At 42.3% G+C, this 222,638-nt stretch overlaps 9 protein-coding genes, 1 long non-coding RNA gene and 1 other non-coding gene across 25 annotated transcripts; 5 read left to right on the top strand and 6 right to left on the bottom strand.

The window, feature by feature from the left end:
- Window positions 1–972: 972 nt before the first annotated feature.
- On the bottom strand, window positions 973–4,095 carry LOC148641491 (uncharacterized). The gene is made up of 2 exons (XR_015929709.1): window positions 4,009–4,095; window positions 973–1,253 (listed from the first exon to the last, which is right to left on the bottom strand). It is a non-coding gene; the product is annotated as an uncharacterized LOC148641491 (long non-coding RNA).
- Window positions 3,201–19,223, top strand: chfr (checkpoint with forkhead and ring finger domains, E3 ubiquitin protein ligase). Of its 3 annotated transcripts, none has more exons than XM_088617717.1 (17): window positions 3,201–3,982; window positions 6,062–6,161; window positions 8,086–8,195; window positions 8,675–8,746; window positions 9,050–9,250; window positions 9,487–9,687; window positions 9,780–9,954; window positions 10,349–10,503; window positions 10,726–10,888; window positions 11,686–11,828; window positions 12,088–12,204; window positions 12,317–12,400; window positions 12,626–12,696; window positions 12,869–12,956; window positions 14,090–14,197; window positions 14,953–15,025; window positions 15,424–19,223. In XM_088617717.1, the coding sequence occupies exons 1-17, from the start codon at window positions 3,871–3,873 to the stop codon at window positions 15,464–15,466; spliced, it is 2,016 nt and encodes a 671-aa protein (XP_088473843.1). In that variant the 5' UTR covers window positions 3,201–3,870; the 3' UTR covers window positions 15,467–19,223. The 3 variants fall into 3 exon arrangements, with proteins under 3 accessions (XP_088473843.1, XP_088473844.1, XP_088473845.1); XM_088617718.1 differs by having other exon boundaries at window positions 3,202–3,982; window positions 9,532–9,687; XM_088617719.1 differs by lacking the exon at window positions 3,201–3,982 and adding an exon at window positions 4,101–4,307.
- Window positions 19,224–19,491: 268 nt separating this feature from the next.
- On the bottom strand, window positions 19,492–46,175 carry LOC148641489 (uncharacterized). Of its 3 annotated transcripts, none has more exons than XM_088617714.1 (7): window positions 45,922–46,175; window positions 31,286–32,253; window positions 27,748–27,799; window positions 26,607–26,730; window positions 25,106–25,257; window positions 22,312–22,584; window positions 19,492–21,379 (listed from the first exon to the last, which is right to left on the bottom strand). In XM_088617714.1, the coding sequence occupies exons 1-7, from the start codon at window positions 46,009–46,011 to the stop codon at window positions 20,627–20,629; spliced, it is 2,412 nt and encodes an 803-aa protein (XP_088473840.1). In that variant the 5' UTR covers window positions 46,012–46,175; the 3' UTR covers window positions 19,492–20,626. The 3 variants fall into 3 exon arrangements, with proteins under 3 accessions (XP_088473840.1, XP_088473842.1, XP_088473841.1); XM_088617716.1 differs by having other exon boundaries at window positions 22,312–22,578; XM_088617715.1 differs by having other exon boundaries at window positions 22,312–22,581; window positions 45,922–46,174.
- A 5,588-nt stretch (window positions 46,176–51,763) lies between these two features.
- On the top strand, window positions 51,764–74,238 carry golga3 (golgin A3). Of its 5 annotated transcripts, none has more exons than XM_088617924.1 (24): window positions 51,764–51,916; window positions 53,882–54,226; window positions 56,395–56,544; window positions 57,923–58,035; window positions 58,760–59,463; window positions 59,856–59,967; window positions 60,051–60,357; window positions 60,651–60,853; window positions 61,100–61,237; window positions 61,577–61,738; window positions 62,623–62,991; window positions 63,318–63,395; window positions 63,658–63,921; window positions 64,027–64,121; window positions 64,514–64,730; window positions 65,219–65,362; window positions 65,716–65,913; window positions 66,576–66,692; window positions 67,173–67,312; window positions 67,633–67,765; window positions 67,966–68,088; window positions 68,578–68,742; window positions 68,954–69,117; window positions 70,452–74,238. In XM_088617924.1, the coding sequence occupies exons 2-24, from the start codon at window positions 54,091–54,093 to the stop codon at window positions 70,672–70,674; spliced, it is 4,455 nt and encodes a 1,484-aa protein (XP_088474050.1). In that variant the 5' UTR covers window positions 51,764–51,916; window positions 53,882–54,090; the 3' UTR covers window positions 70,675–74,238. The 5 variants fall into 5 exon arrangements, with proteins under 5 accessions (XP_088474050.1, XP_088474047.1, XP_088474051.1 ...); XM_088617921.1 differs by having other exon boundaries at window positions 56,395–56,667; XM_088617922.1 differs by lacking the exon at window positions 51,764–51,916 and adding an exon at window positions 51,923–52,071 and having other exon boundaries at window positions 56,395–56,667.
- Window positions 74,239–75,465: 1,227 nt separating this feature from the next.
- On the top strand, window positions 75,466–94,241 carry ankle2 (ankyrin repeat and LEM domain containing 2). Of its 4 annotated transcripts, none has more exons than XM_088617759.1 (13): window positions 75,466–75,735; window positions 80,182–80,661; window positions 81,151–81,345; window positions 81,654–81,847; window positions 82,556–82,744; window positions 83,585–83,707; window positions 83,922–83,985; window positions 84,537–84,718; window positions 85,444–85,550; window positions 86,350–86,540; window positions 87,822–88,692; window positions 89,019–89,150; window positions 89,843–94,241. In XM_088617759.1, the coding sequence occupies exons 2-13, from the start codon at window positions 80,193–80,195 to the stop codon at window positions 90,093–90,095; spliced, it is 2,970 nt and encodes a 989-aa protein (XP_088473885.1). In that variant the 5' UTR covers window positions 75,466–75,735; window positions 80,182–80,192; the 3' UTR covers window positions 90,096–94,241. The 4 variants fall into 4 exon arrangements, with proteins under 4 accessions (XP_088473885.1, XP_088473888.1, XP_088473887.1 ...); XM_088617762.1 differs by lacking the exon at window positions 75,466–75,735 and adding an exon at window positions 75,797–75,948; XM_088617761.1 differs by lacking the exon at window positions 75,466–75,735 and adding an exon at window positions 76,626–76,894.
- A 194-nt stretch (window positions 94,242–94,435) lies between these two features.
- On the bottom strand, window positions 94,436–100,602 carry pgam5 (PGAM family member 5, serine/threonine protein phosphatase, mitochondrial). Of its 2 annotated transcripts, none has more exons than XM_088617763.1 (6): window positions 100,083–100,602; window positions 98,507–98,688; window positions 97,538–97,663; window positions 96,835–96,923; window positions 95,894–96,027; window positions 94,436–95,172 (listed from the first exon to the last, which is right to left on the bottom strand). In XM_088617763.1, exons 1-6 carry the CDS (start codon window positions 100,313–100,315, stop codon window positions 95,022–95,024), a joined length of 915 nt encoding a protein of 304 aa, XP_088473889.1. In that variant the 5' UTR covers window positions 100,316–100,602; the 3' UTR covers window positions 94,436–95,021. The 2 variants fall into 2 exon arrangements, with proteins under 2 accessions (XP_088473889.1, XP_088473890.1); XM_088617764.1 differs by having other exon boundaries at window positions 95,894–96,024.
- Window positions 100,603–102,062: 1,460 nt separating this feature from the next.
- On the top strand, window positions 102,063–179,538 carry zdhhc8b (zDHHC palmitoyltransferase 8b). The gene is made up of 11 exons (XM_088618106.1): window positions 102,063–102,627; window positions 163,513–163,634; window positions 165,351–165,508; window positions 167,318–167,490; window positions 168,588–168,690; window positions 169,493–169,584; window positions 170,553–170,685; window positions 171,373–171,490; window positions 173,738–173,847; window positions 175,378–176,444; window positions 177,738–179,538. The coding sequence occupies exons 1-11, from the start codon at window positions 102,524–102,526 to the stop codon at window positions 177,919–177,921; spliced, it is 2,364 nt and encodes a 787-aa protein (XP_088474232.1). The 5' UTR covers window positions 102,063–102,523; the 3' UTR covers window positions 177,922–179,538.
- Window positions 179,539–186,032: 6,494 nt separating this feature from the next.
- ranbp1 (RAN binding protein 1) lies at window positions 186,033–192,497 on the bottom strand. Of its 2 annotated transcripts, none has more exons than XM_088618113.1 (6): window positions 192,332–192,497; window positions 190,447–190,583; window positions 189,878–190,035; window positions 189,390–189,518; window positions 188,835–188,903; window positions 186,033–187,765 (listed from the first exon to the last, which is right to left on the bottom strand). In XM_088618113.1, exons 1-6 carry the CDS (start codon window positions 192,344–192,346, stop codon window positions 187,608–187,610), a joined length of 666 nt encoding a protein of 221 aa, XP_088474239.1. In that variant the 5' UTR covers window positions 192,347–192,497; the 3' UTR covers window positions 186,033–187,607. The 2 variants fall into 2 exon arrangements, with proteins under 2 accessions (XP_088474239.1, XP_088474240.1); XM_088618114.1 differs by having other exon boundaries at window positions 186,033–187,762.
- On the bottom strand, window positions 188,659–188,786 carry LOC148641484 (small nucleolar RNA SNORA77). Its single transcript, XR_015929911.1, has one exon. It is a non-coding gene; the product is annotated as a small nucleolar RNA SNORA77 (small nucleolar RNA).
- A 337-nt stretch (window positions 192,498–192,834) lies between the features above and the next one.
- trmt2a (tRNA methyltransferase 2A) lies at window positions 192,835–203,531 on the top strand. 2 transcript variants are annotated; one of them, XM_088618107.1, is made up of 12 exons: window positions 192,835–193,075; window positions 193,967–194,621; window positions 195,270–195,378; window positions 197,362–197,543; window positions 197,803–197,917; window positions 199,207–199,322; window positions 199,417–199,528; window positions 200,300–200,422; window positions 200,749–200,824; window positions 201,539–201,655; window positions 202,010–202,106; window positions 202,699–203,531. In XM_088618107.1, exons 2-12 carry the CDS (start codon window positions 193,978–193,980, stop codon window positions 202,883–202,885), a joined length of 1,878 nt encoding a protein of 625 aa, XP_088474233.1. In that variant the 5' UTR covers window positions 192,835–193,075; window positions 193,967–193,977; the 3' UTR covers window positions 202,886–203,531. The 2 variants fall into 2 exon arrangements, with proteins under 2 accessions (XP_088474233.1, XP_088474234.1); XM_088618108.1 differs by lacking the exon at window positions 192,835–193,075 and adding an exon at window positions 193,118–193,260.
- dgcr8 (DGCR8 microprocessor complex subunit) lies at window positions 203,011–217,445 on the bottom strand. Its single transcript, XM_088618105.1, has 14 exons — window positions 217,289–217,445; window positions 214,667–215,729; window positions 214,046–214,211; window positions 213,528–213,670; window positions 212,802–213,132; window positions 211,742–211,939; window positions 211,524–211,625; window positions 210,899–210,997; window positions 210,511–210,593; window positions 210,041–210,141; window positions 209,401–209,507; window positions 208,680–208,807; window positions 207,537–207,650; window positions 203,011–206,817 (listed from the first exon to the last, which is right to left on the bottom strand). The coding sequence occupies exons 2-14, from the start codon at window positions 215,390–215,392 to the stop codon at window positions 206,734–206,736; spliced, it is 2,382 nt and encodes a 793-aa protein (XP_088474231.1). The 5' UTR covers window positions 215,393–215,729; window positions 217,289–217,445; the 3' UTR covers window positions 203,011–206,733.
- Window positions 217,446–222,638: the final 5,193 nt, after the last annotated feature.

Genomic DNA, 222,638 nt, shown 5'->3' with positions numbered 1-222,638 from the left:
AGTTGTGAGCCTGGTCAGTACCTGGATGGGAGACCTCCTGGGAAAAACTAAGGTACCTGTTGGAAGAGGTGTTAGTGGGACCAGCAGGGGGCACTCACCCTACAGTCTATGTGGGTCCTAATGCCCCAGTATAGTGACAGGGACACTGTTCTGTAAAAAGGTGCCATCTTTCGGATGAGATGTAAAACCGAGGTCCTGACTCTCTGTGGTCATTTAAAAATCCCAGGGCGCTTCTCAAAAACACTAGGGGTGTAACCCCAGCGTCCTGGCCAAATTTCCCATTGGCCCTTCCCAATCACGGCCTCCTAATAATCCCCATCTCTGCTCTCCTCCCCACTGAGAGCTGGTGTGTGGTGAGAGTACTAGCACACTCTGGCTGCCATCACACCATCCAGGTGGGTGCTGCAGATTGTTGGAGGTAGAGGGGATCCCCATTATCTGTAAAGTGCGTTGAGTGGAGTGTCCGGAAAAGTACCATATAAGTGTAAGCAATTATTATTAGTAGTAGTTTTGCATTGGTTCAGAGCTCCTTCTCCCACCTGGCCTGTGTCCTTCAGTCATTTGAAGTGATGACATCAAGCCCTCCCAGTGGATGGGCTGGCAAGTGCAAGCAGACAGGCGAGAGAGATTAAACAGCCTGTCACTCTCTTTTCTGGCCCAGACACAGCCAGCAGCAGTGACCTCCACCCCCCTCCGGGACCCTCCATCCAGTCTGAAAGCCGGTGGGATGAGCTGACTCCAAGCTGGCTGACGAGAATTGCTCCTGTCAGCACAGAAAGAGGTTCCCTTGGCAGGCGAGGGCTTTGCTTGTGTGTCTCCACTACCCGGGCTGTGGGTGCAGTGTGAGTGACCACTCTGCTTCTCTCTCTCTCTGGTGGAATGCACTACAGGCTTATCAAGACCCTCTTTCAAAACACTGATCCTGGCATTAGCCATTTGTGGAAGGGTTTGGAAAAAATCTGCAAACAAACGTTTGTAAAACAGCAATTTATTTGTAGATCAGCAAGGGTTGTTGGTAGAGTCTATTAAAGCTCTCTAAGATATGATGAGGAAACCCATTTACAACGAGGGTATTTATCTAAATGCTTTACAGCGGATCTACACAGGAATCCAGCGGTGCATTAACTGCATATTACTATGGACAGTATTGTCCCGAGAGAGCTCAATCTTCAAAAATCTCAGTTCAGGCGAGTGAGCAGATCCACTGTGTTTCCCAGCTGGTCAGCGTTGGAATCCTGCGCAAGTCTCGCCTCCTGATGTACCAAGAGAGAAAAAAATGCAACGCTTGATCATCAGTTAATTGCATTTGTATAGCACCTTTCATCCCCCATCGCCCCATGGGCAGAGCGGTGGCTCTGTGGCTAAGGATCTGCACCTGTGACTGGAAGGTTGCCGGTTCAAAACCCATGGCCGGCAGAGGAATCGTACTCCGTTGGGCCCCTGAGCAAGGCCCTTAACCATAACTGCTCCAGGGGCGCTGTACAATGGCAGACCCTGCGCTCTGACCCCAAGCTTCTCTCCCTGTCTGTGTGTCTGTGTCTCCATGGAGAAAAGCTGGGGTATGCGAAAAGACGAATTCCTAATGCAAGAAACTGTATAGGGCTAATAAAGAAGCATTATTATTATTAAGATAAAGACGTCATTATATGCCAGCTTTCCCAGTAGCAATTCAGGGGGAGGTGTGTTTACTTCACCAATTAACCCGTGGGAGAATTGAAGACATGCCAGTTTGGGGAAGCCATAAAGTGAGAGTGAGCTGGTACAGCAGGACTTACACCTCTACACTCACACACAGCACCCTGGCATCTTTATTGGCCAAATAATCAGGCAGGGCCTTGGGTTACACAGCTCTGCTGGAGCAGAACGTCCTCTTGGAACCTTCCTAGAGCGGCCATTTGGAAATTCTAGGCCAGAGGCAAGGTCGCTACCTACTTCTCCACCAACACCAGCTAATAGCAGCAACCTAGTTTTCCTTAGATATCCCCCATCCCTGCTTGTGGACCAGACTCAGCTACTGAGATCCACTGACATCAGACTACAAGGCAATAATCACTGCTCGGGCTGCGTGCATGGTGCCACGAGGCCTTGAGGTCTCTGTTTGATTGATTATTTTGAATATGCTCCGGTTTCCTCTCATGGACCAAAGACATACTGGAATTGTTAATTGGCTTCTGGGAAAATTGGCATAATGTGTCCGTGTGTGCCCTGTGATGGACTATAGGTCACCTATAGGTGAACTGGATAAAGTGGTTATAAAAAAGGGTGGACAATGCAGATACACCATGAGAATTCAAATCCCCCACCCCATACACTCAAGAGCACCAAAGCACAGGAATTAAAGATTCTTTGACTGGTGAGAGCTTTCTTCCGTCAAGACATAAAACAATTGAATTGCTTGTGCTTCACTTGACATGAGGCTTCATCGCTGTTATTGATCAGATTGAAGATTGGATTGTGAAGGCTGGGTCTGGAATGAGTTTCATTTCCTCACGATTTGCCATTTAACATCATTTTTTTAGATAATTACTTTTTGGGCTTGTGCTTTTTTTTCAAACTTTTCTGCTTGTTGCGTTTGTTTTATACAGTACGGTTGTATTACATGCTGTTGTGTTGGACATGTATGCCCACAGGGAGCGTGGCATTTGCTGACCTGACATTTACAGTTTCGGGTGCCCCTGGGGCAAGGACAGCATTACTGTCTGTTAACGGGAACATATGGACTCAAATTCAAATCCCATCCTCGACCACGACAAAGACAGAACACTATTACTATCATTACTAATAATAAATAGTTAAACAACGTCTGATACTTTTCAGACTTAGTTATACTGGTCTTCACATTATTGTAGTAATTCCGCATTATTTTTCACATTATTTCAGTAATTCCGTTTAACAAAAAACATGTTTATCTGGTGTTTTATTTACAGGCAATTAGAAGACGCCGCAGTGTGTACGAGCTATCTAATTCGCTGCAGTCTTCTAATAATTGCACAGGATCTACAACGCAAGCGTTTTATACTTCTAATTTGTCTGGATTCTCTTTTTTTTAAACATGTAACATCCGGGATACTCCATTAATTATCTCTTCCCAGCCCAGTCCCTACCCAGTGAAATTCCCCCGTCACGTGGTGCATGCCCTTACAAGACATGTCTTATCCCTTTCCGGCTTCATTCCCCCACTCCACAAACCCCGCCCCTCCCCGATCAGCTGATGTCTGTAAATACCTTCGGTTGCCAGGAAGTACGCGAATATTTCCTGAAGCAGTGAAAAAAAAAAACGGGAAAAAAAGAAAGGGGCTTTTAAATTTTTTTTGTAAAGAATGTATGCGTGAGAGAGCGATGATGCCGAGACGCGTCGTGTTTTGCTTTCGGTCTCGTTTCGGTTGTCTGGTGGAAAGGCCGTTGGGCATCCAAGTTCAAAAGATTTAAGGTCTATTTTTGGGACTTCTCGCAGACGGCGACAAAGTAATTGGAAAACGGCCTGGAAAAAAAAGGGGGGAAAACCGCAAGGGTATTGTTTCTGTTTGCTATGATCGGACGAGAAAGGCATGCGTGTGCTGGTTTTAGCCGTGTTGGCGTGCGTGTTTGAGGGGGAAAGTGCGGCGTGTTAATTCATCGGGAGTTGAGACGGCAGGAGCGACGCGACCTCAGCCTCGTCAGATGATGGGTGTAAAGTTTAGTTTCTAACGTTTAGCCTCGCCCAGGGCATAGTTTTCGGCTGATGGTAAATCTGTAAGAGGGCTTTGTGCCGGGGATCGGGCTGTGTCGGCTGCGGAGGTCTCGGCGGATTTCAGGGCTGCCCGGAGAGGACTGAAGGTGAAAGAATTGGCGTCTCGTCTAGCTGGTGTCTGCTCCCCCGTCAGACGTGCAATGCAGAATCGTGGAAGAGGTCAGCCGTGGGGAAAGTTAGTTAAAGTCGACGCGGATTCCGAATCGGAAATACTGCTCGTCAACAAAGAATGCACGGTGGGGAGGAAAAAGGGTGAGTTCCCCGTTTTATTTTCTAACCCCTCAACGATTGCCAGCAGCTGGGCCTTGGTTCTCGGTTTGAGCTGCAAGGTGTCGTCTTATTCCACCCCCCTCCGACCTCGTGTTGTCGAAGACGGGTGCAGCTCTTTTATCTCGAGTGGCGTGAGCCCAAATTTTCCAAACGACTTTCATGTTCCTGCAAAAGAACTATTATTTTTTTGTTAGAAGAAAGGAATCGGTTACATTCGCCTTATCGAAAGGATTGATTCTGGTCGGCTTGCTGCTCGTCGCTGTCTCGCATTCCGTGCCGTTTTCGATATAATGTACAGGAATGCAAGGTTATAAACTTTTTTTTTTGTCCGTTTACTTTTAAAATTTGACGGGAGGGTTCTGACATTAAATGACGCACTTGAGTTATATTAATTCAGACACATTCTTAAGTTATTCGTTTTTGTAAGTTAATGGGAACTTAATAAAAACGGTATGCTTTTGGTTATGCGTTTAGTTTCTTTTCCTTATCCCATACAATTTAGAAGCGTCGTTTTTTTTTTTGTTACAGTGCAGGTAAACTTTTTTTTTTTACCTGGGTCAGCGAGGGCAGAGCACTTACTCTTAAACTTTGTGTCTGGGTGAAATTCATATAGGGAGCCCTGGGCAGTGAATAGATAATTTAAAAAATGTTTTCGAGACATACGTGGATATACCAGACGATTGTCTGATATTTGAGTGAAATGAATACAGCAGTTTTTTTTAATCAGATAACATAATTACAAAAGAGAATTTCAGCATGAACAGTTTCTGTTCTTTGGCCCCCAGTACAGCCCACGCATTACAATGCCGTCTTCAGCTCCGTACACTTTAGACACCCTCTATTATTAACAAAGAGGTCCATACAGGACATGTGCACAGAATATTAAGTAGTTTTTTTTGTTTATTGTTTTGTTCAAGGACGGAGAGAAAGCAACAAAGGTTCTGTCTCCGAGTTTCTGTCTCAATCCGCCCTATTATCTAGGATTTTCACGAGTCTGGATTTCAATTCGGAGCTCCTTAAGGGTTAATTAAGATGCAGTACTCCGTGAATCGTAAAAGGAAAATTGGTACAGATTTTATAGTTTCTCCTATTAACCCGAAGAGACAAGGTCTAATTGTGAAATTAAACAGTAGTGACACTGTGGCGGTCGCTATCCCCGTTTCCTGTTAGTCTGCACGTCATTATGTAGTCCTGTGAATTTGTAATTATGAGCTCTGTCCAAACTTGGAAAACGTGAGGTTTGTGCTGTTTTCTTAAGGCCATGTTGCTCATGAGTTTTGGGGGAAAGAAAATCTGTTTGCATCAAACAGACAAGTGCACATTTTAACTAAGTATAAAGATTTAGAACTTTATGCTGCAGTTACTCTAGCTAGTTCTTACTCTTTCATTTATCCTAATGTGTATCTGTGATGTTACTTTTTATTATTTTAATTGCACTTAACTGTTTTTTTCTTTTTGTTCGACTTCTCCTTGTTCAATGTAGATGTGTTTATGAAGAAATAAATCCAATTAAATATTTTATTCTTCATATTTCCTAATGATACATGGTGCATGCTTTAGATGTACAAAAAATAGCACACTGCTTAATAAAGTGCTATAAAATAAAAAAAATATCTAAAGGTTGTGTAGTGGTTGCCCTTGCTGAAGGATAATTTAGTATTTAAAATGAAATGAGGCAGCACTGCATGTCTAACATAGTTATTTTAAATTACAGCTAATACCCGCTAATCTAATTTTAATTGAACAGTGTGTTAATTTAGATGCAGCTGTTTAATGTCTGGTGTTTATCAGTGCCTTTTTGTAGTTTTGTCTCACGAAGTGTATTGATTTGGGGAATGTGTTGCTGGTCTCATGAGGCTTGGGAGTTCTTCTGCTTTATTTTTTTACAGCCTAGGAATAAATTGATTTTAAGATTCTTAAGCAGGTGAACAGAAAACAACTTCATCTTTGTCCCCAGCTGGAGTATGAATAAATCAGTCTGTCCCTGTAGAGGTTTTAATGAATTGCCTTAATTCTTTTTTCCACAGTGGTAATTCATCAGCAGTTCTCTTTGTTTTACAGGCTGCGATCTCTCTTTTCCTGCAAACAAACTGGTCTCAGGTGAACACTGCAAAATTGTTCAGGATGAAAGCTCAGGGGAGGTGTGGCTGGAGGACATGAGGTATGTTAGATTCTTTCCTTTGTTTATCCAAAGCACACCTTGGAAAAATCTTATTTTCCATGTCCTCCTGCCCTTTAGTCGAACTGCATTGCGATGCTCCATACAGCAGAGAAGCAGGGCTCATCTTCTAAGGACATGCCAGAAAATGTTATCCTTTTTATTAATCTTCAGGGTTCTGATCTTTTCACCACAGGGTCTGTTACTTTCGGAGTTACTGATAAATGTGCAGTAGGTGAAAAGCAAAAGATTTAAAAGGGCATGTTTTCAGATAGGCGATCAATACAAATGGTTCTTGAAAAGAAAATTAGTAAACCTTGTTTACAAACAAGTTGTCTTGAGCGAAGATGTTATCCACTTAAGCCGACGCTGTGTTGCGCCTTTTGGAGATCTGTGTTTTCAGAGAGGGGTCTTATCAAGTGTCTCTGAGAGAAAATTAAAGTGAGGTGATTATTCTCTCCCATTGTGATAAGCGTCCCCTGAAAGCTCAAGAGAACCAATTAACTCTGGGTGACTTTAACAGAGCATGCAAACAGCCTGTACACTCCCACACTGCAGACTACTTTGGTGAAAACCCTGTCTGCACCTACACTGATTCTGAAGTTGCTCTCGTACTTCATCTGCTGTCCTGACAGAGATGTCCTGCTTCAAGTCCGGTTGAAGCTTTTCAGATTTAATAATTCCTGCTAAGAGACCAGATCCTGTGCTTTTGCTTTTGTCTTAGACATTTTCAATTGCTTTGGCACCATGGATATATGCCCCTGTACCAAGAAAACCAGTTAGAAGTGAATTTCTTTCTAGCATCCTGTTTCTTTAGTTCAGGTAAACACCTTAAAAATAAGGTTTTGATTGTGCTCATTAATTGTTTTTGCCAGCAGTAAAAAATGATGGCGGATATCGTGGAGCCATGCCAACAAAATTAATTGTAATCGTCAACTAACTAGCTTTTGGATAATAAAGCTGCTGGCACCACCGGGTAATCAAAGAGGCCAGTGTTCTACAAACTGCTGAATAGTCAAGATACAGGCCTTTAGGCTGTCTGTTCTCTTCCTAAAAATGCCTCAAAGAGAGCATGATGATAATTCATTGTCTGCTCTTGCATTAACTGCTTCTAAATAGAGACAAAGGGGAAATCTGCACAACGCAGGTGATATTTCCTTTGTGCAATGTGTATAATTTTAATATTCATAGCTAATTAACCTCAAGGAATACAATTCACATTGCATTTTCAACATCTGTGCAAAAACGTGACACTTAAGCACTAGTTAATGCTAGTGGATTGTTGTGAACTCGCACTAATTTAACACATCTGGAGAAGTGTAGGCCCTGCTTAATAGTCCCTAGGTAAACTGCAGATATTGTTTTAATGACACAGTAATCAGGAATAACAGCAAAAAAAAAGTCTAATGCAGTATAATGCTGTTTTCCTGTATTTTTAAAGCCTTCTTTGTAGCTCCTTTGGGAATGCGAAGCAGTGAGCCTCGAAGGTAGTTTTTGGGCTAGATTTCTTCCATATTTCACTCCATTATGCATAACATTTGTTATCCAGACAATTGTAATTTACTTTTTAAAATAAATCACATGATCTCTTTTTTTTAAATTCAAAAGTGTCCAAATATTTGCTTCAGTTTTGATTTACACCCTGCATGGGGTTTCGTTTTGATGGAGCACAGAGTAGCAAATTACAATGAATTGAGTCAGTGGGGAAGTACACGCTAAATTAGGAATACCAATGCGTAGGGTTTATTACTCTGTTTTCAGATTTCCTAGACTAAAAAATGGGAAGAAATTCAAATGACACAATTGAATTAAACGGTCTGGCTAGCAAAGGTTTTTCTTTTTAGTACCCTTCGTTTGTTGTAAGCCAAGAGTGTCAGCTGGAAGTTTATTTAGGTTGTGATGTCTTGGTTTGTTTAATTTCCAATAGCACCAATGGAACGGTGATAAATATGTCCAAAGTGGTGAAAAGACAGATGTGCCCTCTACAGAATGGAGATGTGATCTATTTTGTGTACAGGAAAACTGAGCCAGAGCATAGTAAGTACATTATCTGCGGTTCCATTCAAATGAGATTTATTTATTTGTCCTTATTTCAGAACTTGACTGTACACTCTTTATAAAAAAAATGCGTTCAAAGCTGCAGTAATAATTCTGCTACAAGATAGTTCACTTGAAAATAACTCTGACATGTTTAGTGACACTTTTGCAGTATAAGGTTGTGTGTAATTTGACTTTTTATATATTGAAACTTCATTCATATCATTTGTGATTCATATTTTGTTTGGGATCAAGGATATTGTACAGTTTTTTTTTGTACCGGAGCCTCTTAGATTTTAAGACCACAAGCAGTGGATTCACCATGTAACCTTTTTAATCCGAATGAAATAAATATTACCAAAGAAAATCTTAGTGTGAACTAGGTATACTCTCATCATGGTCAACATACACAAATATTATTAATTTATCATTTTACTACAGAAGAAATAAAACTGTGCCTTTGCAACTCTTTTTTTCAGACGTTGCCTATGTTTATCAGTCTTTGCCTGTTGACCGGCCATGTCTGGAAGGTGTCACTGCTGACATCACTGGTGAGTACAATACATTACTTGATGTAAAGACAGTGTTCTGAAACTGCTCCTTTGCTTGTCCTCACTATTACATAATGATGTTGCAGTTGTCTGTGTCGTGTTCACGAAGAAGCTAACATGAGGTTGGCGTATTACACAGGCTAATAATATTAGAGATGGTGTATTATTTTCACTTTGCCACTGAGAAGTAAAAAAAACAAAAACAAAGTTAAGGTAATTAGGAATGAAGGCCGCTTATTGCCTTATTTGTTTGTTGAGAACAAAATTTAATGTACAATGACATGTCTTTGATTTGACTCACAGATGTACTGTATTGCGGAAGCTTAAAAAGCTCAGGTGTGGGTGCCAGTACAGACGATTTGTCTGTCTCTCCCACCCATACGCCACCTCAAGTCATGCAGGATCCCCCTCAGGACGAACCTCAACCTTCCACCTCTACATCTAACCTCTATGTCTCAGGTGCTTGTGCCACAGACTTGGCCACCCTACAGCCTTCATGTTCAGGTAAAACTGATATCTGCACCCTTTGACGGCATTGGGAACTATGAACTATGAAGATCTAGAGCTATTGTTACTGAGCTTGTGCTCTCTCAAATGTAAAAAAAAATACTTAAAAGGCACTGTACTTGCATAGACTTATGTACATACAATGACTTCTAAAATAAAGTCTGTAAATGCCTTGTTCCGTGACTGCAGCAAGGAGATTCTGATCCAGCAGTAGATTCACTGCTTTTTTTTAGGTTCAGGACATGTTCCTCCTGCTGACTCGTGTTCTTCTCCCCAAGAACCTCAGGGCGATCCAGTGGAAGACCCCAGGGCAGCAGAGGGTTTAAGGTCCGAGGCTTATCCTAATACTGAAGCAGACAGCACAGGGCCTGCCGTCAGCTCCGATCTGAAGGAGGATGAAGAGACTGGACCAGAGAGAAAAAGGAGAAAAACAGGCAGGTTCACGTTCTTTCCAATCTGTGTTACTTCATCAATATATTCAGGCATTAAAATGAATGATCACCTTTCTAAATCTTTTTTTTTATAGACAATGATGACCACTTTAGCTTACCTGGTCCTGGATTCAGCAAAGCTGAAAGCTCTCCAAAGGTGACTGTGAATCCTTTAATGGAGAAGGGCAAGACCGGGGAGCCAAAAACTGACAAGATGGAGGAGTCTCTCACTTGTATCATATGCCAGGATTTGCTGCATGACTGCGTGAGGTAAGACCACAGCACTGAGCCACGACATGGTGCATTAAACACTACACCAGTGGAATACTGTCGATACTACGGTTCAAAAGGATGTAACGGTGGCGTTTTATAAGGGTAGCGCATATCTTTTATAGATGGGAGTTATTCTAGGTATTAAAGCTAAAACAATAGTGCAGTACCTTTTCATCTTTCTTTTCAGAGATTCTTAATGTCTGTGGAGCATATAAAGTATCGGAGAACAGGTTTCATTTATTATGGAGGTGGTTAACATTCTGTAGACGAGGTAGTGTGGTATGGATAATGGATAATACATGAAACCTGACGTTAGCCAGTGTGACTCAGTCTTGTTGATCTGTTCTTTCTAACTTTCAGGAGTCTCTAAAGCTTTGTTTTTGTTCTCCAGCCTACAGCCATGCATGCATACTTTCTGTGCTGCCTGCTACTCTGGCTGGATGGAGCGCTCGTCTCTGTGCCCAACCTGCCGCTGTCCCGTGGAGCGCATCCGAAAAAACCACATCCTGAACAACCTGGTGGAGGCTTACCTGCTGCAGCACCCAGGTACACCCCACAGGACAGTCTGCGCACCGGGCTGGGGTTGGGTTACAGCGAGGGCACGAACGCCCTTTGTAGCTCAGTCCAGTGCAGTTCCTACATCCGTCTTGTCTGATTCCTTTGCTTCTTTATTTGAAGTCGGAGCGGGTCTTTTTTTTTTTCTAGAGAGATCTGTAATGGTGGAAACTTGTCTGGTCCCTGTTGACAGACCTTTCTGTTCCCTCGCAGAGAAGTGTCGAAGTGAGGAAGACTTGAAGAGCATGGACAAGCGGAATAAAATCACTCAGGATATGCTGCAGCCCAAAATCGAGCGCTCATTTTCAGATGAAGAGGGCAGTTCGGATTATCTCTTTGAGCTCTCTGATGTCGACAGTGAGTCTTCCGATATTAGGTGAGCATGTCTGCAGGTTTCTGTTTCTTTTCTGGGGCCCATTATAGGAATTTAGACGAGGGCTTGCTTCACCTCTCCCTTTTCTATTGTGCTGTTTTTGGATTATAATTAATAATTGCTTACACTTATATAGCGCTTTTCTGGACACTCCACTCAAAGTGCTTTACAGGTAATGGGGATCCCCTCCACCACCACCACCAATGTGCAGCCCCACCTGGATGATGGGACGGCAGCCATAGTGCGCCAGAACACTCCCCACACACCAGCTCTCAGTGGGGAGGAGAGCAGAGTAATGTAGCCAATTCATAGATGGGGATTATTAGGAGGCCACGATTGGTAAAGCCCATTGGGAATTTCGGCCAGGATTACACCCCTGCTCTTTTTGAGAAACGCCCTGGGATTTTTAATGACCACAGAGAGTCAGGACCTCGGTTTTACGTCTCATCCAAAGGACAGCGCCTGTTTACAGTATAGTTTCCCCATCACTATACTGGGGCATTAGGGCCCACATGGACCGCAGGGTGAGCGCCCCCTGCTGGCCCCACTCACACCTCTTCCAACAGCAGGAGGTTCACACATCAGCCTCACACCTGCTTAGCTTCAGTGGGTTGCCAGTTGTGAGTTGCAGAGTGATATGGTGATATGTTATCTCAGTCTTTGGCTGTTTAAATGTTACTAACCAGCTGAGCAGGTTTTGCCAAGATGACCGTATTTTTCTTGAAAGCAACTTAAGAGAATGCTGCAATCATCTTGATGGTACCAGCTCCTAATTTAATTTCTCCAATGCTTCCCTTCAGTCAGCCCTTCATTGTGTGCAGGCAGTGCCCAGGCTACAGGAAAGACCCACTCCTGGTCCCTGTGGTCTCTGGCCAGGCCCATGAAGAAGGGGGTGCCAAGGCATCAGGGGAAGTTCCCTCCACATCCACTAATATTCCTACAGGTATAGACCACATTTGTGTTCAGTTCTAAAAATTCCTTATTTTCTCTTTAACATCACTGCACCTCCATTCCTAGTGGATAATCAATCTGATTCTCCATGATGTATTATTTGGACATTGACATGCATGGTGAATAGGCATATGTTTTTGAATATCAGAATGAATATAGGCCAGATTGTCAGTGCTTAGTCTCTGAACTCTGATATGATTGGGTGCATCTTGCAGAAATATCTAAGAATATGAATATTGTCTCCATTTCAGCGATCCAGGAGTACGTCTGTTCCCCGCAAGGGAGCCATGTGATCTGCACCTGCTGCCTGCAGCCCATGCCAGACCGTAGAGCTGAATACAATAACCAGCAGCTCTCTCTGCAACAGTGTGAGTACTGGGCGCTTATGCAGCCCCAAACAAGAGATTTGCTCACTGTTTTTCCCATAATGCATATAATGTTCATGCGAATGTCCAGGTGATCACTCCCTCTGTTCTTCAGGTACGGTGTGCCAGCGGCCGTTCTGCCACATGTACTGGGGGTGCAGTCGAGTGGGCTGCCTGGGCTGCCTGGCACGCTTTAGTGGTAAACACCTCTGCTAATTCTACAGTTTCAGTCAAGGATCTTCATTTTTTTCATATTTATTTTGTTACATGCATTTGAACAAATATGCTCCCTATATTATACAGGCTTCTTTTGTGTTTCTTTCTAGCATTTTGTCTTGTGGTGCTGTTTAGGTAATTGTCATTTGCAGATTTTAGGTATAAAATTGAAACATGAAGTTAACTTACTATGCTTCTCTTTTCCTAGACCTCAACCTAACTGACAAATGTTTAGATGGAGTTCTGAACAGCAATAACTATGAGTCGGATATCCTCAAGGTAACCTTCTGTTTCAACTTTCTTTTTTTATGTTGCCTGGAGGAGACTGTAATGTTTGTATTTTATGTGTGACAAATGTTGTTGTACAATGCATGTGAGAGATTTCAGTTTTGACTTTAACCGACAAAGACATTTCTTCACAAATCTAAAGTGCAGTTTTATTTTGATGTAGAATTACCTGGCTTCCAGAGGAATCTCATGGAAAGAGATGCTCCAAGAAAGTCTTCTAGCTCTGCAGCAAGGGACGTTTTATTTATCAGGTGAGTTAAAATGTCAGATGCCAACTGCTTGGAAAGAAGAATTGTCATATTATCTTAGCTGTACAAACCTCATGGTGTAAATTTGTTTTGTATCCAATCTGTATGCATTAAGTGGCTGCATTCTGAAGCGTTTGTGGTAATTTTTATAAGATTAGTTACATTTCTATTTTAATTTTTAAATTATTTTTGTTGTAACAATTCAAATGAAAATGCTTATGCATGCAACAGCTATATTACTTTCATTGTAATAAAGGGATTTGTGAAGCCATTCATACATTGGCATAATTATATACAGTTATATATATATTTGATATTTGTATGTAGTGGATTGTTTTATCTAGAAGAGGGTCCACTTCATTCACCTCTGAAATGTACCTATAGCTCCACTAGACCTATACAGCAGGTCAGCTGGAGAAGTCAGAAATTGCTTCACCTGTGGAATTAATAAGTAACTTAGAGACACCAGATTGCACAGAAACTCCATTGCTCTCTGGTTTAACACTCCTACTCTTTCCAACTGTGCCATGAATTTTTTTGGCCAAGTAGTGACGAGTTACGTTTAATATCTCATCCAAAGGACAGTCCTTCCTGCAGCATTGTGTACTCGATCATCCTAGGGATGAAATAGTTCTTACAGTGGCATGCTGTTTTTCCTTGGATGTCTCCCATTCCAGTACTGAGTAGGCCCAGCCTTATGTAGCCTCCAAACTCTGACAAGAACAAGGTACAAGATGGTAGTACTGTAGCCTAATTATTACATATTTATTATGAGACATCGCAGATTGTTGTGGGATTGAATACATCAGTGTTCCACTGGAGGGCACTGGTGGCCTTGTTAAGTGCCTTTTCCTGGCAAATCCCATGTCGCAATAGACCGTTGGTTCTAGACCACACTTTTGGACTTGGATGCTGTTTGAACCTTAGTAACGTTGTACCATGTGACTTGTTGCATGTCTTGTTCTCTATTACTGGGTCAATTCTGTGGTTTGGTACTGGCTACCATTTTTTTTGTTGACCCTCATTTTTGTATATATCCACTTTTGCCTCGTTGCATATTAATGGTTTGTATCGGAAATCATTACTGATCGTGAACACATGGAAGATGGAGAACTCCCATTATCTTCTTTTTGCAGACTACCGAATCACAGCTAATGCTGTGCTGTGCTACTGCTGTGGGCTGCGTGCCTTTAAAGAGCTAACATATCAGTACCGACAGAACATCCCTGCTGCAGAGCTGCCAGGTAGGCAAAATGAAGTTTGTTAAACACTTGGCATTTTTTAATGGTTGGAAAGCTGGCAGTTGTCCCCTAGCGACCTTCCATGTAAACTCATCAACAGTCTAGGAAGAACCTGGTTTCAGTCTCTGTATCAGGGGTGGACAAACCTTGTCCTGGAGAGCTACAATTCAGCAGGTGTTATGGGTCACACTTGTAACATGTTGTAACCTGTTTCAGTGAGTATTGTGGTCATTTAACAAAGGAGCAGAGAAGTGGAAGGCTGTATGTTTTTTTTTGTTAATCCCGAAGGGTCTCTTTAATTGCTTTGTTTTAAGAGGTGTCGTGGGTGAGTGGTGAACTCTTGCAAGTTTTTAGACCCTATCTGTAAAATCTGTGCATTTAAGATAAGATCACTTTATTGGCCATATGCAATTTCTTGCATTAGGAATTTGTCTTTTCGCAGACCCCAGCTTGCTCTCCATGAGACACACAGACAGGGAGAGAAGCTGGGGGTCAGAGCGCAGGGTCAGCCATTTATACAGCGCCCAGTTGGGGTTAAGGACCATGCTCAGGGGCCCAATGGAGTGGGATTCCTCTGCTGGCCGAGGGATACAAACCGGCAACCTTCCAGCCACAGGCACAGATCCTTAGCCACAGAGCCACCGCCCCGCCCTAAGATTTAGGCAGTCTTAGACCAGAGCTGGGCATTGTTGACCTGTGTATGTGCATGAAGAGACAGCGTATGCAGTTCATCTGATTGGGGTGATCTCTCTTTACAGCTGCTGTGACTTCCCGGCCAGACTGCTACTGGGGACGCAACTGTCGCACCCAAGTCAAAGCACACCATGCAATGTAATTTCTTTAAAGATTTTTTTTTAATTAAAATCTATGACATAGTGAACATAGATCTACTTAGACGTTGAATACTCACCACAGTGTCAGTCAGACAAGTATTAACATTGCACTTGGCAGGATCAGCTTTTTGATTTCAGTGCTCTGTTTCTGACATGCGATCAGGGAATATTCATGTGAAACAGCAGAGGGAGCTCCTGCTTGGTCTGAGGTTGATTTTGATTGGAGGACTATAAGATGGTTTTTCACCAGTCCTTTTTTTATGGGGAAAAAATACAAGTGCTGTAACAATCTATTGAATTTTCTGATTCATGGCTTTACCATGGCTTATAGATTATTCGCAGGACATTATGGCTCCAAAATTAATGATAATAATTAATTTCATTTTATCCTTTTAGGAAATTCAACCACATTTGTGAGCAGACCCGTTTTAAGAACTGAAGATCTGTGAAAACATTGCTCTTGACATGTTAATGGGATCGTCTTCGTGGACTGACTCATGATGCTCAAGTCTGAATTTTTTCCAGTTGTACCCTTATATTAAAGTGAACGACCATGCAGTTTACCTTGCTGTGTAGCACAGCATTGTTCTAAAGCAGCTAATGTTTATTTGCTTTTAAGTGGTCCATATCTTGTTCTGACTTGTTCTGTGTAGCAAACAATATCAAGTGACCTAATACTGGACCTACCTGTCTTCATACAGTGAGTGTTAAGGAAAAACATGTGGCAGGGCATAAAAAGACCATTTTCTCAGACTAATGACAAATGTTGAGCCTGATCACCAGTGTGTGTCAGACGTGTGGAAAGAGGGCATTAATATAATGCATTGTAGTATTAGTGCATTTGAACACTTTAAGATAAGTTCCCTACATGAGAGCCGTTCAGATTTGAATTTACCTTTTTACAGTGCTTAGCAAAAGTACTGGCTTGTCACTGGGTTTATAATCTTGACAAAAAAAATCATTTGTATATACAGTACACCAGTGTTAGATGCTAGATTTTGTAAGCCTTTCTTGATCAAGTGAGGTTATAGTTGAGAGGTTTTCTTAGCATACAGTAGTGACAGATTGCTGTGTATTTGTACTCCATAGCTGTGTTTTTTTTTAAAGTTAAGAGCACATTTATCCAATACCTTATTAATCATTAAGTTCTTAATTCGTCTTGTTTTAGGGATTTCTCTTCATGCATATAGTTCTTCTTGTTCTATAACGTAAAGGCTTACATGTATTATCGTCTGAGCTTTCTTATTCATCCTTATTTACAAGAAGTTTTCATTGAATGTGCTAGGCTATTAGTTACTTCAGGCTTGCCTGCTTCAGTGTGCTTTGCTGCTTGTGGGAAAGGACATGGAATCCATATTTATTTGTAAAAGGAGTTACTTTGTGTTTCAAGGGGACGCAGTTTCATCAATGTATGATGTTAGCAAGTAATATAGAGAAGTTATGTGATCGTTTTGTGTTTTTTATGCTGGTCGGCGTAAGGCATGTGAATAGGTAGCTAAAGATTTGTAGGTTCATCAGATGCCTCACAGACTAATGTATGCTTTGCTTAGGATAATCAAATGTGAGTTGACTAAATAGTACAAAGAGATCCATTTGTTAGTTCAGGTGGTAAAAGGCAATTTCCCATCTATAGAGAGCAAAATTGTGATACCTGAGTAGCACAATTAGTAGGTTAATTAGAAACAGTTAGTGGAAAAGAGTGCCATTCTCTTACCTATTTTTATAGATGACCTCATTATATAATACAAGCAGTATTTTCTTCTTATGCCCTTTATTTAGAACTCACTTATTTCTATTTGCGCATCAACTGCCTCATAATTCATTCTTTAATCTTCATAACATGCATTATTACTGTTTTTTCGTTTTACGCACTTAAGCGTCAGGTGATACAATGTGTTTTAATTTCTCTCTTAATTCATACATTTAAGAGACTTTCAGAGCAATGCTCATTTATGTAACTTCTCATAATGTTTGGAAAGATTTTGAAAAGTTTTTCTCCCCTCAGTATTCTATGGCACTTTTTTAGCACTTTTTGCTTAATAGGGATTATTCAAGCAGAGCTCGGCGTTTGTAAACTCAGCTGCTTCGGAAAAATGGTAAAGGTGGGTGGAATGGCCTACTGTCTAGTAATTGTTACTTTATTGGGTGCGGTTTCAAAATCATGGAAGCCGTGGTGGTGATGGTATCTTGGTGCTCTCGGGCTGACAGTCTCATGGTTGGTGATTGCAAGACAGGAAAACAAGGGAGATAAATAAAGGCTGCAGATTGGTGAATACTGTGTTGTGCTGCTAAAGTTGGTAAGCAATGAAAGGTTATGGACAATATTTTGAAGTCACTGCAATCCTTTTTGAAACCGTGTGTAGCCTTCAGACAAACCTTTTTCTATGTAGCTGCAAGATTTTCAGTCTTTTTAGGCGTTAAGTTGCTTTGCTTGTTTCTTCACACTCGGCGTATGTCGGATTCAGTGACGTTTGAAGTTATTCGAATAACAGAACCTGAAACATTGTCTGATGGCAATAAAATCTCAAAATTCACACATTGTTCAGTTGGAAGGGTTCAGTTACCATAGAACTGTATACCTACGTTTTTCACTTGGGGGGGAAAAAATCCGTAATTGCCAGATCCGCTGAAGTTCTGGAGGCCTGAAACACCCGGATGAGATTTGTAACTGTCATGGCCGAGACTGACATCAGGACTTGAAATGGTAAATGCATCTATGGAAAAGGGCAGAATTGCTGAAAATGTGAACGGTAACATATCAATTCCTTACCTGGACACTGCCCCACCACACATGGGTTACAGAGTTGTACAGTTTAAAACTGTCCACTGAGGAAGAAAAAAAATGAAGATTAAACACCATCGTGGTAATGGCTGAAAAAATGGGGAACGAATCACTTTAAAAAGATGGCCTTATAACATTCTGTTATGCTGGTGTTGCATTGTACAGTTTTTTATATTGTAGTAATAGAGACTTCATTAGGAATTAATTTCATGTAGGGACCTTTTTAGTGATGTTAAGTTTTTTGAAGCAGTGTTAAAAAATCGGCACGTGAATAATTCCAGTCTTTCAAATTGGCCTTTTTTTTTTTTCTTTTACAAGCAACATTCTTCAAAGTCTGTTCACAATCTAGTATTCCAAAGCACTGTTCTTTCTCCCATATGTCTACCTGGGGCTCCAGTACAATGGATTAGAGAACAAGTAATTGCCATTTTAGAATGTCCAGTTTATTCCAACCGGGACATGTTGTGAATAATGTGGTTGGACAGGTCATTTGTCCAAAGTTTAAATCGCCAAACTTTATCTAGCCTGGCAATAGATGTACAGATATTGCAGTAGATGAGTGAGATAAAAGGCAAATTTAAGTATAAAAACAACTGTACTGTACATTTTCTTATTATGCAAAAAAAATAGTGTTGTAATATTGTTACAAGCTTGCGTTCATGCCTTATCCCCTTTTTGTAGGATTTCGGGTAAATTGTAAATGAACTGTCCCATCACTGACTCTGCTGTTTATGTAATCATCAACCACCAACTTTTTAAAGGTGGTATATAAGTAAAATTCAGTCTTATAAGGTGCTGTAAGAGTATTTGTGCCATGGGCATGGTAGCAGATGTCAGCACTGCCTGTACTCCAGGTTGTTTTTTGTGTTTAATTCTCCAGTGCTGGTGCCTCTCACTATGGGTTAACAATGTGGCATTCCTTAGCAGATCAAGCCTGCCCTCACGCCTCTCATGCAGGCAGGTCAGTTTTAGCTTACTTAATTTTCATAGTCTTGAATAGAAGGGTGAGGTACGTTAAGCTAAGAAACATTGGAGCTGCTGATCTGGAACAGGAGTTAAGGAGGTTTTGTGGCAGATTGATGTTGCCTCAGAAGGAAACATTGTATTCTAAGGCAAATATTCTCTCATGTGGAAGAGTAAGCATGGATTAAACTACACTTGGCATCACAAAAGACCAGTCAATTCTACCTCATCAAAGCTTACAACAGGTGTAGAAAGTCTTTGCATTTTTGTTCATAATATTTTGATTTACTCAAGGATTAAGCAGGAATATTGATGTAGGATCTAAAATACTTAATGCCTTTAAGAGCTTCTAGAATCTTGCCTGTACCATCACTGCTTAGGTAATGCATTGTTAGACTGACTTTGTAATTAAGGAAACTGTTAACTGCACTAATAAAACACTGCAAAAGAGCTTTTGAAGTTTTCCTTTCTTGAATATTAAATAACATTCTAAAAATATACCCACCTGGTTATTCACAGCTGATAAATGCTTGTCCTGGTTTTGAACAGTTCAAATCCTGCATATTAGAAGTTAACCTCTAAACCTACAGCAAAACCCTAATCCCAAAGCCCTTTCATCTAGAATCTCCACTAAGTGTTATTTTAATGGCTGTCTAATGAAACAATCATGTCAACACAATTTATTTCTATCACAAAGAAAAATCCCAACCAAGAAAATGTTAATTTCTCAAAATTTATTTTGCATGTTAAAGAACTTCTTTCCTCAATTATTTTCAAGTATGGATGGTGGAATCATATCCTTTCTGCAATTGCAACATGGTCCTCATGGTTGCAGTAGTAGCTCTCTTCTAGTGTACATTTATGTATAAATCTAGAAAGCCTTTAACTATTTGCATAGTATCTCGGGACATTTTCGTAAGCATTATTTTACAATACTTTCCCTTTTGTAATCCAGTTGCTCTTCTGCATAAAAGAGCTGCATCTTTGATGTTCTATAAATCAATCTGAACTTTCAAAAAATCTTTTTAAACCTTGCATATCATGCAACTCAGCCTTATGAGAAAGTTGTCCACATAAAATCAACATTTATGCATGCATGACTGCTTTTTGATGGTGTTTACAGCTAAATGTCAACCAATTCTCACTTTCTCCTCACTTTGTGCATTGCAGTGTGCTGTCTATAAAGAAGCCACAAATGCCTGGGAACTTACTTTTCCAAGATCATTGATTCCCAGCCTCTATTCTTTAGTTATTTAGTGATCATACCCAACCATTGGGATAAAACAAAAGTTTGAAAAAGTGTCATGTTTAACTTTTTACAATGTTACAGACTTCAACAACTCAAGGAGTACAAAGCCCTGATTCCGTACAGCCTCACTTACCCTGAGCAAACGCTGCATGTCCCTTTGCATAAGCACTCCTGCACTGAATAGGTCAAGCTTGACACTTCATGTGCCCTTATGTGGCACCTATGTAAAGTGTGCTGTCTGAAAATGTTGCATCTAGACATTTTTCACTCACCTCAGGGTTTTATGCCAGCATAGTTCATTGTTGTTGCATTTCAACAAAAAAAAATGCTAGTATTTGAATCCTAGTATACTTTCTGCTCTATGGCAAACTGTCATTATTGTATTTGTGCTAGCAGGTTTGTCAAGGCTATGACAGGGATGTATTGTTCCTGAATCACTCACACACTTTCAGTAAGACACTGTTGAGTGGAATCATTTCAGATCTGGTTGCATGGCCCATCCTTGAGGTTAAAAAAAGGCACGATCCGTGAGTTAAGAGGAGATCAAGTCCAATAGTCCGCTCCCTGTTTTAACTCCCATCCTCAAAAGCGGAACCCTCCGACTGTCATATCTGCTCACTTGGCATCCCTCTTAGGGTGGCGCTGGCTGGCTGGCTGAAGGAACAGGGTGGCATTTGAATGGCTGTACTGAATGTACAGTGCACGTCTGCTTCACCTGCTTCCATTGCCTGCATCTCGGAGGGAGTGAGAGACCCACAGCTGGCCACAGGCGAGTGGTTCCCCCAGGGGTACCAGTCGGGCACCTTTCTCTGGCAAGAAGAACCACTGACTGGATCCTGATTGCACTGTGTGGGGGGGCTCCTGTGGTCCCGTGCCGTGTTACTGTAAGGATCCTGGTCTTCCTCATTCGGAGGGGAAGACTCAGTAAGGACAAGGGGCTGGCGGTCTTCCTCTTCAGAGATGGCGAACACGGGCACGCTGGTGTGGTCCTCTTCGCTAGGGAAATCCCTGAGCTTAGCCTGGGCGTCTGCTTGAAGTGGAGGCCCCGAGGAGCCACTGGCCATCTCTGTGAGGGAATTCTGGGGTTGCGCGTAGGGGATCAAGGGGCCAGCAGGGCCCCTGGAGCTCTCCGAGGGGCCGGCGAGGAGCCCGAAGCACGGGGACGCAAATCGAGCCCTGCGGAGGGTGCTGGTGGAGCTGAGACGGCGCTGCTTCTGCAGGGGCTGGCTCAGGGGGCAGGAGGCGCTGCTTACCGACGAGTCTGAGAGGTTCCTCCCCGCCCTGTTCTCCAGATGGGCTTCGGACAGCACCTTCCCTTCTCTCCCCCTGTGGCACTCCGTCTCTGAGGTGGCAGCCGCCTGGAAGAAACGCATACAAACCTATTCCTTTCACAGCTAAGTTTGTGGGGGTTTTTTTTGCATCAGCTCTTTTGATTTAGGAATTCAGCCAATTGTGAAGTTCCCGTTGTTGGTGTCTTTGCTCCATGCTTGCTAGACTAGATTGGGTTTCATATCCTACATCACTTGTGGTACGTTCGAGACTCCTTACTGCCGGGGGAAGAACAAGAGTGCAGGAAAAACAGTGTGGAACGAAATCACTTCACATTAAAGCATCACTGGGCTTCTGCTTCCAAGAAATAATTTTAATAGCTTTAAAAAAAGAATATGACTGGGACTAGTAAACAAAATTTGAACAGGAGGTATTTCTTTACCCCAGGGTTGTTGGATTGAGACTAAGCTATCCAGCCGTGTTGAAGCCGATACCCTGTCTTAAATCAAGAAACAGCTGGCTGAGATCCTTGCATCAATTAGCTACTAACTACCACACAGGCTAGATGGGCCAAATAACTTCCTCTAATTTGTAACTGTTATGTTCTCAACGAAATTCATTTTTACCAAAACAACACAAAGGGTGGGGAAGATCTTAAAATGTTTAAAATGGGGGGTAGAATGTGAGGCTGCAAAGGAGAATCTACAACCCTGGTCTTGGAGAACACCAATCCAGTCAGTCTTGTAGGTCACATCTGCATCTGCATTATTGATGAATTAGGCAAGGAATCTTTCAATTCACACACTGTTGCTTGAGAGCTGAAGGATACCGAGAGTGATCACTATCCTTTAGATCCTGCGCAATCAGGGCTCTCCAAGAGCAGGGCTGGATCATCCAGGGCTCATTTTCAGCATCTGAAGTGAACTTTCTCAGCAGACCAACAGATCGGTTTGTGATCAGGTTTAGAAGGCTGGGGTTTAGAAGACTGGGGCGAACGGGGGTTCTTTGCAAGACTGCTTACCGGAGCCCGGCCCGCACTCCCGCCGTCCAGCAGCTTGGTGAAGGGGCTGGTCGAGTTCCAGCTGCACCACTTCCTGTGCAGCTGGGGCAGGGGGGGCAGGAGGTCGTGGAAGGCGCGGACACTCCAGGCGCGAGGCCTGGCGGCGGCGGCGGCGGCGGCGGCGGCGGCGGCGGAGCTGCTCTCCTTCCCCGGCGAGCTGGCGGCCTCCGCGGGCTGGGCCGCGCACACCGGCCCCGGGCTGGTCTCGCTTCTGCGCAGGGCCTTCTCCTGCTGCTGCCCCGGCGGGAGAGGGGGACAGGGCGTTAACGCGGGAGGGGTTCAGACCTGCTTCGTCGCGAGGGCAGGAGGTGCTCTCCTCTGAGCAGCCTGGCGGAGGTTGAGATGAGACTTAATAATAATAATAATAATAATAATTGGTTACACTTATATAGCGCTTTTCTGGACACTCCACTCAAAGCACTTTACAGGTAATGGGGATCCCCTCCACCACCACCAATGTGTAGCATCCACCTGGATGATGCGACGGCAGCCATAGTGCGCCAGAACGCTCCCCACACACCAGCTCTCAGTGGGGAGGAGAGCAGAGTAATGAAGCCAATTCATAGAGGGGGATTATTAGGAGGCCATGATTGGTAAGGGCCAATTGGAAATTTGGCCAGGACACCGGGGTTACACCCCTACTTGAAAGAAATATAGGATCCATCTCTAGGACAGGGGGTGCCCCTTCTAATTGTTCACATTTAGTGGGGGACCCTCTGTGGTACTTTTCCTTTGTCAGGAGGAAGGAAATATTTTTGCTTTCTGGAATTAATTCTGGCTTTCTGGTGGGTGTCGAGTTTGTAAGGGGTTTTGCAAGCTAATGCAATCTTTTGTGTATTCATATATATATATATGGAAGTTTTTTTTTTTAATGGGGATCTGAGCCCCCCTCCTCTTTTTTTTTTACCAGACCCACCTCCGATCACAAGGCTACGGTAACAAATCTCCATTTTTAATCATTAAGACAGTGCAGTCATTGACACATTGTTTCTCTGAATGTAGTCTTTCATTTTAAAAAGGAAACATCAAGGGAAGATTATTGTGAGCTGTGAACCATGGTTTCTTTTTCAAGGAATATTAAAAAATCTGAAATTCTGAAACAATAAAAGCCTTACTTCACTGTCGTTTCCGTGCATGGGCCCTTGTGCTGTCTTTGACTGGGATACTGTGTGATCAAACCATTGAGAATACAGGGGCCTATTTGTAAAATTATGTCTCTTTTGATCCAGCTTGGTTAATCAGCAAGGATGATGGAATGATAGAGAAAAAGTCACATCCTTAATTTGTGCATAAAGAGATTACAAGAAATAATCAAATTGAAAGGCTTTTAAAAGCAGAAAATTCAGAGGCAGTAAAGGGTACATATGCTTTTGTTTGCTTTGAAGATCACAATAAATAGTTTATTGCAACCGTTTGCTTTTTTAATAAATCATTTGAGCCTCTGAGATCCATCACTTGCAACCAGCAGCAAACATAAGTAAGAAATTCTTTCCATAGGAAAGTCAGATGGTCCCTGTGTTTGTTTCTTTCAGTTTCAGAAAAGATGTTTTTAAGTTTCTCCTCTGAGCCAGGCTCTCACAACAGATTATTATTTAGCATATCTTGGGGTTATTTTTTCAGCTGCCATAGACCAGTTAAGAGTTCCTCAGCCCTTATTGATAAAGCACATTGTGACATCTACCACAATCAGAGCTAATTTGTAATTGAAAAAATAAGCAATGAGCATTTGATAAACAAATAACTTCACAGTTATTGGTCTATCAAATCAAACATTATTTTGGTCTCAGGAATAAAACATGAAACTAACTTCTGATGCATTCAGGTATAGTTACTATTATAGTTAGGGGTACTGTTGACTCCTCAAATACTGAAGTATAAAACTGAGGTCTGCATGAATTGAGTACATGCACCAATATAACAAGGTGGTCTGATTTTATTGAAGGGAAGCACTCATAATGTACCACTCTTACTGGGCTATAATTAAACTGGCTCAGGTATGCCAGATCGTGCTCTTGGGAGAGTCTTTTGGACTGGCTTTTATTCACTTGTTGGCAAAAACTGCGACAAACCCATAGCTGTCAAATCATCCCAGTAACACACTGGCACTCATTGAAATGGCCCATTGATTTTAATTACTAGTCAGATGTGAAGTACGTCAGCTGTAGAGTTCAGGCATGTATCCCAGCTCATTAGTCAGCTGTTACTCGGAGGGATTCTCATCAGAAAGAGCCAGATAATCCTTACAAAGAATCGCTAACAGTTCACTTTGTCTAGACAAGCATTAGGAAGGGGTTGTAGAGACGTTTTTCCCCACCACAAAGGCTCATGCACAATGGCAACCCCTCTGCTGGTAAAAACTCAGAGATGTAAAAAAGTCCTTCTATTCCCACAGCAAAAAAAAAAGACTTATAAATAATTAGTTCCTCTTTGTAAAGAAGTTGAGAGACCTTGAAATAATCGACCACCTGAGAGAGTTCAGGCTTGGTCCAATTTGAATAGCACTTAACAGGAGAGGCTCAGGTGCACAGAGGCTGATGTGGAAATAATGCATTCATTACCCAGACTGACTTTCTCCTGTGACTGTACAAGCACAGGGTAGACACGGACTGCATGCCGTTTCAAGTTAGAAAGTTTTATTAAGGGTGTCTGATGTAACACCCCGGCCAAAACGAAAGACAAGAGAGCTGGGAAGAAGGTGGGACATGCCTTCATTAAACCCAAGGCCCGCACAGTGAGTTTCGGTGGTAATCCTCACCATGACAGGAGAGAAATGAAGAGCAGTCGGAGCAGGTCCAGACGCTATGACAAACACTTCGTCAGCCCCCAGTTCCAGTTCAATAAGTCCATTCGAGGATAGCTCCAGCTCGGCATTGTGGGAAGTATCTGCCCCTCCACTGCTTGACAAACCTTAAACACAAGTTCTTCACAAATAAATTTCTTAAGTACCTTCATTATATAAAAAAATCACAATATTTACACATTCCTATAGATATAAAATCCTGGTCCTTAATGTGGTAGTAATAATAATCGCTTATACTTATATAGTGCTTTCTGCACTCAAAGCACTTTACAGGTAATGGGGACTCCCCTCCACCACCACCAGTGTGCAGCCCCACCTGCATGATGTAACAGCACCCCAAGTGCACCAGTGCACTCCCCAGCTCTCAGTGGGGTGGAGAGCAGAGTGATGGAGCCAGTTCACAGATGGGGATTATTAGGAGGCTTGATTGGTAACGGCCAGGGGGAAATTTAGGTAACACTCCTCTTTTTGAAAAATGCTCTGGGAGTTTTAATGACCTCGGAGATTCAGGACCTTGGTTGATATCTCATCTTAAGATGGCGCCTTCTTTTACAGTATAGTGTCCCCGTCACTATGCTGGGGCATTAGGACCCACATGGATCGCAGGGTGAGCGCCCCCTGCTGGCCCCACTAACATCTCTTCCAGCAGCAAACTTAGTTTTTCCCAGGAGGTCTCCCATCCAGGTACTGACCAGCCTCAGACCTGCTTATTGTCAGTGGGCTGCCAGTGGTGAGTTGCAGGGTGATACACCTGCTGACCTCACTTGAGCATGTGACTCCTATTTTGACACATCTGAGACAGAAAAGGGCTACAATTGCAAATGAGATCACCACCACTCATTTTTACAGTAGCATAGAATCTCCTTAGAGTATGAACTGCAATAAAACAGTTAATTGTTCATAACCCAAACAAGTCTAAATAAAGTATTAAATTCCCTGTCAGCATGTTATTGTAACTGGGCCAGATGCCTTGATCTTTAAATTTATCCACTTGTACAAAGCTGTTCCTGGCACCTGTAACAGCTCGCACAAGAGAGACTTTGGACTCCTCTGAAATTGTTCAAAAGCAAACCCATTTTTCCATTGACCACCCCACCTTCTAACACCCCTGTCCTGCACACACATTTTTTCATGCACACAAATAACACTCTCATCCATTCTTAAAAAGAGAAGACCCACTGCCAACAACAGCACCACAAGCACAGGAAAAGGCCAACACTGACATGCATATTCAACTTTCTGTCCATTTCTCTTAGTCAACATACACAGTGGAATTACCCCCTCCTCCCCCAGGAGAAATTGTTGAATACATGTGCTGGCCTTAACCTTCTTTTTCCATCTACTCTGTATGTTTAACGAACAGGAAGTGGTCCACTGTCAGTGTAAGTTGGTGTTACATTTTACATGTTGCGATGTCACCTTTGCAAAGGTGTAGGACTGGGGCCGGGGGGCTGACCTGTGTGTGTGGGACTGGGAGACTGGTTGCTGTTGTCTCCATCAGCGATGACATCCATACAGGGCTGACTGACTAACTGGAGCTCACTCAGATCCCCACCGGAGTGCTGAACCCCCACCTGCAACTACAAACACAGGTTCATTTTATAACCTTATAATCGCATTTTAGAAGACTCCTGATGATTGATGTTTTTTCTTGATATTGCTCTTTCTCCCATTCTTTCTTTATTCCATACTGCATGTGGTAAAATACTGTATAGCAATGCCTATGGAAATCATAAATCGAAAAATGAAATCTCTGCCACAAGTACTTGATGTTAATACATGTTAAATGTCAATGCAGGACTGTATACACCAGGGGTTTTCAGTCTGTACTCTGTGTCTGGGGTTCACTCACCCTCCTGCTGGTTTTACTTTTTAACTGAACCAACTTGGCTTGGTAAGAACCTTTTCAAGTTTTGTTTTTCTTTTCAGGGGTTGGAGATTAAAAGTTACTTAAAAACAGAATTAGTAAAAAGGCAGTTTCCTACATGCTTCGGAACTGTAAACAATCAAAGAGTTCAAATTAAACTTTTATCAGGTCTATTAAGGGTTCAGTTATTAAACTGAGTGCACAGATGGGACACAAACCCAGATGTTTTTGAACCAGGATTGGGAACCCACTGGTGTACACTACAGAACTGCTCAATGGGCTTTATCTCCTAAAGTGTAACGTAATTTGTGACCAAAATGTTTGTAAATAAAGCAGCAGAGGAGCAGTTGAGGAGACACTGGTGTACGACACATCTGTAACAGCAGAAATATGTCCTAGCACTCCATTTCTTCCAATATTATCATACAATTTATGCAATGCAGAAAATGCTAACGAATGTCTCCACATGTGGTTCATGCCGATTAGCAGAAAACAGATGTTTTAGCTGAAGCAGTCAGACCTTCTTCCCTTTTTTTGTGGGTGTTCTACAAAATACGTTTGACGGAGTGTTTCAAGTTGCAAATCTGTGAGATTAATCAGTCAAGCAGATTCCAGGGTATTTTATTTTACAAGGGCTGGAGACATTGGGGTATGTTACTTGATCCCTGGAATTGCAAAATCTACAGAGGAATGTAAAAAAGTTGTTATTTAGACTGAATATTTTCTTTACCTCTGGGCTGTTGGATGAACAGGCGTTGGCTCCTTTCAGACATATTTTTGGTCTGCAAAACAAAAGGCCGAGGCAGCTTGATAATGTGTTTTTGATTTGTAGGCCTTTTCCTTAAGCATTCAACATGCTGAGATAATCCAAACTCCGCAGTTTGTGCAAGCTGTTCTTTGGGTCTAAAAAAGGTGTTTTGTGAAACAGCATTTGATAATGAAATTCACCTCTGTAGGGTTAACACCCATTTTCTATGGTATCAGGAGATTCAGGCATGGTTAGTGTGAAAACAGGATAGAGAATTATTTATTTGGAAACGGTATTTACCATGGAATACTACTCATTACTGCACAAGGAGGAGTAGAATTTGTTTTCAATACTAGAATTTGTTTTCAATACTAGATTCTAGCAAAGTAAATGGTTTCACGACAAGAGTATTGTTGTTGTCAATGGTCCAATTCACTGCCATAGGCTAACTGTAATGAAATAAAGGAGGAAAAAAGACTATACTTTTACCCAAATATAACTCATCATGCGGTGTCTTAAAACTGTTTCGGAAACCTTTTTCACGTGACGATTTTTTAATATGTCAGTTATCTCTGACGTTTAGGAAGATTTAACCATCATACTCCTGTGACAAACTACTTGCACTGAAGTATGTTAAACCGGGCATGCTGACCTGAGGTTACACACATTTTATTTTTAAATGACACTTTTCGCCCTGCTGTGGCAGACCACAGAAATTCAAGATTGATTCTCCCTCTGGTAACCTGTCATCCTACCCTAATTGCAAACTACTTTCACTAGGCATGTCTACCGAGTGGAACATAAAACATAGCTGGATGCTTTCATCTTTTATCCAAATAAAAAATCCTTGAATTTCCTAAGGAAATCGCTACAGAAAGCAGCGCTAAGCCTCGTTAAATGACAGGGCTTTGTTTTGCATTTTTTAGTTGTGTATCCCAGCACACCTCTTCGTTCCCATTTTGCCTTGATGTGGTTGTTTTATGAATAAGAAACAAGGCCACACATACCCAGTTTGTCTTCCTTTCAAATGAGTCCCAGGAATGTTTTTTTTTTTTTCAAAAAAGGCGAGAACCCTTCCCAGTAGTATCCGTGCTCTAAAGTCACCGCCAAAACTAATTAGAATTATTCTTTCCTTTCACACTAAGAAAAATCTTTTTGCTTTCTTTCTGCAAAGGGCACACAAAGCTTGACTGTGGAAAAACAAAGGACATGGACAGAGCCCAGGCGGCCTCACTGCTGCCAAACACGACGAGGCCTTCTGCGACAAAGAGGTGCTCTTGCAACCTGCAGCTTTTTTCATGCTGGTTTTTTTTTAAGCGTGGTGTGCTTTCTACATTTTGTGTGACTGCATGCGATACATTTTATTCCTAATGAGATCAATTCGTAAAATGTTCTTTCAGGCCGTGGGCTCTTCCTTTGTTTGTTGATTCAGTTCATTTTTATGTCGGCAGGGTTCAGACCAGGGGCAGGACTCACACTAGGAACTAGATCAGTACCCCCTCGGAAGAGCACAAAAATCCCCTTCCATCGAAACCCAGTACTTTTCCCAATACTGCACCCCTCAGAAGAACTCAAGAATGGCTGCAAATGAAGAGGGGGGGCATTTGGCCCCTCCTGATTGTTTAGTAGTTCAGTTGCAGAATCTAAAATGTCCACCCAGATTTCGGTTCAACTGCTTGGCTTGGAAGTCTGTTTTCAGGTACCCACGACAGGTTGCGTAGAGATGCGTTTCCTATTTTCCCACCATCATGAATTCCCTTTTTCGTTTGCAGTAGTGACCCCATGTCCTTGTTTCGCTGCCGAGTCTGAACTAGTCCCCTGCGCCTATCCTGGCTACACCCCATAGAATTTAGAATAATTAGATCAAATCTCTGAAGGGATTTTGTTTCTTTAACCTGTTTGTATATAATCCTGAGATCAGGAATTGTTCTAGTTGCTTTTCTTTGAACCGTTTCTAAGGCTGTTATGGTATCCTTTTGGTGGTATGGTAACTGAAACTGAGCACAATATTCTAAATGAGGTTCTTATTTATACACTGTAAAGCCTGAACATAACTTCACTGGATTTAATTTAATCCTCTTGATTCTAGAAACAGCACTACTGTTTCTTTGTCAATCTTTAATTAAGAAAAATGTAAGGCTTTCATTCTTAAACTTGATACAAACGAGACAAACCCACTAAGAGGTAGTGTGTGGTCTTGTCTGTCCTATGCTGGAAACCTAAAGCAAGTCATTTTATTGTTCAATACAAATAGCACGAGTGTTCAAATAATCCCGTTTCTGGGTTAATTTTAACCTAATTTCCGCAGGAGGCTCATATGATGGAATAACTATCTTCAGACAGAGACGTTTCTGGCAGAACTACAGTAGTACTTTGCAAGTTGAAAACCGACAACAGGAAGCACTCCTTCCAAAGAGTTGTGGGAATATAGACCAAGCTACCCAGTCACACTGTCAAAGCTGGTGCCCACACTACTTCCAAGAAGCAGCTGGATGAGAACCTGTGTTTCATTACTTTCTAATAACCAAAAAGGTCAGGTGGGGTGAATGACCTCCTTTCATTTCCTTTCTTATGTTCATATGAAAGAACCGGAACAGGAACCAAGCAGAGAATCCCAGCCTGTGGTTCACAGGCTCGCTCTTGTAGGGAACCTGACATCATCAGCTCACCTGCCGTGTGCATGGTTCTCACAAACAAAGAGCAGGAAGGGAACAGAAAAGAAATGATGTCTTCCTTTGAAATATTATTCTTGTTTCTATTAAACAATTACAACCCCATCCCTGTCTCAGGAGAGTGGATTAAAATTGGGAATCCCTTTTTTTGTTTCCTTTCCATTTTCTTGTGGTCTGCACAGAAGAGAAAAATATCCTTTTCATTTTTTTTTAAATAGAATCGATACCAGGTGTTGCCTGTGCCTCAGTCATGCCTGCTATCATTTGGAAATGGGAGGTCTGTTAAGGTGGGTGATTTGATACCGTGTTTGACACTGTACAGGGCAGGAGCTCCAGCTGAGTCAATAGGAACTTTACAGTGGGCAAAGGAAGACTGGAGGAGTGATCAGCATCACTCATTCATTTACAAGTCCTTTGTTCATTAGAAATCAAAACCCAAGCACATGCGTGCCAGTTTGTTTTATTAAGGGGTAAAAATGCAAAAACAAATCCCCATTCTTTCGTTTAATGGTTGCAACATCCATGATAGTCTGGGATGTACCGAATCTTCAAAAGCATTGCTTAGAAAGAACTGCAAAAATGAAAGAAAAGTTCTGTTCACAAAAATGGAAAAAAAATGATAAAATAACTGTAGTAATAACACACACCTGAAGAAGGCCGCACGGCCAAAACTTTTTCTCAGCATGGAATAAACCTATTACTTGTTCCTTTGCAGCCTACGCATGCTGACGCAGCTCCCCACCTGAACTGTAGTAATACTGTCTGATTGTAAGACTGTGGCTCGGAGGATCTGAGTTAAGACTGGATCACATCGGCGAATGCTGCTGTAAGGGAGACACTGGACTTACCTGAAGATGATGCACAGCGCGCCAGTGAGGATGACGAGGAAGAAGGCGGCCCCACTCGTGGCAGCGAGAAGCGCGTCCGTCCTGCTGGCCGTCGGCTTCCGGAAGTGGCCGTCGGCTTCGTCCGTCTCGTTGCGGTACTGGAACAGCAGGACGAAGCCGCGGCCCCAGTGCGTCGTGGTGATCAGCTCCATGATCACCTCCACCATCTCCCGCGAGGACCCGAAAGCCAGCCTGCGGCCGGTGGGCTTGTTGGAGCCACAGAAGCGGGAGGAAAAGGTGGTGAGGTCAGAGATGTAGAGCACGTCGTGGGGGCAGGCTTCTGCTGAGGAGGGGCGGGTCTCCGCGCCGGTTTCAGCGGCGCCCGTGCTCGTCTCAGGCACAGATGTGGCGTTCTCCTCATAGGCTGGCCGCCTTGGGAAGAGGCTTTCGTCAGGGTTGGCATCGCCCCTGTAGGTGTCCGGAGATACAGAGTTTTCCGCTCGAGTTCCAGCCTGCCGCGACTGCGGTTTCACCCCCGGATGCAATTCTGTCGACCGTTTGGCCGAGTTGGAAACTTTGGCCATCTCCATTTTGGTGGACTCCTCTTGCACGACAACCTGTCTGACATCTTCGGTTTTGGAGGGCAGCGGGGGAAGTCGTTCGGAGGAACCCCAGGAGGTCTTCGTGGCAGACACCTGTGTCTGTCTGGGCAGTCCGTTCGGGGTCACCACCATTCCTCTGAGGGATGGTGTAGTCTCGTCATTGGCGTTCTCCTCTATCGCTTCAGAAGTTGGCCGAAATTCACCTGTACTTCCAGGGCTCTCAAACACATCAAAGTCAAACACCTCCATTGTCAGTCTGTAACCGACAGGCACAAAGAACTGCCACACGCAGTGTGTCCCTGAGGAGTAGTTGTAAGGAAACCCCGGAGACAGGACTAGGCCTTGCTCGTCAACAACATCCACTACAGCTCCACAATCAAAATACACCTGCAGGCACAAAACAAACGACTGGAAAGATTGCCCAAATCACACAACTATACAAAACCCCTTTGCAGTGCTATTTTAAACAATTCTTTTGTGTTTGGAATCTCTGCCCCATCCACCCTTTATTAGGATGCCTAAGGCAAGGGACTCAGCACCTGTAGAAAATCCACTTGAACAAGGGAAGAATGTGAAAACCCCCCCACACACACAAATGTCCAAGACCAGAGTCAAACCCAGTACCATGGAGCTGTGAGGAAGCAGGAATATCTGTCTTGCCACCCCGTCATCCAAACTCTGTTCCTATTGGGGCCTCAAAGCTATGGCTGGGGAACAGCATGTGAGAGAAACTGACTTTAGCTGTATACATTTTCTTTATCTAATGACTCTGTTTGAGGGAAAAATCATTTCATTATATTTATGGAACTAAAATCCATTCAGTATTCAAGAAGCATAGTGTAGCAGTTAAGATGTTATAGTCTTGTTTGTACAAAGTATATATGCAATTAAATGCAGAACAACATTAGACATAAGTTAATTAATTCTTTATACTTATATAGCGCTTTTCTGGACACTCCACTCAAAGTGTTTTACAGGTAATGGGGATCCCCTCCTACACCAGTGTGCAGCCCCACCTGGATGATGCAACGGCAGCCATAGTGCGCCAGAACGCTCACCACACGCCAGCTATTGGTGGGGAGGAGAACAGAGTGATGAAGCCAATTTATAGATGGGGATTAATGACTAGTAAGGATCCGCAGGTCGTTTTTGTTTTTGACCCACACCCTCCCGAACCGATCTAAAATCTTTTTTTCATGTGAGTCTGCCCGACCCGCGGGTCAACCTGAACCTGCCCGCGGGTGTGAGTCAACCCACACATCATGACACATCACACCCCTACTCTTTTCGAGAAACGCCCTGGGATTTTTAATGACCACAGAGAGTCAGGACCTCGTTTTCACGTCTCATCCGAAGGACGGCGCCATCTAACATTTCTGTTTTCCCCCTTTTTTTATTTGCAGGCAGGACCATAAACTGAAAGCCATTCTCTGGCTTTAATCTTCAGAACATATTGACAGGGCTTCCAAAAACAAAATAAAGTTGGCCAAGAGGGTTTCTTGGAGTATGATATTACAGGTCTTTCAAGTAATATGACAAAAACAGAGGTTGAATTGTAATCAGTTCCTGTTGTCACATATACATGCTGAAATACAGCCCCCAAGGGATTTAGAAAAAATGTTCTGCCATGAAGAACCGCCCTGGGCAGATGGCAGACATTTCATGGGTCACTGAATTTCTGACCCTTCATTTTACAAGCATAGACCAAAAAATGTAATTTAGACATTTTTTATTGTATTTGAATCTTTAATGGTTCTTTAAACAGAGACAGATTTTTTTAAAGCACTACCTTTCTTTTTTTATTTTAACCTTAAATCAAAGTCGTTAGGACACCCCCGAACAGAAATCAGGATTGCTGGGTGTAGAGTCATCAGTTACAAATGCATCTTCATCGGACAACAGTACAAAAACAAGTCTTAATATAAGCTCAATGATGGTGGCCAGGATGGTAAGTTTTCCCTTAAGGGGTTTGCAACACAGAAAGCTTTTAATTAGAAATTGTTTGACTATTTAATTGAATAAAAGTACAGCACATTTTTTCTGTTACAGTGGCACTGGAATCTGCAGGAACATAACCAGGAAACCATACCAGCAACTATTTATCACATGTCCACTTCCTAAAGAGCAAGGAAATCATGAGGTATAGAGCACTACGTTTCAAAGAGAATTTGAAATATTCTGTTTTTTGGTATATGCTTAAGGATGACAACGCTAACAAGTTTGTTCTTATCACTGTAGGTCCCAACAGCTACTGATTCTGAAATCAAGTTTGCACTGACACACTGATGCGAGACTGTAAAAAAATAAAGAAGTTCTAAAAAGACTCAACACCACATATGATGTACCTTTCATGGCAAAAACTGTATCTACAAAGCGAAATCCTGCCAAGCCCGATTCCTGAAAGTCCTGTGTGGAATTCTCTGCAGGGTTCAGAAAACCAAGCTCTTCTGTCACTGATACGCCAATTGGTGTTTTGAAAAAACAGACAGATAGACAGCTAGACAGACAGATAGACAGACAGATACAGCCTGTGATGTGACAGAACAAATGTAGCTGTGCTGCTTCCACTTGGGTTTACATGTTTTTTAGAAGAGGAGATATCATTCAAAATGTTTGCTATGGCTGCAAAATACCAAGACCTGATTAGAGAAACACATTCCCTCTCTTTCAATAGCAAGCAGACCCAAGATTTATTTACAATTTCTTGACTTGATCACTTAATGAGGATAATTTCCACTTGCATTAGATGCAGCAGTAAGGCTTTGGATTAAGATTCATAAATATGAATTCAAGACATATCCTATCAAATATCAATTCATCACAAAAGGTTCTATAATGTTGATAAAGTATCTATACATACAGACTAATGATCACACCAACACAAATTATGATTCAAACCCTAAAAATGCCTTCATAACTCTCTACAGAACCTCAGTTTGTAGCAATTTATTGATTAATAGAAAATCTATTTATCTTTCATATATGTTACTTAATCTAAAATTTGACCAAAGCAACTGCATTAGTTTTAACTCTGATAAGTTATCTAACTTTATTGAACTTGCTTAATAACAACCCAACCAGTCCAGTTTTTAACATAGTAAAACAAAGACAACAGACAAAATACCTAGACTACATACCAGATGAATAGAACTATTTAGGTACAAGAAAGAGGTTCTGGTGAATTTGTTTATGTAATTATTCTGACATCTTCTTCTTCAATCAATCCTAAAAAAGAGTCCAAAGTTCTTTCATGTGATTAAACAAGAAGACAAAAATGCTCATCTGAAATACAGCTAATATTTATCAAGGCAGATATTTAAAAAAACTTGTACTGTCCTGAAAACAAACTGCTTTTCTGTAGGAAAATATGTGCTGGGCTGAACTCTTCACCCTCTATTTCTGTCGGGATATCAAAGATGCACACTGCTTGCTTGCACAACCCAGGGGAGGTATTTCTTCAGCCATGCTGCCTTTTAATTCTTTCCAGGTGTGAGGAGCCGGGGAGACTTCTGTGAGTAAATTGATTTCAGATGTCCTCTGCACTGCTTTTTAAACTCAGCCATTCTAGAGAGTCCTGCATTTATTAGGACCCTTTCCTGTATACCGTATCTACAAACAGCTGCAAGTCATGAGAAAAAGTTCAGGGTTGTTAAAACTCAACAGGTACAGAGCCTGACTGTCTCTAAATACAGTAGATAGCCTTCAGAACAGTGATAACAGAACACTGAAGAAATGCTGAAGGACCCAGAGACACCTGTATATAGGATGTTGGCGCTGAAGAAGGGCCTGATGCAGACAGTATGTAGAATGTCTGTCATGCTGTTTGAAAAGTAGTCAATTTCCACATTTTCTGGAGCAACCTTAGTTGAATACCTTACTTAAGGGTACAACAACAGCCTGTCACATCCCACATGACAGTCCTGATTATTGTGCTCTACCACTAGTTCACTGAAATTCATTCATGTGAAAGGCTCACTATCAGTATGAAGATCTAAAGCTCCAAACCTATGCTGCTACACCCATTCTTCAAATGTTCACATTACACAGACACAGCTGGAGGCTGGTGAATGTTTGCTTTGCTGCATTTGCATTGCTACATATCAGACCCCCACTTCAAAGCTGCTCTCTGTGAACAGGGATGTTATGAGGGGCAGAGATGTACCAGCACTCTCACATCTCTCTGATAGAAGAACCAACCCCCACACTCACACCTCTCCAGTTCCCTTGACCTGAATGGGTCTCTGTTAACAAAGTTATTTCATCAGCTGCATCAGGAGAGGGAAGAGAGTTCTTTTCCCGAGAAATTTAACAGCTCTGAGCTGAAAAGAAGTATTCTTGCCAACAGATGTCCAAAGTCCTTAAGGGTTTTCATATGCTCTACAGTGCCTATAAGCCTGTAGCGAAACAAGTTTAAACAATAGTTTAAACTATTATCCCCAGTCACATCTAGCTGACCTTCTTGGTGATCCATGAAGGAAATTATTATTATTATGTTTCAAAGAAATATTGTGTTCATCTTGAAAGATGAACTTTTAGATAAGGTTATATAATCTAAAAGAGACATTGCTCGATTTGGAAAGGGTGGATAAGGAGGGTGAGCACCTTGTTTGAATGGATTTAAAAGATGTGTACTAATTCATACAGAGACCGTGAGGCTGACTTACACTACAGTCCCTGCAATCTCATACTGTACTACACACTTCTGCAATTGGACAGTCTCATCCATGGAGTGGCTAAAGCAACCACAACCTATAACAATAATAATAATTAATAACAATTCCTTGCACTTATATAGTGCCTTTCTGGACATTCCACTCAAAGTGCTTTACAGGTAATGGGGACTCCTCTCCACCAGTGTGCAGCCCCACCAGTACACCACAGCAGCCATATCACCCTGCAACTCACAACTGGCAACCCACTGAAGCTAAGCAGGTGTGAGCCTGGTCAGTACCTGGATGGGAGACCTCCTGGGAAAAACTAAGGTTGCTGCTGGAAGAGGTGTTAGTGAGCCCAGCAGGGGGCGCTCACCCTGTGGTCTGTGTGGATCCTAATGCCCCAGTATAGTGAAGGGGACACTATACTGTAAACAGGCGACGTCCTTCGGATGAGACGTAAAACCGAGGTCCTGACTCTCTGTGGTCATTAAAAATCCCAGGGCGTTTCTCGAAAAGAGCAGGGGTGTAACCGAGGCGTCCTGGCCAAATTTCCCATTGGCCCTTACCAATCATGGCCTCCTAATAATCCCCCTCTATGAATTGGCTTCATCACTCTGCTCTCCTCCCCACTGATAGCTGATGTGTGGTGAGCGTTCTGGCGCACTATGGCTACCGTCGCATCATCCAGGTGGATGCTGCACATTGGTGGTGGTGGAGGGGAGTCCCCGCTTTGAGTGGAGTGTCCAGAAAAGCAATATATAAGTGTAAGCAATTAATTAATTAATTAACCACAGACCAGCTATCAGTGGGCAAGAGAACAGAATGATGAAGCCAATTCAGAGATGGGGGTTATTAGGAGGCCATGATTGGTAAAGCCCACTGGGAAATTTGGCCAGGACACTGGGGTAACACTCCTGCTCTTTTTGAGAGGCACCCTGGGATTTTTAATGACCACAGAGAGTAAGGACTTTGATTTTACATCTCATCCAAAGGATGGCACCTGTTTACAGTCCCATCACTATACTGGGACATTAGAACTCACACAGACCATAGGGAGAGTGCCCCCTTCTGGCCCCACTAACACCTCTTCCAGCAGCAACCTTAGTTTTTCACCGGACATTTCCCATCTGGGTACTGACCTGGCTCACGTTTGCTTAGCGTCAGTGGGCTGCCAGTTGTGAGTCGCAGGGTGATATGGCTGTTGGCGTTTCAGAATAAGAAGATCTTGTTGTTGTGCAGGAGGAATACCACATGAAAAGAAAGAAGTGAGTGGACTGCTATTCCCTACAAGATGTTATTAATCGCCACTAATTGAATTACATCCAGTGAATTTCTTGGTGTTGCCTTGTGAAAGCACAGCTCAAACATTCCTGATCCAAGTTGTCCTTCAGACTTTGGTCCCTCCCAAACCTGGAACGATCACAACCACCAGCAAGTGTATAATCTCAGAGCAGCTCTTGTTATTTACTACAAGGGGGGAGATTCACTGATCTGAGACTCATTCAGTAAGCTTGGGAATGTGATAGTAAGAATAGTAGGAATCCCATAGACTCTACAGCACTTTCATTCACGAAAACAGGAGGCTTCTAATACTGGCCTTTCCAGAGGTCGGATACCGTTCTAGGCAAAAACAATGCATAATCTGATTTTGTTTCTAAAATGTTACACAGCACATTACAGAAGGGCGTGAATAACTTCACCAAGGGAACTTAAGCTTAGTACACTGACAGACTGGCAAGTTCTCAGAGCAAGTATTGGAGAGAATGTACTCCTGGAACACTGCTTGAAATTTCACTCTTCGTTATGAAGTTGTAGTTCACACATTTTTTTGACATGCAAGTCAAAGATTATGTACATGGCCAATGCAAAGACATTCTGATATTTCATACATTTTATGGTTAATATCTGTGCCACAGAAACACAGTACCACAATTATAATTGTACCACCAGAGTAGGGCATCTGTTCATCTGTGTTCTGCATGGTAGAATAAACATGAATAGGTTTCAGAATGCCACCATGTAATTGGAAGACAACATTCTTATAATGCCAAGCATCCCAGATCCTCTGCAAACATGGACCTAAACTAATAAGGCATTAATTAAAAATTAAGGTTTTTCTCATGATAAAAATACTCTGCAGTGCCATTTCCTTACAGTTTTACCATACAAAACAAGACTGATATCCTTGAGTGAAACAGGATCTACTGGCTCTTTTGCCAATACAGTGGGTACGGGAGATCTTTCAGAATTACTCATTGGCAATTCCTTACATAAGCAGTAGATCATGTAAATAGGCTGTTTGAACTTTCGGATTTAGACAAAGACACAGCATTGAACCTTTGTTAAGACAGTTAATGACTCGCTGATGCTTACTGCCTGTAGGTCTCTAATATTCCACAGGTGTCCTTGATGTAGTGTTTATCACGTGTTGCTTCTCACACAAATGGTCCCCAGTTTGAAACTTTGCGGAAACACACTTTCCTGTTCAGCCAACTGGCTTGACTTGGTTGTTAAACACTTCTGGACTCTGGAACAGTTTACCCATTTGTGTTGTTAAAGTTACTACTCTGGTTCCATTCAAGAAACAAGATTAGTTTATTATTTAGCCACTAGCTACCAAAACTGGTGGAATGGTCTCCTCTTTTTTGCATACTTTCTGAAGTTGTTATATTGTCCTCCTTCTGGACTTAAGAGCAGCTTTTGATACTGACAATAAAGACATTCCACTGGATTGTCCAGGGATTGTTGGTACTGTTTTTTGTTGATTTGACTCCTGTTTGTGTCCGATTTACTTAAGATGTCCATAGGATTCTCTGCAAGGTCTTCTACTATTCAACATTCATGCAGATCTGCACTTAACACATATCAAGATTAAGATTAGGATGCAATTTTCTTTATTGTTGAAAAGAAAAATAATTCATCTCTTGGTGCTATTTGTGATCCTGTGTTGATAAGAAAGATCACCAGTTTATCATTTTGCCATCTATATAATAGTGCCCAATCCCCAATCAATGTCCTTGCTATCATGCCAAAGAAATGATACATAAACAGAATATACCGCTGTCATAACTTACTTACTGAGGTATTTAGATATTAAATAGGGTTCAGTATGCTGGGATTTCTGCAGTTTGCACACTAAAACTCCTCATCCTTAGTGCGTCAGTCCTGTGCTTCATTAATTGTATTGGCTACCTGAGAGATACAGAGTAAATCTTAAAGTCCTTAAAGAACTAAATGGCCTAGCTCCCAGTTAGCTTTAGGACTCACGGTCTAACTATAGGCTTCAAACAGACCTTTCTGTTGTCCAGCACCGTTGCCTACATCCTTCAGAGACAGATTTATTTTCTACTATTGTTAAGTATGATTTTATTTACCCTTGGGTTTTTTTTTGGTCAATGAAGTATAGACATCTTTTTCAGATTTCATGTGTTGTGTGTTCTGAAATTAATACAGAAGTGCGTATAGAAAAAGCCTACAGAGTTCACCTCTAGGCCTATCCATTTATCTCAGCCTTGTGGCAGCATGGCAGAGGTACTTTCAAGTTTGGGATGCGCAGTCTGAAACCCATTATTTAAGGTAAGAGATAAGAAGAAGAAGAACCAGAAGAAAAATTGATGGCATTTGCATTTGTATTGTGCTTTTCAACAGTGGTTGTAATAACTGCCGTCTAAGACTGACGTCAATGAGTGAGCATGAGTAGGATTCAGCCCAGCTCTACAGTGGATTTAACTTTAAGACAGGGGATTTACTGGCAGCTGTTAGTTCCAGAAAGTATGATTTGGGTACAGGTTCTGAGGTCAGACAAGTCTGTTCATAATGCAATAGACTTGTTCGGTCTTAAAACTTTAACTGGATATGTCACTAAACTGTATTGGATTGCTAATAAAGGCTAATCGCTTCATAGCAACCACAGGAATTTTCTTTCTCTTAATTAAGCTTGTACTTTGACATGGCTATTTTTCAAATTTGGCATTATTTTATGGTATGAAAGATGTGAAGCAATTCTGGGGATTATTATTACATGATACTTTCCCTGATAGATTTTTTTTCAGCATGTGAGTGAGTAGCGCAGAATGGAAAACTAAATGGGAGGCATCTTCAGTGCGAAAACAACCTCCCCCTCTAAACAAAGCACATCCACCGACAATATTAACTCCGTCTAGGCATTATTATTGAAGGAAAAAATAAGAATGACAATCTTTGTCTGAACAGGGATTATTGGAAACTGAAATCCATGAAACGAGATAGTCTTCCCCACAAAGTACTGCATGTACTGTTCTCCTCTTACTGCTCCCATCACATGACATGTTTCTGAGCCGCACGTTGTAGGATGCCACTGCCCGGGCTGACAAGACAGCTCAAGCGATCCTGCAGCCCAGCGCTCTGCCTCTCACATGCACGAACGCCCCTGGCTTTGTCAGAAAAAGCCTCTGTGGGCCCCAGAGAAGGGGGGTGGCGGCGGCTCGTCCTCGCGAGTGTTGGTTACCAGTTGCGGGAGGAACCAGCACGAGCTCGGTTCCGCGCGGACCCGCCCGGGCCACAGCCAGCGCCGGGAAGGACCGTCGAGTTATTCAGCCCCACCTACCCAAACTCCAACTCGCCCCTTCCTGTGCACACTTCGCTTGAGTCCACAGATCCCCCGGTGAATCCACACACGACTGCTTCTGAGAGCTTCGCCTAGCTCGTATCCAGCCAGGGAACTGGTTTGCTTTCAGATCCCGAGGGCTCTAGAACCTTTCTTCCACAGCTGCCCAGGGCCCTGATACATGAACCCCCTACTTACTGCATACCTTCCTCATGATGTCAGCCTCCCCATGTGTCTCCCTCTATGCCATGACCATGGGTGTACTGGGGGTGGGTTTCCAAACCATGGGCGCTGTGCCATCTTTCATTAGAGGGACCTTTTTCATCGTCCAGGACATCTGCTTCCCAAAACATACGGCAACCATTCACACGAGGGCTCCCACCTGCCCCCTCCATCTCACAGCTAAATAACGGAGTTCAGGACTCTTTTAATTTGTCCCGACGCTAATACATTTCTTGCTTATTCAAAAACATCCATCTCGGTAATTGTGTAATGAGAGACATTTTAAAATTTGCCTAAATAATAACTTCCTATTTTGACAGAGATGGAAGTACTGTATTATGGCAACATACGAACAATACTTTGCGACTGACTTGGTTTGTGATGGTAGCAAAACAGCTACTATTAATTAATTCATTATTAATGGTATTAAATAATTATTTTCCTGCAAACTGCATTTTGCACTCAGTGCATTCTGTAGCACATCAACGTAAACAAAAAATGTTTTTCTTATCTAGATGAATTAAGGAAACGCATTTTATTTTCTACTTCTTTATGCTGCATGTGATGTCAGTATGATTATTTTCTAGTATGCCTGTCAGTGGTGCTGCTAGGCTATCTGATAACTCAAATGTGTGTATGTGTGTGTGTGTGTTGTGTTGCACTAGTTTGTTAAGGTGCCTGTGGGCTCAAGAACTCTCTAGGTTTAAACCGGCTTCATGACTTTTAATACTCTGTAATCTGGATAAGTTTTGAAAAGTCGGCTTTGAATTTTCTCCGGGTTTTCTAATTAGCATACTTCAACAGCCACTGAAATATTTTGAATGCAACCAACAGAATGAATTTAAAGGAATGATATTATTGGTTTTTGGGGGGCTACGACAGACTAAATGTGGCCGTCACATGAACACTCACATTCCTCCAATGCCACAGCTATTTTCTTTGTTTATGGTGGCTGTGGGGGGTTACAAATTAGTAATGCATTCTAATTAGCTTTGCTTTCACTGTTTATGCCTTGTTTCTTTTAAGATAATTGAGCACAGTAATGGAATACAGGAGTGGGCAGGCATTTTAATCCAGGTGTTAGTTCTCAGCACAATAATCTTTTCCAGATCTGGAATGTCGTCTAAATACATCCAACACAATCGACCCTTCTGAATCACAATGACATTAAAACCCTTAGTGGCAGTACTCAGCATCTTCACTACAAAGAGCAGAAGCTTTCAACTCAGTTAGGCTTTACTGTGAAAATGGCATCTACTCACTGGACTCTGCCCTATACTACATTTCCTTTTGAAAGATGATAACTTTTGAATTTAAAAGCGAAAACCAGATGGATGTTTCATTCACACTCAGCTTAGTCCTTCCCAAAACGTACCTACATACAAAACAAATACATAATTTAGCCTGTCTCCTCAAGCAGATCATTGCAAAGATAGCTGGTAAAGTAAAGTTAAAATTGTGTCTTTTGCAGCTCAATAAACAAGAGGGTTTGCTGGACATTTATCAAACCACCGAAGCCCCCTTTTTTCTACAGCAATGGGATGCCCTAATTACTAACATTGCGCGAAAAGAGAGAATATTCAGGACACTTCACAATGGAGACTGTTAGTACATCACGCAAAGAAGCAGGGGGCAATTAACACTCATTCTCACACTGTTTAAAAATGGCCAACACATAACAGTCTGTATACTGTACAGTATGTATGTATATATATTATATAGTATGTGTACATTTCAAAAGTATTTATTTAATGCTGTTTTTGTTCTGTAGCAGGAGAAGTCACTTGGTTCTATAGGGATAGAGAAGCTGCAAATCACCCATTATCTCATTACCAGAGCAGAAACCTTCTCTTCGCATTGAAACTGAACATACATAACCTGGGGTCAAAACCTCAGTTTTAATGCCACTGGCTGGACTGAGATCTGTTAACGCCCACCCCCCATTGTTAATTAACGATACGCTTACCATACCATAGGCGTATGGAAATGAAGCATTGTTCTTCCCATGGATCCTGTGCTATCAATCTTAAAGTCAAGTTTCGGACGTAATAATAAACACATTTAGCTCCTTTCCGAAGTGACAAAGCAAAGGCAAAACTCAAACCCAAGAGCTCCTGAAGACTGAATATTCCCAAATTGTAGCTGACCATTCCATTGGCAATAACGTCTTGCCCTTTTTTCTCACGTTTCCCAGCTGAAGGCTGAGTTAACTTTTTGGACCAGAAGTGTAAAGTGTGCCCAGATGGTAAAGCATGCCAAGTGCCTTCATTCTTCATGCAAAGAGGTCTTTAAAGGTAGGGAGGGGGGACATCAAAAGGCAGGAGGGTCCATGATCCTGTCTATTTACATTGAAGCAATGAACTGTGGGTGACTCTCCTGGCTAAATGGACAGCAAAATTAAGTATATGACCTGTCAGGAGACAGACTGCTCAATCTCGCTCGTGACCTCTCTCTGCAAAGCAGCAACCTGCTATGTCTTAGTCAGCATGCAGAAGGAAACCTGGAATCAGTGCCAGGGCATTTGAGACAATGAGTTGCTGCATTAAATACAAAGACAGTTGAGCTCTTTCATGGAAAGAAAGCACGACAATTTAAACATATTCACCAAGGTAATGTGTGATCAATATGTAAACTACATCCCCTTCAAGTCAAGCAACTGAGCCCTTTAACCAAGGCAGTTCAGGGAAAACTATGTTTCTAGGAGACGTGAGAATGTCTGCCAAAGAGGATTATAAACCAATATTACAAAAGGTTATTTTAACGTGTTAAAAGTGTGTTTTCCTGTAATACGTCAATGATAGTTTTACTACTGCCACTTAATTGGCTTAATTGGTGGAGCCTAGTTTGTCTCCTGATGTCTTAACTGTCAAAACTGATGGACACACCTCTAATTTGCTAAGAATGAAAGTCACCTGAAGTGCCCTTAATCGTTTGTATTGTGCCATCAACATTTTGGGTGTATTGTATTATATACCAAAGATTTCTGTCTATGGTTATATTTATATATACCTGATCTGAAAATTTGAATCCATGACTGTCACATTGGCTAAGGTACCCCCTGTACATAAAGTATGTCACCAAAGTCACACTACCGACTTATTATAAGAATATATGCTTCTTTACACAAAGGAGTGTGGGGGTCTGGAACAGGTTATTCAGTCCTATTCTTTCCTGAGAGATCCTTAGAGCAATTAGCTTCTAAGAATCCAAACAGGCTAATACAGGTTAAATGGCCTTCTTGTAAGCTTGTAACCTTCCTCATGTTCTTATGAGAGGAGTCTGAATTCGTACTGGTTGGGAAGAGTGGTGAGCTGGAGCTGCTCAATGTGTTTCTAATTTGAATGGCCCACATACCAGACCGAAATCACAGGAGAGCTGGAAAACAAGGATACACTGCGATACAGCCCAGCTGTTCACAAAACACCCAAGGAAAGGATTTCGGATTTAAATAATAATAATATAGCTTCACAGAGGCCAGAAACGTGTATGAGTCATCTCGGTGTAATATTCAGTATATGCATTGCTGTAATAACAAGCAAACAAAAATAACTGTGCATTATACTAATCATCCCAAATTTCCTCCGTACAGTATGTGATGCACTGTGCGCTTCTTCGGCTACGATCACTCCAATTGGAGATAACGGTGGGCACACTGCGCAGCACGAACAGCTGGCCCTCAACTGTTATTGAACATCTGCTGAGTCTTTTCCCGGGGGACTAGTGGAGTAAACAGAAAAGTGAGGCGGAGAAAGAATCCCCAGCCAAACATTACGAGTCTACCAAAAAAGCAACGCGATCACAGACGGTACGACTCTTCTCAGATGCAACGCAGCCTCTGAAGCCTTTTGGAACTAATTGTCCTGGCTTTACTGTCAACTTACCAGATCCCCACTGAGTTTTAATAAGACTTAGTGCTCCACAGTGTCTAGGTGTGAATATCTCATTAGAGCTTTCGTTTGAAGTCCTGTAGCGCAGCCTTGTCATTGAGCACACTAACTGCTATTTACAGTAAACAGTTTTTGCTCGTTATCTTAACCCCCCAAGCCTTTTCAAAAAGGAGGGGGGGAAAAAGCTTTTAAAGAAAGAAAAGCGGTTGCACATGACCACTTTTCTGGGATAGCGAATATCAAAACATTTACTTATCAGCTGGAGAAGTCTGCCTCGCGGGACTGGGCTCCGATAACGCACAGAATTTCTACAGCAAACGCGACTTAAATTTCAGAAAATGCAAAAAACATTTGGCACAGTCTCTGGACTCACAACGCATTCCCCCGTGCTACGCAATAGCGACAAGTCGTGTAGGACGTCGGACAAAAAAAAAAGAATTCGAGTTTCAAAAATCAAAATGAGAATTGCATTGCCTATGAACATCACGTGTGAAAAAAAGTTATTTTTTCCAACCTGGCAGACACGAACATGTCTATACATTAGAACAATCAGAACACTCTTGAGAATGTTGTCATTGACTGTTCAAGTTCGGACGCCAGTTTTCTGGATTAGCTCCGGTTGAAAGACTTTCTGTAGACATTGCTCCCCATTAACAACAGCAAAATTGAAATGATTAAAAGTTAACATCAGGCTTTCATTACTTACTTTATGTCCTCCAGCTCCCGAAACCCATAGAAGAGAAGCTGTCATTATGACCGGTGCCCACTTATGGGTGTTTCGCTTATTTTTCTCCATGTTGTCTCCCTGCCCGGTATTACGCGAAGGTCCGACTATCCTGCTCTCACACTCTCCCCTGCTTGCTCGAGCTCTCCATTCACCTGGATCGTCCGGGGGCGCGCCCACAGAGTTCGGGGACCCGCACGCACCACAGGGGAGGAGGAGGCGCGTTCTCGGGCTTAGGAAGCCCAATTAAAAGTACTGGGGAAAAAAAAAAACAGGACGCGGAGTTAGGAGTGCTGTAGCGCAATGCGGAGCTAACTGTGAGGCAGGACGTTTTTGAAAACTAAAGCTCTGTAACTGAAATATATTCCTGACCCAGGGGTTAGTTCTGAAATTGCTTTCCTAGTATCTATGCATCTTTTCCCGAGCGGTGAGCACTAAATAAAATAACTTTTTTTTGACGTTATTCACGCTTTAAATACTCTTTCATTCGTTTAACTCTTTGTAGTTGTGCAGTTTGTGTGGTGTTTGGTTAAGTCATTATATCGCAGATAAAGCCCCCCCAAGAATGATGAATGCAAATCAAACGAAACATACAGAGCTTTCTTTTAAATACAAATTGAGTATCCCCCGCTGTGTCGCGGGAGACCAGGGTTCGATTCCCCGACGGAGAGGCAAGACAGTCTTTAAACACTCCCCTCCCTCCGGGGAGTCCAACGAGATAAAAGAATTGTTTTTAATTGCATTGTCGTAAAAAGATTGGATTGTCGTTTTATCTATCCGCGTCTTCAGAGATCTTTTGGACGAAGTAATGGTGATCAGACTGTAGTGGGTCTACCGTTCAAAACCATCGATTTTGTAGTGCAGAAACTTGACAATGTCACAGAAATGTACGCTGGTGGGTGCGAATTCCTTATATACGACACGCAAACTTAATCACTGTGCACATTCACTTAAGTTACGTTAAAATCGCATTTCAGTTTCGCCAAGAGAGGACGTAATTGCCCGTCCTAACACAAACAAAACAACAACTTGACGTACATGGTGGTCTTAAATTTGCCGAATGACATGCTTTTGGGGGCAGAGAGTTACTGTTTAAATGACTTGTTACAAAAATACTGCGTCTGCAGGATGTGTTCGATGTCCAAGTTTCAACCCCAGTAGATGGCGAGGACTAGAGTAAATACCAGGTTTACAAACTGCCCGACGTATGTGGGAGGACCGGGCAGAACATCGCACCGAAAGCGGCGCCTCTAAAAAACAGCGGGGATCTCCTCTAATGTGGATGCGTGTGGCCCGAGCAGAGGGCGGTGGGTAGTGACCTCAGTAAATTACAGAGGGATGATTTGTCTCTTATTCCACTATTTAAGAGAACCTCCTTAAAAGAAGGAGGGAACAACTATGCTGTGGAAAAGCATGTTTTACGAATGACGGGGGAAACCGTCAAGCGCCTATTTGTACGCAGTCATGTACCAAGCCATTAATGGCAGGGCACCAAGATGGCCAGGAAAACATATTTGAGAGTTAAAGACGTTCGAGTAGGGAGCTGTGTCAGCCTGCCTAGGCTGCAAAGGAACAAGTAAAGGTTTATTCCAGACTGAAAAGAAAAAGAGACACGTTTTGGCTTCAGCATGGAATAAACCTTTACTTGTTCTTTGGTCTATTTGTGAGTTAGCTCACACTTTTATTGGTCAGTACTACACAGTGATGTCAGACACATTGTCAGACATGCCCAGAGTGCCAGAAGACTAGAGCTGTCCCTAGATCTGACAGAGCGCCTTCCAACCTCAAGCGAACTCAATAGCTATGGGCATTGATGGACCTCTGGAGAAAAGTAGTTCCGGGTACCAGTTTCTATTAGTAATCTGTGCCTACACACCGTTTCCTAGAGGCATTTAATACACATCTGCTTTAGCCACCCCCTAGTAACCTAGATGTGACATCTAATGTACATACCAACAGCAATGCCAGACCAGGCTGTCCACTGGCTGAAACAGCATCTACAACATGCACGATATAGCTGTTAAAACTTGGTGTATACAAAAAATATTTCTACATGATACTAGTGTGTGGCACAGATAAGAACGACAGACCGTTAACTGACATACTTTTCAATTTCCCCAGCAGTTTCAGATGGGTCCAGGACAGGCGACGGCACATATATTTATGTAATCCTTGTTGTAGGAAAAGAGTCCTATTGTAGTGCAAAGCCTCAAAGTGTCTTGCTTTTTGTCATTCTTTGCATTAATGGTTGACAACTATAGCTGAATTGGTCTAGACGGTTCTGTTCAGAAAAACTCTCTGTGCTCATCTTGATGTTAATCCCGTTCCAGGGAGAAGGGATTTAAGGGCAGACATTAGGACCCCCCTAGTTGAGAAGCCATTGGGATCAAGTGTCAAAAAGTAATTACTTAACCTTTCACCTTGATTGGGATTCTGTTCGGCTCCCAGTAGATGAGTCGGCTTTGATCCTGTTGGAGATTTTGCTGCAGTGACAGTGACTCAGATGCAGTGTCAAACACAGTGGGAAAGTGCAACAGACAGCACAGCTATAAGAACACACAGCATGGCTATAGGAAGGGCTGTGCGTGACAAGATCATAGGAGCAGCCACACACAAGAAGAGGCCTTTCGACCCATCCCATTTGGCAGTCGATAATTGATTCAAGATCTCCTCCTGCTTTTTCTTCAAGGAAACCATTGTTATCAACTTCAACAACATGGCTAAGTAGCACACTCCCACAACCCGTTGCGTAAAGAAATGCCTTCTGTTCTCTGTGTCAAATACACTTTTGTGTGGTTTCCATGTACATCCACTGGTTTGTATTTCACTGTTCATTTGGTAAAACAATCCACTGGGTTCACTTTGACAGTGCCTTTGGGAATTGTGGATGCTTGTAGTTAGCTCTCCTCGAAAGGCTTCTGTGTTCAAGACTAAAAAGCTTCACTTGTTTTAGCTTTATTGTTATCGTTAATAGTTTAGAGCTAATACAATCATGTAAAGAGAACTGATAACGTTAAATTATTATATGACCAAAAATCGATTGCTGGTCAGTATTATCAAAGGAAATCGCTTAAAAATGTCAATTATACTCGCTTTTGATGAAGTGCTGTAAACATCGCCATCTACTGGAAATAAGTGGAATTTCTCCCTTTCCCGAGCGGCGAAGTGCTTCACTCCCTTCATTAGTCGGAAGAATATTGCGAAACTGGGAACTGGGATTTAGTGATTTCTTAAATAATTAATTCATCTTAGTTTATCAGTCATTGGAGCTGAGGATTAAAGGATCGCCTTCAATCACCCTGGGCACAACTCACGGAACACGTCTTGAAAAAATGAGAGACCAAATTAAAATTAATTGGAACATAACTCCCAAGTATTTTAAGCAGATTTGCTCTTTAAGAGATTATTTTTTTTCTAGAACTATTAAATAATGTAGCCAGGTTGCCATACCACACCAAGGTTTAAACATTTTTTAGACCTTACACCCCGGACTGGACACCTGTTAGAAGAAACCGTCTTTTATTATCGAAAGTCTATCTGAACTCACTCTGTATTTAAGTTATTTCGGTATACTGTGCGCAGAAAATACATTTAAATTTAAGCGGAAGCAAAAGTAATGTGCCAAGTGTTGTACAAGACTAAAATAGTAAAAAAATAATCTGTAGCAGGTCGTTAATAGGATTAAAATAAAATGAATTAGCAATGTTATTTACTGGTAGCTCAACTTTGCAGTACGGGACAAAATGTCCAGTAAACCACTAATCACATTGTTTGCTGACCTTAAACAGCTTATTGCGAATTTAGCAGGCAACGACATCAAGTCTGAATGAAATTGTGAACATTCCTAACGGTTAACCATATGCAATAAGGTAATTAAAGTACTATAACTCATTTAAAAAAATGAAAGTATCTTGATTGGGATTAAAATAATTTTATAGCAAGTTTTAGAATTGAACATGTATATCAGTGGCTGTACATGTCGACGAATGCTAAGAGAAGTGTTAGAGCCGGTGTAAAATCACAAGGGTCACACTTAATCATGTTGAAGCGGTGACGCCTGTCTCAATTGTACAGTGTCCTGGAACTGAAGCTGTTATTTAGACAGTCTGAAATCCCACTGACACAAGAAACCACACCGTTTGAGAATGACAGGGAACCGGTTGATGGAGTACTGTGGTCCTGGGTTCAATTCTTAAACCTGGGGTGCTCTCTGTGTGGAGTTTATAAGTCCTCTCCTTGTGTGTGTGGGTTTCCTCTCACCATTCAAGATCATACTAGTAGATTATTTAGCTTCTTGAAAAATCACCCTTAGGTGCCTGCCGTGTGATTGACCTGTATCCAAATCAGGATGGACCCTGCCCTGTGCCTGTTGCTTGCTGGGATAGGCTCTGACTCTTCCCAAATTGGAAGAATCGGTAAGAAAATGAAGGGATGAAAAACATTTAAGTGGCAGGAAGTTATGTCAATGGAAGTCAGGCACGCCACTATTTAAGGTCTTGCTTTTCCTTGCTCCCTTCAGCTTTTCAAACAGATTCCAAAAGTAGTGGTCACTGACCTTTTCAGGCCCATGGTACAGCTTTTAATGCATTTTTATTTAGTTTTGAAAACATAAAAGGTTGGGGTGTTTTGAGTTGATCTCTTGATTTGTGCACCCATACAGCATTGGCAATAGAAACTGTGGGGGAGACTTCAGCAGACACTTGTCTGTAAGCAATTATTTAGAAGTTCAGCAGCTATATCACCCTGCAACTCACAACTGCCAATGTACTGAAGCTCAGCAGGTGTGAGCCTGGCCAGTGCCTAGGTGAGAGACCTCCTGGGAAAGCTAAGGCTGCTGCTGGAAGAGGTGTTAGTGGGGCCAGCAGGGGGTGCTCACCTTGTGGTCAGTGTGGGTCCTAATGCCCCAGTATTCTCCGTACTGTAGGCACCATCCTTTGGATAAGATGTAAAACCGAGTTCCTGACTCTCTGTGGTCCTTAAAAGTCCCAGGGCATTTCTCAAAAAGAGTATGGGTTAGTCAGAGTGTCCTGGCCTTTACCAATCATGGCCTCCTAATAAACCCCATCTCTGAACCGGCTTCATCACTCTGTTCTGCTCCTCACTGACAGCGGGTGTGCGGGGAGCTAGTTAAATTAAAGTGTTGGCAATAATTGAGATAATGGAGTTTTCATGTTAAAAACAAGCTAAATCAAAGGAAAGACATTGAAAAGACGTCTAGCAGAAAGCACAATTCTGCTACTGTTTTAAAATTGATTGTAATAACTGCTTTTTCTTGTAATAATTGTTCGCGGTGTGTAGCAACATACGTCATATAGCACCATCCACTTGAGCAGGTACAATAGAAAACAGTATTGAATGTAGATTTGATCACCCTAAAACACATTTGGAGGATCTATGCTTATTGGTATACTTTCTTCAATCAATGCTTTCCGTGTTTTTTAGTCTGCAAACCCCTGTACGAGAATACTTTGAACCTTTGCAAGCCCCCAAAACACAATATATTAAGACACATAAAGTTCATGTCATGAATCCGCATTAAAAATGTTACACCTGACAATATCCGTAAATAATGCAATATGGCTTCTTCGCCTTTCAACAATCATAGATGCTGCCAAAAATATTTTTTAATGTGGTTGTGTCACCTAGTTAAGGTTAGGTTACAGCTCGGCACGCCCACACTTTTACGGAAGGTCCGCCTCCCTTTAGAAGTCGGGTTTTTTGGGATTTAGGAATGATGTAATCTTTACATTTATCAATTGTCCTTAAACGCAACAAATGTGTTAAGTAATAAATTATAATGATGACAAATGCATGAATTGTAGTGACGTTTAGATCCAATATTTTATTGCAGTGTGAAATAACGAAATACTTAGTTAAAGTCACCCCCTTTTTTGGTTGCTTGTTGCCAGTCGGAAAGAAATACAGATGGACTCGAAGAGCCACGTATAGGGAGTCAGAAGGAGAGTTCCTTTGAAAGGTTGGTTCATAACATAAATTTATAACCTGTGCAGTTTGCCTATTGTGAAACAGTTTAGTGAAAAGTTTGGACGATTGGAGTGTTTAGAGAAAATCTTCAGTAATGTAATCAAATTGTGGTCCTGAGCATGATGTACAGTAAATCCTACATATACAGTAAGATAATGAAATATCTCTTGTTACTACAGTGCGAGATCGCTATTTTGTTTATGTTGCGAACTGCTGGAAGACATTATAGTAAGATCATTTATTTCTTTCCGATTATTGGTTTTTTTTCTCTTGGTGGTTTCACTGGGTGTCGTACTTGCTTTAATTTGCGTTTATGTTAGCACACAAATTGATTAGGACACACCTCGCTTATGATCTGGGAAGGGACATCGGATAAAGCTTAGGTCGACGATGTCTGTATATATTAATTTCGCTCTTTATATAGGTGCAATTGTATCTCAATAGATCTGTTATCTTGTAAATTGGTAGAATACTAGCTGAGAAGCACAGTGATCATACATGCTGTAGCTAGTATGCAGTTGTAAACTCTTAAGTGAATACCGTGGGAGACAGTGAAAATATCCTTGGATGTTTCATTTTTATGCTTCTCACGTTTAAATCCGTCTGTGCGCGAGTTTAAGGTCTGAAACAGTATATGTCCTTCTTTCTAGGCGACGTTTTTATTTTAGAATAATAAAAAAACCTGTTGTAATGCTACAATGATAGTTGGTAAAAGCGATGGTGTCGTTACCCCTTGGGAGGTTTTGGCAGGATGAAGGAGAACTTTAAAAGACGCTTTGAAAGTCCAGGTAACGAGAGGTATCGCATCCCTTTTCCTGCACGAAACCTCACCGTCGCCAGCTGGAAAAGAAAGAATTGACCAATATTCAAAGGGCTTTGTCTAATGCTGTACACGCAGTATTACAGTATGGTGGTTTTCGATAAACGTGCCCAATACTGTATTGTTATATTTGGTGTTTTTATTTTTTTACCACTGTTCTGGTAAAATATACTTAATAACAGAAGATCCCGGGTAGGCCACCAAAAAGGGTCGGTCCTATTTTATTCCTAATAACGCGGCTCGGTTCGTCTAGTTTGAGACATGTTAGGTGTTCACAACGTTGATCAGCCGTACTGAGTTTGGAGTGGAGCTGTTTTTCTTGGTTCACTTCCTTGTTTGTAGGAGACTTCGTTTGCTTTTGTTCACATTGCAGAATTGAAGTGAAGTCGGTTCCTTTGTTGTTCATTACATTAGACACCTTTTAAATTATTTATCACCAGTCTTTTCTCTTTTAAATAAACTGTTCTTGTATTGCTCTTCTAGGAAAAACAGAAATTGACAGTGTTTTATCAAGCTCTGTCTGAATTTTGCTCTCTGACTATATTATTAAAAATACATCCTCTCTTGTCCATTTAGATCTCTCGGAGGTTGTTGTGTAGTGCATTTTCTGCAGTGCTGGGGATTTTAATCATATAATGAGAACCCCTGAATAATTTTCTGTTTTCACACATGCCTTGTCCCTGGTTCCGTTCACATTCAAGTTTATAAAGTGACCTGGAGCTGGTCCAGTTTGCCAAGCAGACTGAGACTGTGTCTTCAGTTCTGCAGTTTCAATTTGGGTCTGTTTGTCTGGTAGTCGAACTTTGTCATTCACACTGGTTTGCAAATGAATGCAAATTGTGCTGAGTGTGACAAAAGCTCCAGTGTGACCGGTCCTTAACATGCAGCAAACAAACACCTTTGAACCAGAAACAATCATTGCTAATTGTCCCTTTTAAGTTAATTGTTTACTACGTATTGCCCACGAGTCTGGAATTTATCAGCATCACCTCTTTGATTATGTAAATCTGTAATTGATTACATGATGCTGTTTAGCTGAGCATGAGAGCACTGATGTGACAGATGTTTTGAATTGGGTACACACTACATTGAGCGTACGTTGTGGAGATAAAAGGCTTTTCTTTTTTTGTGTTCCAGGGAGTATGGTAACCGGGTAATGGCTGGAGGGGCAATTCATTAAAAGTCAAGTCTTCCTGCAGAGGATAGTCCTCAAACTGAGTGTTATGAAGTGATATGAAGGTGTTATACCCTTGCAAGTCTTCAAATTCCAATGGACTTTCCAAAGTGATCTGAAACTTACAAAAAAAACAACAAACTAAAGCAGAGATCAAGCAATTCCCATCATCATGGAAATAGAATCTCACCAGCAAGAATCCCTTCCAGATACCAAAGCAGGTGGCACTTATCCTGTGGGGAATTCTACAGAGCTCCTGCAGCAAGGAACCTTGGAAAAGCCACCCGGCACAAGGGATGGAGTTAATGGTAAGCGAGGCGGTAGATCGGAAGATAATTTAATAATAATAATGTTAATGTAATAGTAATGTTTCTTTATTAGCCCTATACAATTTCTTGCATTAGGAATTCATCTTTTCGCATACCCCAGCTTTTTCTCCATGGAGACACAGACAGGGAGAGAAGCTTGGGGTCAGAGCGCAGGGTCTGCCATTGTACGGCACCCCTGGAGCAGTTGGGGTTAAGGGCCTTGCTCAGGGGCCCAACGGAGTAGGATTCCTCTGCCAGCCGCGGGATTTGAACCGGCAACCTTCCAGTCACAGGCGCAGATCCTTAGCCACAGAGCCACCGCTCCGCCAATTTGAGGTGTCCTGAATAAGGTGTCTAGGCTGTGCTGTTAATGTGGGCAAAATTCCCATTTCTTAGTAATGTAAAAGACTGTCAACTTAATCTCAGTGGAAAATGAGGCCCATACAGTGTCTACCTTGGGGAAAATGGCAGATCCGTTTATTAATTTTTTTATTTGAATTCTGTAGTTAATTGTTTAATCCTTTATTTAAGCAGATTTTGAGAACCTGCCGTATATCCCTTCATACAGCAAGATGTTTACTCAGGGTACAGCAGCATAGTGCAGGGGATTTGAACACGCAACCCTCTGGTCCAGCGTTCTGAGACTTGTCTCTTCTCCATGCTGCTGCCACGGCTGAGAGACGTCTGTGATTTGAGGATTCACGATCCAGTCTTTAACAAAATGGAATGCACAATCATGTTTGTTCAGCAAACGAATAGCAGGGCATTCCCAGATTTCCAAATACAAATTTAAAACAGCCACAGAGCCACAGGGCTGCAGCATGTAGGAAAGCATTGTTTGTTTTACCTAACAAGTGTGTAGGCCAAAGCAAACAGTGCTTTTCTTTCACCACAAGATAAGATTCATGTTGCTGGCATATCCTTTAAACCGGGAGCCTGTTGTGAGTGATTCAATTGTTTTTCTTTGCAAACAAAGGAGGCCCTGAACCTCTTCTCCAAGCACTCCAGCATTTTTTTTGTGCTTTGCTTGGAACAAAAGAGCGTTGCGATGACAACACAAGACACTGCAGACAAAATCACAATCTTACAGTGCTGCATCAAAGCCCTGGAATAAGCCTGTTCCTTCGCAAGAGTGTTTCACTCATTGCTTGCTCCGGTGTCAAAGATTTTTAAAACATCAGGAATTCTGTTGTGCCTTCAGGTAGTTGTTTACTGTTCAGGCATCAAGCCTAGAGCAGTGTCATAAATTCCCACTGTTTCTGTAGATAGTGCAGGTATTTTCGGGCCCAGGGATTAAAATGTGGGTTTTGTAGCAATGCAAACTTTTATCTTATTTTAACACTTGATTTGGAAGTTAAGGTCACATCCAAAATATTGGTGTGTTTGTTTGTGTGGATTGATCATTTTAGATAGTGTTACTAACCCTTGTTCTACATCATTTGTGCTTAAAAACCAGCTTGTGTGGCTGGTTAAAATCCCTCTAACTGGTGTGATCTGAAAAAAAATAGCAAGACTTGACTCCAAACCTTTTCTTTTAGGATAGCTTCTCCCTGTCTAATAAACCCGCCTGAAACTGGAAAGTCTGAGTTAGCAGACTGACGCATGAACGAGCCTGCTTTTTCTGAGGCCTGTCTGTATGTGATATTCCTTCGCTGGTGCCCAGTGGCCGTGTCACACAGCCAGCTGCCTTGGCGTGCTCCATGACAGGATCCCTTTCTCTAATGATGTGTCATCGCCGAGCTGGCGGGCCGCCGTGTGTCTGGCAGCGGATGAGCCGAGCCTCGTTTTTCTTCCATTCTGTCACCCGTGCTTTCAATTGTAAAAGAAAAATCAAAGAAGATGTGTGCTTCAAGAAGGCTTAAGTCGTTCTTTATTGCCGTATAAAAGGAGTGTTTGCTGGAGGTGGAAACTGACATGCCGACTAAAAAAAAACAAGTGAAGTGAGTTGTTATCGGCGTGTCAGATTTGGTTTTCCACACTTAAGTGAGCAGCAAATGGCTCAGGTTCTCCTGCTGTTAGACCTGTTACACAGGAAAGCTGTCAGTCAGGAGCAGTGTGTGAGTGGAGGCACTGGCTGTGTGTGTTTTACCCTACCTGCTTTGCAGGGTAAGGCGGGCTCTCCACCTGTTGCTGATGTCTTTCTCTTCTTTTCATGGCTGAATGTGCAGGTCCTGTTGTGAAGCCTGGCGCGGTGCCGAACGGAGACAATGTGTCAGTGGGTTTGGGCGCTGCAGGGGAGAACTGCTCCAATGGCCCCTTGCCCCCTCACCAGGACACTAGTCCCTCGGCCAGCCCACAGAGGGAAGAGCCCTCCTCAGGTGTGGCTGCTTTCCATCACAACCTAGCGAAGTCTCAGGGAGCTAATTCTGAGGGCACTGTTCATAAGAGCGAAGCTTTGCAGTCACTCAAACTAAGTCTACCTATGCAAGAAACTGAATTATGTAAGCAACTCGGCAAGGGAGTGTCACCTTTTTTTTTCCATTTGAATTCCCTTGGCTCTTTCACTTCAAAGGCTGATCGAAACCTTTTTAACCCCCCCGCTTGTACTCACAGTTTCCCTAGTGCAAAACTAGTTAAATGGAGCCCTGCTTTTGGTTCTCTAAAATGCAGTTTGTGGCGTAATTGTGTTCCTGCATCTTCGGTGTGATTCCCTGTTCCTTTCTGCAAATTACCCTGCAGCATAATCGGAAGATCCAGCCAATGTGCTAATTTCCTTTCTTTCTTGAATGGTTTTCATGAATTACCAGATGGAGACAAACCATTCTTTATTTGGCATTTCATATTAAAATATTGGCAATTTATATTATTTTATTATGTACAAAAACACATAATAAAATAATATATCAAATATACATATCATATAATACATACAAAATACGTTTTTTTACATACAAATTTATTATGTATAATATGTATACAATAAAATATCCACTCTACAGACTTTCAGCTTTTTATTAGCTTTTGTTAAGCAGTGTAGTTGGATTCTTCAGGAAGATCTGTTTCTGAATTAGCAGAAGCTGTTTAGCTGACATTTTTATTTTGGCTTACATTATTTCGACCACACTGAAACAGCTTCATGTAAAGAGCATTTCTGTTTTAAATTTCCTTCTCTGGGTACTGTGAAATGTCTCAATTGCATGTTTTGCAATCTAAACACAGTGCTAATGACTTTTGTGCAACCTGTCTGCGTTCCATGCATGAAAACTTTAATTCCTACATGAAGGGTTAGACGCGTCTTGTTGCAATACTTTTATTTCCTTACCAGTTCCTGAATGCATGGCAGCACTCTCTCCCTGGAGAGGTGTTTATCTCAGGGCTGGTGCTTTGGTATTTTCACACAAGCTGTGGTTTGTTAAACTATCGTACTGTTTCATGATCTCGATTTAAAAATGGTTGGAAAACCCTGAAGCTGGAGGTCGAGGGAAGTACACATCACAGTCTTTATCAGCTAAAATGTAATGATGAAAAACATGATCTACAGTATCAAGATTTGTGTATGGAATAGTCTATCCAGCCTGTTTCACATGGGGGTATTTTAAGTTGAGATTAATTAAATAACTCATGTGGCTCAAACGGCCTTCAATCGTTCTCAGAATTGCCTGCGAGTTAGGTAAACCACAGTTTCTGTGAATATAACCGAAGTCCCCTTCTTCCAGAGTGTTTCTACGCTTTTGTTAGCCTGTTCTCTGCCTTCAGGCTCTGTGGAGCCATCCTTGGAGCTGGAGAATGAGGAGCAGATTCGACTCGCAGCCCGCCGGCGCCTGGAGGAGCAGCTGAAACAATACAGGGTCCAGAGGAAGCAGGAGAGGGTGAGCGTCTCCAGGACATGTCAGATTGCTACAGACAATGCTGCAAGGGTGCCCAACGCTTATCACCCAGTTAAGGATTGCATTTGTTGTGTTCCCATTTAACTGAAAGCCACTAACAAACACCCTGCTTTTGTGTTAATAACATGCAAGGGTTCTGTCCATCAAAGAGCCATCATGTTAGAACAGTTTTGAATGACAGATACATTTTAGAGACCAGCAGCCATATCACCCTGCAACTCACAGCTGGCAGCCCACTGGAGCTCAGCAGGTGTGAGCCTGGTCAGTACCTGGATGGGAGACCTCCTGGGAAAGCAAAGGTTGCTGTTGGAAGAGGTGTTAGTGGGACCAGAAGGGGGTGCTCCCCCTGTGAGCCATCCTTCAGATGAGACGTAAAACCGAGGTCCTGACTCTGTGTGTTCATTAACCAGGGTGTCTCCCAAAAAGAGTAGGGGTGTTATCCCGGCGTCCTGGCCAAATTTCCCATTGGCCCTTACCAATCATGGCCTCCTAATAATCCCCATCTATTAATTGGCTTCATTACTCTGTTCTCCTCCCCACTGAGAGCTGGTGTGTGGGGAGAGTACTGGCACACTCTGGCTGCGGTGGGGCTGCACACTGGTGGCGGTAGTGGGATTCCCCATTGCCTGTAAAGCGCTTTGAGTGGAGTGTCCAGAAAAGTGCTATGTAAGTGTAAGCAATTATTATTAATTATTATTCCTTTCAGTCTCATCACTCGACCCCTAAAAGCCGCCCTTTCAGCACACTAGACCCAGAGCTGATGCTGCACCCTGACATGCTGCCCAGAGCCAGCACCGTCTCGATGACCAAGGAGTACTCCTTCCTGCGCACCAGCGTTCCCCGGGGGCCCAAGCTGGGCAGCCTGGGGATCCCCCCGCCGGCAAAGGAGAAGAAACCCGCTAGATCCTCCCGCTCCAGCAAGATCCACTCCTTGGCAGATTACCGAACGCCGGAGGCCGGCGGCGCTGCTGGGGGGAGCTCCATGCTGTCCTCCGGGGAGGCCTCCGCTGGGTCCCTGAGGTCCAACTGGAGCTCGTCCTCCATCGTGTCCGAGATCAGCCTGGCCTCGGAGACGGAGGAGAAGCTGGAGGCCTCCTCCCAAACCGGGGACGGCGCCTGGGAGGCGGACGGTAGCGAGTCGGGGTTGAAACAGGACGGCAACGACAGCGACAGCAGCTCCTACAGCAGCGCGTCCGCCTCGGGGACCTACGGCCTGCTGTCGGCCGTGGTGAGCGCCCAGAAGGCGCCCTACACCGTGGACGGCAGGGAGGTCCCGCTGGAGGCTGTGGGGCGGTACCCGTCCCTGCAGGAAGTGCTGCAGTCGGCCGCGGACGAGCAGCAGCAGCTGGCGGCGCAGGAGCAGGAGCTGAACGGAGAAGTGCGCAGCCGCCGAGACAGTTTCTCCAGCAGGTATTCTTTGAGAAACTGCTTCGCCAGTGTTCATTTGTGTTGTACGTCGTTTGCAAGTCGGAGCACTTTTGTTCGCTTGAGTACACGTTCACTAATTAAAAGGACGTTCTGCACTAGAGAATTGAATTACAGGCAGTTCGTTTTTCAATGCTGGATTCTCTTTTTCTTTCTGTGGAAAGAAGATTCTTTTCCCCTTTTCTTTCTTTTTCCAAATCCGTATGATGTTGGTAGTGGGATTTGGTCATTCAAACGGGTGCTGGTGCTAGATTTTAGGGTGTCTGGTTGTTTTTTCGTGTGGAGGTTTCAGTGTGTTTGAATGGCTTTGTCAAAGTTTAGAAATGCAGGCCTGATTTGTTCACGTCTTTGCACTTATTTCTGCTCTTGTGTGGAAGCGTCTCTTTGGGAAGCTCGGTCATGGGAAGTCATGATGAAGTGCTTCAGGTCTTGAAGGAGAAGATGAGGCTGGAAGGGCAGTTGGAGTCCCTGTCTTCAGAAGCTAATCAGGTTAGTGCTCATCTGACGTCACTTTACCGTATATTAGGAGTCCCGCTGGGAAACCCAAGTTAACCAACCCGCTTCTCCGGCAGGCGCTGAAAGAAAAGACAGAACTTCAGGCCCAGCTGGCCTCGGTCAGCACCCAGCTGGAGGCTCAGATCGAGCTGACCCAGGCCAGCCAAGAGAAGCAGAGCTCCCTCTGCTCGGAGGTTGGGACTCTGAGGCAGAACTGCTCCGAGCTGGAACGTGCCATGGTGGAGCTGCAAGGCAACCTGGAGAGCAAGAATGCGAGCCTGGTGTCGCTGAGCAATGACTTGCAGGTGGCAGAGGAGCAGTACCAGAGGCTCATGGGAAAAGTGGAGGACGTGCAGCAGACACTGGTCTCCAGGGATAATTCTGGTGAGGATCCCTGAGTATCGGTGCACTTAACTGTTAGGGTCTTCACTATTCAAAGCAGATTGAGATGAATGGCGTGAGCAACTCAGAAAGCCTCATTAAGCCTTTCTTTCCCATGCCATGAGAACATCCTTCCAGCCAGATGCAAAACAGAGATGTAACACTTGAAGTGATGGGAGAGGAAGCGTTGATGTTTTCTTGCCGTAGACAAATACAAGCGTTCAGCATGCCTGGAGATAAAAAGGGCGTTTCCCGTTCTGTTCGGTGGTGGAATGATGGGTGTTTGCTCCCTGCAGTCCAGGAGCTGCGGCAGCAGATGGGCGCCCTGCAGGCCCAACTCCAGCAGGTGCAGCTGGAGCGCAGCGCGCTGCAGACGCGGCTCAAGACCTCCCAGGCGGAGATCGCCTCACTGCAGGGGGTGCGCCAGTGGTACCAACAGCAGCTGGCCATAGCCCAGGAGGCACGGGTTCGACTGCAGAGTGAGATGGCCAACATGCAGGTAGGGACCACGTTTGGCACATATATATGTGCAGGTGCTGCTCCTTGGCGACTCCTTCCTCTAACAATTCTATTCAGCACAGCAGAGGTCATTTAATAAATGTCATTGGCAAGTAGGAGTTTCTTCAGGGTGTGGAAGATAGGGTACCAAGACTAGTGCAATGTGATGTGTATTTAATAGTGTTAGGAAACATATTTTATCCAGACCGTTTGGATACATTCATGCAGTGCTCTTGGTGTTTTGCAGGCCGGACAGATGACTCAGATAGGAGTGCTGGAACACCTGAAGCTGGAGAATGTGACACTGTCCCAGCAGCTCACAGAAACTCAGCACCGGTCCATCAAGGAGAAAGAGCGCATCGCCGTGCAGCTTCAGAACATTGAGGTTGATTTAGATTTCTAACTGCATGTCCTGTTCATTCGGTGTAACTTATTGTGCCCTTAACAAACCCCATATACTTTCTGCTGTTTCGACAGCAGCATCTGAACTAAAATCTGTCAATCAAGAGCAGTTTTTCAGCTGCACGTAGTTTTATCAGATAGATTTAAAATCTCAGTGAACAAATACAGGCTCTTCCTTAAAAAAAAAAAAGGTTAAGGTCTGAAATAAGAAAGTGTTGTGGCAAATGTTTCATCTGTCTAGAGCTGTGTCTGCGAGAGGGACACAGGATGTGGGAGATTCCCCATCTGCCATGTGTGACCTCTCGTGGCGCTGTGTGTTCAGGTGGACATGCTGGACCAGGAGGCAGCCTTTCGCCAGATCCAGGACGCCAAGTCCATGGTGGAAGAGGACCTTCAGCACAAACTGGAGGAGTTTGAAGAGGAACGGGAGCACCTCCAGAAACTGGCCAACTCTGCCAGCACCCTGGAGAGGGACTTGCAGCAGGTATGGGGCAGCTGCCAGTCTTCCTGCTCGGACACAAGCCAGTTCACAAATTGATATGAATCGCAAAATCCTCATGCTCCCTTATAAGGCTCTGCATGGCTTGGCACCTCAGTACCTGTCTGAGCTACTAGCATCCTACTCCCCACCTCTCAGCCTTCGGTCTTCTAACTCTAGTCTCCTATCTGTCCCCCAAGCCCGTCTTGACAGGGTGACACTCTTGCTGCGCCCCAAAGCTCTGGAACTCTCTCCCCAAGGATATCAGCGAGTCACCTTCGCTAAACTCCTTCTAATCCAGACTCAAAACCCTCTTCTTTAACCCCTCTGCTCCTACTGTATTCAGTACCCCATCTACTGCCTCCTCTCATTGTGTACTCTCATCGTGCATATCTTGTGTATTTCTTTTTAAATTGTTGTTGGTGTCCTGTAAAGCGCTTCGAGAAGCCACCCTTAAAGGCACTATATAAAATAAAGTTCATTATTTTATAAAGGGGCCCCTATTCTTTGGATTGGCATGCAGCCCCCATTTCAGAGGATTTCTGAATTGTTTTAGTGGCACACGTGGAACAACATGCCTTGACATACTGAACCTCACTAGTGCTCATCAGTTGGTTGAAGTGCAGTCTATGACCAAAAATGCAGACCAGATGGATTATGGATTTGGACTTCGTGAAATACCAAAATGATATCATCATAATTTTCCATTTTATACAATGGTAGTTTGGAAAAACGCTAAAGTTGAACATTCTGCTTTTTCTTGAGAGCTACAGAGCAGTGCATTCAGCTTGCAATAGGATCTTAAAATCCTTTTTGGTTCCTTGCTTTCAGTGTTTTGCATGTGCCAGTGGAGTAGCGGTGTGTTCTGATTGGGTTGCACGTGTGTGCAGGTGAAGCTGACTCTGTCCCAGAAAGATGCGCAGCTGGAGGCCCTGCAGCAGGAGCACCTCGAGCTGATGAAGCAGCTGACCGCCACCCAGGAGGCCCTGCACACCAAGGGGCAGGCCCTGAACCAGCTGGAGGCCCGCTACCAGGAGCTGGAGGCCCAGCTGAACGAGCTGCAGACTGACTCCACTGCCAAGGAAGATGCCATACGGTACTTGCAGAATGAGAAGATCGTCCTGGAGGTGGCGCTGCAGGCCGCCCGGGCGGACAAGGAGGCCCTGGATGAGGGGGTGCAGAGGCTGGGGGAGGGTACCGAGGCGTCCTCCGAAATCCTGGAGCAGCTCAGGCAGGAGGTCAAAGTCAAAGCCACGCAGGTCAGTCAGAAACCCTCTGCGCTCAGGTTGCAGCCTGGCAGGTCACATGTATGGCACTGTTAGCATCCATGCTTTCTTAGTCTTTATCTGAAGCTGTGTGTATGAATATGGACACGTCAGCCACTGAAAGCCTCATCCCTTTGCTTGCCCCATATCCTTTTGAGTAATAAGTGTAAAATAATAATTCAGTTTCATCATTCCATCCTCCAATGCCAAGCTCTGCAAGTGTTAAGAATTCTTGGTTAGAATTCATTCATTTCCTGCTTGATTGATCAATTTATCTTGTACTTTAAAATGTATTAATACTGTGTTTTGTTCTTTGAAAGATTGAAACCCTACAACAGGAGAGCAGCACATTGAAGAAGCAGTCTCAGAAACTGAAGGAGCAGTTTCTTCAACAGAAGGTAAGTTGTTTCGGTATGTAACGAGAAAATAAAGACCTTTTGTTGTGAATGAAATGGAGCCTAAAACCAGTGACTTCCTAGCTGAACACAGTTACAATTTGATGCAGTGCAACAGCCAACAGTTGAGGCATGAAAATAGGTTTGCAGTTCAAAATAATAAGATATGCTACTGAAATTCAGTAGTTAGCGTGCACTTGGACTTTGACGTGAAGGCAGATTGGGTGCAAGCTGTGTCATCTTGTGTTTCTGCATTGTCCCACAGGTCATGGTAGAAGCTTACCGCCGGGATACCAGCTCCAAGGACCAGCTGATCAGCGAGTTGAAGGCCACGAAAAAGAAGCTGTTGTCGGAGGTGAGGGGGCTGAAGCAGGAGCTCCTGAGCTCCCAGGGGGAGAGGAAGGCGGCAGAGCTGGAGCAGGCCAGGCTGCAGAAGGAGGTGTCTCGGGTCCAGCAGCAGATGAGCAGTCTGGAGGCTCATCTACAGGCGGTGCAGAGCGAGAGAGACCAGCTGGAGACCCAGATTCAGGTAACGAGCTCCGCCCTGGCTGAGAGCTTTGCCTGAAGCCGGCATCGGCGATAACTGACCAGCTGTGCACGCGTGGGGCTGTTTTAACAGATATTTTATTTCCAGTCCCTGCAGTTTGACCACAGTCAGCTGGCCGCTGTGACACAGGAGAATGAAGGACTGCGAAAGCAAGTGGAGCAAATGCAAGACGAAGCCAAAAAGTGAGTCTTCATGCCGATTATTGAGGCAAATATGCTGAGCCAGTCTGTTCCCATTTATCTGATTTATAAGCAGCAGGGATATTAGTTACACAGTTGTCATAAAGACCATTCTGTTTATTGGAATAAGTCGTGTCGTTTTTATATATCCTTGGTTTGGGGGTAAATTATAAATTACAAAGGAAAAACACATGTAAGAATTAAGGGGAGAAATATTACACTTGGCCTTTTTAAAGGCTTTGATATTGACGGTTCATGCAGCACGACTGCACATTTAAAATTCTCTTTTGGCAAATATATTCTGCCTAAGTTTCCCCAACGTGGGCTTCCTCCCTAATGTTTATTTAAAACTGTACCCGGGGAACTAGGGTTATTTCTGAAATCCTTTCCTACAGGGCAATCACAGAGCAGAAGGTCAAAATGAAGAGGCTGGGGACTGACCTGACTAGCGCTCAGAAGGAAATGAAGGCCAAGCATAAGGCATACGAGAACGCTGTGGGCATCCTGAGCCGAAGACTGCAGGAAGCCCTGACAGCCAAAGAGAGCGCAGAGGCAGAGCTGAACAAGCTCAAAGGCCAGATCACTGATGGAGGAAACAACCAGGCCTTGCTGGTAAACCCTTACTGTTTGGGGGTTAGAGTTACCCTACACAATATCCTTTTAGGATTTCCCTACGTTTTATTTAATATGTACCAAAACTGCAAAAGAAACAAGTTTACATGGAAAGGAACAAGTAATAGGTTTATTCCATGCTGAAAGGAAACAACGTTTTGGCTGTGGAGCCTTCTTCAAGTGATTAAGTATATATATATAAATATATGAAAATGATAAAGCAAATCTTCCTTCTAGTCCCGAAGAAAGCTCCACAGCCTAAACGTTGTTTCCTTCCTTCTGTTTTCAGCACGGAATAAACCTTGACTTGTTCTTTTGCAGCCTGCTTGTCCTGACCCAGCTACCCACTTGAACTCGTTTAGGTGGATATGAGTTCACTGTACAAACATCGGGTTTAAAGGAGAAGGAGAATTTTGAGCTGCTGTTCTCCGCCTTAGGCGCTGAGCTGTTTGTGGGGTGATGAGGAGGCCTCTTGCCGTCTGTTTCAGGAGAGGATAGAGGCGCTGCAGACTGAGCTTCAGACCGTGAGCCACAGCAAGGCCATGCTTGAGAAGGAGCTGCAGGAAGTCATCTCCCTTACCAGCCAAGAACTGGAGGAGTATCGGGAGAAAGTGCTGGAGTTGGAGGATGAGGTAGGAAAGGCTATATCAAAACTCCTTAAGGGTGGGGAGCATGTGATGAAGAGCAGTGATAGACATGTAAACTTTCAATAGTATCACACCTATTATATCAAACGAAATATGATTAAGGGCAGAACATTTATTACAGAAAACATTTCCTATGTGCAGATACGTCTAAGAAGTGCATGGTAAGACAAAAATGTGTTGCCATTCCAGTCTGACTTATTGATAAAGTAAATCAGTCTTAAAATACACCAGCACAGTCTATTACGTCTTAAATATGAGCATTCAGCTTTTCCAGGTGTAGATCAGTGTAGATTTTTATGTAAAACATTTGATGTTTTCTTTTTTTTGTAACCTGGTAGCTGCAGGAATCCCGAGGGTTTAGGAAGAGGATCCGACGGCTGGAGGAGGTCAACAAGAAGTTATCGCTGGACCTGGAGCACGAGCGAGGGAAGCTGGCCGGGCTGGGACAATCCCATAATGCACTGCGGGAGCACGCCAACATTCTGGAGACAGCCCTGGCCAAGAGAGAGGCGGATCTGGTTCAGCTTAACCTGCAGGTCAGTCTTCTCACCACAGATCCATAGTTTCTCCTGGAACCAAAATCTCATAATGAGCCACAGCTGTATTCAATCAACATGAACCCACATCCCCTGGTCAACTGAACTGCCTTTTTTGTCTGGGTTAAATGTTGAGGTCTTAATTCACCAAAGAAGTTTCCAAATTAGAAGTTTGTAAGGCCATCTTTACAGCCTGTATTCAAATCCTTTAAAAAGGCTACACAGAACTTTATATAATCTTTTCCGATCTAACTAATTAACAACTAACTCCCTTGTTTCTGGCTAAACAGCTCTTAGTGGGTGATCAATTGATGATGAACTGAAGGTTTGGATTGACACCATAGCAGACAAGTCCCACAGTGAGGCAGTCGTTTTCCTTTTGCTTAAATCCAGGTCCAAGGACCAGCTGGGCCAGCTTCCAGCTAGCACATCTGAATGTGGGCCATCCTCACAGCCACTCCCTAGCACAGAATCCATTCCAATGTTAAATCTCACTCAGCTTTTCAAGAGCTTGAAGGAAAGTTTAAAAACACCAGGCAATAGTAAAAGTGAAACAACTTAGCCTGCTATTCAGGATGTGGTACAGGTGTGCTCCAGGACAATATTGAGCCTTGGGCCGACACCAGTTTGGGAAGTCTCACGCCATGTGCCTTTCTTCTCAGGTTCAAGCCGTGTTAAAGCGGAAAGAGGAGGAAGACCAACAGATGAAGCAGCTGGTGCAGACGCTGCAGTCCGCTTTAGAGAAAGAAAAAAATACGGTCAGGTCTCTCAAGGAGCAGGTAAGGACACGTGTTGGGTGGGTGACATGGTGTCACACGCCCAGTTCTTGCATCCGAGGAGAGAGACATCTTTTAGTAGTAAATCCAATGTCGACTTGAGAACACGGTGCTGCCTTAGCATATGGTCTATATCACAGCGCAAAAGTGCCTTGTTGTGATTAAAATCTTAGTGAACCTTCTAAACCCTGTTTTGTATTTAGAGAAAAATCTCTTTCTCTCTTACCTCATGAAACGACTTTTTGGTAGGAATATCAGCATATGTAGGAGCAATCAGTTCTTTGTTATGGAGCCAGCCTTCTGTAAACAAAGTCTCCATGAGGGTATGATTTATCTGTTGTACAAATGAATGTGTAAATGCCTTAGCTTTTGGAGAAGCAGGGATGAGTGGGCAGTACAGTATAGGAAGTGTTATTTATGGGCTCTGGTTATAATAATGCTAGGCTTCCAGCAGCACTAATGTATGCTGAACGTATCTGACAGGTGGCAGCAGCCAAAGCAGAAGCAGCTCACAACCGCCGGCACTACAGAGCAGCCATGCTGGAGCTCAGCGAGGTCAAAAAGGATCTCCAGGCGAAAGAGCAGTTTCTTACGGCACTGCAGACTGAGGCACAGAAACTCCAGTAAGCTCAATCCACTACTCCAAACTTGAAATCTCTTTTTCTTTCATGTCCCCTTGTTTTCAGTTTAAAAAACAACGGCCTTTGTGGCCATTTAGAAATGCAGGCGAGGAGTCTTATGCAGTATGTATAGAAAATCGAATGCGTCAGTATTTCAAGTCCTGTAACTTTACTTTACCGGTGCGTTTTGTTTTGCACAGCGCAGTTAGTGGGCAGCTCTGGTCAATCATGTTCATCAGGGTAGAAGGAGGGCCTCAGGGTAGAAGGAGGGCTTGTGTTTTTCAGGTTGAGCTTGTGTGAACTGTCTTTCCCCCCCCCAACAGGGCTAGGGATGAGGCACATTCCGAGGAGGTGTCGCAGTTCCAGCAAGAGCTGACAGAGGCTCGCTCTCAGCTCCAGCTTCTACAGAAACAGCTGGAGGAACAGCTTAACAAGCAGCCTCTAACCAACCAGGAGGTATGAGACTGATAACACCTTTATCAGCTGCCCCGTCTACAAAGGAACTGTAGAGCGACTATAGAGAAACAGGAGACAGCTGTGATAAGGCTCCTCTGGTATTCATCCTTAGTGACCGGGGCTGTGCTCTGCAAAAGTGTGAGTCCAGAAGAAGAAGCTGCTTCGTGGATGTGTGATGGGTGGGTTTGTTTTCCCCGCAGGTGGAAGATCTGAAGTGGGAGGTGGAACAGAAGCAAAGGGAGATCGAGGCTCAGAAACAGCAGCTGGAGATGACAGAGCAGTGCAGCCGCAGGGAGATGGAAAGCCTGCAGGCAGCTCTTCAGGTGAGCACAGCCCTAGAACGGCTCACAACCCTGATGTTGTTATGACTGTCTTGGGTGAGATCTGAGATCAGTTTATATTTCCAGGGGCATATCTGTATATTGGTATACAAACTGAAAACCCACCAAATAATATATCCTACCCTGAAAACCAATAAAACAAACTAATCAATGTATGCTTAAGTGGGCTTCATATTATACAGCATTAAATTAGTTTAAAGCTTATAGTGTGTTGTTTAAAGCTTTATATTGTTCATACATGAAGGTTTAACTGATATTCTCTTCTTTACTTTAAATTGATGTTCTTTTGAAAGTTAAATGATTCATAATCTGAGGAATTTTATAGAAAAATATCAGGCAGAAGAATAATTGTCGGAGGATGGGAAAATGTGTAGACTTTTGAAGAGCATAGGGTTACAGCAGAGGGTTTTTTTCTGGGTTTTGTCTGGGACTATGGCGAAATGGGGAAATTAAGCCCGAGTTGAATTTCAGGGCATCAGGGCAGAGTTGGAGGTGGTGCAGGAAGAGCTGACGGGCAGCAGAAAGGACAAGTTCATGCTTCAGTCCAAGGTGGTTGAGCTGAGGCACAGCATGAAGACTCTGCTGCAGCAGAACCAGCAGCTCAAACTGGAGCTGAAACAGAGCCGCCAGAGGAAGGTGAGCGACCAGCAGTCTCTCTGGGAGATGGACACCTGAAATGAACCTGTTGGCTATAGAATAACTTTCAATAATGTTACTTTGAAAAAAGACTTTTAAGCAGGCCTTTTTTTTGCACTACAGATATATAAAATACTCCTTTTCTACTGCATTTATTTGCTTAGTGCAGTTTGCTTAGTCTTTTAAGCATGTGCTCGTGTGTCTTCTCCAGCGTATGGAGCTCAAGGGCGAAACAAATGCGTCAAACCCCCTGACTCCAGTGAAGATCCCAGACTGTCCTGTGCCGGCCTCCCTGCTGGATGAGCTGCTGAAGCCCTCGCCTGCAGTGAGCAAGGAGCCCTTGAACAATCTGCACACCTGCCTGCGACAGCTCAAGTAAGACCATGCACTCCTCTGTCAGGCGGTATCGAGAAATTACCCTGCACACAGGTGCTCTAATCATTTTTGTTCTATCCTTCATATTGAAAGTCTCTATACCGTAATACTTCCCTGCACTTATATAGCGCTGTTCTGGACACTCCACTCAAAGTGCTTTACAGGAAATGGGGACTCCCCTCCACCACCAGTGTGCAGCCCCACCAGGATGATGGGACGGCAGCCATAGTGCACCAGTATGCTCCCCACACACCAGCTCTCAGTGGGGAGGAGAGCAAAGTGATGAAGACGGTTCAGAGATGGGGATTATTAGGAGGCCATAACTGGTAAAGGCCAGGGGGAAATCTGGCCAGGACACTTGTTTGGTTTATGTCTCATCCAAAGAACAGCGCTTTTTTTCAGTGTAGTGTTCTCATCACTATACTGGGGCATTAAGAGCCATACAGACTGCAGGGTGAGCACCCCCTACTGGCCCCACTAACACCTCTCCTAGCAGCAACCTTAGCTTTCCCAGAAGGTTTGGATCCCAGGAACCAAGTGTATATAACAGTACCTGAGAGGTCTCCTACTCAGGTGCTGGCCAAGGACCTGCTGATCTTCAGTGGGTTGCCAGTTGAAAAAGAAAGTATTTCAGATTTAAAGCCAACAGCCTTGTCATGACCTTGAAAAATCACTACATGCTTATAAAAATTGGTGTGGAAGTCATATCACCACAGGTGGCTTTGAGCTGGCCAACACCAAAGCAAAGCAGGCCCAGTTTTCCTCACCAGCTCCTGGAGTGATGCTGCTCTGGCCCAAATCAGGCTCGTGTTGGCCCTGTAGTGTGAACTCCCAGATGAGTTCAAATTGGTGCTGTCGAATCGTGCCGAAAATGCGCGTGGGAGAAATGGTAGGGAGGCAGATGATGTCTGGAGACAAGACAGACTCTGTGTCCTGCCTGTGCTCCTGCTGCAGTGAGGGGGATGGTTCAGAGATGAAATCCTGGCTTCTAAGTCGCCTAAAGCTGCAACAAGATTAATTCATCTGGATATGTAGTCAGCAGGCTTGTGCATATTGAGAGGCTTAAAGTGCTTTTATTTAACTGTTTCTGTGTGCCCCTTGGCTTTCCTGCTGTGTTCCATACCCTCATCTACTGTCTACTCTTAATATTTTTGTGTGATTCTGTAAAGCACTTTAAGAAGCCACTTTTAAAAGCACTGGATAATAATAATTACTACAATAATACCAATAATAAAAACTATAAGCCAATGAATTGAGCATGGGAAGAAATAGGTTTTGTGGTCTGATCATGTACTGTATATATAAATGTTTGTTTTTTTTCCCATTTGCCAAAGGCAGGAGATGGACAGCCTGCAGAAACAGATGGAGGAACACACTGTTACAGTTCACGAGTCCATGACGTCGTGGACGAAATTGGAAGGACAGCTCGTGGGCCTGTCGGAGCCCGACGGCAGCCCCCCGGCCGCCGCTGAGCGAACGGACAGCTCGGCTCCGCCCCAGCCCCCCTCCGAGCTGGGCCACGCGGCAGCCGGGGGCGAGGCCAGGCAGCAGTCGTAACGGCGCGCAGGGAAAGAGGTTCACCCACCCGCCATGTCGTCACCTCTGGCCCTCGCTGGTTTATGTGGGTGTTCGAATGTTGTTGTTGTTTTTTTTTTTTAAATGACCATTTCTGAGAAACGAACGGTTCCCCAGTCATACGCTGCATGTGGAGGGGCAGCATTTTCCGATTTCGTTCAGCAAACCGAAGTGAATAATTAGACAAAATGGCCAAAAAGTGTTCCGATGTTAAATCGACACTAGAACCCCTCAAACCCCTGTCATTTCTTCTTGTTTTGTACTTCTTTGAATTTTTCTGTTCAGGATTTAGTTCAGAATATTTTAGTTGGATGATTCAAGAATTGTAAAGGCTTAAGACGAAACGTACAATTAGGAACACTTTTTGCACAGAGAGGCCCCTTCTTGTGGCTTAGTCATACTGTTCTTCCTATCTGATGTGCCTCATGGATGAGAGGGGTTGTCCACAGTCTGCCCTCATTCAGCTTCACGTCTCGGTTGTTCACGTTGTCAGCTTCTTGAATCCAAGATATCGCTATCCATGTGTTTCCAGTTTCACTCCAGGAAAGGAGTTGAGCTTTGAAACTCCAATATCGGAAGACAAGGCTCTGGTAGTTCAGGGAATTTTCTTTCCTCGTTTCTTTCGCAACTTACGGCCAGCCTTTCAGAGCTCATTTACAGGACTGTATTACTGATTGCTGTAGACAGTTTATTGCATAAATATAAACCCAGACCAAATATAGTTTTACCATCTTAAATTGTCCAGAGCATCAGCTTTTTAGTATGCTGCTATTCGGCTGTACACTGATTTTATATGTGTATATTTTCTTTTATATAGGTTGATGTATTTAAGGTCTATGTTTTGCCCAGAATGGTATTATCAATGACTATGGCAGTGCCATAAAAGCTAGGGAAATCTCCATAAACACATCAAGTTGAGTAATTAGCTTTTCGAATGAATTTATTCTTGTAAAAAAAGTTAGATTTAGCTAGCCATCAGTTTAGATCTTAGGGAATAGCTTGCTGTTTGGCAGCATAAATTGCTACCTAATTTATATGAAAGATATTGGCTGAAGTTGCACATGTTATGCAGTAGATGGCATAACTGACCTAAAGAGAGAGAAATCTTTATGCTAAAAATGTTGATATACTTTAAGTCAGAGGTACTCCTTAATTTATTGCATTTAATTGTTTGTTGTTTTTCCGGGTCTTTATTTAAAAGAATGATTATCAAAGGTTTGTTATTTCTCATGTTGTTCATATGTTGTTTCATACAGCCTTAATTAGTGTTCATTTCTTAGAAAAAGGGTTTCCTGGGTAGTCTTGTTAGTTGAATATCCAATGTTACAGCAAAGTTTAAGAGTATGATGCACAGTACATTCTTTGCTTTACTACTACTTTGTTTTCTGTGTTATTTAAAACTTCCAATGAATTTAATAAGGTATGTTATGTACTTTGAAGGACACGAATGAGATGGGGAGATATCCAGTGACCTGACAGGTTGACGTTCTTATACAGACATTGAAGTGTCCTTGTTGGCCTTGAATATAAACCTGCTGCGCTCATATCAAATCAACATCGAAAACACTTACACTGTGGTTTCAAAAACTGTGGGTGCTGATTTTTTCTAAAACTTTGTTTTTGCCTGAGCAAAATTTATGTCCGGAGACTGTACTGCTTAATGTTAGTCAACATGCCAAATTTACAGTCTGAGTCCTGTGAATGTGGAATAACACCAAGAGCAGGACAGTGCTTAAAGGCATTTTTCTTATTCTTATTTAAAAGAATAGCTGTTAGTCAGGGGCAAAGCGGCAACAAACATTGAAAAGAAGACTGCACCCATACAATGGTTTGAATTCCAAAGGGATTTTTTTTTTTTAATTGAGTGCTAACTTATATTTTGGCACAATATTCCATATCCCTTTACAGGTAATGTTCAAATTCAATACAGGACTGATGCCTGAGGAAGACTGTTTGAAACGCTGTACCGTAAGATAAACTCAGTAAACATAACTTTGAAATTCAAACCACTGCTTTTATAAAAAAAACAACAGGTTGAGATTCTTTTAATGTATCAAGAGTGCAGAAATAGAGAATATACTGTAACTCTTTGAGAGCCACCTCTGTCTTACAACCACTGGATAAAATGAAATCATTTAAATATCAGGATCTTTTTATGAAACATTTGTTCCCTCTGGGACATGTCATCTTATGATAAATATACCCCACAAAGACATGAGATTGTTATAATCCTTCTTCTCGCATAAAGTAATGTACCATAAATACAGGTTTTAAATGAATGAAACTGCTTTATCGGTGAGTTTCACTTTGTAAAGATTGTTCTTAGAATTATTTCTTACAGGTGGTTTTCTGATCAAAAGGTTTTGTCTCTGATCTTTCATTGTAGCTACACTTTTGAGTCTTTCCTTGCCTGTGTCCTTGAGGATCTACATGTACTTTAACATGAAACTGAGTATGTAACCTCTGTACCTCTTATCTCTGTCGAAACCTGTGATGGTTTAATGAATCTTTGAGGTTCAACGAAACACTGTGTCTAAATAATGCCAAAACTGCTTTGGAAAAAAGAACAGTGGTCTTTTTACTGTTTTATACATTCAGCTAAAAGGAGTACAACTGCACATTGTGAAACTGCTTCCTTGAAATTCTTGTGACCCGATAAAGTGTATTTAGCCAATAACACACCTGTAAAAGCTTTTTTAAGACTTTGTTTAAAGACAAAAAAAAAATCAAGAATCCTTGTAAAACCATGACACCTATATAGCAAATAGCAAACAGGCTAATGCAATTTTCTGACATGTTTTTTTTAACAAACTGAAAACTGAAAGGGAGAATTTCTTTCTAGCTTGCTGCTATTTATATTCAGACAAATATCCTATATCTTAAAAGTATGCTTCCTGTTGTTTGTTTACTCAGTGGGGAATTTTGAACCAAGTGTATGTAACTGGGCTCGTGTACTCGGTGTGCTCCAGGGGTGACGTCATGCCCCTTTGAAATGTAGACACTGCCACGGCAGGGGAGCAGTCTTTGGGCACAGTGGGGTTATCCTCTGCCCGGAGAGTGGCACTGTATGTGCCCAGCAGGGGCGTCCAGAGTAGCTTTTGTCACATGTGCACACTAGTCCCTGGTGTTTTTCAGTCCGAAACTGTACAAGTATGAAACCTCCTAATGTTTCTTGGCTTTGCAAGAATCCAAAGGACCAAGAGGAGAAAAGAAAAACTGAAGTCTTCTTTAGCCCAAAGAGACAGCAAATGGGGAACTGACACCTATTGTCTTGATTTCAGAACAGGATGCTGCAAACTGTTAAGGGGTTCTGCTGTTAATACAGTAGTATGGTTATCATGTACATAGTTCATAAAAATATTGTAATCCCAATATTTCTACGAAAAGAGTTCATTGTTGGCTTTTTTTGTTGTTAAGATACCTGCGTTTGCATAAGCTTTCCTGAGCTTGAGGAAGTCAGTGGCAGGTTAACACAAATGGAGAGCATGTTAAAATAACTGCAGATTAATTCTTGGAAGTTCTGTGCAATAAACTATTTTTTGGTAATGTTTTTCATGATTGTCCTTTTTAAACATTGATGTTGACATTGTCTTAATTTCCTTGTCCTAAAAAGATTCAAAATTCATCACCTGTTATGGACATGGGGGGATATGAATAAGGGAAAATATTCATAAGGTATTGTGACAGCACTTCATCTACAATAAGCAAGTCATATGCAACAACCCGGCAGGTGTCTACAATTCCTACAATGACTTCAAATTCATTTTAGAATCAAAGTTTTTCTCTGTGTATATATATATGAAATATCTCTATATAGATATATTTTATATAGATATTTGTCCACATATGCTAAGAAAAAATGTGAATAGGACTGCTCAGTACATAATTTTAATCATGAAAGCTAAACAAGGCTGGACCTATTCTGAACTGGGATGGGAGACCTGCAAGGAAAGCCGAGTTGCTTCTGTATATGGTTGACCAATAGGTGCCACTCTTTCAAACTGCACAGAAATTTGCCTCTAGGATAATATAGGACACTTTTCTGTAGGAAGTGCCGATCTGTGGTGAGATGTTAAAGTGAGCTCTTGACTGCATGGTCATTAAAAAAATCTTGTGCTACTGTTTGAAAGAGTAAGGGGAGTTACCTGCAATTTACTGGCTGAATTCTACTTTGAGTTTAAGATGAGGTCACTTTATTAGCCATATACAATTTCTTGTATTAGGAATTTGTCTTTTCACATACCTCAACTTGCTCTCCATGAGACACACAGACAGGGAGAGAAGCTTCAGGTCAGAGCGCAGGATCAGCCATTTATACAGCACCCCTGGAGCAGTTGAGGTTAAGGGCCTTGCTCAGGGCAATGAACCTGCAATCTTAGACCCACAGGCACAGATCCTTACCCACAGACCCACTGCACAGCCTGGCCTAACAAAACTTTAGACTTAATTCAACTGGAGATGCACCTTTTTAGGTGTGTAGTAGGGATACTGAGCTATAACAGCTGCCACATGTCACACAAGGGGGTGTTTCATTTCAGTGGTTGATGGTTCCCTTTCTATATGAGAAGGATCCTTTGGAATAAAAAGCTCTATAGGAATTAACAATCACCTGATATGTCTCACTGACATTAATACTTAATGATAATGGGGAGGGAAAAAAACAAGCACGAAGGACACAACATTATGGTACTATAAAAACTATTTTATTCAGGCAGTAAGTTAGTTCACAGGCAATGCAGAGATTTTTTTGTTCAGGCGCTGCAAGGTCGCCCTGGGTCCTTTCTCTATGCATTTTGAAAGCGTCGCGGTTGTAGACTTGAGATGAGGGGGGGGGATCGTGTAGCAAGTTGACAATTTAGGTGTTTTATTAATAAATAATTCATAAAATGTGTACAAGTTACATCAGTCTGTGTCATTTGAATACTTAAATGTGAAAATATATTCGCACGTTGAGGAGCTGATCGATCACCGTGCAGTTTTATTGGGAAACGATGTTTTTTAATTTGAGTGGACAGTGTAGATAATATATGTAACACCACAGCGGTAAGTTGGCATCCGTTTTTTCTTTCAATTTCAAGAATATTACACCACTTCATTACTACAGAAAGCATACACCACAGGCAGGCTTTGTATCTGCCGGCTACACGAGTACAGTGTTTTTTCTTAGACCGTTACACAAAAACTGTTACACTGTTACTGTTAGACAACATTTGAGATCTGTCGAAGCAATGCTTGCTGAAGATAACCAGCAGTACAGTAAGTCTGTTCTCCGCTTATTTCCCCGAAACAGATTTAACTAATTTCGTCTGTCGGCCCACGGGCTTGTGACATTCCAGTGTGTATGAAACCAGTGACGAGTCAGTACGTCCTCTGAGGACTGATGAACAGAATATGTAATTTTTTCTTCCTAATTTTCATTTTTCGCCCCGCTCCTCTGCCTTTTCCACCTCCATCTTCAAAATCTTGACCCCCTTTTAGTATCGCACGCCCTTTACTGATTCGTGATCGCGGGCCTTGCGTTTTAAAAGCCGCGATGAGGCTGCTGAAATTAATACCAGGTCGTGGCAGGTGTGCTAATGTCTTGGTTTATTGGGCTTCACTGTAAACCGCGGTGTTGGTGGTACCGGAAATCAAATTCGCTTACGGTGGTCTAGCAGCTGTTAAAACGACTGCATATCCTGAGGAGCTAGTCCAAAATTTAACCTTAACCCCACCCAAGCCTGGATGACTAGTTTTCATGGGACCATTTTTTGGCCTCATGGTAATTGCCGTTACATAAAGGAGAGCTACTTACTGATTTGGTAAAAAAAAGAAACTGCGGGAGAGATGTTTATATAGATTTGTCGGATTTACTCTATTTCAAGCCATCTTTTTGTGTGTGTGTATTTGCGCTAGCTGTTAAAGTTATGCCGCGTCCTAAATCCCTAGTAGCCCGAATCATTTATAGCTCTCCCTGCTGCTTTGTGGAGAAACTAAGAACGCAGCTGCAGAAAAGTGCCCTCCCTTTGCCACTGAGCATGCGCCGAGTGCCATGTAAACAATGAGAGGCGTCCAGACTGCCGTCTCCCGATCGTCTGATCCTGCATTTGATCTCTCAATAAGAGAAAGGATTCCGTTATTGTGTTGTTGAATAATGGATGGTAAGTGTGCAGCGGGGAGGTGGACTGTCAGGCGTCAAGACAACTGTCCGATTCCCGATAAGGTTTGCTTTCTCTCTCCTTGTTAAATACGCTGTATAATCCTAGATCGCGTTTTGCAATAAATGCCGTAGTTGGAACAAGTGTGGCAGCTTCGCGTTCTTGAATGCACTTGAAGGGACAAACTGGACTTTCGTTTGCGACGAACCTGTCTTGTTTCAGGCATCTTTCGGGTGTGTAATGGCTGGACAGTAGTGTTAATCTACACCATGTGTTGAGAACGCTGATCAATGAGCAAATGTCATTCCTGAGCAGTGTCGGGCTTGTGTGTTATCAATGATTTAGGAGAAAGTATGTATATACAAGGGTTCTTCTCATTCACACTTACATAGATATAAAACCTTAAGATCTCCTTAAAAATATTGTCTTTGCAAAAACACTACTGGCAATTGATTTAATTGACCACTGACTGAAATGAACGCCTTGTGATTTTCTGTGGGGATGTAGATGTTTGGCATTCTGTGAACTTGATGAAATGTAGTTCCGCATTGATTTGTTACGGCAGCTTGTGAATGTTTTGTTCAAGGTGCTTTTCTAAAATTTCAGTTTTAAATCTGTCATAGAAAGACGTTATACTGCTGGTCTGTGCCAAGGCACGAGCTTGTTTTAAAATTTATTTTAAACATAAAAACTGGGAGATGGACTGGATTCTAAAACTTTAAAATGCACGGTCCTGAAGTACATATTGTACTCTTTCAAATTGTGGTCCAGAAATCTTGCATTGCTAATGAATTTAATTTTCCCTGAAAACTAAGTTGAATTCCAGGCAAGTTCAAGGCAAAGAGAATGGAAATCAGGAACTCGTCGCTTGGTGACTTTTTGCTATTGTTACAGCTCTGGCAGTGCCTGTCTGAGGTGTCTCAGGATTTAGAGGTAATGGTCCAATACCTGGCTAGTGCTAACATTTGCAGTTTTCTTGAGTGTTTCAAAGCATGGAGGGAACTGAGATGTTTGCTGAGTTTCAGGGGATCCGAAACACACTGATGAAAGGCCTCTAGTTTACCTCTTGGTTACTGTGGCTTCCGACACACAAAGTAGATTAACACTATAGTCAGTTTATGCACACCATCACACAGCTTAAACTTAAAGATGCACATATCAAGACAGGTTTGGTGCAAAAGAAAATTCAGTTTGGCCCTTCAGATGTTTTTGGTAGGTAAACATTTAGAGTCATAAACAGCCCAGGAAAACTGGATAAAAAGACAGGTAGAGAAGGGGACAGCAAGCAGAAGAGGAATACAGAGGAGAGAAAAGGGAGTCACCAGAGGTGATTATTTTTCTGATCAGCATTAAGGGCCAGATTTGAGTGAAGTATTTGAACCTTGTTAAGAGAGCATGCCGTTCTGTTATTTTTAGGAAACTCTCATATCCTGTATAAAGAATCCCTAGGTTAAAAAAAGGTCTCTCCTGGTTTATGGATGCATTTTTAGACTAGGGACAGTATCCCATTAATTCAGTAGTATCCGGATTCATGGTGTTCTATCTGTAGATCTACATTTTGTTTTATTTAGAAGGATCGCGGCCTACGTTTTGTTTTATTTAGAAGAATTATCTCTCTTTTTGACCTGTTTAGGTAATTCTTTATTTTTCCAACCCCCTATTTGTAACAATGTGTACTAAACTCTAAAGCATTTGTCTTCATTTACTATTTTTTCATATGCATTCTTTTTGTCTGTGTGTTGATATGTGAGTTTTTTTTATGGTAGCTTTTTATATTGTTACAGCTTTGGGTGACAGAGAAGTGTCTCTTAGATTTTAGATAAAGTTTGTGACACTGGGAAGAGTAAGTGTTTAGGATGTTTGCTGAGGTCAGGGGGGGTCCCCTGAGCAGAAACAGTGGTAAAGTTAGCTTAGTATAGGAGTACAGAGTTGTGGATTAATGATTGGCAAGGAGCAGGACAGAAACAGACTATATAAGGTGACATGAAGAGCAGAGAGACAGGAGGAGAGGGAGAAGGAAGAAGCGAGGAGAGCAGGGAGAAGAGAGAGGAGTCCGGAGGAGTTGGGACTTGAAGCTTGAGCCCCTACTTCATGATCATCCTAACCAAACCTGACTGGAGCTGATTATTCGAACCCTGTTAGAGAGAGCCTGCTATTCTGTGTTTCAGGGAATTTGGGTTTCCTGGGAAAAAGATACCTCCGTTAGAAACGTCTTTCCTGCTTAGGGTGCATTTTATGGATAGGGATATAGGCTCCCATTTATTTTGTGGCATCCGGGGTGCAGAGGGAGAGATTTCACTGCAGGTTGCTGTGTATTTAGTTAGAGGGCAGCTCATCTCTTGTGTGGCCTCTGTAGGCATTAAGAGTTTAGTGCTTAGTAGCGGTCTGGGGTTTTCTGGGAGACCAGAATGTTAGGCCACTGAAACGCCTTGTTTGTAAATACTGTATGTAATGTAACTTTGTGTGTATATTTTGTGTCTTGTGTAGTTTATTGTAATAAATATTTGTTTTAACCAAGTCTGCCTGGATTATTACTCCTCTCAATAAAGCTGTGCCAGAGAATAAAGAATTCACGTGCCTCCAATTATACTAGCTGCTCTGGAATATGGTTAGAAATCACGTACAAGTTGGGGGTTATGAATAATTATTTCACTGATTGACTAAACCGCTCGGTCAATTCCTGATTTTCACCAGTTTCATAACCCTCCATTTGTAACAATATGAACAGTCAAGGAAGATTCTTTGATTGGTTTGTATTTTGTGCCAAAATTGCACTATTCAATTTCATCCAATTTAAATAGCTTTGTGATGAACAGTTGTAGACTACTTTGGACTATAAAATACAGTACGTCACTGATCAGTATTGCTAATCATAAATGATACAAATTATTGCATATTGTGGACTTTTTGGTGTCCTGTGTGATATTGCAAATCATGTCTCCTCGTTAATTTGCTCATTTTTAACACGGGCATGGCAAAATCGTTTTTTTAATACCAAATCTAATACCCTATACAATTCAGTAATGGAAAATTTGAAGTTGATTAATTAATTTAAATCCTTTAAATATCCAGGGTTACTTGAACCTGGCTGGTCATCTAGTAAGAAAATAAATTAAGTCACTTGCATGTTTTTACTCCAGAATATTACCCTTCACAGAAAAACTACTGATAGTCTTTTATATAAATCGGTGCAGAAACGTCACACCTTTATAACTAGTGGAAAATGCAGCTGCTGCTGACTGGTCTGTATATGTCCTGCAAAATTGAACTTGGATGTTTTTGAGGAGTATTTATTTCTGTCGTCGCCAGTGCCGTGTGACTCGGGTTGATCCTGGCTTGCGTTCTTTTGCAGGTAGTTAAAGCATGGAAGCGATTCTGAGCAGGCTGAAGGAACTGAGCGACGACAAGCTGCGGGAGAGGATCATCGGCACCGGGCTGAAGTGCGGGCCCATCACTGCCACCACCAGGGCCCTGTTCGAGAAGAAGTTAGCCCGTACCCTGCTGGAGAGCCAGGGAGGAGGGGGCGAGAGAAGCGGGGCTTCGGACGCTGCCTGGGGGTCTTCCGGAGGCACAGGGGGGCACTCTGCCCCTGGAGACACGCCCACAGACTCCGCCACGGACAAACGGCGGGCTGCTGGCGAGGAGGGGGACTTCGGCTATGGCGTCGGACTGAACCCCCCAGAGGAAGAAGCTCTGTCCGACAACACGGGGTTTCGGCAGAGTAGCAGTGTGGACGGAGACAGGTTACAGACCCCTTCAAAAGCACCCCAGGCGTCTCCACCTCTCTACTATGGGGTGTGTCCTGTGTGGGAGGATGTCACTGTCAGAAATGGTGCGTTGACCCTCACTACTGTGAGACCTCCAACCTAGGAAATATTTCCTGGTGGTTCCTGTACGTGGATCAGGGTGGCATTGGCAGTCTTCCTTCTTTTTAAGTTTGTATTTCAGTGAGACTGGTGACAGAAACTTTTTGTTCTGCAAGAGGCTCTCTGTTGAAATGGGAGTGTTGTGGTGTTTTGTTAGTTACATTGTATCCCTTTTGTTTATTGCTTATCATACTGAATTCAGCTGCATTTTATTGATCTTAATTTGTGTTTTCAGTGTATTTTCTGAGCTCAAGTGCGTTTTTATTCATAGTTTAGTGCACACGTAAACATTTTGGCAATGGGTTTGACATACACCTTTTGCCCCTGTTGCTCTGAATTCTCCAAATGTACATGTACATGAATTCTTGTGACCTGAGTTATGAGGATGCTGTCTGAACTGACTGGTGCTTGTTTAGCCCTTTTGGGTTTTCCTAATAAAGTGTTTTCTCCCACAGACAGGGTCAATGTCTATGCAGATAAGAAGGAAGCTCTGCAGGCAGTGAAAATGATGAAAGGAGCCCGATTTAAAGCTTTCGCCAACCGAGAAGATGCTGAGAAATTTGCCAAAGGGATCTGCGATTACCTGCCATCACCCAGCAAGTCCTTGCTTTGTGTGTCTCCAGGGAAACCGGGCATGGTGTTCAGTAAAGGTGGGTGGAAGACTCTGAACACTTGTCCTGCTGCAGGATCGATTGTCTAACATTCATGCAGGTGTTATGTCCTATTGATTTTGAAAGTGAAGATGTTCACTTTCCATAGCTGTTGTAGTCTTGTAAGCTGCTCTGCTTCATGTCTTATGTACCAGAGTTTGATTTTTGTTTCCATTGTGGTTTATCAACCCAATTTAAGAATTTGTTCTAAATTGCAAAAGCTTTCAATAATGAGATCGAAAACTATAGCTTGAGGACATGGGGCATGAAAGACAGCAGAATTCCGACTGTTTTTCTTTTCCTGGCAGATGTTGCTTCTTCCCTAGAGGTGGAAACTATAAACAGAGAGCGAGCAAACAGCTATAAGAGCCCACGAACACAGGACCTTACAGCCAAGCTGAGGAAGGCGGTGGAGAAAGGGGATGAGGCCACCTTCACAGAGCTTGTCTGGAGCAATCCGCGCTATTTGATCGGTTCTGGGGACAACCCAACAGTGGTGCAGGTGAGGCGACTGCACAGTGCAGGCTAGCTCAAAGTGATGTGATTGCAACTTACAGTCAGTTGAGGATACTTTTATTGTCTTGTCATAGTCTATATAAAACGCGCTCAACCCATTAAACAATGAATAGGCGCTAAAACTTAATAGTGCAGTGTAGAAGAAGAATCAGCAGTAGAACTCCAAACTTGAATGCCTGCCTTGTAAATGCAGGGGGTCTTGCATTCACTTGACTCACTGTTTTTTCAAGGGGTGCTGGCTTTTTGTTACAGCCAAGTAGTCCACAGGTAACCCATTATATGCAATGCATACCAAATGAACATATGGAGAGTGTTAAGGAAATAGGTTTTTTCCATGCTGAAAAATGAAGGAAGAAAACACAACATTTCGGCCATGGAGCCTTCTTCAAGTGTGAAGATATGGAGAGTGTTGTCACCTACCACTTAAGGCTTCGCTTTATCAAGACACTTTGTGCTGTTTCAAGTCTTCAGTTTGCATTTGTTGCCCGGATGTCAAAAATTCTTTGAAGCCCTGGTGGCAGCTTTTGAGATTCAGTACATTTCACAGTCCCGATCTCCTGTGTAGTGGGGATTTGGGTGCACAAAGTTCTGCTGTACACCACCCGGGCAGCAACGCAACTCTGGACCACAATGTGAATTGCTCCTGTCTGGTCTTTGCCCTGCAAAACTCTGAAGTTCTCCTTCCGCTTTTCAGGAAGGATGCCGTTACAATGTCATGCATGTTGCTGCCAAAGAGAACCAGCCCAGTATTGCTCAGCTTCTCCTGGACACACTGGAGAACCCTGAGTTTATGCGTCTCATGTACCCTGATGACCAAGAAGCCATGCTGCAGAAACGCATTTGCTACATTGTGGATTTGTACCTGAACACCCCTGATAAAGCAGTGAGTAGCTGAGCTGTTGCTTTTGTAGATGCCATTGTAATGAATTACCTAGAAGAGCCTGCTTCCCATTGTTTCCTCATACTTTACACTTCTAAAGAGGAATGTGTTAAAAGTATTTAGGTTGGTTTATAATAATAATAATAATAATAATAATTGCTTACACCTATATAGTGCTTTTCTGGACACTCCACTCAAAGCACTTTACAAGTAATGGGGATCCCCTCCACCACCACCAATGTGCAGCCCCACCTGGATGATGCGACAGCAGCCATAGTGCGCCAGAACGCTCCCCACACATCAGTGGGGAGGAGAGCAGAGTAATGTAGCCAGTTCATAGATGGGGATTATTAGGAGGCCATGATTGGTAAGGGTCAATGGGAAATTTGGCCAGGACACCGGGGTTACACCCCTACTCTTTTCGAGAAAAAGGTCTTATAACCTTATTATAGGTTATAAGAACTGAGTACACTTAGAAACATGTCACTTGGCTTGTTTATTCAGGGTTTGTTTGTCAAGCATGCCCTACTTTCAGCTGAATTAATGACATATGTTTATTTTTTACTTTTATGTTTTTGAATGTGAATGCTTGAGCTGATGCTGGCTGCTTTCTTCCGAGACTCTTGTGTTCTGTTGTGCAGACCAGCTTTTAGGTACTGAACCACATAATGAGGGAAAATCCTTTCAGTGGTCAGTATTTGCTTGAAAGAAGAGATTTTTGACTTAATAAGGAGTGGAAATTGGAGCTAGGACTATGAATGATGTTTTTGTTCCATGTAATCGTAAAAAAAATAAAAAATAAACCAAATATCAACTAATTTACTTCTTTTTCTTTCCTCCTAGGGCTTTGAAACCCCTCTTCATTTTGCTTGCAAGTTTGGATGCCCAGAGGTGGTGAATGTCCTTTGTTCTCATCCTTACACTGATAAAAATTGCAAAAACAAGTTTGACCAGAAGCCTGTTGATGTAAGTGAGGGTTTTCTGTCTGCCAAAGCAGTCATTCAGAGCCTGAGTTGTTTAGGTTTAAGTTACAGTAAAAGATTGGCCGAAGTGATCTTGGCTGCAAGTTTTTTATTGATTAAACCCGTGCTCTAGGATTCCTTAATCTGCTTTAACAGGTCAGTTACAATTAGACCCTTGTTATTCTCGGCTGCAGTCATTTTTTTATTTTTACTCACAGCTGATTTGCGAAAGGAAAAACAAAACCCAAGAAGTGAAACAGAAGATAAAAGACTATTTAGAAGGTAAATTAAGACATTTTCTTTATGAACATTGGACTCTCCATTTTTTATATGACTGTCCTTTTATGTTTGCATGAAACCACTTCATTGTGTATTTTTAAATTAACACTTAAATACAATTTCAGGATGTATTTAATTAATGTATAATAACCATTAAACTTACCTGTGTACCATTTTTCTCGCTAAATCTATTCTTAAAAGTTAAGAATACGGAGACATAACAGTACTCTTAGGGAAGCAATATATTATCAAAACAAAAAATACACATCAGTTATAATAAAAAAATGTCCAAATAATACTATTATGAAAATAAGCTTTCCGTCTTGACCTAAAAATTGGCACTGAATTTCTAAGATGGAGAGTTTCATGATATTGAAAAGGATTTTCTTTGAATGTGGAGTTAAAATCTATTTTAAATGGATATGTGCCTATCTTTTGCGCGGTAGGCGTTAATGAAACGTACTGTAAGTGAACTTGTATTTTGAAAGCTAGGCACTACTTGGAAGAAATGCAGTCCTCCTTACTGGAATCTCTTGTCTGGCTCCCGGTTGTAGATCGCTGTTATATACCCTTGTTGAGGGCCACAGATAACTCTTCTCAGCCCGTGATCGGTGCACCCTGGTCGCCCGAGCCGTCGGATACAGTTCACCATTCGTTTGTCTCAGACCTCACGCGAAGTCCCAGGGATCCGGTGATGGCAGTGAGGGCTTTTGCTGGTCCTCTCAGCCCATCCAAGGTAAGAGCTGCATTGTTTGTTTTTCAATCTGCGATGCTTTTTTTCCCCCCAGTTATACCCCCCACACACACACACATTTTTTGAAATATATCTTTCGCTCAAGTGCTAAATCAGCTTAACACAGGGGATTGGTACAGCAGGTCTGTTCTGTCCGTAATAAACATGAAACTGGCTGCGATATGGTCAGTACCTGGATGGGAGACTCCTGGGAAAAACTAAGGTTGCTGCTGGAAGAGGTGTTAGTGGGGCCAGCAGGGGGCGCTCACCCTGCGGTCTATGTGGGCCCTAATGCCCCAGTATAGCGATAGGGACACTATACTGTAAACAGGCCGTCTTTTGGATGAGACGTAAAACCGAGGTCCCGGCTCTTTGTGGTCATTAAAAATCCCAGGACGTTTCTCGTAAAGAGTAGGAGTGTAACCCTGGTGTCCTGGCCAAATTTCCCATTGGCCCTTCCCAATCATGGCCTCCTAATAATCCCCATCTATGAATTGGCTTCATCACTCTGCTCTCCTCCCCACTGATAGCTGATGTGGGGTGAGCGTTCTGGCGCACTATGGCTGCTGTCGCATCATCCAGGTGGGGCTGCACACTGGTGGTGGTGGAGGGGATCCCCATTACCTGTAAAGCGCTTTGAGTGGAGTGTCCAGAAAAGCGCTATACAGGTGTAATAATTATTATTATTGAGCTGTTTCGGGATTAATCATCGGGTGCCCCTCTTTCAGGCCGAGGAGTTCCGCAAGGTGTGGAAGACCCCCCCTCGTGAAAGGGCAGGGCACTTCCACCACATCCTGAAATCCGATCCGGATCGGGGGGCTGAGAGAGTTGGGAGGTGAGGAGCCTTGCCGAGCCATCTCTTTTAAGATTGCACGTCCCCCAAACTCCAGGAAGGGGGTTCGTTACGTTGAGTGTCGACTTTGACACTTGTGGCAGTTGTCCTTGTGGGAGCAGTTGAAATGCACGAAGGGTTCTTGTCTTCCAGGTAAGACTTAGAGGACAACTGCAATGCTGTTTTTATATTTTGGGGTTGGGAAGAATCAGCATTTAGGAGTGCATTTCCAGCCACGATGAAGCAAAATGAACAGAGTAACATATAAAACCTCCAATTTACACCACAAAATAGACTCAATTTCAGTGTATGCACAGCGTCATCTTCTGCTGTTCAGAACCAGGCAAGCAAACTTGTGGTGAGGTGAACAGGCCCCATTACACTGTAAACAAGCAGACTTATGAATACCTCTCTTTTCATCCAATAGAAATAGTTTTGCAGACAAATACTACTTGCTAACTCTGCATGCAGATCATGTTGAAACAATTCTGAAACACCTGATGCACAACTGGTACTTATTTGCTCTACATCACAGTACATCAGTCATTCCAGTGACTAGTGAGCAGGAAGGGCCGCTTCACGTCACAATTCGCACAAACTTACTCTCGCCTGTGGCTAGACGTTATGCGACAATATGGCAACTATGCTGTACTTTCACGAGGCTCATTTTGTTACGGAGATTTAATAACCGGTCTGAGAAATTGGGGCTGCAAATACCCTCTAGGCTTCAATCATTGGCCCATAGAGATTGAAAGAGGCTGTATCAGTCATTCATTTGTTGCCTGTGATTTTTCACTTGCAGGGATCTGGCTCGTGAAATGGGCCATCCCTGGGCTGAACATTGGGAGTTCCTCGGCTGCTTCGTTGATCTTTCTTCTGCAGAGGGGCTTCGAAAGCTGGAGGAGCATTTAAGCAAGAAAGATTTAAGTGACAGGGTCCAGGAAGCAGCTGGAGAAAATGAAGCCAGCAACAGATTTAAAACGCCATCTCCAGGTAATATGCAAAATATAGTTTTTCTTTATTCGATTTTCCCATCTTTTGTTTTTTTTATAAGCTAAATCTTAAACACATTAGAAGATGCTCTTTCCGTGTTTGTAACATTGACAAAGGTCTCATCCTGTTGTTTCCTGAACCATCTCGGGGAACTGGCTTCAGTATCATGGCTCGTGGTTTTGGCCCCGGTTTGGATGTTGAATGAAAAATGACAGTGCTTTTGTCAGTTATAAATCTGAAATGCAAGAGCATCCTGGTGTGGAGATGCCAGAGTATAAGCTTCATTTTTCTTTTCCTTCTTTTCTCTCCACACTGGCTTTGTTTATGCCAATGGCGCAGAGTAACATCCATAAAATTGTTGTTTGTGATATAATACGGAGCATCAAAAAAAGAACGTAACACTCCATGCACTTGTTTTTTTAGAGAAAACAAAAATACAGATTTTGAATATTGATCAAATGGTTTAGGCTTCATTTTGATTACGTGATCATTCACTAGTGACTGTGATACGCTGGTTGTGATACACTATGTGTGTTGCATGAGCACTAAATCACCTCATTAGTGAGAGGGTAGATTGGGCACAGGTGATGGGGGTTTGACCGGTTCAGTGTTACTGATGCATGTTAGTGGGTACAGGCATGGAGAACTCTACACTTACTGTTGTATACAACCTTCAACGGAGAGGTCCAAGTGTGAATTTTGTTTTTGAAGGTTTAGACTAGTTAGAACCACATCCTCATGCCTTTCAAGTAACAATGGCTTTCTTGCTGGATGAGATTGGGACCCTTATGCCAAGTATATCCTTCTCAGCCAGCTTGAGTCTCATTGAACTTTTCTGGGATGGGCTGGGAGGATGTGTAGCTTCAGTTGAAGTGGGACAAAGCCCCATCCTGCCACCTGGTGCAAAGCTTGTGTCACAGATCCCCAGGTTTTCTTACTTTTAGTGGTAACCACACACACAGTAGACCCTCTGCTGATGGCAAATGCTAACAAGCATAATTAATATATACCTGTGTTATGTCTGATCAGCATCTGGTACAGTACATATTTTCTTCCTGATAACAGTTGCAAGTGATACATTTCTTTTGATGCTCAGGCTCTTTTAGTTCAACCACAGACGGACTGAAGTTTTGGCTTTTTGAGCGTTTCGATTTTCTGATTGTGCTGCTTAGCCGACCTTGTAAAGGCTGTCGCAGAGGAGGGCTCCTTGCGAGGCGTCGACTCGGAAACGCCAGCTGCCGTCTCTGAAATGCTTCCTCTCTGTCTGTGCGTGTTTGACAGGCAAGCCCAAGAAGTTTTGCAACTCCATCTCAGTCGGCGCCTTCCTTGACGAGGACGACGACATAAGCTTAGAGGAGATGAAGAACCGGCAGAACGCGGCCTTGACGAGCATCTCGGCGGTGAGCGCCATGGACAGCCTGAAAGGAGCGGTGGGGGGCCTGGAGTGCCGCATCCTGCCCATGAAGCTCGGCGCCGACCTCATCGAAACCGCGGCCGAGGAGGACCGGCAGCGTCAGGGGAAGGGGCTCGCCGCGGCGGGCAAGAACGGCTTCTGCTCTTCCGTGAGCGGCGACCAAGCCCAGAACGGGGAGAGGCCGCCGCCCGGCACCTCGGGCGGCCTCCTGTCCCCCGTCTCCAACCTGCTGGTGGAGTTTGAGCGGATGAGCCTGCGGGATGGCGCCGAGAACGAGCCGCGGCGGCCGGAGAGGGGCAGGGGGGCCGGGCCGCCGCGGCCCCGGGAGGGCGGGGACTCCGGGGCGCCCCCCGAGCCCGGCCCGGGGCCGAGCCGCCCCCCTTCCTCCGCCAGGGAGGAGCCGGCGTTCGGGAAGGGAGGCGTCGAGACGAGGGACGGCGGCTTCTGGAAGGCCTGGGAGGGCAGCGAGGCGGACGGGGAGGCGGACGACAAGTCCAGCTCGAGCTCCGACGAGTGGGTCACGGCAGACGAGAGCCTGGAGCCCCCGAGCCAACGGACATTGAGCGCAGGAGCCTCCGCACGAGGTCGCTGTGCCCGATCCAAGTCCTGGGACCACGGGGGCAGAGATCTAAACAGCTCGGGCTCGAGCAGCTCCTCTTATAAATCGATAGAGAACTCTCAAGAAGACTTTATATTCAGTATTCCATCCAATGTTAAAAAAGGCCCTTTCGTCGAAGGGTAAGTTAATGCAATATTAGAAAATCAGTGCACCATGTGTGTTTATAATACAGTAATAATTATATAAATAAAATAATAATAATTATATGCGGGTCTTATCTAAAGTTAACACCTCTGTTCCTGTTAAATGTCGTCCTTGCTGGAAAAACAGGATGACTCTTTTTTTTTCCAGGGGAGCAAATCAGGATCGAGAAGTTGGGATAAGAATGAATGAATGTTGCAAAATCGCAAAATAAATATCTGATTTTTAATGTACATTCTTAAAGATAAAAGGTCTAGCCTGCTTTTCAACATCATCTGATCGGAGAGCATTTGGTGTCTTACAGTGAATCCCCAACAAAACTGGACAGAGATGTTCTGCTTGCAATAGGAGACATTGAGATCGACCCGCAGAAGTATCCCAGCATTCACAAGTGGAAGAACACAATCAACACACATTCTTCCTCTGAAATGCAAAGGTTGGTAGAAAGGTCCATCCCTGTAAAAGCATTTTCTTTCACAACGCCTGCACATGTGAATGAATCACATGACTACTGCGGCATGGATTAAGCTTGTTCCTACCTTAAAGTGACCAACACTACCTGACATAGATGCATCCTGCCTTGAACCTAAAAAGAAATGTGCACCTTTATTTTTTTTTCACCTCTTGAGTTGCAGGGGTCAGCCATGGTCCTGAAGGTCACCCTTAAATCATCAGTTTTTACATTTGGACTACTTTTGGTATAACCTCTCAAACGAGCGATTTGTTGCTTTATGTAGCTTAGTAAACATTCGAAAGAGGAATACCAGCACCTCATAGTTCTCAATGACATTCCTGACTTAACTGAATGCATAGTTTGCTACGCTGATCAAAAGCTATCATATGTTCCAAGTCTTTTCAGTTTAATAACTTAAAGGTGACCTTAATGAAGTCACCTGGATTGACGTAAACAACAATTGCAAGACTGTAGCTCTCCAGGACCAGGGTGGGGATCCCTTGATCTAGCTTCAAAACACACGAATGGGTGACTAGCTCAGCTGGGTTATGCAAAATACTTGTAGTGATCTGTGCTGGAAATATTACCAGAGGTTATTTTCAATCACCTATATGTGTATATATACTGTGTGTCTCGTTATACACATGCTGTCTGTCCCGCCCTTTGTGCTGCAGCTGGCCAAGCCCAGTTACATCCAGGGGACGCCCCAGGATTCAGACGTACACCCCAGCTTCCCCCAGCTGCACCCTGCTCTCCACTCCAGGCAGGTTCAGCCCGGCCCGGCCCGGGATCGCCCCCGACATCACCAGCCCTGGACGCTACAGTCCCGCGCACGCCAGCTGCATCCAGCGTCTGCGCCTCTGGCACATCAACGAGCCTCCCGTCTATTCCTCCCCGTCCGTCCAGCGCCCGAGAAACACAGATTAATAAAAAACCGAACAGCCCCACGCTGTTTATCCAGCTACACCACAACTCATCTAGTTTACAAAAAATATGCACAACTGTCTGGAGGATTTGATTTTTTTTTCTACACGTTTGGTTCATGATGCTCAGCACATTGGGTGGTGATGTAAGTTTCAGATGTAAAGCAGGTTTACTTTGCAAAGTATGTATGGGTGTGGGCTTTGATTGAAATAATAATAAAGCCTGTTGTATTATAGTTGGCGATAGAGATTTATGTCAGTTTTAAAGGAAAATAGTAACAGCTGCCATCTCTATATTGTAATTAAAGATCACCTTGCAGAATGTGTGGGAGCAGGTCACGTAAGTAAAAAAAAAGGTTTCGAGAAATCCATTCATTGAATTATTGTCTATCAGACTTTCTATATTATTATTGCCATTTCAGTAGCACAAAACTCTTTTCTGCTTAGAAAATTGCACTGTTCGACTCGGCTCCGGTTTGTTGTCCAACTTGATTGATTTCAGGAATTGCCTTATTTTTCTTGAGTAAGGGACCAGCTTCCTCCCGGAATCTTATCGTGGCCAAGTGGTCTGTGAAATGTAACCAAAGTTCACATGACCCAAGCCTTTTCATTTACCCATGGTGTTTGTCCATTGCTCGTTTTACAAATGTAGGTTTAAAGTTCATCTTGACAAAACCTGTGTAACGCCAGTACAGAATTCTTCCATCTATACTGTTGCTTTCATTCTCTGTACACATTTGGAGATTTTTGTTGTTGTTACTTGGCTGTACTTTGTTTGGTCAAGGGCCTAATGAGAAATAAAATGCAATCGCTTCAATTCACCTGTCAAGGGAGTTAGGAATAGTTTTTGAGCCATAGGAAAAAAAGAGAAGTCTGGGAGTAGCACTGATTTGTTTTACCTGATCATAGAAACCGTCGTGTTCAAAGAGCATGCCGAGATAAAAGCGGAGCATCCTGAGACTGGAAAGGTTCAGTTGGATAGACGGGAAATGTAAACTACACAGTAGTTGAGCAGTGAATCTGAACCAGTGGACACAAGTGGAAATAATGTGGAAAAGCATTTTAAACGTAAGAATAGGAGGCACTCCTTTTTTCCCCAAAGGGTTATAGGAGTGTGCAACAAGCTACCCAGCCATGTTGTTGAAGCCCATGCTCTATCTTCTTTCTAAAAACAGCTGGATGGGATCCTTGGATCAGTTAACTACTAACGACTAAATCAGCTTGTTGGGTTGAATGCCCTCCTGTGGTTTGAAACCATTTAAGCGGGTATGCTTTCTGCAGAGCCTGGTCATCTCAATGAGCAGTCAATCCATCCGAAACAGGAGAAACTGACATATTTTAAGTAGAGACTGATCATGTGGACGTTGCGTTTAAAAATAATGGTTTAGTCCTAGACTGCCTCAATACTGATGACTATGATAATATGGCCTTATTGCAGTTGATCTACTTTCAGATGGCAGGCCAGTTGGGTGCTGTTCAATGGCTCCGATGGAAACCTGTTTCTTTTGGGTTGTGGATTACATTAGAAGGCAATCTACGTAGCCTGACCAGGATAACGGTATTGTGATTACTGCTGTTAAGCCCGGACTTGCAAAATAACACATGACTTATTTACATTCTCTGTTTCACTTTTTTTATTCATTTTTTTTAGAAATCTAAAAAGGATGTATTATACTTAGAAAATGATAATTGCCTTGTTTATCCATAAAGGGAGGTGCATTTGGCCATGGTTAGTGCTATGAATTACTATTTTTTTAAGCTGTCTAGTGGTAGACATGACACTTTGTGTCAATGTGTGTGTGAAAAGTACAAATACGTCTGGACCCTTTGGATGCATTAGGGGGATTCTCAGTTACGAGTGCCAGCCCTCCCTGGGTACGATTAGACTGCTCTGTGAGATGTGATTTTGTAGTTGATTGTAAGAAGAGTACAGTAATTCTCTTTTGTATCATTTGTATTGGAGTTGGGAATTGCAGTGAGAGATTATGTAACGATCACATGACGTTTGACCTACATTTTTAGTGTTAGAAAATTTTCCAAATCATTCTGTGCTTGAGTTGTGATGTTCCAAAATGGAAATCGTTTTCCCAGTCATGTGATCATGTGGAACACTATAGATTTCAGATGAGGTGTCTTTAGACTCATGTAGAGGAAGCTTATTGTGATTGTAAGGGGTTTCGCGTTTCATGTTTGGAGTCTAGCAGCTTCATTCTAGGCAGGTAAATGACAAGCTATTACATGTGTGATACCAACTGCAGACCTGACCTGTGTGTTCAAAAACTATTCAAGATCTTCTTCTTATGAATGGGTACATTCATTGAATTAACACTTGGCAGATTTTAATCAGAAACCCAAGGTTTTTTTAAGGTAGCACCTGAAAGGTTGCTCTGATCATTTGTATCCCTGAAACGGGTTGTAGTAAGTCATTTGTTAAACAAAACGCTTCCGCTGGCTAATTAACTCCAAACGTTTTAATTATAGTTATGGTTCTAGCCATATGAGTTTTTCTGAAAGCTATGAAAATGGGTTTCTTGCACATACCAGAATGGCCAACTGACTGCTGTTTGTTTTTCTTTGCTGTTGTGATCTGTAACGTCCTGTTTAAAACCTGGCTAGCCATGGACTACAAAATTCGTCTCTTTTGCAATTCGCATGCAGTTGATATCTGATGCTCTGCTGTCCCTGTGTAAACTAAAATAATTTCAACGTAGCAGATTTGACAGACAACCAAAGCTGCTTCCCATTTGCACCTCACAAGTTGCTACAATAACAGGTCGTCAGCTAAGGCACAATGTAGCCTCTTATGCAAACCACTCCTGATCCAGATTTGTTGGGTATCTTTCTAATGCATTATATTGTTAACAAATTACAAAATGAAGTTCCTGCATGAACTTCAATGGTACTCTCACCACCAGTTTGCAAAATGAATTTAAACTACTATTATTTTGGTGACCACTGTACCAATATAATGTCCAGTGGAGCCTTCTGAAATAAAACATTATACATAGAAGAGGAAGAGTGAGACAGAAAGGTCAGGTTTTTTGCCCCGAGACTTTTATTGTATTGCATTTAGGGTGTGCCCTGAATTGGTAGGATTATATCTTAATAGGGATGCGCACAGTGGTTAGCCTTGCTGTGTTGCAGGGCGTGGACCCTGGGTTCAATTCCAGTTTGTGTGGTCTCTCTGTGTTCATGTGGGTTTGCTCCAGGTGCTCCGGTTTCCTCCTGCAGTCCAAAGACATACTTTGGCTTCTGGGAAAATTGGTCCTGCTGTGTGTGTTTGTAGCCTATAATGGACTGGCATCCCATCCGGGGTGCATCCTGCCTTGTGCCTGTTGCTTGCTGGGATAGGCTCTGGCTCCCTTGAAACCAGGAATTCTGGAGTGGCCCAAAAATGGATGGATGGGTTCCCCCTGAGCATTACCGTGTTCAGAAGGTCAGTGTGGCCAAATCTGCAGCAGTGTGTATGATATTGAAAGATGGTCACAGCCAGAAAAAAGCAACAAAACTTACGTAATAGAGGACGGTTCATTTCTACCTGTTGGAATTTCAAACGTTGTTTTATAAACATTTTATTGTGGGATCAGACTTTCGCGAATGTGAGGGAATTGTGTAATCCATTCACGTTTCTTTTTAATATTAATGAATAATGTTTCAAGCTGCACATCTTTTCTTTAAGCTTTTTAGTGCCTTTTATGAAACTTGTCTTATAACAGTGTGAGAATGTGGCACTGAGTTCACTTGTGTGTTTTGCTTGAAGAGGAAAAAGGTAGCCCAACTTGAAAATTACACATTACAACAGTAGCATTGGTATATGCAGTGTGTGAATACCTCCTAAATACGATTGTAAAAAGTTTACAGATTAGTATATAGGATGTAATGCCAGCCTTACTTTATTATTAAAGCTTAGTAGTGCCAACTGTGTGGTACGTTGGGAGTTGCTGTAAAAATGTTCAGACTTCTTTTCTTTTGTCCTGGCTTTCCCAGTGCATGTGTTTCTAGTCCTATTTTATTACTGTATATGTCAGAGGAAGGTATTTGGTGTACTACTGAAAAAAAATAAAAGTGCACATTGTTGTTTCCTTGCAGTTTATCCACCAATACTGCACAACTTTTTTTCATAAAATAAATTTATGCTGTTTCATTTTGATATGGCCTGTTCTCTCATTACAGATTCCCCCTTTTATGGATTTAATTGCACTCATGCAACACAAAACCTTGTGCCACTTTGTCTTTATGAGATGGTATTGTAGAGAGTAGTTACCAGTAGAGAACTAAATAACTCCTGATGGATTTCAGCTTTAGTACCCTTTTTCAGAAACATAACATTAATAAAGCAAGGGAGGAAATGCATCAAATTTTATTGTGCTAAAACATTCCAGAAAAAAGGGTGCTAACATCCAACATACTGCAGCAAACACCTCTCCAGGCAGTTTCTATTTTACTTTGTGCTCATTCTGGAAGATATAAAAGGGTTAGGCGATGTGAATTTTAATAGCTCTGGGTTGTCTTCTTTTCAAAATATACCTCAAAAGATTTTTTCTTCTATTATAGTACTGATACCCATCTTAGAGAGAGCAGTTCTCCATCCCTTGCAGCTGCTTGCTCTGTCCCGCTTGTATACAATGGCCTCTCGTGATCAAGGTATGCAAGCGTACTGTCCATCGTATCATATTGTAGAAAACTGAGTTAATAGACAAATAGTATCAGACGGTTGTCCTTTTTTGTAGATGTCAAAATACACTACAGGGATCATCCAAAAAAAAAAAAAATTGTGCAGATTTACACAAAATCTTCCAATACACTGTGGGAGAATTGACAGTAGAGAAGACACTACGCTCAGGCGCTAAAGCTTCCTATTCGGTCGAACGCTGAATGGACGCAGAAGAGAGCTGGCGAGGTTTGATGTTCTGGGGGGGGGCTGTTGGTGTCAGGAGCGAGTTAGTTTGTCTGGGGGCATGAACCCCGAGTCCCCCAGCGTCCGCAGGGCCACTCTGCCGCTCGGCCGGATGGTGAGCCAGGTGATGCTACCGTTGTTCAGTCCCATCCTCAGCCAGCCCTCGGGGGGGAACTGCAGAGCCCTGGAATACACAACTCGTTAGGACAGCGGCACGCCGGGGCGTCTGCAGCTGAGAACGGAGAAAGGAGAGGGGCCGCGAAGCCAGGCCTCAGCCATGACTTAGGGCTGGGCCTTCATTTAATCAATGTGAATATCTGTTGGATTTTTTTTTTTAAAAAATAACGACAGAGGGGTGTCCTAGCAGTAAGGTAAGTAATTCTATAGCATCCCTATGTAAAAAAAAACAGCACCTCTGATGGAGAGGTGCTCTTCAGTTATTCTGCTACAGCTAAGTAAAGTAGGAGGTGATGCTGTGACAAATACCTCTTTTATAGTCTCTGTAATAATCCTCATGTCTCAATGACATGGCTAATAACAATATGCACACTTTCTTACAGACTTCCCCTGAAAAATAAGTCAAATAGAAATGGAAAGTAAAATGATGTGCTTGGTTAAGTGTCCTTAAGAAACTAGTTCCAAAGGGGATTGGATCCTTGAAGAATTTCAAACCAGAGACTAAGAAAGAGCAATTCTAACATATTCAAAATGCTACCAAAGAATAATTTGAATCTTTGGTAGAAACATGAAATTGAAAATATTGGTTCAAAAAAAGGATGTAGACCCACAAATGACCCACTTTAAATCAGCGACAGCTGCTCAGCTTCTAAGAAACATTTTAACACCCTTTCATCTTTGCCCTAGTTTGGCCTCGGCTGTCTCTGAGCTCGGAAGCAGTTACGCACCTACACACAAAGTACCGGATGACGTTGGCGTGGCACACGATGATCTCGTAGCTATCCTCCTTCTGCTTGGCGTCGGCGCGATGGATGTACCGTCGAAAGGCTGCCTCTATCCGGGCTCCATCTTCGTGATACTGCTAAGATCAGTGGAGCAGGTTAAAGAGGCGAGTCAGAAATCAAACAAGTGAACCGCATTTTCTGCAAAATTCAGAACGGGGTCAGATGAGAGACCCTGTGATGTTCGAGTTGGATAGCTGCTGTTATAAAGTTAGAGCTTATGTTGATTAAAGTGGACCATTTACTGTAGATACTGGTAAATGTATGAAATTCTGAAAAGTTCAACAGCTTTCAGTGGACAAGCTGTGGAGACTAAATAGCTGCTGTGAATCCTAATAACACTACTGGGGAATAAACATGAAGTTTTCCAGATTTTTGTAGTGTGATGACCTTATACAGTACATTTTAAACATTATATGTAACATTTTAAATACCTGATATAAAAGCGGACCATTCCTAAAGAAAAGATTGCACGATACGGTCCAACTGCACTCTGAGACAGACTTGAAGTAAAACTCAGTAGCTGTCTAGCTGTTGGCACAAGCAAGCAACGAATGATGACTGTGAACTGAAAAGGAGCTTGACATCTCTTTCCTCAGCAACCAGAGCAGCAGAATTGTGTCCAGGCCACATTTCCCCCTGGCCTTTACCGATCATGGCCTCCCTAATAATGTCCATCTATGAATTAGCTTCATTACTGTGCTCTCCTGCCTGCTGATAGCTGGTGTAGATGAGCGTACTGGAGCACTTTGCCTGCTGTCGTGTCATCCAGGTGGGGGCTACACACTGGTGGTGGTGAAGCCCATTATCTCTAAAGTGCTTTGAGTGGAGTCTCCGGAAAAGAGCTATAGAAACGTAAGGAATTAGTTAATTGGGGGGGTGCTTACCACAGCTTCAGGCTTCCAGTGACCGACTGGAGGCACTGGCTCGATAGGAGCCCCTTCCCGAAGCAGATCACAGCTGACCTTCTCAACCCCTGAACAAGGTAGACAAGCCATTACTAGGTTGCAGCATTGAAATTCACCTGTGTTGGGGATGAGATTTGCTTTGCAGGAGGAATAGGCACAGATAAGGTTGAAAAAAGGTAAGGAGTTTCCTTGGAATTAGATTAAGCCTAGGGCTGGGGTAGGGATTGCGTTAGGGTTTAGATTGGAATAAGATAAGAGAGATAAGATGACTTTATTAGCCATATACATTTTCTTGTATAAGAAATCTGTCTTTTCGCATACCCCAGCTTGCTCTCCATGAGACACACAGACAAGGAGAGCAGCTGGGGTGTCACAGTGCAGGGTCAGTCATTTATACAGCGCACCTGGGAGCAGCTGGGGTTCAGGGCCTTGCTCAGGGGCCCAACGGAGTGGGATTCCTCTGCTGGCCATGGGATACAAACCGGCAACCTTCTAGCCACAGGCACAGATCCTTAACCACAGAGCCACCGCACCGGATTGGGGTTAATGTGAGGTTTGCCTTATGTTTATATGTTTATAAAATGTATTCATTATTCATATAAGAGAAAAGGGTATATAGAGCGACTTCAGGACAACGTCACAGGTACTTTTCAGTGGATACCAGTGTGAGAGGTGTGCAGACCTGGGAGGTACTTGCTGATAATCTGAGCGGTCTCTGTGGCTCGCATCATGGTAGAGTGGATGAGGACGTCGTACTTCAGACCCAGTTCGGCCAAACGCTGCCCAGTCAATTCTGCCTGCTGTCTACCTGCACAGTCCGATTAGAATACAGGATGGTAAAAAACATGGCAACCTACAGTCTTAAAAATGCAACATACTGTATATTCTCCCTTTATTACCATGCAGTTCACTCTGTTACAAGGACTTATACCCCCAATTCTGGAAAGCCAAATTCATCAGCAGAAACTAGTGTTCATAGTTGTAAATTAGAGGATTAAACTGCACACATTTGAACTCTCAAAATTCTATTGCTTTTGTTTTTAGTCTTGCAAAAGGCATGCCGGGCTTAAGCATAACAAATGTAGTGTAATAATGTAATGTAACAAAGCTTCTTTTTCAAGACATGTCTCATCAAGTCCCAGCAAGGGTGAGGCACGTCAGTCTCGACATTTTGAACATCCAAGGAAAACCAGGTTGTGGTTATAGGAGGTGTAAGTATGCCAGTAGGTGGCGCTATTCCCCCGGACCACAACACACCAGTATGGGGTGGTATGGTGGTGCTGGGGCCAGCCTTGCTACCTCATAGTGCTGGGGCCCCTGGTTCCATTCCAGACCTGGAGTGCTCACAGCATGGAGTTTGTAGGTATTTTCTGTGTTAGTGTGGGTTTCCTCCCACTGTCCGAAAACACACCGGTACGTTAATCGGCTTCTGGGAATATTGGCTCTGTGTGCGTGTCTGTGTCCGAGGCTGCCCTGTGACAGATGGCGTCCTGCCCAGGGTGTGCCCTGCCTTGGCCCACTGCTTGCTGGGACAGGCTCCGGCTCCCATGTGACCCGCAATCGGAAAAGCAGTTCGGCCCGGGGTGGACGGATCACGCCCATCAGCCGCTCGGAGCTCGGCTGGGAGAGAGAAAGCCGCCAGTCAGCGTACCCAGAGCCGTCAGAGTCCTCTCCTTGTCCCCGCTGCCGTTCAGGTTGTACTGCGAGTGGCGGATCAGCAGGATGTGGCGCGTGGCCTTGGGCTTGTTGCTGTCCAGCTCTGCGGACAGGTCCCCGCTGCTGCCTTGCTTCTCCTCTTTCTTCCTCGTGTTCACGAGGGAGAGGGGCTCACGCCTGGTAGCGGACACACAAAAGAAAACACCCATTTTAGCAGCAGGAATTACACAGCAGTCGCTTGGAAGACACTCACTCCACCCATGTTCTCAGCGCTTCCTCCAGCTCAGGACTGCGGGGGGGCAGAGCCTATCCCAGCATGCAACAGGCACAGGGCGAGATACTCCCTGGATGGAACGCCAGTCCATCAGAAGGCACACACAGACACAGACAGACCTAGGGCCGGACGTCCCTGGAGCCAATTAACCAGCATGTTTCTGGACTGTGGGAGAACATGTGAATTGGCTTCATTACTCTGCTCTCCTCCCCACTGAGAGCTGGTGTGTGGGGAGCGTTCTGGCGCACTATGGCTGCCGTCGCATCATCCAGGTGGATGCTGCACATTGGTGGTGGTGGAGGGGAGTCCCCATTACCTGTAAAGCGCTTTGAGTGGAGTGTCCAGAAAAAGCGCTATATAGGTGTAAGCAATTATTATTATTATTATTATTATTATTATTATTAACATACAAACTCCACACAGATAGTGCCCCAGGTCCAGGACTGAACCCCCAGGGCACTGCCAGGCAGCAAAGCTGACCACTGAGTCTGAACAAACTCCGCTTCTGGCCTTCAATCTGGCATTTAAACTCCAGATCAGCAGAGAAAAAAAACAAGATTCTGTGGATAATTCCACTGCCACACATGGCTCTTTTAGAAGTATTTTCCATTGCTTTCTCCGTTTTCTATGTAACGTGATTTTTCTATATTTTTCCTAGCTAGAGACATCCACGATTAAAGATTAAAAAAAGATTAGACCAAGGAGCTGGAAGGCCTTGGGCTTGGGTATAAGTCCCAGTGGATGTATGCCCCATGTGGGATCGATTCCAGTCGCTGGTACTCATTAGATTTTAGGGTGTCACCATGCAGTTTTGATTAGGGCCCTGGACTCCCGACCGGAGCAACACGGGTTCAAGTCCAGGATGAAGGTGATGTTGTATCCTAGAGCAAAGTAGCTCACTCAAGATTGCTCCAGTAAACGGACGCTCTCGGCAGGTTACCGTTGTAAATGTGAATTTGTCCTCATGTGATGTGTATGTGGTTAATAAGAAATTGGGATTTTAATGATGTGCTTCTTTCGGTTTCAATACCGCTAGTGTTTCAAATGTAGGAAGTACTTTCAACTTGCGCACCGCAGTCAAACGTTTGTTTAAACAATAAGAAGTTCCATGTTTTAACTTTGTTTTTATACTTCTTTCTGTCTTCATTAAACTCTAGTTAAAGACGATGAGACTTCTTAGAGCTTGGCCATAATTTATATCATGTCTGCAGAAGCCTTTCAAACGTTATAACCCCTCAATTCGACTAAACGTGAGCCGGCAATGGTAACTCGGCGCTTTAAAAAAGAAAGGACGCACTTATCCCAGTTATGGTCCCAGGCGTTTCCACTCGGCGGCACGGTGTGTTGGTTCCCTGACGTCCAGGTCTGAGCAGCATGAAGCACTGCCAAGCTCGTCCACTTTCTGGGGCTCTCCCGGGATCCCGCGTCCCCGAAAGTCCCCCGGGCATCCGCCGCCGCTGCCGCCGCTACCAGCACCGCTGACCCGCCAGCGAGCCCGCACACCAGCCTGACAGCCCTCCTAAACGACATGCTGTCCGACACAACCCGGCCGCAGGTCTAAAAACAAATGGCGAAGACGCCAGACTGCTGTCGAGATCGAAACCTGGTGCACTGTAGCAACAAAGGAACAGACTGACTAGCTGAGGATAAACCGGCTCGGGTCCACTGAGCGCAAACAGGTGATGAAATAAGTGAGAGGAGGAAAGCCCGGTAACAAACCTACACCCTAATCCTCAGAATAATCGAAACCAAGACATGAACTCGCACAACGTCTTAGGAAATAGAAAACCGGGTTGCAATACATGTGCCCGCTTCGGACAAACATACAGAAATACGAAACGCGAAATGGGTGGCGTTAAAAGAATGAAAGATGGTTTTGATACTGAGAATTCGTAACAGTCTAGCTATTTTCTATACAAAAGATGTTTTATTCTGCAGTCAGATTGTGGTGAAAAACCTGTCATAGGTTTTTAAGGATGCGATTTAGACATAGAATAACCGAGACAGAAGAGCCACATTTTCTGTTAAACTCTTCACTATAACGTGAACCTGCCACAATTTTCCTTCTATTCAGTTACTACTCAAGACACGAGAGAGGCTGACACCAGGTATTAGAACTACACAATCAGTCTTACACAAGTCACCAGTGTGTATACCCTTGGATTCACGAGTTTAGCCATTTTCCAAATCCTCGTCTATTTTCTTTCCACTGGACAGTTTAAGAATGCACATATCTCTCAGACTATATGATCAAATGCCACACGCCTCTCTCCCTCCACGTATCTGTAACAGCATCTATGTACACATATCTTTTGGCCCCTGGTTTCCTTTCCACCCTGGACTCTTATTACAATCAGGTCATTAAAAGGTTCACCTAATTGTATTAATACTAATCTGTATTACCACTGTTTTCCAAGAATTGACCAGTTGGTTGCCTATAAGACCTAACAGTCTGCGGGACCATCAGGAATTATCACTGCACTAGGACAAAACATTGTCTTTGGTAATCGTCGAAACGTGTTTATTTTCGCTTAAATGCTTAACCTACACACCTCATATTCAAAAAAGACTTATTTTAATGTTTTTGGTTGTGTATGACATCATTTTGTAATGCTGCTTGTTTATTGGACAGGACTCCGCTGTATCAGGTCAGTGGGTGTTTCTTACGTGTTACTTTACTGTGACTTTTAACTCTTCTATAACTAAATAAAACATTCATCTTTAGTTCAAATATGTTGCTCAGCAGTAGCTTTTAGACTTTCCGCGAATTCAATTACTATTGTTATTTTCATTTTGAACGCTAGGGGGCGCATGAAGCATACAATGGACCGAGGGAACGTACTGTATGAGCTCGAACATCTTCATATATCTTTAGTGCGGTTTGCTACGTGTTTGACACAATCTATCAAATATGCTCATTCTGCTTTGATAATAAATAAAGAAGGGTGATTTTTCCTCGCGGTTACAAAGAGCGACACCGTGAGCTTATAGAATATCGGGAATATTTCTAACGATATGTCAACTCTTAAAAATGACAGGTGAAAGTTTTTTTTCTTAGATGTACAATGTTTAAATATGGGCATGGAGTGCTAGGAAGCACAGCACAACGCGGTAAGTCATGCCAAGTGAGAGGAAACAATGATATAACCGTAAGACACTTGTCATTTTATACTTTAATAGTCTCAAGACCAAGGTTTATACTTGAAAACTGATCTCCGACGGGGCTTTAAAAGCACACACACACACACTTTTAATAATACCATCAGCAGGAGAAGGCTGATGCAGACACGCACAGCGTTGAGCGTGTAACGCGGCACCACGTGAGTCTGCTCGATTTAAATGTCATGCACTTTCCGATGCAAAGCCGGGCACCGCTACGAAATCTTCACAAAGACGGATACAGCTCTCGCAAGGCAGCAGCATATATTATGTATGCTAATGTGAAGATCTGTGGCCGTGGTCTCAGACGCCCTTTTCTACGTGAAAGCTCCACCTTACAGCGGTGTTCTGACCTCAGCGGTGGGCTGGATCACAAGGGAGGGATTTTCAGGCTTGTGCTGGTGTGGGGAGCCGTATTTCTGTCTATCTTTGGATCTGAGTGTGTATTTTACATTAGCAGCAGGAAGGGGGGGGGGGAGACGGGTTTGCCTAAATAGCCCCGTCTGCAGACATCGCATTGGATCTCCGTATTTGCGTCTCCGATTGGAATAAATAATTAAGGAATGTGGAAACTACAGAATGCCCAACAGCACTGCAAAGAGATTTAAACCCACCAAATACATCCCGGTGTCTACTGCAGCTACTCTTCTCGTGGGCTCCACTACTTTATTCTTCGTTTTCACGTAAGTTTTGAGAAGGTTTCCGCAGATCCGTGCGTGTCTTCGCAAGCTCGTTAAAGTGATGGGGAGCTTTGAATGAGAAGCCCTCGCCGGTTCTGCTTTGCTGTTTACAGTGAGCATTATCGCAGCGAGCCGGTAGTTGCACTGGATGAATGAGGGGTTATTTTTCTCGAGATCAAGCCAGGCCTTAGTGATTCTGGCACACTTGTGTTACTTGTATTTCTTAAATTATTCCTGGAGTGTCATAAGTGTATCACGCCTTGGGCTAGCTGGAGAGAACTGATTTTCTCCCGTGGACGGCGCAATTGTTTCTCTAAAAAACGTTTTATTAGTTGTTTATTTTGCATTTTTGTTTGTAAACTTACTAGATTGAGGCAATAACTAAGGTGTTTGATGATATGGACAGCTCGTCTGAATCGAGTTAACGCTAACTTGCGAAACTTTGTAGCTAGTTCCACTTGGAGCTCGTTAACAGAAATAGCATAGCACCAATTGTGGTACACGGATGAAACCACAGATTTTATGAAAAGAAAAATACTGATCACGGAGCTGCTCTAGGCCGCGACTTCCCAAGGTCCTCTTCGATAGTAGCAGTAAATTAGTAAAAAAAAAGGTCGGTTTCACACAATGCATTTTTTTAATCGTGAAACGTAATGGATTATTGTGAGCTACTCAGCAGAACAAGAAGAGAGTCTAGAGATGCCATAGCCGTTGCAAGACTTTTCGTTGCCTGGAAATTAGTTTCATTTGCATGTGCTGGGCACCACGGCATCTAGGATCTGCCGGATTTCTGCTGTGAACCAGGAGCTGTTTAATGTTGCCGGGGCAGCGACTGGTCAGGATATTCCGGGCGACTATTTTCTCGGCTCCCGATTCATTTGGATTAGGACAAGTGCCCACTAATGCTAGTTAATTGGTCTTCTTTGAAGGATTGAGGCACACCGGTTATCAAGAGACCGGGAAGTTGTTAACGATGCTGCTGTTGATCCGATTGTTTGGGATGTGTCCGGATTTTTACAATCATATGTATTTTTGGTGTAATAGATTTTATATGTGGTGCAGTGGTTAACATTGCAACCTCTCAGTGCTGGGGTCCCAGGGTTCAATTCCGGACCTGGGGTGGTGTCTGTATGGTCTTCTCATGTTCACGTGGGTTTCCTCCCACAGTCCAGAATCATACTGAGAAGTTAATTGGCGTCTGGGGGAAACTGTCCCTAGGTGTGTGTACCTTGTGATGGACTCATGTCAACTGACAAGGCAACAGTGAGAGCGCTGGGAATGTCAGTTGCGTTTTACTGATATAGAAAACATTTATACGTTACATTTATGGGTATCCATCTTTGTGCAAAGCTATAGATCAAATATTCAGTTGCATTTTGCCTGCTTAACTATGTGAAAACATGATATTTTCTTCTGAGTTTTTAAGCTCTTGTAAGAATCTCACCACATCCGTCTGTGCTCTTGTAATGAGATTGGTTGATCTCTGTGATGCTTCCTACATCACATGTGGCGGTGAGTTCTTGTCTTGTCGCCTGCACTAGCCAGGTGTCGGAGGCTCTGCAACGCTGGCAGTGTCAGTATTGGGATGAGAGACCTCCAAGGACAACCAGGTTGCTGCTGTAAGTGATGCTGGTGGACCAGTAGGTGGCACTCTTTCCTCTGGGCCAGAATTTCCAAACCAGTGCCCCAGTATGACAATAAGGGACACTGTGCTGTGCAGCTGCTTTCCTTTGGATGAGATGTTGAAAGTGAGGTCTTGACTGCTCTGGTCATTAGCAATCCCATGACACTATTGGAAAGTGTTGGGGTGTTAACACCGAGATAAGATAAGATCACTTTATTAGCCATATACAATTTCTTGCATTAGGAATTTGTCTTTTCGCATACCCCAGCTTGTTCTCCATGAGACGCACAGACAGGAAGAGAGAAGCTTGGGGTCAGAGCGCAGGGTCAGCCATTTATACGGTGCCCCTGGAGCAAGTGGGGTTAAAGGCTTTGCTCAGGGGCCCAACGGAGTAGGATTCCTCTGCTGGCCACGGGATTTGAACCAGCAACCTTCCAGCCATGGGCACAGCTGCCCCGATATCTGATAGCCTGATTAATGTCTGCTCTGGGCCTGCACAATCTGGCCTCCCTCTAGCTCTCCTTAATTCAGTTAGGTTAATGTGGTGAAGCAGTTTCTCACTCCTCCGCCCAATCTGCTGGTCTAGAATGGCTGCTGTGTGATATTCAGCTATAGTTAAAGTGGATCCCATCCTTTATAAAAAGTGCTGTGGGATCATTTGAGAGGAAAGGCGCTATTTTAATACATTGTCTAACTTTTACAACTGATGGGTCAGATAACTGTAACTTTCAGGTGTATAGTTTGAAAGAAGTCACTGCAATGGAACGCCTTGTGTGGCTGCTTTTTAATCATTGTGAGATGCTGATCAGAAATTATGATCCAGATAAAGTGAGAAGAAATAATTTTCAAAGGGTGTTGTGTTTTCCTCGACTTGTTTCTATTGGACAGATGAACAAATTGAAGTGAACTCAAACCTGGAAAGTCTTTTTTATCTGCAAATCAGGGCATTTTGTTACTCCTTTTCTGAGCCTCTACAGCATGGGGTGTGTCTGGGGGGGTCGTCCGTAGATGGAGAGCATTTTTTGAGTTGTGGGGATGAATTTTATCCACAAGATCTAATGACAATGAAAAGAAAAAGAAATGCAATTACAGTAAGAACAATGACTTCACCTCTCACTGGCCTGTCTGCAAATTGGAAGCAACTCTAATATGTGTGTATATATCACAATACTTGACTGAACAGATATTGCTGCTCTGGAATCAGTCCAGAGAAGAACAAACGGATATATTCTGGGGCTTAGGAGAACATCCTACACTAACAGGCCGAATAAACCCTTTTAGCCTTGAACAGAAAAGATTTGCAAGGGGACCTAATGCAAGTGTTCAAAATCTTCCAGGGACACAAGTGGAATTGGAAATCAAGTGGATATGCATTTAAAACTGAGAAGAGGTAGGACGTCTTCACGCAAAGGGTTGTGGGAGCAGGGAACAAGCTACCCAGCCATGTTGTTGAAGCTGATACCCTGGAGTCCATCAGAAAAAGCTGGAACCCTTAGCTGCTAACTCCAAACTGATTTAGATAGGTCTAATGGCCTCCTCTCCTTTATAACTGTTATTATAGGTTTGAACAAATACAGAATATGTTTTGTGTTTAGGATATCATGTCAGATACAAACAGTACTTAAAGCTGGTTTTTAATGCAATGCAGTTCTTTGAGATTTGTGCATGTTCAGCATATCTTCCTGACAGGTGGGGTTAAGGAAAATCAGAGACAACCAGAGAATTTTAATGCTCCACAGTAAAAACATTTACTGCCCGTGCTTATGTTTAAGTTGTAACTGTTCCTAGAACTAGATGGGTTTACTGAAAGGAACATTACTAAAAGGTCAGCTGTTTTGTTTTGTCTTATAATGTTGGTATAGGGTAGAAAGCATAAACAGAGAGTTGTGCAGCATTGTGGGATTGAATAATTAAGAAACATGAGGCAGCTGCTCAGCATCTAAATGCAGAATACTCATGTTTTTTATAATGGCTTAGAGATAAGTCTTCCAGTTTTAAAATACTAAAATGCCTTAATACAATGTTCCTTTTGAAATTTCAATTTGCACCAGAATTAAAATTATGAAATCTTACACAGTATCCTTTGAATACTGTGGTTTTAAAAATCTGCAACCTTTCATTGAAGAGGCTGATGTTTGTTAAATGGCTTATCTGAGATATTTGGACCAAAAAAAACACCTAAAATGAAGATACTAGTGTATTCAATTTCCAATAGAAGTTACAGGTCGGAATTATTGAATTTTATCCTAAAATTGAGGAGTGCCAGCATTAAGCAGTATCTTTGATCACATCACTAAACTGAAGTGGGGTCTTGTATGTAGCAAAGACACTCTTGGATATAGTAGTAGGAAATTATCCAACAGCATTTAGAAGTCATATTCTAAGTAGCAATGAACTTAAGTTCCTCGACATAATCAGATTAGTGTTCCACTGTAACTGCATTGTCTTCACATGAAATTGCGGCTAACAATATAGTACAATGATATTTTCTCTTTTTCCCTTAGTCCAGGCAGTTGTTCAGTACAGCCCTGGACAGTTTCCTTGCTGAATGTTACAAATTTACAAATTCTTACTTAGCTTATATGTCCAGCACTGGATATTTTGGCTAAACAGGCTTGTTTGGATCAACGGGTATTTTATGAGACGTTTCTTTGCTCCAGGGTTAAGGGCCTCCTTGATTCTTGTTTAAAGCAAAAATATCATCGCCTTGCTTGCCAAGTGTGGGAGTCTTCATGCTGTTTGATGTACTCCCCAGTGCAAGCATTGTAAATATTTTATAATTTTGCATGTTTTAAACAATGCACTCATTTGTATGTTAAATTCTTGGCTCTCAACAAATGTTTTCTCATGTTGTAAATTTGTTGTGTAACCAGTACAGGGATTGTAAGTCAAGTTTTTTTTTTAAAGATGGCACAAGCCATAAATAGGGAGAAAATAATCGTGCTTTCTCCACCAATGAGAACACTAGACTGCACTGTTGTTAGGTTCAGCACATTAATGTGCAGTGTATCCAGATAGATTTTCTGATAGCCTGTTCTCACTGTATCTCACTGCTATAGAAGCTTGCTCCATGAGTGGGTGCATTAATGGGTTAGCATGCAACCAGGCCTTTAGATGTTTTTCTCAAAATTAGCCATAAGGAGATCTTTGGAGTATTTAGAACATATTCGATAAGGGGTGTCAAGCTTATAGCTAAATATAGATTGCTCAGGGAAATACTTAAGTAACAGAAACTAAACAGGATGCCCGTGTCTCGTCTTGTCCACAAAGGATGGTTTGAAGTAAGCTGAAATTAACAGTATAAGAACAGCTTTGTCTCTTAGTGCGTCTGGGGCTTTGATTAGATCAAAACCTGGAGCTAACTGCCAGTTGCATAGCCTCCATGTGACTTGAAGATGTCTTCCAGTTTGGCCTGTTCTTTTCTAGGCAGCCCAAAGGGAAGTCATCCCGAGATCCAAAGTTGTGCAATTTAAGATACTTAAAAGGTTACGAATGTGAGAAGGTCATCTGAATTATTATTATTATTATTATTATTATTATTATTATTATCTGGCCCGTTGGGGTCATTTGCATTTTAGGGGTTAATTGATCGAGCCATTTTTTAAAAGAATCTTGGGTAATGGTGTCAACACCATGGCTGGCTAACCTGTTCCATACTCCCACTACCCTTTGGGTAAAGAAATGGCTCCTATTCTCAGTTTTTAAATGCATATCCTAGCAGTTACCACTTGGTGTCCTCTGGTTTGTGTTGCACTATTGATTCAGAAGAAATGCGCTGGGTTGACTTTGTCAGTGCCAGATCAATGTCCAGTTGGACATTCCCTTAATCCTTGGAATGTAACTGGTTGCTCATTGTAAAGCATAAGACTTCAGACTAGAAATATATGTGGGAATCATTGCCCTCGAGCAACTGTAACAATGTATGAGACTCTTGTCTGCTTGGTGCACACCATGGAGAGTTTGTGACTGTCACTTAAGATGTTGTATATGGACACAGGGCTCTGCTTGTTGGACAAAGTGCGCTGGTGTTTGAGGAGTTTAGATGGTTTTACTTTATTTTAAGCCAAGACCTGTCTGCATCTGTTTTTGAACTTTATTCCCACAGACAGCATTTGGGGGGGAAAAGCGTTTTTTCAGATGAACGTTACCGGATAGAGCTCTAATCCTAATCTGTCCATGCAATAGAGAGAACAATTATTTTGATTGAAAGTGTGTAGCTGATGGTGCGTGGGATGGAAATGAAAGACTCTTGTTGCTATGGTGTTGGGCAGCCTTACCTGTTTAGAGTGCTGCTTACTTTCATTCATTAAACAGGAAAAGATTTCATGTGTATATCAATGAGTCTGGAGGATGATGATTACTCCTGAAGTGCCTTCTGCTGTACCTGAACACAAAAATGGCAAGTGGGCTGACCTACAATGGAGTAAACACTACAGTCAACCTTATTGTAGATAACAACTATTGAGATTACGCTGTAAGTCAAGTCACTGGGCCTTAGGAATAGGTATTGCCTGTTTTACATTTTTACAATACCTGTCCAATGCATTTATTATTAAATAATGTCTTACTGTAGCTACTGTAGGGGTTGTACTTTTGTAACAATCTGTCCTGAATAGCCCAACATTCCTTTGTGGTTTTTGTTAATTTAGTATTAAAAACTTACTGGAGATCCTGCATTTTTTGAGTCATGTGAAAGATTTGCTTACTGTGGATTCAGTATAAAATTCAAGTGTCTTTTTGTAAATGAAGTTCGGTAAAGAAGATGTGTCCATCTAAAATTTTCATTGGCCTTTGACTGGCATTTTTATACTGTTCTTTAATAAATACCCTTTTGTGAGTTGACTAGCTAGGTAATACAGTTAAGGACCAGCTGTTATTTTTAGCTTTTTGCTTCCTTGAAATCTTTGTGTGGCCTTTTCATGTGAAGACCTTTGCTCTCTCCAAATGGGGACAGGAGCGAGCTGCAGATGGAGGCAGATTCTTGCGACAGATGGAAGATGAGGGATATTAGGATTTTCTCCTTGCAGTTTAATTCTACATCCATGCTTGGTGAGGGCTGGGAACCAAATTCATTTTCTAATGGAGTAACTAAAGTTGCACTGCATAATTTCAGCGGCAGTGGTACACTGTCATGGCATGGCTGTTTAACACTGCCGCCTCACAGCTTTCGGTCCTGGGTTTGATTTTGGGTTGGGGAGCCTTCTGTGTGGAGTCTGCATGTTCTTTCTATGCCTGTGTGGGTATTCTCTGTGTGCTCCAGTTGGTGTATTGTTTGTGTGTGCACCCTGGAAAAAACAGGCTTCCCATTCAAGATCTGTTCTCAGCATGGACTTTCATGATAGACACTGGGTGCCATGACTCTTGCTAAGAGTGAGTGACTTTCAGGTAAGGGATGGTGGATTGTGCTTTTACATACTGCATTCATGTTTCATAGCAGAGTTGGATTGTCTTTACAGAATTCTTTGACTAGTTTTTAGATGGGGTGGTGGAGTCCCCTGAGTTCGTATACTTAAAGGTCAGAACTAGCTCATCTTTTTTTGTCTTTATTAACAAAAGTACTGTATGTGAAGCAATATTGCCTATGGGTTGACATTGCATGACGTTTTCCGCCTCACTGCTATAGAATGCTCTGTAATATGCAGGACATCAATACATGTGATTGAAATCCCATGATCACCTAATTCTTTAATTTGAACATATGTCTGTAGGAAGAGCTGGATTTGAGTCTGTGCGCGGTCCTGGTGCACTGCACTGCCGGCTCCTGGGATCGGGTGTGCAAGGCTGCCTGAACTGAACTGCTGCTGTGTGTAAAAATCTCTTGGCTTGTTCTGCACGGCATGCTGGGATTCCCATGAGAATCTCTTGGGAAAAGTACCAACTGCAGTCCGGCCAAGTGCCCTGGCTGAGGGAGAGAGAGAACTGGGTCTGATTTCTGAAAGATGACGAGCTCTGGAATGGATCATTTAGACTTGAAATGCACGTAGCGGTTGTTATGGTGATAAATGATAATGGATAGATGCTGCTGGTAGCTTAAGGTGCCAGGAGACATTTCCTTTCCCCAAAATGAGAAACATAATAGTTTTGAAGATATCTTCAGAGGTGAGGGAGTGAGTTTCTCACCCACTCTTCTTTATCTTTTTGGGTGTTTTTTTATTTCATTATGTATTTCTCCTCTATAGTAGATAGAAAGGAACACAGTATCGGGTAATATAGCCTTTTACAAATACATGGAATGCTTTCGAAAAGGCTAGAGAGGGGTTTCTGTTTATCTCTGACAATATATGTCACAGATAAAAGACAGGCAGCAAAACAAAATAAGTCTTAAGTAATAAACCATAAGGTAAAGAATAGATCATGCTAATTACTCAGCGTTGTGGTTTCTGAGTGTGTTTGTCTGGAGTTGTCTGATAAGTGGTATTACATTTTCACACTTCTGAGCCTATTTTATTTGAAAAGCATCTGCCCAGCACACCCCCCAATAAAGCACTTAAATTTATTATCTCATGAGTGCTGTTGTACCCTTTCTGTTCTGTTATAGAAATCCTGTAGTCTCTGGAGTGTTCTTTAACAGTTTAATCAAATGTACATTAACATTTTCAGCACTATTAATTTCCAAATGTTATGTTTATTGCCTGGAAGTGCCTTTTATACAGTATTTTGCAATTAATATTCTTACTGCGTTTCTTCACTGTTTCCTTGTAACAAGGTAAACATTATTGCTTATTGAGACAGATGTGGATGCTGTCAGTTTCCGTGTACTTTCATTTAAAACATTTTCATTGAATTCAATGAACTTTACAAGGTTTTGATTATTGATTTAACAGATTCAGAATCTGAAAAATAGATCACAGATGTATACTCTGGTGCTCAATTTAAAACAGTTGAAGAGGATTTATTTTGCATACCTTTATATTTTCGTGGGCAGAAAGATCTAGTGTTAAAAAAGGTACAGTTTGAACACCGGAATAATGGTCTAAACCTTTCCAATAATTTGTATATGTGCTGCTGCAGATATAAGATAAAAATATATTTGGATCTCATGCTTTCAGACAAGCTGGTTCCCTGTAGGGAATACTTTGGCTGGAAGATGAATAGATTTTCTTGCAAAATACACATGGTGTGTTGTCACTCATGCAAAGCTTTCTTAAGCACCATACGGTGTTCATTGACACTGTCATCTCACTTCCAGTGGCCAGTGGTTCTTTCTGTGGGACAAATTCCAACTTGAACGAGTTTATGTATTCTATTGTAATATTGTTCTCCATCTGCTGCAGTACAGGATAGACAGTGTGCCACGTTTAAGGAGAAATGCTAGGTCATCTGCTGGATTTAGGAAGAGCAGTGTTGATGAATCCGCTTTCTGTGTGTATCCATTTTTAAGTGGGAGTCTTGTTTGTGGCATTCCTGAGCTGCTGTATAGTCACCCTACTACCTAAATTACTTTGGTCAAGCTTTCCTTTCAAAAACACAGCAGGTTTTCAGGTTGTATTTTGAAAGGCAGTAGGGTTTTTCTTCTGATGGTTGATCTATTTTTTTTTAAATGGAAGTTTAAAGGGAAAGTTGTAATCCTTTATAACTGTGAAGTGAAAAGCCCCCAGATTGCAGATGGATTGTAGGATATAATGTTTTTCCCCTGCAATGTAAATGAGAAATATTAGACTCAAAAGAGCACTGTGTTTGAGAGGCTCTATTATTAACTGTTAACCCAGATGTTCCTATGGCAGAATGAAAACCTTTACATTAGGGGAAAAACTTACATATACAAAAACACACAAGTCCATTATTCCTTCTGTTACACTCTTTCAATTTTAATAAAAACAGTCAATTCCTTCCTTGTTAAAGTTCCGATTCATTTTAAGGAAATCGGTGCCAGAATTGTCAGTTAAATAAATTAATTGACATTTTAATCCTCTCTGGGGTAAAGGTTTATATTACCTGTGTTTATATTAATTTCCTGATGCATACATTTCTGGTTTACTCTCAGGATATTAGTTTTTGTGTGTGGTTTCCACATTAAACTCAACCAGTTTGCTACCGTAATGCATTTAAGAGATTAAACATTTGTGAACATTTGTAAAACAAGTGACCAGAAATGGGGAATCATAGAATCAATTTTATTGCAAGGCATTGCTATTAAGCTCCAATGCATTAACTTCTAGATTTTTACTAGAGAGTTCTTATGGAATGAATTGGTGGATTGCTGCTTTCCTGACTTATCTAGAGCCTGCTTTTCTTTGATTTTGGGGAGGTGAAATGTTGCATTTGTCGAGTCTAAGGATGTGACATCACTCTTGGCACTGTTGCCTGTGGTCCTGTGTGAAGTTTGCAAGATTAGAGGATCAGGGCTTCATGCCTCATTAGTTAGCACTAATGCCCAAACTGGTCCAACGCTGGAGCCATTATCTACACGTTCTGACTCAAGTGTGCTACTAGGAAGCCAATCAGCAGAAAGACAAGTCAAACAATGTACCAGTTTTCTATTTGATCACCAGACAAATGAAGTTCAGACAATGAAGAAGACACTGGTGGACGACAAAAACAAGTAACAATTGCACATAGCAGATCAAAAGGTGACTTCAGTTATTTACACAGATAAGAATCTTGCGGTCGTCTGCTACTTTTTTATCAATCTATGTAGTAATCTTTGCAGGGAGGGTCTGAGTCTGGATGTGTTTTGTGGTAATGTATGGCTGCAGCAGTTACACAATGCTGTATCTCCGGGATGCATTACAAGAACAGCATGATCACTTTGCTAGAAAAGACTATTTTAGTTATTCTTCTGATGCCCATGATGGTTACAGCTCCAACTCTGGCTCTGGCCTTGTATGAAGCATGAATGAAATAATGCTAAAAAGCTGTGTGTTTTCATTGTTTCTTCACTTTAAGACATGGAGGAGAAATGTTATCAATATGGCATGTAGCATGTATTAGAGAAGAAGCCATAAAGCACAGAGAGTGACTCATAGATCCCTTTGTAAAAAGTCAAACCTCATTACATTTTAAATCTGCACTATATATATATTTTTTATCCTGCATGATGATTACAGAATGGGTGTACGTGAGCTGCTATCAAAGCAATCGTAAAGAAATGTCACTGGAGACTCACAGGATTGCTTACTGTTAGTGCTTTTGAGCTGGAGGATTAATTTGTCATACTGCACAATGTATGGACTATTATCAATTATCATGCATGCTGTACAGTAAGTTGTACATTAAATGTCTTTCTGTCATTTAATCAATATTTGATTACTGGCAATATTTCTGCCAGTTTCTCACAACTCCTAACCCACAAAGTGACGAGCAGCGTGCAGGATCCCAGGCCACTTTCACTAGGGGAAGTTAGTGGGATTCAGAGAAAAACAAAATGAATGAGCAAAGTACACTTATCGATGTATGAAGAACACTGTAAGACCACCTACTCTTTTCCATAGTTGCTTTGTGTCTTTGCCTGGTTGCTAGGTTAGGTAAAAGCTGGTGAATGACTGCATATGTGCTTTTCGGAAGGAAGCTTTCTTTCATTTAAAAAAATAACGTTAAAACGGGCAAAGTGCATTATAATTTCCAGCTGATGAGCAGCTGTATGAAACCCTGTACGGAAAATCATTTAAATAAGTGGCGCAAAATGGAAACATGTATTTATGAGGGTGTTCATCCTAAAATGGATGCAGCGTCCTCAAACAGAAGACATTCCAGGTTCTGTAAGTTAGCATTGATTATGAGCAGAAGTGGAAATTGTGTTGTAACGTTTTTGGCTACATTGTGGACTTGGTTCCCTCAGAGAGCAGCTAATCAGCTAGTTTACAAAGCAGATGTTCTCTCGCATGATAAGAGAAGTAAAAAAAACACATCAAAACTATCCTGATAGACACAACAAAGCCTTCTGAACCTGGCAGCAGTCGTTGTGGTGTCTACTCTGGCTAGGGTGTGGGGTGTGTGTACATGACGTAGGAGAGGAACTCAGCTTGGCAGTATATTAGTAGGATATTGCAGAAAGCTGAATTGTGGCCATCACTGATCAGTTATCTTTGGCTCATGGGAAAACACCTAAAATGTTGAATTGGAGACTCTGCAATGGGCAGAAAAATGGAAGGAGGGGAGGACGGATGGCCAAAATAAGGAATCTTGAAAGAACATCCGTTTGCTTTATTTATTCAACCTTAACAATGTAGGAGGAACCTGTAATTAGAAGCTGGGAAATACTCAAGAATACAGAGTCGAGTAGTACATTTCCCTAAAATAAGTGTGTCTTATGATTACAACACAAGGATAAATAGGGCCATCTGTATTCACGGGCCAAGACCTCGTGGGTGAAAAAGCTGGAAATGAATGGATCATTAAGTGCATCCATGTTGCACTGGAGCTGGAAAAGCCTTCCAAGAACATGTGGCACTGATTTATGAAAGAGCTTCAGGCCTCTCCTTCCCCACCCTTTTTTTCTTGGCAGAGGGGCTATAAATGGGAATAAAATGACACGGAAAACTTGAACTTATCCCACTCCGGCTTTTGATAGTGTCATGGGCCGGGAAGCGCAGGCCGGGAAGCGCAGCCCGTGTGTCCTGCCTAGCTACGAGTGTGCCGAAAGGATGGAGGGAGAGGAGTTTTCCCTTCGGCCGCGGCGACATCTTTGAAGGTCGCCAAAAAGTCAAGGCTTTTGAAACGAACAAAACGGAGCCGCCCACATCAAAAGTACAACCTCATCTCATCTCGCGTGTTTGTGAAGTGCAGCTCGGCCCAAGTACAGGAGTGTGTCTCTTTGAAGCTAGAGATCCAAGGACTCTCCAGTAAATGCGTTTTTTCACTCCCCGAGAGGCAGCGACGGCCTGGTTTAGTCCAGCCTGTTTCATGTCAAAAGAAACGCCAGCCTGCTGTCAGGCTGTCTGATGGGCTTGGGGTTCCTGGGATTACATGTGGAAAGGCAATTAATGAACAACAGTCCCAGAGCTGGGAAAGAGTGCTGCATGTAATTGGCGGCTGTAAGGACATAATGTTAATAAGACATTCTTAAGTGTCAGAAGTAAGTGATTGTATGCATAGGTCATCCCAGGAAACATGCAACATTCAGGTTGTGTTAGTTCCGGCATCTCCAACCCTGGTCCTGGATAGCCCCAGTCCAGTAAGTCTGATTGGTCTTTAAATTGGTATTTAAAGACTGCAATCACTTGTAAGTCATTGGTTTAATGGGCTGATTTTAGGTAACTCTGGTCTTTAAGGGTTAGATTTCTGGTTCAAATAAATTCTAAATTAAAGAATCGCCCAGTAATAATGTAATTTGTTCAAGAATTGTAAAATTAATGCTTTAATGGCTACGTATGAAACCTGCTGGATTGGATCCCTTCAGGAGCAGGGATGGAGATGCGTCGTTCATATTATGTTGTTTGGGGCTTTTAACTTGGAATTAGGTGAATGTTTATTATGCAATACTGTAGGCTGAAGAAGGAAGACTGCAGCTATGCGGTGCATGACCTACTATAAACCTTTGCCTGGCAAATGTATTTGTCTGTTTGCCACAGAGAATAATGGCGTGGTGTATCAGTGTCAAGGTTTTAGGAAAATATTCCAAAGCTTATCAGATGAGCTATTCTTCTTGTCCCACACATGATCTCTCTGTGCAGGGCCTTCTAGATGTGCAGACTCCACACCCACCACCGACACCGCCTGATTCAGAACACTTACACTAATTGAAATCACCAGTTTGTTTATGTAATGTTGGTCAGCTGTGCAGTGGGCATGGGTGGCAGCTGTAGAAGAAGCACTTGTCTTTGAATGAATTTGGCAAAGGCAAAAGTGAAACGATAAAGGGGATTTCACTGCAAATTGCAGAGCAAAGAAAAAAGAATGCTAGAAAGTTTCCCTTCTCTACTCTGCACTAGTGACAGTTGACATCAATATAAAAAGCTGAGCTGAAGAGAGCATTGTAGTTCAGGGCGCTGGAGTTCATGAAGGTGGTAGTCAGTGGAGGAAACTGGATTTCCTATACAAAGCTGTAAAAATTTTGATTGGCTGGCTTAATCCATTTTTCCATACTTCAGTCAATTTGGAATCAATCTGTTAACTGCAGTAAATAATTTTAATTACACATGAGTGGAGTATTCTGCTGTGAAAACATGCATAGCTAATGCAGTATTTATAGCTGCACTGAAGGGTGAAATTAAAATGCTGTGTTAAAATATTCTAGGCTTTATATTTTGTTCTCCAAAAAATGTGTCTTTTGAATTGCATTCTCACACTTTTCACAACTCTAAACCAACTTCTCTGATAATAACATTTGAGTGTACTTGGAATGACAGATCTTTCCTTTTTGTAGGCAAAACAGAAAGTCATTTGAGTGCTAGCAATCCCACAGAGTGGTGACTTAATTAATGTGTTGTAGCAAGAACAAATTGACATAAACTATAGATAAAATACAGAACATTTGGAGTTCAGAGTTTCTTTCTTGTTTTATTTTTTGTTAAGGGTGAACAAAGTATCTTTAATATTATACTGTCATTGTCACTGTATTGTGATAGAGTTATACATTTAAAATTCACTTGCTTTGCTACTTGAAAATAAATCTGACGAGACAGACGAGAAGAACAGAAGATATAATATAAACTTACATCATATATAGTTTGTAGACCGGCTTTTTAGTTTCTGAGTTAAGTGAAAAGATAGGACAGCCCTGAGCCAACCTTAATGATAACAGAACCTGTATTCCTGACTTTTTCATTCACTGTGAATTGTTTCAAATAAGTAGGTTGTTCTAATTATAATACGTTGTACTCTAAAGGCACTGGTTTCCAATTTGCTTCTTTAAATTATTATTTTTTTATTATTGGCAGCAGTCATTGGCGTTGCGGATCTTTCGTTATGTGGGACCTCCTGGCCAGCTCCACGATCCAGACGTCAGGGGTTCGAGCCTGGGTCATGTGACCCAAGCATCCGCCAAGCCGTTGCGCACAATTAGATGGGCGCTCCTCGGGGCGGCCAGGGGCTCAGGGGGCTCTGCAGACTCGGCTTTCGGGTTTGAGGGGTTGGTCTACCCCCAAGCTGGTCAGAAACCACTCCGAAATCGGGTGGGCCGAAGTGAAAATAATTGGCAATTTGGGAATAAAAAAGAAATCACAATTTGCCACAATCACTTCCCTTCGTAGTCTCGCAGAACCCGTGCCGTTAGATTACTGTACTGTATAATCAAAATCCATCTGCCTTTCTACTTGTTTTAAAATGACAGAGGAAATTTCCAAAAAAAGAAACTAAGGGATTGGGTAATCCTCAGGAGACGCCTGTTCGCGTTGGAAATTTAGTATTTTAATAGCAGATACCAGTCTGTTTTTTTTTAAGCACTTGGATTTTTAGATGTTCCCTGTGTAATTAGGGTTGTGGCTGTATGACTCTTGTAATACAGTTGAGAGTATACTGGGAGGAGGGGGAGTCTGGTGAGAAAAGTTCACTAACGTTCAAGCTGAATTCAGGGATTTTTTTTTAGGTCATGCTTATGTCATGACTTGGGCATTAGCTAATCACAGTTTTGCTTGAATTGTTTTAATAAAGAAAACTGTGACAATAACTTCATATGTTAAATGAATGTATTATGAACAAGCCTTCCATTTATAAAGGAAATAAAACCATTAATAGCCATGAAACTGCTCATAATTGCAAATGTTTTATTAGTGGGCTTTTGGGAATGTACTTTACAAAAAACCATTAGGGAATGGTGAATTTCAGTTACACAGATCCAGTATTGCAATGGCATGGTCACTGAAGTTCACAAACTCCTACTCTGTTAGATGTAGGTTTGCACACTTTCTTTAAGTGCAAATGATCAACTGGATTTAACTTTATTAGAATTTATTAGAAAGAGCGTGAACAATGATTAGAAACAAATGGTTGTGCTTTACTGATTTAGAAAAAAAGCCTTGTCTAATCTCATAAATAGTGCAGGAAACTCACTTAATACTTAAACAGTATTTGAATCGTTACATTATAAATTATTGTTATCTCACAGTGGCAAGAATTAACTGCTGACTTGCTGTCTTACCCCTTCTGAATTGCTGCTTTTAACATCCCTGTGTACTTTATCTAAATATGTTTTCTAATTAATTTTATCAGAGGCAAGGCGAGACTTCTTAAGAGCCTATTTATCTAGAGTAATTTTGCTCTGTGGCACTTTAAATGACCCATCTGAAGGCGGGCATTTTGTGAACTGATTCCTTATACTCTGCCTCTCTGAAGTGTTCTCAGATGCTGAAGGGTTTCTGATTATTTCTCTTAAAGCACAGAGCACCACTGCTTTCATTACCTGGTGGACAACATAAGTCAGAAATGGAGGATGTCTGCAATTAATACAATTAACTGTTAATGGCTTGAAAGGATAGCAAAGTCTTCTTCACCTGCTTCCTCAAGAGGCCCACTTGCTCTTGGCTGTAAGGTTAATTAGCAAATTTTTGCAAAGTGCACATTCAGTTAAATGGCAGCTATAAAGCAGACAGAACTCCCATTTCTACTATGTACACCCAGAACAGCCTCTTAAAGTGTGATGGAGGCAATAAAGAATGAATAATCTTTCAGTAATTTAAAGACTGTTTACTTTATGCTTCTGTTTGGTAAGTATAGTGGGATGCAGATTTTTAAACAGTGGTCACTGGGTTGTGAAAGAAAAAAAAAGAAGCTTTTCCTGAAGTCTTTTTATAGTTATTTTAAGTAAAGATGGCTAATGACCCCTCCTAATATATATATGTAAATATATACATATAAAATGTAGGATTAATGAAGCCCACTTTTTCTCTGTCCCCAAATATATGACAAAATGTGTGCATATTTATAATAGTTTTGAAATGTATTGTGTTAACCACTCATTAAATAAATGTATATTGTAATATCACAATGTGTATTTTATAAATGTAAATATAGTATGATAAACACTTCATTTCTGTGTGCCTAAAGGGGATGACAGAATTTTTTTTGTTTTCACACATCAAGGCTTTACTGCAGCGCGAGTTCAGGACACAGCGGCTCCTCCTGCCCCTGGCCTCTCACCTCGGCTCAGGCTGGAGTCCCAGGAACTCGCTCTCTATTGCCTTGCGATTTGGTGGAAAATTTCAAAAATCCTGACGGCACAACCTGGCCAGCAGGAATCAGCAGGTCCAATCAGCAGAGCAGCTGCCTCATAGCAGCCAGGCAGCTGGTAGGCGCCTGTCCATGTGGTCATTTGTAATGGCTCTTAGGAGAGTGTCACAGTTATGCTGTATGGGCACCTTTTGAGGAATTTACATTCATTTTTTCGTCTTATGTGAGTCAAGAAGGGTACCTTTGAGCCTCATTTATTTTATGAAAAATAATTGTTAATGGGCTCCTTTGGGGGAAAAACCAAGACAGACCAGAGTGATCTGACTAAATTTTAAGACGGCCCCCTTCCTATACATCAAGTGCCTTTTTCTTTCTAAAAAAGCCCTAAAAAGCAAATGGCACCCTTTCCTTACCCAATAAGATAAAATCTTTACCTACATTACTGTATATTACCTACAATAATACAAGAAGTAGCCTGTTTGTAAGCTATGAATGCAGTATGTGAGAATGTAAAAAAGGTTACCATGAGGAGATCTGGCATCCCATCTAGTTTGTTTGGTAATTAGTAACTTATTGACATAGATAGTGACAAGCACACACTGTTTATTTAGGCTCCCACGTGCTCTGCAATGGAGGAATTTTAGGGTAGTGGACTTTTTCTATGTCCCTGTAGATGTAAACCTAGGTTTACAGAGAACATTGCATGCTATCTCAGTGCACTCAGTTAAGGAAACAATGCTACACTTTATACCTGCTTATTTGCTTGCTAAGTGTGTCCTGGAATTACATTGCTAAAACCTTACTGGCTGGAACCAGGGGAGAATTTCCCTGTACTTATCTGATCCTGAGTTTCCTTGTCTGCTGTCCCAAATGTGACCACACTGCAGTGAAGAAACTGGTTCTGTCCTTGACGCCCATTCTGTTTAAAAGTCCTCTTGCCACACTGCCCTAAGGGAAGGGGATAAGATTGTGTACTTGGTCTGTGTTTCCCTGCTAGAGCTCAGCCAGATCAGGGCTGTGATGCCCCTCTGTGCCACAGGGCAGCTGTGTGGAGCTGTGGTGAGGATAAGGGACATGTAACCAACGACAAACTGTTCTAGTAAAATACCTGGCTGTAGAAGTGGGCACAAGTGAAATTCTCTTTGATTTCAGTCTTCAGAGGATGGAAGTTAGGGCCGCGTGAGAGAGATGGGAGCCAGGCTAACTTGGCGTCCTCTTCTCCCTGTTTTGCAACTCCTGAACCTGCCTCAGGAACGCGGAGCAAACTGACCTAGTGGAACCCAGCCCTTCAGCCTCACTGCCCGGTACAAGAGCACTGCCAGATGTTGCCTGTGGCTGCAGAGCTGAAGGGAAATTACCATAAAATATGCAAATCTTTCCATTTGGGCTTGTCAAATTTGACTGTTCACCACACGGTTTTTCCTCTGCAGGATGCAGGAATTAGCTTATTTCTTTTTGCATTCTTTTTTTTAACAGCCTCATCATGTCCGTCACCACCCACTTATAATGCCCGGTTTACCAAAGTGTTCCTTCAATCCTTCTGTATTTCCTGGGGTTTCCAGGATTCTGTTTTTCTTTCTGATAAATGTAAACCCTTAATAGATTGTGTAGCTGTTGGTGCTTTAATTAGAACTGACCTTTAAGCGGTTTATTACCCAAGACGTCGATATTAGGTAATACCAGTGGGAGCTCTTGGAGTAGGGAGCTGCGTAGGCTTCAAAGGAACAGGTGAAGGTTCGTTTCATGCCGAAACGTAAAGAAAAATAAAATGCGTTTCAGTTGTGGGACCATCTTCGAGTGTGAAGGTTCCTAGGAGACTCCACTGCCGAAACATAGCGTTTTATTCACCTTTCAGCATGGAATGAACCAATACCAGTGGGAGACCGCCAAAGATTCCTGCAGTGAAGGTGAAAATGCCTTGGGATTCCTGTAATGGGTGCTCAGTGTATGAAGCTGTAAAGCAGTTTCATTTAAGCTTAAGCTTTAATAAGAGTATGAGATTAACATTATCGTAATTATGAGCATGATCATAGTCGGGGTATGTTGTAATGTGGCTGAAAGATCAGCAAGTCTAATAGAGAGGAAAGTGTTAACTGCAATCTGTGGAGGACACCTTCTAACACGGAGTCATCAAAGCAAGTCCTGATATAACATCAGTGGAATGCATTTATGTAACTGTACTTTTAGTCAAAGAACTCATTTTACACATTCTTTTTCTCTTCAGAATAGGCATCATTGTTTCAGTGCAGAATGGAGAGCACTCTGTATCTGAATCCAGTCTGGGATGCCAGGGGCTCCACAGGGAGAAGGTGGCAGTGAGTTGTGGAATGTTCTGACGGAAAGGCTTGGCTGGCACATTTTGAGGAGGGGAAACAAATGAAGACGGATTTGGTAAAATCCAGCCAAAGCCAGATTTGTCTTTTTACGGCCGCAATTGGAGACAGGATTTGAGGTCCTGCCTGCTCTGAAGTTGTGTCCTGGTCTGGGCTGGATTACAGTAAGGAATAGTGCCTGTAAAGATTGTCCTGCTCAGATAAGAAGGAGATAAAATGAGGGTGGATGGAGGTGATGGCAGACTGTCAAGAAAGAATCCTGCTTCTTCTGCGTTGACCCTGGAACTGGCTTCTCCATAGATGGGGTTCATTCTCCCTGTCCCTTCCCTGCCTGGTTCAAGATCCTGCTCGAAATCAAATCCTGATGCTAAATTGTAAGACGATATAAGGAAACAAAAAGCCTTTTATTTTCCCCCTTCTTCTTTTATATTCGGTTGTAAAAATAAAAGTTTGTCTGTTGAGAAACAAAAATTGATGTCGAAAATGAGAGGTTAGACCCTTCACTCGCTAGGAGCAAGATCTTTAACAGCAGTCTCCGAACCTTGGTTTTAAAGTTCCAAGTAATTGTGTAAATTGAAGTTGATTAAAATGTCTTATATCTTTTAATATGATCATCTACCTTTTTGTAGTGGGCCTGTTGATTGTGTTTGGCCATTTTGTCACAACATGTTTTCTTCCCTAAAGCAAAGTATCCCATTAGGGACGGTGCATGTGACGTGTCTGAAGGCACTGACATGGCGTGATGGGAGCAGATATTTCAAAGCAATTTTGAGCTTCTCTGTTTCTAATGGCAGAGCAGGTAGACGGGAGGTGCTGTGACTGGCTATCAAGTGAAACAGATTAAAGGTGAAGACTCTTGTTTTCCTGCACTATGTAAAGAAAACTGTGCCATTTGGTTAAATTTGGTTAAATGACACCTACTGTATACGTTCTCTTCCCTGGTCCTGTGGGTGTGACTTCCAGTGGACTGGTGTCTTGTCCATTCACCTTTACACCTATTGTCTGCTCCAGTAGTCCCCAACCTGGTATTGGATGAATTAAACAAAATGGATGTTTGTAGTAAAGTGCACAGTAAGACACCAAAAGCAAACCTGAATCCAGTGATCTAAATGGGCCAGGGACTACTTTTTCTATATTTGGTTAGTCTGATCTGGTCTAAAACGAATAGGTAGAGGTAGAAGATGGGTTCCTAAAGGCTTGCACTTTAAAATTTCAATTGTGATTAAACATAATTGTGGTTTTTCACTCCAGGGAAAGTGTGATCAGAGAGGGTCTCTGATTTTAGTACAAGTCGTGATATAGGCATGAGACCTTCTAACATGCTGTATGGAAAGCTGCACTGTACTGCGTTACAAATTGCAATCCCAAGTCATACAAATGTAATACTTCATAAGATTATGGCTTACAACATGTTATGCATAATTCAATTTAACTACTGCTGTCTTTGCTATGAACTGGCGTCCCATCCAGGGTGTGACCTGCCTTGTGCCTATTGCCTGCTGGGATTGGCTATGGCTCTCTCGCACCCCTTCATGGGATAAAGCAGTTAGAAAAATGGATGGGTGGATGGATGCACAGTGGATTGTGCACAGAGGGTGAAAATAAAAGAAAAGCTGACATTTATCAAGGATCTTGGACCTTCAGACAGGACAAAACCACCCGGAGAAGGCCTGGCCAGAGATCTACAGTTCTTCTCCAATGAAAGAAACGCGAGACAAAATCGCAGAAGTTGGTGAGAAGCAGAGGTCTGGACAGGTGTCATCGGGACATTCTGAGGAGGAGCAGCTGCCGGGTCTTCTGCAAGCGCAAGAAATCCTCCAAAAGGAGCTGTAGCAGCTGCTGATCCCAGGCTCGGAGGAGCGTTTGACCTCAACAGTAGCAGCTCATCCCAGCGGATTAACGTCTCAAGTGGCCAGGCACCCAGAGTGCTTGTGGCGGCCTCTCTGATCCATTGATCTAAATACCAGGATCAGAGACCCTGACACAGTGAAGGTGCTGCTGTCTCTCAAGCACAATGCCATCACGTCTTCCTTTGGCAGGCAAGGCCCTGATCTCGTCGCAGGCTGGGTGAACAAATGAATTATGGTTTGAATGATGAAGCCTTTCTTTGCTAATTCTGACAAAAGGAAAAGCAGCGGAACAATATTTTTCAAATTTTATTACAGTATAGATTAATAACCTACATACAGGAAATGAGGCATGAAAATTGTGTGACGCTGCAAATCTGAAGGATTAAGTTTTTTTTTTCTGTCAGAGCGCTGAAAATGCCTTCAGACCAGCTATTGTGAACCTGCTATAAGGTTGTGAGATAACGCTCTTGTTAATGCATTTATAAAAAAAATAAATCATTTACAACGTTGGTGAACCTGCAGAGTGATTCCCAAAAGCACCATCAGGACATTTTCACTGTCTTTTTATTGCACGTTTTCTTTGTAACGCAGAAGACAAGAAATGGCCCCATGTTAAGAAAAATGGTTTAATCTTAACACCGTCAGGCAACGCTGAAATGTCAAAACATGTTCTCATTAGAGGCCAGTGGAGTCTTTGGAGAAGGCAGTGCTCCTGACAGCATAGATAAGCCCCAGTTAGATGTGCAGTCATGGACACTTGAGATCAGAACAATGCCTGCACTCCGGGTGGATTGCAGATAAAGGGATTTAGCTTGGCTCTCATTGCCAGTGGCTCTTAGCCTCCAAAATCAATGTACTAATCTGATCATTGCACAGGCTTCAAGATATTGTTTGAAAATGTTGCAAAAATGTCTTATTCCCATTCTGCATGCAAACCTGGAGTCAATTGTGGTTAACACTTTCTTGCCTTTATCCAAGATCATGAAGTGTGGTAGGGAAGGAAAAAGCTTTCATGCGTAATTACATAGTATTTTATTATCTCCATGTGAACAATCTGTCCCCAACCCGCAGTACCTTGTTTAGAGAGCAGTGAGTAAAGAAAACATTTGTACTGATTTGCTTGTGCGGCTAAATTTACTTTTTTCTCCTTCTTCTGAATAAATATTTTAAGATTTTAATTTGAAAAATTGTTGCATAATATACAGTACATATATATATTTCACATTTTGTTTTCTATTGGTTGGACGGATGATTCACTGGATTCCACAGCTCAGTTCTTCTACATGTTACCTTTACAGAGAAGCTGTGAGACTTGATACACTCGGATGTAACAGGTTGTGACAGCAGAGATTTTGATCGTTTTATTCCAATTCACTCTGTCTTGGAATAGTGAGTCACACAGTGGAACTGCCTTCCCACCCCCTCCACACACACCCACACCCACACCCACCTCCCACCCTCAGCCAGTGCTGTAGTCCAGGGTGTTCATCTGTGGCATTCCTGTGATATCCTCCCTCCCAGAGGACCACCAACTCATCCTGTCACGCGAGCAGGCAGTCATGCTGCCATGTGTGCTTGGCGTTTTTCGAAACGCCGTCTGCCACTGACTGAGACTGATTCCGGTCCCGCTGGCAGCGCTGGGACTTCAGGGGGCTGGCCCCCAAATCCCACGACAACAGACTATGAAAGCAGCACGCCAGCGTTCTCCTTCATGCTTGGGCATTGTGTCGGGAGGGAAAAAATGTGTCAATGGAAAAAAGATGTCAAGAGTGTTGTGCATGACTGTTAAGTTAGAATTTATCCTGAAGTGCATGAGTGCAGGTGTTGAGGAGGAACAAATGGCTGTGAGATTGCAGCTTCCTGTCAGACCTGACGGGTCTAAATATAGCACTGATGTGCCCGACACTGCACACTGTTTCTCCTCACCTTACAAGTAATGCACTATTCCGTGCACGCTCATGGTGGTGGAGATGTTCTGCAGCACGTGTCATGTTTTCAAACGCCAAAATTCTTATTTGCATGCATCCTACGTTATATGCATTGCATTGGTTTTGTCAGAGTTCCTTTTCTCTTTCTGGTCGTGTTTGTAATGTTTGTTTTCTAAAACTACTGGCAGACGCGGTGTCAGTGCACTGACACATGCCATAAGACTTTGGTTTGCTCACTGCTCCTTCCCAGAGTAGGAGCGGAACACCTGAGCTGTGAAAATGTGCCATTGTGTGCTATTCCAGGGCTACCTTGTCTTTAAAGAGAGAGGCCTTTCTGATGATCAGTCACCTGTAAATAATGATAATCTAACGGTGCTAAATTACACTGTGCCATTGTGATCATTAAAAATTGGTGTAATCTGAGAAGAGAGTAATTATTAGGGATTTGGTTATATACATTTTGCTCTTGGTGTTCTAATAAATTGAAAGGAATGTCATTATGAGAGCTGTTCCCATTCATTTGGGATGGCACATCACTCTGGGGAAGAAAATGTGTCTTTATATTCAGACATCCGTAGAACTGGATAGCACAGGTAGAAGCAGCACCCTGATGATTAGTGCCAATTAGCAATACTTGCTTATCAACTGGATCATTGAGTATGGCGCAAGCTCCGTTTTCTTCTTGACTGTGCGTCTTATTGTACAGGACACCCTTTCTGTCGGTTCTTTGTATGAGTGTGTCTCTTCCTTCTCATTGAACGGCTGTTTTTATTCTGATTTAATTTGTGTTTCTTGTTCTTGTGTGATGCTATTTGGGGAATCATTCTAGCAAACTGGGAAGCAAGAAGGGCGTAAGAGTATATTATTTTATCTCTATGTCTGCAAAAATGACTTTTACCATCAAATCCTAACCGTCTAGGTTCTCTGTGTTAAAGAAGGGCTTGAGAAAAAGGGGGGCATAGAGAATATCTGCCTTTTTTGGTTCCTAATAGCTATTGGATTCCAGAAAGAAGCCAGTGTGTCTGCTTCATTACCATGGCTTTTCTTCCAGTCTCCCACAACCCTTTGTGTAAAAACATGCTTCCTGATTTTAAATGTGCTTCAGTGTAGTTTAGTAGCTATAGCTTGGGTGTGTGCACACTTTGTCACTGCCTGTTCCCAAGAAAACTTGAATTATGCTCACAGCCTTTTAATGTTTTTTTTGAAAGTCCAGCCCATATTGATTCTGAGAGCCTTGGTTACCTTCCTGTGCTTGAAAGCTCTTTTTAATGCTTCGTCACATCTTCTACCTTTTCAGTCACTGTGAAACGGTGTTCCACTAATGGTGTATGTGTCTGTAAGCCATGCTTCAGTGTTTCCAATTCCCTCATAATTGCCAGGGAGTGCAGTAGCTTCTGTTTCTTGTAGTTTGTTCACACCGTATTATTCCTGCATTATGCTCCAATGTGGGAAAATTTGTGTTTTAAAAAGTGAGGTGTATGAAATGATTCCAGTTGATCTGCAGTTATCATAAACAAATTATTCTATCGGTACATTACACCATTTGAGTAGGAAAAGAAACCAGTTGACTGTATCTGGGCCTGGTCATAAAAAAGGAATTTCAGCTTAATCCAGACATGATTTTTCTGGATGAAGAAAAGACTGAGAGCAGAATGCATTTCTTTATGCTAAGAGCTGTGGGGGTCTGGAACAAGCCATCCAGTCGTGCTGTCGAAGATGATACTCTGGGTTCTTTGAAGAAAGGGCTGGATAATATTTTAGGATTAATGAGCTGCTGTCATATAGGGCCAAATGCTGTCATAATGGGCCAAATATCCTCCTCTCATTTTAAACATTCTTATGAAGTTCTTACTACCTGTGGTTACCAAAGTTTGAGTTTCCTTATGAAATTCCCAGCTTTGGTGAACTGTAAGTGATGAGTAATTTGAATAAAGCTTAAGCTGTGCAATGCATAGATACTTGGCATGTTTTTGAAGTATACAGTAACCTGTGCGCTCAAGATAAGGTTCTCTGTTTTCTGAGCTGGCTTTTTACTAGGCCTTATCTCATAACCACTTCCAGAGCAGTGTCCCTCCTCATTCTGTAGCCTGCTTGCTTAAGAGTCGATCACAACTGTGCCAGCACTTCAACAGCTAATTTCTTAATGTTTTTTTTTCTTGGATTCACAAATGATCTGCTCAAACCGTTGCGATAATTTAGAATGAAATGCTTTGAGGCCTTGGCATGATAATTTTAATTCAAGGCCTTTCACTTTAATAGTTGTTACCCCCTGTGGTTGCCTTGGAACATTCTGCAAAGATGTGGTATGGCATTTTGTAAAGGCGCTGACGATGGAGAGCACGCTCTGTAAAATGTTTTAGTTGTAGAACTGTGGGATGGCATTTTCACTCTCCCCCTATCATAGAAGAAAATGAGTGCCGAGCAGAGAAAATAAATTATTCAATCCCTGGCATGTTAAATCTAACATTACAGGCTAGTACATATTAATTATCAAAGAAATAAAAGCCTTACCAGCATGTAATAAAGGGAGATGCACTTTGAAATGTGCTGAGTTATATGATATAAAATGTCTTTTACGTTTGGTGCAGAACTCTTTCGCAGCACATAGGCGTTTTGGGGATTTGGTTATACAGACTGCAGAGGGCGTTTTACATGTTTCTTTCTTCTGATCTCAAAAGAAGTACAGGAGAAACACTAAATGCCACAAGGGCTTCTGTAGACTCTTAAATATAAAGCAGAAAGTCTTATGATCATTTCAGATTGTATAACCCGAGTATAATTGATCTTATTTCTACTTGTAGTGAATGGGAGGGTAACCATAAACACAAGTAAGTAGAACTTTCTATATATATATTTTTTTTTAAGAGAAGGAGGTGCAGATAGTACTATATCCAGGGCTTGTGACTCATTAATACAGAGGCCTTTTATGTACTTTACAATCTGGACTCTTAACTCATCATGGGCCCTCTGAGGCACATTAGCAATTTCCCCTGTGTAGGTATTGCATACTCTAAATTCACCCACTAAGAGGAAGAACCAGCCAGCTGACTCAGCAGAACTGAAGACTCTGGCCCGAAGAGGTTTTGGCAGGATAGCAGAGGGGATGTTCCCTTCTGCTTTATTGTAACACCATGTTTTCTACATCTGCTATTTACTTCCATTATCTATGACAGGTTGTGAAATTTGGCTGACTGGCAACATATCTTCCAAATCTCTTTCCTGCTTCACCGCTGTTGTAGTGTTTCGTGAAATCCGTTGTCGCAGTTTACAGTTGGTCCCAAGCCATGCCAGTGAATTTATTGCTTAATTGTTTCGTTTCTCCTCGCCTTTGGGATCGGACTACGAAGAACTGTAAGTGAAATGAGTGGCTATCCGGAGACAAGTGCTAATCTAGAATCCGTGCATAGTAATGGATTTAATCACTGAAATTAATGTAATGCATCTTCACAGCCGAGATACTTTAATATACACAGTTCCAGATCTTTTATTCCTGGACGCTGAATGGAAGAAATGTAAGCAGCATGTTAGACGTGCGTAGTTAAGAATGGAGATCAACCTACATCTTGGTCTGCCGACATTATGTCTGTCTTTATGAGAACTTTCAACATCTGTCCACATGGCACATCACTACTGGATATGTATTTAATGCAAAAGGTCATGTTTCCATCCATCCATCAATTTTCAACTTTCAACTAACACACATCAGGGCCAAAGCTTTTGCCAGAAGCCAGCATGTCTTTGAACTGTGGAAGGAAACCAGAGCTAACACGGGGAGAGCATAATGAAGCCCACACAGATAGCACCCCACATTTGGATTAGAATCCAGGGCCCCAGCACTGAGAGGCAGTAGTGCTAACCACTGCACCAACATGTGCTAAACTTGTGGTCAAGTTTAATTTTGAATAAAAAGGTTTTGGTAATGGTTATGCAAGTGAAGTGCCTAGTTTCAACCTCCAAAACGTATTCACTGATATTAGATTTTATTTGTTTCTTCATTTTGTTGGAGGTGAAGAAGTTTATGCAAGGGTACAACACCAGCTCAAGATATGAACCCACAAAGCTCTAGTCAGAAGCCCAGAACTCAAACCCCTACTCCATACTATAGCCCTACCATGGGAAAAGCGAGGACTGGAAAGTAGATCCCATTAATTATGAGTAGTATTTTAGACAAATCTGCCGGTACCCGCAAAAGACGTAACGCTAAACAGTCCCAGCAGTGTTTGCCAAGTCATCTTCAAATAGACCAGACCTCCCTGAGCTGTACAGTTTTATGATTTGTTCCATTGCAGGGCTGTAAGAGAAATGTTCTGTCCACTCCCTCCAGAGTAAAAATAACACAATTATTTTTAAAATACAGACTCCGCTGGTTTTGATGTCTCAACCAAAACATTCCATCCGACTCCCTGCACCTGCACTCCAGCTGCTTGAAGTGGCAGGGACAGTTCGTCCAAAATGGGATTTCTGTCATAGTCGGGCCCTCCCTTTTCAGTTCATGTTGGAGCCACACTGAGGCTTAGCCCGAGGAGGGAGAGAGAGAGAGAAGGGCTCTTTGTATAGGCTGGTACAAAACCTGTTATGTTAATCTGCTCTGTGAGCCAAGGGGGGCCCTCTTGTAACAACTTGTAATGCCCATCTCGAGTCTTCAGATCTTTTCCCCCAGTCCTCAGCCTCTGAGCTGCTGACATTTTCTATTGCAGTGTTTGTGAATGCCAGAAACTCCGCAATATGCAGTGGCAATACCATTCCCTTTATCCTGCACGGCAGTGTGTTCGTGTATTGCCCTCCAAGGCTGATCTCTTGAGTAGCTGGGATGCATGGCCATTCTGGATCATTAAATCACAGGGAAATCCATCCATGTCTGAGGCACACTGTAGATAAGGATATTTTTCCTGGAAAAAGTGGCAGGTATCCAAGACTTATCAGGGAGGGGGGATTTTGAACAGGTTTAAAGGCAGCCTGAAAAGTCCAATGGATCAGCTTTCTTGTTGCATATCACATGAAATGCACGTTACTTCTTTGTGCATTATTTAAAAAAGCTTGTATTTTTCATCTTTTCATGAAAGAGAGGATATTGCCCATGTTGCTGCTTGTGCTGTTATTGCTGGATCACTGTAGAAAGAGGTGTTGTAAATTATTCACGTGGCTTAAACAGCATGCACTATGACAAACATGGGTCATTTCTTTTAATGTTCATTTCAGTACTTTTACTGCCATTTAAACGTACAATTTCTGTTTTCCAGGAGCTCATTCCCAGAGTTTGTAACCGATTCCACCGTGATTACCGTGATTACCGTGATGAGAAAGCTGCATATTTATTGTCAGGCACATTTTCCGTTTTCTGTTCATAACGTTTTGCTAAAGGGCAGTTGCGTCATGAAGTGTATAAGCATTACGTCCGCACAAGCTCTGTTGTTAAACTCTTTGAGATTCCTGTTTTGTGCATTCATTGTGTAACAGCGGTGCTGATTGCACTGTGTTCAGTTATAGCAGTGGTGCCTGACACATCACACTGTAATGCCAATCTGCTGCCTCTGCTGAGTGAATTGAACGGTCTCCATGCCTGTTGGCATGTGTGAGTGTTCTAACATGCTGACGTCTCTGTGCTGGGAAGTGGGAAATCCTGCAGGACTAGTGACAGACATCTACACTAACAGCGCAAGGGAAAGGGTGTGAGGAGCTAGCTGTGCTTTGTTGAACCCGTCATCACCTCTGACAGATGGGCAGAGAGAAACAGCTCTTTAAGTTCATCTCTTGTCAGACACTTGCTGCCCATGGTTCCAGTAAGTTCTGCCTCTAACATGGAATATCTCCTGTTTTTCTGACTTTAACACCTTTTGAATTTCATATTGGCCTAGATGCGATATAGGCCAATGTTGGCCTAGATGCAATATTAGGAAATGTTATGATATGCTATTAGGTATCTCTGCTATTAGGCTCATAAGGGGAACTGCAACGTGATTTCTATATTTTGGTGCCTAGAAGTACTCATCATTGCTGATTCTATTTCAAACCTCGATGAAAGTAAAATCTATACAGTAAAATGTAAAAACTCTGATTTATATCACAAAATCAATTAAATTTCCAGGGATGTGCAGCGCCATATTGTGCGATTCAGAATGGGGTAACAGAACTTCCAGTGGCATGAATTTGCCTTATTACATTGTAAATGTGAACACATCTTTTGTAATCCAATAGAAATATTGCTCTCGACTTTTTGTTTTGCTGACAAATACTGCTTGTTAACTCTGCCTGCAGATCACGTTGGAACATTTCTGCAATGAAATGTCTGCTGTACAACCTGTACTTATTTGCTCATAAATCGCATCGCATTAGTCATTGCAGTGACTAGTGAGCAGGATGGGCCACGTCATGTTGTTAATTCGCGTGACCAGGGGTTTGTGACAACATGGCGGCCACACGGTACTTTCACAAAGTTCACGATTTTGTGCTTAATTCTAAATTTGTACATTTTTTTAATACCATCAACGAATGTATTTTGTTAGCGAGTTTTAATAACTGGTCTGCGAAATTGGGGCTGCAGTTCCTGTTCAATTATCTCCAAATGGAATTTGCAGGTAACAAGTGTCAGTCCTTGTAACATTAGGGGATGTAGACGTCTGTTAGGAAATCTTGTATTATCTCCTGATGGGCACCATTCCGCACTCAGGAGACCTCTAAATGATGTGGTCCATCTTGGCCCAGTTAATCAGTTTTTACTTGTTAGAGTCATCCAGAGCAGTGGGATGTACAAGGGTCTTTTCTGCAGAAGGAATTCTTCATCTTCTTGCTGGCATTGGAATTAATAGAAGTTATTTTCATTTTTTTTGATATGTGTGTATGTTTGTATTTCCATGACATTTGAGGTTCCTGCTGGCACAAGCAAGAACGCTCTTGATGTACTCTGATGGCCAATTCTCCACAGGGTGTTAGTACAGGAGGTGGAAATAGTATATATATCCTAGGTCATGACTTCTGTAATCAGTCTATCTATAGTCTGTACCTGGGCAAAGACTGTGTGTACTCATCTTTCTGAAAACACACTGACAGGGTTTATATCTTGCAGTCTAGTTATCGTCACATTTAAAAAAAAGTTTAGCTAATAACTTTTTGAAGGATTAAAGGGAAACGGATTCTTCAGTCTCTTCGGTTCCGTAATGGGTCTTGGGTGTTCAAATCTCTTATAGGTGATAGCTGTAAGCAAGGAGGCAATGTGTGGAATAATAGGGAAGGAATATGATAAAAACAATTCCACAAGTGCTAAAGATTTTTCCAGGACTTGCTGGGAGGATGTGAGTCATGGGTCATGACACCTTATGCTGGAGCTCTGTGTCTTGGAGAGGTAATTTATTTTCCTTCCTGCCCATCATTGTACAAGTCCTCCGGCTCAAAATGAGTACAGGCGAGGTATAGTTTCCGAGCAAACTGCATTTAAGAAGAAAGAGAGGTTACAAATGAGATGTGGCTATGTGGCTCAAGTAGCCTGTTCGGTAATTAGTCCCAGAATCTCATTCAGTCATTTCTTGAAAGAAGCCAGTGTATCCGCTATGTAAAGAGCTGCCACCTACTGTAATCTACTAGATTTTTTCCTTTCGTAGAAGCCTGCCAAGGTTCCTTTGCGAATTTTCTTTGCTTTTTATTGTCAGGATTTTTCAATTCGAAACAGACCGCAATAGTCTCTGGAGATATCCGCACTGTGCACATCATTGCTTTACAGTTGTTCTGCTGATTATCCCATATTTCCAGGCTGGAAGTGCCACTTTTGTGTGTTTGACAATTGATGTGAGATCTCCCTGGCGCTTATCTGGCGCAGGTGGGACTCGCATCCTGATTTACAGCATTCTGTGAGATGGAAAAAAACGGTTCAAAAACTAGTCAGTGGAAACTGAATCAGGCCTCTGCCCATCCTTACCACCCCGTCCATCTCTCAGTGCCATGTTGGCATCCTGAAATGCCAGTGATTGCTGGTCCAAGTCTGTGATTGTTTTTCGCGACGCATCACCCTGCAGGCTGGTGAGCTGAGATTTATTTCTTGACAGGTTCAGTTACTTTGGAATTGTCTGAATGTTTCTTCTTTTAAATGCATCTGCACTGAAGTCTTACCTTCTCCCCTTTTACGTATTTATTCATTTGGGGGCACTATTCGGTCTTAATCCTGCATCTGTGTTTACCACACTGAGGCTGCAAGTGCAATCTGACTTTGATTGGAAAGGGGGGACATTTTTTTTTTAAAGTCGATAAACTGTTGGTCTTGAATATGGGTAGATTTTCTTTCTTCCCATTATGAAAGATGAGCTCGATCAGCAGAGGACATGAATTTTTGATAAGTGTAGCTCATTTGCACTGTGCCAGTCTGAGTTTCAGTATCTAGGTTTTTTTATAACATGGGAAACAACATACAGCAGTTGGACGAGGCATTTTGCTAGTCTGAATATGTCCCGAAATTGATTAAAAAAAAACAAAAAAAGTTCCAGATAAAAAGGTTGTTCCTAGTCACAGCTTTAAAGCAGTTTAGCAGGTCCTAGAGACTTTACTTTTAAGAGAGATACTGCAAAATACTAATTGAATAATGAATAACAAGGGACTATGACACGTGCTTCGGAAATAATAATACTTGAGGAGGACTCGGAGAAGGATCCCTGCTGTACTGTGGTAAAAGCACAGCTTATTTTCTTGCTTAAAAAGTATTTTAGGTCAACACAAATGTCAGAGGTCAAAAATGCAGACCACCTATGTTTTATGTGGGTGAGAGAGAGAAGGGAAAACTGGAGGCAAGCTTGAGTTCCATTTCAAAAGAAATTCCACTTTGGTCTGCCTATAACCAGGTTAGGAAGCCTTAACAAAAAAAAATCCAGTCAGTTAGGTCTGATTTGATCTGTTAGATCTGGTGTACACTGTAAAAAGGAAAAAAAATTTGTAAATTTCAAAGATTTTAAAATTTCCACACCGTTTCCTGAGAGCATTTTCTAAAAAGTAGTTTAGAAGGGAGAGTCTCACATGAAAATTGAGGTTTCGGAAATGGGGAAGTTAACTGATCATTTTGTTTTAATGTATGAAAGAGTGCTTTACTGGATTTCATTCAAAGGCTAAAATACTGGAGCACAAAATGCTGAACATGGTCCAAGCAATCTGTTAAAAGCACATTTGCATATAAACAAAAGGCACCCAATTATGGTTCTTAGGGCAGTATTTGTGTGTGAGAGAGAAAGAGAAAAGGTCCGAGCAACTCAAATGTTTTGAACAGATGGTTTTTTTTTTAAACAGGTCACTTTTCTATGAACAGAATGAAACCCTGAAATAAAACAAAAGAAGACCTGAGGAAATTGACCTGTGTTTGCAGCAGAATTCGGAAAGAACTTGTCAAGGCCCATCTCTGTATCAGAATCACCAATGAGTTTTCAGCTGTATTTGTGAAATGTGCTGTGTGTGCCATGGTTAAACAGTGAGAGGAATAAGCATTTTTTTTTTGTAACAAATGCAGCATCTGTTACCAAACCATAGCCTTAGCTGACCTCACAAAGCTTTTACAGTCTGTGGGACGGGAAAAAAGTAAGGCACTCGCACATCTTTCCCATGTAAAATTCATTACTGTATTGCTTTGTTTCCAGTAAAAAGGCCCACAGAATGTAAGCTATTCTGTAGTCCCAGGACAGTCTCCTCCAAAGGAGAAATCGCATCAAATCTGTCACATATATCTAACTTGTTCACACCATAAAAATACTGTTTTAGCTGAAAAGTTTTGTTGGCTTCAACCGGCAAAATTCTTTTTTTAATAAGTATCAAGCAAAGGTTGCTCCCATTTGCCTTCTTTAGGGTCAGATAAGCTGAATTCTCCAGTGATGATAATAACAAAATACACTTTTGAGAACTCCTGATAAGCTAAATAGTAAATTCTAAGGCATCTTATCAATTCACGCAGAGTATCAGCCTGAAAACGGAAGCCTGAATCATTTCTGTTGCAGCTGGTTAAAACAGAACTGAATATTTAGTTTTTTTTTAACAGCCTTTTAAATAGAAGAGCACTCCTTGCCAGCTAAACCTATAACAGGACTGGCTCTATCAGGGTAATGGCTTTCAAAATCTTTTTTTTTTTTAAATCTCAGGAGAGTTATTTTTCATCAAGTCAATCAAAACCCCCCCCTGTGAGAACTCCCCCCAATGCAGTGTTGGAAATGTCACTGAGCGTGGCAATTGTGTTTCACAGATTTTTCTGCTGACTAGGCTGCTAAACAGCTGCCCCATTTTCTAGCCCCCCCAGCAGCTACTAGAATAGCAGATAAGGAGTGGAGGCTGCTAATTTGAACTTCACTCCAGCCGTGCAGAATGTCACAATATTGAGCTGTAGGCAGCAAGGCAGACCCTGCACCTCCTGCTGACGCTCAATGGGCATTTCAAAGGCTCACATGCTCAAATGGGGCAACTTGAATAATGCGAATGTGGTCAAGTGCAGTGGACCTTACTGTAGCGACAGGAAGAGCCATCGCTGGGGTTTGGAAATCATCCAGGTTTTATGACAAAGACACAAGAAGAAGGCGGCAGCCATGTTGAGCTAAACCTGGTCTTTACCATCCCACTGGGATTGTCTAGTTTCTCTGCAGTTGTAGGTACGCCTCTGTGAGTAGCAGGAAGTACTGTGTTCTCCTCTGTGAGAGTTTGCACAGAACTCTCCCTTCCTCCTCTTACTATCGGGCTCAGCTATGGAGCCTTATAAGATATCAAAGACCAGATCAAGCTTAGTTTCCACAATCGTCTAAACAGCACACTTTACTGAGAAAATAAAGTAGCCCTTCTCTAATTAATAAAATGAGTAGTATTGCCAATACTGCAATAAAATTCCTTTTCGTATTATGTTTTATTCAGCAAAAGACAAGTCGGTACACGACAAACCTGCATATTATGTTAGTTGAGCTGTCTTGAACCTAGTCATTATCCTTGAAAATCCTGCGCCGGTTGTGGCTCTACTTCAGGTTCGAAAAAGTCAGGTTCCACGACAGGTGAATCGCAGTTATGGAGTTGCCTTAAACATTAGATCAAAGAAACACCTCCCCCCCCGCCTCGTCATTAACAACACCGGTATATTCTTTAAAGAAGGTGTTAGTACAAGAGATTCTTGGATTCCTCATACTATCATAATTGTTCAGATTTTCAGAGGCGCTGAGAGGGAGAAAGGAAAGAAGTCCTTCTTGTCTGGAGCCTGGCTCTGTGATCTTTGCAGTTCAAGAGATGACAAGACCAGTGAGGATGAAATTGAAGATGACATTTAAATGGGCTCTATAAATAGTTTGGTTGCTTGGAGACCGAGCAGCTTCTGAATTCCATGGCAAACAGCTGACTGAACTGCAAAGCACAGCTGGTGTCACCCTCCAGTTTCTGGGCTTCCTGATTGGCTGTTCCAAGTGGATCCCTTCCTCCTCGCGCTAACATGCCCCACTCAGTAGGTGTCACAATGGAGCTGGACTATTGTCACTTATCATACATAATGTTTATTCAATGTTCTTTAATTTGAAGGTTTGATATCAGAAGCTATCCATACCTAGGGTGGTACAACCCGAGCAATACAGGAGGAAAATAGGAAAAAAATGCATTTTCTGTGATGTGTAAGACTGGTTAAATGTTTAATCAGTTTCTTCAGTTCTTAAAAAAAAACACTGGGGATGAAGAGGGTCATTGAAGGTTTGGAGGATATTTAAGGTTGTCTTTAGAGCTGTTTTGAGAAGAGTCAAATGAGCGAATTGTAGAATTCAGCTAAAGATGTGTGTATTGCAGCATCTTTCTTGGATTCACGGCCTGCATATGTGGAACGATATCATAGCATAATGTGACTTTTTGAGATGTACAATGGTAGACAAGGTAAACGCATGTGTGTGCAATTGGAGATCATACAAGAGGTGGAGTCAGGCATGAGCAGCAGTGATCAATATCCCGAGGCCTTATGAGCTTCAGTGGCAAGGCAGGGCAGGACAGTGGTCTGATGATGCTGTGAGGGATTTGGAGACCCTTAAGTCAACTTTCTAAATGTTGTCAGTGGGTGAACAGAAATAAAAGAGCGTTCGGATGGGTTTTGCATTGTTTGACCTGGAAGGCTTGGATTCTCTTAAGAACTTAGTGTTTAACTGCCGTCACTGTGCTTTGAAACAAAAAGGGCTGAGAAATAGATTTTTTAGTACGATTTGCTTTGCGTGACTTGCCTCCAGAATTGTAGATTCCAAAGTGTAATACAGCCAACTTTCTGTCGTTTCAATCGGGCATCTTTTATTCAAACAAGAAAAAACAAAACAAACATGCCTAACAGTGTGCACTGTGAAACTTGACTCAGGAATATTAGTAGCTGCATTTTATTCATAAAAGCATGAATCTTCTAGCAACTTAGATGCTGTATTTGCTTATCTTTCAAGAGCTAACATTGGCGTCTTGGTAAGAGTGATGTCCTCTGTGAAGATCTGAATCATACTGTGGTATTTTATGTTAATGGGAGGGCTAACACTGAGAAGCCACTGGTGTACAAAACCAAGACACTTTAGGCTTGATTTTGGAAAAAAAAAACAATTCACAGTTCCTTTGGACTAATATCCGTTTTGAAAACGGCACTTCTGGTGGCTCATTTACGTGTATTATTAGGATGTGTAATTGGCATGAAAGGTTTTGTTAGGAAAATGCAAAAATGCAGTTTGGAAGTTAGTTATAATTTGATCTTAACAAAACATAAGGTCATTTCCTGTTCTAATGTGTTTCACTCTGAGGGGGATTCTGAAATTTTGAATGCTTTTTAAATGTCTATTGGGCTTTCAGAAGATATGGCCGAGCCCTCTCAAGTGTGAAATGAATGCAGACATACTGCAGGGCAATCTGTTCTGTGACTGGATCTGCATGTGGAATGTAAAGGATAAAATCACCTGTCTTTACACAGGCCTGTTGCTGTTCCTGCGGTTCTCTGCTAAGCAGCTATCGACTGGAATCAGTTCAAATTTGTCATCCAGATTGTCTGATCACGAGAAATGCTTGTCTGTATAATTCAGTATTAGCTTAATTAAAGCAAGAATACTATTTAGTTTTATCACCCTTTTTTAGTTTGATTTTTTAACACAATGTATAACTCTTAATATACCACTAACCCTATGGTCAAGGGTTAGACATCTGTCCTTAACATCACAGTAGATACATTTAAGTAGCTATTGGAGTTCAACCATAAATCATGATAACTGAAATGCTGAATTGAAATATGTTTTGAAGGCTCAGCTTTCTCTTTGTAACATGGCTTTTGCCTCTGTCTAAATTACTCAATGTGATATAGTGAACCAAGAAACACACACTTGGCTAATAGAAGATACAATAAAGATACTAATGGAGTCAAAAGCTAATATATTAATGAAAAAATCCCTAATTCACTATAGATATACCCATCAGAGTATGTGGAGATTCATGAGGTTTTAGGCAAAAGACTAAAATATTTAATCAGTGAATTGCATGCCATTAAAGTAATATGGAGTACATAGGAAGTATCCAAGTTTTTTTGGGATTAGAACTTTATTTTTCAGTTTTGTTGTTTTTAGTTGAATGAAGCCTGATTTTTTTTTAATGGGAGAATTCTATTTCTCATGAATGCTACAGTACGAGCTCCGCTATTTTACATTACGCTAAAGATTATACTGGGGCAGGTGAAACGCTCCTGCTTCAGTGTTTTTCCCCCATCAGGGAGAGCTGGCTGGGATCTATTGCCCAGATTGATGAGGGGTGTGGACTTGCTCTGGGACTTAACGGCAGCCTGTCTTGCAGTTTCCACAAAGACAAATGCTCAGTTATACTGTATATGCTGCTGCAGGGCTCTTTGTAATGTTTCTCAAAGCCACAGTAGCTTAGTTCGGCAAACAGTCTTCAGCCACTGCTTAAGTTACCTACATTTTAAGTATCTTTAATTGTGAATACTGATGTAATAAGAATTCTTAATGCCTGCAGAGAACAGATCAGTGGTTTCCCAGTGCACTGAGAAACACGCAAGCTGTTTGACACTTGAATTGTTAATTAAGGGCCTGAGTGGGACTCAGCGTGTTGTCTGGTTCGTACCTGCTGGCAGCCTCCTAACATTCCCCATTTTACCAGCCAAAGCAAGGCTGGGCCAGGCTGCGGAGGTTTTGGAAGTGAATAGGGCCCATTCACACCCGCCTTTTAGAGAATGTCAGTAGGCAGAGCTGGTTTTGGTCCTGTTCGTGGCTTTGAGTTGTGTTGGGTTTTACTGGCTTCAACTGAAAGTCCACTTATACTTTTCTGTTTGCAATTTGTCTCTCTGGTTTGATGGTTTGGAAGTCACTATCTTCTTCTGGTGCTGTCACTAGATAAGACAATGTTTAATGAGGAATCTGAGTCCAGTTTGTTTTCTTTTCTCGGTGTCCTCTGATTCACCTGTGCTCCCACTCCTAATGATGATGGGTTTGGGGGGCTTACAAATCCAGGAAGGCGGTGATTTAGCTCGATTGTATTTTTTGTGCCCTACATGGCCGGTGGCTGTGTAGAATCACTCCACTGTAGTGAAAGTACGTGCTAGATCCTTCTTTCCGAATATTTGGAATCTCCTCTCTGCAGATTCCAAACTAAAATCAAAGGGTAGGAAATTCATTAGACCAAGATACTAATCAGGTGCCAGAATCGAGTTGGTGATGATGATGATAATGTGCTAGTTGACCCTGTTTATGAAGGTTTCTGTGTAAAAAAATGAAAAAAATATTTGGCTGATCCTATGGTCCAAAATGCCATATGTTTCCGCTCAGTGATATAGCTGGGATGGAGCGATCTGAGTGACATACAGTACCTTGTTCAAGGGTTCCACAGCAATGTCCCACTCAGTATTTGAACCCTCAACCTTCCAGCTACGACTCCATTGGTCCAATCACTCTTGCAGATAACTGCAAAGACATCACTGTTCAGAATATTACCTTCATTTCTTTAATCGAATTATACCTACATTTCAACTTTATATTTTTGCATGTGCTGGTTTGTGCCTGTCTGGGTGTTGAGTGTTAGCTGGTGTTACAGACAGGCAGGGTTTGTCATGTATTCTCAAGGCAGAATCACCCTCTTCTCCGTTGTTTTATGAGAAAAAAAGAAGCATCATCTAAAGTGCCATCTGCAAGGAGGTGGCAAATCCTGAAATGCAATGAGATTCCTGTATGAGCACATTAATACGTAAGTTACCAATTACGTTTGTCTGACAGTGGGACAGATCGCTGGTAGAAGCTGTGTTGGTGAATGCATCAGGGGTCCAGAGCAAACTGTGAAGGGAAAAAATCAAGTAATTTCCATTTGAAAAGGCTTTAATCAGCATGTCTGACCCTGTCCTGTGGGAATGTTTGGAGAACTAACCTGGATATCTCTAATAAAATCCTCAGCCTCCATTGTGGCAGCAGTGATGTGTTCTGACAGTGGGGCCTGCATCCATTAGCCTGAAGCAGCTGTGTTGAAGCACTCTGGTCTGTTTGGTGCTATTGTTTAAAACCATAATCAAACCTTTCATTTGGTCACATACTCAATAAACAACCTCATTATACAGGACACGGCACATTGGTTCTGTGTTTGTTCATTCCTACCCAAATGTAAAGTTGGCTAAAATATTTGCTCCACTAACCAGAGAATGCTTCATCTCAGCAAGATTGTTTAACCCTTTTGCTGTCTTCCAACCCAGGTGGCATGTACATGTTCATGGAATTCAGTTCTACGTGTACAATTCTGCAGGTCCAAATTACACACATATGTAACATAGGTTTGTGGAGCAAAACAACAGTCTGATTAAAAGTAAACTGTAAGACCAAGTAAGATCAAATTAGGGCATCTCATCTTCAGGAGAGAATCCAAACAGGATGTTCTGCAAATTAAATGGTTCTGTACACAGAAAAAAAAGTCTGTGTACAGAACCATTTATTGAACTAATTGATTCAACATTTTCATCCAGCCTTTCCTGGGAGCCAAGGAGTCATGTTTTAAACGCACTTGTGTCCTCTGAATCATGTTGCACAGTTGGTTCTGAAGAAGTCCACTGGGTTGACTTTCAGTGTCCTTGAGGATTTTGAATATTCACATCCCCTCATAGTATTCTCCATTCATGACCGAATAGTGTATAGTATAGTAAAATAGTTTATAGTATTCTAAAAGAGGTCTCTATCATGGATGTTAAACGTTGTACAATTCCTTGAATTTAAATTGTCTGCTTTTTAGCAGTACATCAGTACCTTACCATCAGTACGTTTACCATTTTATTGCTTCCCTTCATTGTCTAGAAATTGTAAAAGATGTCAACATAAACACCAAAGTCGTTTTAATAAAAGTCAGCACCTTCGTCGAGCTCAGCCTTTCTCATCTCGTATGTGCAGTTCATGCCAGTGTGTCAGTTTCGAGAGCTGACAGCAGCTTTCAAATATGTTTCAAATAATTGCTCACTTTTGGAAATCAAAGAAACATTGTGAAAATTCACCCAGGGGCAAATGTCTATTGTATGTCTGGGCTCTGTGAAATGCCATCGGCTCTGTAATTGTTGCTGACTAATGCTTCCAATGGATAGTTTAGCATTTGTAATGTGGACTATTATGTCTGACTTCCTAGGATGAAATCTCTGTTTACTGGCATTTACTGCAACCTCCCCTCCACAGAAGCTGTAAGCTTATTGCCAAGACACTAAGGAAGGTCTTTAGCAGAGTTCTCCAGCACTTCATGTGAGCTGGTCAGCTTGGATGTCCTGGGGAAAAAAAAGGTGAATTCTGCACAACCACGTGATAAGTTTCAGTTCAGTGACAGCAGCCACCCAAGGCATGGTTTATCAAATAACTCATTCATTTTCCACTTAAATTGTTTGATTTAACAGTTCTGCCATCAGATCTCATTGTATTGTACTATATCGTACCATCTTTGATAAGGATGCTAAATTGCGTGTGGATATTTTCAAATATTTTACATTGTTGGAGCACAAAAACGTACTTTGTGACATACAAATGCAATGTTGAACCCAAATTTTAATAACGCTGTATTCCTGGAAAACAGTTTGTGTATTTTTAACCCATTTTCAGACTGCCTGCTTGCACATTCCTTGAAAGTGGTTTGGTCTTTGATTATGCATTGGAGGGAAAAAGAAGTACTAGGTGTTTTGTTTTCAGCTATGGGGGTGGGGTTGAGTATTATCTTGTTTGGAAACTGAATTCCTTGAGCAGACCAAAATAAAACAACGAAACGTTCACTGCCTTTGGAAAATGTTCACGGCCACTTCACCACACCAAGGTTCTGCAACTGATACAGCACTTGATTTAATTTTGTACTTGATGAAAACCTTTGTTGAATTAGTGGTCACTGGTTTGGCAGGATCTTGTTAGTATTTGAAGCTGCAGTTGATAACAGGGTTGTACTGTTAGTGCTATAAGATAGATACAACCTTGTAATCCTGTCTACATTGCAGTCTTATCTGAAAACCTGCTGTGTTCATTTCCTTCTGTGTATGTGGATGTTATGGAAAATCAGTCTTGATCAAAAGAGACACCACCTTTCATTCTGTCAAAAAATGTCCATAATCTTGTTATCCAATTCACTTTCAGAGTTGCAAATGCATAACATTAACTGCATGTCTGTAGTACATTTAAACATTAAATTGTGGCATTGAATAATGAATGAGAAGAGATTAAAGCAAGGGTTTTCACAGGTCTGAGCCATGTCCAGGGTGTTCTCTGAGTTATTAGTGGATGACGAAAGACTTTGCTAACACTTTGGCCAAATTGGTGGTTCACTGATTTTGTTTCATAGTCACTGAAAGACATTTGTGATGGTTACTAATTATAGTTAAACTGATTTTTCTTGTGTGTGGAAAGTGCTTCTCAAAGTATATAAATTCAATATAACCTTGTGAATTTACCACTCCCTCTCCAAGGAAGTGTGTATGATGTGGTTTGGAATATAAGCCTCTCCTGGTTGATCTGAATTCCTTTTGCGTACTTCGGCACTGTTAAGGATAATGTGTTTCATTTACAGAATACCCAAATGCACTTTCATGAGAGATGATAAATGGCCAGGCCACAGTAATGCACATTTAGAAAGGTTGTTCTAATGCTAGTATGCATTAAAAGTTGGCTAGTCTAGCCTAGGGGAGGTTCTTAACCCATTTTTGTTTATGAAATACATAACTGATCCTGACTTCAGATATCAAAGTCATTGTGGTTTGCAAGAGGTGACATTTCATGTGCTATTTTGAAGTTTATCTTGTAACCCACCCTCTTAAAAACACAATTAATGAACTGTGTTTAACCACAGGGTTGCCATATTTTGGGACCGCATCAAGGGCCAATGGATCATGTCTTTCGTTTTTCAAGACTGTATAAAACCTGTACCTGTAGCTGTCATGAAGACACAGTGAAATAGAATACAGACTCTACAACAAAATAGAATATAAACTCTTTCTCTCCATATATCTAGAACAGGGATTACCGTATTTTTCTCCTGCAATGTCATGTGTCTATAATGCACCAGCACATAAAGAGCTGGGAGAAGCTGCTGCATCAGTTTAATTAAGCCGGTAATGGAATGATCATTAAGAGCACGTCTGTACTGTCAGTGTGTAGGCGCTCCAGCTCTGTGGCTGCGATGCTCCTGACCGGGAGGGGAGGAAGGCATGACCTAACTGCCCTTCCATTCCACGCAGATGCCGGCCCCGAAAGTCTTGATGGGTATGTTGTATTCTGAACCTCCGGACGTTTGGATGCAGACGTGCCAGAGGAGACTTTGTTCTCTTTCTCTTTCGGAGGTGTGTTCCAGATAATACCAGCAAACATGCCATCTAGGCCTTCACACAACAGAGTGAGGCAAACACAATTTTTGCGTCCTGCATCCTCCTTAAGCTACTGTACATAACACGTGTAATAACGGTGGAACAAGCAGCGGATATAGGAGCCCTAAGCTGAACGCATTCGCTGGGCGAAACAGCTGATGGGACCCGGGAGGCTGCACACAGTGCACATAGTAGGGAAGCTTTGCAGCAGCAGGCAGTCGGTGGTGGGGGTGCTGTGCTGTGCTGTGCTGCGCTGCGCACACTCGGGGACGGAGACCGAGACGAGCTGCGGGCCGCGCACTGACAGGAGAGCTGAGTAAGCTCAGCACGCAGGCAGCATGGTGCTATGGTAGTCTGGGGAAACAAACACAGTCCAGGGGCGTAGCCTGTAAACGTAGCCTGGTTTGCAGTCAGGCAGCAGGTAGACAAGCAGAAGTACAGGGATATGCAGGCTTGAGGAGAAAACCAGGGTTTGTAGCCTGGGAATAACAGAACAAAGGTTGAAGATCCATAGCAAGCTTAAAGCGGGGAACTAGGAAATGAGAGACCTCGAGACCTACACAGAGCTTGACTCTATACCAGCTCCCTGAGCAGTGTTAGAGCAGCTCTTAAATCTTCTGCACCACCTGATGTGGGCGTGGAAATGCTTGCAGGTGATGCGGATTTCCTGTCGGCACACGTCTCCGTGCTAACCGGCCCTGAGTGGCAGGTGAGTGGCCAGCTGCCATGGCAAACGTTAGCTTTTCTTGCAGCTTTGTGGCCAGGGTAAGCCTGACAGCATATAGTTATTTCACAGGGGGGATGGTTGTAACTGTGGGGTAACTTGACTCATGTATTGAGAATCTTGATGGAGTAAATAACTGTGAAACACGAACCAGAGGAGTGTGAAGCATGGGGAAGTGTATTAAGAACTGAGCCCAGGAGGAGGGGACATCTTTAACCGATGTGTTGTCGGACTGTGGAATAAAATACCCAGCCGTTCTATGGCTACTTTCAAGGCTTCTTAGATTGCAAAGCTACTAGCAAATAACCATTTGTAATCTTACTTATATTCTTACATATTTGATTTTTGTTTCAACATTTATGCGGGTTGCCTTGTATTTTGAATGCCATTGAACTCTGTGAACAGTGTGGTGTAGGACAGAGAGAACTATCACATTCTCAAGTGCTGCTGGCACTGCTGGCCAATAAGATAGTCTTGTGGGATGTGGGGCTGTGTGACACACACTCCAGCACAGTAGAGTCTTTTTGTGAAACCTGGCTGTGGGCAAAAGCACATGCCTGCCTGCCAGAGCACATTCATAAATCTCGGTGTATTCAAATTCAAAATAACATTTCAATGCACATTTTTTGGCTAGTATGCCACAATTTGTTTTCTGCTGGTTCAAATTCTTGATACAAAAATTATCGGGCGACCTAAAATAAGATGCTTTGCCTTAACATTTGGTGGCAAAGGGCAAAAAAAAAAAGAAGTGAAAGGCTGCGGGATACTTTTATTGATAGAGTAGTACCAATTCCTTGCTTCTATTCCGACTTGTCTGTCCTTCCAGAGTGAATATTAAACTCATGTTCTGCAGTGATTTGCGTCTGCAGTATGTTCATGGAGATTGGATGGAACATTTAAAGCAGTGCTCAGACTCATTTATACAGGACTCAGACAGCATGCTAGCTATCTTGTGGGGTGTCCTGCGATAACCCACAGGTTTTCACTGTCTGGAACACAAACACGTCCTGGAGCAGGCCCACACCCACCTGGCATTTAGAGGTGTGACAGGAAATGGTGCCTGTTGTTTTTTTACTCCCAAAGCTACATGGCTACATTATTTTTTTGAGTTCTGAATATGTCAGAGCGAGGCAACAAGATATAACCCTCTGTTCATTCAGGGGATGGTGTTTAAGAACATGTTAATTAAGTACGCTTTGAGAAACTATATTTTCAGGCATGTTCTTTTTCCTTACTTGAGAGCTGACATTCTTGACATTTGTGCAGCATTGAAATGTTCCCCTCTGCGGCCTATGAAATGTTTATTTCCCTATCGTTATGTGGTCTTTAGTGATTAGTGCGAGTGAAATAAGCTGAACCCAATTGCACTGACACAGCAATGTCCATAAAAGTTCAGAAATAGAAACCTTATCTCAGACGGTGCCCATAGTTCTGTCTGCCTACACGACATTCCTCTTGTGGATCGGACAGCATTTGGAGATTTCTTTCCAACAATAATAATCTAATCATCAGTGCTGGTAACAGCCCAGAACAGGGTCAGCAACTGTATTTATAGCTGGGCTTTTCCAACACTAACAAACCTTTTTTTTTTCGGTCTGTTACACCATTATGAATCAAATGCCGCTGCAAGATGAGAAACAATTGGTGTTTATTTTTGTTAGCCTCTCTCGAATGCTTGTCAGTCCTGAACCAATACAATACACGGTCCACCCCATTAGGGCTAAATGAGCAACCCTACCCCCTGCTAGTTAGGACTTGGGAAGATAAAAAGAAATGTTCTATGTGAATCCCTGGGTTCTGATACAATGGGGCTGTATTTACATTAACAGCGGGTAGTCGACTTACTAATTCAATGCAACATGTTATCGCAGTTGCAATGATGTCACTAAGAGCTTTTCCTCTGCATTATAGTCAAAATAAACCCTATGACATTGGTTTTAAGTTTCTTTATTTATGCAATACTTTAAAAGAAATACTTGAGTGCAGATAAATCCAGGCTGTTACACATTGGATGACTATGAGCTTCCTATTTAAGAGTTCTACTAGTAAGAGTAACTTGCAGTTGCAGGAGTTTTACAGCTCTGTTAAAATGTATTTCCTTCCAAGGATATCTCCATTGCAGCTCCATTCTCTCCTCAGAATGCAAAGTAAGAGTTAGAGGGGAAAAACTTGACAAAGTTTAGATCTGTGTTAGTAGGTTAGAGGAAGATTTTTCCATGTTGATCAGAACATTGCTTTACCAATTTGTGAAGAGCACCAGGGAGGGCTTGCAGTCTGTAAAGTGAGCCAGCAGCCATATCGCCCTGCAACTCACAACTAACAACCCACTGAAGCTCAGCAGGTGTGAGCCTGGTCAGTACCTAAATGGGAGACCTCCTGGGAAAAACTAAGGTTGCTGCTGGAAGAGCCAGTAGGGGGTGCTCACACTGCAGTCTGGGTGGGTCCTAATGCCCCAATATAGTGACGGGGCCACTATTCTGTAAAAAGGCGCCGCGTTTCGGATGAGACGTAAAACCTGACTCTCTATGGTCATTATAAATCCCATGGCATTTCTCAAAAAGAGTAGGGATGTTACCCCAGTATTCTTGCCAAAATTCCCCCTGCCCCTTACCAATCATGGCCTCCTAATAATCCCCGTCTATGAATCGGTTTCATCACTCTGCTCTCCTCCCTACTGAGAGCTGGTGTGTGGGGAGAGTACTGGTGCACTCTGGCTGCCATCGCATCATCCAGGTTGGGCTGCACACTGGTGGTGGTGGGGATCCCCTGATCCCCATTACCTGTAAAGTGCTTTGTGTGGAGTGTCCAGAAAAGCGCTATATAAGTATAAGCGATTATTATTACTTAACTGCTTCGTAATGCTAACCTAAAGTGGAAACTACATGGAAGACCATTTAAAATGGAGAATAGGAGGCACTTCTTTACCCAAATTGTTGTGAAAGTATGGGACAAGCTACCTGCCATTTTGTTGAAGCCAATATCCTGGCATCTTCCAGGAAGCAGCTAGACGAGAGCCTCTGATCAATTAGTCCCTAAATGGCAGACGGACTATATGGGCCGAAGGACCTCCTTTGGATTGTAAGCTTTGTGTTCTTTCTTAAATAGTAGCTGTTTGTAGTATTAAAACCGCATAGAAGCGCTCAACCGAAAGGAGACATAGTTCGGTACCGCATGAGTCTTGAAGCTGGGCTGCGTCATGCGTCGGCAGCACTGCTCGGTTGGGTGAACAGTGGTGGGGCTGGCTGGGTTCGAGGCAGCAGGCGAGAGGTCCCCTGTCCCCTCCCTGGAGGTCAGACGAGTGCTCGTCTCCGAATTCCCATGTGAGTGGTCCTCTGTGCCAGTGTGAAGGGTGAAGCAGAGAGCCAGCATGAAGACCCTGAGCTCATTTTTTTTTGTCTGTCTGGGGGGAGGAAGAGGGGGACTCTGTTGAGCTCTCTAACGGGAACTGTGCTGAAAACTTCATTGAAGGGTATAAACTGTACATTGTGTATTGCTTCATCGGGTTAGAAAACAGCTGTCTCGGCATTCTGCAGGGTTTCCAGGCAGGATGTGTTTGTCAGGGAGTGTGAAAGAAATCTTCCAGGCTTCCCCTGCATCTTGTCTAGGAGAAGCCAGACACTTTAGATGTTGTGTCCTGTGTCCTGAGATCTGAATGAGGACGGTGAAACAGTCAAACGCTGCAGGCAACCTTTGTCAGAATAATAATAATAATTCCTAATATTTATATAGCACTTTTCTGGACACCCCACTCAAGATGCTTTACAGGTAATGGGGAATCCCACTACCGCCACCAGTGTGCAGCCCCACCTGGATGATGTGTTGGCAGCCAGAGTACACCAGAACACTCACCACACACCAGCTCTCAGTGGGGAAGAGAGCAGAGTAAGGGAGCCAGTTCAGAGATGGGGATTATTAGGAGGCCATGATCGGCAAAGGCCAGGATGACAGGGTAACACCTGCACTCTTTTCGAGAACGAGAGGGCTTTTTTAATGACCTTGGTTTTACCTCTCACCCAAAGGGTGGTGCCTTTTTACAGTATGGTGTCCCCATCACCATACTGGGGCATTGGGACCCACACAGACCACAGGGTGAACACTCCCTACTGGCCCCACTAACATCTCTTCCAGCAGCAACCTTAGTTTTTCCCAGGAGGTCTCCCATCCAGGTACTGGCCAGGCTCACACCTGCTGAGCTTCAGTGGGTTGTTAGTTTTGAGTTGTATAGCTGCTGTCTACAAATGCCAAATTATAGTGTCATTTGTCAGTGTTGTAAATCAGTGTGGAGCACTTGCTAAAGCACATTGCAGGGGGCAGGTCGTCGTGCAGAAGAGGCAGAAACAGCCAAGTCAACTGAAACATCTCCATTGTGTTTAAGACGTATTGATTGTAGACTGCATATCAAATTGCTTTGGAGTTCCAGTATAAATAATGATCAAATGAGGGAGTCAGTCTTCTGGACTATCTCCCAGTGTATTCTGCAGTTTATTTGTTCAGACGTCTTGTTCAGACCTTGTGCATATTTATGCTGTAGCACAGGGTGAGGACTGGGTCACTGGGTGCTGACTGGTGTCAGGCACTGCCTCCGAGAGGAGGGTTTTGCTGTTACAGGTATCTGTCAGTTATTTTTCAATTGCTTTGAAACCCCAGAGTGTGTTCTTAACAAAACTCATTTGACAAATAAAGAGCTTTCCATGGTACACACAAATTCAGTCCTCTAGTCTAGTCTGGATCCTCTTGGGTTTTTCTTTTACTACCTGACTGAGCTTTTACCATCTTAATTAAGCAGTTTACTAGTTTAATTGGATCAATTTAACACTTTTAAAAGGTTGTGTTGTGAGAGGTTTGAAGAGCCTAATAAACCAAAAAGGATTAAATGCTGCTTTGTGGCTTTTGAAGAATATGAATATGTATGTGTAGCATTAGTTATAATTGATATCCAAGACTTGCGTTCTCAGCACTGTTTAATATAAATGATTATCTCTCTCAGTGATGGAAGATCATTGTGCATGGCGCAATTCAAAATAAAAAAACAAGATAAGCTACTTGAGTAAAGAAGAAAACTTCTGATGGCTTTGTGATAGCACTTTTTTCTTGTTTCATGAGCTGTTTTCTGATTAGGAAGACATATTTTAAGTCCACCCGGTTTTTTGTTGACCTCTGTACAGAAAATGGCCTGTCTGTTTGGGTTTCTTCATTGTTAGGGTTAGGACATTCTCAGCTGCGGTGTGAGGGATTTGTCCTTTCCCCTCCCGGTCTCGTGTTCCTTATTCTCCAGTTCACGTACGTAAAGCTCAGCTTTGCACTATGTTTCTGATAACCAAGGTATTGTACTATTCATTTCATTGTAAAATACAAAAAGTGAACTCCATTATTATGTCGCATTTACCCCAAAAAATTATAGATCGCTTCGGGTGCTTTGACATTCCTGTAAGGTTCATGACAGGAAAGGAACATGGAAAAACATGAAGAAATTGTGATTAATGACTGATGTGTGATGGAGAGTCTAATGAAATTCGGGATCTAGGTGTGATGGGATACTTAGCCATTGGAATCACAGAAAACCACTACAACATCTGGATGAATTAATGATGCCTGACAAGCCAGGCTTTCAGCAAGCGACTCTTCAGGTCAGGTTTCCATTAGACAATCACTTTTTGGATGGGCAGGGAAACTGACATCACCCAGGTGCTGTTTCATCTTTAAACCTAATCCTCTCCAGTCGTGTCCTTCATGGAATATAATTCATCTGCAATAGTGGCGATCTCTCCAGTTGTATTGGAAAGCAGAATTCAGCTGAACAGCGGTTCACCACTGCATTAAACACTTGTGCTCTGCAGTTAATATGGGTGTCGTAGTAGACTAGATGCAATGTAACTGAAGGGGGAAGAAAGGTTGCTTCTGATTAATTTTAACTATTGGGGGTTTTGCCTTAGAGCTCAGTGGGCAGTTTTTTGTTTTTGTATCAGGATGTTGCCTGTGGGTGCCTGTTTAAGAGCGGTTTTCTAACCACAATTCAGGAAGCCAACAGGATGATCTGGTCACATTTCCACCCATGGTAAGCAGTGCTCAAAAGCACCACACCCGTCAGTTTGCAAACATCACAACCTTGCTGGTGTTCATAAAACAGCTGGGGTCTCCCGAGTAAGCGGAGCTTATGATCCTTGAAGGCACAGGACTGCAGAGAATTCTGGGGGTACTGAGAGTCCAAATTCACATTTCATACCAACTTTTTACTGTCCGGTGTTTGGATGGTTTTGAGCATTTTAGGCAGTCCGTGTCTTTTTAGGAACAACGCAAGGTGATTATCTAACATAAATTAAAGGGAATTCCTAATGATGTGTGGGTATGGTGTGCGAAAAACTGGTCCTGTTCTCCTGTTGCTGTAATTATAGCTGTGGGGTCATCTTCACTAAATCGTGCAGTGGAGTACGGGAGGCCAAGTGAGGAGGCCAGCAGGTCACCTTAGAAACTGTGTTTAATGAACGTGGGTGATGTGACATATTAGAAAGAATGGCCGTCTGCCAGAGACTGTTAAAGATTCTTTATTTACTTTGGCTCAGAAATATTTGGAAGATAAAGAGAAACTGAGGGGTGGGGAGTTGAGTGTTGTGTGGATTGTTACCAGCGGGTTTTCCTTCCTCGGCTTAAAACGCAGGACTCATTCGGAAGAAAAGCTTTTTGTTTGTGAATTCTGAACTTGGAACCTCTGCACACTCCTCTGCATTTTACCAGCTTAAAAAAAATAACAAAAAAGGAAAGAAATTAACAGTGAGGTGGTGTGCAAATCTTTCATTTCAGTTATGTCGGTACATTCCTGCTGTTCTCTGGCACAGTACCGTTGGGATTGGTATTGACCTCAGTCTTGAGATAAGAAAGGGATTCGGCTTGCTTGCAGGAGAGCACTGGACCTGCACTTCCAACCAAATCAATTGCAAAGCTCATTTGAGCAACAGATCCATGTAATTAACTGTGATACACAATTATCAGACACCGAGCTGCTTCACAGTGGTGTGCAGTTAAATGGAATATGGAATTATAATGGATTTGCTCAGGTAGATGTAACGACATTTGATGTGAAAGAGGAGAAAAGGCTCTATTTTAAGAGGTCATTTGTTTATGAATGCATAAGAAATATTTATCCCAAACTGTGGAGTAAATGCCTTTTCACTCATTTCTGTGTGGCTGGTGGATTACGTTCTTTTTAGAGCATAATCATGGTGTTTAATGCGGGCGGGATCAAGCAGAGCTGCTTAAGGAAGGTCCTTTAATTTAGCACCGGGTTGATAAGGGAGGAGAGACAGCTGTTTGGAGCTCCTGAGGTCTGGGGTGCCAAAGGGAATCAGAAAAGAAAATTCTGTGATAAGTTTGAGTAAATGGTTATAATGAAATAAAATGAAACATAAGTGAAGTATGTGCGTCTTCAGGAGGCAATTTCAGAATGTATAATCTGAATAGACAAATATAAACAGAGGAATGAAGCAGAGAATCCCAAATTTCTGTAGGTGTAATCTTGTCCCGTGGTTAAATATGCTCTAAATCCTACAAAATGTATTTGTGTGATTGTAAAGTGGTGTAAAATATTGAAATGATCAAAGACATTGCATTCATCACTGTTTCAGTAGATACCATCACGGTTTGTTTAGATAGATCTAATATTTTGTTTAAAGTAAAGTTCTGTAATCTCTACTGTAAAATGGTATTAAACTAAATGATAGCTGCTCTTTCCAGACTTTTCTTGTGCTATTATACCAAACCAAAAGTATAATTGAAGCCTCTGGGAGAATCTATTCTGTAGCGTAGCAGTGTTGCTGTATAATCCAAATTTCCTTCTATTCTCTAATGAGCGAGTTGGGGGGTGGGAAAGTCTGATTCCTCCCCTATGCATAGAAACACAGGACTACTTACAGGTGCTTCTGGAACATAAAGCCTAACAATCAAGGCCTGTTGTGTAGGAAGCAAAAATGTGTAGTTTAGTGAGTCGGAGTGCACATCAGCTCTCACTGGGGTGCTTTTAAAGTTGAGCTGTGTTAGTGTAGGTCAAGTGTAGACAATAACTCTGGAAGTGCTTCCCAAGCCTGCTGCATTACAGCAAGGCAAGCTAAAGTCTTAACCCCAGCAACTGTTTTGTTATTAATAATACTGGGTCTTGAGTTACTTCTACAGTTTCAGCCCTGTACCCTGTGTTCTGTTTTCTGGGTTATATAGGAAACCTATGTTGCATGTTGTTCTCCGGTCGATAGTAATCTCTTGCCCTGTATATGTTTTTGTTGTGTATGTAAGCAGGGTTTGGAAATGGTCAAGATTCCACTGTTTTACAGCAGCTATTTCATTAAAAACCGAAAGATCGCAGGTCTCTAGCCTCTACTCTTAGCAATTTAATGTGCATCATCTCCTGTGTGTTACAGTGCTACAGTTACTGGGGTATAACCCTGTACCAAATTGTATCGGCATATGTGGTCTTTTTCTACAATGTACAGCTCACCAGGCATGAAAATAGCACAGTCTTGTCTTAAAATAAAGGCCCTGTTGGAATGTGCTTTGGGCTGGGCAGGCAGTTGCCATTGGAGAGGAGATGGGCACATACCTTAAACTCCACACATTGCTTTGAACAACCAGAGAAATGCAAATAGCACAGTCCATTTATAACGTTCCTCTGTTGGGACATCAAGATAGGAATTGGGCTTAAAAAATAAATTCCATGTAGTGTGGCACACTGGAAGCTGTCTGTTTGCCCTTGCTCTGTGTTGTTGCTGTGTTTGAAAAACCTTTTTAAAACTCTCTGTAACCTTCACACAGGTATCATCTTCCTCGCATACTGTAGATGTCAGTTGGATTTTGCTCCATTGATTTATCAGAGTTGACGCGCTATGCTGAGAAAAAATAAACAAGCCCCTAGCCTATCTCTACCTATTTTATCCTCCACAGAAAAGTGAAGTTATGGGTGTTAGTTACTAAAGTGTAAAGAGAATGTTTTAATATTCCAATGAAACAGACTTTGCTTAACTTAAAATTAAGAGTGACAGAAGTCAAGCACTGAATTGGCCTTTTCTGTATATATATAAACATTTTAATATGCATCTGTGGTTTGCAGCTGGTTCATCTGGGTGTAATCACAACAGGAATACTAGTGAAGTTGTTAATTGCTGTAGTATTTTAAAAGGTTTTAATACATGGAAAGATCAGTTTTTGTAGTGTTTGCAAAGGAATGCAAATGGAAATTAAAAGAGTGCTTTTAAAACTCAGAGCATTAGAGGCTTCTTTACAACTGAGATATGCCCCCACGTTCCTTCTTCTTGTTTATAGGAGGTCTTAACTCGCACTCCCTGTAGAAGCCAGTTGGAAACAGAAACATGTGATTCTGATCGGTATTGTGCTGCGAGTGTCCCAGTCGGAGACACACCTTCTCATTCCTAAACCTGCCAGATGTGCACCTCTGGGAAGAATATACTGTATGAAACCCTTGGATGTGGTTAGCATATCTGCAGGTGCTCCTCTAGTTAAAGTCTGCATCTGCACCTTCATTCTCAGTCATTTCTCCCAGCCCTAAGGACTGTAATTTTCTTGTTTTTTGAGTGGGTCAGCTGCAGAGGAACTCAAGATGTGGGACCGGACTGCACCAGTGTGGGAATTCTGGAGGCAGAGTGGAATTTAGAGATGGGGATGGATTTCTTAGCATTAGCATTTGGTATTCTCTGGTTTTGACTAGGAATAGAGTCAGTGTTTGATGTCTGTTAGGATTTGGGCTGCTCATGGGTTGGGCTCCACTAGTTGGGTGAATTCAGTGTTACAGGTTATGAGTTAGCTCTGTAGACCCAGATGTGGGACCTTATTCAGTCCTTATTCAGTTAAGACTTTTAAGACAGTTTGGCTTAAGGTTAATGTTGCAACAGAAAGGTCAGAGAAGTCAGCTACTTAGAATAACGTCTACTTATTTGTAGCCGTTAGTTATTTTTTCCGCACTGTCTGTTCAGTCCAAATCGGAAAATGTGGGAGCAGCTGTAGAATCTGAGCTCTGGGCGAAGGCTTCTTGAGGCCTTTTCGACCACGTTCTCCAGCTCCTCTGCGTCCGACGTCAGGAACCCGGGCTGACTCCAGGGTTCCAGAGTCAGGGCATGACCAGCCCTCTTTTGACATCTTAAAAAATGGCTTCCTAAAGAATCTATACTGTAGATGGCCTTCAGTCTCCTATTACCTTCCCAGCTGCTTATGCAGAAAGCCTATCCACTGATACTTTGCTCCAATGCATGCGCTGAATGCCAAATCAAGGCTGAAGTCTCAGAAGTAAATGCAGTATGGCAGTAAAGGGCTCAGGGAAGCAGCATCATTCTAGTGAAGGTGGCCCCTAAGAGAGCCGTTTGAGGATTCTGCAAGCCTTAATGCATGCTGTCTAAAAGAATCGACCAGCTTCAAGATGCAGAGCGTGTGTTCGATGTTCTGTGACTGCCTTGGAAGGGGGTGTTAAAAATTCTTCACTAACATTCCAAACCTTGTGTTTTGGAATGATTCTCTGGGGGAGCTTATCTCCAACCCACTGTGGCATTGCTCATGATAATCAGGGCTCTGAACTCACTGAGTAGTGACTGGTTAGCAAACTCCATGGCCCAGTCGTTTCCCCATCTGGGGCCTTGGGATGAGGCAGAGGGACACAGCCACCAAGTTCACAATGTCGGGACAGCTTGACGAGATTAGCGAATGAAAAAAACTCGGGGATGTTTTCCATTTCTTTTCAGAGATGCATGGCTTTTGCCACACAAAGCTGTCTGTGGTGGATTAGGGATTTACAGGAATTGGGAGCTTGGAGTGGGCAGTCTTCGAAGCTCATCTGCATGTGTCTGGAGTGTTAAATTAATATTGAAAATATGGCAAAGTTTGAAATATTACAAACACACACTCTTAACAGTCGTTCTCATCCAGAAGCACGTGGTTTTCAGAATCGCGTAACACAAAGTTTCTTTCAGGGCTCCTCTTGGACATTTTTTGGCACCTATCAGCTTTAAATGCAGACTGAATGATAGGAATCTGGCTTACGACAACTGGAGCATGAAGAAAGGAATTGTGTGGGAGTGTCTGGGGGAAAAAAGTTTCATCCATGGATGTAAATTTAAGAGAGCGTTGAATTGTGCCTGTGGGCTCAACATGAAATGTGGTGTCTGTAAATATTGTGCTGCTGATGGATAAACACTGACTGAGGACACTACATGAATACTGCTCATTAAATATGAGCTGCACTGGAAGTGTGTCCTGACTCATAAGATGTGTTATGATGTAGAGAATTATCAAATATTGCTAGTATTGCTCTCGTTTCATTACTAAAAGATCAGGCAGGATACCGTTGGTTCTAATTTATCTTCCTCAATTGCAAATGTCAGACTTATCTTGGGTTTTGTTCCTGCTCATTCTTTTTAGATTATGCCTTTCAGATATGTACAATGAAATGTCATCAGTCTGTTTGGTGAACTGTAATTACTGGGCTAATTTTAGAGGCAGCAAAACATCAAAATGCTAGACGATCCCGAACCTTAATTTGTGTTGAAATTTGCCAATATACAAGGCATGGAAATTAGAATCAAAAGGTGTCGAGACGTTTAATGCCTTATTATGGGAATTTTGGGGAAAAAAAGTCTTTAGGTACACTTCAAGCCTGTTAGTTTTGATTGCTCTTTTTCCCCAAAGTTGTTAATTTCTAAGGTATCATATGCAGATTTAATCTCTATTGCAAATGTCTTACGGCCAGACCAGTGTTATTTTCTTTCGTCTGAAATAACTAGCTTAAGCAGCCCCAGCCAGCCCTCCTTGGCTGTAGACTGCAGCAGCTTACTGTCACTGGATTGAGCCAGAGCAGTCAGGTACTGCAGGGCTTCAGTCTCCTACAGGCTGCTTGTAACATTCTGGTGGAGAGATTCAGTTAATCATCGCTTTACTAAATTAGGGCGATGTGATGAGTAAAACTTAAAGTGTGTTCTCCGACTTTATATAAAAGGGGCGGTGATACAGACTGTGAACTCTACCCCTCCAACACTCATATGTGCCCATTCCTCTGCTCATCCTATTCAATAGAATTTCTGGTTCTCCTTGGTAGAGTAGATGAGTTTATGGCCATATGCAGATGTACATTGGAATTCGCGCTGATCTCTCAGGACATGTACACAGTAGCAGACAACACTGTACAACAGACAACACCACACAAGGTAGACAGTACGTCACAAACATAATAAATAATAACAGCAGAACAATAAATATGTTGTGGAGAATAAAAGATATGTAGTAGTGGGGAAAAAAAAAAGTCCTGGTAGACCATGCAAAAACTGCATAGTGCAGACGTGCATTGAGTCTGAGGCATTGCTGTTAGCTGTTAGCTGGTGTTGTTGATCTTGATTAAAGCTATATGTATAATGGAGCATGTTTTGTCATGAGTTTTTTTACCAAAGGTACATCTCCAATTTACAGCTTTGGGATTCTCTTGAGCTGGGAGGCCCAGCTTTTTGGCAAGATGCAACTGGCCACAATCAGGGAAGTGATGCTGTCCAGCTCTGAGCCCACGGGGAGCCATAGTCTGGTACAGGCAGCCCCGCTGTGTCTCACACAGCGCTCTCGCGACTTCATGGGTCTGATGGCCAGCTGAAGGAGGTCCGAAAGAAGAAGCTGAGGACCTGTTGTCTTTCTTCTGTTGTGCGACAGCGCTGGGAACCAGTTTCTCTCCTGTCAAATTATCCAGCTGTTGTCCGGATGCAACCATCTTTTCATGGTGTTGAATTTCTAATAAGTAAATCACGATAAAAAGATGAGCTCGTCTTGCCCTATGACCAATGATTTGACAAAGGGAGTTCCGTTTAATTAATAAAATATCACATTTTTATTTTAATTAATCTTTCTTTAAGCTTCCTCAGTTGTAAACATCAGACATAATTTAGACCTTTTTCCTTCTCTTTTATTTCAGATCACATCTATTTACTTGTATTTTAAGAGCAGAGAGCAACTTTCCTTTAAATATTCAACTTGATACCTCAGTATCATTTAAAAGATTTTCTGGGGTTTCTTTAAGTAACTACACTTTTGTTCTGAAAAGGCCTGGTTATAGAATTTGGATTTCAGCAGAAAAGGAACAAATATTTTCTGTGGTTGTTTGTTATTAAGTTGACAGTACTACTGTATGTTTTGAATTATTTTTTCAAATTTTGTAAAATTAAATGTTTTTTGGTATCTTCGTGTAATGCAGGACTTGCTCTTAGTGGAATATTCAGATTAAATCCAGAAACGAACCTCCTGGATCTTAACTACGATTTAACTGTAAAAGCGGCCATTGTATTATCAATGTCGGAAAAAACATTTTAGGTTACATGGTGTGACCAAGAGCAGGATTGTTTTCTCAAAAGACTTTGCAGTTTTTTCTGTATATGTTCTTAAGTGTTCCTGTGCACTGTTTAGTCTTTGGCTGTTGAAAAATGAAGTGCTTCAGAAAGCAGTCTCTCCCAAAGGCAAATTTGTGAGTTGTGACAGAGAACCTAGGCAAAATTATTTTTACTTGAAACGTCTCCCCTGAAATTGTACATTTTGGATAAAGTAAATGTGCTGATGTGAATCATTGCTTGCATATGGACGCTAGGAATTTCAGATGTCAGATAAATCATATTAAACCTTATTTATTCAGGGGAAAAAGCAACAAAATTAGCAGCAGGAGTCCCTTACACAATGCAAGCTAATTAGTTTCACATAACCCAGGAGTCCTTTCCTACTAGTTTCTTCTGCACCCAAGGTCTGAGAAGAGATGAAGACAGATTCCCCAGAGTTTTGAGGGATGAGTAATTTTTAATCGCTTTTATGGTAATCTCTGATTATAGCAGTTTAATTCTTCACTGACTAATAATAATACTGGTTTTTGAGACCGGGTCAGTCTGTCTGGGCATCTTCGGCCAAGATCACCCCTGGATTTGTTGCACACAAGGAACTATGGTGAAGGTTCAGAAACTAAATGGGTCCTGGAGTGCCTGTAAATGTGGAACACAGATGATGAGGCAAATACAGCTGTATCTAGAGAGCATTTGTGGAATATACTTGGGTGAAAGTCATTGCTTGGCCCTCATCTTCCAATATAGCTCTTAGCTAGGACTGGGCTGCCTTTACAAGATTATTTTTTGGGAGGCGACTTGAGAAAAAGAGGGTCAGTACACCTATTAAAAATGTCAATGCATACACACATTAAGACAATGTGCACTCCCCTCTTGCTGCCAAGCTGAGCAGCAGTGGTACCATAAAGCATAAAGGAGGTTTTTAGGGTCACAGGTAACTCAGTGGGGCTTGCTCGCCATTATGTGTGCTGCTCTGGAGTTTGGGCAGCAGAGACCAGTAGAACCACAAGTTTGCCTCCTGTTTTATGGTTTGAAATCACTGCAAGGCAGTGAAAACCATGTTCTGGGTCCTTTTCTCATGTAGAAATACAGGAGCTACATCTGCAGCTGGCCGCATGTGGTTGAGGCCGACAAAGAGTGAACTGTGAATAAACAGCCAGCATGAAGGAGCCTTCAACCCCGGGATGGGAAGCCCTGATGTGTAAAAATTGGGAAGTACAAGTTTGTGGTTTAGGGAGCACAAAGGGAAATAACAGGAGGGAAATGACATTTTTTTTGTAAACGGAGTAACCATCTTAAGTACTATTTTCAAAAATGTCTGTGGGGCCATCTGAAGGTACCTGATCTCGATATGACACTCTTGTGGCCCAGTTGGTGTTCCCAAAACACATGTAATTTAGTGCTCCATCACACAATTGCTACTAATGCTATTAAGTTGATCTGGTTCGGGGGCCAATTAGCTCTGAAAAACAGTCAGTACAGGATGTATCGATGTGTTATTCCCAAGGCTAGAGTGACAATGTGATTGAAACAAACTTGGCTCCATGAAAATCTTGTTCTTTGAGCAAGCGCTAGACTTATTTTGTGTATATCTGTGTCGTTTTCGGTATACGCTACAGTCCCTTGGGAAAGGCCTCTGTTGCTCCTGTGAGCAGGAAAAGCTTGAATTGAAGATCAAAAAGATAATAGCAGCACAAGTCATCTTGGAAGTGACTACAGTGCTGGAAACTGTATCTCTGTGGTATTTGCTTATATACGGTATCCAAAGTCAGCAGTGCTTGTAGGTTAGAGGGAAAAAAAAACCTGCTTATATTACTGTCTCGACCTGTCCTTCTCTACTATTGGTCAGTACAGGCAGCTGTTTGGCATCTCTGACATCTCAGCGCATTCCTGTCCACTGTACCTCTGTAGTTTTAGGAGCTGAGCATGATTCAATTCAAAATACTTTACGCATTCCCAGAGGAGCATTGTCAAATGCACTTCAGTGAGCAGCCATACCCATTGTAAAATGTTTCTTGAATAAGATTACAAACAAGAGGGAGACCAGTAGGCCCAATCTAACCTGTTTAGTAGTAGCTCATTGATCCCAGAATTTCATTCAGACATTTCTTGAAAGAAGCCAGGGTATGGGCTTCCACATAGCTGGGCTAGCTTCTTCTACACTCCCACAGTCCTTTGCTTGAAGAGGTGCCTCCTGTTCTAAATTTTAATTTAGAACCTGAAGTGGTTTTTAAGTTTGCACTTCCACAGTTTCTGATTTCAGTTGTTAAAGACTGTGCCTTATACCAGAAAAGGTATTTTTGCCTGAAAACTTAGGGCTGCCCTATTCCTGAAGTTACTGGACATGTTAAGTGCTTTTCTGCTTGGTTGTATTCTACATGATGAATGAGCCTAAAGCCCTTAGTCTTGCTATTCTTTTTGTAAAAGGCTAATCATCATTTAACTACCAAATGAAGCCTTCACCAGAAGGAGCTCTCCTACCTGGATCTCTCCTACTCTTTAAATTACATTTCAGTGAAATGACTAATTATTCAAAGAGATGTGCACTGCATTTATTTTTTTCCCCATTTGCACTAAGAAGCAATTTTTAGCATCTGATATATATACCTCGCAAAAGAAATTTGACACAAGATGTTGATGCAGAATCTCCTGGGAGCTGATTCGCACCTGCTTAGTGCAAAGCAGACGAGCATCCTGGTGTGAGCAGGATTCTTATTTTTAATTTAATCCTTTATAAAACCCAGATGAGTCCATTGAGACCAAACTCTGATTTATACTGACAGCCTGGAGCCCCATTTACACAACGAGGCATTTACTGGAGCAGTCTTGAGCTCAAGGGTACAACAGCAGCACCCCACTCTGGAATTGAACTCGTAGTCCTCCAGTCCAGAGCAGTACAGAGTCTACTCCACATGGTTACCTCAAGTGGTACAGCTCCAGTATATCACACGCCAACTTTAACCATTGGGCTTCAATTACTTGAGTACATTTGCAGACTTGGCTCCTCCAGGGAATGTGTGCCAGGACTCAATAAATAAAGGTGCAATGAATATAAGACTTTCCCCTGCCAACGAGCCCATTTGAGTAATTCTGAGTGCTTGAGTAACGTCTGTGCCATCATTTCTGTTTAATTCGTGACTCAACAGTACCCAGATTTCTTGGAAAGTGGACAGTACACCTACGGTGCTCTGAGCACTGTGTGCTCAATGATTCCCTACAGACCCACACCTCTGACCCTCTGGCATTCACGAGTCCCCAGAAGAATGTCATTCAGAGAGGTGTGGGTTTACTGGGACATTGTGTGAAAGGGCAGCAGGATTGACTGTGAGCCTTGTGACATGTTCTAACCTTTCTCCAGAAAGGCCTTGCTGTCTTGTGTAATTTGTGCCTAGCACTATTGCGACACACAGCATTAGGTGAGTGCAATGCCTTGTTTTCATCATCGATAGTGCCCTGCCGTTGTGGCTGCTTGGCTCCGACCTTTATTACAGTGGACACGCATGGCAGACCTTCAGGGCAAAGTTAAAGCTCGTGTTTGCCACTGATCTGCTCGTTAACCTGCATCAGCTCGGTCTTCTGCCATCCAGTATGAATTATTAAACATGTTTTGGGAGGGGAGTTGTAAGTGAGCTCAGGAGCAAACAGGAAGCAAATCTGACAAGACTCCTATGTAGATCCTTGGCTGTCTGGAAGGCAGCTATCATTCAGAGTCCTGTTTGCTGAAGTCCCTGGATTTCCACTGGTGAAGGAGCTGTCCAGCAGGAAGGAGCTGTGCACAAGGCAGGCTGTTTCAAATGCAATTCTCTCATGACCAGAGTCACCTAGGTGTCACCCAGGCCTTTTCTTTTCAAGGTATTATAGAAACAGAAGCGAAACATGAACTTGTTGAAGCTCCGCTGAGCAGAAAGCAGAAAAAAGGCTTCTCAGCTGATATCTTTCACAGCTTGTCACACTTTAGCAAACTAACAATTAAAGGCTCCGCACATTTTAGAATTTGTGACTTAATAGGGTAGAGATTATTAAAATGAGGTGTGCACCATGGCAAACCTTGTGTTTTGCCACAAGCACAAAATGTAGTAAACTACACGGCTAGATCGTGGCAGTTTGATGATGGCACTTTTCAGGAAATGAGGGCTCATTAAAAAATCCACGATGAATCTAACCCCTTCTGTGAAGTCGCTGTCCATCACGAGAGAGAAGCTCCGTTCTTTTCGGGGGTGCGTGTCAGAGGTGTTTGAAGTCTGAAGTGTGATCTAAAACTTTTGGATCTTAAACAATTCTCGTCTCATACAGGCGTTGTGACGGTGTAATTAAAATCTTTTTTGAAACCAAGACGTTCACATTTTGAGCAAACCTTGTTAAAGGCACCTGAAGCTTTCCGGGCTACCAGTTCCCTCAGTCCTACTCTGACACGTGGCTAGCCGATGCCTGGATTGGAAAACCAGACTGGTTGGCGTAATTACTCTCTTCTCCATCTCTGGGGTGGGCAATACAGCTTGCCACACCTTCCTTAACCATACAGTACATCAGGCCTCCAGATGAAATCAAAGTATACCCCCTGAGTATCCGCATTTGTCTCCTCAAAGTCTGTGACTAACCAACCAAACCTATTTTTTTTTTTTTTTTAGCCGTGGTTTAAATTCTTGTTTGAGAGCTTGTTTAAAGGATAAGTTCTAAATCTGTGGACCATGTCTTTTGATCTTCTGAGCTGTGTAAAGTCCTACTTTTTCAAGTTGCCAGCTTTATGCTGCGTTTAGCCTCTGTTTCATGTTTTTCGCAGTGTAGCTGTCGGGATTAAAAAGGCCGAAAGAGCTCCTTCGCTGTGCTTGCAAGGTGGCCTGCGGCTTTTGTGGGCAAGCAGCCCGCTTTACAGCAACGCAGGGAACCTTCCTGCTCCATTGCTGGTGTTTTTTAAAGCTCAAGATAGTGTGCTGTGCCGTTCTGTTCTTCAACACCAAACAACATTATCAAGAGCATGTTTTTTTTTTCTGGGCGCCGGATGTACCTAGTGCCTAGTGAGAGAGGGCAAGCGTTGAATTTCACTTCCCTTTGCATTTTTTTTTTTGTTTCCGCCGAGAATGAAAAGTTGTGGCGTTCGGGGGAGGCTGGGGTGGGGCGCTCCGGAGGGCTGCGCCAGGCCTCCTGAATTTCAGATGTGCGCGCACACACAGAAACGCAGATGAGACGTGCTTTATCCCAGAGGTCCCTGACAGAGCTACAGCTCCTCCTCTTCTGTGTGCTTCTCCCCCAGGTGCCCCTGGCTGACACAGGCGATCTCCCCAGCTGTCCCCCTGTACAATGGGGTTGTATTTTTGTTTGTATTGGCCAATTTCAGCATGGCAACCTTCATGGACCCAGGAGTGTTCCCTCGAGGTCAGTGTGTTCTCTCTCCATCTTTAACCTTTCTTTTTCTGTCAACAGCACAACTTCCCTGTCAATGTCCTGGCCTTTTCATCTCTTAATTAGCAAGTCAGTTACAGTTTTCTTAGACTTTTTCTCATTTTAACGATCTGGAAAAAAGGAGGTTTTGTTTTCCTTCCGGAAACCCCCGAGATGTGCAAATGGCCGTTCGCAGACCCAGGCGTTCTTATTTTCCTGTGCGGATGAAAGTTTAGCTTTGGCATAAAAAAAAAAACAACCCAGTGGCCTCACAAAGATACAAGCAGCTGGCTCCGACGGCTGCCTCTCTTTTTGATAATGCAGGTCTGGTTTTTTTCTCACCAAGGATATTACAAAAGCTTTCAGCCTCTCCGCTCCTACCTGGTCGTCATGGAAACGGGGCCAGTCTCGGAGAAGGTGAACGAGGACCAGCTACAATTGCCCTCGCTCAGAGAGATGAGGCGACTCAGTGATCTAACAGGATTGGGATCTTGTTAGGAGGAGCTTCTCTAGTTATGATATCCCTTAAAATTAAGAATTGTGTTCATATCACACACCAGAATTCAGCAAGATCTCTATACTTGACATGCTCTCAGTATAACAGGTTTTATTTTTGCTCTGTAGAACCATCTGAGGTATTTGCCTAGATTTAGGCCTGCTTTTCATAGCAGGATAAAATTAACTTTAGGTTCTGCAACCAATGGCGTGCCTGAATCCCAGGAGGAAGGACCACATACTGAAAGAAGATTGCTGCGAGACCTCTGAAGGCGCCAGTGGGGGAAATTTGAGCAGCACTGATTGACCTTTGAACCTGCGAGTAGTGTTTTTGTTTAGCTCTTCCACCAGCATGCTGAGCAGGGTCTTTTTCTCTGGCTTTTCCCCGGAGGCTGATTGGCACCAAACTCCAGCCACACCTCACCTCATCAGTAAGACAGCAACGTCAGCACAAACGTTTGACCTGGCTGTCCTTTTTAATTGATGCCACTGTGTTGTGCTCTCAGAAGGGAGCAAGTTCATGTGTTTGAGTTCCTTCTCTGTGCTGGCTCACAAGGATGTGGATCTCCATCAGAAGATTTAACAACATACAGTAATACCAAAGTAGTCTCAGGCATTGTGACACATTGGTACCTATTAGTCCACATTAGTAAACTGGAGGTCACATGCAGACCTGCCAAGATTCAGTGCTAATAGTTCGTATCTGAGCGCTGAAAGTGTCTTTAAGAGACCAGTGGCCTCTCTCTAACTGTTCCTGGGAGCAGACGGTCCTGAGTGCAAAAACGAGGATTATTGGATCAGCTTTTCCTGTCACTGTGACCTGGATTTGGGATGAAATATTTAATCTATTTGGGATGAAGAGGAAGTTTTATAGAGATTATTGGAATTACACAGCTGTAAACTCTCATACTAAATAGCTATAAAACAAGATTAATCATTCTGGTTTCCCTCCCTGTAATTTGTCTTTGAGACTATTGTGTTTGTTCAAAAAAAGGCTTTTTTAAACCCTCAGATCTGGAGAGGTACTTAATACTGTGTTATTCATCTTAGTTTTGGGGTGGAAAGGGAACTTATTTGATTGGCACAGTAGACCAGCTAGTCTGATCAACTGTCCAGGGATGACATGTATTCCTAAACTTGTGTGATAACAGCAGCTACGTGTAGACCGCCTGTCCAGTGCACCCAAGCTCTGTGAATTCCCCCACTTTCCTGCAGCCGACGAGGACGAGGACAAGGACGACGATTTCCGGGCCCCGCTCTACAAGAACGTGGAGATCAAGGGAATTCAGGTCCGGATGAAGTGGTGTGCCACCTGCCACTTCTACCGGCCCCCGCGCTGCTCCCACTGCAGCGTCTGTGACAACTGCGTGGAGGTGAGAGGGCTCCTGGGCACCGTGGCTCGGGCGCAGGGGCGACGTGGGGGCTTGGCAGCCCTTTTCAGACGTCCTGAAGAGCTTGCAGCTCAACCCAGACATATAAAAGACCTTAAAGACTGTGACTTCCCTCTTCTGTTCTTTCACTACCTTTTTATCCTTTCTTTTCTCTTTCTTCCTCTGCATTATGTCTTCAAAATCTTCCTACTCCTTTATTTCTGCTTTTATGTTATTGTTGGATTTACACTGTTCGTATACTCTTTGATGATAGTTCACTTTTGTTCATTATTGTGTATGGTACCACGTTATATTCTTTCTTTTCCCTGTAAAAACAAAGAAGTGGAACATAAGAAGTCACTGATGTACGCACTGGCGGTGGGGTTAAATCAAGACCCCATTCATTCGTGTTTGTCTTCTTAGAATGCAAAAACAAGCATCCTTTCCTTTTAGAACAAAAAAAGCATTGCAAAAAGGCTAATGATCTGAGAAATCCATCAAGTTTTTTGGTTCGAGCCACATGGCTTCTTCAAGAACCCCATGGCCCCCTGAGTGAAGATCCGTCTCTTGTGCGCTGTTGTGAATAGGACCAGTGTGATGCACAACCCCATTCCTCGAGGGCTGCAAATGATCAGATGTTTTTGGGTCTCCAGCACCCAGAAGAACTGGTGAAATATTAAACTGATCCAGAGAAGTCCATAATGGGGCTTTGCTGCCCTCTAAAATTGAATTTGTGCATCTTTGTCATTAGTGTAAATGCCACTCGTGTCTGAGGATCCAACTCTCATTGTTCAATTCAAACTCTTCCGCTGGATGTTCTCTATTAACTACTTTCTCTGAATGACGGGATCAGATTTGGCCTGCTCCTTCCAGATCAAAACCCACCAGGCCGTTAAAAATGCTGCATTGATTTTTAAAAACAATAAGTATGCCTCAGCACTGCAAGCAATATGAGAGACAGGTGGAGAAGACTCAACTCTCAGCTTTTCTGAGTTTTCAGATGAGTTTAAGAGTATGACAGGATGATTGTCCTTTACAGATAATGGAAAACAACCCTGTGGCAAACCATGAGTATAGAATAAAAACCTTGCTCCATTTGTACTGTAGGTGTTTCATTTTGACTACAGTTGCTTATTTATACATTTACTTCTGAAGAGCAGGAAATTGAAATATGAACCAGGGACAAGAGTTCTCTTGGAACTAACAGGCTCCTAATCAGTTTCAAATGTAAGCTCTGCATAATCTCGTCCGTTTTGAGCCCTGATGTCTGTATTGAAATGTTTACTGTCTGAGTTCTTCCAGATAGAGACTGACACAGCAGGAATTCAGAATTTCAATGCACTTCTGTTTGGAATCCTGAGAGCTGAGTCACATCAGAAATCCAGGCTCTGATCGTATATGAACACATAATCATGGAATTTACCTTTTTGATGAAGCAATGTTAAATATGCATATAAATAAGTCAAGTCTCGCAGTGTGAAGTAATAAGCTCACCACCATACTCCATGTAAAGTGAAGATGAATAAACCTGGGCCTGATCACATAGAGAATTAGCAGATGTTGACAGGGTTCTGTACAGACTATAGAAAAAGTGTTTCTAATTTTGTGTCGGTAAACTTCACACCTGGCTAAATGGCAAAAGAAAATGCAGTGCTGTTAGTTTAGTACATGATGTAAAGAGATACAGTAAACCCATACAAACCAGACTGGTTATTTGCCTTTGCAGAAGTAGTGCCCCTGTATTTAAACATGGCTGACATTTAGTGTGTAGACTTACCAGGGGCTCAGGCAGCTTTTGTTTTCTCCCTGCAGGACTTTGACCATCACTGTCCCTGGGTGAACAACTGCATCGGCCGCAGGAACTACCGTTACTTCTTCCTGTTCCTGCTGTCGCTCAGCACACACATGGTTGGCGTCTTCTCCTTCGGCCTGCTCTTCGTGCTGCACCACCTGGAGAGGCTGGGCGCCTTGCACACCACGGTCACGTATCCAGTGTCGTTGCCCAACCCAGCAGGGCAGCTCCTTCCCAATGGGCTAGGCGAACCTGCTGGACAGCCAGGGGCTCAGCTGTAGCTTGTCCCATCCCCAAACCTGCTCTTGCACCTGAGGATGATGATTTATCAAAGCAAGTTGCACAGAGGGGCTCCTGTGTTAGACTGATTGTCTCTCTTCCTGAGCAACCAGCTTCAAACAGCCTGCCAATGTGAATGTCTTCAGTTTGTACAGTTAGTCGTTTTAGGAATTGGAGAAATGGGAGTCACATTTGGATGTGGTCTTTCTTTTGTTTTAGTATGCGGCAGACATGTTTTGTTTGTTTTTTTGGGGGGGTTTTCTCAAAATCCAGGTGGACAGAGTGTGGTGGTCAGTTGTTCAGCTTTTTGAGAATTTGGGACATGCCTTTAAGTTCAGCTATAGCGTGCATTTCAGTGAAGGTATGGAAGTGTGTTAGTTGGCATCAGCAGTCCTTTTATTTTAAGAACATAAGAGTTTGTCAACGACAGGAGATATTTTTTGCCATATCTAGCTCACTAGGTTCCTGAGGATCTCCTCCAGCCATTTCTTGAAATCATATCAGTTTCAACAACATGCCTAGTTACCCTTTTGTGTAAAGAAGTGCCATCTGTTCTCCAGTTTAAATGCCTTCCCCTTAATAATGTGTTTCTCCCTACTGCCTACTATGGGCGGGCCGGAGGCTATGAGGCTAAGGATCTGCGCCTGTGGCTGGGAGGTTGCCGGTTTGTATCCCGTGGCCGGCAGAGGAATCCTACTCCGTTGGGCCCCTGAGCAAGGCCCTTAACCCCAACTGCTCCAGGGGCGTAGTATACATGGCTGACCCTCTCTCCCTGTTTGTGTGTCTCATGGAGAGCAAGTTGGGGTCTGCAAAAGGACAAAATCCTAATACAAGACATTGTATATGGCCACTAAAGTGATCTCTTATCTTATCTTACCTACTGCAACTGCAAGGTGCCGAAATGCTGACATTTACTCTAAGATACACAAAGGTGTTACTCGTCCCATTCCTTCTGCGGCTCTTGGTGAATGACCTGCTCTCAGACTAACGCTCCTTGACTCAGTCGTGCAGCCTGGTGGTGATGTGTGTGGCCGGCCTGTTCTTTATTCCAGTCATCGGACTCACCACCTTCCATATGGTTCTGGTTGCCAGGGGCCGGACGACAAACGAGCAGGTGAGATTCTGACTGAAGGGGAGTGACGCGATTGAACCAGAAGAAGCCGTGAACAGAGAACTCTCCACCTAGCTGAAGAGGACAGTGTGGAGAGACAATATAAAATGCTTGGATGCAGAGATTATAGGAGTGTAATTCTGACAGCAGGGCAGGCTTCTGTAACACAGCAGTAAGGCTCCAGCAACAGGGCAGAATGCCTAAGACAGGGTGAAGCACATCAGGCAGACGATGAAGGGGTAATAAGTTCGTGTTGAAAGGAGGGATATACTGAGGATAGGTCTTTTTGGCCCATCATTTATACCATTTTAAGACCATTGCTATCGTAAATGTACTAAAGAGGTACATATCGCAATTGCAGCATGTTTTGAAGTAGTCTGAGAACTAGTAAAACAATGAAGGAAAACGAGGTCAACTTTCTGTGTACAGAGACTTCTTTCCTCTGCCCAGTGAAATCCAGCCATTCATAACTGGACTTGGAATGTTCAATTTTCCAAGCTTTTCTACTCCGAATCCTTTTTTAACGGTCGTAGTGGATTCTGAAGAAGAGTTGTAGATTCACACCCTGTACTGGCTTACCTTTTTGTAACACGGGTACAATTTGTTTCTGTGAACTGTTAAATCAATCAAGGTATTAGGTAGTAGGCTCAAATCCCCATGAGGCGCTGCTGATGTTCACTTGAGAAAAGTGTTTTACTCGGACCGTTCTGGTGTAATACCCAGTTGTATAAAAGGGTGCCAGTCTAAGCTGTTCTGGATCCAAAAGTCAGCTAAATAAATAATAATGTTGCTTCCTGTGCTGTAGGTGACCGGAAAGTTCCGCGGGGGGGTCAACCCGTTCACCCGAGGTTGCCGTGGAAACGTGGAGCACGTCCTGTGCAGTCCACTCGCCCCAAGGTATGGTGCTAGGCCCCAGCACTTACAGGTTCACCTTCAGTCGTCAGTGATTTTCAATTTCTTTCCATTAACTGTGCATAGACACCATGAAAACAGCCCCTAAAATTTCTGGTTTGCTTCAGAGATGGCGAGAGAGGCTTTGTCCCACAGGGTACGAGTGTTATGGAACAGTTCGGACAGTTTGCTTCTAAAATAGCACCGTAACAAAACAAAATGACTGAAAGGAAACTTGTGACAATGCACACAAGTTCTGGGTATTCTGAAGGGGGCAATTAGTTTGCCTTTTTAGAGTCGGAAACTAAAATCCCGTTTTTCCTTTTCAGATTTTTTTTTTCTGTGGGCTGTAGTATTGTTCCTAAGAGTGTGAGTCACTGCTATTGCTTTGCAATTACTGTGCTTTGCGTTTTTCTTTCTTCCAAAACATTGTTCCGCGAGACGATTTGATTTGTGCTGCCATCTGCCTCCCTGGGACGTTCTTCAAAAGAAACGGCACATTTGCATGTCAAAGAGCTTTTCTTAGAACCCCCCAAAAAAAAGAAAACTGCGTCTTAAATATTTAATGTCACAAGAGCGCCGTGTTTCTCCTGAAATCAAATCGGCGGGCTGCGTGGTCCTTTCACAGCTGGGGCCTGGGCCCTCTGTGGGTGAGGTGTGTGCGCGCAGCTTCTCTGGCAGGTTGTCCAGGTTTGGAGACGGGACAGCCTCGTCGTGTGCTCATGTCACCTGCCCCCCTGCGTCTGAGCCAACTGCACCACCACAGCTGTCTTCAGCCAGCTGCTGTGACAAGCTGTGCAGAGGGTCGGAGGTTACAGAGGTCAGAGGTTAAGGATGTCCTACAAAAATGACCCGCTTTAGACAACAAATTTCCAATGGGAAATCGAAAGGTAGCAGGCTCGCGTCCCAGTGAGGCAGCGTTGATGTACACTTCACCCAGACCGCTGACTTACTGTGACTTCGCCGTCTTGCAGGTATATAGCGGACCCCAGGGAAAAACCGCAGGTATGCATCAAGCCTCCATTCCTCCACCCCAGCCTCACGGACCGGCAGATCACGGTGAAAATCAGCGACAACGGGATTCACGCCAACATCCACAGAACCAAAGTAAGCATCTGTTTTCAATCCAAGTGAATAGAAGTGCAAGGGTGGGCTTTTATTGCCCATTGAAGCTGCTGGGATGAATGAGGTCAGCTGGTTTGGGAGCTGCAGTGCTTTGATCACGCTCCCCTCAGGCTGACTGGCTGAGGCAAGACATGGGCTGGGTTCCACTCAGATGATCTGTCCATTGCTGCCGGGTTAAACACTGCAATGTGTGAAGCCTAAGGAAGTACTGGTTTCTGTCTTGCGTTTAAATTTCCAGTTTTGCTCTTTTGCTCCACAGTCTCCACTGCTAGTACTGTAAAGGCTTTTAAGCAAGCACTATTGCTCTTTATTGATTATGGTGAGCGGATCTGATTGGACTAACAGATTCTTGTTTTCTCATTGCTTTTCTGATAAGACATTCACTGACCTGGAACCTGCGCTGTTGTTTCCAATTTGTGCAGTTCCATGTCTGAAGTGTGGTAGGTTTGTGGACTATAATGCTGCAGGGCCAAATCAGCAGCATAGATGAACCTCCGAATCGCTAGAGACATCACTGACAAGCTGCTTTGTTTTTATCAAGCTGGTTTATTTTTAGTGGCTGCTGCCGCTAAAAATAACAAGCAAACTGGCAAGTCAATGCAACACAAAGGTTTGTCGTCTCACGTGCTCCCCTGTACCCCTGTCTCTCTCGCCGTCCCTCCCTGCCAGTCTAAATCGAGCCTGGATGCGCTGGAGGACCTGCAGATGGACAGCCAGCCCCCGCTGCCTCCCAAGGCGGACCCCAGCAAGTACACGGAGCTGAAGAGCCAGCTGACGTCCAGTGAAGGTTTGTTCTGTCCCCCCATCGCCCCTCCAGCCCACACGCACTGTGGTAACGTGCTCATCAGCCAGAAACCTGAGGTTCGGCTGCATTCTAGCAATCTAGGCGATACAATATCCAGGTAGCGCAGGGTCATAAACACAGGGTGCTGTTGTAATGTACAGCAAATTCCTAGAAATGTTTGGATAGGGAAGAGTTGGTCATTTTTAAGAGGAATCCTAGTGAAAATTTCAGGGTTATTTTTGCACAGGAAGATCTTTAGCTGTATAAAAGGAATAAGGCTTTTGAGCAGAAAACTGAGTCTTTCTTTTGTGGGAGATTTTTTTCATTTTTTGTGTGTGGAGGGCAGATTCTGACTAGGGAAAAAGGAGCTTTTCTTGTGTGCTGGGCGGTTGTGAGTTTGTCCTTTTTTCCAGGGTAGTGTGAACTACACGTTCTAAAACAGAAATCTAGTTCCTTTAAGTGATCAGTATATTTTATATCGTGTAGACATATTATTGCCTTTAAAAAGGAACTTGATGCCAGTCCTCATTATCTGCACTCTTGTGAAATATAACAAAATGCCTTAGTGGAACAGCTAACGTAAGGCATTAAGGATTTTAGGAATTGTCACAAAGGCTTCTGTTTGATGCCTGAATGATCCTATTTAATTTGGTTTTATCTCAAAGGGGTGGGTGATTGCTATAGTAAGACTTCGTGGAGGACACTCTTGGGGAGATAATTATAGAATGAAATACTGCAGATGGCAGTTTTGTCTTCCAGTAGCGAGCTCTGAGCGGAGCTCTGGCAAACATTGTCAGGACAAAAACGTCTTTAACCTCCCCCCCCCCATGCACACCCTCTTCAGACACCACACAAGGCCGTTTCGCTCTCCAAGAGAACTCTGACTGGCTTTCCGTTCTTTTGAGAGAAAAAAAAGCCGTTTATTATTTAATCTGATATGTCCTTCCAGTGCACTTTGAACCATGCTAGTCTTGTTAAACACAGAGCTGTACAAACCTGCACAGGCACAGCAAGGGGTGACTGAAGATGGGATCAGGTCAAGGGTGAGGGGCCGTATTTCTTGTCCTGTGGAGCAGTTGATTTCAATCAGGTTAATTGGGATTGTTGCTAATTGCTGACCTGCATTTTCAGGGCCAAAATTGATCAACTGTTCAGTTCTGGAGAGAGGTTCCTTTCATTATTTTTTTCTCTCACTTGATTTTGCACCACAGATATATAAGAATCTAATCTGTGCTATTTTTCTGTGTTTTCCTGTGTTTCTACCTGTGGTAGAAGTGATGATTAACACATCACGGAGAGCAATCTTCTATCCTGACTGCTGGGAAGAACGACTTGATTTCTTCCCTCGCTATAGGCTGATTGCGCTTTTGTCTCCTCCTAGTGGTCAAACTGGTTAAAGCCTTAACTACTAAAAAAATTAAAATAACGGGAACCGCATGGTTTTATACTGTACAGCCATCATCTAAGGTGTCCTTTCTTTCCTTCTTTCCTAAGTTGAAAAAGGGATTCTTTTTTTAGGAAATTGATTAATTGTTTGGGAAAATTGTTCACAGTCTAGTCTCATTTTCCCCACATTACATCACTATAGATTTTCGGCATTGTCCCTTATTATCATATACATGATTTACCACCTCTTTGTAATGCAGATCTCCTAGACCATTGGTCCTAGAGAGCCCTGTCTAATTAGTCTTACAGGCCACCTGTTTTTAAAGATTGACTAGATACCGATGAGCCACGCGTGTTCAATTAAGAGGGGTGAAATGTGAGGCAATTTCCCAGCCAGAAAAACATCTGTTTTTTTTTTTGCTACAGGTCAAGAACAACGTTGTTTAATCGTGAAACTGTACACTTTCTCATTTGCCAGGCAATTTGGAGTTGTACAGTGGTGGAGTTATTTTAAACGCGTCAAGTTTCCTTTGTGACAGAGCCTCGGTGATGTTCGGGCCCACAGAGCGCGTTAGAAAGCAGCCGAACGAAAGCCAGATCTGTGGTTTGGGTATTCTGGGTTCTCAAAACCCCGACTGGCAGAGTGGGCCCTTTTTTCTCTCTCCTGGCACCAAGATCTTCCCGCCCACCTCCAGGCTACCAGCCAAGATGGCAGCTTCCTGAGATGGAAGTCCGAACAGGATGTGAGCATGTTTGGGGTCAGGCAGGCTGATGCCTGACAAGATTCTCTCGCCAGGAGCTTATGGAAAACCGAGTGTCCCTGCCGCCCGCACAAACTGGCCTGTTGTCTCCCTTTTCTTCCAGAGAGCACCCTGTCCACACAGCCACTGAACCCCTCCACCCCAGCCATGTACAAGTACAGGCCTTCCTTCAGCACCATGCCCAAAGTGCACTACCACCCCACGGGAGAGAAGGTCAGTCTCCATCAGAAACGACTGCAGGGCTTCCCCCAGTGAGCAGATTCCCGAAGTTCAGATCCTATACACCCCTGCGTGCAGTGCATCGCCCTGTGCCTCAGATAATTAACAAAAAACTGCCTTGTAAACACAGATGATATACAGTAAAACCTCGATATTTTCGGCTATTTGAGCTAAATGTTTTGCAACCACTTTTTCTGCATTCGCAGACCAAATTTGCCTGTTCCCAGGCTGAGCAGTAGGAGTGTCTTCGTCGGCCTCCGTAGTCAAAGAACAGCTTGGTGAACAAAGAGTGAACCTGTTTATGTAGCCGTGCACCATGGGTAATGCTTCACTTATTCAGGTTCCAGCAGGGAAACGGAAGATGTGCGTTGTGTGTAGAGCTGTTATCAGAGTAAAGCCTATATGAGACCTCGGGGTTGTACCGCGAAATAAAAAGACACATTAAATAACAGAAAACCCCTCTACTGTCCCCTGTGTTATCACAGTGTCAGTTCTCACGTGCCTCGTGGAAAAGGATTACATAGTAAATTAAAAAGAAGAGAACTGGACAAACCACCAGCGCAGGAGAGCGAGGTCACTTAATTTACTCTGTCTGTTATTACTGTGCAGTAATAAAGTTTATGACAGTACAGTAGCACTGTGTATATAATCGTAATAAAAACGAGATGTAAGTTAAGAAAACGTGCTCTACAAATAATGGAAAAATAACAAACTCTAATACAGGGTACACTATGATATCACACTGGCGATCTCATTTATTTGTTTGCGCATGCAGTAACTTGAATTATAGGGGGAAAACATTGTTTTTTGTTAAATGTCCAGTTTTCATTTTCATGAAAAATACTACCATACAATAAAAAGGCTTGTTTCATGAGCCATGATGTTGTTTAATGAGCTCGATACCCTATTTTCCCCATAAGGTCTGAAATCCCACATTCGCAAACTCACTATCCACAGAGACTTCACAGTACCAGACCCTCACGAATGCGGAGGTTTAACTGTATTTCATGTGGTCCTCAGGTTAGGCGTTCTTCCTCACAGTGTCACTTAGTGAGGAGCTTGTATGACTTTGATATATAATATAATATATATATATAATAATTTGATATATTATTATTGATATATATATATTCCACCCCAAAGGGCTTGGGCAGCCAGTTGACCTTGGACCCCTAGAGGTTTTTCTTCTCCTTACAGAGGAGTTTTTGGTTCCTCTCCTCCGTTGTCTTCTGGTCTTTTCTGTTCTGTATTCACAACATGCATGGGTCACTTGCATTGTTAAGGGCCCTGGGGCAACCTTGTTGTGAAAGGCGCTATATAAATATCGATTGACTTGAATGGTTTCATTGATGGTGATCATAGCTGTCTGAGACAGTTGTCCTCACGTTCCTGTGTCCACAGTGTCAGTGAAGCGAGTTCCTGGGCCAGAGGGCTGTGGGGGGGTCTTGGATCAGGTCAGGGGGCACTGCAAACGGAAGGATCTGTGCGAATTTTGTTGTTTTCGTTTCTCCTTTCTCCTGGCAGATCGTGATGCAAGACGACCGCGAGGCTGCGGCCATTGTGGAGGAGAGTGGGAGGGGTCACGACTACCGCTCGGAGCCCAACCTGGACCTGCCGGAGTACAGGAACCCCTCCCTGCACAGGACGTTCCAGTCCTCGCCCCTGCAGCTGGACTCCTTCGCCGCCAGCTCGCGCTCGCTCAGCCTCAAGCACGCCCACCGCCGCGGGGGCGACAAGGCTGCCCTGCACCCCCTGAGGTCGGAAGGGGCCACCTCCACCCCCTACAAGAGCATCTTCTCTCCCGGCGGGGCGCTGTCCAGCCGAAACGGCAGCCTGTCCTACGACAGCCTGCTCAACCCCGCGCTCTCGCCCGCGGCCAGCGAGTGCCTCGCCCACCCTGGGGTGGCTCCGGGGGGGTACCACTCGCCCTACCTGTCCGCCAAAATGTGCCACGTGCGGGGATCCGAACTGCAGCGCCAGCTCCCGCCCACCTACAGCCCCATCCTGGGGGGCGGCGGCGGCGGCGGGAGGCGCTCGCCTCACCCCCGAGAGCCCTCCCCCGTGCGCTATGACAACCTCTCCAAGACCATCATGGCGTCCATCCAGGAGCGCAAGGAGCTGGAGGAGAGAGAGAAGCTCCTGCATTTGCACGCCCAGGCGCAGGCCCAGGCCCAGGCCGCGGACTCGGGCGTCTACGACGCACCAAGCGGGTACAGCCTGCAGCCGGGCGCCTGCTTCCCCGATGACCCGCGCGGCCACCCGCCGGCCGGCCCCTTCGGCTCCCGCGACGACCTGATGGGCAGCGTTTCGGCCTTCGGCGCCCGGAACCCCCTCCTGCGCTCCTCGGCCACCTCGCTCGGCAGCGCCGCCCTCTCCCGCGCCCCCAGGACTTCCACCACCTCTCTGCACGCGGACCTGGCGAACAACAACGTGCAGGGCAGGCCCAGCGAGGCGCCGTACAGGTCCCCTGCGCACCAGGTGCCCCACTCCCCTTTGGTGCTGCCCCGCTCCCCCTCTTACAGCCACCAAAAGCCCCTCTCCTTCATCAACGCCTTGGAAATGACGGACTCACCACCTCTGGGAGGCCCAAGGTACGAGTCCTAAGTGCATGACGAGAGATTTGAGCATCACCGGGCGTAACTTCCTCCATCAGACAGAGCGGGTGTTTTTTTGCTCACCTTGTACAGGGGTAACGCAAATTCCCTTCAAGGATTAAAGATCAAACGTCTTTTTTGACCTATTAAAGAGAAGGCAGCTCCCAAGTCTGCTCTGGGCAGCCCTGTTACCCGGTTCAGGCGCTCTGAGCCCCTGCGCTTACAGTAGCTCCCCAGGAGACGTGCTCGTGGTTAATGCTGTTTGTGCATGAGGGAGCTAGCTGGTCTTGAAGAGATCTGACAAAATGGGAAAATGGAAAATCTTTTATTTATTTTAACTTGTGCAGTTAAATAAGGAATACAGTGCTAAAATATGCTGGGATATAATTAAATGTTCTGTAGTTAAAGGTGATGTGTGTATTTTTAAATTTTAGAACCAATAAAAGTTTTGCTCTTTTTTTTTTGCATGTTTTTACCTTCTGCCTGTGGACTTGCGCCCTAACACTTCCAGTTTGATTGGTCACTTCTAATTCAGGAATGACCGAGGCTAAGGGGGCTTTCTGCACGTAGTTAGCCTGTTTCATTTGAAGATTATTTAGCCCATCAACCTGCCATGATAGAGAAAGTAATATAGGAGAAGTCTAAAAACAGCACTCTCACACCCTCTACCCCTGAGCATGAGTCCAATCTCCACGCTTTGCTGTGTCTGTGGAACTAAGTGAGGGGGTGGAATTCACAACTGCTTCGGCTCTTAATTTCCATCAGCATGCTCTTGTGATGTGTGTGAAGACAAGAAACAGAACTGTAAATGGTAAAGAATCTAAAACAATCATCCAAAGAAGAAGTGAAGTCGTCTTCTTTTCTTTTATAAGTTGACTGACCTCTTCTATGTATTTTTTAAAGTGCTAACAGGATTAATCTGGGGTGTTTTTTTTTTTTGTATTGCATGTTTACACTGGTCCTTAATGCTCGTTATGCTTTTTGGGGAATAATCTGTCTTGGTTTCCATTTTGCTTTGACTAGCCTGATGCTGTTAAAAAAACGGATCTTGCCTGTGCTGTTTAAGTGAAGCTGAAATAGGCCCAACTGCATGTGCATGGCGGATGAAATGTCTTCGAGTGTGCTAACGCACGACAGCATGTGTGCACGTACGCCCACACCTCCCCTTCAGGATGCTATAAATACACAGTGTGCATGTGAGGAGCTGGCGCCAACGTGCACGAACAAGTGAGGTGGAATTTTTTTTCCCCAGCCATGTAAAATCCCTCCTCTTCTCTTTCCCCTCTCCAGGGACGATGGCCACGTGAAACAGGCCCACAGTAAAATAAACGGGCAGCCCAAAGGCCTGACCAGGGCCGACTGCCGCCTGGGGACCCCGTCCGGTTCCCAGAGTACCCCGGTGAGCCCAGGCCGCCACACGAGTGTTAAAAAAGTGTCAGGTGTGGGCGGGACGACGTACGAGATCTCGGTGTGAGCGGGCATCGCGCCAGCCAGGCCGGAGGCACTGCCGCGGGAACCGCTGGAGCTTGCGTGTTGAGAAGGGGGCCTCGACCAATCGGCCACAGGCTTATTCCCCAGGGAATGACTGTCCAGCCAATCAGACGGTTCCTTCTTTGCCACTGTGGACACAGCAGTCCCACAGTGTCCTGCCCGTGAGCGATGGTCCGGGAGAGGACGTTTTTTTTTCTTCCTCGCACAGGAGGACCTCAAAAAATAAGTTCAAAGTGAAACAAAAGATGAGCCATTGTTGCAGTTTGTTTGTCCAGTCTTGTGTGTAATCCACTGGGAGAGGGACCAGTCAGGTTGATACCATTTTTTTAAGACGACATTTTGTTATGGCTTTGAAAGCCATCCACACTCCGTTTCAAGTTTTTGTCTTCATTCCACCATCACGTGTACTCTTCTCCACCGAAAACCCAAATAAGGGCCAATCATTTGTCGCAGGTCAACAAAATCCCTCTTTTGCTAATATTGGAGTCTTGCTAATATTATGTGAAATATTCTGTATTGGTAAGAATGACACATTTCAGTTTTCTGTGTTTGGCTCACATGGAGAGGTTTAAAAGATCCTTCCTTTTGGTATTCGTTCTAAGGTTCGTTACGTTATTTTTCATTACATTTTGATTTTCAGAGGAGCCAAGCGGATGTTAGCAGTTTGATAAAATGTAACGCACTTCTTGAACCTTCATTAACCAAAACATACATGGAACGTCTTGCGAGGTTGAATTTAAGAAACAGAACAAGTAGTGCTGATTTTCTTTCGCGTGTGTGAGGGTGTTGTGTTTCTGACTGCGTCCCAGTGCTTTGTTTGATGTGTTATTGTTTCTCCTGAGAAGGGAGAGAGGCAGGAGCTCTGTAGCAGTAGCCTGTGTTGTGTGTTGCCATACATTTCAGTGTGCAGGTGGAATTCTCTTGGGCAGCCATACAGGATTGAGGAACTATATTTAATGCCTATCAGATAGTTATTTGTAAACAAATTCTAGTGTATAAAGTCACCGTTATTTTGTTTCTTTCTTATATCCAGCATTTCAGTTGGTTTTCACATTACTTTGGTTGTTTTTTTTATCATTTTTACAACTAGAAATGATTTTTTTTTAGGTCTTGGGTGAACTTTATATAATTTTCTAATGCAAATGCAAAAAAAAACAAATCCAGACTCTTTTGGATGTGGAAAGAGATAAATGGAAAGTGTGACAAAATCACTTTTGAGAGATTAGCACCAAGGTAGCTAAGCTACCTGGTGCAAAAGGAAAGATTTCTTTTTTCTAGGCCATGAAGAAGAAAAAGAAATCAAATTGTCAGGCTGCGCTGCTGCTGTCTCAGTGCTTAAATGTATATGCTTATGATTGTGCAGTTTCCTTTGTCTCTCTAACAGATGTAATGTTCAATAAAGGATTTGAGTTCTTGTTTTTAAGGCAGGACAATGTTAATGCCACCTGTCTGGTACAGTGCATTTGTTATCTTTAGGAATGCCCTACCTAGAGGAAGGAAATAATGGACAAAAAACAAATTTGCATTTCATTAAACATTTTAGTTTGACATGAAGGTACGTTTTTTTAAGCCATTGATTAAAGATAGCCTTGAATTTTCAGTCTCCTGATTTTTTTTTAAAACTGCTGCTCAGTCGATTGGTCCAAAATGAAGTTACATCCCTCAAAATCTGCAGAAAATTTAGTAATGGGCTAAAAGAAACGATGACCGCATGCCTCCGCGCTTTTTTTGTGTCCATAAAGAATTTGCATGCTAGTGAATAGTCTCCGCCAGTTTCTAGGAATTAGGAGTGTGGCTGTTATTCAGCCAGCAGGGAAAGCTGAATCGCAACATTTTTACCCCTTCCTCTGGTTCTGTGACAGCACCTCTTGTGTTTTTGCATTTCATTCTTCTTCTGAGAAGGCATAATCGATGTGGGAGAAGAAAAGGTTCTCTTACATGGATGGGCTGGGAAATAACCTTTTCTTCTGTGGGAGGGGTTTGTAAATTTTGGGACTGAGACAGGATCATGACTGCCTGCTGGCCACTGCCACACCTACTGGTCTTTAGTTAGAATGATTCCCGGTTTGTGTTGTTTTTATTTTGAACAGCTCCCAGGAACTTGTAGCAGCAGAATTACGGGTCTGAGGCTCCAGTGCCACATTCTCTTATTTACCAAACAGTGGTAAAGCATACTCTAAATTTTTACAATGTGTTCACACTTGGCTACACTTTACTGCTCTGATGACTGACATTAATGAGAACAAACAGCAACACATCTGCCTCCAGCACAGATTAGGAGTACCTCACATGAAACACCTGCCTTTAATTAATTTGAATGAGGGCTTGAGCATTTTTAAGTGCAAGTCTGTTGTATGTCTGATCCTCATCGATGTGGTATAACTACAGTCTTAGTGGGTTTTTTTTTTTAGATCTTACCATTTTAATCCTCCCCTATTTATTTTGTCGTCATAACTTGTTATACCATCTGAAACCATCTCATTACTTGACACCATACATTTTACATGTGTAAACCCTTTCAAAGTACACAAAGGTGCTAAAAACCATTTCTGTCAAGTGACAAAACGATTTTGAGAAGTCCCCTAAATGCTGTACTATTGATCAGATGCTGAATTTCAACTTTGACTTTTCAATAATTAAAGGACACAGAAATGCAATGCTTTCCTAGATGGCTGTATTATAGAACATTAACGATATCCGTTCCTCCAAAATGGGATTAAAAAAAAAACTAACAGCAGTAGCATGCTCTTTGGAATGAGCACATTGTACTCGAGCGAGAGAATGATTTTGGAGGGATTTGAAATGTACAGTGTTGAAAAAATCTTCGGCATTTTTCCTCAGCCAATCACCCTTAAAGAGGTGGGTTACGGACTGTAAGTTTTGTTAACTAAGATCTAGAAACGTGTTCAGGCTGTAGTGTCAGAACCAAACCACAAACAACTGCAATTGTCCTCTTGGCTGTGCTTTTTCCAGCCCTTCTTACTGGAATCTCTAGAATAAAGGGCTGAAAGGAAGCCTCTTATCTCCTGAGACTGTGCCAATTCTCTCCCATCTCCTCCACCACTCCTGACCGCACATCCTGCACTCCTTCACTCCTCCCATCTCTCCACCAGGTTTTGATTGTGCCAAATCGGGGGTCGTGGAAAGAGATAAACTGCACTAAGCCAGAGTCACCCACTGTAAGCTGCTAAGTTGGTTATAAAAAGCAGTTAAAAAAAACACAGCCACTCCTGCCAGTCTCTTAACGTCTAAAGGAAATGGCCCACACACCCTTCTCCCTGTGGGTCTTGAATTCCACGTGGACTCATTTGATTAATTTCTCAACCTGCAAAGCCAAATCCTGAAAAGGCTCAGTTCAGTTCGGAAAGAAAGATTCAGCTGGAGGGGAAATGGGGGAGCTCGGATATAGTCACAGCCATTCAGTTTTGATTCAGTTATGAATTTGTGTAGTGTGATCGTTTTCTGAATACTACCGAGCAGCTGAGTGATTTACTATGTATAACTTATGGTGTTTCAGCAGCGTGGTACAGTGGTCAGGGATCAAATCTCAGGAGAGACAGTGCTGTTGTACCTTTGAGATGCTTCAACTGAATTGGTCCAGTAAAAAAAAAAATCCAGCTGTATAAATAGGTGCAAACATACACTGTTTGGGATAAAAGTGTGAGCCAAATTAGTCATTTAGGATCAGAACTTTGTTCCTGTCCTAGGATAAGAAAAAAAGGTTGTTAATGCTGGGATAGTTCAGGTGGGCAGCTGCGTCAGCATGCGTAGGCTGCAAAGGAACAAGTAATAGGTTTATTCCATGCTGAAAAAAAGAAGAAAGAAAACACAACGTTTCCACCTGAAGAAGGCTCCACGGCCGAAACATTGTGGTTTCTTTCTTCTTTTTTTTTTAGCATGGAATAAACCTATTACTTGTTCCTTAATGCTGGGAGCTCATCAAGTTAGGAATATTAATAAAATGATCACCGCCTGAGGGGTCAGGAAGCAAATGAGACACATACTTCCCTTGAATTACAAAATTATTTTTAAGTTTTTAAAAACCTAATGTAAAGCCAGAATTATATGAAAAATGTAAACAGGTGGAGTATATTAACCCAAGACAAAAATATATAGTTCATCTGAAATTTAGGAAAATTGTCGCAGAAACGTTAGCTACCTGCTTGCTTGAGTTCAAAAGTAAGAGGTAATAGGATTTTGTTTATACCATTGAGCACTCGCGAATAAATCAGATTCAATTATGTCATTACATCTTTAAGATTTCAACAGTTTCATTAAATGTCAGAATGTATTATCTTTTTGCAATATGTAGGCCTCTGCAGTAAATATACAGGTAGTAAAACTGGAACATGTAAAAGATGAACTTACAAGAAATATATAATGGTATACAGAGCACAAGAAGCTACTGAAGGTTAATGAAGGCCATCTATGAATCGGACTTGTAGTTGTGCCACACGCTGTGGAGTGGGGAGATTAGTGTGAGCACATAGACTGCATTAGCTGGTTAACAGTAGACAAAATATATAAATCTATTTTCACCTGTATATAAGCACTTAAGTTTTTATTAAAGACCTTTTCATCCTTATAACATTTTATTTTTTAGATCTGTTTTGACTTATCTTTGTCTTTATGTACTCTGTATGTATTTTCTTCTTTATAGAAGTTTAACTCTGGGAGGCAAAAGGCTTTGACGTTCAGCTTTCTACTATCTTGTCCTAAATATCATAAAGAAATCTGAAAGTCAAATGTGTGGAAACCTTATTTCCAATCTTCCTGCTGCGCAACACACTTAACTCAATGGCATAAACAGCGTAACTGCGGGCTGCGGTCTGATTTCCACTCTGGGATTGCACAAGCTACCAAACTGCACACAATGCCTCTCCTTTAATTTAGTTGGAAAAGGAATGTCTCAACACTGAGGTGATATGGGGTCAGACTCCAGTTCTGCTGGTGTATAATGGCAGGCAAACACCACCCAGGTGTGAGCTGTACAGTGGTGGATGAAGTGGGACCCAAACAGAATAGTAAGAGCTTTGAAATCCTTTGGTAGGAGAAGCATTATATTTAGTTATGGGAATTGTCACTTAATTATTAAAATGCACTGAGCAAACTACAGGCTCTCAAACCAGTAAAAATGTAAGTTACCACTCTAGAAAGAACTTTCTACAGAAACTGCAACGCTATTTCTAAATCTGAGGTTGCTCATCTCAGTGCACAGTTAACACTGCCCAGATAAACTGACGAAGCTCCCGACTTTTTAAACATTTTACCGTCCGATTCTACGGCACACCTGACGTTTCCACAGCCTACGGTTCAGAAAGCACAGAGGGTGATGCGTCTGAAAATAATTTATCAAAAACAGAGAAAAGATCCATGGAGAGGAAGAAAAAAGTGTACCAGTGGACCACAAACCACAAACATATCAGTTCCGTTCTTGTGACCAGTTTAAAAAAAAATTACATCAACACTACAGGTTGCACAGTGTGAGTGTTTTACAGCTACCTGTGCAACACCCTCAACTCACAGCTGGCAGCCCACTGGAGCTCAGCAGGTGTGAGCCTGGTCCGTACCTGGATGGGAGACCTCCTGGGGAAAACGAAGGTTGGTGCTGGAAGAGGTGTCAGTGGGACCAGTAGGGCGCGCCCACTCTGCAGTCTGCGTGGGTCCCCCATTAGTGACGATGACACTATACTGTAAAAAGGCAGCATCCTTCAGATGAGATGTAAAACTTGACTGTGTTCATTAAAAATCCCAGCTCATTCCTCGAAAAGAGTAGGGGTGTTACCCCAGTGTCCTGGCCAAATTTCCCATTGGCCCTTACCTACCATGGCCTCCTAATAATCCCCACCTCTGAACTGGCTTCATCACTCTGTTCTCTTCCCCACAAAATAGCTGATGTGTGGGGAGTGTACTGGTGCACTTTGGCTGCCGTCACATCATCCAGGTGGGGCTGCACACTGGTAGTGTCCAATAAAGCACAATGTAAGTGTAAGGAGTTATTATTGTATAGCTGGATCACCTGCACGTGCTTTAAACGTACAATATTTCACTTATTCTCACCATTAAGAAACACTTCAGCTAAAGTCTTAACTACAATATACTGCTCTAATGCTCCAAAGAGCAAAGGCAGGACAGGTCATCACTATTAGTTTTAGAACTTTAAATTGTAAAATGGCAACTGGAAATGGTTTCGCTAAACCATTTTCCAAAAAACGCCCGTTTCAGGTTCACGACTTCTCTCTTCCCTGCAGTCTGGAAAGCCCAGTTCAGGCCAAGGTCTTAGACATAGGAAGTGGAGAAGATTCCAGAGACCACATGTAAGTTTATGAATCAACTGGAGACAAATCACCAAAGAATTTAAATCCGGTGCCAAACAAAGTCTCCAAACTTTCCATTCCAGTATGCCCGTTTCACTTCCTGTTGGAACACTGCAAAGCAATGGCTACATCTTAGGCATTTTTTCAGAAACGCATGGGGAAAAAAATAATTCGCCCTCGTATGAAGAGACCAGCCTATTTACGCACCTGTAAAAATTGACATCACAAAGGAAAAACACATCTAAGAACACTGGGGAAAATAAAAATGGAGAAACTTAAGTATTTCTTTAAAATCCTTTAAAAGTAGTTAAAGCACTAGGGTTTAACTGGGGAGCTGTTGCTAATGCCACTGCGGTAAATGCCGTTTGTATGGAGCTCCACCTTGTGGACATTGTTAGAACTACAAGCTCAAAGCACCTGCGACTTTTTCCATTTGGATCACACATGAAGAAAACTGAATTTACAAAGTACATGACACTTTATGTCGCCACAAATGCCAGCAGCAAAGCAATACCACACAGGCAAATTCCTAAATCAGAGCCAATGAAACAAAAATCTAATCACCCTCATACTCCCCTAATTTCAAACTAGGTATCAAAAACTATTGGTCAGTGTAGTTTCCTGTTGTGTCAACTTACCCTCTTGATCCCCTAAATTATACATTTATAAGCGCTATACAACAGTGCACATGTAACACACACACAAGGGAAAGAGGTCAGTAAAACTACCCAACACACCAAAGGACAGGTCTTAAAGCAAGGTGTAAACTGTCAACATACAGCTTTTCTCCACTCAAGACCAGTTAATTCATACATAACGTTTCTTTGCATGTACAGCATGGAAATAAATATCTTCTGCTGCATAAAGCCTGTTTTAATTCTAATTCCACTCCAGTATAAGATTTACTTAGGCGACACTGTACTTGAATATTGGGAAACTATATCTGCATGAAAATAGCAGTTTGGTTACTTTTGAAGAGGATTAAACATCTCGTACTATTTTTAACCACCTTTTCGCAGAACAAGCCAAGGGGTGACATTAGCATAATATGGATGATATTATCATATTATCTGTCCAAAAATAGTTTATGTGCATAGCTCTCATTGAAACAGCATACATATTACACACAAAACAAAGCACAAAGAAGATATCGTGCAGAAGCAACCCACTAGGGACAATTTCACTCTGTGGTTGTAAAATGTCTTGGTTGCCCGTTTCCTCTCAAGGGATACTATGTGATGATATAGGAACCAACACCACCATTGTTTCTCTTGCCTTAAAATTATTACTGGTTTAAATATAAAATGTAAAATGCATGAAGGCTGAGAAAAAGTTAAAAAACAGAGCAGCAAAGTTTTTTTATAAACCAGAAAGATGGCTCTTATGGACTACGATTCAAGGTTATGACGACTAGGCCTCGATGACTTTGCCTCTCCTTCTACATTCAGATCTTGCTCCAGTTGTTAAAATGCTTATGGTTTCAACTTTACTTGAGAAAAACAACTCGCTCTACAGTAAATCTTTCCAGACTGCTAAGGAAACCCATTTCCTGTCCAGGGTATGATGACACCTTTGACTGTAGAGCTCTCTGGTTTGGATGCAGAGGACTGTTTGAAGCAGGCCTTGCGAGGGGTAGCCATAAACCGACGAGGGCAACAACGCTGACAACTCTGATTATGACCCACTCGCGATGCTGGGAGTAGAAAAACCTACAGAAAACAACTGAGAACTACAGTACTAGATGAGATATGCATACATGTTTGAACAGATGACAAAGTAGACAGCATTATACTTTAATTTGATTTGTTCACAACCTTTTTACATCATGTGTAACATGGTACCACTATATAAAAAAACTGAGATCATTCAATCCTCAAATCCTTCATTGAGCTTCAATTGAAGATTTATTATGTGCCATGTCCACACTGTCCAAAAACAAAAGTGCTAACTACATAGGGGAATGCTGGGAAGTGTTCAGTCAAGCAATAAAGTTTCCTTAACCAGCTGATCTGCACCTTGTGTGCGTCAGATGGACTGGTTGGGATGGGTCATACTGTAATGCAAATGCAGTATTTTGAGGAAGGTAAGCAGCAACTCTTTAATGCTTGAGTCCATTAAAGCAGTCACGGTTTTGCCTTTGTATAAATTCTCCTCACTTAACCCCCCTTTTCTGAATCAATCCCCCCCACACTGCAGAACTTTAAGGAAGGATCTTGCCCACTGTCTAATGCTACTTCAGCATCAAGAAGTGCACCTGATCGCTCATCCCCTTTGCCAAAGTATCTTAAAAATAGAAACATGCAACGTCATGATCCTTAAAATAAGACATTTCCAGTGCAACTGGAAATGAAAGTCTGCTTCCCAATGTAATGGGCCACAAGGTTACAAGCAGCCAGTCTGCACTGAGCAGGGCAGGGTCTATCAAGTATACTTATGTAACCGAGCAATTTATTGTGAAAGTATATAAAAAGCATTAGTAGCGCTTGAAATATACTTACAGATGCACTGGCACTTTTAAAATCACAAAGGAAGTAAGGATTTGCATTAGAGAACTTAGGTGCAGGTATTACAGGATCTTCCTTATCTAAGCACAAGGCTTTTCCTCTTGGCAATATCTAGCCTTTTTATATATTGAGAATTGGAGTAGATCTTTTTAATTTGCATATAAAAATGAAAGCCTTAGTATTACCACATAAGAGAAAACTGTCACTTGGATCTAGATCAGAGACAGCCTTAGGTCCAAGAAGTTTAAATCCTTTATGCTATTTTTACATTTCCACAATTGTCAATAAGATTAACAATGTGGAAAAAAAAAAAACTTTGGGCTGCTAAATTAGATACTTTTGTTATATATGACATACTTCCTTATGTTTTCTACAAGCTGAGAGGAAAATGTCGCTTTACAAATGCTCCTTAATTTCCTGTTCATCTCAGAAATGTCAAACATCAGTCTGAAAGTAACCTGCACAAACATTTGTCTTTTACTCCAATTCTGAAACCTTTACTTAAAAAAAGAACAAAACAAAAATGTGCTACCCAATGTGGGAATTACCATTTTCACAAGCCTCATTTCACAGTACAATGTCATGTTAAGTTACTTCGAGTTACAGGTGACCATAATATCGACAACTCATTTCCACTATGGAAAAAAATCAGCACAGAACATTTTGATGGCTGGGAAATGAATATTCTGAAGCGTCTCTTATGATCTCAGAGGGCAAGAACCTTAGAAGGAAAAAAAAAAGACCTCGTGAAGCATCCAAATTCAGTTTGTTTATAAAGTCTGTCATAAAAAAAACAAAAAAAAAACAATGAAAACCAAAGGACTAGAGGAAAGCCAAGAGCCAGATTTTTACTGCTTCTCTTCTGCCTTTTTCTCAGGCTCCTCCTCCTCTTTCTTCTTAGGCTGCTCTTCGTCGTTCTGCCCCGCCGAGTCCTTGGTCACCACATCCTTCACGGACAGCTCCTCCAACTTCTCTGCCACTTTGTTAGTGCTGTCATCGTTGCCTGCTTGAAAATGCACAAAAGCTGCATTTACCTCTCCCCCCGCGTCGGCAGAGCCAAAGACATCGCCCATCTTCTAAATGTTATACCACAAATACCCCCCCCCCGCTGGAGTTCTCTGCACCGTATTCAATCCAGAATTGAACTCAGATAGAAGTATAAAAAAAATCACATTATGTAGCAGGCACACTTAATCTCAGCACCTTCGAAAGCAGGGACTCCAAACCTGGTCCCACAGAGCCCCCGTCAAGTCAGTCTAATGAGTTCGTTATAACTTAGGAAGTCAATCGATTCAGTCCTCAAACACTGAAGGTGCTTGAGAGGTTGTTCCCATATCACCTCCAGATTACTTTAACAATCCTCCATTTGAACTGATCGCAATGAAATAACTCCAGGTCTTTAGAAGCTGCTGACCTACAAAACCTGCTCAACTGGGGCTCTCTAGGATCAGGGCTGGACACCCGTTTTAGAGGCGATGGGGTAACAAAAACAGCCCACTAGAAGTGACAAGTCTTTACATAATATGAGCTGGACATCCAGACGTTTCACATTAGCAAGTGTGCGTAAAGGCAACAAAGAAGAAGGAACTATAATCAATGCAGTTTGCAAAGAGAAAATTAGTTATCGTCCGATTTTAGGGAAGTTGGAAGTGATCAAGGCATAATGATGATAAATTATTAACATAACCAGGTATAGTTTGAGAACGTGTTTTTCCAGCCTAATGCTTAAAAATTTGCTCCCAAGTCTCAGTATTTATATACTATTAAATAAAAAGACTATAATAAATACAATATGATAGAATAATAAATACTATACTAATAAATAAATAAGCCACAGCATACTTCAATGTGGATATGGATTTTTTAAATCATAAGATTCAGAAAAGAAGATATGGCTGATTAAGTGTTTCAAAATACACAGACACTTGCCTTAGAAAAGGCTTGTATTTGTGATATTTTGAATTTTAATCTAGCAGACTGAAAAAGCACCAGGCAGGATTGAGCAGCCTGGGACAGAGTGAGTCTGCAAAGGCTTAGTATTACACAACAGATATAGATAAGGAAATCATGTTTACCTGAAATCTCTTGACTTCGTATCACTTCTTCCTTGCATTCATCAAACTTTGCTTTAAACTTTTGCGCATCTAAAAAACAGAAATTCCTTAAATACAACATTTCTCAGCTTTGTGGCAAAGACTGTTAAAAATGGCTATTTCTATCAATGTGGTGGCCTAATATATCTGCAGTTTAAAAGCTGGCACCACTGTATGGTGCAATGCAACACCTGAATTCTGTCCTTATTTTTTCTTTAATATCTCTCATGTTCTTTTGAAACAAACCTTGAGTGGAAACTACATGGAAATTAATTTACAACTGAGAACAGGGGGCATTTCTTTACACAAAGGGTTGTGGGAGTATAAAACAAGCTACTCAACTATATAGTTGCAACCCATAGCCTGGCTTCTTTCAAGAAAGAATTGAAGGAGACTCTTGGAACAATTAACCACTTACTACCCAACAAACAAGAGGCTACTCAGCTCTTGTTTATCTCCTATTCTTTAAAAAGTCAAACTAGAGTAAAGCGGCACTGTTTATTTTTCCCCACCCAGGTGCCCTACACGAACACTCACTCTCTGCATTGAGGAATCGGATGGCCAAGAGCTCAGGTTTGGGTTCTTCATCGGCGAAGTCCGCATGTGTGTTCCAAACCCAAGCCCGGTCACTTCCGGCGTTTGGCCTGAGTTCCATCAAAGGAGCGACTGAAAGAAGACCAACACTTGTTAACATGCAATTCACAACTCGCCAGCTTTCAGGCAATGCTACAAACAATGGCAGTTTTACTACTAGATTGAGGCCTAAATCTAAAATATAACAATGACGTAAATTTAGTTCCCCCATTACCCATTTATTCATCCATCACATACCGTTCTTGTGATTTCATGTGATGTTTCGCTTGTAAGTTTTGTATTGTGTGGGAGAAGCCCAAGAAATTTCCGCAGTAGGGGAAATAAAGTACTTTAAATAAAGCAGATATTCTATTTTAATAAAGTATCTATCTTTTAAGCACGTCTTCAACGGACACAAAGAGCCACAGCACAAGAAAAGGCAAAACACCTACTGTTGTGGTTTGCACAGATTTTGAGAGTCCTGTCTCTCCTCATCAGCAGACGGATGGTTCCTTTCTCTTTGTGCCTCAGGAGCTTAACATCCCCGGTGCCTCTCTCCTTCCACTCCGGGGGGTCGTTCTCCGAAGCGAACCGGTACAGCTTTGCTCGCCTAAAGATGGGAAACACGCGCTGTGAGAGCAGCCTGCTCAACCTCAGAGCGATAAAGACTACACCACAGACCGAGTGGACATTCTGCGGCCTGCAAGTAGATTCCATCGTAATAACCACGTAATGTCTCTGTGGTGTTAAACCATTCTTTGCATTTTCTTTACAAATCTTCAGAACTATAAACTAAGCACCACGGCAAAATCTTGAACAATTCGGATGGTTGATGGAGGCAGGCAATGAAAATTTGCTCGTCTTTAAATGTTAGACTTTCAAAGGATTGTCCAAATCCTTTGCAGCCTCCTTAAAATTGCAAAGGGCGACACTTTCAAGCACTCAGAGAAACATATCTTTGAGACACACGTCAATGAAGAGGCCCGCAGGATGGCTTCGGCCTAAATAGGTGCTTTCTTACATCTTAAAGAGTTCCTCCTCATCCTCCTCCAATGTTTTCACCTCCTGCTCAGGCAGCGACACGATGGGCTCAAAATGAGGGTCGTGGGTAGACTCATCTGCATTCTCTGCAGTGGTCTCATGGTCTTCCTGTGTATCCTGAGAAAGACAAGAAGACTCGTTGACACACAGAAACCAGAAAGGCAAGTCCTCTTGAGTTCATTTCTCGGTGTGGATGTATTGTAACCAAAGCTTAAAACTCAAAACGAGACGTTTAATTCTCATCACAAGCTTCATTGCACAGTTAAGAGGAGAAACACCCCCCACCATGACACAAGAATGTAAAAGCACAGGAAACGAGGGGAAATAAGTTAAAAATCTGGGAAAATGTCGAGGATTCATCAGGGGTGGTGTACATTAGAGAGTGGGGGGACGTTCATTACAGATCTAGCATGTGAACTAGCACAGTGTGCAACTACGCACCAGCACTATGAAGTGAATAGGGGGGATTTAGAAGATCCTGCTTTGGAGCGAGGTTCTCTTTGGAGTGAAACTGCTGTGGCAACTGGACATAATGCCACTAATGCTGAGTAAGGAGCTTCAAATTTTGCATGAGAAGATTTTTTGCCTATAGGCCTCAATCGGCTGCACTTGCATGCACATGCAACAATATAGACAATACAATCCAGACAGATTCTTTTTTTTAACTCAAAAAGGTTGTGGTGTGTCCAAATGGTCTTCACACTCCCCCCCCCCCCCCCCCATCTTGCGTTTCCTTGGCTGAACTGACTTATCAGCTATATTCAAAGCACATCATCATAGGGAATTAAAGTCCAAAAAAAATGTACAACTGGATGAGCCGTCGGTAGATCTGAATTAGAACATGCAGACGTGCACTCTAAAAGTCAAGCCTTTCCCTTATGAAGAAACCCATTGCATGGATTGTTTTAAAACCATAAATGTAAATACAAGGCCTTTTCTTTGACATCCAGCAGAATCCCTTTCGACCACAACTGTGCCGCCTTTTAACATCTGCATTGTCTGTTGCACACGACTTAGCTTAAACGTCTAGATAATAAGAAATTCAACCATTGTTCTTCAGTGAAACATGGCGAAATGAAAACCCCCTTGAAAAACTCAGGTCAATTTTTAATCAATAGGATATCTAGATCTGATGCCGTTACGAAAATAAAACGCAGCAGTTATTCAGCCCTTATAACTTCTAGAATTGCACCGGGGCATTTTTTCTACCTGCTGTTATCGGCTCATACGTTTTATGGAAAGACTCAAATGACAAAATAAACATTAAGTAAAAAAAAATGCCGAAACACGCCATTTGTGAGTGCGATGATGCGCTGGGACACTGCAACTTGCAGACAATGTGAGGGTCACGTTGTGAACGCCAGCAGTCTGCGTGCACCGCGATAGCCGCACTGGAAAGGCTGAAAAACCCCAGGAGACAAAATGCATCACACGGGAACTGATTTCAAAAACGTAAAAGGACTCTCAAAAATAAAAATTAACCCGACGATACAAGCGGAATAACCTGGGCTCAGCTAAAAGCTTAACCTGGCAGTGAAGGACGACGCAGGTGGACGTGTTTTAAACTTTTTTAAACACAGCTTTCCAAATGCAGCAACAGCAAAAAAAAAAACTTAAGACACGGGGCACTTTGATGCAGAAACTTAGCTGTTTGACACCCCCCCCAAAAAAAACCTCTAACCTGCTGGCCAGGAGAACGACATCAAACCCTCCACACCCCGGCCGGCTTTTAAAAATTTCCCCCATGATAGCCCGAAAAGAGAGATAAAACGCAATAATATCCCCTAAAACCGGCCTCTTGATCTTCCAATACCGGTTTTCTCGAAATCAGCAAACGATAAGACGCCCTGACGCCCGATCCTTACCTTGGTATCTGCCATGTTGTACAAGATGATTGCGGATTACGGAACGGGTGGCCGATGTTTAATTTAAAAACCGCCCGTGTCTGTCGATCCCTCTCTCTTCCTGCTGCTCCTTTCGCGCCCTGAAAAGTTCCTCCTCCGGCATTTACCTCACTCCCAGCAGCCTCCTCCCGTCGCCGCTAAATTACACCCCGACTTTCCCCCCCCTTTTCCCCTCCTTTCAATTTTAGACATAAAAACCTAAAATTAAAAAAGCCTGCAGTCAGTGTTATTATTACACCACGCAAATCGTTTTATAAATTAGCTTTCATTTGTTTCTATTTTTCACGTCTTGCCATTTGGCCCTAAAATTTTAAAATAAAAACTGAAAATGTCAAGAACCGCATCTCTTGTAGGTTATATATATCTAATAAACGTTTTTTGTTTTTAATTCATTTAATATTATTTTTATTTTTCAGGGGCCTCCGACCTTGTACGTCACTTCCTTTACACTACAAATGCTAGTTTAAACATGTTTATTCCGTATTCTTTAGTTATATACTTGTGTAATAAACCATTTCGATAGAAAATGAAAATTATTTTTCTAATTAAATATATAAAGGTTTAAAATTAATCTCCCGCCATGCTTAGCGTTTGTAACGCGGCACTATTTTTCCGTGCTAACATGGTTGCTCACGTGTGCAGCTGAATTGAGTAAATGCGACAGTGTAGGGTTTAAGCTTTTTTACTTTAATAGCGAGCGATAAGGTAAGCCGTCTTGCTTCATCACGTTTTATCCTAAATCGCTGGGGTTAAATAAGATTTAATACGTATATGAAGACAGCAAAATGAAATTATGCTCTATAAGCAATGCCATAAATTAAGTTAATTTTGCAAAGAACTGCGAACCAGACAGCACCAAAACAAAAAAGAAATATAACAAAAAATCTTAAGTGAGTAAAGTGGAATTACTTAGTTATTTTTCTTGCTGTAAAATATAGAAACATAATTACGTATTTTGCAACTTGTGGACTAAAATGTATTTAGTGTTATGGTTAACCACGTGAACTGCGAGCATTGAAGCAGGTGACAAATTTCACGTCCTCCTGTGTTCTGTATTTAAAATCCTGAAAGGCAGAGTAATGTAAGACATTCCCTATTAATTTCCATGTTAAGATGGAAACAAACACAGTGAAAGCTAAAGAATCACAAGTGATATGTAGTACATGACACAAAAATAACACATCACAGTAATATGTGTGTATTTTTGTGTACTGAGAGAACATAGGAAAGTGGTGTACCCCCAGTGTCCTGGCTAAATTCCACTCCGTCTGTGCACGATCTGGCCTCCCTAACATTTCACCCTTGACTCGATTGCTGAAGCAGTGTCTTGCTTCTCCACCTGATCTGCCCTACAGTGGGGCTGATGGCCCACAGCCGCTGCCACACATCAACGAGAGGTGATGGATGAACTGGGTGCTCTCCTATAGGTGAAGCACTCTGAGATCCATTGGGGGTGAAAAGTGCTCTACAAATGCAAGCCATTAGCCTTGTTCAGTTTAACAGATTATGTCACAAGGAGGTATTGGATAATCGTTTGGTTTTACAAAAGGAAATGTACCTTGAGCAATGATTTCTCTTCTTGTGTTTGCTCTCCAGGGTCTGGAGACATGACGGATGCAGCAGAAAGTGTGGTGGCGGGGGCGACGGAAGGGGATCGGGGTGAGTTCAAAGACGCATCCTTAGAAAGAGAGGCGCACGGGGAAGACAGCGATTCTGCGAAAGAGCCCCAGCCCGAAGGCGAGGAAGAGGAGGGCACCTCCAGCGTCTACCGCTACATCAAAGACGAGCTCTTCACCTCGGAGATCTACAAGGTGGAGATCCAGCACCTGCCCAGGTTCATTGGCTTCAACGACCTGAAGAAGTTTCTGGCCAAGCACGGCCTGACGCCGCACAAGATCAAGCTCTTGGGGCGACAGAACTTTGCCTTCGTCACCTTCAAGAGCCAGGAGGAGCGGGACAAGGCCATGAAGGCTGTCCATGGGCTGCTGTGGAAGGGCCGGGTTCTGAGCGTGCGGCTGGCCAAGCCCAAGGCGGACCCCATCCTGAAGAAGAGGCAGCAGCTGCAGCTGGAGGAGCCTGAGGGAGGGCAGGTTCCTGCAAAGCGCCACAGGGGAGAGGAAGGGACAGAGGAAGAGGAGCCACTCAGTAAGCAGATTGCAGATGTAGTGACGCCACTCTGGAATGTCCCTTATGAAGAGCAGCTAAAGAGGAAAGAGCAGGAAAGTGAAGGAATCCTGCAGAGACTGGCAAAGTTGGTAACTTAGTACTTTATTTGTGATCCAATGGGATGATTGCATGCCACTAAAAGCAGGGACCTTTACAGTCATTTACAGGACGGTTCGATATCTTTTTGTTTTTATTCCATGCTGACTAATTGATTTAATCTTGTTTTTTAATTACACATAAATAGGTTTATTTTTAAGGTGTTATGCCTTTGCTTGCTCACAGCATTCAGGCCCACCTCTATAACTGCACCCATGCTTGGAATATTCTCCTTCCATACTAATGGAAGTATTAATATTACACCGTTAATTAATCCAACTGCATGACTGAGAGTGGTATGTAACCCAGAAGGCAGTAAGCCCTCCAGAAAGTGATTTTGAGACCCCTGTCTGCATCTTAAAATTTAAAAACTAAGTCTCTCGTGTCTTAAATTGTCCGGAGAGCTACCTAGCAGTGGAATGCTGTGAAATTTGAGCTTCTGAGATGCATGTTTTATGGTTGAGAAAGCAGCTTAATTTGTTTGCAGATAGCCATGTGTGGAAGTGTTCATACAATCCATTTGTGTTGCTGCTAATGTATTGCTATTGGGAGCATGGAAAACTCCTTTTCAATCAAACAAAACTATTCTTATTTGAATCAATGACCACTGATCTTTTTCTTTCTTGATTCTCTTTAGAGAAATCGGCAATAATAACAAAGCCATGCTGCCTTGGCTATTTGTTCAGAAGCAGAAGTACAATAAAATGTGTTGTCCGCTGGAGGCCATTAGACCATCTCCAGTCCAGGTACAGTGGTGCATGCTGTTTATTGTTCCTGATCACTCACAGATTGCCTACGTTCTTGCTGCTCGTGGCAACCACAGCCTTACTGTTGAGTCACTCTGATAAGGTCATCATTTTGTACAGATTGGGCTGCCTGGCAACCTCAAATTCATGTCTCTTACTGCGTCAGCCTGTCATGTTAGCTATGTGGTCCAGACCTGGCTTCAGTGTTATCATCTGGCTGTGGAAGAGGCAGCCTGCCTGGCAGCTGTGAGCTTGGCTGGGTGATTAAGTAAGCTCCAGATGCACGCTTTCTTTCTGGCGAAAAGACCAGATGGTCTTTTCACTGGTTTGCTGTACTGAGAGTAAAAAGAAACTTATCACTCTTTTGTGTGCATGTTTTTGGTAAAATAGATGATCTGAATGTTCAGTATTAAATGTTTTCGTCACTTCAATCATGACCGAATCGCCTCATTACAGAGAGCTGATTCGGCAAAGGTGATGAGGTGATTAAAGATGAAATAACCTGTTGACCCGTCGGTCCTGGTGGGGGGGGGGGAAGAGAAAGAAAAACACAGGGAAGCAACTTGCTTTGTCTTCAAGAGAATAATGCCTTCATGCCATTGATCTGATAGAAGCTGAACTAGCTCGGTGCACTGTGGCTCACTATCTTGGGTGTTACCAAATAGCAGTTTCTAACCTGGCAAGATATTGCAGCCAAACCCAGGCCTTCAAAGGTAGGTCATGATCTTGGAGGCCGGTACTCATGATCCCTCACCCAGATTGACACATAATTGTTTTTAGTTTGAAGGTCTAGGTAGGAGTGTATAGTCACTACAGAATCCACTTGCAGTGATTGATTACAAGCAGACTGCACACTATATGGATGAAGCCCTAGAACTTCACTTGCTGTACTTTCTTAGGGTTTAGAATGTCCAGAATTCCAGCAGCACAATACATAGTAATACATTCAAGAACATTTTGTCTACATTTAGCCATTTGCTTTTCAATCTGGATGTGTGCTTTGGATCATTGTTATTCTAGAATGTACATTTTTTGTTAAGCATGAGCTTCTTGGCAAAAAGAAACAATTGTCTGGCCAAAATGTCCTGGTATGTATTGCAGTTCACGGTTTTTCTTATCTTAAAAAGGTCTCCTGGACAGCCCCAAAACATTAAAGATGGTGGGCTGGAGTGTTTTCTCTCTGACCTTAACCAATGTGTTTCATTATTTCATAACCCAGGTTAATGGGGAAATGTTCAGAGGCCTCAATATAGTTCCAAAGGTTTCCAAAGAGCAGAATGTTACTGTAGATTTGTTTTGAATTGGTGTTGAATTTAATTTAAAGGAATACTTTAAGACTGTTTTGACCTTCTTGTTTTCTGGAATTCATTGAATTATTTGCTTTGTTTCCATGCAATTATCATAACGTTATAGCATTATTATCTGTAAGGGAAGCATATTACCCAATTCATAACTCACTCTGCTATATGATGTTTTTAATCATATTTCATCTGAGATATTAATAAACTTGAAGGGCATTGTATGCCTCATGAATGATAAACTGTACATATAGTTCTAGGTTACCAGGTTAGATTGTTTTGTTTTCAGTCAGATAAAGCAAAAGAAATTGTAATTAACTTATTTTTATAATGTATCTGGATAGCTGCTCTTGGATTTCAGTGTAACAGCGCAACTTTCAAGATTATTTAATGGTACAGGGAACCATTATCCAGTATGTTAGTTTTCCCAGTAAAAATAACAAGAAACCTTACACAAACTCAAAGAAGACTGAGGGGAACCTCTTCAGCACAGGTTCCTCCCACATTTTCGAGCTCTTACAGTGTTGGAGTTTTGCGGGAATGTGTTTAATCAACTGGAGATCTCCGGATGGGGAAAAAAAGCACCATATTCCGTCGGTGGATGGGCGGGGCTTCTTGGTGGCTTTGTTAACGCAGTGGAATTTTAAAGGAGTCATGTTTTTTTTTAAAAAATTCCTTCCGGCAGACGGAATATCGCAACAAGTGTGAGTTTCTCATTGGAGTGGGAGCGAACGGGCAGGATAAGACGGTGGGGTTCCGGCTGGGCAAGTACAAGGGGGGCTCCTGTGCCGTCGTGGAGCCTTCGGACACTGTGCATGTCCCCCCAGCAGCCAAGCAGGTGGTAAAGTGTTTCCAGAATTACATCAGGTGAGAGCCCCTCTCTCGTCCTTAACAGTTTTTACATTTCCCCCTCATTTTTTTTGTCTCTCCATTAACTCCATCTGTGGGTCTTCCTGCACGACGACCTCATCTCGGTCGTATCGATGGGATGCGATTCCGTTCACCACAGACGCCGCAGAAATAAATCTCGGCTGTCCTCCACAGGCAATTGCATTTTCGCGAAGGGTTTCCTTGTTTTTGTTTTCACTTCGCGGTCACCGGTTGTCCACGTCTTGTTGTCCCCCAGGACTAGCCCCTTTCCTGTGTACAGCCCTGAAACATACGAGGGTCACTGGAAACAGCTGACAGTGCGGACCAGCAGGACGGGTCAGATCATGGCATTGGTGTATTTTCACCCCCAGGTAAGGAAACCCGAAGCTGCTCAGTTCTGATTTGGGAAGCAGCTGGGCCGAGCCCCTTTTAAATCAAGCTCAAATGGGGGGAGTCCTAGCAGCAAAAACGATACATTCTGTACTACAGTTACATTTATCTGATATCGATATCCCGATTTCAGTCACCTGCTGCTGGGCAAGTGACTTGTTCAGCATGATGTTTTCACAATAATCAGATTTTCCTGCAGCAAACAACAAATTTGCACCCTGCTCAGAAAGATGGAATGAACTCATGGTTCCAAATTAGTATCACAACGCATTGCTTTAGTTCAGAAGCTAAGATACATTCGTGGACACATTTTTCAGCAAGACAGCTGTGACGTTAGATAATTGTGGCATTAGAATGTCCCCCGAAGAAAATACTAAAAGACCGTCGGAGGTGGGAGAGGAATGGCTTAATTATCAGACATTAACAAATCGCATCAGAAAAAGGGAACAGTGGGACTGAACTGTATAATAAAATGCTTAACTGTCTTTACAGTGTTCATAATTGTTGTCTTTGTGTGTGTTGAAGTATTTCTGCAATGTGCAAAAAAAAAATCAGAGGTCTGAATAATAGGATTTTCAGAAATGTTGGATTCTTGCTTAAACTTGTCAACAATAAATTACATTTTGTTTTCTCAGCATTTATTCCACTCTTGTCAGGACTTGGCACAAAATTAATATGTGGGTACATGTTGAGCTGGACTCAGGCTGTGTACCTGATAAGTGCCAAGTATGGAATCTGTTTCTCAGTAGCCAAGTTTCCAGCAGGTTGGACAGATGGAAAACACAAATGTACCCATTGAAATCCTGTTAAACAGTTTCTGCAGCAAATGATATTGGAGAAGGCACTGAATATAATTATCTGGATTAGAGTGTGGAGAATGACATAATGTTCCTATAATATTTATATTATGTCAGGTTTCTTTTGTTATACATAAGAACTTTAATGACTCCTGATCTCTGGGTTTATATTATGCTTTCTATAAATTTAAAATAAGACTGTGGTTCACTTTAATTCTTTAAATTACTTTGTGGTATGAATCTGCTGGTGTACCAGTATCTTTTTCTTCTTGCTTGTTTTGTTGCTTGTAGCTGAATTGTTCAAAGTTTTTTCAAAGCTGTTCTTTAAAAACAATCCCCCAAAACCAGCTTCAACAAAGTGGCTAGGGAGTCATTTCAAGATTTTACCATTTGAAAGCAAAAGAAAAGAATGGAGAGTTTTATACATTGTCCACCTCACTGTCAAAACTGGGGTTTCCTTCTTCCTGTTGCAGAAACTACAAGATGCAGAACTGGGTGACCTGAAGAACTCCCTGGAACAGTATTTCATGGAGGGAGATGGTAAAGAGAGTGGGGTGAGCTCTCTGTACTTCGTGAGAGAGGGACAGAGGTGAGAGTGGTGCTGCTGGCGTGTTTTGTTTACAGGAACCACTCTCTCGGATATTGAGGATTGGAATTTTGTCCTCTTTTTTTTCTGTCTTTAGAAAGTCTCCAAACCTTGAAGATTTGCCCTTGGAACACATAGCTGGAGAGAAGTGGATACATGAAGAGCTACTGGGTCTCAGGTTCCAGATTTCACCTCACTCTTTCTTCCAGGTAGGCTTCAAGATACACTGACACCATGCCGTGCAGTGTGCAGGATGCAGAAGTTATCATGGGAGGTTTGCATACAAAGCACTAAGCATAAGAACAGAAATTCAGCTCATCTTGAACATTGCTAATGATGTAAGGGTACAGGGTTTGGTGGACAGAACAAGAACAGCTAGACTCTCATTGTTCAGCAGGGCTGGATAACTTCACTGTGGTGTAGTTAAGCATTGTGATCTGGAAGGAAGGCCCAAGCTTGAGCAAGTCAGTGTATTTTACTGATTTGGGGCTCAGTAGGTGAAAGCTTGAGGGTAACCTTAAAACAGTGTTCTATCTCTGAATCACTTGTGCTAACTAATGCCTGCAATTGATTCTTCCTTACTTAGATGTTTGGTTTAGTTGTTCCTGTATTTGAGAAAACATCACTTTTGAATGAGGAGATTCAAGCCTTTTTGTCGATAATATTTTCTCAAAAAAGTTTGATGAGTTACAATGAGCCTGTGATTAAGAACTGGGCTAGAGCAAAAGGCAGAATAGATTGTGGTTGCTTAGGACCAGGGCTGGAAAGCTATTGAATTATACCCCTGGCTTTTCTGTCCACACATACACAGCAGCAGAGAGGTGAGATTTGGCAGAAAGTGTATTGAATGAGGGTGTTAATTAAATTTCACCTGCCCAGATGACACAATGACACAGTTCTCTGCAGGACGCAAGGTGTGTGTCTAACTATATGCACACTTTGGTTCCTGACTTGCAGTCTGTCCACCCTTCCATCCACAGGTGAACACCCTGGCAGCAGAGGTGCTGTATTCGGCCGTGGCTGACTGGGCACAGCTGGATCAGGACAGCACAGTGCTGGATGTGTGCTGTGGAACCGGCACCATCGGGATCTGCCTTGCCAAGGTAAGAGCAGGGTACTCTCTGAGAGGAGCGTGCCCAGATCAATGGATTGCATTATAGATTATTGGATGGGTGCTCGAGGCCGGCTGTTACTTCTGTTTGCATTGATCGAGAAGCATCACAGTGCGAGCACTGCACAGTGAGCATTTCACCTCTGGATTAGAAACATAAGACATGTAATCCTTCTGTTCGTGCATAATGCAAAATAAACGTCATTGGTTTTACGAGAACTGGTTTCTTTTGTTTAAAAATGAGAATTTTCTGGGGAGGACGGATGTCACAGATGTCCTGCGAGTACTTCTCTCTTTTTTTCCTTGCCTTTTAAAAAGAGTGTGAAGAAGGTGATTGGAATTGAGCTGTGTCAGGAAGCGGTAGAGGATGCCAAGGTCAATGCACAGATCAATGGTAAGGGATGACGTTGGAACAAATGAGACACTACTTAAAATATTAACCTGTGTTGTTTTCTAACCAGTCCCACATTTTTTTTTTAATTTGAGCAGCTTTATTCAACCTGTAAAATTGAAACAAAAGCAAATGTCACACCCCCTCTGTAGTATTTTACTTTTCCTTTCCTAATAATGTACTCTTAATATTAATGCATGCTTATGCGACTCTTTGATAAGTTTTCCGTTTGAACTCGTATGACCATTTATAGAGGAGAGGGGTGCTGGCGTTGCACTACTTTGCAGTGGCCTGGGAGTGATGCCACTTGGGTAGACACATCTTGCATACTCCAATATGCCTTCTGATGGCTTCTGATACGTTTTTTATCTTTAAAAACTGAGTTCCAAAAAGCACTTAAAAAGGAATATGCTGGATATTAATACAAGAAGACAAATGGAGTCTTTACAAAGCACTCGGAACGGCTTTAATTAACCTGATTCCTGAAAATGTCAGTCTTGGTTGAGAAATGTTTCCATCATTTTACGTGCATTGGTGATATGGAGATGTTAAAAATTATTTAAATCCCTTCAATGTTTATCTGACCTCTTCCGCACCAGAGAGTCCTGTGTTGTTCCAGCCTCTGAGAGCCTTGATATACTAGTATCTCTGTGAAACACAGCAAAGCTTCAACTGCCCTGAGGGTTCCTGAAACTGAGTATAAATGTTTTGTTGCAGGTTTGAGCAATATAGAGTTTCACTGTGGAAAGGCAGAAGACATATTCCCCTCTATACTCAATTCTGTCAGCTCACAAAATCTGTCTGCAATTGTGGACCCTCCAAGAGCAGGACTTCGTAAGTGTTTTACTGATCTTGAAATAATTTATGTTTAATTCAGACGTTTAAAATAACGTGACTAGAATACCATGAGATGAGACAGATTCTACATCTTATCAGTTTAAGATTCACAGAATGAACTATTGCAAGATCTGTCTCGTTTGACTTGGAAAGATAGGGAGCGTTGTTTCCTCTAGTGATCTGGTTCTTCGTTTTCTTGCAGATTACATTCTGTACGCCGAATACTATTGTGATGTGATCTGCTGAATTATTCTGATGTATGTTTCTGAAGGATTCAGAATTTAGCCAGTAATTATGTTGCATGTAATGTGAAATATCTTTTAAATATCTTACACTATCCATCCATTCCAGATTCCAAGGTCATTCTGGCAATCAGAAAAGCAGAACATCTGAAAAGACTGATCTATGTGGCCTGCAATGCCAAGGCAGCAATGAGCAACTTCACTGAGTAAGTCAAATTCACATCTCACTTGCCACTTTATCTGAAAACAAAACAATCTGGGTATTCCTGAGTTGGGTTAATTAATTAAACATTTTCAGTATGCCCGTTTTGTAACATTTAGGATGTCGCTTGAGCATGAAGCACAAGTCACAGCGACCTGAAGAATTCACGTGTATACAGTACAGAATTTACTGGAGCAGTACAAGACAAGCCGGCTACTGAAGTGTACAATAGCAGTGTCACACCATGCAGCTGAACTCTGAACACTACTCCACACAGCTGCTCCTTTCCCTTATTATGGTGAAGAGCTGTGTTGCAGGGCTGAATTGGCTAATTGGTTCTTCTCATCTGTAACTTTTCCAATGAAAATGAAAAATTAAAGGTCTGCAGTATACTCCTGCCTAGAACATACATGCTCAGGTCTTACAATTTTTATAATAGGACAAGCTACCTCTGACATCAATGCTTAGTCTTCCTGTGTCCTAAAGGTGGAACAACTTTGCCGAGTTCTGTGCTACACCCTTAAACTACAGAAAGAGAGAATGGGGAAAACAGAAGTTTGTGGGATTTTAATGCAACTGCCTTCTGTTTCTTCCAGTCTTTGCCGATCCCCTTCAAACCGTGTGAAAGGATCTCCCTTCCGGCCCATCAGAGCTATGGCACTGGACTTGTTCCCTCAGACTATGCACTGTGAGCTGCTTATACTGTTTGAGAGGGTGGACTACAGTTCCAACAGTGGCTTGAGCAGACAAGAGGAGCCCCAGTCTGAACCTTCAGCTAACTAACCGGCCAAAACTTTCCTTACTGTTGCCTTACAAGGAAGGTGCTGCCAACGTCTAATCTTGGCCATCTTTTGGAGAATTTTGAAATGGCAAATGTGTATTCTTTTAATTTTCCTTTTTTTTTTAAAAAATGAATTTGTGCTGTCTTTGCATAGCAAACCCAGCTCTTCCGGGTTTCGTTATCATGCAAAGATGATCGAGAACTAAATCCCTATCCCCTTCAATCCTCAAGAACCACAGCTCCTTTAAATCACTGACTTGCTCAAAAATTTGCAACTGTCTTATTCTTTAGAAATGAATGACCTATAAATCTTCCTTGAACAGGGTTCTCCGAGGTCAGCATTAGCAAACCCATTCCTGGCTGATTTAAATGTATTTTAAAAGTACTATTTTTTTTACCTTTTTTCTTTATTTTCATAAATGAAGCAATTGAACACAATTCAGGCATTTCCTGTTTTTGTTTGCTGGTTGTGTATTTAACTGCAAGGTAATACTTTATTTCAAGTGTAACCTATAACCCATGTCTGAGTAATTTATTACTGAAACAGCTTGTTGAGTACAAGTAAATGACAAACACATGCCTTGTTAGTAAAATGTGGAATATGTATTATTTATTAGTGGCAACAGTTAATAAATACCAAGCAAGGCATTTTTCAGTTTGCAAGTATTTAATGCATTAAGAAATGAAACCCACTGATTACTGGCGACACCTAAACTTGTGTATTGTATTTCAAAACTTAGGTATGTACTGTCATATATGCATGCATTTTTACATAAATTCTGCTTTTACCAAGGAGCAGAGATCAAGCATCAATGAATGTTTTAGACCCCATTGTAGGGGGCATAAAACTTGTGTGAAGCTCACATTTTTGCTTCCTCTTGTTTATAAACATCAGGGAAAATGTACTGAACTGAAAACAGATTAATATAAACGGGGCTTTAATTGCACCTGCTGTGGTAAGACAAAAGTTTTATTTGCATAAACGAATTTCACTGAAAAAGTCCACACACGTAAGTCACATTACAGGACATACTTCATTTTCTAGGCAGCGTTACCTCTAGCAAAGAATTCCACACTGTTACAAGTCAAACGGTAACATGTAAAAAAAGCATGTTTTCAGCACACACTAAAGACACTTCTGCAAGACAGACTCAATGTCAGTACTCTTTCTGGGCAGTTATACGAAAAGCACATTCTTAAAGCATCATTCTAATCCTTATTACAGCAGCTTTGTGCTCATGTGCAACAGTGAAAATGCCTTTTGAACAAAAAATATTAATGCAGTAAGCATTAAGAAAAAAAGCATACGTACACTGAAATAATTCACACAATGACAGTGTACAGTAGTTGAAATGACTTTTGTTCCAGCAGTTATTGCATTTTTTTTTCCTCCTGTATATTTGATGCAGCAATCTAGTCTATAAAAATGCATAAGACAGTATTATTTAAGCTTTGGTTCACACTGCTTCATTAGCTATTTTACTACTTAATGGAATTTTGTATTAAATGAAATGAAAGTTTTTGTTCGAGGTAAAGGAGAGTACCTTCATTTTCCTTGATTGACAAGTGCGATGAATTAAGTAGATGGCAAACAGACATTTACTGTATACAGACACACAACCCATTAAGACAATTAAAATCAGCACATGCTAAAGGCAATGTTTTACCAGAATTTCAATATCACCGACACGTCATCTTTCACTCCACAGCAAATACTGTAGCTTATTCTCACTAAATAACAGACTCAAGTAAAAGAGCTTAGTGTTTCCCAAAACGTTAAAGGGACTGTATTCCAGCATGTTCCTTTGCATTCGCAACACAAGCCCTTTAGCGAAAAAAGTATGCTAAGGCAATACATACCATTACCATTTCGATTTAGTGTAAAAAGAAAATAATCCAGAGTTACAATTTCCCACTATTTAAATCTGAATTCCTAGCTACCACTGGAGGCTTACCTTTATTAAGCAAACACTGAACATCTCAAGTTACTTTGTAGCAACTACGAAAGCTTTCAACATGCACATTTTATCTCAATTAGGTGTTCACTTCCAATGCAAAAAAAACCTAAAAATAACAAATAATAAGCCAGAGCCTTGTGCACATTGTTGTTACACAAGCCAAACTACAGTACCTCAAGCCCTTGTGCTTGTGTCCTCCGCAGCGCTGACAGTTGGAAAGCATGACGTTAGCTTGGTAGACCAGCCATTAAAACTGACCTTTTGATATGTTTCATCCTGCATTTCCAAACAAAAGGCAATAAAAATACTTTCTTTTTCTAACATATACAAAGCTATTATTCACATGTCTGTCCTTAAAAGTTTTAAGATTGTTAGTATGGATTTTCAGCATGCTAAAGGGGATTCCCTTTCCTCCTTCCCTTGCCCCGGTTACATTTTCTGTAAACGAAATTTGCACAGTAGCACACTTAAAATGATCTCTTTCCACATAATGAGGCTTAGTCTTGCTCATAAAATTCTGCTTTTGAATATGAACAATCTTTTGTCTTTAATAGGGGTCATACTGTTAGTTTAATGGGCAAATGAATACTGCAGCTGACTTTCATTTAAGTCACACTGCGTGTCTTTCACGTGTAGTTAAACATCCACCTTTAAACTCTGCACCTGGGGTTCTGGTCCTCAGGGAAAGAAACTTCAGCAGCTTTTCTATGTGTTGCTAGGTTAGAAACAGCTCTTTACCTAGCTTAAGTGTTACATTTATCCAGTTAAAAGTTACACTAGACAAATTCAGTCTTTACCCACAGCCTTAAGGTGTGCTCTACGGATTACACATCACCTAAAACATACAAAAAACATTAATAAAAAAGACTTCTACCATGTAGCATTTTGATCTGCCCTATGTAGATTTCCTTAAAATGCAAAGAATGCATAGCATTTTGATCTACACTACGTAGACTTCTTTAAATACTAAGCTCTTTGTGCTGGTTTACAGACGCTTGCAGCTCATCAAACCTGAAATGGAGTTAAACTGCTTTGCAATGGGCATAGGCACTTCCCTATGAAGCAGTTATAGAGTTGTTGTCCAATTTCTGCCACAAACACAGAGCTACATCCAGCTACAGCTGTAGCTACATCCAGCTACAGCTGTAGCTACATCCAGTACTGAGCTACAATTGTGATCAAAAAAGTAAATGTAGATTCCCAGTGAAAAGACTTGAGTCAGTTTCTGAAATTGTTAAACAGTTTTTCTTAAGTAAAAGTAATCAATTTGGTGTATTGGCTTTCAGCTGAAAGGAACTCACTGGTAATTATAAATACAATCTTGTCAAGGTTCACATTAAAAGAAACCACTAGTAACCACTGTGTTAAGAAATGTAGGTTTTCCCAAACTGGTCAGCACATTTGCAAAAGAGCTTTTGTCATATGACAGTAAACAATTCCAGCCAAGAATCAATTCCTTTCCCTCCACAGTTCAAATAACTGCATATTTCTGTGAATTCAAAACTTTACAACCCCACTGAGGTACAGGTACCAGTAATTTGTATTGAATTACAGGTAATCAGTAACTGTATGTGGTTCATCAGATGAGAGAGAGAAAAAAGTGCTTTAGGTAAAATATGAGTAGAGATGAATGCAGTTCAAACTATACCTGTACTTCCACTAGCAAGCTTATCCTGTTATAATTTCCATTAAATGTAAAATGTGCCAAAATAAAATATTTCAATCACTTTAACAGTACTTCAGTTACAGAGGTATCCTTAAATTTAAGTTCTATTGCCATTTCACTCTGCATAATGTATAATCCAAGCAGGTGGGTGTGGACATGTGCTCCGATGGTAATGATGGATACCATTGGTCAGTGCCATTTTGATTGGTTGGTTGGTTACAGTTTACTACACATCAACAGTACACAAGGGCTCACTGCCAGGCTGGGCTGATTCCATTATGGTCATTTTTGGCTTCTTCCTGGTTTCTTCCTGCAATATAAAGATTTAAATTAAACACTTGTTTTGTGAATGAGAACCACATGCTACAAAAACGTAATAGTGTGTGCCACAAACCCAAGTTTCACGAGTGCTTCCTGATTACTCCAGATAAACAGTTTCCAGTCCCAACCCAAAGCTTCCACACACCTGTTGATTTTTTTTCTCCAGCTAAGCTCTGGTATGTAGTTGCATTCTAGTGCCCTGCCCACAATCTGAACTCTACAATTATATTCAGTTCCTAAACACGTTGGAGATTACCCTTTAACAGCTGCATTTCATATGTACATTAAGATCATCAAGTTTTGAGCAGCAGAAACAAAACATTGAAAAGTCTTCAAGCAACTTAATTCATTTAAATATTCAATTAACTAAACAGCCCAGCCCCAATTTAGTTCATATTATAGCTTACCTGTTTCTGAAGATTGGAAAGTAATACAGCAAATACTGTTTAAATTAAGAGCTCTCCTGAAGACTAATGAATACTCAAGAGCATAGTGCCTAAAGAGCTATAAATTTCCTAGTTTAGCAAGTCAGCTGCTTGACTGATTATAACTCAATTATTCAAAGTCTTTTAGAAATTGGTTACCTATAAGAACTGCTAGAGTTTGGGTGCTCCAGGAACAGGGGTGATAACCAAAACCATGCAAATTAAGACAATAGCAGCTACAAATCAGTCTTTTTATGGGTGTCACCCTGACTGGAAAGCTCACCCTCTCTTTTGCCAGTTTCTTCATCTCTTCCTGCAGTTTGTTCAGGATATGAAGGTTTGGCTTGTTCTTTTTGGCATACTGCTGAAGTTCTATCACACTCTTGTCTGAGTTTTCCTGCCAAAACAATTGAGACAGATCAACGAGGGTGCAAAACAACACCATCATGGACACATAAAACCATTCAAGGTATTACTCAGGATTCTACACATTTACTTCATCCTAGCCCAGTTACTGGCAGCTCTATGTCTTGCAAACTGAGCTCTCCCATCTTACTCTTCCTTTTCACTGAAGTAATTAAGCACAGGAATCAGTTTCAATAAGAATACGCTCCCCTTGACCATTCATGGTTTACTTAAACCCAGAAATCAAGGGATTTCAATGATATAGCCTCCCTCAAGAACTAGAAAAGGCTATATAAGAATGACAGCGTTGATGTACATTGCCAGCTGTCATCTTGACAATATGGCTGCCCATTTACACACGTCTTCATCATTGGCTAGCAGAGTACTGGTGTGGATGTACGGAAGCTGGGCAGCCATAAGCGTGGCCACACCTTAAGATTAGTTCTCCTACAAACATTTCAGACAGCTCTTTCTGACCACCGACGGAAGGCATGCTTACAGGACCAGATAGCTCCTCAACCACCTACAAGTAGTCAACACATCACAACCATTGGAAAGAATTTGGTGAATTCAGTTGTGAACCGTGCAACTCACTGGCCACGTTTACAAGAGACCCCAAGACTGCCAACATTATTAAATCTCTCTTTAATGTATAACTTAGTATGAATCTTTATGTTACATACTAACTTAGTATGTTTTTTTACTGGGGCAGTTTGTTGTTTTATTTTCTCTTACAACTTCTGTTACATGTACTATGAGTGTGCTCCTGCACAGCGCTTTGAGTGTCTGGATAAGCACTTGCAAACACCCTATGTCTACTGTAGGTAAGAAATCTGTGTGTGAACATAGGGGGAATGATCATAGAAATGACATCTAGACCTGCTACCTTCCTATCATCCCTGGCTTGTTTTAGTGTCTGCTGTAATGAAAGAACAGAAACAAGCATCCATAATCATTGAATTCTGAACCTCTGTAGCCTTCTTTTTGGGATTTTCACATCTCGGGTTTCACAAAAACGTACCTTTTTCACCATCTTATTGCTCTCCCTTCCATACATGCGGAGAAGTGACCCCCAGTTTCTGACGTGTGGATGAAGAAGCTGCAAGATTTTTTGTGAGGCAAGCTGCTTCCCCACTCGCTTATTTTTACCTACAACCCAAAAAATTAAGACGTGCATAACCTCTTAAGTTTTTCACTAGATCCTATTCTCCAACTTATAATCTTAACATTGTTGTGGCAGGCTTAAACAGGACTCCATTTAACATGTTGTTTGAAACACGTTTCATTTGACAAAATAAGCTATGATTACTGAACACGTGTAACAATGAGGCAGTACACATCCTTTTAATGAAAAGAAATCACAGTGTGTGGGATCATAAACAGGTCCCTTTAAAAGGTCAATCAGACTACATACTGCATTACCAATGCTCTAAAACAAAAGATTCTGGAATGCAGATTGTTAAAACATTACCCTGCTTACAGTAAATATATTATAGACAAACTGCTATATTTATACAATTTCAACCATTGTGCTAAACCAAAACCTATTTTCCTTAAGAGAAAATCACACAAATCTTTCAGGATGTAATCTAAGCATTACTAAAAGACACTTTATTGTTTTGTACTTTTAGTTTGTAATGCTGAGAAAGTCAACCTTTTCTATTTAAATAAACAGGAGGTAAATGAATGTATCATGTAAGTCTTATGAATACAACTGACAGGCTTTAAAGCTCTGTACTTACACCATCCTCGTACAGTGTGTTTCCCACAAGTCATCACATATTCGCTCTTCTGGTTTTTACCAGGAATCACCTCAAATTTTATGCTGGTGTCACCCATTCCATGGTTTCTAAAAAGAAAAAAAATACATTTTATACTTGCAGTGTAGTGGTAGATTGTCCTATCAAAGAACTGCAATGACCATGTGTCTGCCATTAGAAATCTCCAAAAATACAGTCTCAAAGACATTTGTAATATACATCCCGCCTCTTTTATTAGACTCCCCAGTGTCTCTTCACTGAAGAACACCTTCCCTTCTCGACACTCGAGTTTCGATTATCTGCCGATAGTGATCATTTCTGCACGATTTTGTCTCGCAGACTACAGCAGGTCCTTGCCATTCTGTAACGCTTTTCTTGTTCTGCATATATGTCCCTCCCTGTGAGTTGTGAAGTGAAGTTGAGATGAATGTTTGGAGAAAGGGCAGGAAGTTGTTTCAAAACCATTATGTGTGCATTCATGTACGTGCGCATATTTTTGTTGTCCCTTATTCCATTGCTTCGTGTGACTTCAAAATCCCCGATAGTCATTGCAAAAGCGACTTAAATAACTTGCTGGAATCTGTGCCCTTCTTAAATTAATTCTCTAAAAAAAGTCCCTTACCTCTTAAGGCACTCATGAAGAATCTGATATGGTGACAGCAATCCTGCTTTATTGGTCAATTCATATACCCGCGAGTCTTCAATACTGATATGGTTAAAATACTAGGAGGCAAATAACACAAAACAGAAGAAAACATTATAATTGCAAAACAGCCACATCTTTTAGCAAGAGATCTGGAGGTCCCAGTTATATTGTAAGGCTTTCAGAGTAATACCAAGCATAGATATAGATACTGCAAATTGAGTTTGAAAAAAAAAGATAAAATGGCTATTAAGTACAACTACATACATGCCTTGCCTAAACAAGATTATAAACGAGGCAAATCTGCTTGTTTTCTTGGTTGGTTCCCAGTAGGTTATTGATCCACAGATCTCTAGGAAACTGGCTTTGGCAACACAGCTAGGCAGATTAATACTGTATGTTGTCACTGGAAATACCAGCGAGACCTTTCTTTTCAAATTGAGACTCACCTCCAATTCATCGCTATCTTTGGGCTTTTCGTCAGATGTCTGTTTCACAAAATCAGGAATAAGGATTTCCAGTGTTGCTCGAGCTGGGAAAAACCATGCACAATTTTAAATTTTTGCCAAAAGTTACATGAATAGGATCTTGTATTTTTAATTTTAAACTGCACTTGTAATTGTGTTTTATAAAATGGTAGACCACTTTAATTGCACCAAATAGGAGGTGAAACAATGGTGCTTTCATGGCTTCTTATTAAAAAAGCATAAGAGTGTGTGGTACTTTTCCCTGTGTTTGTAAATTGTACTCCAAATGGGAACAATTTGCAAGCTACACAATAAATATGCAAAAGCTGCCATTAGACTTTTTAAAAAAAAAATATGTAAAAGCAATTACCAGCTTTATTCTTGGCAAGTTTCTTACTGCTTGCAGTTCCTGTGCCATATGTTACTCCATCTATAATGACTGAGGCTCCAAAGGGCTCACTTGGGTTTTCTGGAAACAGAAACAGCTTTCAAACTCTTACATCCTTGAACAAAAGAAAAAAATGCTTTACCCCCCCCAGGGCACCCACACAATCTGGTTCCGTGTTATTTTCTGCAGACTATATATTAAGGGAGATACTATCAGTTGGAAGTCCATGTGTTTTTTGATTTGTAAGAGATAAGAAGGCATGGAGACCCGGCAGTTAGCTTTACTGCCCCACAGGTCTTGGGCTGAAATCTGAATTGGGCGTGTTCTGTGTTGTGTTTGAGATTTTCTACCCTTGCCCGCACGGATTTCCAGCGGGAGGATCCTGGTATCCCACCATCCAGAGACGTACCGTTCAGGTTGAACAGTGTCTCTAAATGGACCTTGCATGTGTGTGTGAGTGAATGAAAGTGAATGAATGAAATCCAACCAGGATGCTGGATCAGGTTGCAACCCCCTAAGGAGTGGTTACTGAAGCTGGACAGCTGGATTGGATACATGCAGATTAAAAAATGTGATTATAGCAAAGAAATACTAAAATACTACTCACCACATTCAAAAAAATTATAAACTGGTCGAACCTTGAGGACCCGCTGCATGTACTCATGTAGAATGCACACCTCCGATTTCCCGTTTGGATTTATGACAAACTCTGAACAGGAAAGAAGAAAGTGCTTAAAAAGAGCAAGAAATACAGAAATCTAACATTCCAATCAAGCCCTTTAGTCCTTTTGTAAGGAAAGAGCTGCCGCTGAAATCTTCGTGTACCTTTCTTTGTAGGGGCGTCTTGTACAGACAAAGTGATAAGCTTCTGATTAGCCGGCAGGATGGGCCTTTCTGCCTCAGCCTGCTTCCTCTTCATCTCTCTGTTGAACTGCCTCCTCTCCGCCCAGGTCCGAAACTTCTTCACAGTGACTTGCTCAAAATCAAAACACTTTTCCAAGTAACTCCGAAACTCCTCAATGTCTGCCACCAAATGAAAACAGAAATAAAATCATTCTTCTTATCTCTGCATGGACATTAGGATGGGCTGTTCTTACACAATCTGCTTTACTTCAGCTCAATCTACTTAACAGTTTACAAAGGGAGACATGTAGAAATCTTACCATTTCCTAGGCACCATTCATATGCCATTAATGATTAATTATCACTAAGTCTTAATTATAACGAGTAAACCAATAACACAAATAAAAAATCCTCTTTATGACTTGCAGTTTAATTGACACACCCACTTTCATCTTAAAAATAATTCCAAAAAACACCTAAATATTACATTCAAGTGAAATCTATTCAGTGAAGTAGAGAGCAATTCCCCAATGAGAAGGAAAAATAAATAGATTTCAGCTGGAATTAATTTCTCCTTGTTCCTTTACAGCTCATGTGCCAACACAGCACAACAGTGTGAAAGCTACCGAAATGTGTACTGCCCAGGAAAACACTATTCCCCCATGTCTGAAAAAAAAGGATGCAGCAGGAACTTCAGATGAGAATGTTTTTAATATATACACACAGTTCATTTCCAAGTTCACACGGGGCTGTTTCTCTCATCTTCCCAAGACATGCTGGCTAGGCTACCCGCTGTCTCTAAACAATTGGCCCTGTGTTCATACGTTTGTGTGTCCAGGGTGCAGTCCCACCTTGCTCCAGCTTGCCACAACCCTTACAAGGTAGAAGCAGCTTTCTGGATAGATGCATTACTGATAAAAAGCAAGCATGGTTGCACTGAAAGAAAACTGTAAAAAAAAAAAAAAACACCTACCCCTGCAGGCACTTCCCGTACATGAAAAAGAGACATATTACCAACCCTTCCTGTCTCCTGCCCCCTTACCTATGGATTCGTCTTTGCACACCTCCACCTTTGCCTTGACCTGTCCCAGGGCTCCCTGTGCGGTGTCAATGGTATGGGGATCCTTGTCCTCCGAGACCCCTCCAGCAGGAACTGCCTCTTCCCCCGGGACCCCCGAGGCGCCGGCGGCCGACTCCTCCGGGGCCGTGGAGTCCGGCTCGTCCACCCGCTCCGCGTCGGGGACCCCCTCCCCAGTTTTCACCGGGGAGTTCCCGGGGTTCGGCGTCACCTCTCCGTTTTGTTCCCTTTCCTCTTGCTCCTTCATTTTTTTGTAGTGCAGGCAGGGAATGCTGCTGGTCGGAGCATCATGTTTCTGTGACAGGTTCAGGGGACAGGTGAGCCAAAACTTAGCCAGGTTTCGGTTCTCATGGCACATAAATACTTTATGGATATCTTTATATGAAAAAAAGCCACAGTTCAGAGCACTGTAATCTGCTATCATCTGCGCTATAAACACAGCGTGTGAAGCGGCTTTCTTCAGTATGCCAATGATACGTCTAGAATTATACTAATACACCTCAGTGGCAGCTTCTCGGAGTTGTTGTCTTGTTATACTGCACAACTCTGGCTTTTCATCTGCTTTCCTTGGGCCAACATTTCTTCTTAACGCTTTAAGACTGCTAAAGTACACAACTCAGGATTACCTTAGCCCTTCACGCACACAGATCGAAGCCATAAAAACCACTGGACACATAAGAAGTCTCATACCCTAATGCTCCCTGTTCCTAAGAAGTAAGGTCTTGACCAGGTAACTACTCTGGTTTCCCTGTGAAGGTAGACTGGAATGCCAGAGTTATGGAATGTCATGATCCATCCATCAGGCAGTGGCTCTGTAGGTGGACGACCTCGACCTACAAGCACATAAACAGGCCTTCGGTTACTGCAAGTCAAACACTGGTCACAAGGGTGAGCACTAGACAACAAGGGCGAGCAAGAGCCGTCATCAGAATTCCATACGGCACACTCACAAAACAGCTTAAATCAACAAATCAGAGGACTGCCCAAAGCTTCACACTGAACAACTATGGACTTAAATGAACACAAACTGAATTAATTCCATTTGAGGAACAGAAAAATGTTCTCAATGGTTCCACACTATGTAATAACATCAGCCGTTAAATACTGCTCTTCAAGTGAAAAAAAACAGTAACAGGAGTAAAAAGACAAAGACCAAAACAAGTGCGTCAGCAACACGATTAAAAAAAAAGGAAAGAATGAAAGCTCACTCTTTAGCACAGTTTTAATTTTGGTCATCATGGGCTGGACGCTGGTCTCTCCATCCGACTGATGGTCACTGTCTCCACCATACTTGTCCTCAGTCAGCCTCATCTTCTTTTTTGGCACAGGCAGGCCCTCCTCCAGCAACGCATCCACATCATTATCAAAATCCTCCTGGAAAACACGGTCAGAGAAAGAGAAAGCTGCTCCTAGCCTGTCAATCTTCCAGCCACAGGCACAGCCCCTTTATGCCAACCTTTGCTATTGGTACCAGAGAGGCACTTTGCACAACAGGAGCCATGCAATCACCTGCGACAATGCCATGCTGTAATGTCAAGTCTTGAGCTGGTCAAGACTGCAGCAAAGATCTGGATACAGATCCTACCAGATGTGATACAGTCTAAAACAACCAGCCACATCTTGGAGAAAAAATATTATTTTTAACCTCTAATAAAAAAATATCCAATTTAAAAAAGATTTGATAAACTATACATATAAAAAAACGTAACAAAGTGATCCACAACTGATGAAGGCATGTGAAAACTAAATAAGGTCACGGTGTACAATGTAGTGGAAGGACCATGTGTTCCACAGCAGCAAGCCGAACCATTAAAAAAATGCCAACTTACCTCATAGGAATAATTCAGGGTTTCCTCATCTGCTTGCTCCTGCTGAACAATCACCTCAGACTGGAAACCTCCTTGGTCTCCGTCTCCAGTCTCCATAAAATTCTCAGTGAAATCCTCGAGTTCATCCAGAACCGCAAATTCTACTTTCTTCTCCAAGTCAGCCTCCACGTCCTCACCCTTCCTCCCTGCATCTACAGTGGCATCACCCTGACCCTGCCCATCAGCTAACCCCAGATCGGCATCATGCAGCTCGCCGTTTACGCCATCACTGCTAAGCTGGGTGTCCGCCTGCACCTCCTGACCCTTCCCAGTGTACAATACCTTCCTGTCTTTGCTCCTGCTGCTCTCTGTAAAGCTCACGCTAATCTTGACGTCTTTCAGTAGCTTCAAGTCGGGCAAGAACTTGGTGACGGGCGGCGCGTGCCGAGCGGTTCTCGGGTTCAGGGGGCTCGAATCTGGCTCGTCTGCGAGACGGCTGGTGAAGGAAGCAGATCCCTTCGCGAGGAGCTGTTCTGCGCCAGTCGTTTCAGTGTCCCCTGCTGGGGCGTCTGTCTGTCCATCACCACCTGAGCTAACGTCCATTTCCTCTGCGTCACTGGACGTTTGCAGGGGAGGTGGTGGAGGCTGTGTGCTTGGCGGCAACGGTGGGGGACTATTAAGGCTGTCCAAGCTCAAAGCATCAGGTGGCCCTTGTGGGAGGGGCGGCAGAATTTCATCAGTCTCCATTTCAACAATGTATAATGCTATTCTAAAAATACAGAGAAGGAGGAAATGTATACAACTGAATTATTAAAAAATGATTATTTCTTTCCCCTTTAATGGAGGTTTTCGACTACTTAAAGACGTGTGGAGAAACATTCCTCGTTACTCTAAAACACACTCTCTTTTGGTCATGTAATTGTTGATTATGTTAAGCTGACTACATTGTTCTTTTCATTAATGTAGACAGCTTTTTAGAATCACTGTCTCAATTATTGGAAATCACAATGCACTCAGCTTAAATGTTGCCCATAGCTAGGCACTGTTCGTCTTCCATGGTCAAGTCTTCAGCGGAAAGTCCCAACTAGGGAGGAAAAACAAAAGAAAAAGAGCTCAGCGGGCAGGTGTCTTCTTATTTTGACAGTGTTTTTAGCATTCGGGTATTTCTCTATGATATCCTCCATCTTAAACAGAATATTTGAAGACTGCCTCATATTTGAAAGGCATCAGCTAGATAGTTCAATTATAGTTTTTCATAACTAATAAAGAAAAAAGATTAAATATTTTAAGGCACTTAAAGGCTGTTTACCAAATAAGGTCAACCATGATTTGTATGATTTGTAGGGCAGCTGTTATCTGCTTCTATTGACCCCTACCTTTTGCCTATACGGTCACTGCATATTATCTTTAACTTGTATTTTCATGTTTTATATTCACTATAGATATCTATTTTATTGCACTGAGCACCCACGTGGAAAATAATGAAAGATATTATCTAATCTATGTTTTTATACAATAACTGAGTTGTTATTTATTGTAACCGATATCTGAGCAAGTAATATCGGAAGTAACCTTCCAATTTGTATTTCAAGAGGTGTCCAAAAACTACTTTTTAAAAATGTACGTATAAGAACTCAAATTGTGTTAAAAAATTAAATTGCTGGACTAATGACTTTTAAAGTACTATTTGCACAACCTACACACTGGGAGAAACAGTCCTTCTTGTAGTTTATAACACCCTTTTCATCCTTTATTCACACTGAACAACTAGCTAGAAAGGGACTGAAGTCTGATTAACGACACCCCAATAATCTCATTTCAACATTTTAAAGATGATCAATCTACTTCCGATCTCTTTTGATAGTACCGTACGACCCCACGGACCAGAATTCGGCGTCTGGTCCGTTTCCGAACTTATCTACATGAAAACAGAATAACGCGATTTAAAAGGAGACATTTAAATTTCTCGTAAATTAAAAGGATACAAAGACACGTTCTCATTCATACAGCAGTAACAGTCGCTGCCGAACGCGATTTATTTGATAATATCGGGATTTCTTCTGCCGATTGTGCTTGATACAGATTATGCTTAGAAACTATATGCTAAAATGTCACCAAAAGAAGTGCATATATCTCCATACGTAACTGAGCCAACTGAATGGGGCCTGTAACGCCTATCAGTGTCACGCTTTGCAAATGTAACTGTAATATCCTTACACTTACAGAACAGATGGTTTTTTGGGTGTCTTCTTGCCCGCAGAAAAGAGTTTTTTTAAGCCTTCACATTCATACGATGAAAAATAATAAAACTCCGTGTCGGGTGGAAATCTATTAGGTTTTATTATTTTTTATTGTTTTATTTAGGTTAAACAAATACTGCTAGGTGTGGGTTTTCGGAAATATCTTATTACAACAAAGGGACAATTTTCTACATTAAAAATAAATTCTAAATGTCTATCACATCCTGAGTTAACTTAATCACCCTGAATTTTGAAACATATATGAAGCTCGTTCATTTAATTTTTTTTTTGGTGCTCCACTCCACAAAAAAAGACTCCCCCCCCCCAGTAACTCTTCCGGTATTTTAAAAACCGAAATAAATCGATAATCATTTTAGTCTCCCCACAGCGTCCAATTACTTACCTTGTAAGTAATAAATTTTGTTTTACACGCTTGAAATTAGTTTAAATTGTCAAGAAAATTATCTTCCATCTTGCTCACCACCGCCGCCATCTTTGAAAGAACACCAGTGGCTGCTGAAGCTCCTCCCCCCTTACCGGCTCGTCGCCGATTGATGGCGCAGTGACCAATGGTCGCAAAGGCCTGCAGAGACTAGCTAATCGGAGGTGAGAATGAGGCGTACGCGACTCTGCATAAAGAAAAGGGCCAATCAAATAATTAGATAGCAAAGGAACAAGTAATAGGTTTATTCCATGCTGAAAAAAAGAAGAAAGAGAACACAACGGTTCGGCCGTGGAGCTACGCATGCTGACGCAGCTACCCACCTGAAATAATTAGATATTTGCTGAACCCCCAATAAGACGACTGGGGTGGGTATTCCATTAAGTTGGTGATGGGCACTTGGTATAAAAGGGATATAGTAGTAGCATCTGGTCTGGGTTTGAGTTATTTCTGATCTAGGTTTTGCCATCTGTTTTACGATTTATAAAATATAATAATGACCTTTGGAGGTGTAAACAAAATGTATTGTTTTACGTAGACTCTGCTTCGTTTTACCGTTACATTAAATTGTGCACTAATAAAAATACAGTGATGTAACAACTAAGTTATGCGGTTAGGTCAGCAACTCTTACCAGTGTGTTTACAAAGGGCACAGCCGAATTCACCTTATTCATAAAAGTGAGTGCTTTGCTTCATAAGAAAAACAAGACATATCAGTGTATAATATCGCATCCTTTATTATCATTGTGCTTTCCAGTTGGAATAAATATGTATATGGTGCATCCCAACTACTACATCTTTAAATTGTGGAGATTTATGAATACAAATGCAAGTTACCAAAGTTACACAAATTGTGATTTATATACACCAAAATAGTTTAACACGATGTGGTCCCATGTGTTTATTTCTCAAGTAATAGGCTAAATCTTGCATTAAAAAAAGACACTAGCATACCGCAATTTATTCTGTACAAAAAAATTTAACCAGTAAGATAATTGCTACAGACGTCTTCGTAGCAAACGTGTCAAACCTGTACTTGTAAAAACGATCAACGGTTGCAATATAACACTAGTGTGTCAACAGTGGACACTTCTTCAGGTACCAATGAAGCTAGACAGCAGAGTTTTGGACTGGGGGGGGGGGGGTGTAGGATCACTCTGGCAAAGTCCGCGTTGCTATAGGGAGCACAAGCAAACTCCCCACAGAAGGACCTGAACCCAGGAGGCAACAGCCAACGAGGCAGTAATACTATCCTCCAGATCACTGGTGCTGCCTGCTTCACACCACCCACAGCGACCAGCCTCGACACACAGGTCTTTAAAAAAAGGACTTCAAAGTACTTCTTCACTACAAGCATATTTGAGTACTTTGAATTTTCACACCGATGGCATTGCTGTGTTTAACCTTACTCATTTAATATAACAGGACAAATGTCAATTTTAGCTAAGGAGATTTTTATGTACACCTTAGGGTGTCAGAAAGAGAGGAGCGATGCTATAAGCAGTTGTTTAAAAACACATAGACTGGGGGATCCATGTTATAACAAAACACTTTCTGGGGAAATGACACCCCTTTGTTGTAAAATAACAGGAAGCCTGTTTTTACATTCGATAAAATTCAGTGAAGTATTAATAAATACCAACACAAGAGGGCAGTACAGTAAAGCGCAGTGCCAATGCACCAGACATCACGAGTATGAAGTTTCAAGGTTATAACATGTTCTTTCTACACGTTACAGAGAAGCTACATCGCAGTTACTCAGATTTCTCAAAGTCCCTGGCACTCATTAAGAACAGAGAAAATCTCCAAAGGAAATAAAATTATTCTGCATATGCATTCTTCAGCACATATGAGAAGCCAGTGAGATGTCTAATATTCATTACTTTATTAAAAATATTATTCAATATTTTTAATATTAATCACCATATATCAAGCACATTAAAAAGACAATAATACCAGGGGAAGTACTGCAGTCAGACAATGGCACTATTGATATTTGTCCCTTATAATCTGAATACATTCTTTCAGTATCAAATTCTGCACAGAAATGTTATATTACTTATACAGCACGAACACACTGTGGCCTTGGTGGTTATATTCAAGCCTTTTCACAGCGCTGAAGTCTTTTTCAGTTGCCAACATTATCTACTACTGTGATAATACAGAATTGTGTAGATCTCTTCATTCCAGGTGACTTATGGCTTAAACAAACAGAATATACAATATATTGTATATATGTATAGCATTTGCAAAAGACTATTGATGCAACTTATTAGGAATACACAATCATCCCACAGGTTTCAGTCATCTGGACATCATATTCTATCCACTATCATGACATTGCTACCGATTTATAGGTTTATATTATTTCTTGATAGCCTTTAATTATCAGTTCATTTCTTTTTTTTCTCTCTCAATTATATCTGGTTTTACAGAATATTCTGTTTATTGTACTTTTATTATTGGATGAATGTAAAGTGCCCTGAGAATGTTCTGTACCGAAAGGCAAGATAAAAGAACAAAAATGGTCGATATTTGGAGTGGACTTGGAAGAACTGAGCAAAGCAACGTCCAGAAGCTCACATTTTGATTTTGTTTACTGCAAGGGTCCCAATTCTAGACCTGGAGGCCCACATACTAGCTCAATTAGTTAATTGAAGTAATTCAAGTTGCTTAATTGGAGTATTTTACCCTTGCTCTAAATTCAGCTAGGGCAATTGATAACCCAGCACTCTCATATCTACTGACTTGTGAGTTTACACCACTGTACTTTCACAATTTTACTTGCAGCATCACCGCCCTGTCTCAAACTCACGCAAGGAGTCTATCAGGACACATGAGGTGACTGTGGGTGACAGACACAAGAGTTAAATCAAAAAGACTATTCCATTAGTTTTTGGTTTCAGTGCACTAATGAACAGTAGACTGGAAGCAAACAAAAAAAATATTCACCTCTGCCTTTTGGGATGATGGAATATAGCCATGGTCAGGGTTCATAATTAATGAACTATAACTTTAAAAGAGTCTAGAGCAGCACTTTCACAACAGAGCTAAAACCTCTGCCTAGAATATCACTGTTTCCCAAAGGAGGACACACGCTATGTAAGTGCACAAGGTAATTACGCAGAGCTTACATCAGCAAAGAAAACCAAACATCTTTATAGAACAAGGACAGACAACTGTCTCCTCAGCTTTTACAATGAGTGCGGACACTACAAACCCAGCACAGATGCTTGTATTTATAGCACTTTACGATTGTGGTATTAAAAGCCAGCAAGGAAATTCCATGATGACCAGAGCATCCTGGCTCTGAATCAGAATTACACACTATTCAAAACACATAAAGACTGACGTTTTGTGCTTCTTTTAATGGCATGGATTGCAGTGCAGTTTTACTTGGGTCTGGACATCAATAACCCTGCCCTTCAGCCCTCTCTATAATAACAGCGCTCAGGGTATGATTTTACCAAGGACTGCAGAGTAGCAATTATTGCTAATGCGATTTCAGGGTGCAGCCATTAATTTAAAGATGTAATGCATATTAAAAAAACATTAATTTTGAGGTTAGTGGGTGAAACATTCAAAGTTAAGCCATACTGGTTAATACATTTCTTTTTTTCCCCATGCACTATTAAACGAAAGCCTACAACTACATTCTCAATGCACAGATAACAGCATTGGAAAAACATCTAGTTAAAAACCAAGAAATGGAGGGAAAGGTCCTGAATGGGACATCTTGCACATGTCAGCTGTAGCTACATAAATCATCAGGGTCTGTCACAATACATGGCCTCCTGGACACAAAGGGGAGGAAGGAACTTTGAACTCCCCCTCTGAACAAAACTAACCAACTAAATTACTAAGGAGAGGACAGTAACCTTCAGCTTCAGGGAGTGAAAAAAAAAACTTGGAAACTGAACAATGATGATGATTAATTAGTCTCTCCCCTACTGTATGACACCTGAAAATAATAATCCTTGCTGCTGTGCAAGGTTGAACAATGAGCGTGAAACATTTAATATGGCCACTTTGTTAAGTGGTTGACATACAGTAAATGAAGATGACAATTTCTGAGCCTATGAGAGGACTGCTGGGCAGAATCAGACCGATGTAAAACATGAAGGCTTTGGGAGGGGATCCCAGGGATTTGGATTCACAAAACTAAGGTGGAGAGCGGGTCCAGGTCTGGTCCAGGTCTGGTCCAGGTCTGGTCCAGGCAAGGGCCTCCTTGATGCCTCGCCACCCTGTTTCTGACCCATGCTTCCTCAGCATGTGCATGACAAACAAAAAAACACCACCTGGAACCATGCAGCACCGGGGGCGTTTTGTTTTTACGATATCACAGTGGTAAAAAGACACTCCAGAAACACAAGGGACAATGGTGGAACACAGAATTGCTATTATCCCTTGCTTCTTTAAGTGCAGAAGACAGATCCTGCCCTGATGTTGCGAGATGCTCTGCAGGGATACCTGGGCAAATAGCTGCTTTCTCATTTTCTAATGAAAAGCAAGTTGAAATACAGTAGGGCCATAGATTCGTGAGGAATTGTCTAATTCTGCATCCAATTTTATCTAGGATATTTGGGCAGGTCCTGTCGGCTTGTGTAGCCTTACATCAGGTGTCCAGAATGATATTATGAAGGAAAAGGGACCTGAAAGACAAGCATCATCAGTGTGTTCCAGAGGATACTTCCAAACAGAGAAGTGCTAACTCGTGGTGTACACGTTAACAACACAAACGGATTCATGTACAGTATGTTCTAGTCACATACTACATGCATTGTGATTCACAGAGAAAAGAAAGCACTTCAGTTGTAATGAAGTTACACAAGTATATTTAGGTCTCCACAGGCCTTACTTCCGAAACCTGAGCATGGAGACACTAGTAAGTCACACAGGCGGCTACAGAACTTTGCTGTAACTGAATTGCTTTATGGGTTCTGGCCTCTTGTTCTTCAGTCCTCAAAACACACTGTTAGAACTCCGCTTTTGCAACAAAAAAGTAATCAGTGCCACTCCAAGTAAGTCTTGAATTAGAACAAACTTGCCTCAAGATAAGAATTTGTACACAAACCACTCTGGTCCTGAAGAGCTGAAGAATGGGGAGCAGGAGGCAGCTGGCAGTTCGAATGCCATAAAGCAATTAGCTTTATTTAAATGAAAAAAGTCACTCCTCAATGAACCCAAACATACTGCATTGAAGAGCACAATTCCTAATTAGTTCACAATATAAATAATTACCTTTATCATTTTCCATTCATATTTGGCTTACTAACACTTGCAGGGCCCTAAATAATAAATCTTCCTGAGA

Source organism: Lepisosteus platostomus, chromosome 24, assembly GCF_059453375.1.
Source record: "Lepisosteus platostomus isolate fLepPlt1 chromosome 24, fLepPlt1.hap1, whole genome shotgun sequence".
Classification (NCBI taxonomy): Eukaryota; Metazoa; Chordata; class Actinopteri; order Semionotiformes; family Lepisosteidae; genus Lepisosteus; species Lepisosteus platostomus.
This window is presented reverse-complemented; position numbering and strand designations above follow the sequence as displayed.

Bases quoted from the DNA above. Each gene is read 5' to 3' on its own strand.
- pgam5 (XM_088617763.1), bottom strand. From the start codon at position 100,315: ATGTCGTTTAGGAGGGCTGTCAGGCTGGTGTGCGGGCTCGCTGGCGGG. The intron at 96,924-97,537 runs GTCTGCACACCT...TACCTTGTTCAG, and splicing joins TATCAGCAAGTACCTCCCAG to GGGTTGAGAAGGTCAGCTGT. The intron at 96,028-96,834 runs GTAAGCACCCCC...CACTGATCTTAG, and splicing joins ACTGGAAGCCTGAAGCTGTG to CAGTATCACGAAGATGGAGC.
- LOC148641489 (XM_088617714.1), bottom strand. From the start codon at position 46,011: ATGGAGAAAAATAAGCGAAACACCCATAAGTGGGCACCGGTCATAATG. The intron at 26,731-27,747 runs GTAAAGAAAATA...CTGTGTTTGTAG, and splicing joins GTTCATCCAACAGCCCAGAG to TTGCAGGTGGGGGTTCAGCA. The intron at 22,585-25,105 runs GTGAGGATTACC...CCGCCGGGGCAG, and splicing joins TTCATTTCTCTCCTGTCATG to CAGCAGGAGAAGGCCCTGCG.
- golga3 (XM_088617921.1), top strand. From the start codon at position 54,091: ATGGAAATAGAATCTCACCAGCAAGAATCCCTTCCAGATACCAAAGCA. The intron at 68,089-68,577 runs GTGAGCACAGCC...GTTGAATTTCAG, and splicing joins GCCTGCAGGCAGCTCTTCAG to GGCATCAGGGCAGAGTTGGA. The intron at 69,118-70,451 runs GTAAGACCATGC...CATTTGCCAAAG, and splicing joins ACCTGCCTGCGACAGCTCAA to GCAGGAGATGGACAGCCTGC.
- chfr (XM_088617717.1), top strand. From the start codon at position 3,871: ATGCAGAATCGTGGAAGAGGTCAGCCGTGGGGAAAGTTAGTTAAAGTC. The intron at 9,251-9,486 runs GTAAAACTGATA...GCTTTTTTTTAG, and splicing joins CCTACAGCCTTCATGTTCAG to GTTCAGGACATGTTCCTCCT. The intron at 10,889-11,685 runs GTGAGCATGTCT...GCTTCCCTTCAG, and splicing joins AGTGAGTCTTCCGATATTAG to TCAGCCCTTCATTGTGTGCA.
- ankle2 (XM_088617759.1), top strand. From the start codon at position 80,193: ATGGAAGCGATTCTGAGCAGGCTGAAGGAACTGAGCGACGACAAGCTG. The intron at 80,662-81,150 runs GTGCGTTGACCC...TTTCTCCCACAG, and splicing joins GGATGTCACTGTCAGAAATG to ACAGGGTCAATGTCTATGCA. The intron at 88,693-89,018 runs GTAAGTTAATGC...GGTGTCTTACAG, and splicing joins AAAGGCCCTTTCGTCGAAGG to TGAATCCCCAACAAAACTGG.
- ranbp1 (XM_088618113.1), bottom strand. The intron at 190,036-190,446 runs GTAAGAAAGCAC...TCCCATCTTTAG, and splicing joins GAGGAGGAACTCTTTAAGAT to GCGAGCAAAGCTGTACCGGT. The intron at 189,519-189,877 runs GTAGGTGTTTTG...GTCTTCTTTCAG, and splicing joins AATCTGTGCAAACCACAACA to TCGCTCCTTTGATGGAACTC.
- zdhhc8b (XM_088618106.1), top strand. From the start codon at position 102,524: ATGCCCAACAGCACTGCAAAGAGATTTAAACCCACCAAATACATCCCG. The intron at 167,491-168,587 runs GTATCCAGTGTC...TCAGTCGTGCAG, and splicing joins GCCTTGCACACCACGGTCAC to CCTGGTGGTGATGTGTGTGG. The intron at 168,691-169,492 runs GTGAGATTCTGA...CCTGTGCTGTAG, and splicing joins GCCGGACGACAAACGAGCAG to GTGACCGGAAAGTTCCGCGG.
- trmt2a (XM_088618107.1), top strand. From the start codon at position 193,978: ATGACGGATGCAGCAGAAAGTGTGGTGGCGGGGGCGACGGAAGGGGAT. The intron at 197,544-197,802 runs GTGAGAGCCCCT...GTTGTCCCCCAG, and splicing joins TGTTTCCAGAATTACATCAG to GACTAGCCCCTTTCCTGTGT. The intron at 200,423-200,748 runs GTAAGAGCAGGG...CCTTTTAAAAAG, and splicing joins TCGGGATCTGCCTTGCCAAG to AGTGTGAAGAAGGTGATTGG.
- dgcr8 (XM_088618105.1), bottom strand. From the start codon at position 215,392: ATGGAGACTGATGAAATTCTGCCGCCCCTCCCACAAGGGCCACCTGAT. The intron at 210,594-210,898 runs GTAATTGCTTTT...GGTTTTTCCCAG, and splicing joins ACTTGCCAAGAATAAAGCTG to CTCGAGCAACACTGGAAATC. The intron at 209,508-210,040 runs GTAAGGGACTTT...TTTTCTTTTTAG, and splicing joins CTTCATGAGTGCCTTAAGAG to AAACCATGGAATGGGTGACA.